General features: G+C 40.1%; 3 protein-coding genes, 1 long non-coding RNA gene and 2 other non-coding genes across 25 annotated transcripts; 3 read left to right on the top strand and 3 right to left on the bottom strand.

Moving 5' to 3' along the window:
* The first annotated feature begins 33,010 nt into the window (after positions 1-33,010).
* On the top strand, positions 33,011-38,105 carry LOC144376011 (uncharacterized). The gene is made up of 2 exons (XR_013436002.1): positions 33,011-33,262; positions 36,402-38,105. It is a non-coding gene; the product is annotated as an uncharacterized LOC144376011 (long non-coding RNA).
* Positions 38,106-76,182: 38,077 nt separating this feature from the next.
* On the bottom strand, positions 76,183-87,491 carry Kpna2 (karyopherin subunit alpha 2). 3 transcript variants are annotated; one of them, XM_005328220.4, is made up of 11 exons: positions 87,334-87,491; positions 85,926-86,022; positions 85,638-85,775; positions 82,001-82,089; positions 81,037-81,305; positions 80,685-80,779; positions 80,325-80,588; positions 79,752-79,985; positions 78,655-78,837; positions 77,298-77,447; positions 76,183-76,533 (listed from the first exon to the last, which is right to left on the bottom strand). In XM_005328220.4, the coding sequence occupies exons 2-11, from the start codon at positions 85,998-86,000 to the stop codon at positions 76,441-76,443; spliced, it is 1,590 nt and encodes a 529-aa protein (XP_005328277.1). In that variant the 5' UTR covers positions 86,001-86,022; positions 87,334-87,491; the 3' UTR covers positions 76,183-76,440. The 3 variants fall into 3 exon arrangements, with proteins under 3 accessions (XP_005328277.1, XP_077897994.1, XP_077897993.1); XM_078041868.1 differs by lacking the exon at positions 87,334-87,491 and adding an exon at positions 86,918-87,281; XM_078041867.1 differs by lacking the exon at positions 87,334-87,491 and adding an exon at positions 86,685-86,862.
* Positions 87,492-99,229: 11,738 nt separating this feature from the next.
* On the top strand, positions 99,230-99,302 carry Trnar-ccg (transfer RNA arginine (anticodon CCG)). The gene has a single exon. It is a non-coding gene; the product is annotated as a tRNA-Arg (tRNA).
* An 11,942-nt stretch (positions 99,303-111,244) lies between these two features.
* C3H17orf58 (chromosome 3 C17orf58 homolog) lies at positions 111,245-115,986 on the top strand. Of its 3 annotated transcripts, none has more exons than XR_013436001.1 (4): positions 111,245-111,567; positions 113,668-114,186; positions 114,357-114,905; positions 115,023-115,169. XR_013436001.1 is itself a non-coding variant. In XM_078041866.1 (4 exons), exons 1-4 carry the CDS (start codon positions 111,492-111,494, stop codon positions 115,159-115,161), a joined length of 834 nt encoding a protein of 277 aa, XP_077897992.1. In that variant the 5' UTR covers positions 111,245-111,491; the 3' UTR covers positions 115,162-115,986. The 3 variants fall into 3 exon arrangements, 2 of the variants coding, with proteins under 2 accessions (XP_077897992.1, XP_077897991.1); XM_078041866.1 differs by having other exon boundaries at positions 114,357-114,456; positions 115,023-115,986; XM_078041865.1 differs by having other exon boundaries at positions 111,252-111,567; positions 114,357-114,548; positions 115,023-115,986.
* Positions 115,987-120,664: 4,678 nt separating this feature from the next.
* Positions 120,665-255,068, bottom strand: Bptf (bromodomain PHD finger transcription factor). 16 transcript variants are annotated; one of them, XM_078041850.1, is made up of 32 exons: positions 254,203-255,068; positions 220,442-221,264; positions 208,781-209,004; positions 202,090-202,296; positions 201,367-201,555; positions 191,070-191,255; positions 186,394-186,581; positions 184,474-184,829; positions 183,874-184,005; positions 172,073-172,202; positions 171,544-171,682; positions 167,737-167,916; positions 164,336-166,646; positions 159,769-159,893; positions 159,138-159,266; positions 156,678-156,828; positions 156,266-156,308; positions 153,643-153,889; positions 153,134-153,295; positions 152,766-152,917; positions 151,774-151,882; positions 144,988-145,193; positions 142,185-142,407; positions 140,560-141,488; positions 139,176-139,258; positions 138,680-138,905; positions 133,726-134,057; positions 130,474-130,647; positions 129,547-129,739; positions 128,450-128,534; positions 125,233-125,419; positions 120,665-121,577 (listed from the first exon to the last, which is right to left on the bottom strand). In XM_078041850.1, the coding sequence occupies exons 1-32, from the start codon at positions 254,828-254,830 to the stop codon at positions 121,541-121,543; spliced, it is 9,486 nt and encodes a 3,161-aa protein (XP_077897976.1). In that variant the 5' UTR covers positions 254,831-255,068; the 3' UTR covers positions 120,665-121,540. The 16 variants fall into 16 exon arrangements, with proteins under 16 accessions (XP_077897976.1, XP_077897977.1, XP_021584093.2 ...); XM_078041851.1 differs by having other exon boundaries at positions 120,665-122,374; positions 191,070-191,258; positions 254,203-255,067; XM_021728418.3 differs by having other exon boundaries at positions 191,070-191,258; positions 254,203-255,067.
* LOC120884651 (small Cajal body-specific RNA 23) lies at positions 223,189-223,311 on the bottom strand. The gene has a single exon (XR_005727073.1).
* Positions 255,069-255,314: the final 246 nt, after the last annotated feature.

Genomic DNA, 255,314 nt, shown 5'->3' with positions numbered 1-255,314 from the left:
GGCAGGCGGTGCTCGGCGCGCCGGAGCAGGACCCGGGGCTCGGCCGCTTCCTCCTCCACCCGCCCTCTTGTCTGAGGGAACCGGGTCCTGGGGCCGCCGCCGCCACCACTCGTCGACTCGGGGGGCGGGGAGGAGACAGGAGGCGGAGCTGGCGAGGCGGGGCCTGGGCGGGGCGCGGGCGCGCGCCGGGTGCCCGGGGCGCGGGCCCGCGGGGAACGAGGGCGCTGCTGCCCTGGGTCCGGCTCGGGGCTTAGCGCAGGATCCCGCAAAGCCGCAAAGCTGCGGCGGCTTGGCGGCACCTAGAGGTACTGTGTACAGCCCGTTTAAGGGAGCGCTTGTGTCCGCGCAGAAAAGACCGCATTTATTATACGCCCACTTGCGTGCAGGGTGCTCTAAGAGGCCAAGGCGAGCAAAGTTAGAACCGACTCCGTTGCCCACCCCCACCCCCACCCCCCACTCCCAATTTATCCTCTCTCACGAGAGCGAAGGACTATATTCCATACTCAGTGTTACAGCAAATCCCCTGGAGTGCTTTACTCCTAGTATTGTAGTTGCCGCCTCCACCCTGGACTCACCTGGTGGACGAGATCAGGTTACTCGCCTGCCCAGGCTCTTTTTCCAGCTGCAGCACAAGGATAGGGAGATGATACTAATACCATAAACGATTGTTAATAAGATAAGCCTTAGAGAGACTTGTGAAAAGCTTTTTGTACAGTACTGTTTGTTTCGTTATCTTGGGAGGAAAAAGTCGAAAATGAAATAAAAATAAATATGACTTACCCTTTGACCCTGTAATTGCACTGCTAGGAATTTATTCTTGACAAATAATACAGAAAATGTTCTTTGCAAAGTTTGGCTAATAACAAAAAGGGGATGGGAAAAGAGCCTAATGGTGAGTTACATCAACTGTATGGATTTTTTATAGTCATTTAAATGGCAATTAGGACCATCATGTAACATGGAAGAGTTTATGTACAATGCAGTTTAAAATCAGAATAAAAGCTTTATGTGGTGCCAAAGTACTACAATGAAAACTACAGCGTGAGAAATTTGTGTATGTGTGCTTTGTTAGCTTTGCTTAAGGCAGTTATACTTACTGAAATGAAAAATGTTTAATAAAGTCTAATATATTTTAATTCTAATCAATGTAATTTGTTGCATTTAATTCATCAGGGAAGTCACTTCATTCTCCAGATGAAGTTACCTCCAAGAGCATTTCATTGGTCTGAAAACACCCCTACAACTAAAGGGATCCTCAAATTATATAATGTTTCAGAAGTCAGACTAAAAATACAAGGGGCAGTGCTAGAAATTCATTCAATAAGTGCTAAGTACCTATTATGTACAAAGCAGTGAACACAGTTCTTTAGAAATGCTTCCTTGTACTACAGAAGATATGATGATACAAGAATCAATTTAAACAATAGGTGCTCTCACTATGCAAGAAGCTAAACAGTGACAATGAACTTAGCAAACTGATGAATACATACACATTTGCCTTATGGCACACACTTTGTTCCAAACACCCACTGACATAATTTGTAGCTTTGTATTAGGTAATATAAGTTAGTATTTCAGGTGATAGGGAGCCTGGGAGAAGACTGCTTGTTGTGAAATTTAAAGCAGTACATTCAAATGTACAAATGACAGTGCAGGGAAATGGATCCAGGCATAATATGCAAAGGAGGAACTCTGTTTAGACTTGCTTATAAGTTTAAACCTATAGTTTAAAACAAAAATTCAGATAAGAATAATATTTTAAAATCATTCAATATATAAGGAATAATCTTTCTAAAAGATGTTCATTTTATTAATTGTTGTTATCCTTACCATGTTAAATGTTATTTGACGTTGACTTTAAATATTTAATGGAGGGCTGGGGTTGTAGCTCAGAGGTAGAGCACTCGCCTCACAGGTGCGGGACCCTGGGTTGGATCCTCAGCACCACATAAAAATGAATAAGTAAAATAAAGGTATTGTGTCCAACTACAACTAAAACATAAATATTTTTTAAAAATATTTAATGGAAAATAAGTAATCAGAGGTTTATAATAAAGTAAGACAAATGACAAAGTGGAATAGTAATAATAGGAAAGTCATTTTGAATGCATCTCTTAATTCAATGAATTTAATAGCCTCAACTAGTCAGGCCCAGACTACAGAGATGCTTGGGCCAGAAGCCTTTAAACTAACCAACTAACACACACACACACACACACACACACACACACACACACACATATTTTCATATATATTTATATTAATTTTTATATATTTATATGTCCTGGAGATTAATGCTCTGAGGTGCAGTTGGCAAAGATTTTTCTCCCATTCTGTAGGCGCTCTCTTCACGTTCTTGATTGTTCCCTTTGTTGTGAAGAAGCTTTTTAATTTGATACCATTCCATTTATTGAGTCTTGATTTTACTTCTTGCGCTTTAGAAGTCTTGTTGAGGAAGTCAGTTCCTAAGCCAACGTGATGGAGATTGGGGCCTACTTTTTCTTCTGGTAGGTGCAGAGTCTCTGGTCTAATGCCTAGGTCTTTGATCCACATTAAGTTGAGTTTTGTGCAGAGTGAGAGTAGAATCCATCAGACATAACTTTCCTAAAATGAATACATAACCAGTGTAATTCCACATCACATACAACCACAAGAACAGGAAGTTATACTCCATGTATATATAATATATCAAAAAACATTCTACTGTCATGTATAACCAAAAAGAACCAAAAAAAAGAATAAAGATGTCTAATAAAAAAAGAAAGAAAAACACATATTTATATGTCCCCCCTCCTTTAAGATATTTTGAAAGTGTACATTATAATGAAAATATGCAGAAAACTATCAATTGATACCTGGAACTTCAGAAGGACAAAGAAGAAAATTAACTGGGTGTTGAGAATCTTACATAATATTGATTATATTCATTCAAGTAGAAAAATCTTTCAGAAAAGGAAAATGGCATTGAACATGAAGATAGGGCCATTCTACAATAAATTCTATGAGATTCATTCATTCACTTTTTTTTTTTTTTTTTTTTTTGGTACCAAGGATTGAACCCTGGGGCACTTAACTACTGAGTCACATCCCCAGCCCTTTTTTTTTTTTTAATTTTTATTTTATTTAGAAACAGGAACTCAATGAGGGCCTCACTAAGTTGCTGAGGCTGGCTTTGAATTCCTGCTTCAGCCTCCAGAGCTGCTGGGATTACAGATGTATGTGTACCACCAAGCCAGCTCATCCAAGGCTTTTTTTTTTTTTTTTTTTAAGAATTTAACCTTTGTTTATTTGATTTTATATGGTACTGAGAATCAAACCCAGGGCCTCACTCATGGGCAAGCACTTTACCACTGGCTACAAACCCCAGCCCTCATCCAATACTTTCTGAGTTCTTTCTATGTACCACACCACTATACTAGGCCTTGAAAGATACTATGATGGAAAAAAATAATAATTAAAGCTCAAACTAGTAGAAAAGAATTTGAGGAAGGAAAAGAAGGAAAGGAGTAAAAATAGGGAACAAGGGAGAGATGGAGAACTTGTACTGATATAGACTTAATTTAACTAATAGTGCTTTTGGTTAAAAAGCTTAGTAGCTCCTTAGGTTATTTGGTGATGAAAATACAGGTTCCTAAGACCATCCCAGGTCTTCTGAATCAGAATTTCTTGAAGTTGGTTTCAGAAGTGCTTATAAAACCTCACAGGGGACTCTGACCCACAACCAAGTTTAGGGACTACTAACTCCAGTGGTTCTCAAACTTCAGCATGCATCAGAATCACCTGAGGAGCTTGCTAAACACAGATTGGTGCATCCCACTGCAGAAGGCATGACCGGGGTCCATCTAGAATTGAACACTGGTATTTACTTACTTTTCTAACAAGTTCTCAGGTGATGCTGCTCCTCAGGGTCAACTGCAGTATCCTGAGTTACACTATTAAGAAAAGCTCAATCTTCATCAGATTAAATTTCAGCATTCAATGTACTACCTCACTTCAACATAGCAACACGTTTAGATGTGTTTTTTAGAAAAGGAGGAATTAGAATTCTTATGAAATTCAGCCTTCGCTTTCTCCCTAAAAAAGAAATCCACTTCGAACATAAATTGTGGCTGTACATACCCTTAATGGGTGGGGGAAATGCAAAAAAAAAAAATCTTTTCAAAGGCATCTTCTTCCCTTATGGCTTTTTTTTTTCCAAATATTTATTCTTAAGTTTTAGGTGGACATAATATCTTTATTTTACATTTATATGGTGCTGAGGATTGAACCTAGTGCCTCCTGCATGCTAGGCAAGAACTCTACCACTGAGCCACAACCCCAGCTCTCCCTTATGGCCTTTAATTTGCTCTGGGGTAGAATTGTCTACTTTTTATCAAATCATTATTTCAGGCATCTGTCTCAAGTATACTAACATCACCTATTTCATACCAATAAAATCAATCTTTTTCCATAAATATCACTTAGTAGAAACTTCCAATGAAAATGCTATAATAGCAATGATTAAATATAATTTTTGAGCAAAAGCTTTGTACTTTTTCATTAATGTATTTTACTAATCACTTAAAATGGTACTCTTTATGATGGTCTCCTGGACCATAGGTGAAAATCTACACTGTTATGCAACTACTTGAAATCTTTTGTTTTAAACATGTTCCTGTTTTCCAGAGCTAATGTTAAATTTGATGTGACTTTGCAAGAAAATGCTTACCATCTGTAGTTGGTATTTCTTCTGCTCCAGCCATTAATATGTTTTTTTACATGGAAGAGTTGTCTCCAGCAATAAAAAGTCTGTCTGAGGTAAGGTTATGTTAATAGTGGTACTCCTGTGAAGCTATTTTTATAGTGTAAATTTCAAATATAATACAGTGTATGCACTATGGAAAAAGCAAGCCTTGGGCACTCAGCAGTTTATACCACTGTGTAAAAGTCAACATTTTTTTTTTCATTTTTAAAATATCATGGATTTAACTTAATTTAACCTTAGGTCTATTTTCTTGCAATTGAGCTTGAAACTGATAAAACAGCACCCCCGGTAGTTACTGCCATCAACCTAACCTTCCCATCCTGCTTTATACTCATTTTATCCTCTGCCTCTGCCTGTCCCAGTTTTTATGAACTCAAATTTGGGTTCATAAAAACCGTCATGGACAACAGTCCCGCTCTGACAGGGTTAGGATTAAGTCACATTCTGAGCTGTTCTCCAGGGCCACTTCTATGATCCCCACCTCCCAGCAGAACTGGGCTCCATCACTACATATCTCCTTGCCCTCTCTCTTGGCATTCTGAACTGGCAGTCCCTACACACATCCCCTTCTAAGGAAACCTGCCCTCACCTGTAACTCTGAAATAACAACCTGGGTTCCAACCCCAGAAGTTACCATTTACTTGGTTGGGAAGAGGCCCATGAATTTGCTTTCTAATACTGCTGGTGCAGATAATCCACTTTGAGAAACAACTGCCTTCCACCAGGGACAAGTCTGGGTAGCCATAGGCAAGCTTGACCTCAATGGAGCTAAGGGTGGATAGTTAACCAAGAAGTCAAAGAGATGATGCTGGTGGTGACCATGGTGATGATCCTTTTTCCTTTTTCTCTAATGTCAGTACTGGGAATTGAACTCAGGGATAGTCTCCCACTGAGCTATATCCCCATCCCTTTTTCATTTTCTATTTTGAGACATGGTCTTGCTTCAGCTGCCCAGGCCGACCTCAAATTTGCTACCCTTCTGCTTTAGCCTCCTGAGTAGCTGGGGTTACAGGCATGCACCATCATGCCTGACACCAGATTTTTCTCTCTTTGGAATGTATGATGGGTCCCCCTGGAAAACCGAGCGGTGGGACCTGAGTTGAGAGAACATAGAGTTAGCAACCGAGGAAGTCTTTTGAAGGTCTTTCAAATAGTTCAATAAAAGAGGAAATGGTTCTCTCCAAAGAGACTGATAAAGCAGACTGAGAGAAGCTGAAAACAAGCTTCCTCACCCTGAAGGAGATACAGAGGGATGAACAAATTCCCTGCTAGCACTTCTGGCCAGGTATACTTATTAAACTTCATCTCCAAGGGATTCCCACAGGACCCTCTTCCAGTCCTCCCACACTTACCTGGTTTTGGCTGAAGTTGACCATCATGTCCTGTGCCTAAGTATCAGAATTGGACAGATCTTGTATCACAAATTCATGCTTCCAGTAGATAGTGAGATAGACAACCTCTGTTATGTGTTGAATTGCCCTCCTCCCACCAAAGATGTGTTGATGGCCTAACCCCTGGGTACCTGTGAACATGACTTTATCTGGAAATAGGGTCTTTGCAGATGTAATCAAGTTACAATGAGGCCATGGAATGGGTTCTACTTCAACATGAGTGGTGTTTTTGTAAGAGGAAAGTGCCATGTAAAGACAGAGGTTCACAGAAACAGTACCGAGTGGTGGCAGAGACAGAGATTGGAGAGATACAACTGGGAGCCAAAGATCACCAGGGATACTGGCCCCTACCAGAAGCTAGGAAGGGGCAAGGAAAGAGTCTACCCAGAGTCTCAGAGGGAACACCTTGACTTTGAACTTCAAGCCTTCAGAAGGGTGGGAGGATAAATTTCTGTTGTTTTAAGCCACTCAACTTGTACTTTGTCATGGGGAACCTAGGAAACTGATCCAACCTCTAAGTTCCGTACATACCTTGTCATATACAATGCAGGTGGCAAAGTCCATTTCCCAGCTGATTTTCATTATTTGTCGCATTTACAATACTGTGCTATTTTATAAACAGAAAATCATGTAACATTAGGTCACTTGTGTGAGCCCATTTTCAAATGTCTTAAGTATACAAACTAGCCTGTTACACTATGAATTCTGAGTTGAAAGAGAATGTAATTTGAAGAGATTGCATATTTTCCAAAGCCAATTTGGTGATTTAAGCATGGAAGTATTACAACGAAATGTTTGAAAAGTTATCTGTGCATGTTTTGCTGTAAGCTGATATCATGAGGCAACACATCTTTTCAGGATGAGGTAGCAGCCTCAGCCCCCAGGGAAAGGGAGCGGGAGGCGGGGGATCACTCCACTACAACTACTTTGGACAACTGAGCAACATGAGCAGACTCAAAAAAAGTCATCTCCAATCATCTTCAAAATACAAAACTGTAGTAGCTACAATGCGATTCTCTAAGGGTGGGATGGGAGGAGATGTGGAAATATTTGTATGATGCAGTCTTGATGGGTAATGCAGAGAATACGGGCCAGGATGAGATCAACGTGACTCCTAAGCCCATGGGTCAATGTTGCTTACAATCCCTCAATGGTTGCTCGTTCACTTGCGGATGCGGTCCAAATGGCTTTGAATGGCATTCCTGGTGCTGCCAGGGCCCTGCTTGCCTCTTCAGCTTCATTTCCTCCTTCTCTGGTCAACCTGTGCCAAAGGACTCAAGGATGTCGTCTTTCATGTTCCCATCATGGTCAGTTTCTCTGCTCCCCTTCAGACTGAGTCTGGCTTTGAACTTGCAATCCTCCTGCCGCAGCCTCCTAAGCAGCTGAGATTACCGGCATGCACCACCAGCCCAGCTCAGGTAACTGAATTCTAAGAGAATCTCTGAACTTTACAGTGAGGGGAGTTGGTCTACTTTTCCAAGTCCTGAATGAATTTTAAAAAAGATGGAGAAGTCAGGAGCTTCATATTAATTTATCCTCTTCCATTAGGGAAGGTAACATCAAGGATCGAGTCAGAAACAAAGTCCCCTGCTGTTCATTCAGAGTAGACTCAATGAATTTTTCAAATCCCTCTAAAGCGATGTCATTTTCTACTTCCCAAATGATGATAGAGGAAATGTTTAAATGTATCCATTTCCTGGGAAAGCTGATATTGTAACTGTGGAGATATTTATGGAGCAAGAAGAGTCCCTTACCTACAGAGATGCATAAAGACAGACACTAGAACTTGCTGGGCAGGGTGGCACATATTTGTAATGCCACTTAACTTGGGAGGCTGAGGTGGGAGGATAGCTTGAACTCAAATGTTCAAGACCAGCCTGGGCAACCAGGCAAGACCAACTCAAATGTTCAAGACCAGCCTGGGCAACCAGGCAAGACCCCATTTCAGGAAAAGAAAAACTATGTATATTCTAGAACTAGAATTTCTCTATAATTGTTTTTGGCTAGACCTTCAGTGGTCATTCCTTTTTTATAACTTGTTATTGTGGGTTTAAAATCTTACCCACTGAATTTATTTTAACCATACTGAAAAGGAATTTACAAATAAATATCAAAACACATGTTACACCCTATAATTCCATTCCTAGGAATCTATTCTAAGGAAATAATCAGAGGTATGCCTAAAGACATATGCAAGGTTATTCGTCTCAATATTATTTACAAGAACAACAAATTGAAAGCAATTTAAATGTACAAAAGGAGATTGGTTTTAAAATAATTGGTATAGTCATATGATAAACCATTATGTAACCATGGAAAATCGTGTTCCCAAAGACTTTATTTTTTTTTCTTCAGATGTTTTTATATTTAAAAAACATGAAAATTCTCCTCCCTCCCTTTCTCCCTAGAGGAAACAACCATCATGAATTTGGCATGCATGCTTTCTGTACAGGTTTTCATACTTCATTTACTTAGTGACATAAAGGAATGTTTATAATATAAATATGTATGAATTTTAAAAGAAAAAAAATATGTATGAGGAATAACCCTAATCCCAATTGTTAAATAAAATATATTTCTGGGTTCATTCGAAATAATATATGCTAAGAATATACCAGGTGGCTGAGCACTGCTCCTAGGGTGTGTAATCTAGTGGAGGAGGACAGATAACCAACAAGGACGTGTTTTGTATGTGCCATACAAAGGATAAGAAAAACTATCCATTGCTTCATAGAGTGACTTTTCATTACTGAGATCGTCAATCCCAGTGATTCTCCAGTTTTACTGAATATGTTCAAAAAAAGATGTCACCTCTTTTCCACTGAACATGAACCAAGGACAGATACTTCTGGGCCCTATTGTGGCCCACAATGGTAGACACTCTTTGAGCTAAGATTCAACACAGAGGAAGAGAGACCAAGAGACACAGAGAGAATTCTGATCTTGATTATCCTATGTGAGGCCCTGTATCCAGCCATTCCTTAACCACCACCTTGGGTCAGGTTTTCAGTAACTTGCCCACAAGTATCTTAACTAATCATTCAATGAAGCAAAATCTATCTGGTGGAAGTTGCAGTTAACTAGGTCCCACATGAATCTTCACTGAGGAAGCAAAGCATTGGCTGCAGAACAGGCAAGATTGACACACTTTTGTAAAGGGTCAGATGAAAAATATTTTAGGCTTTGAGGGCCGTAGAATATCCATTGCTACTACTCAAGTTTTTTTTTTTAAGTTTTAAAAATTATTTATTTATTTTAATACCTTTGTTTTATTTATTTATTTTTATGTGGTGCTGAGGATTGAACCCAGGGCCTTGCACATGCTAGGTGAGCACTCTACTGCTGAGCCATAACCCCAGCCCCTGCTACTCAAGTTTTAATGCAGAAGCAGCCATACATGAATGGGTATGGCTGTGTTCTAATGCAATGTTATTCACAAAAGCATGCAGTGGGGCTAGTTTTTGGCTCATTGGCCATAGTGTCTACCCCTGCTCCAGACCTAAAGGCATAAGTAGAAAGGAAAGTGTTAAATCTGAGAGAATGAAGAGGAGTCACTAAGTCATTTTTCCCAAAAGCTGTGAAATCAGAAGCCACTTAGAAGTTGAAGGAAAGAATCCAAAGCAATCAGGCTAGAGATGTAGCTCAGTGGTAGAGCACTTGCCTAGCATGCACAAGGCCCTGGGTTCAATCTCCAGTACCACATCCACACACTAAAAAACCAATATAACCATAATAAGGGCTTCATCCATAGAGTTTCTATGTGCTAAATATTACATTAAGGAAGACCATCTAGGGTACTTAGGTTAATTAGGACTAAATAACCTGACTCAGGCTTAAACAATAAAGATTAATCACCTTTGCTAACAAGTAGTTTTGAGATAGGGTAGATTACATGGTTGAAGTTTCAGTAGTTTAATAATTTTTTTTAGGGTTCCAGGTTCTTTCTGTCTCATGCCTCTGCCTTCTTCACGGCTTGGCTTCGACCCCAAGTAACTCTCTCCATGAATACAAGATGGCGGTTCCCATTCCAAGACTTACACCCAGACCAAAAAAGAAACAGCATCTCTTCCTGGGTCTTCTTCACAGGAGTACAGAAATTTTTGCCAGAAACATCCACAGCAGCCTGTTTCCTTTCGTCAGAATTTTTAAAAGTGCTCACTCTTAAACTAAACATTAGAAAAGATAATGAACTTAAAGAAGAAGACAGAGAAACATCAAGAAAAAGAAATGGAATTTTCAAGATGAGTTGAGATGAACCAGGAACGACCCCCTCATCTTGACCATGGATTAATACCTGAGTAAAATCAGAGATCTTTCAAGAAGGAAGTATGGGGAACAGGAGTGGATATTGGATAAGTAACCACAAGTGATGTTGTGAGACAATATTAGTTTCCATGTTTTACAGATGAGAACATAAAAGTAGAAAGAGGAAAGGGACTTTTCCAAGGTCACAAAGCCAATGAGGGAAGAGACTGGATACAGGTCTAGGCCTGGGATTATATGTCCAAGACCTTGACCACGACAGTTAAGTGCTGTGGTAGGGAAGCTGAGGGGGTTAGAGAAGAACAAGACAGCTCCACAATTTGTCTTATCAAGTAAACTTTTGCAATACAACAAACAACCTCAAAATTCAATGAGTAAAACCACAGCGATTTATTTAGCTCACAATTATATGGGTCAGAAATTTGGGATGGGCTTCTGATTTCATCTGGACTCACTCATGGTTCTTTGATCAGCTGGCAAGTCATCTGAGGACTGCCTGGTCTAAGATGGCCTTGTCTGGGGTGGTGCCTTTGCTCCTCATGGGCCCTGACCCTCCATCCCTCCAGCCTGGGCTTGTTCACACAGAGTCCAGGCAGGGTTCTGAAAGGGAAGGAAGAAATCCATAAGGTCTCTTGAGACCTAGCTAGGATCTAGGAAGAGTGATTTTTTTGAACAAGAACTGAGCTTAAAAAAAAAAAAAAAAAAAAAAAAGGTTTTCTTTTTTCCTTCCATGAAAGATTGATATGCTAAGGCCCCATTCCCACAGTTGAATTCAGGGGATGTTCAGAAGGTTGGCTTATTTCATGTCCCACATCACCTAGGTTTCTCAAAGACAAAAACTCTTAGCCAGAGTTAACAAGTAAGGACAAGAAGCAGGACATGGAGGCAGAGTTTAAAATAAAACTAGCACTATGGTCAACAGATAAGGCTAGGATAAGACCAGACCCCATGAGGAGAACACCTGAAAACCAAATATTTAAACCCAAAGACAAAATTCCACCCAGACTATTTGTGTCCTGCCTCAAAACATACTCTATGTGGCAATCATCCAGACGCAGAGTTTCTACTAACCTGGCAAAATAAATATAAGCTACACATTCATTCAACAAATATTTATTGCACCAAACCTCATAAGCTTGAAATGAATAGAATTCTTTCTTAATTGTCAAGTAGCTGTCTTCAAAAATACCCTTCAAATGACTTATGATATCTTTATAGGGCCCAAGGGAGTTTCCCCTCCCTATTAGAATCTTTTATTCACAAAATTATTAAAACGTTGTGGACTAATTCATCTGAAAAGACCCATAGGTCTTTGTTCTGAATTCATCTGAACTCATTCACGGCTATCATTCAGAATTTAAATCTGTGACTGTATGTAGGCATGTACAACACTCTAGAGTTAATGTCTAAAGAAAAGCAGTGAGTTATGAGCCCATTCATAAATGTACAGTCTTGGGGTATGAACTGACCCAGCATGGAGCCTGGCCTGCAGCATTTCAGAACATGAAATTCAGCTCACGTGAATCCTCATACCAAGAGAGCATTTGCCAAAACAAGCAAGTTTCTCTAAATACAGGTGAAATAATATTCTTCCAGAGTAAATCCTCACAATGAGAAAACATACAGAGTCAGTTCACTCAACACTCTCAAAAATAGTTTTCCATAGAACTGAAGCCATGAAAAAGCAATTCAGCCAGTCAAGAAAGAAAACGGAATTCCTCTCCTGCCGAACCGTGCAGAGACCTGTCTCTCCCAGTACACCCAGGTGAGTGGGCCCACCACAAGAGCCAAGTGGCCCGAAATAAGGTGGTTCTGCTGGCTCCATTATCCAGTGTGTTCTTGGGAAGAAGCAAGAATATAGAAATCTGCATGAGTATAAATACAGAAAATACATAGAATACAGAAATACAGAGAATAAAAACAAGCCATCGGGCTGGGGGTGTAGCTCAGTGGAGGGCGTTTGCCTAGCATGTGTGAGGCACTGGGTTTCATCCTCAGTATCATGTATAAATAAACAAAAAAGGCATTGTGTCCATGTACAACTAAAAATATTAAACAAACAAACAACCAAAAAGCAAGCTATCTGCTGGGTTATTTAGTGAAATTTCCTTTTTGGAAATAGCAATTTCTAATCCACCATTTTTAATTACATTATAGCTAAGTAATATACAGTATAGTCCTTTTTCTTTTCTTTTCTTTTCTTTAGGTGCTAAGGATGGATTCCAGGGGTTGGCTCATGAGAAGTAAGCACTTTATCACTGAACTACATGCCAGCCCTACTATTTATTTATTTATTTATGGTACTAGGGATCAAACCCAGGGATGCTTTACCAATGAGCCACATCCCCACCACTTTTCTTTACAGGAGCTCACTAAGTCACTTAGGGCCTCTCTAAATTGCTGAGACTGGCCTCAAATTTGCTATCCTCCTACCTCCCCCAGTCGTTGGAGTACACCACCATGCCCAGCTCCAAGATGATCAATTTTATAGAATGTCATAGGGCCACTAAAAATACCAAGCAAGCAAACTATATCCATATATTGAAATGTATATTTGTAATGAAGTTAAGTTTAAGGATTAGACTTCATTGAGCAGCACATATTTACAATGAAGTTAAGAACGTGTGATTGTGGATGGAGATGTAGCTTGATGGTATAGTGCTTGTCCCACATTCACAAGGCCCTGGGTTTGACACTCAGTGCCTGCTCAAAAAATAATTCATGATTGAGTGGAATGATTCTGTTTGAAATAAATAGCAAAATATTTTAAGCTATCTTTATGTCTAATTATAGGAGATCAGTTAAATAGATTATGGTACACTCATACTACAGAATATATGTAACCATTAAAATAATATTATAGAAATATATGTATTAAATTTACAGAATATATTCACATATTTAAATATATAGAATATACAAATATTTATATTTCTTGACATGGGAAAAATCCTTCTAACATGTCAAATAAAAAACCCTTTATGATACCCTGCTACTGTATAAATACATTTCTATTATTTTATGCTTTTATTAATCATGTAAATCCATTTCCTAACAAAAAATATTATCTATATGCAGATTTAAATATCTTAAAGGAAACATCAAAATGTAACTAGAGATAGTTTCTAGATAATGGGACCATAGGGATTTCTATTTCTTCTTTTATATATTGCATTTTATACTTTTTCTGTAATAAACATTTTGGTTTTGTACTAGGAAATGAACCCAGAGACTCATGCATGCTAGGCTAGCGCTTTCTACTACTGAGCTATATCCCTGGACCTTTAAATTTCTGTTTTGAGACAGGATCTTGCTAAGTTGCCCAGGCTAGACTTGAACTATGGTCTTCTTGCCTTAGCCTCTTGAGTAGCTGGTATTATAGGTACGTACGTGCCACCACACCTAGTTATAATGTACACTTACTGTTCATGTAATAAAACAGTTAAAATACTGAGTTTTGCCAAGCATGGTGACACATGCCTTGAATCCCAGCTACTTGGGAGCCTGGGCAAATTAGTGAGACCCTGTCTCAAAATATAAAACAAAAAAGGACTAGGGATGTAGCCCAGAGGTAAAGGGCCCCTGGGTTCAATTTCAAGTACCAAAAACAAAATTTAAGTTTTAGCAAGAAAAATATGCAAATAAGAAAGAAAAAATAGATATCAAATGTCAACAGTGGCAGCCACCAGGTGATGGCATCCTACAGGATTTTTGTTTTCTTCAACTTTGATGTGTTCTCCATTTTCTACTAAGAGCATATATTAGAGTCATATTGCATATATTAGTAATGTTACATATTACTAATTCCTATTTCACCCCATATGGGATGAATGGACAGAGGAAGAGGAATGGTTACACAGGAGAAAGCCCACTTCAAGAAGCTAAAAATAAAACCTTCATTATCATCAACTCTAGATTCCATAGAATTCTTTCCTCAGAAATGTCTGTCAATAGGGCCAGGATTGTGGCTTAATGATAGAACACAAGCCTAGCACATACGAGGCCCTGGGTTCAATCTTCAGCACCACATAAAAATAAATAAATAAAATAAAGGTCTATAAAAATATATTATCATTAAAACAAAAAGAAAGAAATGTCCGTCAATAACAGGATTCCTACAGGATTCCTACATGAAACAGATAAAAGTGCAATTTGCAAGTATCAGGGACACCTCCAAATAGTGAAGGGATTCCCTAAGTCAACACCGCCCCATCCCTGTGGTCATCGTACCTCTCTCAAGTCTGTGAGAAAACTGGAGCTTAACAGGGTCCCTTGGGTGTCTTAGATCCAAAGAGTCAACTATTCAAGTAGAAGTTGAGGGAGATGTGGAAATGACTTCAGGCTTTTAGTTGACAATGGGTGCAGTCTGAGTCATTCTAGTAACATGGGCTTTTGGGTGAATTATAGCAGAATTCCACTGAGGATGAGAGGCAGCATGGTCCCCCTCTAATCACAGCCCATCAGTCCACACTGCGAGCAACAGTTAAAGTCCTAGCTACTAAACTGTCCAAGGAATAGTCAGAGAGGAATCAAAATGCTAAGGGGCTGGGCGCACGCCTGTAATCCCAGCAGCTTGGGAGGCTGAGACAAGAGGATCAAGAGTTCAAAGCCAGCCTCAGCAAAAGCGAAGTGCTAAGCAACTCAGTGAGACCCTGTCTCTAAATAAAATACAAAATAGTGCTGGGATGTGGCTCAGTGGTCAAGTGCCCCTGAGTTCAGTACCACCCCAGCCTGCCCCCAAATACTAAGGGACTTCAAATCATGTCCTGTGAGAATGTTTGAAGAAGCTAAGAAAGAGATTCAGGGGATCCTAACAGCTGCCTTAAAAGTCCTGATAAACTGTCAAGTTCAACAGAATTAAACTTGTTCCATGTGGTTCTGCAGGAAGGACCCAGAACCAATGCAGTAAGGTTGGGATTGGAATTATGTTGAGACAGACTTTCAGACATGAGAAAGGTTTTTTGAATTTTGAATCCGCAGAGGACAGGCTGGCTATGAACCTGCTCTTCAAAGTGTGGTGTAGAACTGCAGCATGAATTTCAGGGGAAGTCCATCAGAACAGTGCTAGACCACAGGTACCAGCTCAGACCTACCCAACCAGAACCTGCCGTTTAAAAAGATGTCTATGTGACGACATGCATATTCAAGTTGGAGGAGCACTGGCCAGACCGCCTGCCTGGGGAGAGGATAAATGCCCTATTGTTCTGGAGAGAAACCCAAGACTGCTTATACTTACTCAGGAATTGTAGAGAACTCAAAAATTGGAGGACTCTCTGAAAATGATTTGTGAGCAAGAATGTTCACTGGAGCAGAGTATGAATTTGAAAAATAAAAATAAAATCATCTGAATACGACAAAAACTATAAGAAATATTATACGGTCATTAAAATGATATTTGGGTGAATGTTTAACAACATAAAGTGTTCATAATGTTAAAGGAAAATAAATTACAAAATAATATGCATGATGTGATAGTTTATGTACTAAACATTCATTCTGAAATAATAGTAAAATGAATATAAAGTGTCATCTAGCCAATAGAGATCAATGTTGTTAAATGTTTATTGTAAGAGTAATAATTGCTTATTATAAAATTTGGAAAATGGTGAACACTCTAAAGGAGAAAATAAAAATATCTTATTATCTACCACCAAAGATAACCTTTCTTATTATTTTGGTATATTTCCTTTTTTCCTTACGCTATGTAAACTTAGATATTTTTAGTTAATTTTTTTCTGGTTATAAAAGTAATACAAGTTCAATATAGGAAATTTGGAAAATCAGAAAAATACCCAAGAAGAAAATTTAAAATACTTAGATGCAATCACTATTAATATATGATTTCTAACCAATTTTTTTTTTGCGGGGGGGGGGCGCGTTCTAGGGATTGAGCTCAGGGTCACTCAAGCACTGAGGCACATCCCCAGCCCTATTTTGTATTTTATTTAGAGACAGGGTCTCACTGAGTGGCTTTGCGCCTCACCTTTACTGAGGCTGGCTTTGAACTCCCGATCCTCCAGCCTCAGCTTCCCAAGCCATTGGGATTACAGGCATGTGCCGCTGCGCCCAGCTAAAATTAGTTTTATATTTAGATTTTTTACTGTTTCTATATCATTAAATATTATTTGAATACAAATTAGTATCTGTCACATTTTATTGTGTAGATATACATGATTTAGCATCCATTCTCAGATTGCTTAACATTTATATTGTGTCCAACTTTTTATTAGTAAATATGTATCTTGAATATTCTTATTCATAAATCCCTAGTTTCTTTATTAGAATGAATTCTAGAATTGGAATTACCTTGAGGTCAAAGGGCATGAACTCTTTCAAAGCATAATCCTTTTTTCAGAAAGATGAGATTTCTCCCTCACTTATAGGCTGTCAGTGAAGCCTAGAAGAGTCTCTGAATTCAGATTTTTCTCTGACCTAATTTTTTAAAATCACATGTTCAGTTTCTTCCATATCTGTTTGCATATCCTGATACTGATACATTATTTCTTCATGGGTCAATTTTGGAAATTTATATTTTCCCAGAAAACTTTTCTGCTTCTTCAGGAATTACAGACTTGCTATACTAGAACCGGAAATCATATCATGTTTTTTTTTTTTTTTTTTTAAGACCAAGTTTCACTGTTGCCCAGGCTGTTCTCCAGCTCCTGGGCTCCGGCTCCTGCCTTAGCCTCCCAAATTGCTGGGACTGCAGACACAGGCCTCCTCAACCTGGCTTAAGGGGTTTCTCTTCTTTTGATATGATATTTCCTCTCTCATTATTGTCAGGGCTCTTAAACTTTTTCTTCTTATTATTAATATTTTTTTTTTCTGATACTGGGGATTGAACTCAGGGCACTGAGCCACTGAGCCACATCCCCAGCCCTATTTTGTATTTTATTTAGAGACAGGGTCTCACTGAGTTGCTTAGCGCCCCGCCATTGCTGAGGCTGGCTCTGAACTTGAGATTCTCCTGTCTCAGCCGCCCCAGCCGCTGGGATTACAGGTGTGCAGCACCTCGCTCGGCCAGGGCTCTTAAAATTCTTAATTAGATCATGATATTATTTTAATATTTTAAAAAATCAACCCTCCTATTTATTTATTTATCAATTCAATCTTGTGAATCTGACGCCTTTATTTTTGTATTATTTCCTTCAGAAAACAATAAAAGAGATTACAAAGGGAAAATTTATTAATTTATCCATATAAAATTGTTTCTTATACCTTTTATTGTGGTGCTAGGGATTGAACCCAGGGAAGCTTTACCACTGAGCCATACCCCCAGGGCTTATTGTTCTTTATTTTGAGACAGGAGCCTAATTCTAAGTTGCTGAAGCTGTCTTCAAACTTGTGACCCTCCTGCCTCAGCCTCCTGAATCTGTGGGGTTATAGGAATGGTCCACTGAGCCCAGCTATTCTTTACAGCTTTGCATATCCAAGATAAATGCACATAAATAAAAAAGAGATACAGAGTGTATTCTGTTCTCAAATGTAAATGGAAAAACTTTTTTTTTTAGTACTAGGGATTGAACCCAGAGAAGCCTAACCACCAAGTCACATCATCAGCCCTTCTAACTTTTTATTTTGAGATAGGGTCTTCCTAAATTGCCTAGGGCCTCACAAAATTGCTGGCCTTGAACTTGCAATCCTCCTGCCTCAGCCTCCTGAGCTACTGGGATTATAGGCATGTCCCATCACACCCAGCTAGGAAAACTTTTTAAAAAAAATTTTTTTTAGTTGTTGATGGACCTTTATTTATTCACTAATTTATGTATGGTGCTGAGAATAGAACCCCATGTCTCATACATGCTAGGCAAGGGCTCTACCACTGAGCTACAACCCCATCCCCTAGGAAAACTTTAATAATTTTTACTATGTAGAGAATTCAAACAAACTCATCAGAAAAAGACCCACTAGTCCAAAATATTAGTGGGCAAAATATTTATACATCTAGTTTACGAACAAATATTCCAACAAATCAAAAAAAAATCTTCAAATATTAATTTAACCAGGAAAAAAAATCTATAAATAAAAACCTCATATGGGTCAGTTTCATAGAACCTTTTAAAAAGTTTTATTGAGGGGCTGGAGATGTGGCTCAAGTGGTAGCGCGCTCGCCTGGCATGCATGCGGCCCGGGTTCGATCCTCAGCACCACATACCAACAAAGATGTTGTGTCTGCCGAGAACTAAAAAAGAAATAAATATTAAAATCAATCTCTCTCTCTCTCTCTCAAAAAAAAAATTAAAAAAAAAAAAGTTTTACTGAGATATATTTCATACTCTGTAATTAATAAAGTGTATAAGTTAGTGGGCTTTAGTATACTTACAGTTGTATGCCCATACTATTAATTTTAGAATATTTTTATTACCCCAGAAAGAACCCTTATAACCTTTAGCGGTCTCTCCCCATCCCTCTCTCCTGAGCTGTAGATAATTACTTCTACTTTCTGCCTCTATGGATTTGCCTAGTCTGAGCATTTCATATAAATGTCATCATACAATACGTGGACTTTGGTATCTGACTTCTTTCACTTAGGATCATGTTTTCAGGGTTCTTTCCTATTGTAGAATGTATCATCAGTATTTTGTTTCTTTTTATGACTGAATAGTAATCACTCTGTTTATTCATTCATCAGTTATTGTATATTTAAAAGTTATTTAAACTTGGAGGTTATTTTTTAAAAAAATTCTCCCATGAACATTTGTGGCCCATGTTTTTTCATGGGAAAGAACTCACTGTCTTTCCCGTGGCCATAAATAAATAAATGTGATGTAACCCTTTGACAAATCCATATGTAAAATGTCCGTTCTTTTCGTTGTTTGCAGTGGTGGGGATGAAATTCAGGGCCTCAAGCATGCTAGGCAAAGGCTCTACCACTGACGGCTACACCGTAGCTCCCATACTTTTAGACTCCATAATCCCACTTCTCAGAATCTGACTCAATAAATAACATACAATGTAGGAAAACACTAAGCAGAAAGTTGCTAACTATGGCTGGGCACAGTGACGCACATCTGTAATCCCAGCCACCTGGGTGGCTGAGGCCGGAGGATCACAAGTTCCAGGCCAGCCTCAGCAATTTAGTGAGGTCCTAAGCAATTTAGCAAGACCCTGTCTCAAAATAAAATATAGAAAGGGCTGGGGATGTGGGTCAGTGGTTGAGCACTCCTGGGTTTAGTCCCTGGTACAAAGAAAAGAAAAAAAAGTTCAAGACCAGCCTCAGCGACTTATGAGACCCTGTCTCAAAATAAAATTTTAAAAGGGGCTGGGGATGTGACTAGGTGGTAGAGCACCCCTGGGTTCCATCCCCTGTCCTGGAGGTGAGGGCTGGGAAACATTGCTAATGATGATATTATTTAAGTATAACTGATTTTTCTTGTCCCTCCCTCAAAAGGTACACAAATAAGAAGAACCCACCTTCCTAATCACTGGATTTTGTTTGTTTATCCCAAGAGGTTTTTCCAAAGGGGAAATCCTTCAGTCTGTAAAAGGCCCTCCTGTGAGACCATGGCCAGGCAGCTTACCCATGGGTCCCTCTGGAAGGAAGCTGTCAGGCCCTTGGCCATAGGCTGGCCATTCTGGCTCATTTCCCCAGGAGGGTAGATCCAAGGAGTTCCAGCCTCAACCCTTCTCAAGCTCACCCCTTAAGTCCCCTCTCCAGGCTCCAGGTCCTTCAGGTGACAGGGAGGATCAGTTCAGTCAGCCAGGGACGCTATAAACCATGAAGCCTCCTAGAGCAGAATTTTCCACCCCTTCCCCAACAACTTTGGTGCTTTACCCTCCATGGCGAATGGGTGGGGTGGCCTCACTCTCTCCCCAGGGCAGTGGTGCTCCTTCCCTTCTACCTACCTAACAACCAGAAGCCACCGATGGGGGACTTCTGAAAGAACAGTCCTGTGGCTGACAGCTTCTACTTTTACATTTGTTTAATTTGTCTGTTGCCTTCAACACAACAACTTTTATTTACTTATTTATTTATTTGTATGTGGTGCTGAGGATCCAGCTCAGGGCCTCACGTGTGCTAGGCAAGCGCTCTACCACTGAGCGACAGCCCCAGCCCTCTACTTTTAATTTTTAAAATGTAAATAAATCATTGACTTCTCCAGCAGCGATTTCACTCAAAAATTGAAAAAACACAAAGATGAATACCTCCAAGAGGCATTCTCCAACCTGCCCCAGCCCTCTCCCAGAGAGTAGCTGGTTATCAGATAAGGAAATTGACAATACATATCTTTTCTGGAAGTCGCATTCTTTACTTATCATTCCATATCAGTGCGTAATCAGATATTGTTTGGATATATTTTAACTTACTTAACCACTCCTTTATTAGGTTATTTCTGATCTTTTGCTAACTAATTCACACTGCAACAAAAACCCTTAAGAAGTTACTGCATGGGTTGGGGCTATGGCTCAGAGGTACAGTGCTGCCCTACCATGCGTGACGCACTGGGTTCGTTCCCCAGCACCACATACAAATATGTGTACACCTATAACTAAAAAGTAAATATTGAAAAAAAAAAAAAAAAAGAAGTCACCACACAAGACAAATTGAATTCAATGTGGTGTACTTTTTTTTGGACCAGGGATTGAACTCAGGGACATTTAACCACTGAGCCACATCCCCACCCCTTTTTATTTTTTATTGAAGAGTCTCCCTAAGTTGCTTAGGGCCTCACTAAGTTGTTGAGGCTGATCTTGAATGTGCAATCCTCCTGCCTCAACCTCTCAAGTAACTGGGGATAGACATGTGCCACCACACCCGGCCACTGTAGTGTACTTTAAATTTAGGTAGATATCACCAGTTTGGTCTCCACAGAGATTAAGAGACAATTTATACGGAGTGAAGTTGGAATCCAAACCCAGGTCCTGAAAGTCCAATTTCAGGCCCTTAACCACTAAGCAAACTGCCTTTTTGATGTTACCAATGTAATCTATAAAGACTGGTCCTGACCAGTAGTTTCCACCTGAATTTCTCTTGAGAGAGGATGAACATGTTTCTTGTGTTTAAAGATAGTATATGTAGCCGGGCACAGTGGCACACGCCTGTGATCCCAGCAGCTAGGGAGGCTGAGGCAGGAAGACCAAGAGTTCAAAGCCAGCTTGAGCAAAAGTGAGGCACGTGGCAACTCAGTGAGACCCTGGCTCTGAATAAAATACAAAATAGGGCTGCGGATGCGGCTCAGTGGTTGAGTGTCCCTGAGTTCAATCCCTGGTACCCCCCCCCATCACCAAGTATAGTTATATATGGTGTGTTTCCTTCTCTGTGAATGGTCTATACATAGTCTGTGCCCATTTTCCCACTAAGCTGTTGGGTTGTTTTCTTACCAGTTTGTAGAACTCTTTGTATAATAGGGAAATTAATCCTTTCTGTATGCAGAATTGAAAATACACGTCCTCATTTGTCTTTTGACCACTTTTGGTGGTTTCTACCATGAAGAAAATATATTTTGGGGGCTGGGGTTGTGGCTCAGCAGTAGAGTGTTACCTAGCAAGTGCGAGGCCATGGGTTCGATCCTCAGCACCGCATAAAAAATTAAAAAAAAAAAAGGTATTGAGCCCAATTACGACTAAAAAATAATTATTAAAAAAAAGAAAGAAAAATAAAATATATTTTTATATAATCATATCTATGCTTTTTTATTGTATGAATTCTGGGCCTAGTTTCAGACTTAGATGAAATTTCCTTTTATTAAATAGCAAAATATTCTCCAATGAATTTTTCAAGTATTTTTATAGTTTCTCTCTCTCCCTGATTTTTCAGCATCTAAATATTTGGCACATTTGGAATTTATTCCAGTGAAAGATAAGTGTCCAAGTTTTTTCTCCTCAGCAGGCTACCTATTTGTCCCCACACTATTTTTTTTTAATTATCAATATTTCCTCATTAATTTATACTAGTCTTATCATATATTAAGTTCCACTGGCAACATTCAAATGATACTTTGTGAGTGTGTTTGGTACTTGGGATTAGATCTAGGGATGCTTTACCCCTGAACCACATCCCTAGCCCTTTTTATTTTTTATTTTGAGACAGGGTCTTGCTAAGTTGCTGAGGGTTTTACTAGATTGAGAGGCTGGTCTTGAACTTGTGATCCTCCTGCCTCTACCTTCTGGGTTGCTGGATTACAGGCCATGTCCTGCCAGTTTCAAATGATACTTCTTTACAAAGAAACAAAATAAAACAGAATACTTTGGGTGTAACCTTCTTCATTACCCTTACACACAACATTTATGAACCCATGCCAGGAACACCTTGAATATTTAACAAGAGACCAACAATAGAGTCTGGTTAAAATGTATCCTTGTAAATCTCCTTGATGGAATATTACACAACCTTTTAAGCAATGATGATAAAAAAAAAAATATGTCAAAACATGAGGGAGATACTTCCAATGAAGATGTCAAGTGAAAAAAGGATATAAGCTTTATGCAAACCAAGAAGATGACCACACTCTGAAAACATTCGCAGAAAAGAATCATATGAGCAATACCCCAGAAGGAGGAGAGTGATTTGGTTGGAATGTGGGATGAGTGATTCCTCCCACTCCTTCCCATCCCCAAACCTTTCGAAGTGATGATATCAGCATCATTTTCAAATTTTCACTTTTTAATATGGCATTTGTCCATATATGTTTTTCTCCTTTGCCTTAAGACTGCATGAAAATGATAGTTAATAAATAAAAAGATTAGAAACTCACAAGTACCAAAAAAAAAAAAAAGGGAAGAAAAAGATCTCATAGTTGGAAAATTCCAGTGTGTTTTCAGGAGACAGCAAACTGGTAGAGGAGTGGTAACAGACACCACAGAACTGTGAAAGAAGCGACCAGAAGGACTGGGCGGGGTGGTGATTAAAGTCAAGCATGTCACTTGTGGACAGGACTCCAGACTCCTCCTGGGCGACAAGGCTGACTCACTGTGTGTGCCCTCGGGCCAAGACGCATAGAGTGTTCTTGCCTCTTTTCTCCCAACTGAACAAGAGACTCTGTGTTCAACTTCTCTAGCTTCCACTTGGAGCCGCAGGAGAGTTAATTACTGTTTGAGAAGGTATGTGAGCTGGTGGAACAAAAGACCCAACAGGCTAGAGGAGGGTTTTTACCAGCTAAGTAACCCTTTAAGCCCTGTGGGGCTCTCCTGCACCCGCAGACCAGCTCTCAGGTCCTGGGCTGGGCAGCTACAGGTGCAGCCTGAGGCAGGCTTTGGCCAGATGCTGGGGTCCTGGTGAGAACCCAAATGGGGGTGAGAAGACCCGCCAAGATACCAGCCCAGGCACTTTCTTGGACAGCTACTTCCCCAGAGCTAGTGACCTAGCCTCCTTTGTCCCCTACCCAGGAACCCATTCCTCTGCAGATCTGGAGCTGTCTTTAGCTCTCATCTAGTGTCCCTTGCATACCGGGAGCAGTAGTGCCCTAGAGTTGCTGCTCAGAATACACTGATGGTGTGGGCAGATACATTGACTCAGAAGGGACACACAATCTCTCCCACATGCCACAACCTGGTTTTCAAGAACTTGGTGGTAAACTTGGATCCATTTTTTTTTTTTTCCTATGGATGGGAAACCAAATCGAGTAATAAACACTCATTCCTTCAATTGATTGTATTCATTCCTTCTTTGAGAGAATGAATTTCTAAGCCTAGAAATAAATGCAGCTTTCCAGATCACAAGAATCATGTCTTAAAAATCCACTGTAGGGGCTGGGGCTGGGGCTCAGTGGCAGAGCGCTTGCTTCACAGGTGTGAGGCACTGGGTTTGATCCTCAGCACTGCAAAAAATTAAAGTGAATAAAATTAAGATATCGTGTACACCTACAACTAAAAAAACTATTTAAAAGAAAAGAAAATCCACTCTCGCTCAGTTCCTGTCCAGGACCATAAGAAAATATGAAGAAATATAATCTCTAGGGCCAGGAGTCCAGGTCAGTGGTAGAACGTATGCTCAACATGCACAAAGATCTGGGGTCGATCTCTAATACCGAAGGAAAAAAAACCTCCACCTCAGAGCTAGTGGACTATTTATACTCATTTTGAAGACTCAAGCATTCTCTTCTCCATGAGAGCAGGGGTCACATCTATCTTATTTACTGCTATTTATTTCATTCTTTCATCCAGGAACTATTTAGTGAGCACTTATTCTGTGCCAGGCCTGATTCAGGTACTGGTCTACATTGGGGAACAAAAACAGAATAGCTATTCTCCTGGACCTTAGATTCTAATAAGAGACGGACAATAAGTAAATGAATGAATAAATTTATAATATATAAAGAGACAATAAATGCTTAGGAAAAATAAAGAAGGGTCCTTTCACCATGTGGCAAGAAGGTTCCATCTAGGAAGAAGAAAGCTGTCATCCCAAATCAGCTGGCACCCTATTCTTGGGTTTTCCAGCCTCCAGAACCGTGAGCTATAAATTTCTGTTGTGCTATGGTTTGAATATGGTTGGAGTGTGTCCCCCAAAATTTCATGTGTCAGGAACTTGTCTCCCAGTGTGGCAATAATAAGAAGTTGTAGGATCTTCAAGGGGTGGGGTTTAGGCTGGGGATATGGCTCTGCCTAGCATGCAGGAGGCTCTGGGTTCAATCCCCAGAACCACAAAAAAAAAAAAAAATTAAGAGGCAGGGCATAGTGGGAGGTGGTTGTTGTTGGTCTAGTTTCCTGCCTCATGCCATGTGATCCCTCCCTCTGGCACAGGATCCTACCATGATGCCATCCACTGTCTGGTCCTTGCCAGAGATTAAACCAGTAGGGCTTTTTTTTTTTTTTAAAGAGAGAATTTTTTTAATATTTATTTTTTAGTTCTCGGCAGACACAACATCTTTGTTGGTATGTGGTGCTGAGGATCGAACCTGGGCCGCACGCATGCCAGGCGAGCGCGCTACCGCTTGAGCCACATCCCCAGCCCCGGGCTTTATCATCTTGATCTTTCGGATAAAACTGTGAACCAGCACCTCTTTTCTTCATATCCAACTCCAGGTCTTTTATTATAGTAATGGAAAACTGACTAACTGTAAACAATTAGAAGAAAAGAAAAAGAAAGAATAAGGAGATAATAGTGAAGGAGGATGTCATTTCACATAGGTTAGTTGGGGAGACTTCCCTAATACAGGGAATGTCAAGGAGAGACTTGAATAAGGTGAGAGAATGAACATCTGGGATAAGATAGAACTGTAAGTCCAAAATCCTCAGGGGAGGAACAACCAAGGAGGGATAAGTTGGAGAAAATCAATGAGAAAAGTGTCACAAGAGCACAGTGAGAAAAGTTGGGGTGCAACCAGAAATGGGCGTTGGAAAGAGGGAGTGGCATTAATGCAGGGCCTTTCAGATAAGGCTGTGTGTAAGCTGGTTATACAACACATGTAGAGAAAAGTCCACAAAGTATAAGTGTGGAATTCACAAATTCTCACCAACTGGACCCACCCATTTAAACCACCTTCTACACCACATTATAGAACTTTCCCAGTGACCCTGAAGCCTCCCCCTTCCCTCCTCTCTCATCACCCACCCACCCACCCAAGGAGAGCCACCATTACAACTTCTATCACCACAGATGAGCTTTGCCTGCCCTGAACTTTGCACAGACAGAATCACACAGCTTTATCCTTTGTGTCTGGCTTTCTTTGCTCAATGATAAGTTCACGAAATTTGTCTCTGTTGCGAATAGTCATGGTTTACTTTTTCATTGTCATGTAGCATTATATTGTATAAATACAACCCAATTTATCCATTCTTCCATTGAACAGCAGTTAGATTCTTTCCAATTTGGGGACTATTTTGAATAATGCCGCTGTGAGCAATGTCAATTGGGTCTCCTGTGACACATGAGTGTGAATTGTGGCTGAGCAGACATTCAGGAGTGGGATTATGAGATTTATGTTTTGCTTCAGTAGACACTACCAAACTATCTTCAGACTTTTTTTTTTAAACTTGAATGAAAAGAGCAATAATTTAAAGGTTTAAATGGAGAAATCACATCATTTGACTTACCTCATTAAAAAAATCACATACTGGAAATTTTAAAAGATACATTTTCAAAATGCTTACCATAGGAAATAAGATCCACACTGAAGCTGGAATGGTGCCACATGTCTGTAATCCCAGAGTCTCAGAGGGCTGAGGCAGGAGGATCACAAGTTCAAAGCCGGACTCCACAACTTAGCAAAGCCCTAAGCAACTTAGTGATATCCTGTCTCAAAATAAAAAATAAGAAAAAGGCTGGAGGTGTGGCTGGTGGTTAAGCACCCTTGAGTTAAATTCCTGGTATAAATAAATACATAAATACATAAATATTTAATCTGAATAGAAAGGATAATTCCAAATTTATATCTCCAGCCAGGACCTCTCTTCTGAACTCAGACCTGTGTCTCCAATGTCTACTTGATAATCCACAAGGTTGAATAATGAACATCTCAAACTTTCAAAGGCCAAAGCTTCTAACATTCTGCCCTGGTTCAGTTCTTCCTATAGAATTTCTCATCTTGGGAGCTGGGAGGGGGTCCGGAAAGATGGTGGAATGAGACGGACATCATTACCCTAGGTACATGTATGACTGCACATAGGGTGCAACTCTACATCTTGTACAACCAGAGAAATGAAAAGTTATGCTCCGTGTGTGTACAATGAATCAAAATGCATTCTGCTGTCATGTATAACTAGTTAGAACAAATAAAATTATATATGTATATTTTTTAGTTGTTGATGGACTTTTATTTTACTTATTTGTATGCAGTGCTGAGAATCGAACCCAGTGCCTCACACATGCTAGGCAAGTGCTCTACCACTGAGCCACAGCCCCAGCCCTAGAACAAACAAACAAACAAACAAACAAATAAATAAGAGTTTCTCGTCTTGACTATTGGCAGCTCCCTTCCTTCATTTACTTGAGCTGCAAACCCAGGTGTTTTCTTTGTCTCCTTGTATTTTCTCACACCCCACACTTGGTCTGCCAGCAGATGCTGAGATCTCTGTCTTCAGAATACTCCAGAACCACTGCCCATGCCTCACCTGTCCACGCTTCCACCTCTCTCCCTTAGACTATTGTGAACTCCTCCTAAATGGTTTCCCTGCTTGCACAGCCTGCCCTCACGCTCTTGAGACTACCTTTGCTGTAGTTTCCCCAGAGATCCTGTTAATACATAAGTTGATCTTGTCTACTTCTCTGTGAAAACCTAGTAGCCTCCTGTATCATGGCGTGGCGGTCATGGCAGGAAGCGCCTTCTTTGAACCTCTCACTTGAACTCCTCTGACTCTCCTGCCTCACTGCACCCCAGCCACCTGGCCTCTCATCAACCTGTCCTGGCATCAACCTACCAAGACCTTGGTACCTGCTCTTCCCTTCGCCTAGAAGCCTCTAGCCCCTAGCTAACTGCCAGCTGGATCCCTCACCTCCTGCAAGCCTTTACTCAAAATCCCTTTCCCGGCCACCTTGTTTAATAATTCACCCTCCCCCAGGACCCAACACTTGTGTTTGCTTTCCCAGCTTTGTTCTCTCTGCTTAGCATTTATCACTCGCTTACATGCTCTAATTTTTCACATTTTTATCTTGTTTATCAACTGTCTACCCCAGTGGAACATAGTTGCCATGAGGACATTGATTTCTATGTCTTGTTTACCACGGTAGCTCGGCATCTAGAACAGGGCTTGGCACACAGTAGGCACTCAATAAATATTTATTGAATGAACGGATTCTTGCCCTAGATCTTTTTCTGATTACCTGTGCCTGAGAAGCCGGTGACGAATCAGCGGTGGTTTCTAAGCACCTCTAATAAGTTGGAGTTGCCAATGGAAACAAGCTCCTTCTGTACTCTGCTTCCTGGCATGCAGGGACCTGGGAAAAGCAGAGATGCTGATCAGTATCTCTGGCTGGGAAGGAAGATGGGATTAGGTACTAGAAATAAGAGGAAGGATGTCTCCGCCCGTCTGTTCGGAGACTGCGATCTGCCTGGCACCACGCCTGCTCCCAGAAACAGGATGTGTCCAGAGAGGAAGTGACTGCAGACGTGGAGCAGGATAAAATGCCCCGTGCCTGAGACAGAACACTTGAGGCTAGTCATTCTGGAGCCTTCCAGGGTCCATTCCTGGGGGATGAGTAAAATCCGCTCCATGGTGCTGCGGTGACTCATTCTCCGTGGCAGAGAATCTCAGCCCCAAGTCAGGGAACAGGTGCTTCCTTCTCTGGGACGCCCAGCTGAGCAGACGGGATGCTGAAGGGGAGAAGGTGCCCATGCCAACCCCATGACAGCGAGATGGGTGGTACCCACAGGCTGGCTCCCAGGCCAGCACCTTCCCAGGGACATAAGGGTGAGGAAGTGTAGCCTTGGCAAAGCCACAGTAGGGAGCAGTAACTGAGTCCCGAGTGAGAAAGGATCAACTGCATTGAAGGTCTCAAGGACACATGGAAGGAAGTAGCTACGAGGCAAGACATCTTCCCTATCTAGTCTTCCTCTATTTGACGTCAGAGGTAGACAGTCTAGAAAGCCATTGTCTGGGAGTCGCTTAGGAAGCTGCTTTCTGCACTCTCCCAGGAGTGGAAAAGGGAGCTAGCTTGTCCCTACCCAGCCCTGCAACTGGGAGCTCAGGCATCCCCGCAGAGGTCACCGCCCCAACCTGATTGGGATGGTCCAGGCTCAAGACCACAGAGGCTGTGGCCTGAAGTCTTACTCTGCAGCCCAAAGAGAGAAAAATCTATAGACATTTCATAGTAGTTCTGACTCGGCAGGCTCTAAAATTTGGGCTCTGCTTGTTGGCCAAAGGGCACTAATGTCACCAAACCCATACCAGAAAACTTGATGAAAAAAACAATTTGACCGTTTAAGCAAAGACCCACAAACACAGTGCTCAGGATGGAAACAGGCAGCGACATCAATTCAAGTTTCCAGAAGAGCAGAAAAACCACTCTGCATAAACCACAGAGATCTACAGACAAGGCTTGGCTGGGCCTTGAGTTTATGGTGAAATGGAGTGGGCAGCTCAAAGTTTGGAATGTTATTATGAGTGTTAAAATTATGCTAATAAAAGCCGCAGTATTTTTTTTCCTCCCTCTCTGAAAAATAAAACAAGCATCTTTAAGCTTATTCTCTGATAAAAGTTTAAAGACATTAGGAGGTGTCATTCTGGCATGTGGCTTCTAACTCATTTATTTACTGAACAGCTCATATGTTAGTAATTGCAAAGCATTCTACACTCTGCTTGTTTCACAGGAGCAATTGATCGTGAGCATCTTTTCATGTCAGGATACATCTGCACCTTTCTGTGTGCTTCCTGTAAATGAAGAAACTAGGGGTTTTCCTCTGTGGAAGAGCTGGAGCGATCCTAGGAGATGGCCCATAGAGATCTCTGGGCCCCAAAGCACACATCTATTCTTTCTCCAGCCTCCGATAAACAATCCCACGACAAGGAGCTCATCGCTTGAGTCCTTTCTCATCTTCAGCACAAACTGGCCCACCTTCTGTGGGACAGCCAGAAAGCAGGGAGGCTGCCACCCCTCGGCTCTCTTGAGTTCCTTCTCTCCCTACAATTTCATCACGTTGCCCCAACCTCAGGTCTTCCTTTCTAGATCCTGGAGCTGAAAGCAAAGCAGCTACCAGTTTGCCTGAGACGCAGGGTTTTCTCGGGGTGTGGTACTTTGAGTTGGAAAACCAGGATAGTTCCAGGAAATGCAGAGCAGCTGATGGCTCTAGCCCCCAAATTGGGGTGCATGGTCAATCCTGAAAGAATTGCTGGAGATCCCCTCTTCACAGCTCTACCAAGGTCAGGTTGGAAGTTTCTAGAATGTACACTTTCTGAGCTTCTCATTGACCGGGCCTTCTTCGGTTCAGTGCCCACTCCAGTGACCATGGCCAGGACAGGGAATGGATGGAGGGAGGCAGACAAGAACCATCAAACATGTTAGAGTCAGCTGAGGACATTGACCACTTCCCATTCCTCAAAGCCCTCACGTGCCCCAAACCAGCCTTCACCTCTCCCTTAAGTTTTTCCAATTTGTCCTCACATTAAGGGCTTCCCAGACCTTTCTCCTGTGGGGTCAGGGAGAGGATCACCCTGGGAAGAGACCTGAGGCTTTACTCCCACCTGAGCACCAATATCCTTGAAGAAGTAGATCTGGGAACAAGATAGTCACCCAGAGAGGAGCTGTGAATGACGGACAGTCCTGTGAGGGCAAAAGTCACAGTCCTCGCTCCACTACTGTGGGAGACACTCACTGCCCAGTGAACAGCAAAGACAGACAACCAGGGTCACCTCACGTTGAAATGATACATCAGTAAGAGTTTCCAAGAATCAGACCCATTTGTTTTAATTCGGCCTCCCAACACACAGTTTTCCTTATATTCCTGGATAATCTTTGGCACATTTGTTGTACTTGATTTTTCATTTGACACCCATTAATTTCAATGCAATGTACTTCCCCTGAAAATATAATGAGCATATTATTTGAAAGTATCAGTAGCATATGCTTAAAAAAATACATAATTGAGGGCCTAAGAATATAGTGCAGTGATAGAGGGGGTACTTAGTATGTATGAGGCGCTGGTTCAATCTCCAGTAACAACAACAAAAAAAAAGGTGAATAAATAAATGAAAGACAAACTCCCCGTGCAGAAGAATTCCAGATAATTTCCATAGATGGTCCACTCTCAAGAAGATTGATCTTAACTCTGCACTCCTGAAGTGTGGGTTGTACGTAGTGACTTTCATCCAAAGAGTACAGGTTGGAAAGGGGCAGGAGGAAGTGTCTTCACAGTGGAGAGACCTGACAAACCCTACCTCGGCCAGGTAACTAAAAATGATCTTGTCCTATAGCTCCTGACTTTGCTGATGCTCCCAATCTGGTGCAAGAGAAAGTTCTCTCTTAGCTCTGCTGTCAACCAGCTCTGAGTTCCAGTCCTACCTGGGTGTGCTCTTGGGTAGTCACAACCTCCCTGAGCCTCAGTGTCTCCATGTGTAAGCGAGAAGAGGATCAGAATACAGTGCCCTACGTGTGACTCTCAGCAATGGCAAAATTTCTGATTACGTTTGAAGGTGGCCCTGAGGTGCTGGAGCAGGGGGCAGGGGCAGATTAGCTGGAGAGTCCTGTTGTCACCAGCCCCTCACCTGGGCAGCTCCCCTTGTCCTCCCGCATCCGTCCATTCATTCATTCTTTGCTAAAGGCAGCAAGGTCAAGGGTCTTTTGGAGCCTGTAGGTCAGTTTGGTTAGGGGCTATTTTGCACAAAGCCTGGCCTGCTAACTTTGTAGACCCAAAGGGCACACTTTGTAGAACACAGTGTTCCTACCAGCGCCTCTAACCGCAAACCCCAAGAGTCTGAATGTTGAGACACTCAGGAAGTCTAAAGGATCCTCTCATCTTCAGAAGCCCAGCCCAGCTCACGGGAATGGCATGCATCAAAGGCAGGAAGTCTCTTGACAAGCCTGTCACAAAAGCCACCAGACGCTGGTTACCTTTATGTGGCTGCACAAGAGGTCGCGCTCTCAGGGAGGGGTGAGGTGGTCTGGGGCCTCCACAGTCAGGGTGGAACCCAAGCCTGAGAAGGGAGGCCTGAGAAGGCGGCCCGAGCTCCCCGCCACAGGAAGCCTGGCTCCCCACTACCCAAAGAGGGACTCCAAGTTGGGGCCTCCGCTCCCTTGTGGGATAAGTGGCATTTGAGACCAGTTTCCTTCCTTCTCTGTTTTTCTTTTCTCTCCCCCCACCACCCCACAGATTCCCTAAGGTAATATTCAGCATGCCCTGCAAATCCTAGGGACAAGACCACAGGGAAGCATGGAGCCGAGGGGCAGCCTTCTTCCAAGATCTGACTCATCCCAGGTCTGTGACAGTCCTGACCGGCTTGATGGCCCAGGGTGCCAGCTCCCTGACCTGGGCCTCCTGGGGGGAAGGAGGACTGTACAAGAAAGAAGGGATGGCTGCAAGGGCAGGCTGGCAGGTCTCAGGAGTTTGACTTGGTCTCGATTGTCTGTAGGGATGTCCCTGCAGCCAATGGGAGAAAAAAGGACACAGGATCTCTTGATTGACTGAAGCAGCATCTTTGGAGAAGGAGGGAGATTAAATAACAGGCTGATCCTGAAACCCTGCTGGCTGCCTAAAGGCCCTTTATGCTTCACCCACCTTGGTTTCAGGAACCCAGAAGCAAACCAGAAAATGCAAGTAAAGGGGAACAGAGAGCAAGAGATGGAAACTGAGGCAGAGAGACAAAAGGCAACCTGGGACAGAGGGCAGCTCCTATTTGCAAAGCCCCACTCTGGGTTGCTAAACCCTGCTAGGACATTTAACTAGCATCCTCACAGTGTCTTACAGAGAAGGAAATCCACCCTAGAACCACAGCTAAGGATAAGCTAAATCAGGATTTGGACACAGGGCTGCCTGATCCAGTTCCAGGTTTTCAGTACAACTCTATGCTTCATCAGCCAGACCTCAGAGCTGCTGGCTGCCTACCTTGGAGCTGCACTTGACCGTGGCTGCTTTTCTTTGCTTATAACTTTCAAAATAATCACCATGTAAAATAAAAATCTTAAATGATACAGTCAATCCCCCAGTACTGCAAAATTGATAACAGGACAATAATAAGAATATAACGATAGAGTTAAACCATTAAGTGCTGACATGGTAGAGGAAGTGGGTTTGGCTGCTAGAGAAGCAAGATCAAGAAGTCTTAGAGCTCCGCGTCTGTCTACGTGGTAGCAGTTCTTAGCTGCTGGGGATCCAGGCTCTTTTTATTTTATTACCTGTCCTCCCAAGAGTGTGGTTCAAGAGGGGTCACGACCCCAGCAATGGGCACATTCCAGCCAGCAGAAAGGGGAGCAGAGTCAACTGTCATTCTTCCTCATGTGTTACGGAGTAGAATGTGGTCACGGTGACTACGTTCAGGGGCCAATGGATTACAGGTAAGCCCAAGAGGGGCTCCCCTAACCTTAGTGGCCAGGCTGCTTCTTGACCCCAGCACGCCCTTCACAAAGATGGCCTGCTCCGTGTGCACCATGACGTGCCAAAGTTGGGTTCTACTGACTGGTAACACTATAACCAGGTGACCTACAGGTCTGGAAAAGAAAGGGGCAACATCCTCATGGTGTTGATGGGGGGGGGGGCGCGGCGGACATGGCTTTCAAGGACGAGAGTGTTAGGACAGACCCCATCAGCCTTCAGAGAAAGAAGAATCATTCATGCAAGGACATTTCTCCCTGAACTCGTTGTACCTGGGGAAAACCTTTCTTTCGGTGGCTAGAAAATAACAGAGATTCTTAAATCCTAAACAATATGTTATAAACCTAAACAATCCTAACGAGCATATGTAAAGTGAATTCATGAGGAAATAAAAAGGATCCCAGTGATATTTATCTCAGAAAGCCAAGGATTGTTAAACATTAAAAATCATCATAATAATAATAGCTTGTCTAGCTGGGCATGGTGGTGCACACCTGTAGCCCCAGCAACGTGGGAGGCTGAGGCAGGAGTGTTGCAAGCTCAAGGTTAACCTCAGCAGCTTAGTAGATATGGCTCAAAACAAAAACCGGTGGGAAAATGGCTGGGTGGGGGAGCACTTGCTTAGCATGTACAAGACCCTGGGCTCAATACCCAGTACGCAAAATAGTGACAATCATAATAATTGCTTCAGAGACAGCTTGGTCAGCAGTTTTCAGGTTGAGATGTTAAGAATACCCTGGAACACTGAGTACTAGAGGAAGGAGTCTAAAGCTCAAAGACATGGGATATTTAAATCATCAACTATATATCTGCCTCTTGGCCACCCCTCCCCATCTCTCCCTTTCTCTACTGTCAAGGCCTGAAGGACATTCCCTTTACCAAGACTTCGAGAAACACATTGTGACAAGGACACCAATAACTTTCATCTCTGTGGCAATTGTCACTGTGGACTGGAGATGAAGCTGGGGGGTGCTGCAAAGAAATTGGCATCCTTGGTCTCAATAAGAATATCCAAATTCCAGAAGGGTAGACACCAGGTGGGTGCTGGTCCAACACCGTGTAGCACAGTTAATAAACGACAGGGAGCATGTGCAGACTTTTTTGTGACACCGGGATCTGTGGTGATGAGCAGTTGATCACAGGGATCCTAGGAAGTGCCTACGACTTTAGGTACGACTTTAGGGGCTGGGGTGGTGGCTCAGTGGTAGAGCACTTGCTTAGCATATGTGAGGTTCTGGATTCGATTCTCAGCAGCACATATAAATAAATAAAGTTCCATTAATAACTAAAAAAAAAAAAAACAGTATAAAAAATGAGAGATCTTAACAATTAAGGAGGAAACACTCCAGGTCTGCCGGGGAAAAAATCAAACTTGATGCCACATGGGGATCACGGCCTCCTCGGCAGCTCTCAGACCTACCAGCTCAGAGGCCCAGGACCCACTGACTGAGGGAGAGGCCAAGACCCTCTGAGGAGGGGTCTGCAATGCTCATAGATATAACTGTAAATCTCACCCAAGCCTCAGTCCTGAATAGCTGTATGCTGGAGAAAAGAAATATCCAGACCTTCTGGGGGTTCTTAGATATTAGCTCTGGACTGACATTTCCTGTGACTCAAAACACCTCTGCAGTCTACTGATAGGAACTCGAGTTTATGCAGAACAGGAGTAAGGAGAATCTTGAGACAAGGCAAGACTCTGTGGTTGTTTCAAAAAGACAGGCACCTAGTATGCAGTACGGTGGGCGCAAGAATGCCACCCGCAAGACGTCCACCTCTAATCCCAGGACCTGCGAATATGCTGCATTGGTGACGAAGGGGAATTAAGGTTGCAGATGGAATTCGGTTGGCTAATCAGATTATCTTAAAATAGGGAGATTATCTTGAATCATGTGGTCCACTCTGATCACAAGTGTCCTAAAATGTGGAAGAGAGAGACAGGAGCAGTCTCGGGGTGGTACAATGGGAGGGACCCAAACAAACAAGGCTGGCTTTGAAGATAGAGGAAGGATCCAGGAGCCAAGAAACATGTGCAGCCCCCGGGAGCTGGAGAGGGCAGGAAAACGCTTCCTCCCCTAGAGCCTCCAAAATCGTGGGCTGTGAGTGCCATGATTTTGGCTTAATGAGGACAACTTCAGATCTCCAACCTCCTTAACTGTAAGATAATAAATGTGTTGTTTGAAGCCACTAAGTCTAGGGACTGAACCTGGGGCCTTGTGCATGTTAGGCAAGTGCTCTCTCACTGAGCTAGAATATGGACACACTTAGTAAAGGGCAGAATCCCCAGGACGGTGTTCCGAGTGAGGATAGGATGGCAGGAATGCTAAATAGAAGGCCTGGGTCTCCCCGCATCCCAAAGGTCCTGCCATGACAGCAAGCCAAAAACAGCTCCAGACTCGTAGGGAAATTGCAGTCATCCATGCCACCACCAGACACCTGGAAAAGGCAGGGACAGCTGTTCCCATCTCTGTTTTGGCCTGTGTCCATCAGTATAGGAAATCAGAAGCAGGAGCCCATACAGATGATCTCTGCTGTTTTGCCTGAGGGATCTGTCCACTTCCGTTTCCTCCATCCCATGCTAGTCCAGAAGGTTTTGATCATCCCAACAGCCCACAGAACACCATGTTGGTCCATTACGTGGATGAGCTGTAAGTAACAATCGCCTCACACACCTCAGTAAGCCACACGTACTAGACGGTGGGCGACAAAGCCTGCCACCTTGTGAGGTTTTATGGTCCAGCAGTCTGGGGCACATCAGAACATTCCTTCTAAGGTAAGAGACAAATTCTTGCCCCTTGTCCTGCTCACCCTGAAGTCCACCTTGCTGGGCCCCTGAATTTTGGAAATGACTATCACATATGGGCATGCTACTCTAGGGGACCTGCAAGTCTGCCAGTGCTCACAAAGGAAGAGAGTTTTGTCACAGTCCAGATCACTGTCCTGCCATTGGGCCTGATGATCCCCGCACACCCAATGCAACCAGAAGCATCTCTGGCCTACACAGAGGCTCTGTGAAATATTGCCAAGCCCTCCCAGAATGACAGACTGGGGAAAGGCCAGGCCCCCCCCCTTTTTTTTTTTTAACCAATAATTACTCTCCATCAGGTGAGATCAATATAAAGTGCCGTTGGTATAACATAAACCGTCTGAGCAGGTAACGAGGAGCTCCTGTTGCTTCATCACCTCTCCCTCAACCCACATGATGGACTCATGGAAATTTCCTTCTGAGCAGTTTGCAGAGGAGGAAGAAGAACTGGCAGGCTTGCCTTCTGGAAAAATCAGTGTTATAGGATGACATCAACTGGAAATAGATGACCACGGCACTACATCCCGCTCCAGCCTGGCCATAAACGACACTCGTGAAAGGGAATCTTCCCAGCAGGCAGAACTTGAGACCAAACAACTGACTGTCCACTTCCACCCTGACTCATTGGCAGCCAACAGGTTGGCGGACTGATTGGGGGCTGAGAAAGAACAAGACTGGAAACCTGGTAGCAGGGAGAGTCTGGAGGTGGGACATATGGATGGGTCCCTTGGACTGGGCCCAGGGTGTGAAGACATTTGTGTCCCCTAAAAAATGCCCAACCAAGGACATCCATGGCAGAGGAGGCTTTCTGTCATCCGGTGGCCAGACGCCCCATCTCTGGATATCAGGAACCCCAGTGCTTCCTCAATGGGCCACGGCACAAAGTGGCCAAGGCAGCTGGGAGGGAGTCTATGCATGGACCAGACCACAGAGACTTCTCCTTGCCTAGGGGCTACAGACACCACTGAAGGCCCTTTCTGCAAGCAGAGGTCAACACTGCCACCTCAGTCTGGCATTATTCCTGGTGCCTGGGGGTGGGATGGGACTCTCCAGCCACCTGGTATCAAGTCTTTTGGTCACAGTGATGAAAAAGCTTACTAAAGCAGGTCTGATTTTTTTTTCTACCTTTCCTTGCCTCTTCTAGTCTGAAGGTATAAGAAACTCCACACCTGGTCTCCTCGACAATAAAGCTACACCTTCATAAACCATCCCTTTATAAACAAAAACCACCCAACTTGAGTGTCATCTGTTTCCTGGTGGGACCTCACCCATAACGCAGCTAACACTTAAAAAGCACATCTTAGATGCTAGCCGTCGGTATCAGAATTTTACATATAGCACCTCATTCCATCATCCCACAAGGTATCTTCTGTTATTATCTATAATTTGCATATGGGGAACAGAAGTACAGAACAGTGAAGTGACTTCCTCAGGGTCACACAGCTACTGGGGCTGGGGTTGTGGCTCAGTGGTAGAGCACTTGCCTAGAATGCGTGAGACACTGGGTTCGATTCTCAGCACCACATATAAGTAAATAAATGAAACAAAGGCCTACAAGCAACTTTTTTAAAAGTATTAAAAAATTAGTATCTTAAAAAAAAAAAAGATCACACAGCCACAGATCCATGGAATAATGAATCCAGAATCTATGCTCGACACCACTGCACTAAACTGCCTTCCTTCCTGATCACACTACTTGCTGAGTACATAGGTGTTAGTGACCATTTTCTTTTTCTTTGGGTTGCTGAATTGTCTTTCTGTGTGTCCGGGGTATAAGCCTAGGACCTGGGTGTGGCCATTAAGAATCAGTCCTGGGGGCTGGGGATGTGGCTCAAGCGGTAGCGCGCTCGCCTGGTATGCGTGCGACCCGGGTTCGATCCTCAGCACCACATACCAACAAAGATGTTGTGTCCGCCGAGAACTAAAAAATAAATATTAAAAATTCTCTCTATCTCTCTCCCTTCCTCTCTCACTCTCTCTTTAAAAAAAAAAAAAAAAAAGAATCAGTCCTGTGCTGTGTGGGCCAAGAGTAACTCCACCTCTGGAAGCAGTCTCTTGGGGTAGTGGCCCCTGGGCTACTGGTAGAGTCTCCAGGGTTGAGTGATGGAGGAATTGGCTGTGGGAGCAGCATTTTGAGGTCAAAGGACCAGTGTTCCCTGCAATTCTGAGAGGTGCCACTCTCCTCCTCAGAAACCACCTGGAGTTGACTCCTGTGGCCTGTAACTTATTGATGTATCTATATTGTTCTCTCTCTCTCTCTCTCTCTCTCTCTCTCTCTCGATTGAAACCAGGGCTACACACTGAGCCCTTTTTATTTTATTTTGAGATAAGGTTTGCTAAGTTGCTGAGGCTGGCCTTAAATTTGCAATCCTCCTGACTCAGCCTCTGGAGTCACTGGGATTACAGGCACGTAGCACATGATTTCCATTTCTCTATTTTTAAGATATTTCATAATAAAGAAAATTAAGGATGAAAGATAAAAGATATATGATCTTCTTTTTAAATTTTTTTTTAGTTGTTGATAGACCTTTAATTTATTTATGTATTTATAGGTGGTGCCAAGAATCGAGCCCAGTGCCTCACACATGCCAGGCAAATGCGCTACCACTGAGGCCCAGCCCTAGCCCCAGTCCCGATGATCTTCTTGATAAAAACAAAAACAGTATGCAAGAACCATCCACATTTGTATATAATAGTAATAATAAACTCAGGAAACTAGACTGGGGTCAGCTTCCTTAACCTGGTGAAAAGTTTTATGAAAACATGCACGAATACAATGAAAATGTGGAAGCCCTCTCTTTAAGATCAGAAAAAAGAAATGAAAACCCCCTGTCGCTATTTCTATTTAATATTGTATTGGAAGGCCTAAGCCATGCAATAAAGACAAGAAAAATAAATTAAGTGGTATTAAAAATTAGGGAGGCAAACTCCAAGAAAATCCTTGGACAAAATATTAGATTTAAAAGAGTTCAGAAGAGTTCTGAATATAATATTGGCATATAAAAACCTGATGTCATTCCTAAAAAAAAAAAAAGTCCCATTTAAGCCAGGCACAGTGGCATGTGCCTGTAATCCCAGCAACTCAGAAGCCTGAGGCAGGAGAATCACAAGTTTGAGGCCAGCCTGGGCAATGTAGTGAGACCCTGTCTCAAAATTAAAAAAGCATTGGGCATGTAGCTAAGTAGTAGAGCATCCTGGGTTCAATCTCCTGTATCACACACATACACAAAAAATCCCATTACAACAGCAACAAGCATTTTATGATATTTAAGAATAAATCTTAACAAAATACATATAAAACCTCTATGGAAAAAGTTCCAGATTTAGTGAAAGACATAGAACTATATACAGCTAATGGAGAAATAAAACCTGCTCATAGATGGGAGGCTGAATATTGTAAAGATGTCATTTTCCATCCAAAATCTTTATTATAATTAATTATTAATTAATTATAATTATTAACTTTTTATAATTTTTAATCAATAATGTGTCTTCAATAAAAATAAAAATAAAAAAAATAAAAATCCAAACAGTTGGGGCTGAGGATGTGGCTCAAGTGGTAGCGCGCTTGCCTGGCATGTGTACGGCCAGGGTTCGATCCTCAGCACCACATACGAAGATGTTGTGTCTGCTGAGAACTAAAAAATAAATATTAAAAAAAAATAATAAGGGCTGGGGATGTGGCTCAGGCGGTAGCGTGCTCGCCTGGCATGCGTGCGGCCCAGGTTCGATCCTCAGCACCACATACCAACAAAGATGTTGTGTCCGCCGAGAACTAAAGAATAAAAAAAAATATTAAAAATTCTCTCTCTCTCTCTCTCTCTCTCTCTCTCTCTCTCTCTCTCTCCTCTCTCTCACTCTCTCTTTAAAAAAAAAAAAAAAAAAAAAAAAATAATAAAAAAAATAAAAAATAAAAATCCAAACAGGTTTTCTTGTGGAATTTGATAAAGAAGAACAAAAACTAAGAGAGTTTTGAAGAAGAACATACCCTTCTGAATGCTCTAATAATATATATTTTTAAATGTTTATTTAGTTTTAGGTGAATACACAGTATATTTATTTTTATGTGGTGCTGAGGATCGAATCCAGGGCCACACACATGTGAGGTGAGCACTCTACCGCTGAGCCACAACCCCAGCCCTCTAATAATATTATAATTGAGACAGTGTGATATTTTTGCAAGGAGAAATTAATGTAGAGACCAGTGGAAGAGAATATAGAGGCCAGAAAATTACACTCACCATATGAAGATAAATCTAACTAAGAGGACACCCCACTTTCTCTGAGAAGATGCTGGGATACTCCAAATAGTGGCCCTGGCACAATTAGTAACCCACATGAAAGGAGATAATTGGATCATCTGTACCTCAAACACACACAAACATAAATTCAAGGTGGATCGACACTTCAATGTGAAAACAAATATTTAACACATTTAGAAAGAGCTGGGGGCTTAGCTCAGTGGTAGAGCATTTGCCCAGCAGGCCCAAGGTCCAGAGTTCCATCCCCAGGTGGAATAAATAATTTAAAATAACATAAAAACATTTAGGAAGAAAATCATAGGGGATTTCTTCATAACATTGGGTAGAAAAACATTTCTCAAGTAAAACCTAAGACATAAAATTATTTTTTTTAAAAGAAAAACTCGTATTCCAAAAGAAAGAAAGACAGAAGGAAGAAAAGATACCATAACCAATAATGAAAATAAAGTGACAGACTTTAGGATTTATTTTTAGAAAAGATAAAGAACTTCTGTAAAATCCAGAAAATAACAAATAGCCCAAGTGGAAAATGGGCAAAAGATATTAAGAGAAAACTCACACAAAGCCAGACACGGTGGTTCCTGCCTGTGATCTCAGCTACTCAGGAGGCTGAGGCAGAAAGATCACAAGTTCAAGGCCAGCCTGGGCAATCTAGTCAAGACCTCGTCTCAAAATAAATTTTAAAAAAGGATGTTGCTAGGGCTGGGGTTGTGGCTCAGCGGTAGAGCACTCACCCAACCCATGCGAGGCACTAGGTTCCATCCTCAGCACCACATAAAAGTAAGTAAATAAAATAAAAGTACTGGGTCCAACTAGAACTAAAAGGATGTTGCTGACTACTTGGCTGCCCTGGTGAGACCTTGGGGATCCATCACTAGCACTGAAGGGAAAAAGAAACAGACAAAATGGTCAAGAGAGCAGGGTGCAGTGGTACACGGCTGTGATCCCAGCAGCTCGGAAGGCTGAGGCAGGAGAATCTCATGTTCAAAGTCAGTCTCAGCAAGAGCGAGGCACTAGGCAACTCAGCGAGACCCTGTCTCTAAATAAAATATAAAATGAGGCTGGGGAGGTGGCTCAGTGGTCAAGTGCCCCTGAGTTCAATCCCTCATACCCTCCCTACCCCAAAAATATGGTCAAAAGCATGTGAAAAGAGCCCCCTGATTCATTAATAGGGAAACAAAAACCAAAACAACCGAAAGACCACTTTGTATCCTTTAGGACTGACAATGTCAAGTGTTGCTAAGGATGTGCAGAAATGGAAACCCCCATTCGGTACTGGTGAGAGTGTGAAACCAGCACAACCACTTTGAAGAACAGTTTGGCCCAAACTGGCAAAAATCAGTGGTGAACAAATCCTTCAATTCATCAGTCCAGCTTCTGAGTAGGCACCATATGTAAGCTCTCACACACTTGCCAAAAGGAGATAAACATAAATGGTGCAATTCTTTCCATCATGCCAAAAAACTGCAAGCAACTCAGATACCCATTAATGGAAGCCTGAATAAATAAATTGCATGGAGTTGTACAAGGGAATACCACTCGGGAGCTAAGAAATACTCACAAATGAACCAGAGCTACATAGATGACCATGGACAAATTTCAAAAATGTAAATTTTAAAGCATGTTGAAATATAATGTATACATGATATAATTTATAATTAATCAGTTGCCGCAGTCCAGCTGCAACAAAATAACCAGGGGGGTGACAAGCAACTTGTGTACATTGATACAGCAGGAGTGGGAGCCGTTTATTGTAGGACAGGAGGGGTATATGTACATTCCACACAGCTTATCTAATTAACATAAACTCGATATGCAGTCAACCAATAAGGAATCTCCACACTTAATGGCTTGTTGGCGTTACTTCACAAACCACTCCCTCTGGCAAAATGCCAGGTGCCATCCAGACTTGTTTACAGACTCTAACAATCAGTAACCCCCCAAATAATCAATGTATAAATAAATATTCTAAAATTATGATGATTTGCATAGAAGTTCAGGAGAGTAGTAACCGCTGGAGAAGTTTGAGAAGGGTACAAGTTTGGTGAGGAGTAATGATAGGGAACTCTTCTTCAATGTTTGATTTTCTAAAAAGAAATGAAAAATTATGAAGTAATCATGGCAAAATATTAAAAGTCGTTAAAAAAGATGGTAGATGGAGCAGGGTTGTGGCTCAGTGGTACAGCGCTTGCCGAGCATGTGTGAGGCACTGAGTTCGATCCCTGGCACCACGTAAAAATAAAGTAAAGGTATTATATCCACCTACACCTAAAAAATATTTTTTAATTTATTTTTTAGTTGTAGTTGGACACAATACCTTTTCTCTGCTTATTTATTTTTATGTGGTGCTGAGGATTGAACCCAGGGCCTTACACGTGTTAGGAAAGTGCTATACCACTGAGCCACAACCCCAGCCCCTAAAAAATATTTTTTAAAACAGATGGTAGGTGTAGAGGGTACTATACTAAACTCTGAACTTTTGTTCAAAACATTTTAATTTTTTATTTTTTGTTTTTGTAACTGGGGATTGAACCCAGGGGCACTTTGCCACTGAAGTGTATTCTAAGTTTAAAAATTTTTTTGAACTCTTCTTCATAGAAATTGACAAGTTGATCCTAAGATTCACATAGAAATGCAAGGGGCCAGAATAGCCAAAATAATATTTGGAGAACAAAGTTGGAGAACTCACACTTCTCAGTTTCAAAACTTCCTACAAAGCTACAGTGATCAAGACAGTGTGCTACTGGCATAGGATGTTTATATAGATCAATGGAATCGATTTGGGAGTCCAGAAATAAACCCTTATTTATCCAAAGATGGGATCGAACCTAGGTTGGTTTAAACACTACAAATAAGTGTAAGTGGCTTTACATTCAATTGATTTTGATAGGTGGTATCAGAGCAAACAATAGGGGAAGATTAATAAATTCCCAAAGCATTGATAAATTATTAATTAAATAACAATCGTTGTCAATTTATTATTAATAATTAATGTTTCTGTAAACTTTGTTGAGGCAACTAGATATCTACATGCAAAAGAATGAAGTGGAACCCCCTGCCTTACATCACACACAAAAATTAACTGAAAAATGGATCACAAACCTAACTAACCAGAATGACTCAATTTGGATTAGACAATGATTTCTTAGGTGTGACACCAAAAGCAAAAGCAACAAAAGCCAAAATAGATAAGTTGGACTTATCGTCATTTTTGTGCTTTTGTGCTCCCATGGACACTATCAAGAAAGTGAACCCAGGAGCAGTGGTGCATGCCTGTAATCCAAGCAACCTGGGAGGCTGAGGCAGGAGAATTGCAAGTTTAAGGTCAGCTTCAGCAACTTAGCAAGACTGTAAACAAATCCTGCCTCAAAATAAAAAATAAAGGGCTAGGGTTATGGCTCAGTGGTAGAGTGTTTGCCGAGCATGTGTGAGGCACTGGGTTCAATCCTCAACACCACATACAAATACATGAAATAAAACTATTGTGCCCATCTACAACTAAAAATATTTTTTAAAAATAAATAAAATAAGTGAATAAATAAAAATAAAAAGGACTGGGGATATGACTCAGTGGTACAGCACCTCTGGGTTCAATCCCCAGTACCAAAAAAAAAAGAATAGGAAAAAAGCATTTACAAATCACATATCTGATAAGGGCCTACTATCCAGAATATAGAAAGACCTCTTATACACCTCAATAAATTATTGTCAACAAAATGACAACTAATCTAAAAATGGGCAAAGGACCTGTGCAGATATTTCTCCAAAAAAGATAGACAAGCTGCCATGAAAAGATGCTCAGTATCAGTAGTCATTAGGGAAATGCAAATCGGATCCATAGCAAGACTCCACAGCACATCCACTAGCATGGCTACAATGAAAAAATATGGATAACAGGAAGGGTTAGTGAGGATTTGGAAAAATTGGAACCTTCACATATTCCCAGTGGGAATATAAAATATCATAGTCACTTTGGAAAGTGGTGAACCCTTTCTCAAAATATTAAACATACTGTTGCTCTGTATTGCTCAAGAACCCAGCAATTCTACTCCTGGCTCTCCACCCAAAGAACCAGAAACATATCCACACAAAAATTCGCACATAAATATTTGCAACAGCATTATTTATATAATAGCCAAAATGTGGATATAACCAAAATGCCCATCGATATTGAATGGATAAACAAAATGTGTTATTTCCACTCCATGTATATTATTTGAAAATAAGAATGCATGAGCCGGGCACCGTGGTACATGCCTGTAACCCCAGCAGCTCGGGAGGCTGAGACAGAAGGATCACAAGTTCAAAGCCAGCCTCAGCAATGACAAGGTGCTAAGCAACTCAGTGAGACCTGTCTCTAAATAAAATATAAAATAGGGCTGGGGATGTGGCTCAGTGGTTGAATACCCCTGAGTTCAATCCCTTGTACCCCCCTAAAGAAAATGAATGAAGTAATGATTTGTTCTATAGCATTTATGATCCTTGAAAACATCAAAGAAGACCATATATTGTGTGATCCATATACATATATGCAATGTACAGAATAAGAAAATTCATAGAAACAGAAAGTAGATGCTTGCTATGGCTGGAAGACGGTAAGTGGGGAACGATAAGAGTTTCATCTGGAGGTTATGAAATGTTCTAAAATTAGATGGTGGTGAATAACTCAACTTACTAAAAGTATCTAATTGTACATTTTAAAGGAATCAGCTTTTTGGTCCATGAATGATAACTCAGTTTTAAAAAGTGGAAGACACTATATCACTACCTCGAAGTCTGTGGCCTCTTCTGTTCATCCCCACCCACCTCCACCCCTCACCTGCAAGAGGAGGTTCAGGGGAGCGTAACGGGAGAGTGACTTGCCCCCTCCTTCGAAGACCTGAGAAAGTGAACCTGAGCCCAGCAACAGAAAACCAGATTCATAGGCTGCAGTGTGTCACCAAGGGTGACGCTTTATCCAATAGCCAGGCAAAACACACCTTTCATGTTAGGAAAGGAGTGAGCTATGGGGTGAATGAGATGCTTTACAGTGTCACTTCATACCTTAGACCTGCATGATTGCCGAGATGGTACCTATAAGATTGTGACAGTCATGTCACAAAAGCACAGCAGTCCCTTGATGAGCCGTCACTTTCACTCATGCTGCAAGCAGATCTGAATACAGTCATATTTCAGATGTGTAAAACATCTGCAAAGAAAAATCCTGTGTGCTTTTACGAATGTGTTAATTCAGGCATCCACCCATCTAGCACACAGACGCAGCTAAGGAATGAGCACCTTTTGCCAGAAGCTGTTCTGGGCCTTGGTGAGGGAGACAAGATGAACAAGATAGGGAAAGCCTCACTCCAAAGGAGTCAGGGAGACGGAAAACAAACAGGCAGTGAACAGGACAGGGGACGATAAATGCCATATTGACAAAGCAAGCAGGGCGAGGGGATTAAGGGTCTGGACAGAAATAGGCCATTCCTGAGAGTCTTCTCTGAGAAGACCCCATGGGTCCAGGGATCTGAAAGAGAGAAGGGAGGGCAGGAGGTAGCAGTCACCAGCTCTGCACACACCTGAGAAGCAGGGCCATGCCAAGACTGGTCTGAACTACAGCAGGCAAGCCAGCAGGGCGGCAAAAGAGAAAACGAGGGTTTCCCTGTGATGCGAGAGGATCAGGCAGGAGGGTCGCAAGTTCCAGGCCAGTCTGGGCAATTTAGCAAGTCTCCAGAGAAAATGAAAATGACTGGGGATGTAGCTCAGGGATCAAGTGCCTCTGGGTTCAATTCCCAGAACCAACAACAATAACAACAACAAACAAACAAAAAAAACTAAAAAGGAGAGAGGAAAGTCCGGAGATGCTGCTAGGCAAGGAGCTGGGGGGCAGCCGTGTCTATGTCCAGACCTGGCTTTACCTCAAGGAGAGCTGGAGGTGCACGGAAGGTTCCAGGCAGGCCGTGATGTGTTCTCTTTGTTGATTGTGCAGAGAATGAGGTATGAGCAGCAGAAATGGAGGCAGAGAGACACAGCAGGCACCGATAAAGATCAGGCGGAGACGCAGCCAACTCAGTGGAGTTACCTCGACGTGACATCTACCTTGACGTCCACCTGAACAGTTCGGGTTTGTTCTAACAGGTAGGCATTCGCTTTGGACTTCGAACATCGATGTTCCGGGGAGATAACCACTCATCTGGAACACACGTGCACTGCCAGTGGGGATTTAAAGTGGCGTAGTCACCGCGGAAAATAATTGGTCGGCTCCTAGAATTGCCATGTGATCCAGCAATTCACCACTAGATACAGACCCAAAAGAACTGAAAGTGAGGAGTCAGAGAGACATCTGTGCACCCGCATTCCTAGCAGCATTATTCCCAATAGCCAAAAGGTGGATCAACCCCAATGTCCTTCCACATGAAGGACAAATGAGTGAATAAACAAAGTGCGGTGTACACATACAGTGGAATATTACTTAACCTTGAAAAGGAATGAAGGGCTGGGGTTGTGGCTCAGTGGTACAGTGTTTGCCCAGCATTTGTGTGAGGCCCTGGGTTCAATACCCACCACCACTAAATTAATTATTAATTAATTAATTTAAGGATTGAAATTCTGATACATGGTGCAATATGGAGGAATCCAAAAAGCATTATTCTAAGTGAAATAAATCAGATGCAAATTCCCCTTATATGGGAACCTAGAGTAGGAATATTCATAGGACAGAAAGTATCACAGAGGCTGGCCAGGGGCAGGGGTATGGGGAGGTACAGAGTTTCTGTTTGGAAATAACAACAATAAAAAAAAATTCTAGAAATGGATGATGGCAATGGTTGCACAAGACCATGAAGGTGCCCACTGCCACCAAGTTATACTCTTAAAATGGTTAAAAGACTAAATGTATATGTATTTTAGCACAATAAAAACAACCCAGGGTTGGGCTGGGGATGTGGCTCAAGTGGTAGCGCGCTCACCTGGCATGCGTGAGGCCCAGGTTCGATCCTCAGCACCACATACCAACAAAGATGTTGTGTCCGCCGAGAACTAAAAAATAAATATTAAAAAAAAAAAAAAAACCAAAAAAAAACCAACCCAGGGGCACAGGTGTAATCCCAGTAGCTCCAGAGGCTGAGGCAGGAGGATCGCAAGTTTCAAAGCCAGCCTCAGCAAAAAGGGAGGCACTAAGCAACCTTGTCCCACATTTCCTGTCTCTAAATAAAATACAAAAAAGGGCTGGGGATGTGGCTCAGAGGTCAAGTGCCCCTGAGTTCATTCCTCCGTACCAAAAAAACCAAAAAGAACCCAGGGGCACTTGACCACTGAGCTACATCCCCAGCCCTTTTTATTGTTTTTATTATGAGACAGGGTCTTGCTGAGTTGCCGATGGTCTTGCTCACTTGCTGAGGCTGGACTCGAACTTGGAATCCTCCTGCTTCAACCTCCCGAATCACTGGAATTACAGGTGTGGGCCACTACATCCAGCCTATTTTATATTTCTTTGGTCACATTTTAAAATGGACACAGATAATAGTTACTTTTGATCCTATCTCCATTTTTTTTTTTCATAGCAAGTCATCTTCATCCCACCTCAGTTCAGACGAGCCACACCTTATGTGCTCAGGGGCCACCTGTGTGGCTCCTGGCTTCCCCAAGGCAATAAGGGCAAGGCACGGGACCAGCCCCTGATGCCCTGGTCCAACCCCAGACCCACCACGTACAGCCACGGGGAGCTTTGCAAAGGGTCTGAACCATGGAGAGTCTCTAGCTCCTATCCTGGGAGTTTCCTAATGCAACGGAGTCAGCAGTTCACCTGTGATGATACAAACTCACACAGGACCCCACCGTGACATCTGATTGGGTCTATTTATCAACACCAGAATGCAATATGTTAAAAAAAAATCTGTCATCAGGTAATAATAACCCGAAGCAAGGTAAAAAAAATACTTCTGCACCCGTGGGTTGTGAGGAAGGATGCGGAGAAATGGGAAGAAGTTTGTGTCATCAGTAGATAAGCCACAGAAGCCTTCTTTAGGAAGAGATGTCCCCAAGCCACCTGCCACTGACAGGGGTGTGTGAAGCCCCAGGAACCCAGGGCCATAACTCCTCTGCCCATCAACTTTGTTCCTGGCTATACCGTGCCATTCTCTAAAGATGGAGTCTGGAGCTTCCTTTTTTGTGAATTTTGTTTTTTTCAGGGGTGGGGTCATTTTAAGAGGCTGGGCCATTTCCTGATGGTGCACACTGAGCCGGCCTAGAGGCCTCAGGCCCAGCTGGAGTGCCCACAGCCAGAGCTGGAGTAAGCTTCATCCCACGCTTCCTGTCGGGTCCAGGCAGCCTGAGTTTCCTGGTGACGCTTCCCTGCACCCGGCTGATTCCAAAGCCTGGCAAGACCTTTCGCCAGTCAGAAAATCGGAGGCAGCAGCTTTGTTGTTTCAGATTTGTCAACCTGCAGGCTCTACTTGGCTTACATATGTGAACGTTAAAACCAGGTCGGGTGTGGTAACCAGGTCCGGTGTCCACCTGTCTGTCATCCCAGCGACTCTGGAGGCTGAGGCAGGAGGACTGCCAATTCAAGGCCAACTTGTGCAACACAGTGAGACCCTGTTTCAACATTTTAAAAAGTGCTTGAGGGAATGTAGTTCAGTGGTAGAGGGCCCCTGGGTTCAATCCCCAGGACTGGGGCAAGGCAGATGGAGGACAAGATGTGTGGCAGTTGTGACAGCCCTGGTTATCATACAAGTGGGCAAACTTCTCTGAATGAGCAGGCTTCCAAATGTCAACCCATTTCAAAGCAATTTAATTAGCATCATAAAGATGACAAGCTGTGGGAATGTAAAAAAGGTTGCAGCCATTCTTGAAAATGGTTTGGCAATTTCTTATAAAGTTAAATATTAAATATACACCTGCCTTAAGACCTAGCAATGGCCCTCCTCAGTGTTTATCCCAAAGAAATGAAAACTCAAAGTTCATACAAAATCTTGGCCGGGTGCAGTGACCCGCACCCATCATCCTAGCTATAGGACTGTAGCTACATAGGACGAGCTGGGTTGAGGGGGTGGGATCGCTTGAACCCACAAGTCTGAGACCAGCCTCTGCAACGAGGGGAGACAGTGACTCAAAAATCATAACAAGGGGCTGAAGTTGTAGCTCGGCGGCAGAGCGCTTTCCTTGAACATTGAATGCGATTCTCAGCACTACATATAAATAAGCAAAATAAAATAAAGATCCATAAACAACTAAAAAAAAAAATTTAATTCTATAAAAACTTTTTAAAAATCATAACAAAACAAAATCTTATGCACAAATGTCTGTAACAGCTTTATTTGTAATAGCCGTGTATTATTAGTCAGGGGTCTCCAAAGAAATGGAACCAAATGGATATTTGTAAGGAATTGGCTTGGGCTGAAGGGGAACCAAGGGGTACAGTGTGTGCCTCACAGGCACAAGACCCTAGGTTTAATCCCCATCAAGAAACAATAGGGCTGGGGCTGGGGCTCAGTGGAAGAGCACTTGCCTAGCATGTGTGACGCACTGGGTTCGATTCTCAGCACTGCATATAAATAAATAAAATAAAGGTCCATCAACAACTAAAAAAAAAAAAAGTAATAAAAAGAATTGGAGCTTGACAACTGCAGGACCTGCCATCAGTAATTTGGAGAAGCAAAAGTATATTTCTAGCCTGAAACCTGGTATACTGGATACTCAGGAAAGGCAGATATTTGGGTTTAAGTTCAAAGGCAGGAAAAAAATATATACCCATCTCAAAGGCAATCAGGCAGAAGGAATTCTCTTTTACCCAGAGAAGGGAGATTTTTTTCAGTTCTTCAAATGATTCTCTGATACTCACCCATTAGGAAGGTTGATCTGCTTTATTTAGTCTATCAAAGTTAGGTTCATCCAAAAGCATTCTCATAGAAATAGCCAGAATAATGTTTAACTAACAATCAGGGCATCCCATGACCCAGCCAAGTTGACACACAAAATTGACCACTGCAAGTAAAAAAACAGAAACAAGCCAGAAGTTCTTCAACAGGTGAATAGATAAACACATGGTGGTACATCCATGAAATGGAATACTACTCAGCAAGAAAGAGGAAGGAGCCATTGATACGTGCAACAACTTGGACGGGTCTCAGGGCTTTCCACAGAGAGAAAAAAGCCCATCTCAAAAAAAGTCAATGTGATTCCACTTGAATACCATTCTAAAGTGACAAAATTATGGTAATGGAGAATAGAGCAGGACTTAGGGGTGGAGGAATGCTGTGGCTGGCTATGGGGTAAGATGAAGGCGTTGCCTAGTGGTGGTGGACCACTTCTGTGTCCTGACTGTGGTGACGGTGACTTGAATCGATGCAGGTGATGGAATTCTACAGAACACTTTTCCCTAAAATGACGATGAGTGTCTATCGGCTGAGCCTCTATTATGTTCCCAACACTGCCATGTGGTGTGTGTGTGTGTGTGCGCGTGCGTGCGTGCGTGCGTGCGTGTGTGCATGCATTGCTGGAGATGGAACTCAGGCGACCAATATGCTAGTCGAGTGCTTTACCACTGAGCACACTCTCAGTCCTGGGTTACTCTTGAAACTTTACATGCTTTCCACATAATGTTGACAGTCCCCTGTGAATGCACCTGTTAGTCCCATCTTGCAGACAAGGAAACATGCTCAGAGAGTGTGATGACTACCTGTGGTCCCACCGCCTATGAGGGGTAAAACCAGGACTGAAGCCGAAGCTGGCCCACTCCAAGACCCTTTCCACCCTTTCTCCTGTCATCTCCACCTCAGACACAAGCTCCAGGGAACCGGGCCTCCGCGATTCCTGTGAGAGGTCATCCCAGCCTGAAGTCATCTCACACCACAGCTGAGCCACCTACACGGGTCTTTGTGCCACTCCCTGACCACTCCCAGCGGTGACAGGCCCCAAGATGAACATGACAGTCCTACTCCGGAAAGAAAGAGGGGGTGAGAATTAGCAGAGAGTTGAGGCCGTGGAGAGCAAACTACAGGCGATGCCCCCACAGCCCGAGGTCAGGGGGCTCCTTAAAACCTCACTTGAGCCTGGTGCGGTGGTGCACGCCTGTCATCCCAGCGGCTAAAGAGGCTGAGGCAGGAGGATCACAAGTTCAAAGCCAGCCTCAGCAACAGCAAGGTGCTAAGCCACTCAGTGAGACCCTGTCTCTAAGTAAAATATAAAATGGGGCTGGGGATGTGGCTCAGTGGTCCAGTGTCCCCGAGTTCCATCCCTGGTACCAAAAAGCAAAACAAAAACCTCACTGGAATTCAGATGGCAACCCATGTTTCCCGGGCATGTGTCTCTGCAGGAAGCCTCCCTCTGTCCCTCCAGGCTGAGCTCGGGGCCCCTCCTCCATGCTCCCCCATTAGAAGGGTTTACCTCTGTAGTTCTGGAACCACCAACATAGACGTGGTTCATCTGGGAGCCGACTGCAGAACCTGGCCTGGGAGGAGGCTCAGTGTTTGTTGAGTGAATGAATGAGAGACCAGGAAGACAGTCCCAAGGGGTGAGGCTAGGACGGTGTCAGTGACAAGGACTGGAGCAGAATGAACAGGAGCGCCACAGCCAAGGGGGCAGCTGTTCTTCCGCCCTGGCCACGGGCTGCCATGAGGAACGTGGGCTACTTATTGCCACATCTGATTTTTCAAGAGAAGCCAAAATCCAGGCTTTGATGATGAGCTCCTGATTTTTTTTTTTTTATGTTGCAAACTAATTTTAACTTTTTTTTTTTTTTCCTAATTAAGTGAAGACCAAATGAAACACACATGCTGGTTGAATCCTTCCTTGGGGACTTGGTTTGGGACGGAGACTTTGAAACTTCAGGATGTTCCAGAGTCTCTAAAGCAGTGGTGGCAGAGAGGCTGGGAGCAGGCAAAGCAGGGACGGCGCGTCCAATACCACAGAAGCCATTAGGTGCCTATTCTGGGGCATTCCAGTGGGAGAGGCTCAAAAAGCAAAAGGCACTGGGAAGACTGTAGGGACAGAGCGTGGAGGACCTCAGGACTGCAGGCTCTTTGGCGATAGGATTCTCATATAACTTGGACCCTCAAGAAAAATGCACTTCTCTTGTCGTTGAAGATGAACAGTGTGTCTTTATTTTTATTTGCTTCACTTTTATGTGGTGCTAAGGATTGAACCCAGTGCCTCACACGTGCTAGGCAAGCACTCTGCCGCTGAGCTGCAGCCCCAGCCCCCCAAAATGCATTTTTTAAATGATCATATTAGATTATTTTTATCCCCACACTAGAGACACCAGGACCAGGCAATCCCACCTCATAGACAAAAGATGGTCCTAACAGATCTATTTAAAGAGAAGCCTGCTTTGCTACTTGCACCAGAGGAATCCTTTTTTTTGGAGGGGAGGGGAGACCAAGGATTAACCCAGGGGTGCTTAACCACTGAGCCATAGCCCCACCTCTTTTTAATTTTATTTTGAGACAGGGTTTCACTGATTTGCTTAGTGTCTCGTTAAATTGCTAAAGCTGGCTTTGAACTCATGAACCTCCTGCCTCAGCCTCGGAGGAGCCGGGGATTACAGGTTTGTGTTACTACACCCCGCCAGCCACACAGGGCCCTGGGAAAGAGGTCATGGGAGGGTGACTCAGCCTTGGCTGAAGCCTCAGCTGTGGGCAAAATCTCTCACCTTCCGCCCTTTGCTTTATTTCTTTGACCAGCTAGCTGACCTTCTCAAACTAAAAAAAGAAAAAAAAAAATGTACAGCCAGACACAGTGGCACATGCCTGTCATCCCAGCGACTCGGGAGGCTGAGGCAGGAGGATTGCAAGTCCAAGGCCAGCCTCAGCAACCTATTGAGACCCCGTCTCAAAATTTAAAATAATAATAATAAACAAGAAGGGCTGGGGACATGGTTCAATGGTAAAGCATCTCTGGGTTCAATCCCCAATAGCAAGATAAGAAAAAAGAATTTTTTTACAAAACTCAGATGACCCGGGCTCAGATCTTCCCTGGACCATCTCCGGCTATGTGACCTGAGGCAGATGGCAGCTTTGGAATCCCGCTCTCTCCGTCTTTAAAACGTGACTATCGTACGTTGCTACGACACGTCCCTTGCTATGACGTGATGGGAAGAGCATTTCATCTCTTCCACCTTCTTGCCCCGTATCTACATCCCCATCCTGATCATGAGAAGACCTCAGGAAAGAACGAGGAGATGCTGTCACCAGCCAGAGGAGACTAAGGAGACAGGACGATGTGACACAACACAGTGTCCTGGATGTGAAGCTGGAGCCGGACAAGCCCAGCCACTGGTGAGGTCCAAACGCAGCCGCAAGTCCTCAAAAACCACGGGAAGAGGAGTCCTTCCACCATCTCGCTGCCAAGCCGCCTCCTTTCTTGAACACTCAGCCTGAAGGTTCTGGGGACGGGACAAGGCGGGTGCCCAACCGTGCAAGGAGCGGGAGCCCACACCAGCGCAGTCTGACCGCGGGTCCCAGCCCAGGCAGGGCGAGCAGGATGAGCAGGACACGGCCAAGAACGGGGAGTTGCAGTCCAGTCAGGGAGGGGAGGCCATTGCTGTCAAGGAGAGTCACCAATAAGGAAGCGGAGAAGTCTAGGATGTGGCCTGTGGCATGGGGTGACACTTGGATGTATCAGGGTCAATTCTCATGTTTTTTTTCATAAAGATAAAAATAAATATAAAGGCTGAGGAGGTAGCTCAATGGTAGAGCCCTTGCCCAGCATGCACGAGGCCCTGGCTTCTGTCCCAGCACCACAAAAAATTAAGTAAATTAGAGTTGGGCACACAGTGGCACACACCTGTGATCCCAGCTACTCAGGAGGCTGAGGCAGGAAGGTGGCCAGTTCAAGGCCAGCCTCGGCCACTTAGCAAGACCTTGTCTCAAAATGAAATTTAAAAAGGAAGGAGCGGGGCTGAGGATGGGGCTCAGGGAGAACATTCCGGGTTGAATCCTCAGTACTTGAAAAAAAAGTAAATTAAACAAATAAATAGGTCAACCAGTCAACCATTGATGAATAGGTAGAGAGCTTTAGTTTTGCATATAAAGTTATGTGAACAGATAGTGATGATAGTTGAACATGTGCATGTATTTAACACCACTGAACTGTACACTTAATCCTGGTTAAGATGCTAAATGTTGCTATGTATAGAATAAATATATGCAATATAAATACCTATAACATGTACATATTTAATATACATAGCTACAATTTTGGGGGGATGCTAGGGATGGAACCTAGCACACACTCTGCCCCTGAGCTAACCACTTCCACACTCCCACAACTTTTGAAAATAATAAATCAATACAGATGTGAATAGTTGTGTGCTTACACCTACGTCCCCTCACTGTCACTGAGAGGGACAGGAAATAACCTCGCCCTACGACCAAGGAGCACACTTAGCATCCAGATCTTGACTTCTAAATACCATTTCACCAAAAAGAACCAGGGTCCTTGGAGAACCAGCTGACTCCAGGGCTGGGACAGGGAAGGACAGGGAAGCCTGGAACAGCCTGGTAGAAAGCTCAGAGAATGATGGGTGGTAACCAAAGGGGCACAGCAAGTAGCTTGAATGGGCCCCCACTGGCTACCCCGGGAACAGATTGATCATTAAAATCCACAGTGACCGGAACAGATTGCAGCCCGGTGAGCCCACTGTCCACGCAGACGTGAATTCCTCGCCCCAGATCACGAGGGGTGAGGGAGCACTGAAGGGTGCCCACCCTCAGCCTCCTTTTGCACTTTTTTCTTTTTTCCTAAACTCACACTGTGAGTGGGAAGAACATGACCCATGGAGCTAGAGGCCCAGAAAGTTCCTGGAGGACCATCCAGGACTTCTGGACTTCTGAGATCTGTCCAGTCGTAGCCTGCTTCACATGGTGCCGGGGGAGAGGGACGGTGCAGGGGTGCCAGTGAGGGCTGGGACGAGGGGCAGGGGGAGGAGGAGGCCCACCAGCCGCTGCTTCCCGAGCACCCCCTGGCCAGGTGCTGAGGGCAGGGCCCGGGGCCTCCTGCAGCCCCAGGTGCCCACATCTGGTTCACATTGAAGGGTAGAAACAAATGGGTTTCTGAGCTGGAAGAAGCCCAGCGGACTTGGCCGAGCCATGTGGCTCAGACACCAGGGCACAGCGTCACCTCTTCCACGGGTCACCAGGCCTGGACAGCGCCCAAGGGCTTACAGAGGGGACGCCGTGGGAATGTGGCCATCTTCTCTGCTTAGAACCACATCATCTGGGCCCAGCTCCACCTAATGGACAAAACAGCCTCCTCGTGTGTCCAGGGAGGCTGGTTCCTCGACTTGCAGATGACTCAGGCTGAGGCTGTGCGCACCGAGCGCAACCGCATCTGCCCAAGGAGCTTGTTTGTGCCGTGTGGGGTGCCTCCCTCGTCGGCTGGGCAGGGACAACTGCTTGCTGTGCCGTCTTCAGCAACCGTCACAGTTTCCCCAGGGGTAAAATGGGAACACTTCCCTCTTCACGGGGCCACAGTTGCCCTGATGAAGCCACCAGGCACAAGACACAGCCCGGCGCCAGAAGACTGTCCATGCTGCCCCCCACTCCAGTTGGTCCTGTGGACGCCTGGCTTATCTCTTCTATTATTGGAAGGGAGGGAGGGGGACTGTCGTATCCCCAGCAATCAGCACCAGCCCTGGCAGATGAGGCAGGGTGTACAGAGCGAGTAGAGCTCACTTTTCCAATCTTGCCATTTGGTGCGGGAGGGCGGGAAGCTTCCTTAACCTCCCTGACCTTCCGTTTCTTCTTCTGTAAAGTGGCATCTGTGTCCCTGGCTCCCAAGTGTTCATGGGATTGAGAGGTAAGTGTGTGCCAGGGGTGGCATGTTTGTGGTTAAATACGATTTTCCTTCTCAGACTCAGATCCAAGGCTCAAAGAATCGCTCTGGGGTCGAAAGGAAGCACTTCGGAGAAGAACCTCTTAAAACCGTCTGGCTTTGGCCCTTTCTCTGCCCAGTGTCAGCTCTTCCCTTTTCTATAAATCAGTAGCGGCCAGAAAAGAGCCGGTTCATTCCGGAGAGAACCCTAAGGCCTGGAGTCCTATCCAATGGCCCTTAGAGGCCTCAGCTTCTCACTCCCATCTTGTCCCCTGTTATCCCCAAACACAGAGCAAGAGTCCAGGACCCTGCTTCCCCGGGTCTCTCGGGGAAGATGGTGAAATCAGAAAAGGATGGGACCCGGTGACAGGCCCCTGGACCTCGGGATGCCTCCGAGTCCTCCTCTGCAGAAGGGCTGGGGACAGCAGTCCCTCGCAGCGCGGTGACAAGGCTCCCTGAGAGGCCTGGGAGGATGGAGCATGCGGGGTCAGCGCCTGCAACCTCAGTGCCAGTGAACGCCCGAGACCATCCCCGCTGGGCAGTTCAGAGGTCACCGGGCTTCAAGCTCACCCCTGACTTCCGGGGGGTGCTGCGGGCAGAGACCACCTGCCTCGTGGTTTCTCCCCCTGCTTTGGTAGAGATGAGCAGCCTGATCCTCCACCAACACCAACCCACCCAGTCAGCCAGCTGCCCCTCCTGAGGCACCACCGAATCCAGTGATCAGCTCTAAATTCCTCCCACCTGATCGTCAGGGCCCTGACGCCGACATTTAACCCCTTCTCTGAAATGTGTTGCTCCCTTATTCTCTTGTTGTTCAGAGAGCTTACCTGATGAACTCTGAAAACTCCTCTAGGAATGAGGTCCTAGTTTTACATCCATTTTGTCAAGTTGGACACTCAGGCTCAGAGCCGTTAAGCAACTCGCTGGGGATCACACAGCTATTCGGGCGCCAGAGCCTGGATTGAAACTCCAACCTGTCTGAATCCAGAGCCAGGCTATTAGCCACTGAGCTCTACTGCCTCCCTGTGGCCGTTTTCCCAGCTCACAAACACCTCCAGGCCCAGAACAAACTCAGCCTCCCCCTCATGGCTTTTGATAGTGAACCCCGACGCCCCTGTTCATGTTTTCAAAATGCATAAAAGATTAACCCACCATGAAAAAGAAAAAAAAAAGAAAAAACTTCATTGAATTTATTTCATCTTACCAACAGCTTCCATCTTCTGTCCCCAGACTGTAAGGAAAACATTGTTTCTCACCTTCTTGTGTAAAACCAAAAGCATCCGCTCACTCACTCGCCTTTTAGGATCTACCAGTAAGCGACCAAATCAGCCTCCACACCACAGAAGCAGCCACAGGAAAGGCAAGGAGGAGAGGCGGGAGTGGCCCACGGACAAGAATCTGGGCCCCCCGAGGTGTTAGGGTCAATGGATGCGAACTTGCAAATAATAACATTTTTAATAAAAAGGAGGCTGTGTTTCCTTTCGCTGGTGCAGACAGCTCAGCCTCCAAACTGAGGCTGAAAGTGTTTGCTAAGAACGTGTCCAAGTCCTGAGGCAGGGCCCCCTGGTGACCGCTGTCTGCCGCTTCCTGGCTGCGGGGCACTGTCTTGACCATTTGATCTGGGGAAGCCAGGTGACCCCCACTACAACCCGGGAATAGTCCCATGTTCAGAGACGAGGAACTGAGATACAGAAACGTGAGATAACTTACCTAAGATCTCAGCAAGTAGGTGGCTACGGTGGAGCCCACAGGGACGGACACTCCCAGCCCCTGCCCAGATGCCCATGAGGGGAATTTCTCCTTTGAGGAGGAAAATTAAAAGCCAAGGTCTAGCCAGCGCAGTGGTGCAGGTCTGTGATCTCAGCGGCTCAGGGAGGCTGAGGCAGGAAGATGGCGAGTTGGAGGCCAGCCTCAGCAACTTAGTGAGGCTCTGAGCAATTTAGTGAAATCCTGTCTTAAAAAACAAAAGGGGTTGGAGGTGTAGCTCCGAGGTTAGGTGCCTCTGGGTTCAATCCTCAATACCATTAAAAAAGGAAAAAGCCTCTTGGCTGGTTGTGTGGCCTGGAGAGAAACGAGAGGAAGAGCAGCAGTAAGACCAGAGCCTACTGCTAGATTGTCCTGTTTCCTCATCCACGAGACAGAAAGGGGGAAGCCCAGGAAGCACGTCCTTGCCATCGTCACCAGCTTTACATGTGCCCACCGTTCTTTCCCTCCCTCCCTCCCTCCTCCCTCCTCCCTTCCTCCCTCCTCCCATCCTCCCTCCTCCCGTCCTCCCTCCTCCCTTCCTCCCTCCCTTCCTCCCTCCCTCCTCCCTCCTCCCTTCCTCCCTCCTCCCTCCCTCCCTTCCTCCCTCCTACCTCCTCCCTTCCTCCTCCCTTCCTCCCTCCCTCCTCCCTCCTCCCTCCTCCCTTCCTCCCTTCCTCCCTTCCTCGGTGTGGGGCTGCACACGGGGACTCGCCCCTCCTAGGCAAGCGCTCTAGCACTGAGCCCCGTCCCCAGCCCCACTCATGCTTTTTAGAGGTAACCGGGTTTCGAGTTCTTCTTTCTCCCAGACCCATCTCAGGACGACTGCTTCTCCTTTCCACATCCTGGTCCATCTCTGGCCTCCCTCACCCTTGGCCTCAGTCGTGTGCCCTGGAGGCATCATTGATCCGGGGGACCAGGACCAGGAGAGATGACCAGGGTGGCCCTGCTGGGAGTCTGCAGGGAGGGCTGAGCCTGAGGTGCTGAGGAGGGTTGAGGGGGGGGGGCGGAGGGAGCTGCCCACATGTCCCTGTAGCTTCCAGAGACTTCCCCAGGGCCCTGGCTCACTCCGCAGCTATCTGGCAAATAAACATTCCTGAACCAACCCGTGTGTCCACCCACCAGGAGTGGCCCCTTCTGATGGCCCAGACCCTCTTGACTCGGATTGCAGCCAGGCGTGCCAGGCAGCGGACCCTGGCTGTGACAGACACCTGGGGTACGTCAACTGAAAGGGAGGAAAGGCTTATTTTGGCTCACGGTCTGGAGGTCTCGGTCACTGTGGGCTGGCTCTGCTGCTCCGGGGCCTGTGGCGGCCCAGTGTCATGGTGGGGAGCAGGAACAGAGCAAAGCTGCCCCCTGAGGGCAGAGAAGCAGAGGGCAGGGGCACACCCCTGACCTAACTTCCTCCAGGGAGGCACCTCTTAAGGCTTCCACCACCTCTGGATGGCGCCTCGGGCTGGCCACTAGGCCTTGAGCACATGGGCCTTTAGGGGACATTTAAGATCCACACCACAAGACCAGAACCTTCGTCCCTGGGAAGTTCACCCAAGGAACGACGGTCAGTCTCCACTGCCTATCGCCCTGACAGAGAAGCTTGCTCTGCAGGTCACTGTCACCTGCATGTAGATTGGGAGGGTCACACTGACCTAGCTGTGTCCTGACTGGTCAGGAGCCCAGGCTGTGGGTGGCACCTGTCTTCCCTGAGGAACGCCCTGGGCACATCCCTCACCTCCCAGCCAAAGCAGGTGGTGTGAGGGCCCCGCCTGAGCCCAGGCGGCCTGTGCTCTGTCCACACCTCACGATGGACTAGTAAAACCCAGGCCACAAGAGGTCCTCCCCTCCAGAAGCAAAGCTGTGGACTCTGATGGAGAATTGACGGTCTCTTCCTAAAATCCTCCCCGCAGAGAGCAGGGAGTGATCTGGAGAAAAGGTCTAACTTCCATAAAGTCTATCAACTGTGTGAGCTTTTAAAATTCAATCTTGAAGTCACTTTAAACTTCAAAGAATCATGCAAAGAAAATCTCGCCACACCAGCCCTTCAGCTCTTTCCCTCCTCTATATTTTTATTTTTAATTTTTGCGGTACTGGGCATTGACCCCCAGGGACTGAACTCTACCACCGAGGCACATCCCCAGCCCTTTTTATTCTTTATTTTGAGACAGGGCCTGGCTAAGTGGCTTAGAGACTCGCTGCTAACTTGCTAAGGCTGTCCTCGAACTTGTCATCCTCCTGCTCAGTCTCCTGAGTTGCTGGGATTACAGGCGTGCACCACTGTGCCTGGCACGCCCTTTACATTTTTAATCTTTGCTGAACTATGAGTGTGAGTTCTATGCCCCTTTATACCTGAATACTTTGTTATTTTAGTTAAAGGATAAGACTTTTCTGTGTAACCACAGTATAATTTTCACATTCAATACACATGGAATTCATATTTCATATTGCTATCATATTATTATTTACAGTGCATACGTGAATATTGCCAATAGCTCAAGTAATCTCTTAATGTAATTTTTTTGCCCAAAGATCCCATTCCAGGGCAGGCCCTGTGGCACATGCCTAGAGTCCCAGCCACTTTGAAAGCCAAGTTAGGAGGATTTCTTGAGCCCGGGAGTTTGAGACCAGCTTGGGCAACGTCGCAAGAGCCCACCTCAAACAAACAAACAAACAAACAAAACAAAGATGCAATCTTGGATTATGAATTGAATTTGGTTGTTACAGTTTGCATTGCTTTTCCCCAAAAAAAGATACGTGGTCGTTGTGACCCCTGCTACTTACCATGTGACCTTATCTCAAAACAGGATCTTAACAGAGACAATCAAGTTAAAATGAGGCCATTTAAAGTGGGCACTAGTCCACTATGACTGGCGGCGTCCTTATAGGAAGGGAAATGTGGACAGTGGGAAGTAATGGGAAGAGACGCGGGGCAGAGACGGCCATGGCAAGCCAAGGAGAGAGGCCTGGGAGGGACCTGTCCCTCATGGCCCTCAGACGTCTGGCACCTTGAGTCCAGACCCGTGAGACAGCATGTTCCTGCAGTTTCATGTGCCCCGCTTGTTGCTGTCGGCCCTTCTGATTTGATTAACAAATAACCCAGGGAAAGAGCTCAGCCTGCTGCCCTGAGAGTGGACTCGAGGCCTCTCTGGCTTTCCAAGTGGCCCAGCTCCAGTTAAATGAGATCTGGATAGACTTTCTCCTTTTTTTTTTTTTTCTTTTCTTTTCATTCTCTGGTGCCAGGGATGAACCCAGGGCCTCCCACACACTAGGTGAGTGCTCCCTGCTGAGCCACCCCAAACCCCTACTTTCTCTCTTTAAACGCCTGCCAGGGGGATGGGGTAGGCCCGTGCCCAGTGCTGGGCCCAGAGTGAACAAGATGTGGATCAAGGGAGGACAGATGGACACCTTCCCCTCAGGGAAGAAGTGGACACAGTGTGGGGACAGCAGCAGCAGGAGGGGGTCAGAGGGAGAGGAGGGAGGGGCTGCGTGGGGTGTCCAGGAGGCTTCCTCTGTGAGTTGAGGGAGTCCCAGGTCTTCTAGAGAATTCCATTTTTAAGTTTGCAAAAGGAAAGGTTGGAATTAAACCTTCAGCCTCTTTCCATGAGCAGCACGTCCCCAGGCTGCCTCTGGCTCAAGCCCGGGGTCTCCCTGGCAGTTGGGCCTCCTCGAGGCTGGAAATAAAGAGCCTCTCTCTGAATAAGCGCTGTCAGAGGAGTGGGACGGCCTCCCTCGGGTCACTTCAGGACAATCAGGACCTCGGAGCTCTGGGGCGCTCTGCAAGTGGTTCCCTCTCTGGAGGCGTAGGGGCACCCGATTGCCTGGAGCCCATGACGCAGGGAGAGGTGTGTCTTCACCAGGGGCCTCAGGAGAGTGTCACCAGCCCAGAGGCGTCCAACGGTTCTGAGCCTGGGACCCACGAGGCTCAGCCTAGCTGCCCTGAGAGTCGATACTAGAGCCGAATGGGCCAGACGGTCAGGAATAGAAGATCCAAGACTAATCGTGGACACTGCTCAACCCTGAATCTCTCGGAACCTTTAAACCAGGGTGTTCAACCTCCATGCTGTTGACCTTTTGGACCAGATAGGTCTCTACTGTGGGGCTGTTCTGTGCACTATGAGATGTTTAGCAGCTGTCCCTGACCCGCTAGAAGACAGTAATGTCCCCCTCCCTGGATGTGACAACCAAAAATGTCTCCACATTTTATCCAGTGTTCCAGTTGGGAGGGAGGGTGTGAGCAAACGTTGCCTTGCTTTAGATAAAAGACTTTTATTTATTAACGATTACCTGAAATCTAACCAAAGGCCTAAATGACCCAGATAAAAATGCCAGTAGCTGAGCCCCCCCCCCCCCAAGCAAACCGCGGAGGCAATTAATTACGTCTTGCTTAGCCTGCTCTTCCTCGCAGTTTTGATTGCATTAGGCAGTTCCTTTCCCTTCCTCTCCACTGCTTGAATTGTTGCTGTGCAGGGCAAAAACAGCGGCTGGTCCACCTCAGAGCTGGCTGCATTTCAATAACGGCCCAGAGGATTCTCATGGGGCTTTCCAGGCTTAATTAGCTCCGATTTGTAAAGTTCCTTAGGAAGCGCAGGCCAGGATGCGATGGGAAGCCCAAGTTACCAGGATTCTCGCCACACTCTTAAAAAGAACATTCCCGCATTTACAAAAAGGCTGGTGGGGCCAGAAAGGAGCTGAAGGAGTGGGTCTGTGAATGGCGGAGGTCCTTGTGAACTGCATTTTGAGACCGTAAAGAAAGAGAGTAATGCTTTCCAACTTTCTGGCCCTCCTCCTATTCTCTAGAGCAGGAAATTATGTAAAGTATTTCCTGAACAGCTGAAGTATGTCAGAAACCTGCTTGCATTTTCTACATTATCTCCAGGAAATGGACACTGAAGAATTTCTTTGCAACAAGAAACTATTTGAGCTCCGTCGCCCATTTTTACCTGAAAGGCACAGTCACCGGCGAACTGTGGGAATGGGAGAGCCATTCTCAGATCATTTTGATGGCAAACCCAGTGTTGTAAATGACACACCATGGAAGAGAAGAGAATTCTTCTTGAATATACATATATAAAAAATATATTTATACTCTTTTTAATCTGTAAATGCACACTAGCATATATTTAGAGAGAGGAAGAGACAGAGACAGAGAAACAGAAAATGAAGAACTTTCTTTGCTAGGTCATTTAGCAATGTCAGTAATAGCTTGCGAGTTATCTAGTTACTCTCACTTAATCTTTGGGTGGGGTAAAAATGAGGTCAACCTCTTCTGTGTTAGGCGGAATTCTAGAACATGCTACAAAAGTAAACTGCTTGGCCACCTCCCACCTCTAGAGATCTGTTTTCTCCACAGCCTGCCCATAAATCTCCCCGGTGTGGGAATTGGGAAGCATCGTGCCCCAGCGAGCCAAGTTCGAACCTCCCAAGCCAATCTGGGTTGGGGTGTTGGTGAGGTCACAGGACTGAGAACCACCTGGGAGCCAGCTGGGACTTGGGCTGGCAAATTCCTCAGGTCTTCTACGAGAAGAGCAAGTAAGATCACCACTGCCGAAATACCAAAAAAAAAAAAAAAAGACAATCGTTACCTCTGGAGGAAAAGAGCAAGGCCCACAGAGGGGCCAGTTCCGGAAGAGAATGACACATCTGACTGGGCTGGTGAAGGCCAGGCCCGCTCTGAGCTGCCTAACCACAGTTATGAACCATTTCTTGTGCAGCAGCAGAGCGTGGATCAGCACTTGGGAAGTGTGTGACTTCCCTCTGTGAGACCTGGCTGTCAGGAGTCAGGTGAGCACCGTTGTTACTGTCCACCCGCTAGGGCCCGAGGGAAACCAAAGAACTGGAGGCCGGTGGAGAAGTGCAAATCCCTGCTGTATGCTCTTCCTGGGGACAAAGGCACCCTGGGTTTTCCGTGTTTCCTCATGATTTTGGAATGAATGTCTGTGTGGGTCAGCTTTCCACCACCGTAAGAACAAACCTGAGATAATTATAAAGAGAAAAGCTTGGTGTGGGATGTGGCTCAGGGGTAGAGCAATTACTCAGCATGTGTGAGGTTCTGGGTTCCATCCCCAGCACTGGGGGGTGAAGCAGGCAGCTTTATTTTGGATCACAGTTTTAGAGTTTCCAGTGCATAATCAGGGACTTTTAGGCCTCTTTTAGGCAATGGCAGGGAACGTGTGACAGAGAAAACGGCTCAGCTCATGGGCAGAAAGCAAAAGTTGAAGGAGCCAAAGTTCAACAATTCCCTTTGAGGACATGCTCCCAATGACTTGTTAGGCCACTTCCTAAGGGTTCCACCATCTCCCAGTGGTACTACCCTGGGGACCAAGAGTAGTACTTTAACTTCAACATGTGGACCTCCAGGGGACATTCAAGATCCAAACTACAAGAATGTCGACAAAATGCCATCTTTCTTGGGTGCGTGCATGTGTGTGTGTGTGTGTGTGTGTGTGATTGTAGGGATTGAACTCAGGCTTCACTAGGAAATACTAGGAAAGCACATACTAGGAAAGCACTCTAGCACTAAGCTATACCTCATCCCCACAAATCCCATCACACACACACACACATACACACACACACACATACACACACACACACACACACACACACACACACGTAATCCCAGCAGCTTGGAAGGCAGAGGCAGGAGGATTGTGAATTCAAAGCCAGCCTCAATAAAATCAAGGTGCTAAGCAACTCAGTGAGACCTTGTCTTTTTTTTTTTTTTTAAAGAGAGAGAGACAGAGAAAGAGAATTTTTTTAATATTTATTTTTTAGTTCTCGGCAGACACAACATCTTTGTTTGTATGTGGTGCTGAGGATCGAACCTGGGCCGCACGCATGCCAGGCGAGCGCGCTACCGCTTGAGCCACATCCCCAGCCCAAGACCCTGTCTTTTAAATAAATTACCAAATAGGGCTGGGGATGTGGCTCAGTGGCTGAGTGCCCCTGAGTTCAATCCCTGGTACTCCCACTAAAACCCAAAAGCTACATTGGGCTGGGGATGTGACTTAGTGTGAGGCCCTGGGTACTAAAGGAAAAAAAAAAATTACATGGAAGGAAAAGGAGGGGGAGGGGAGGCACAGGGGAGAGGTGGAAAAGGGAGGAGGGAAGGGAGGGGAAAACTTCAAGTTTACTAAATTAATGTCTGCTCCAAGTGACCGAGACATAACTTGAGAGGATGGACAGGAAGGGGGGGTGAATGTCATTGATCCCCTTAAACTTTGGTGTAAGGCAAAGGGTTAAAAAAAGTTCTGTGTTTCTACATGTTTTTCTACATGTTTGGAGCTGCCTTCTGTATACACCTTGACTCTTTATTAATTTTAAATTAAGTCAAAGTTTTTGTACTCATCCACTCCTTCTTCACAATCCCCCTTTTTATGGACAAGCTTCCAACATTTCTGCCTAATCTGTTCAAGTTCTAAACATTAAAACTTTCTTCAGACTAGAAAATATGGCTTTGTTGTTGCCACCTCAAATGTGCAACTCATTTCAAAGCTTCGTAACGCTAGAAGAGGCTTCTGATTTATTCTGACAGATCTCAAGCATCATCAGTTGGACTTGGGCGGAGCAGGTGACTGTTCTGATGGCCAATGAGGAGTCAGGTGCTCCAATTACTCTGCCCAGTAGAATTGCAAGAAAGGGAAACAGTGGATTCAGAAAGAACAAGGAGCTGTCACTGGGATATCTAGATCTTTTTTTGGTGGGGTGGGTACCGGGGATTGAACTCAGGGGCACTCAACCACTGAGCCACATCCCAGCCCTATTTCGTATTTTATTTAGAGACAGGGTCTCACTGAGTTGCTTAGCACCTTACTGTTGCTGAGGCTGGCTTTGAACTCACGATCCTCCTGCACCACTGGGATTACAGGCATGTACCACCATTCGACTGTCACTGGGATATCTGTAAAAGATTAAAACTGATTCTTGGATTTGGTGGGCCTTCTTTGGGCTGGTTCTGTTGTTCAGAAAACCATGTCAAGCTCAATGCCTAAAGGCTGAAAAACATTCAACGTTTGGGTAGAATCCTAGCATTGAGTATACTCAACAGGCTATCATGATGATAGTGTGAGTTGTTTGTTTGTTTGTTTGTTTGTTTGTTTTTTGCATTGCTGGAAATCAAACACAGGGCCTCAAGCATGTTAGGGCAAGTGTTCTACATCTGAGCAGAACACTAGCCCCTTGTGTTGATTTTAACCTGTGATTGACAAACTAGTAATAAACTAGTAATAAACTCAGCCTAGTGGATAAATACATGAAAATAGGGGTCTATGGAAGAACTACATATTTTCTGATAAAGGACTGGGAATATTGGTAGCACTTATCTGGGATATTTATATCCTGTAGTCATTCGTATCTGCTCTGTTTACACCAGGAGTTGTGTCCTTTAACAGCCTAAATGTGACCCATGGACCTACGGAAGAAACAGAATTTGAACTCGGGCAGATATGGCTCCTTCATTTCTTGTTTTTGCTGTGTGAGCGATGGATGGCAGGCAAACACTCCACCACTAAGATAAATCCCCAGCCTCCTGGCTTCTAAATACGAGTCCATTCCACGGCACCACACCACCTCCCAGGACTCGGATGGGGAAAGACATTTATGACCGTGTGAAGCCTGGGAGGAATGCTTGAACAAATCGGTTTAAGAGGGTTTGGTGTGCACAACTCCTACACAGTGTTATGAAACTCTCCCAAATATTTAGGAGGAACTGGGTGTGGAGAGACACCAGAATTATGCTTTCAAACTATGCCAACAACATGCCATTTAACATACAAATGCTCAAAATTAAATTATACTTCTGCCCTCATCGGACCCTACTTGATAGCTTGGGTGTTTTTTGTCATCTTTATGAGCTGAGGTTATGAAACTAAAATCAGTGATGTTGCTAAACCCTTCACTCACACTGCCCTTTGGTGGGAGGGGGGCTGCTGCATGATTTGGCCAGGTTTTGTCCATCACAAATTAGGTCAACAGCCCAATTTCAAAAGAAAGCACCATTAATGACATGTTTCAAGGGCTTTCCAAATTCAGTCAGCAGGGCTTTGGCAAACTCCTCCCAGGGCGGAGGGAGGTAAGTAGCCAGCTACACTTCCCTTAATGGCCTTCTGAACGTGGTCCTCCATCTCACAGGGTTTCCAACTGCCCATACAAACAAAATTGGAGGTTTTGCTCCTACTGCTAATAGCAGGATGGAAAGGAACACATCCCTTTGGTGAACAGTATTTTGATTTGAGTTAACTTGGTTCTATTTAGAGAGAGAGAGAGAAAGAGAGAAAGAGAGAGAGAGAGCTGAAGCAAATAGCCTTTTGACAATGAAGATTTGCAATTACAAGGAAAGTATCCCAAGTTTTCAACTCGTTCAAGGAATGATGCAGTTACAGAAATGTTGAGGGTAAAGGGGGGAAAAAATCAACGTTAGGAAAGTTTATTTCACTTTGTCCAAAAACTAGTCATGGAGCTTGATACTAAAACAAAGATGCAAAAGTTCTTTAACAACTTAAAGAACCAATACTTTCTAAAACGTTTAACTCTGGTATTCCTTTTCTTTTCTTTTCTTTCTTTTTTTTTTTTTTTTTTTTTTTTTTTTTTTGACAGTGTGGGTGATCAAACCCAGGGCCTTGGGCATACTAAGAAAGCATTGAGGGGCTGGGGATGTGGCTCAAGCGGTAGCGCGCTCGCCTGGCATGCGTGCGGCCCGGGTTCGATCCTCAGCACCACATACCAACAAACAAAGATGTTGTGTCCGCCGAGAACTAAAAAATAAATATTAAAAATTCTCTCTCTCTCTCTCTCTCTCTCTCTCTCTCTCTCTCTCCCTCTCTCCTCTCTCACTCTCTCTTTAAAAAAAAAAAAAAAAAGCATTGAACCACTGAGCTACACTCCCAGCCCAATAGCTAATCTTTTTGTAATAGTTACCCTTCAAAGATTATTGCAACACCCAAAGTAAGTGTTAGCAATTTTAACTGTGATAGTCGCTTCATACAATTAGAAGTGTTACTTCTCAAACTTACCTACTATAGTGCAGAAATGAAAGTTATAGGCAAAGATCTATCATTTATTCAAGTACTCAGTGAGATTTGAAACTGCTAGGGAAAAAAAAAAGATTTGGTGCATCAATAAATTAGCCATGAAAAACGGAAAAGTTGGTGGCTATCTAGTACATTGTTACTCTATAAAATGAAGTTGTGCAGATGCCGCAGATGCCACTGCCATGCCCTGTGGTCTCTTAATCTGGGCACAGCCTCTGCTATCTCGGTTGCAAATTCCAACGCTACCTCCCTCCATGGTCGCCACCACGGAACTGGAAGTCTCCTGTAAACCATCCTCTGCCTACAGGGTTACCGCCATTGCTGCTGCCTCTGATTCCACCACTGCCAGCCTGAGGTTGCCAGGTCTTCTTTCTGGGCGCTGCTGCCACAGAAGAAACCCCTGCCCCAGATGCAACTGAAGCCTTACTGCTGCTGACCCACTGCCTGTGCCAACAACCACCGCTGCTACCGCTGCTATGAAGGCCTAGAGGACTGCTTCCGGGGAGACTCCAGGTTTGGTTGCACGTGGCTGCATCCATTTTTGGACATCAGCCAGGGCCTGGGGCCTGGGTGCCAGCAGGTTTACCACCATAAAAGCCTCTGTCTGGGGACTCCAGCTGGGACCTGCAGGTGCAGTGGGGGGGGTGCCTGCAGTTTTGGAGGAGCCTGGGGTCTTCCTGCTGAGAGTGCTGGTGGCCCTTGTCTTGCTGCTGCATCTCAAGGTTACTCCTTTGCATGAGTGGGTCCCTGGTGGTCTCTCTGCTCTCTGCAAGTAGGAGCAGCATTGAGACCTTGGGACTGCAGCGTGGCTGACCCTTTGGTAACTGAGGCCCAGATCAGTGGGATAGAGATTGGGTTGGTGAGGGCTGATCTGGGTTTGGTGATCCTGAGATCCTGACGTCTGTCAGAGTCAGGCTAAGAATCTGTTGAAACCTGATAGAGACAGTTCGACTTTGCAGTAAGATTTTTTTTTTTAAATTTACTTTTAGGTATAGGTGGACACAATATCTTGATTTTATTTTTATGTGGTGCTGAAGATCAAAACCAGAGCCTTACACATGCTAGGCGAGCACTCTACCTCTGAGCCACAACCCCAGCCTGGCAAGATTTATTCTATTTTTTGATTCACTAATCTCTCTACCATATTTGGAACAGGATATTTTTCATGCATCATTGTGTAGAGGGGAATGATATATGAATGGTATTTTGCATTTTTTGTTGTATTCTTATGTCTTTAATTTTTCTCTTTCTTCATATCCTTTCTCTCTCTTGTCTATTTTCTTTTTTTTTTTAATATTTATTTTTTAGTTCTCGGCAGACACAACATCTTTCGTCTGTATGTGGTGCTGAGGATCGAACCCGGGCCACACGCATGCCAGGCGAGCGCGCTACCGCTTGAGCCACATCCCCATCCCTCTCTTGTCTATTTTCTTTCCAACTTTTCTCCAACCAACAGCCAATTCTGTCGGCTCCTCTTCCACCCTTCCTGTGAATTTTTACTTCTAGCTTTTCTCTTCCTCCCTCACAAATATTGCGTACTATACTACCTCTGTTCTCTCATCCACCATTTGAAATTGTAAATCGTTTTAACAAATTATTTGTACTATAGATAGTTATTGAACTCGTCATTTTGGTTTAATGTGAGAAAGCAGTAGACACCATAGTGGGAGCTATTAGGTTGAAGGCTATATATTGTATACACTGGGTGCTGTTGATATTTGTATTACCAGTAAAGTAGAAGTGCTAGAAACCTTCAGGGACACTATAGGTCTACAGGGTAGAATTTATCCTGCCTTAGATCCATACTTTTAGATGGGAAAACACACTAACAACATGAAAAACCAAGGGAATAAAGTGCCCCAAACAAACTAAGACGCTTCACCAACAGAAACTACTGATAACACAGTAGAAAATGTCCAAGAGGGGCTTGGGATGTGGCTCAAGTGGTAACGTGCTTGCCTGGCATGTGTGAGCACTGAGTTCGATCCTCAGCACCACATAAAAATAAAATATATTGTGTTCATCTAAAAAACTAAAAAATAAACATTAAAAAAATGTCCAAAAAGGAGTTCAGGTTGTATATAGCTAAATTGATATGAAAAATAAAGGATAGTATAAGGAGTGAAATCAAAGAAAAAATACATGAAGTGAAAGACCATTTCAGTAGAGTTAGTGAAAAAAAAAATCCTTGAAATGAAGGAATCAGTAAACCAAATTATAAATTCAATAGAAAGCATCACCAACAGACTAGACCACTTGGAAGACAGAACCTCAGACAATGAAGACAAAATATATAATCTTGAAAGTAGAGTTGAACATGCAGAGAAGATGGTAAGAAACCATGAGCAAACATCCAAGAATTATGGAATACCATGAAAAGATCAAATTTAAGAGTTATCAGAAGAGATGAAGGAGCAGAGATACAAACCAAAGGAATGCACAATCTTTTCAATGATATCATAGCAGAAAAATTCCCAAACCTAAAGAATGGAATGGAAAATCAAATACAAGAGGCTTACAGGACCCCAAATGTACAAAATTATGGCAGACCCACACCGAGACACATTATAATTGAGAGAACGATCAAGGCTTGCTGTCGGAGAAAATGCCTGTTTATTGAGGAACAGCTCTGCATATTTATAGAGCCGGGGTGGTTTGACAGTTATGACAGTTTAATTGTTGAAGGGTTTGACAGTTGGCATGGGGTGCTTTCTGATTGGTGGGTAAGGATCATGTGAGCCAGCAGGGCTCACCATTGGACAGCAGGATCATGAGCCAGCAAGACGATTGGATGGCTCTTCTTGGGGGATGGGGAAGTTAGTCTTTGGAGCCGGGGCAACTCCCAACAATAATGAGAATGACTAACACACAGAATAAAGATAAAATCTTAAAGGCTGTGAGAGAAAAAAATCAAATTATGTATAAGGGGTAACCAGTTCGGATCTAAACTGATTTCTCAACAAAGCTAGGAGGTTCTGAAATAATGTATTTCAAGCTCTGAAAGAAAACAGATGCCAACCAAGAATTTTATATCCAGCAAAATTAAGTTTCATATTTGAAGATGAAATTAAAACATTCTATGAGAAACAAAAATTAAAAGAATTAACAACTAGAAAACCTACACTACAGAGCATTCTCAACAAAATATTCCATGACGATGAAATGAAAACCAGCAAAGAGAGGATCTACACTAAAGGGACATTCAACCAAATGATAAAACTAAGACAAATTAAAAAAACAGAAATAAATCAAAATGACAGGGAATACAAATCATATCTCAATAATAACCCTGAATGTTAATGGCCTAAACTCATCAATCAAAAGACATAGATTGGAAGATTGGATTAAAAAGTAAGCCCTAACAATATGCTGTCTTGAAGAGACTCACCTCATAGGCAAAGACATCCACAGACTTCAAACCAAAGTTAACCAGAAGAGACAAAGAAGGACATTTCAGAGTTCTAAAGTATATATAAGCAGGACATAACACTTATAAATATTTATGCCCCAAACAATCGAGCATCTATGTACATCAAACAAATCTTTCTCAATTTCAAGAGTCAGGGCTGGGGATGTGGCTCAAGCGCTGGCACGCTCGCCTGGCATGCGTGTGGCCCGGGTTCGATCCTCAGCACCACATACCAACAAAGATGTTGTCCACCGAAAACTAAATAAATAAATAAATAAATAAATAAATATTAAAATTCTCTCTCTTTCTCTCTCTCTCTCTAAAAAAAAAAAAAAAAAAAAAGATTTCAAGAGTCAAATAGGCCACAATATAATAATACTAGATGACTTTAACACACCTCTCTCGCTATGGACAGATCTTCCAAACAAAAACTAAATAAGGAAACTATAGAACTAAATAATACAATCAAATAATTTAGACTTAACAGACATATATAGAATATTTCATCCATCCACAAGCACATGCACTTTCTTCTCAGCAGCACATGGATCCTTCTCTAAAATAGACCATACCTTATGCCACAAAGCAACTCTATACAAAAAAAACAGAGATAATACCTTGCATTCTATCAGACCCCAATAAAATGAAATTAGGAATCAATGATAAAATAAAAATAAGCTACTGTAACAAATAGAGACTAAAAAATACACAACTGAATGATGAATGGATAGTAGAAAAATTAAGGATGAAATAAAAAAAATTGTTAGAGGTAAATGAGAACACTGATACAACATGTCAAAATCTCTGGGACACTATGAAGGCAGTACCAAGAGGAAAGATTACTGTGTTGAGTGCATTCATTAAAAAAATTAAAAGTCAACAAATAAATGACCTAATACTACATCTCAAAGCCCTAGTAAAAGAACAAACCGGGCTGGGGATGTGGCTCAAGTGGTAGCGCGCTCGCCTGGCATGTGTGCCACCCGGGTTCGATCCTCAGCACCACATACAAACAAAGATGTGTCCGCCAAAAAAAAAGAAGAACAAATCAACACCAAAAGCAGAAGACAGGAGATAATTAAAATCAGAGCTGAAATCAAAGAAATCGAGACAAAAGAAAAAATGACAAAACAGAAAGTTGGTTTTTGAAAAATATATAAAATAGATAAACCCCTGGCATGCTAACGAAGAGAAAAAACTCAAATTACTAAAATACAAGCTGAAGAAGGAAATATCACAATGGAAAACATCTAAAATAAAGAAGATAATTAGACACTATTTTGAAAACTTATTCTCTAATAAAATAGAAAATAACAAAGACATTGATCAATTTCTAGAGACATATGACCTACCCAAATTGAATGAGATCATACATGATTTAAACAGATCAATTTTAAGTAATGAAATAGAAGACACCATAAAAAGCCTACTAACCAAGAAAAGCCCAGGACCAGATGGATTCTCAGCCAAGTTCTACAAGACAGATAAAGAAGAACTCAAAATATCACTATTTGTTAAGGATATGATTCTGAATCTAGAAGATCCAAAAAATTCCACCAGAAGATATCTAGAATAATTGAATTCAGCAAAGTAGCAGGATATAAAATCAACACCTATAAATCAAATGCATTCCTATACATCAGCAATGAATCCACTGAAAGAGAAATTAGGAAAACTACTCCTTTCACAATAGCCTCAAAAGAAAAAAAAAAAAAAAAAACACCTTAGGAATCAATCTAACAAAACAGATAAAAGACCTCTACAATGAAAACCACAGGAAAAAAAAAAAAAAAAAACAAAAAAAACTCAGAAGATAGAAAGATCTCCCATGCTCCTGGATAGGCAGAATTAATATTGTCAATGGCCATACTACCAAAAGCATTATACAGATTTAATGCAATTTCTATTAAAATCCCAATAACATTTTTCATAGAAATAGAAAAAGCAGTCGTGAAATTTATTTGGAAAAATCAGACCCAGAATAGATAAATCAATCCTTTGCAAGAAAAATGAAGCAGGAGGCATAACAATACCAGACCTTAAAGTATACTACAGAGCTATAGTAACAAAAATAGCACGGTATTGTCACCAAAATAGACTTGTAGACTAATGGTACAGAATAGAGACACAGAGACAAACCCACATAAATACGGTTATCTCATACTAGATAAGGGTGCCAAAAACATTCACAAATGGTGCTGGCAAAACTGGAAATCCATATGTAGCAAAAAGGAAATTAAACCTCTATCTCTCACCCTGCACAAAAAAATCAACTCGGGGCTGGGGTTGTAGCTCAGGGGTATAGAGAACTTGCCTCACATATGTGAGGCCCTGGGTTCAATCCCCAGCACCACATAAAAATAAATGAGCAAATAAAATAAAGATTAAAAAAAAAAAATCAACTCAAAGTGGATCAAAGACTTAGGCACTAGAACAGAGACCCTGTACCTAATAGAAGAAAAAATAGGCCCAAATCTTCACCATGTTGGCCTAGGATCTGACTTCCTTAACAAGATTCCTAAAGCACAAGAAGTAAAATCAAGAATCAATAAATGGGATGGATTCAAATTAAAAAGCTTCTATCCAGCAAAGGAAACAATCAATAACATGAGGAGAGAGCCTATAGATTGGGAGAAAATCTTTACCACATGCACCTGTGATAAAGCATAAAGAACTCAAAAAACTTAACACCAAAAAACCAAATAACCCAATCAATAAATGGGCTAAGGAACTGAACAGACACTTCACAAAAGAAGAAATACAATTGTTCAACAATTAGAGAAATGCAAATCAAAACTACTCACTTTAGTCAGAATGACAATCAAGAATACAGGCAACAGGGCTGGGGATGTGGCTCAAGCAGTAGCACGCTCGCCTGGCAAACGTGCAGCCCGGGTTCGATCCTCAGCACCACATTCAAAGATGTTGTGTCCGCCGAAAACTAAAAAATATATATTAAAATTCTCTCTCTCCCTCTCTCTTAAAAAAAAAAAATACAGGTAACAATAAATGTTGGGAAGGATTTAGGGAAAATGGTACACTCATAGATTGCTGATGGGACTGCAAATTGGTGCAACTACTATGGGAAGCAGTATGGAGATTTATCAGAAAACTTGGAATGGAACCATTTGACCCAGCTATCCCACTCCTTGGTTTATACCCAAAGGACTTAAAATCAAGTTTATAGCAGTCAATTCACAATAGCTAGACTATGGAACCAACCTAGGGGTCCCTCAATAGATGAATTGATGAAGAAAATGTGGTATATATGCTCAATGGAATATTACTCATAGTGAAATTATGGCATTGGTTGGAGTTGGAGAATAGCAGACTAAGCAAAACAAGCCAATCCCACAAAACCAAAGGCCAAATGTCTTCTGAAATGTGGATGCTAATTCACAATAAGGCAGGGGGCACTAGGGAAGGATAGTTACCTTAGATTAGGTAGAGGGAAGTGATGGGAGGAGAGGGAAGAGGATGTGGGTATAGGAAAGAGAATAGAATGAAACGGACATTATTATTATATGTATCTATGTGACTACATGACCAATATCATTCTATAACATGTACACATGGAAAAATGAGAAATTCTATCCCATTTGTGTATATCAAAGTGCATAAATGCATTCTGCTGTCATCTATAACTAATTAAAACAAATTAAAATATTTTAAATTCCTAAAAAAATTTGTTATGTAGTCATTCTCAAAGATACAAAACTTGGCCCATAGATGAGTTAAATGAAAACATCCCTGCTTCTATGGATTTCAAACAACTCCAAGGAAACTAGTATGTTAAGAATTTTATCTAAAATATGGAATGTATTTTTGGAAATTAGCTATCTCTTGTCCAAGACCTTACCATTAAGTCATGCGTTTAACAAATCCAGACCTTACACTTATCAGCATATCTACTGGACTAGTCCCCCTGAAGTTATTAAGCAGAAACCTGGAGTGTCCTAGTTTACATTACCTTTTGTCAAGTTGAAGATCCAGCTTCTAGGAAAGGACTCAGGTTGGGGAAAGGAAGGAGGGAAGTGAGTAGTAGGTAGGAAGGTAGAGCCAAGGTTTCTCCTCCTTTTGGGAGTCTTTGTACAGAAAAAGCTGAAAATGACCCAGGGCTCCAAACATGTAACATGGAGGTTTAGTGTTCCATGTTGGGAACTTGGCTGTGGAAAGTGTTTTAAATATGCATTAGTCAGTGTCCTTTAGCTTTGTACCCTAACAAGATAAGTCTTAAACATTCTGTTCCATTGAAAGACTTTAAAAAACCCTGTTATCTGCAAAAGGCAAAATGATATTTATGTGTGTATCAGTGAACTGGGGTGGGGAAATATTCTCACGTGGTCAAGAGAAGGTATATAGAAATCTGTTGCAGTGTACTACTAGCGACAAAAATACTATATTCAGTTCTTTACTGAATACAGTAGCCCTACAGGTCATAAATCACTTTTTTGTCACACCCACATCCGCACCTCCACCACCATGGGTTCCATGGGAAAAGCAGTTGTCAGTGCTTCACATTTCAGCAGTGGAGACTTGGCTTATCTTTGCCACCAATCTAATGAGCAGAAAACTGATCACAGTACTTAAAAACTGGGAGGCCAAGGAAGGAAAATCACAAGTTCTAGACTAGCCTTAGGAACCATTAGGACCAAAAGGGGAAGAATCCTAGACCAAAGCCAGGAGGCTCAAAATCTGGCAGGAACAAACGAGGTATATCCTTAATGACATCACAAACCTGACATCAAGTGATGCCTGCAACCAGGAATCACCTCTGGTTAGTTGCATCGGTTAGCTTAGGTTATTCTTCATTTACAATTAAGAGTCTAAAGTTATAAAGCACACACAGGCATGGTGAAGTAAAGAAAAGGGTGGAATTTAATCTTTATTTACAGGACACTGTAAGATATGAAATTCCACATAGAAATAAGAAACCCATTTAGAGGACAAGTTTCATACAGTATGTACAGTTTGGAACTGTTCAAGTATAGTTTTGTTGTAAAAAGTGCTACAATAACAAACCACATTTAAAAAGAGCTCTTAGTAGAGAAACAGTAAGACAAACTTATACCGAACATAGTACACAACAAACTTTATGCCTCAGCTGTACAGCCTAGAAGTTAAAGGTCCCTGGAGTCCCATCCTGAACTTGAAAGGTATAGCCTTCAGAGGTAGTTTCTGGCACAACATTTTGATCTTCCTCTTCCTGAAAATGTTAAAAAAACAACAATACTATAAACAACAAACATGGCACACTTCTAAGCAATAGCCTGTCTAAAAGTCTAAACTTATTCTTTTGTTTGTTTTTGTGGTACTGGGGATTGAACCCAGGGGTGCTCTGCCACTGAGCTACATCCTCAGCCCTTTTCATTTGTATTTTGAGGCAGGGTTTCACTAAGTTGCCCAGGCTTGCCTTGAACTTGCAATCCTTCTGCCTCAGCTTCCTAAGGATCCGGGTTTAGAGGTGTGCACAACCACACCCAGCAAAGAAGTGTACATTTATTCCTAAGATTTTCATGTGCACATTTCACCTTTATTCATGCACCATATTCTAGTATCTGACACAGGCAGGAAGAGGGCTGTTTAACACTTGGCCAATTCATTAGTGCCCAAGAGAAGGTTCTGAATGGGCTAAGGAATGCTGCTACAGTGACCAAAAAGTTGAAATTTCTCTTCTCCTTCCATCACTTTTTAGTAGGCAAGGAAACAACAATTTAGAACGGCCCTGGGTTTGGCCCACTTCTCCATCAACTTCCACAAAGACATCCATAAACTTAGCCTTGGGATATTCTAAGATTTCCAAGCCTGTTCATTAGAAGCAAATAAATACAGTAAATCCTACAAACACTGAAGTTCACTCTACTTAACAAGAACACAGGGCTCATTTAAAAAAGTGTGAAGGCAAAAAATCTATGGGCTTGACTTTACATGTGTATTTTCTAAGTTACTAATATTACCACCATTACTTACCTCTACTGAAAAATACTTCTCAATCAAGTTTAAGGAGGCCTTGTACACAGACTCATTTTCATGGTTCTGTAGAGCTTCAATTTTGTCCAAGCCTCCACATTCTTCAATCATTATACTCAATTTCTCAGTTTCACCTAGTTTCTCAGCAGCCTAAAAAAAATTCAAAGTTTACTGGCCTATACTCTTGATTGTTGTTTCAATGCCAAAAACAATATCCATATTTTCATACTAATATGTAGCAGACAGAAATAAACCCTTAACAGTTGCTTTAACAACACTGTGATAGTTTTATGTCCATTTTACATTTTCTGGAAATTTTCAAGGTGATCAGATCTCTTAGCCTACTACTGATTGTAGCTGTCAGCCACAGAGACCTTAGAGATCTTAGATTGCAACTTTTCCCGTACATCAAAATCACATGGGCAATTACTAAAGCAATACTACATTCAAGTTCAATCAGTCTGTACTGGAAACAGAATTATTCCTCTGTAAAAACACCCTAGATAATCTCAAAGTGTAGTGAAGTAAAGAATCACTATCTATGGACAAACATGGCTTATCATGGATGTGCTAAAAACAGATTTCTCTGATAGGAATATTACTTGCGATCCTTCTGCCTCAGCCTCCCAAGTAACTGGGATTATGGGTAGGGCATATCACATCAGGCAAAGTTAAATTTCTTTCAAATTTTTAGGAGATAAATAAATATACACGATATAACTGATTTGCTTCAAAATAATTTTGGAATTTTAGATGAGTGATTAGGAACACTGGCCACATACTGATGAATTGTTTACATGCAGAGACTGTAACACTAGCATTCTTTGTTCCAGACTTCACTCTATATGTAAAAATCTCCAGTATAGAAGTTGATGAGTAGCATTTAACTACCACGAATTACTATGACAAAGTGCCAGATGCTGGAATGCTTGGTTGAATTAGAGATGGAATCAAAAGAAAAATATTAGATAAATAAATCATTCAAATTTGATTTCACCAAAATATGGTATGGATAATCTCCCCCAAAGAACCTAACTTTAAGACAAATACATCATCCTTTTCCCATCTCCTTTCTATCTCCTTGTTCTATGGTGGTGCACCATATATATTTTTTACATATATAAAAATATGTATAGTATAGTCCCAGCTACTCAAAGGATGAAGCAGGAGAATGGCTTAAGCCTAGGAATTCAAGAGTAGCATTGGCAAGACACCCCATCTCTTCAAAAAAGAAAATGTGGCTCCACGTCAACAGGCTTTCTGTATACTGAGTATACTTAGCTGGCCCCACCAAGTTTAAAAGTAAAATGATCATGACAAAACAAACTCAAACAAACACCACCTTGTTAGAACTTACCTGAAAGATATTTGAAATGGCATCCAGAATAACCAGAATAATTTTGCTATCTTTCGCAGTTAAGAGGTTCATCAATGGTTCTATTATGCCACAATGAACAAGATATACGATCTGTTCAACTGTCCCACCGCTTGTATAATTGGTCACAGCCCATACAGCTTCCTTCTGTGTCTTAAAATCTGCCTGATAAATATAAAAAAAAAAATGGTTTTGCTTCAGAAAAGTCAAAAGACAAAAACAATGCCTAAAACTACCCAACTGGTTCTATCCAACCTTGAGTGAAAAGGGTTAATGGCTATTACTCAGTTATACAACAATGTTCTTTAAGAATCTTGCTGTGGAGGCTGGGGATGTGGCTCAGGCGGTAGCGCGCTCGCCTGACGTGCGTGCGGCCCGGGTTCAATCCTCAGCACCACATACAAACAAAGATATTGTGTCCGCCGAAAACTAAAAAATAAATATTAAAAAAAAAAATTCTCTCTCTCTCACTCTCTCTTTAAAAAAAAAGAATCTTGCTGTGGGGCTGGGGTTGTAGCTCAGTGGTAGAGCACTTGCCTAGCATGTGTGAGGTGCTGGGTTCAATCCTTACCACTACATAAAAATATATAAGTAAAATTAAAGGTATTACATCCATCTACAACTAAAAAATAAATTTAAAATAAAAAAAAAGAGAATCTTGCTGGGCCTCGTGGTACAGGCCTGGGATTCCAGTAACTTGAGAGACTGAGGCAGGAGGATCACAAGTTAAAGGCCAGCCTCAGCAACTTAATAGAGCCTATCTCCCCAGGAAAAAAAAAGAAAGAAAAAGAAACAAAAATAAAGGATCTGGGGCAAAGCACCACTGGGTTCAAATCCTAGTACTGGAAAGAAAAAAAATCTTACCAAGCAAGCCTGCCTATAAATACCAACAGTTATCTGATTAAATCCTAAGATTTTGGAGCTTAGGTTGTGGCTCAGTGGTGGAGCACTTGCCTAGCATGTGTGAGGCACTGGATGGATTCTCAGCACCACATATAAATAAATGAACAAAATAAAGATCCATCAATATCCAAAAGTATATAAAATAAATAAATAAATAAATCCTAAGATTTTGCTACCTTAGAGAGAACACCAACGAGGAATGGGACTAATCCATGATTGACGACTTGCTGTATCTGGTCCTGCCGGCCAGCTGTGATGTTAGACATTGTCCATGTGGCTTCCTTCTGAATATTAGTTTTGGGGTTAGTCAGCAGGCTGGGAAAGACAGCAAGTGCACCTGCATCTATCACAACCTGAGTTTGTTCATCTGTTCCAGTCACAATATTCCCTATGGCTCGGAGAGCAGGAGTCTGAAAAGAAAGAAAAAAAAAAATTCCAATGGTTACCTTTTACTTTTTCCAATATTGTTCAAAAGTTCTCTATCCTAGGGCTGGGGTTTTGGCTCAATGGTAGAATGCTCACCTAACATACACGAGGCACTGGGTTCGATCCTCAGCACCACATAAATGTAAAATAAAGATACTGTGTCCATCTAAAACTTAAGAATAAATATTAAAAAAAAAAAAGTTCTCTATCCTAAAAGTTTTGACAAGCAAGAGTACCATCATTGCCTGAAAATAAATAATATTTCAATATTATCAATCAGTTATCCTCCTTACTTATATGCTCTAATCTAATGATTAACTTACCACAATTGGCAATTCAGAAGCTCCCAGAAGCTTTACAAGTTGGGGCACAACTCCTGTTTTCACAACCATTTCAATGCGTTCATTTGGACCATCAGTAAGGTAGGAAATTGCCCAGCAGGTATCTGCTAATACTTCTGGATCATCATGATGCAGAAGACGAACTAAAGTGGGAAGAATTTGCTCAACAGCATCTAATGGGGGTGCAGGATTCTTGTTGCGACAAAGATTTGAAAGTGTCCAGGTAAGATTACGTAAGTAACCACACTGAGGGAAAAGAAAAAAGTAATGAGGGCCTGTCTTGAAAGGCAGGAGAAATCAGAATAAAAATGCAAGTAGCTTTACTTAATGTTAGTAACTTACTGCTAAAGTTGACATATCAGGAACTGCAAGAAGAGCCAACAGTGGGTCCACTGCTCCATATTTAATAACCAAGTCTCGGAAAACTGAACCATCACCTGAAAACAAAAGCAAGATTAATCACATCTCCAGGTCAAGCACCATCAACACTCAGTGACTAAATGCATCCACAAAAACTCCCTAACTTACCTAGATGCCTCTCTGGTGCCTTTTTTAGATGCCTCTCTCATCCCTAATAAGGGCCAGAAGCAAGCTCAAAACTTGACACACAAGTCACTATAACTTGTAACACAGCCCTTCTCCCACCTCATTATGATTAGATATATTCAGTTAAAAGAATTTTAAGTGGAAGTACCTGCAATGTTTCCTAGAGCCCATACAGCTTGTTCACTGATGTGAGCATGGGGAGATGCCAAGAGAGAAATGAACGCTGGAATAGCACCTCCATCCACCACTGCCTTGGTCTGTTCTGATGTCCCAGAAGCAATGTTAGTGAGTGCCCAAGCAGACTCAAACTGAATAGGACTACAATCAGTTCTGCCTAAGAAGGACACAAATTTTGGAATCAAACCAGCCCGAATTATGTTATCTATGGGGGGCTGTTTTTCCCGAGAAAGCAATTTCCTAAGAGAAAAGAAAAAGAGAAACAAAAGTTAAAGGTGATTAACAGAAGACATTTGTGTGAAAAAACAATTTAAAATGGAATTTGAACATTTAGAACTTTAGACAATCTTTTAAACAAGCACTACCTGCTGAGCACTACATACTGAAGACAACCAGGAACATAACAAGCTGAAGAGATGACATATGGTGCTACATATGTAGTACAGCTAAGTACCTTTTTTTCTAAAAAATATAAATATTGACTGTAATGTAGATTACTTTCCTTGCAAAAAATTTGACTTGAAATGCTACTTGGACAGAATTTTTATATTTTTAAAGTACACCACAAAGTTAACAGTAATTAATCACTGAAGGTGGAATTTTAAGGAATTATAGAAAATTAAGTATCACCTACAGAAAAAAATAATTTTTCCAGTATTGGGGCTTGAACCTCTGAGCTATTAACTGCTCCCTCACAGTTCTTTTATTATTATTTTTTTACTCAAGACAGTCTCTCCAAGTTGCTGGGCTGGCCTTGAATTTGTGATTCTCCTGCCTCAGTCTCCTGAGGTGCTGAGATTACAGATGTGTGCCACTATACCTGGTTTTACCTTAGGAAAAATTTGAAATAAGCCTAAAGCTGTCCCTTTCCTGCCAAAAAATTCTAACAATTCTTAATATCTTAAGGTTGCCTGTACTAGAGAAATAAGACTTACCTAGCAGCTTGAGTAGCTTGGAGTTGGCTTTCCAAATTGTTGCTATTTATGCCTTTGACAATGTCATCAACAGACCAATTCACAGTGCCCTGAAAGAAAAAGGGAAATTTACAGATTATTTTAAGGCCAAATTTAAAAAACATAATCCATGCTTGCCATTGTTTAGACACTTAGATTTATAGTAAGTTACTAAAAGTTTGGCCCTGGGCTGGGGATGTGGCTCAAGCAGTAGCGCGCTCCTCTGGCATGTGTACGGCCTGGGTTCGATCCTCAGCACCACGTACAAAACAAGGATGTTGTAAATAAATAAATAAATAAATAAATAAAAGTTTGGCCCTACATTTAACTTTGCCTGCTAAATATTAATTTTATATGTAAAACAGTTCTGAAATTTGGTGTTTCACTGGAGTCTCAAGTTATTTAAGCATTCTGTCAACTTTTAGTGTTGGCTAGGTGCCACTGCTGTCACTGGTAATCCCAGCGGCTCAGGAGGCTGAGGTCCTAAACAATTTAGTAAATCTCAAAATAAAAATTAAAAATAAAAAGGGTTGGGGATGTGGCTCAGCATCCCTGGATTTAACCCCAGGTACTAAAATCAAAACTGCCCCTTTCTCTAGGAGCTCACAACCTAACAGTAAAAATGTGACAAGACAACAAATAAAATAAATGTTATAGGCCAGGCACAGTGGCACAGGCCTGTAATCCCAGCAGCTCAGGAGGCTGAGACACGATGATCACAAGTTCAAAGCCAGTCTCAGCAACTTAGCAAGGACCTATGTTTAACTAAAATACAAAAAAAAAAAAAAAAAAAGGCAGGGGTCGGGTAGGGAGGTGGCTCAGTGGTGAAATGCTCCTGAGTTCAAAGCCTGATACCAAAAACTTAAATATTCCTAGACAGCATTCACTCAGTACTTTCTGCAAAAACAGTGCCTTAGGGATTTGAGTAATAGAATCCTAGAAAAGGCAGGCAGGAGTCAGGCATGGTGTTGCATGCCTGTAACTGCAACTACTCAGCAGACTGAGGCAAGAGGATCACAAAGTGGAGACCAGCCTCAGCAACTTAGTGAGACCCTCAAAAATTCAAAAGGAGCAGGGCTAGGGCTGTAGCTCAGCCGCAGAGCACTTGCCAAGCATGCATGAGGCACTGGGTTCGATCCTCAGTACCACATACAAAGAAAACAAAGGCATTCTGGCCACCTAAAACTACAAAAAATATATATATTTTTAAATTTAAAAGTGGGGCTTCGGTTGTACCTTAGTGGTAGAGCGCTTGCCTCTCATGAGTGAGGCCCTGGGTTCGATCTCAGTACCACATAAAAATAAAGATATTGTGTCCATCTACCACTAGAAAAGAAGAATTAAAAATAATTTAAAAGGAGCAGGGCTTGGTAGCACAAGCCTGTAATCCCAGCAGCTCAGGAGGCTGACGTAAGAGGATCCAGAGTTCAAAGCCAGCCTTAGCAAAACTGAGGCACTAAGCAACTCAGTGAGACCCTGTCTCTAATGGGATGTGGGTCAGTGGTCCTGAGTTCAAGTGTAGAACAGTGCCCAATATTTTTTAAGATGAAAGGGATATATCTGAAGATCTAACTGGATCTAATTTATTGAGGGCCTTCACAGAATATTGATTTTTAGCAGAGAGAGAACATGCCTAAAACAGTAAACAGGCATCACTCAATGCTGGGGATAGTCTGAGAAATGTGTTGTTTGGTGATTTTTATCCATGTACAAACATCATAGGGTGTACTTACACAAACCTGGAAAATACAGCCTACTATACTCTAGGGTCCTGGGCTATAAACCCATATAGCATGTTACTGTACTGAATACAACATGCAATTCTAGTATAATGCCAAATATTTGTGCATACAGACATATTTAAATGTAAAAAAAGGTACAAGAGAAAAGATTTTAACAAGGTACAAAGCTCTTGACATGATGGAGCTTGCAGGACTAGAAGTTGTACGGCTGAGCCAATGAGTGAATTAAAAGGTCTGACATTAAACTATATACTTCTGGACACTTAGGCTACTCTAAATTTATAAAAAATGTTTCTTCAATAAATTAATAAATAATTAAACTTAGCTTCCTATAATTTTTATACTTTATGAACATTTTGATTTTGTAAAATTTATCTTAAAATACAAAACACATTAGATATGCAATGCTTTTTATTTATCCTTATTTTATTAGCTTTTTTCCATTTTGATCTTTACATACTTTTTTAAATTAAAAACTAAGATATGAATATACACATCAGCCTAGGCCTGTACAGGTCAGCACTACATTACCGTCCTCCACCTCCCCATCTCAGCCCACATAGGTCCACAGGAGCAGTATTGTACATGAAGCTGGCATTTACTATGGTAACAGTGCCTTCTGGAACATCTCATGAAGGACCTGCTTTTTTTTTTCGGTACCAGGGATTGAACTCAGGGACACTCGACCAGTGAGCCACATCCCCAGCCCTATTTTGTATTTTATTTAGAGACAGGATCCCACCAAGTTGCTTAGTGCCTCACTTTTGCTGAGGCTGGCTTTGAACTCACGATTCTCCTTCCTTAGCCTTGGGAGTCGCTGGGATCACAGGCGAGCACAACCATGCACAGCTCAAGCTCTTTTTAAGGAGGAGTAATTCTTTTCAGAAATGTGCCCATGTTGTTTTGCTTTTGTTGTTTTTCATAATAGGTTTACTTATAAGGAGAAAATGTACCATGAACATTCTCTAGTCATTTTCAGTAGTGGAGTCCATTTTTTTGATCCCCTCTCATACTGAGGACTGAACCCAGGGGCACTGAACTACATCCCCACAACCCCCTCCTTTTTTTTTTCCTTTTGAGATAAGTTCGATAGGTTCTGGATAAGTTGGTTGCTCAAACCATCCCTGAACTTAAAATCCTCCTGCTCAGACTCTCAAATAGCTGGGATTATAGGTAGGAACTCCAATGCTCAGCTCAAACATTTTAAGAAGCTTGTTGAGGTCTGCAAAAACTTCTGTTAAATCCTTTACTTCTTTTTCTTTCCTGCAGTTTTTCTTTTCTCTTATCTCTTCTTTAGCTATGCATTCCTGTTCCAGTTCCACATAATCCTATAGGAACACCATCATATTTGCAGTCTAGTTAAAGTAAACAGTGTGGCACACAATGTAGTGTTGGAAAAATTTTAAGAAAAGAGTATATGACACACAGAATAAAGGGAATAAGATAAATTTGGAAGTTACCATAAATATTTCAGGAAGAAAAAGATTTGAACACTGGTAATAAAGAAAACAAAAAAATAAAAATAAAAATAGAGAACATAAAAAAATTCTGAATTAAGTTGCAAAGTGGTTAGTTCTGAACACAGTTAACATTGATTGAAACAGTTAGGTCAAGGTACCCAGCTAGTAGCCAGCAATGCAGGGAAACTGCAGGAAGGTCAGAATTCAAAAGAGTTTGGAATCAGCTTCAGTAGATTATAGAGGATGAGTAGGAAAGAAGATACTCATAAGAATTGCTGACTGGGAGCAGAAAAAAATCTTCACTGATTTGATAGTAAAAACCATAATATTATGGAATATCACTACGTAAATTTCAAAGAAACATCCATACTGATGTTCTGGATTATGGTAATAATTCATGAACTACATTATGTTTACCTGATTGTTGCGGTTTTCCTGTAATGGTGAAGTCGCATCATCAGGAAAGGAGCTTACATTTCTCCTTTTCAGCATCTGGTCATCCTTCTTAGCTTTCCTCAGCTCCACATTAACTTCTATTCGGCGTCGCCTCATTTCCTTGAGAAAAGATAACAGATTGGTTCACCTATCACATCAATTTTTGTTGCCAAGTGAGGCATTAAAAAAAAAATCCTTCTAAGTCTTAACCCCTTCTCAAGTATATTCTCATTTGACAAATACTACAGAAAAACAACAGAAGATACTTACTGTACTGTCTTTTCCCTTGTTCTTGAATCTGTTAAGCCGGGCAGCTGGTGAATTAGCATTCTCATTGGTGGACATGGTATGAGACAAAGGGAGAAAGCTAAAAAAATGGGAGGAAAAAAAATTCTGTTATTATTTTGCTTCGTCAATACGAAAACCAAATAAGAATTATCAAGCAAAAATTTGAATCCACCTCTACTCTAAGAAGGCACTTCAAGTTTCCAGCACTATGGATGTGGTTTTAATCAAAAGAGAATTATCCCTGCCTCTCTAAAAGGAAACTATGCATCAGAAATATAATCCAAGCCATATAAATTTAAAATTTCCAGTAAGCACATAAAAACAAAAAGAAACAAGCAAAATTAATTTTAATATTTTAACAACATATCCAAACTATTACTTCAACATGGAATCAATATTAAAAATTGAGATATTTTATATTTTTTTTACATATTTTGGAAATCCTATGTGTATTTCACATAGCACACAGTGTGTCTTACACAACATACTGCATATTTCAATTCTATCATTTTTTAAGTGCTCAGAAGCCACAAGTTCTGCTCACCACCTCAATGGACAGTGTAGACATACTTTAAAGTCCATTATAGTTAATGGAACACAAAGTAGGGGAACACAGTTGAATTACAGTAAAACCCTATGTCCTTGGAAGGCCTCTGAAGGCGCTCCCTGCCCTACTGTCTTTTAAAATGAATAAGTAAGCCCACTGTCCACACTAATTAAATAAAAATCGGTTCATCTTGCCAACACTGGAAACTTGTGACATCGGGCTGCAGCATCTTCAGCATTTTGCACACATTTTCATTTCCAAAGACTTCCAGTGAATGCATCCAATCAGGATGACATCAATTGTGCGTCAGACTCAGACACCTAAAACCATACTCCAAAAGATGACAAGTCAAAGCCCTCCTTACGATCTGCTGTCTTTAATTCCATTATGCTCGTCCACGGTGCTGTGACACCGTGACACAGCCTACCTAGGGCCTATGTGTTGGAGAGATCTCTCCCCAACTGCCACCGTCAACCTCATCTTCAGCCTCTGTGCCCTGTGTCTTCAACCCCTTCAAGGGGGACCCACAGCGGGGAATGGGTGAGAGGCCAGGGCCACCTTGATCACCCCGGGACATTCGCCCTCGGTCCTGTCTCCTGGATTCCCTGGGCCGCGACGCGCTAGGGCTTCCGCTGCGGTTTGCAGCGCCTAGATCCCTAGAGCCCGAACCCCGCATTGCGAAACTAACCCGCCTGGTCAACGACCGACGCCCCAAGGCCGCGTCAATCTGGGAGGCCAAGGCCAGGCCCAGATAAAACCCCGGGCCTCCCTCCCGCCATCCTCAAGGCCAGGGTGGCCCGCTGGCAGCCGTTCGCTCGACCCGGCTGTGGCCTGAGTCTGTACCTGCACAGCGGGCTCAGGCTTCCACAGGAGGCGGTGCGGGGCTTACAGGTTGCGGATCGGCTGCCCTCCAAACGTCCACCGCGGCTCAGCCCAGAGACGGTGTGCCTCGTGCAGCCGGCCGGCGCGATTTAAATTTCCCGGTGACTCCGCACTCCGATTGGCTGGTTCGAGCCTAAGCTGGGCACCCATTGGTGGATTTGAAAAACACGTTAGGCGGGGAGGTGGTGGGGGACAGACGGCTAAAAAGAAGGGGAGGACAACCTCGCGAGATGAGGGAGTGGCCGGGCGATCCCAGAGCGCTTTGCAGGCTGGAGTGGGCAAACTCCAGGTCCCGGCGTGCAGCGCGAAGGGGCGGCTCCCCGCCGCTGCCGGCCCCAGTTTAGGGGTGCTCCGCGCTTCTGCAGCATGTGGTCCCGTGCTGCTGCTTTAAATGCTACAAAATTATTCTAAAACTCATCATGTTAAAAAAAAAGTCTTTATATAAAAATATTGATTTGCATTTTTTCCTCATAGCAAGGGTTTCTGGACGTGGTGGAAGGAAGGCATAGAGCAGATTTGTGTTGCATTTTTCAGTTTCGATGTATACATGTATTTTTAATTGTGTCATGAGACCATGTGGAAGCCACAGATATGTTCACAAGATTTTTAATATGCCTCTTCAACCTCTTTTCTAACTTATCAGTTTTAAATAATTTCAAATACAGAGTGGCAAAATCTGACCTAGATCTGCCAAATATTAATGTTGTCACATTTTCTATGTAGACATGTGTATACATGCATACATACAACTGATTTTTATATATCGTTGAGCCTTTTGTTTCATGTCCCTTTACCCCTTAAATATTTCAAAATGTATCTCAACGGGGCGGGGAGACATTCTCTTACATAAATCACAGCAAATTATCAAACTGTTGCCATGTATATCATTAAAAGATACTTAAAAGATGGTTATAAGCATCCAAATCGTGGACCACTTTTGGGTTTTTTTTCCTGCAGTTTTTCTGTGTCTTAAAAAGAGAATAATTGTAGGAACGTTATATTGGTTTTTATTTATTTATTTATTTATTTTACTACAAGTAAATTCAAACAGTGAACTTTTTCCTCTCTTGCAAGCATTCATGCCAGCCTCATTTGGTGTGTCCCTGCCAAGGAGTTCATGATGGGTTGCTCTTACTAGCAGTCAACATAATCCCATCCCTCTAAGTGCAAGAATGAGGAAGGAATTCATCTCTAAACCAATCACTGCAAGGCATTTTCTTGGCTACTGTGAATGGTTCAGGGGCAGGCACATGACCTAAATTCGTCCACTTGGGAAGCCTATTTCTTTTGTTTAATGCTTGAAGGTAGGAAAACAGGCACTCTTCTTCTAAATAGGAATGAGAGTCCTTAGAAATTTGAGTAAGAACATTTGTAGAAAATTCTTGCAAGCTCTGATCAACAAACTGCCCTATGTTTGAGGGTTGCAGTGATACTTCGGAAGGTTTGTACACTTACGTGACCCAATGTTTCCTGAACTGTTAAACTGGTTTCTCTTTTGCTTGAAAATAGTAGATGTTCCCAGAAGTATTCTGAGCTGGGTGTGGTGGCACATGCTTATAATCCCAGCGGCTCAGGAGGCTGAGGCCGGAGGATTGCAAGTTCAAAGCCAGCCTCAGAAATTTAGTGAGACCCTGTGTCAAAAAAAAAAAAAAAAAAAAAAAAAAAAATTAATTAAAAAAAGGAGGTGGGGGTGGGGTTGTGGCTCAGTGGTAGTAGAGTGCTCGCCTCCAATGTGCAAGGCCCTAAGTTTGATCCTCAGCACCACATAAACATAAATAAATAAAATAAAGATGTTGTGGGGGAAAACAAAAAGGAGCTGGGGTTGGAGCTTAGTAATAAAGCACCCCAGTACCAAAAAAAGTGTTCTGAGTGTAGTACGTTAATTAATATATTTGTCACACCTTTCTGAGGTAGAACTATTATCTCAACAGATGTGAAAACTGAATCTTGAGTGCTTAAGTAATTTGTCAAGGCTTACATGGCCAACAAATGACAGAGACAGGATTCAGGAAAAGTGAGATCCTTGCTCTCATTAACTATTCTGTACCAGTGCTTGAAAATGACCTGAAACACAAGTAAAACGTAAATGTGGCAATTGAAAGAAAGACAGTGTTGACCTGAGGAACCACACTCTACCAACTCTCAGCCATTGTAGGTTAGATGGGGATGCAGGAAGGACCTCATCTGGCCTAAACCAATGGGAACATTCCATTTCCCAAACACAAAAATTGGTGTGGTGATTGTGATGGTGTGGTTTGACTGTGGCTTGAGGGTATCCCCAACGGAAGCTTAATCCCAGTGTGGTGATATTTGAGAAGTGGTGGAATCTTCAAGATATGTGGCCTACTGAGAGGTAATTAGGTCATTGGAGGCTTGCCTCAGAAGGAGTTAATGTCATTCACAGGGGACTTTGGCCAGAGGCTGAGGTAGGAGGATTGCAAGTTTGAGGCCAGCCTACGCAATTTAGCAAGATCCTACCTGAAAAATAAAAAAGATATGGGCTGGGGCTGTGGCTCAGTGGCAGAGCACTTGCCTAGCATGTGTGAGGCACTGGGTTCTATCCTTAGCACCACATAAAAATAAATTTTAAAAAATAAAGATATTGTGTCCATATATAACTAAAAAAAAAAAAAAGGTAACTCAGTGGGAAAGGACCCCTGGGTTCAATCACCCAAACCACTAAAAAAATTAATTAAATTAAATAAGCCTGGCCCTGAATGTGTCTTTGCTTCCTGTCTCACCTTGTGATCTTTCTATTGTTCCTTCTCAAAAGTACTTCTGCCATGATGCCATGTGCCAAGTTGTGAGGTAGACAAGAAGGCCCTTGCAAAGCTGAACAGATGCTCTCAGCCATTGTAGTTTAGATGGGGATGCACTTTGAATCTCCAAATCTATTAGCTAAATAAACCTCTTTTCTTTGTACATTAGCTAATACCTTGTGTTTTGTTATAGCAACACAAGGCTAAGGCAGTGATAAAGATGTAACAAGGAGATCAAATGTCCACTGAAACCTTTGAGAGTGAGACGTTCCCTCTTTTCTACTGGACTGGGTGCTGTGATGATGGGAGTCTGAGAACAGAACTCCTCCAGAGAAGTAAATCCAAAATGTAGATCCTGGGGCTGGGGATGTGGCTCAAGCGGTAGCACGCTCGTCTGGCATGCGTGCGGCCCGGGTTCGATCCTCAGCACCACGTACCAACAAAGATGTTGTGTCCGCTGAGAACTAAAAACAAATAAATATTAAAAAATTCTCTCTCTCTCTCTCCTCTCTCTCCTCTCTCACTCTGTCTTTAAAAAAAAAAAAAAATGTAGATCCTTGAAACAAAGCTGAGTCAGCTCAAGCCTGAGGCTGGTTGTATTCATAGACTGATTATATTGGAAAGATAAAATAGGATTTTGACACCACCACCCCCAACTCCAACTCCACTAGAATGGAAGTTCAATGAGAGCAAGAGTTGGAGATATATACACATACACACAGATATGTTTTTCTTCTGAATCCAAGTTGAGGAAATGAGTGTGTGTTTTTTCTACCTCCTTTTTCTTGGTTTGAAGCAGAAAAGCAGAACCATGTTGGGGCCATACCTGGAAGATGTTGGAACTGGAAGGATTCTGGGTCCCTCTATCACCTGCCACTCAGAAACTCCCATCTTAAGTTTTACGTGAAAGAGGGGGGAAAAGAGTCTTTTATGAAAAGTCACAGATGTTATAGGGTTGATCTTTTACAGCAGCTAGAGTGAGTCTAATTAATGTAGTTGCTAGCAGCGCAAATTCCCCAATGGAATGAACAATTGGTACTGGGATTAAGGAGTTGGCAATAGACTCACAGAGAAACAAGAGGCATTTTGAGCTATTTAAATCAGAGCCTGAGATGGGATCATGGGGATTTCATCAATATTCCGATATGGGAGATGGCAGTCCACGGAATGCATACTGCAAATGACCTACTTGAGTTATCACCCACTGAAAGGGAAGCGTTGGGGACAGAACAGCTGTAGCAATAAACACATTTAAAGGAGCCGAGGAAAGCTGAGGTAGGCTCAGCGGGCAAGCTCATGTTGAATGGTTTCCAGTGACTTTTAGGGAACCTATGGCAATGTCTAGGGACATTTTTGGTTGTAACTTGAGAGGTAGATGCCGCTGGTATCCAGGGATGAGAAGCCAATGGTTTTTGCTTAACACACTGAACAAACCCTGACAAAAGAATTGTTTAGATTGTGGTTAAGAAAACCTTGGGTTAGCCAATATGAACTAAGAAAACGACAAGCTCAAATGCAGAATTCTGGCCTCAAGGAATGGATTCATGAAGCTTGCTGCCTGCAGTGGGTGGGCTGGCAGACTCTTTATGGTTTGCACGAGTTGGGAGAGATTTCTGAAACCACACCAGAGATTAACTTTTGTGACTGATGAAATGCATGGCCACTGGGTTTCCAACCTGCCAGGGTCTGTAGGTGACAGGGCACAGGGAGCTCCTGGCTATTCAATGCTTGGTTCACGGCCCTGAAACATCAGCATCAAGTTAAAACACTCGGGCCTCTCCCGAGTACCCTCAGTCAGAAGCTGCCCTCAACAGCATCCCTAGGTGTCCTGGTGAACATTAAAATAAACACTGCAGTAAAGGACCTGGAGAACTATGTGCCCCCAGTTACCAATCTCCATGTGTGAGCTATATCACAAACCCGCAGTCCTTAAAGGGTAGGCACCCTTTAGGAAGGAACTGTTATAACACATTTTCATACCGGGTACCTCCATCCTGTTTTTCCTAAAGGGATCCACGGCCCTTTCAATAATAACTGGGTTTAGGGGGAAGGGAAACATGACTGATTCTGAGGACTTGCAACAGCACTACAGTCAGGGTAGAACCTGTAGGGTCATACGATAAAAGTGGTTTTTAACCTCAAGTCACTGATTTGGGTCTGGGGCTGTTTGTTCCTGAGTCTGTGGTTGAAATGGACATTTTCAATTGCTGGTGGGACCCTTGCTAGTTTCCTCACCCTACTGTAAGAAGCATGGCCACTGCAAGTGGGAAAGCCATTGGTAGAGCTCCTATGGGTTCAATCTCCAGTTCCAATAAGCAAATAAATAAGAACTAAGTTAAGGGCTGGATCTGGGGCTCAGTGGAGAGCACTTGCCTGTCATGGGGTGATAAAGGTCTATCAACAACTGAAAAAAAAGAACTAAATTAATAAAAGGAACTCAAGAGCAAAACTGCATCTGGGGAAACTACAGAGATTAGTGCCCTGTTTGGGACTCTTCAGCCTTAACTCCCCTCTTTCTGGCAAACAGCTCTTAAGTAACTGCTGAACACTGAAAAGCCAGGTAGCACGAGCTGCCAAGGGTGAGCTGGGGGTCATTTGATCCCCAGCCATAAAGTTGGGTGGACACAGCAGTGCTCCAGGGTGAAGCTAAGCCAGGGAGGAGGGAGCAGGAGCAAGCAGACCCAGGAGGGAGGAGAAAACTGTGAGCAAGAGATTGACATTTTCAGCTGCTGATTTCTTGCCTCAGGAGACATTCGTATCATCCAATGACCACTTCAGTGAGCAAAACGAAGACACATCTGCATCACGTGGCTTTGGCCAAAGTAGACTGCTCCTAGTTGATGGCTCATGTGGAGGTGGCCTTGAAGGAGAGTAAGCACTAAAACTCCCACAGGCAGAACTCTGAGCAGCACTTTTTCTTTCTTTCTTTTTTCTTTTTCTTTTCTTTTTTTCTTTTTTTTTTTTTTTTTTTTTAGTACCAGGGATGGAACTCCAGGGCACTCAACCCCACATCCCAGCCCTATTTTGTATTTTATTTAGAGACCGGGTCTTCACTCAGTTGCTTAGCGCCTCGCTATTGCTGAGGCTGGCTTTGAACTCTCGATCCTCCTGCCTCATCCTCCCAAACAGCTGGGATTACAGGTGTTGGCCACTGGTGCCCAGCTGAGCAGCACTCTTTCTGATACACCATTTTCCTAAAAGGACAGATAGCTTGAGGTGAGGATCTATATACTAGAACACTAAAAACCAGTTTGGCTAGCTGGTTGGCATGATGGGTGTTAACTGTTTACACTGCCCAGCAGATAATCACTCTTCTGCTACAAGAGTAATTCCTGAGTGTCCTGAGGGAACTGGTGCTCACTCAATCCAGACCATGTGATTGGGCAAGGTGGACTCCACCCCCAGGATGGACTCCAGCTGGCATAAACCTGGGAAAGTAATCCTTCCCTAAATCACGGTTGTTGGTTCATGCAGTGCCCATGACTCCATCTGGATTAATAGAACTGGACGTGGGAAGCCGGGCGTGGTGGCTGGTGCATGCCTGTAATCCCAGTGGTTCACGAGTTCAGAGCCAGCCTCTGCAAAAGCGAGGTGCTAAGCAACTCAGTGAGACCCTGTCTCTGGATAAAATGCAGAATAGGACTGGAGATGTGGCTCAGTGGTCAAGTGCCCCTGAGTTCAATCCCCAGTACCCCGTTGCCAAAAAGAAAAAAAGAACTGGGAATTCTCAGACGAATAGGAGACAGGTGGGAGTTACAGTCATGTATGCAAAGTTGGAGCTCCTGTAAATCTCCCACGATGAGGAAAGAACCTGTTTGAGAATGGAACAGTACAACAGCGTAGAATAAGAAGAGAATGTCCAGATTCTAGGGACACTTTTAAACTCCCAATCCAGACACACCTAAAGGCAAACCTATCTCTAGATTTAGTTGTATAAACCAGTGAATTTCTGTTTTAGTCAGGTTCTTCGCTGTTGTGATCAAAAAACCCGACAAGAACAATTTTATTTGGCACCCAAGGTTCCAGAGGTCTTGGTCCCTACACAGCCGACTCCATTGCTCTGTGCCCTAGATGAGGCAGAACCTTATCAAAGCAGGGGGCGTGACAGAGGGCAGAAGGGCATGATGGAGGAAAGCAGCTCAGACGTGACCATCAGGAAGTGGAAAGAGTGAGTTCCACTCACCAGGGAGAAATATAAACACCAAAGTCCCGTCCCCAGTGACCTGCTTCCTCCCACCACACCCTACCTGCCTAGTTACCACCCAGGTATTCCGTTCAAGTGGACACATGCACTGATTAGGTTAAGTCTCTCCTAACCCAGTCATTCCACCTCTAAACTTTCTTGCACTGCCTCACACAGGAGCTGGGGGGGACACTTCATATTTAAGCCACAACAATGCCTTTTTGCTGAAGCCAATTTTGGATTGGCTTTTCTGCCTCTGGCAACTGAAAGATGGTCCCAGATGTACAACAGTTCACTTTATGATTTTGTAGTTTTTATGATGTTACCAAAAACAAAATGCATTCAGTAGAAACTTTTAAATTTGAATTTTGATCTTTTCCTGGTGTGAGGTCAACTTTCCATTAAGGAACAAATACCTGATAATCAATTTACCAGGGAAAAAGGTTGACTTGACTCAGTTTCAGGCCATGTGTTGGCCCCATTACCTTTAGGCCTGTGGCAGGGACAGTTTGTCATGGCAGGAGCACATGTTGGAGGAAATCACTCACTTCATGGTGGTTGGGAATCAAAATAAGAGAGGAAGGGGCAGAGTCCCATGCCCCCCTTTGGGGGATGCCCCCAGCAACCTAACCTCCTCCCATGAGGCCAAGCCTTTAACACATGGGCCTTTGGGAGACATTTGAGTTCTAAACTGTAGCTTCTGGGCTATCCACAGGATACTCCCCCACAATGCTGGGCAGTGCAGGAAGCCGTAGCTTCCAGTCAGCCTTGAGACCCTGAACAACAGAGGGCCTATAACATACTGTTGGCAACATGATGTTGGTTACCGTGTTTTGTGGCTCTGCATCCATCATGGCTTCAAATGCTCATCTGTGTGGGTACCTGAGATATTTAACACTCTCTCAGAAAATGGGCTTTGCATTGGATGATTTCACCCAACTTTGTAATGAGCAAGTTTAAGGTACGTTAGGCATATTAAATTCATTTTCCACTTGAAATATCTTCAATTTACAATGGGTTTAATCAGGCTATAACCTCATCATCAGGCTGAGGATCATCTACAGCGGTGGATTCAGAAAAGTAAGTGGGGAGGATTGATGACACAGGCGGTTTAGGGAAGAGGCACATGTATGGGTCTCTTGGAATGAATTTAGAAGGCATAGGCATTTGAGTCATATGAATAGTGACTCAAAAGTCTCCACTGTGGGACAGGCTCTTAATATCCAGGTGGCCATGATGATCTCTTCTGTGGATGTCTCTCATTGTCTTTCTCCAGCCAGAACAGAACTTGATTAATAAGATCACAAAATACCTGGCCAAGGCAGCAGAGACAAAGGCTCAGGAACATGCCCTTCCTGACACTGAGGGTACCTCTCTGCTGGGTGTCCAACCAGTCCTGTCATTAACTTCACACCCTGAAAGGATGACTCAATTACTTAGTGGTCAGGACACTAAAAACGGATGAGGCAGTAGAGACACTGAAATTGGACTGGATCTTGTTTACTTTCTGGTGTGTCATTCTGCTGACAGCACCAACATTCGTTCACTTTCTGCGAGTCCTGTGTGTGTGTGTGTGTGTGTGTGTGTGTGTGTGTGTGTGTGACTGAGGATTGAACTCAAGGGAATTTTACCACATCCTCAGCCCTTCCTTCACAATTTTTATTTTGAGATAGGGTCTCCCTAAGTTGCCCAGGCTGGCTTTGAACTTGCTGTCCTCCTGGGGATTTTTAAGTATGTGCCACCAAACCCAGCTTCTCCAAGTGTTGCTGTCATGGATCCTCATATAACATTGCTCCAACAAGACACTGCACAGTGAAATTAGGGAATTTCCAATGAAAATAATGGGATACCAGCCAGACACAGTGGTGCATGCCAGTAATCCCAGCTACTCAGGAGGCTGAGGCAAAAGGATTGTAAATTTGAGGCCAGCCTTGGCAAATTAGCAAGACTGTATCTCAAAATAAACAAAATAAAAGAGTTGGGGATATAGCTCAGTGGTAGAACACCTGCCTAGCATGTATGAGGCCCTGGGTGCAATCTCCAGTACCACAAAAAATCATCATCATCATCATCATCATCATCATCATCAAAATAATGAGATATGATTACATACCATGAGAAACTATTAAAATGGATAAAATCCAAAACACTGATAATGCACCAATGATGGTGAGTATGTTGACCAACAGGAACTCTCATTGCTAGTGAGAATGAATCATGATATTTGTTATTTACAAAAAATGAGCCGAAAACTTATGTCTACCCCAAAAGTTGCATACAAATGTTTAGAGCAGCTTAACTGCCAAAATTTGGAAGCAATCAAGATGTTCTTCAGTAGATGAATAGATACACTGTAGTATATCCATACAATGGAATATTATTCAATGATAAAAATAAATGAGCTATGAAGCCACAAAAAGACTTGAAGGAAACTTAAATTCATATAGCTGGGTTAAAGAAGCCAATCTGCAGAAGTCATATACTTATGATTACAACTACAGTATGTGACATTCTAGAAAAAGCAAAACTATGGAGACTGAACAGGAGGCTGAGGCAGGAGGATCACAAGTTCAAAGCCAATTTCATCATACCTAGGTCCTAAGCAACTTAGTGAGACCCTGTCTCAAAATAAAAAGGATTAGGGATGTGGCTCAGTGGTTGAATGCTCCCAGGGTTCAATCCCTGGTACCAAAGGTGGGGGGGAACGACAAAAATCAAACCCTGGACACTGTAAAAAGATTAGTGTGGTTGGAAGGGATTCTTAGGGGGAGGGAGAGATGGAGGGAGAAATGAATAGATAGAACACAGAGCATCCTTTTTTAAATTTTTTTAGTTATAGATGGACACAATATTTTTATTTTGTTTATTTGTCGTTATGTGGTGCTGAGGATAGAACCCAGTGCATCACATGCGCTAGGCAAGTGTTCTACCACTGAGCCACAACCCCAGCCACACATTTTTAAGGCAGTGAAACTATTCTATATGGCACTGTACCCCTGCATTATTTAACTCAAGCATTATTTTCTAATATACATTTGGAATATACTGGACTATGAGTTATGCAGATCTTCCAAGTGTTCACAAACCACACTGTACCTCAAAAAAAAAAATCACACTCATGAGCTGGGGCTGTAGCTGAGTGGTAGACTCTTGCCTAGCATGTATGAGGCACTGGGTTTTTGAGCCTCAGCACCACATAAAAATAAATAAATAAATAAATAAATAAGAAAGATATTGTGTCTAACTAAAAAAAAAAAATCATACTCATAACACTACCTATGTCATCAGGAAAATGTTTATTTGAAAACTACCAAGCTCATGGTAGTAGACACAAAATATCAATGTTTAAAATGTTTTCTTGTAAGCTTGTTTCATTAACAACAAATAGTGTCCATTATTTTCTTGGAGTGACATGTTTACTCTGTTCACTTTCTAAAAAATACCTGTAGAATGCCCAAGTCCCAACAATCATAGCTTGTCTGTCACCAAAATCTACTTTTTTACTTTCCATTAAAAAAATCAGCTAGTCCCGCCTACTCTCAAACATCTTTTTTCAAAAGACAACCATCATATTTTGGTATGGGGCAGAAATGCAGACATGACTTATGAATACTTTCCAGTTTGTCAAAGTTAAAGATACATGCTTGAGAATGGAGGCTTAATACAATTATTTATTCTTACAGCTTTACCTGCCACATTGCTAAGTAAAGCTGTTTTTTCCTCCTACCATGTGCAGAAGGTGAAGAGTTTGACTACCAGTACAGCCTCAATTTGCTAAGGTGCCAGTTTTAGCCATCATTGCTTCTGCAACACCATCAGTACAAATGTCAATCAATGAATACCTTCTTAGCTTTGATGAAAAGCAATTCCTGGATGTCTCATAGTTCAAAGGCCAGAGGTAACAAAAGTGATATACCATACGCAAAAAATTAAAAATATACACAAAAATGTTAATAGTGGTTCCAAACGATAGAACTAGGGCCACTTTCAATTTTCTTTTGTTTTTACGTTATTTTTGGAAATTGCAAAGGACAAATACTACACGGGCAAGAAGAAAACAAGTATTTTTAAGTCCTACAAATGTAGCATCTACATGCAGCGAGCGTAGAGATATTGTGCATAGAACCAGGAAGTCTCTGAATTCTTATCCAAGATTTTTAAATGAAGAGAAAACCCCTTTAATCCGGAGACAAAGAGGAGACGTGAGGACAATGGATCTAGGTGAGTGGTGCTTGGGAGAAAGGGCAGGTTGATTTGAAGTTCTGTTGGGGTGAAAAAGCCTGCTCACCCTGGAATGGGCCAACAGTCCCCAGCACACAGATTAACAAACTCATCTTTGTTGAGTAAAAGCAAGAGAGAAAGGGAGGGAGGGGGCGGCGAGGTTCAGGGAGTTTAGGCTGGGGTTCCAGGAAAGCGGAGGCCCTGATGTGCGAGTGCGTCCCCGCCCTTCAGTGCACAGTCCCGGGGACGCTGGGAAATGCAGACGCGCGGGCCTGCTCGGGACGGACGAATGCGAGCACAGGAGAGAAAGGCAGGCACTGGGATTTTGCTTAAAGTTCACTTGTGGCGCCAACTCTACAGCCAGTATTCACAACCTTTCACGAAGAACTCAACGGAAAGGAGACCGCTCAGCTGCGGTCCGCGTGCAGCACACTAAGTTCCCGAGAATCCGGGACTCAAATGCCGGCGCGCGGGACAGCGAGTGACAGACACTGGCCAGGAGCAGCCGCCAAAGACCTGCTGCGCAGGCGCAGTGAATGCCCAGCGGCAGGCCTGGCGCCCGAGAGCGCAGGCGCGCGTTGCTGCCGCTGGGGCAGCCTCCAAATCACACGCCACCCTTACGTTGGTGCGCGGGGGCGGTGCCGCGATGATGGCATCACGTAAGGAGAAGGTGTGAGAACCCGGATCCTGTGGTGACCCAGTGGCCTAATGGATAAGGCATCAGCCTCCGGAGCTGGGGATTGTGGGTTCGAGTCCCATCTGGGTCGCACGGAGATTAGTTTTGGTGGAGAGAAAGGTGATGATAAACAAGAACGTCGGCTGTGCAATAGTCATTTCGCTTCTCTGCAGCGATTGAGATCGATTGTAATACAAAGTTAGACAGCGTTTTAAACCACTGTAGCAAATCTTTCAGGTGGACAGTAAATCTGCCCCTACAAAGAGGAATTTACTCACTTTAAAATAATTTCCTCCAACGTTAAACTATTTTTTTTTCCATTTGTACAGGGGTTATACTGCAATAAGGTCTTATCTACGTGAGTTTGATTATAGACATTAATAAAATTTTCTCTAAATAATAAAAATTACTTCCCCCAGCTTTATTCAGGCATAATTGTGTATATTATATACACAATTATATACTTCTTTAATATATGCAATTATTACATACTTTTATAATATACACAATTATATTAAATTGTGTATATTTACCGAGAGGAATTTACTCTTTCTTAATTTATACAGATTTTTTGTTTCTTATCCACACAGATTTTTTCTTTCTTTTTTTTTTTTTTTTTTTTGCGTTGCTGGGGATCAAACCCAGGGTCTGTACTGACTTTGAAAGAAAAAATTCTTAGAAAACTGATAAGTGGACAAACGGTATCACCTCTTTTACTGTCTAGCTTTTCTGGCTGAGCTTCACACTGGGCAGCTACATCTGCAAAACTTTCTCCTCATCCTAATCCCAAGGGATGTGTGAGCTGATCCAACTGGGCTGCCTCCAGATTGCCAGTGCTAAACAGATTTTATAGAAAAGCAGTTCTGCTGTTACAACATTCAAGCATAATAAACATAATTTATGGGTTCTTTTCCTCAAGTATTATGAATAAAAAAATTGTAATTAGAACATAAGGGGTTTTGGTGTGTGTTTTCTACAAATTATTGATACAAAAGAAATACAGAGTTCAAACTGTTAAAGATCAGTTCACTAACATGAAAAGTTTAGACTCTTTTTGCAAACTTGTACAAAAAGAATGTCACCGAGTTAATTTCTACTCCTTGAAAACAGCTAAACACTAAAGCCACTGTGGTAAACTGGATTTGAGTCTCAAAAAAAGGAAGAAAAAAGAGGTTTTGGTGGAAAAAAAATCAGTAGGATCTATAGTAATATATGTTGATTTCTTTTATATATATATTTAGTTGTTGATGGACTTTGTATTTTTATGTAGTGCTGAGAATTGAACCCAGTGCCTCATGCTAGGCGAGCACACTACCACTGAGAATCCCAGCTCCACAATGTTGATTTCTTAAGGTTTTTTTTTTGTTTGTTTTTTTAGTATTTACTTTTTAGTTGCAGTTGGACACAATACCTTTATTTTATTTATTTATTGTTATATGGTGCTGAGGATCGAACCCAAGGCCTTGCACGTGCTAGGCAAGTGTTCTACCGCTGAGCCACAACCCCAGCCCAGTTTTTTGGTTTTTTTTTTTAACTTTTTTTTTTTTTTTTTAGTTGTCGGTGGACCTTTATTTTACTTATTTGTATGTGGTGCTGAGAATCGAACCTACTGCCTCAAGCTGCTAGGCAAGTGCATTACCACTGAGCCACAACCCCAGCCCTTTTAGTTTTGACAAATGATCACGATAAGATATCATGTTAAATCCAGGGAAACTGGATATATGAGAACTCTTTGTACCATCTTGCAACTTTTCCGTAAGTCTGAAATTATTCCAAAATAAAAACTGGATTAAAACAACAATAACAACCGAACCACCAAGGGAGAGGTTTAACTGACACCCTTGTCCCCCTTTTTAAGATTAGGAACTTAGTGCTGAGTTTTTAAACCAGAAAGCATCAACAAATAAAAAGACCAGAGGATACATTTCATCCCACTCCTGGTGTCTCAGAGGTGGGAGTTGGTGACCACATTAGGACTAGACATGCAGTAGGCGCTTGAAAAAGTCTGAACTGCATTAACTCCTGCCTGTCATCTGTAGACAGCATCTGGGGCGAAAATGGTGACAGTGTGACCCTGGTTCCCTAAATGCAAGATTGCTCATGCATATTGATATGTGCATATTCACCAGGCCCTGGGTGGCTCAGTCCTCCTCCGTGGTGCCCTCCTGGCCTACCTCAGCCCTCCGTGGCTCCCCTTAGCCCAGCAACTCTCTGGCAGAAGTTTCTCTGTCCCTCACCATGGCTTGTTCAGCTGAAGTCAACCAACACTGATGGAGTGTCTCCTGAATACACCAGATTCAGGTCACTCAGTGCAAATTCCACGTTTTTCTCTTCCCTCCATCTCTGGTGTGTACCTGAGTCCTTCCCTCTCCTGTCTCAGGAGGAGAAAATGTCCCTCCCACTGCCCTGGCTCTGAACCCTCTCTCTGGGAAACTTAGCTGGCACTTAGCGATCTCTGGAAAGCGCTCACTCCCCCAGCTGTCTGCCTTCAGCTGGCCTCTCTCGGCTCTTCCTTCTGAACCCCAAGGCATTCTGCAGCGCCTCCTTCCTGAAAAGCTCATCACTGGCCCTGCAGGCCCTCTCTCCACCCAGCCAGGAGGCCTCCAGGATGCTCTCCAGGTGATCAGCAGCCTCTCCACGCTCTGTCCTTACTCCCCTGCCACCTCGCCCGCCCCTTCCCAATTGTGACCTGTTAGTTGGAAAACTGAAGAAATACCGTTCAGTCCTCGTTCTTGCTTTTATCTTCAATCCTTGCCCCCAAAGTTTCAAATCCTTCCTTCTTGAAGCACTCTTCCCCAGGCTTCCAGGGATCTCTTTTTCTTGTTTCTGCAAACAACGGACCAGTGGCTCCAGTTTCCTCTTGTTGCCAACAGTGGCAGCACACCAGCCTGAGGCAGAGTACCCGACAACTCACTGGAAAGGCACCCACCAGGAGAAGGGGAAGTAGAGCCTGAGGGCCACCACTGATGGTTTTCTCCATCCCAGAGAGATGCCACTCTGTCCAGAATCAAGGTTCCAGGGGACAGTCACAATTGTTCTAGCCTGGGTCAGCTTGGGTCATAGATGTTTCATCTGTTGATTCATGAGGCCACCAAGGAATGACTCTCCTACCCGCCCTTTGTACAAATAGGAAAAGCTCATGTCTTAAACAGAAATTTGAGTCAAGAGTGGCATCAGTGCTTGCCATGCTGAATACCCTTGCTGTTCCTTGGCATGAACCTTGTACATTTTCATATTCCATAGTTATTCTATCACCACTGTGGATTTCAGGCGATGTCAACTGTAAAAGATTCACAGGCTCACATTTAATTTTGCAATATAAAGCTTATGCCCTTTGACTAGGAGACAAGACCGTGCAACATTGACGTTAACAACTTTTCCCCCCTAATATTTAGTTTTTAGTTGTAGTTGGATACAGTATCTTTATTTTATTTATATATTTTTTCTGTGTTCTGAGGATTGAACCCAGGGCCTTGCACGGTGCTAGGCGAGCGCTCTACAGCTGAGCCCCAGCCCCAGCCCAAGATAACAACTTTTAACTAACAGCAGCTGTGTCACATTTATTACATCAAGACTAAGAAAGGTAAAACTAAGATATATTACATAATATTTGTTAAAAGTGGTTTAAAATCAACTTGAAGATTTAAAAATGCTCTGCTATGATAAAGGCCAATCATCTCTTTTATCCAAATAGTTTGGTTTACTTTTTTTTTTTTTTTTTGGTTGTAGATAGACACAATACCTTTATTTTATTTACTTCTTCTTTTTATGCAGTGCTGAGGATTGAATCCAGTACCTTCCACGTGTTAGACAAGTACTTAACCACTGAGCTACAGCACCAGTCCAGTTTGGTTTACTTTATAGACAGCCAGTTTTACTCCCCAGGGGACATTTGGCCATGTCTAGACACATTTTTAATTATCACAAGTGGGAGGAGGGGGCTCACCTGGCACCTGCTGGGTAGAGGTCATGGATGTTCTTCGACATCTTATAACGCACAGGATGGTCTAGCCCAAAATGTCCACAGTGCCGAGGTTAAGAGGCTGCCTGAGAGGTGTGGCAAGCAGGAATTGTATGGCTGTATTACTGATGGGCCACGTTAAAATATGTTAGGACCTCATCAGTTGCCCCCGTTTTGGAGATTTCTTCTTGGTTCCCCCACACAGGTTCAGGAGTAAAGTGAGAGAGGAAGTCAAAGATGGCCTCTAGAGACCCTTGGGTGAGCAAGGTGTAGACCTGCCTCCTTTCTTGAGCCTCAGGCCTAATTCTGAAATCCTAATATTGCTGAGCAAGACAGACTGGCCTGTGAAGAGAAACACGGTGGAGTATACTGGAATTCATTTGATAACATAGAGAATGGGGTGACTATGCGTATTAGCATTATATGACTATGGATCTAATTGTTTGGAGAAATTAAATTATTTTAATTTTTCACAAAAAAATATCTTTTACTGGGTCAGATAAATATCAAGTATTTATTAGGGTCATGATTTATTTATTTATTTATTGAAATATTTATTTATCTCTCTGTTTTTCTATTTATTTACTTACTTATTTATTTGTATGTGGTGCTGAGGATTGAACCCAGTGCCTCACACTTGCAAGGCAAGCGCTCTGCCACTGAGTTACAGCCTCAGCCCTTATTTTTTAATTATAGGCTGTTCTACTTATGAATTTTTTAAAAAATAATTGTTGTCAACACGAAAGATACATTCAGGAAAAACTCACCCATGTGAGCACTTCAGGGTTCACGAACTAAACAACTGCACTCAGACCATGAAACCACTCCAGGCCGATAGCAGTTTTCCAAGCCTATAATCCTAGCAACTGGGGAGGCTGAGGCAGGAGGATCCCAAGTTGGAGGCCAGCCTGGGCAGTTTAGTGAGACCCTGTCTCAGAATAAAAATTTAAAAATGGAGGGTTGGCGTTGTAGCAGAGTGGTAGAGAGCGCATGAGTTCAATCCCCACATCACAGAACGAAAGACAGGAAGGAAGGACCTGGCTCACCCAGGAGGCCTCCATTGACTCCCCTTCAATTACTGCCGCTTCTAACAGCATTTATTAGTTTGGCCTATTTCTAAGACTTGGTTACGTTGGAATTTTAATGTTTCAACATGTGGATAAATACAAACCTTTATTAGTATCGCATCAGTGCAGCTTTTCAAAACTCATTTAGGAATGCTGGAAAAATAACAGCAGAATCCGTATTAAAATACAAGGCAATAACATTAATATTCAAAATTTTGTTTTTAAGTTTTACCAGGTTCCAGCAATTAAAAAAAAAAAAAAAAAACGAGTCATGATGCCAGTTTTTCCTACTCTCCTTGGGAATTCCACCAAAGGAGCTGAGAACCAGAGCCTCAGGCCCCACCTCCAGGGGACAGAGGTGGAGAACTCCAACCCTGGGAAGAAAAGGGCGAGCGGAGGCTCCTGGCCGCGCGTCGCAGGAGCGGCCAGCAGAGGGCGCCTCTCAAGGTGAGGGTCGCACCCTGCGAGGCCGAACAATACTCCCTTGTTCGCAGGGACAGGCTGGGGCGTGAGCACGGCGCCTCTCGATCGGCGTCTGGATTTGCCTCCGTGGCCTGCAAGGCTTGGGCTAACGCTGCGGTCCCTGGATCTAGACAGGGGCAGGATGCGCGGGTCGCGAGCAAAGACGGGAGGCGGCGGGCGTGGCCCGTCCCCAGCCCCTCGCTGAGGGCTGGCCCCCAGAAAGGGCGGAGTGACAAAGGTTGATTGTTTCCAGCTGCTGAGGGACCGGGTGACTTGTTATGCAGTAAGAGATGACCCGTACACCGTGGAAGGCCTCTGATCACTAAGTAACGAATCGCATGAAGAAACCTTTGCTTCTCCTGCCGGAGACCTGGAACACAGTGGGTGCTGAGGTCCCAGGGTCCAAGGGGACAATCACGGTGCGGGTTCCATCCGGGTGAAGCTGAGGCTGCTGAATCCACAGGCCAAGGAGGGGACCACTGGAGAGGGGCTGAACGTGGGACCCCCTCCAGCTCACCCTCACCAATTCAGCCTCACGGGGATGGTATCCGGAGGCCCGGCCTCTGAAGGGTGCTTAAGTTCAGGATGAGCGTAGAGTCCCTCAACTGTCAGTGTCTTTATGAGAAGAGATGTGTGCAAGAAATAGTCATTGACTGCAGAATAATTGGATATTACAGATAAGCAAAAAGAAGACCTCAACTATAATCCTGCTCAGAAATAACGACTGTAAATATTTTCACATATCAATTTCTAAGTTTTTTCTGTGCATTTATGTACATGTAAATATATTACATAATTTCTGGATATAAACGTGGGATGATGGTAGAGAGATAATTTTTTTGTTGTTGTTTACCGATAAATTGATGACATGGTTTTTAAAACTTTAATACCTATCAACATCTATATGATTCAATAATTATAGGATCCCATGATCATTTTAAATGACTGAATTCCTATGTATTCCTAATATACTGTATTGTTGAGTCAAAGGCTATGATTATTTGATCATTTCCATAATTTTTGCTACATAGTACTGACTGGACCCTTAGATGTATCATATTAGTTTACACAGAGCAGTTAGTATAGCAATGGTAGAACACCTATTTCCCCACACTGTTCTAAAATGTTTGCTTTTTTTTTTTTTAAGAGTTCCCTTTGTTTTCTGTGGCTTTTCTTTGATTGCTGATAATATTGCACATTTCCCCCACATGTGTATTGTCTATTTGTATATCTTCTTTTGTTAATTGCCTGTTCATATGATTTTCTCTATATGTTGTAAATATTTCAACAGGACATTTTGTTTAATTTTTAACTTTTTAGTTTTTTTGGGTTTTTTTGGCCATAGAACTTTTAAATTTTGTACACTAAAATCCATCCGTCTTTTGTTTAACAGTGTCCCTGGTGTCTTTTGGGAGATCCTTAAAAGACTTTCTCCAATTTAAAAAAAAAAAAATCACACACACACATATGTGTATATGTGTGTGTGTATATGTATGTACATGTGTATGTATGTATATGGAAAGAGAGAGAGAGATGGGGTGGGGGAGTTCCCCCATGTAGCAAGGACTGGAGTCTTTTGAAAGAACCAGCAGGAGCCTATAGCTGCCACCAATGAATGAACCTGAAGGCAGGCCCTCCCCCAACTGAGCCTGCAGATCACACTGCAGCCCCAGCCCAAGGCGGCTGAACTGAATCCTCCTGAGCAGAACACTAGCTAAGCCAGGGCCATTGCCAGCCTACAGAAAGTATGAAATAACATGTTTGTTGTTTTAATCTGCAAAATGTTGGGATACTTTGTTCCGTAGCAATAAATGACTAATACGGAGTGGGAGGCTCTCAAGTCCTTCCTTCTCCAATTTCCTTTCCTCCCAGAGGACCAGTTCCTTATCCTGAACCTGGAGCTGCGACCATTCTCATGGGCAGTTTTTCCTCTTGGAACTATCCCAACTACTATTTTAACAATATCTTAGAAATTATTTTTGAAGGTTTTTTTGTTTGTTTTTATTAGTGGTACTGGAGATGGAAACTGGGGGTGCTTTACCACTGAGTTATATCCCCAGTCTTTTTTATTTTTATTTTTTAATTTCAAGATAGGGGTCTCACTAAGTTGCTGAGGCTGGCCTCAGACTTGTGATCCTCCTGCTTCAGCCTCTCAAATAACTGGGATTACAGGCATGTGCCACTGTGCTTGGTTTGAAAGTTTTGTTTTGTTGAAAACTCTAATTCCAAATTTTGGAATATTCAATAAAAATAAGTGTCATTTTCCCTCAACATCATTAGGAGATTGGTTCCAGGATGCCCTCAGATACCAAAATCTGTAGACACTCAAGTGCCTCATATAAAGTGGAGTAGTATTTGCAAGCAACCTACACACATTATCTTGTGGACTTGACATCATCTCTATGCCAGGCATGGTGGTGTATGCCTGTCATCCCAGCAGCTTGGGAGGCTGAGGCAGGAGGATGGCAAGTTCAAAGCCAGCCTCAGCAACTTAGCGAGACCCTAAGCAACTCAGTGAGACCCTGTCTCAAAAATAAAAGATAAAAGGGGCTGGAGATGTGGTTCAGTGGTTAGGTGCCCCTGCGGTAAATTCCCAGTACCAAAAGAAAAAACAAAATCACCTCCAGCTTACTTGTAATATGCAACACAATGTAAATCTATGTAAACAGTTGTAGGGAATAATGAATGACAAGAAAAGGTCTGTGTATGTCCAGTACAGACAATTTAAAATATGTATTTTTCTATCAGCGGTTGCTTGAGTCCACAGATGCGGCACCGGTGGATATGGATGGCCAACCCACATAAATGGTGTCTCCCAGCAACCTTTAGTTGGCCTCCACCTCCTCTGAACCACTCCTTTCTCTCTAGCGTGTACTATAATGTTGCATTTCACGTAAATGTATTAATGGTATTTCCCATAATAGTCTGTGAGCCACTTGGGTGAGGATTTATGTCTTCATAATCCAGGACTTAGCCTAGTGCTTGTGGGAACAAGCTTAGGGGTTGTCTGTGAAAGTCTGGAGAATTTTGGGACACCCTGGCCCCAATCAAGAATGTTCCTGAAAGAGAACTAAAATGAGATTATAGTTTACTTAATGGAAATCAAAGCAATGGTATGATATTCTTTTTGAAGAACAGTGTGATTACTATTTCCGGCTTCTGAAACATGCCTAGAACATTGGATTCTGATACCAACTTGTATATCCCAGAGTTAGCACCAACTACTGATTAAGTGGAGTGTGGGCCATGACTTGATTGCCTTTATTTCAGACCAACTGGTTACAAATCTGGGGGATCCTCGCGATCCTGCTCAGGTTTCATAATTCTCTAGATTGACTCGAAGAACCAGGGAAGGCGCTATGCTTGAGATTGCAGTTTAATGTAAAGGATGCAAATTAGGAAGCACATAGGGCAAGATCTAGTTGGGTCCCAAATGTGTCCTCTCTCTGTACAACAAGCATATCGACTTGCAAATCAACCAAGAAGTTTCAAAGTCCAGAGTTTCCAGTCGGGGTTTCATTGGGAAGATGTGATTGATTAAATCATTGACCATGGAATTGAACTCAATCTCTAGAGTCTCTCTTTCCTAAAAATTGTTGGACTGGCTTTAAAGTCTCAACCCTCTGATCATATCATGGACTTACTGGTACCTATCCTCATCCTGAACCTATCAGGAGACCCTTCAAGAGCCACCTATTAGCATAAACTCAGTTATGATTCAGGAAGCTCATGAATAATAAAAACACTGCTATCACTTGGAAAAGTCCAACATATACATAGTAGATGCTCAATAAGTGTTTGCTAAGCAGAAAGATACACTCAAAATACCAGAAATGGTCAAAGAAGGGGATGCCAATTAGGCTCTTGGATTCTTCCACCTGATAGGGATACACACATATTGTGCACATGAACACATGAGGCTGTGCTAAACCAAGGCCTTAAACATCCTCATCACATGACAAATTCCCTGCACTTTGGCTTCTATTAGAAAGCACCCTCATGATAATTTGGTTTCCCATGTGGCTTGTTTGTAGGAGGGTGCTCAGCAGGTTGACATGAGCATGCACATCTGCCTGAGTCAATTTTCCATTGTACATTCATAAGTACACATTCCGGCTACACAGAAAAATCCCTTTGCACGCTTTGTGCTTTCCACCCTAGTTTGGTTTCTGAACCTGCAAGGCAGATGCTGCTGTTCAAGACCTAGTCCTGAATCCTGGAAAGTTCTTCCAACTGCTGCCCTGGGAGCTATGCTGCTCTCTCTTTGTTGCTGTATTTCAGGGAGTGGCTTCGGGGCATTCAGAACATGCCTGCCACAGCAGAGTTTCAGGAACACCCCAGATTGGATCTGGGTGACTTGAACATCATCTCATAAAAGTATGTGTGAGATGTGGTTGTCATCGAGAAAGTTGAGACCTAATTACTTGTATTCCACTTGGGAAAAAGAAAGAAAGAAAGAAAGAAAGAAGGAAGGAAGGAAGGAAGGAAGGAAGGAAGGAAGGAAGGAAGGAAGGAAGGAAAGAAAGAGAAAGAAAGAATTAATTTGGAAAACTACAATGTGAGAATATTGATAATCTGGGCCCCAAGAGCCCGAAGCTGCCTGTGTTTATCTTGCCCTCATGGAGTGTGAACACAGACTACTCTGGTGTACACATGTACAATGTCATTGCAGTAATGACATTCTTCTGGAAGAAATAGAAAAAATTTGCTCCTTTGCACTTGAGTGAGAGAAGATTAGTTGACTCCTCCTTCAGGTGTGATCTGATTTAGTGCTTTAGAGGCAAGTTTCTGATTCATAATTATACCTGTGACTCGCTTTGACAGTAAACTTTCCCATGCCAAATTAATAAATGATAGTCTAGTTTATGCATCTGTTTTTTTTAAGAGTTCGGGCCCTTGATCAGTCAGTCCATTAACCAAATTGAGTTGAGCTGCAGAAAGCAGCCAGCTCTTCCATTTTTTACTTTATCATTAATTTATTTGTGCTGGAGATTAAACCCAGGGCCTTGTGCATGCCAGGCAAGGGCTCTACCACTGAGCTCCACCCCCAGCTCCGGAGTCTCCTTCTAGATGACCATTCTGAACACACTATACCCTCAAACCTCAAACACACCCATTTGGAACCTGCTTGCTCTGCATTATCTCTGACATTCTCCTCTTTGGAGTTCCCAAGCAGTGGGTATTTCATTGCCACAAACCCTTTAAGCCATCTGCTTTGTTGGAGACCTTGATGGTAAGATTTTTTTTCTTTTCTTTTTTCTTTCTTTCTTTTTTAATATTTATTTATTTATTTATTTTTTCGCCAGACACAACATCTTTGTTTGTATGTGGTGCTGAGGATCGAACCCGGGCCGCACGCATGCCAGGCGAGTGCACTACCACTTGAGCCACATCCCCAGCCCTTCTTTTTTCTTTTGTTGTTGTTGTGGTGGTGGTGGTATGGAGGATTAAATCCAGGCCCTTACTCAGGCTAAGCAAGTGCCTACCACTGAGCTACATCTACAGTTCAAGAATATTCTTTCTTAAGCTAAAGTTAAGCCAGTGACTTCACAACTCCTTCATTCTGGTACATTCACAGGACAAAACCAGTGCTTTTGTGTACCCTGGCTGCCTATCCTGAGTCCCTCCACAAGAACTTGAACATGAATGAGATCCTGTCCTCACACCACCCTCTGGCTCTCCTCTAGCTTCCCAGTGTCTTTTTTGAGAACATGGTCCCCAGAATCTGTTCGGTCCACTAGCACTATTCTTCTGAGACAAAAGCTCTTGGTGCAGCAAGTTTGTTTTCTGTTTTAGCAGCTGCGCCTCTCTGTTGGCTCTTGCACTTCAGATAAAGTTCCTCCATCTCTTTCTATTGCAATTTGAAGCTGTGGACAACCCCAGTGAGGCTGGGGATTTACTCTGATGACCTTGTTTTCCCTTTGGGTTTCTGTCCAATCCAAGGGAAAGTCCCCTTAGCTCAGGACCAACTTACAGTAGTGCTGTCTCATTTAATCAGACCTAAGCAGTGAATAAGGGTTTTCCTTAGAAAGAATAAAAATCTCTACCTTTCTCCAGGGTGCAGGGAAGGTGTTTTTCTCGGCTTTGTCTCCTAGTACTTAGCAGGTAAAAGCCACTCAGGAAGCACTTGATAAATCTGAAATACCAATTTCAATCAAGGGAAGAAGGAAGAGAGGGCGGGAGGTGGAGAGAGAGGGAAACTGTTTTGTCGGAGGACTTTCCCCCTCCAGTTCTGAAATAGCGATATTGCATATCAGCAGACCTGGGAAGCAGTGACTTGGTTTCTCTGGGAATCGCCTCACACATTCTGGAATGTATTTTCTGTCCTCTGGCATCTCTTTCCTTCCACAAGCCAGAGCTGTCTCAAGCACTGATTTTCTATTAGTTGTTTGACTTAAATCTAGAAAAAACGTTCCCATCACTCATTCTCCCCTACCTTGTCCCTCAGCCCCCTCAGTACCTTTATTCTCTTCCCTTGTCACCCCATCCCAGCCTGCAACCCACCCGGGTTCAAAGTTCAGGATATGATGTTATCTTTGCGCACAGATCCCAGGACAGACCTTGCCAGGGACAACTTCGAAAGGCCATGTGCTCGTCCCCCTTAGGAAGAGGGAGAGATCCCTGCTGCTCGGTTTTGTTCCAATGGTCTGTTCAGCCGGCGATGCCCGTTTCCCCAAAGGCTGCCCCTCATTAGCATGAACGGGGGTGGGGGTGTGGAGCAGGGGTGGGGGGAGAGAAAGCAAGCCAAAGCCCTGGCTCATGTTAGAGCCTGGGAACCCTGTCTACAAAAATGACAGCTAGAGCCCTCTGGCTTCTCTGTTTGATCGTGGGATCATCCCCCGAAGCCCCGGTGGCGGAGAGAAAAGGTAGGATCGCTGAAATGCAGAGCGCTGCGAGAGGAGCGGGGATCCGGCGGGGACTGGCGAGAGGACTGGACGAAGGGCGGGACGAGGAAGGGGTCGGAGCCTGCGAGGGGGGAGACTCCGGATCTGTGTGCGTGTTAGAAAGCGGGTAAAATGGGTCCCCAAGATTGTGTCTCTTGGCGGCCTTTTTGGAGAGAAGCCGGTTCAACTACTGAAACGGTCCCGGGCGAGCCAGGCAGGCTGGGGAAAACTTTGCATGTTAAGTAGTTGCTCCGTCCCAGAGGAGGGAAAGTGTCAAAAGGGGTCGTGGCGCGCCTTTTGGGAGCCGTGCCCGGGCCGGGCTTGCAGGGCGCCCAGGAGCGCGGGGTCCGCCTTGCCGGCGCCCGGGTGCCGAGGGTGGGCACCGCGCCGGGTGCGCGCAGGAGGGCTGGGGCGAGGGTGAAGGCGAGTGGAGGTCCGACAGCCCCGGGCACTTGTCCCCTCTCCCCGTAGCCCCGGCGAATAGCCTTGGGACACCTGAGCCAGGGTTTGTTTTTAGGACACAATACGCACATTTCATGCATGACATGAAAATGTTACTGAGGGAAATGAAGAAACCAGGCGTTCTCTGCAGAATCGTGTTTTTGTTTTGTTTTTATCTGGATGCTCTATTCGCTGCGTTATCTCTGGGAAAAAATACCTTCCGTACCTCACAGGGCAATTTACTTTGGGTTATTTTTCCAATGGAGATGAATGACTTCAGTGGCATTTAACTCAAATATCAGATCATCTTTCCCATGACAACAGATGGTGATATCAACGGGGAAGTAGTTGTGAGGTCAACAGTTGACAGTCAGGAACTGGACATCCACCAGAACTTTATTCAGCTGTGCAGGATACACCCTTCCAATAGAGTGAGTCAGAATCAACCTCTTTGCAGAAACATGAACTGTAACCAGCCATTATTGTTGGGCAAAACCTGATTTTAAAGGAGATTATCAATTTGGCAAGATAAATCACTTTAAGTGAAGTATTGCCAGAGCTCCAAATAGGCAGATCAAGCTCTTTAATGCAAAGGGAGGGGAAAATTAAGACTGATTCCCAGTTCTTGTGTCTGATTGGAGGGTACTGGGACCCAGGCAAAGGGCGGGGGTGGGGGGTGTGGGGGGGTTGATGTTGTGTAACTGGGCATGGAACGTTGCCCAGCTTCCAAGCTGGCTGAGGTTTGCTCACTGACCTGTCTGTAGAGCTGGAGAAAAATCATTAATAATTTAAAAAGTGTATCTTCATATCATACCATTGAGGAGATTTTCTCCACCATCTAATGGGGAGAAAATTGGAAGCAATGTGTGCTTTTACACTTAACTAGGGTCCTCTGCCTCCCAGTCAAGCTTTTAAAACCCTTTCTAAGCTGTGGTTTACCAGTAAGTGGTGTCCAAGAAGCCAGATAAAAATCCACTCACAAATGCTTGATTCTGCAGAGACCCAGAGGATAGTGTAAATACGGATGGGAAAACCAAATAGTTCTGTTGTCAGGGGCGCTTAAACAATTAGGAGAACCTGTAACATGAGACTTTCCCCCTGGGGCTTGCTCTTGGTACTTTCTCAACAAACTGTAAATAGCAAAAAGCCGGATGTTTTCATACACACACACATATGGGCAAAAAAAAAAATTGCTATTTAACTAATGCTATAAAAAATGTTGAATTCTAGAATAGAAAGCTGTAACTTGAAAAACTATAGATTTGAAAAGGTTCCTTAACAGAAGAGAACATTGCAATCAGGCCTCCGATTCCCCAGACGGTGCTTGCAAAATTTTCTTAGTTGGCCCCATTAGACGGCAAGACCTCCCTTTCCTTCCTTTGAGGGTTAGGAAACGTGTCCCTCCCCTTACCACAGGGGCGTCCTCCTGGTTCTCTTTCCATCACTTCCAGTTCTCTGGGCCTCCCCACCTCTGCTCTTACAGGTGCTTGTGAACTCTCCCTCGTCCCCAGTCTCCTCCTTTCCCGGAGCCCTTCCTTCGGTTGCCCCCAGGGATCCTCCCTCCGCTCCAGGCCCGTCTTCTCTCTTCCCGGCCCACGGCCCCAGGCTTCCCCTCACGACTTCTTTCCCCGCACCCCGCAGCCTCGCCGCCACACAACAGAAAGCCCGACCCCAGCGGCGGCGCGAGCACGGAGGAGACACCCAGACCCCAGGTGCAGCAGGTCCCGGAGGCCCCGCGACGGCCGCGCGCGGCGGACGACACTCCGCGCGCCTGGCCGGATCCCCGCCGCCGGAAGCCCCCGCCGCCCGCCGAGAACCGGGCCGGCTTCCGGGAGGCGGCGCGCGCGCCGGCCGGGCCGCCGGGGCTGCGCCTCGGGCAGGCCGAGAACCGCGCGTCGCCGCGCCGCGCGCCCGCGCTGGAAGACTCCCCGCGCGCCCGCGCCCGGACCCTGCGCTTACCGGCCGCGCGGCCGCCCGCGCGCGCCGCCGAGGCCCCCGCTGGCTCCACCCACCCCAACCGGCCGCGCGCCGCCCCGCCCCCGGGGCCCGCGCCCGCGCCGCCGCCGCCGCCGAGGGAAGCAGAGCCCGGCGCCCAGCTCTGCGCGCGCGCCTGCAGGGCGGACCTGGACGAGCGCGAGTCGTACTGCGAGAGCGAATTCGGTGAGCCGGTCCCTGGCCGAGGCGAGCCTTTCCGAGCCCAGAGAAACCCACCCGCACGTTCTAGAGGCCCCGCCCGGCCCTTTGGGCTATTTCGTGATTTGTTAAAGTCGCGCGGGGCAATGAGAGGAAGTCGCTGTAATGCTTTTCTCCAAACTCTGTTTTGAAAGCAGCCGTGAACGGAATCGTGCACGATGTGGACGTACTCGGCACGGGGATCCGGCTGGTGACTCTGCTGGTGGACCAGGACGGGCTGTACAAGATGAACCGCCTGTACATCACTCCGGACGGGTTTTTCTTCAGGGTCCACGTATTAGCCCTAGATTCCTCCAGTTGCAATAAGCCATGTCCAGAATTTAAACCTGGTATTGAAACTGACCTAAATGACCGCTTCATAGACGTACTCTATTCTGCCATTGGTACCTTCTTTTGGGGATACTGTAACTAATAGAATTTGGATGACAGGTTATATTTTCGACCTCTTGTGATTTAAGACCCCCATGCCCCGCAAAAGGATTAAATTCAAGTAGGGATTGGCACGAAGCAAGCCCTTAAATACATCAACAAGTGGAGTGAATAACATTGTTCCCAGAAGGGATAAGACAGAACTGCTTCTTTTGGCCCCATGCATTGGGATTAGGACCTCTGTTCTGTAATGTCCGATGTTTACAGGTTACCTGGCTATTTCCTAAAGGTCACTAGACTGTCCCCACGTGTGGCCGGTAGGTTACATGATTTCAACGTGTACAGCAAGATAATAAAATTCAAACTCAGGCATTTCTTGTCTTTCTATGGCACCTAAAGCCACCATTAACTGATGTTCTGGTTGTTTTGTTCAGGCAGCAGGTATATTGTGATGGGCCACATCTACCACAAGAGACGGCAGCTCCCTACAGCTCTGCTCCAGGTTCTCAGAGGGCGGCTGCGGCCAGGAGATGGACTGCTCCGGAGCAGCAGCAGCTATGTGAAAAGGTTTAACCGGAAAAGGGATCGGCAAGTTCAAAGTGCAGTTCACACCCAGTGCATTTGAAACCACCCATCCCGGCATTGATGGAGGGCAATGGAGACTTGAAAAAGACATCAAAGGTCTATCTTTATGAAATGGGGCCTTTCTTTACAATTTGGGCCTACGGCTACTTTATGAACTATTTGTACAGTTCCAGCTCTAATCTTCACATTGTCACTTTGTTATTTACAAAATGCCTCTTATGGGATACTCGGGAGCTCAAGGGCAGTTATTCAAATGTAGTCCCAGACAGTGACTCACCTAGCTCAGATACCTGACCTGTCCAGTTAACAGATCACTGCTTCATGTTAGGTTTTTAAATTATTTTAATTTAATACATTCTTCAGTAGAAATAGTTCACAAAAAAACATTTCTTAAATTTAAATATACACTTTCAATAGTTTATATCATGTATCAAACCAAATTTTATACTCAAATCATCACATTTATAACTGTACATAACAGTAAGCACACGAGTCAAAAGACATTTATGTATGAAATGTCATTTAGATCAAACACTAGGTCAGCGCTCAGGACAAATATTAAAATTTTACATATGCAGAGTACTAAAGGGCTTAATTCAAGCAAAATAGTATTCAAAGCAAGTGTTCCTGATGTACCAAAATGTAAGATATAGTATATTTTCATGCCTCCCTGTTCCCAATAACTTATGTTGTGTGCCAAACTGGCAGCTATTCCACTGCTAAATGTATTCTGGATGTATCTGATGTCATTTTTCTATTAAGACCAAGTATCATGTTTGTGTTTGTAAAGCAGTAAATCTTGCCTTGAAATCAGATCTTGGATGCACCTGGGTTTTTTAGCCTGCATAAGCCAAAAGGTTTGAGAAAAAGATTTGTTTCAAACTTGGTCCCCAAACCCTGAAACCAATTTTCATCAATGACAGCTCACAAGCAAGTGAATTTTAAACATTTTCTGGATGGTTTGAAAAAGGCTGTTTAATAATGATATTTATATTTGAGTCCAATAGCAATTTCTTTCAGAGGATTGAGCTGTCCTTCAGTTAACTTGAAGCATTGTGAACACAGACAACAATATGCATGAAGTTTCCTGCCAAAAGAGAGAACTGCACTGCAGAGAAAGGCAGACTGTTTGGTCTCAAGGTGACTTGCTCAGGGAGCTCACAATGTTAATGGCCCGAGAAGCACTATATATCTGAAGGATGTCCAAGATGGGGCACTGGAGAATTGACAAGGAAGCAAGTAGCAATCACATAAAACGAAATATCTCATACTTCTGCCTCAAACATGGCCTTAGAGGTGAAAATAGAGGTTCTGATATTACTGAGGGACTTTTAGATAATTTCTCCAAAATGAGTCTTGCCCAAATGTATTAAAAAATTTACCAGAGTTTCTTGGGAACAGCTTCCTTATTACATAACTATTGGCATTAGAGTAAACAGCTAACGAATTAAGTTTTAAGATAAAATTCACTCAGTCATAAAATACTGTCAGTCAAGTCAAATTTTCAATTGTCAGAAGACTAAGCGGTGATTTAAGGAACATGATAGGAAGATTCCAATATAGCCAGATAGATAAACTATTAGTTATCTAATAGTGAGGCACTTCTAAATACTTAGAATAATATACCAAATGGTCAGACTTAAGACAAAACTTATAAGTGGTCCTAGTTTAAGAGAAAAAAAAGCCTAGTATGGCGGCTCACCCTGTAATCCCAGCTGCTCATGAGGCTGAGGTGGAAGGATCACAAATTGGAGGCCTGTCTAAGCAACTTAGACCCTGTCTCAAAACCAAACCAAACACAATAGTAAATAAAAGAGATAAAAATCACTTTTACATAAACCTTAGTTAGGTTTTGACTTAGCTTGATTTGATAACACTATTTATGAAATATTTTGGAAATATAAAAAAAAATGCAAGAGCCCTGATATTTGTGACATTTGGAGGTCACACAGCTAATAATGTACATCACAGAAAAACATGCAGGCCAGATTTTGAGACTGCCTGGATAAAAACTAAGGCCATCATTCATGGAGTAGCGAGGCACAGCTGAGGTAGAATGGCAGTGGGCTGGGGACATGAAGAGGAGACAGTGGAGAACAGACTGGGAATTCCAGGTTGGGCAAAATAAAAAGTAGAATCTCTTTTTCAATATTCAGTCAGGACTTGAATACAATCTTTTAATTTGATGGAAAATTTTAATGAATTCATTGTAGTTTCTAATCCTCTTATCCCATTGATAGATTTTTCTTAGAACATGGCTTTGTGCTCCAAAGACTGAAGAGCCCTTTGTGCCTATGTGCACACATAATAGTCCCTCATCAATAAAATACTCAGTTGCCTTCAAGAGTAATTCAATGGTGACCCTCCTCCAAATTAAACTGTTACTTTAGAATTCAAGGGGGAAAAAAGTACTTGTTTTTTCTTTTAGTAGGGAAAGATCTACAAGACATGAATTTTTTTCTTTTTGGGGTACTAGTTTTTAAAAACTGTCCTTTGAAGGTATTATTTGGCACTGTTCATCTTAAACTTTTGATTTTTTAGTTGTAATTGGACACAATATTTTTTTTTTAGTTGTTGATGAACGTTCATTTTATTTATTTTGTATGTGGTGCCGAGAATCGAACCCAGTGCCTCATGCATTTGCTCTACTACTGAGCCACAACCCCAGCCCCACAATATTTTATTTTTATGTGGTGCTAAGGATAGAACCCTGGGCCTCACATGTGCTAGGCAAGTGCTCTACTGCTGAGTCACAATCCCTGTCCCTCATCTTAAACTTTTTTTTTTCCAGGTTTACCAAGGACACATATATGCAAACATTTAAAAACTGATGTGCCACCTACAGTGCAAAACCTCGATTTCAAAACATATTTGAGCATACAAGAAGTATGTTAGATAAAGCAGGCCTTTATCATTTGAAAAATATGGCATATTTCTTTAGTAGAATTTGGTCCAAACTGGATCAAGTGGTGTGATCTTCTGAGAAATGTCTTTTTCGTATATTATTCTAAGTATTTAGAAGTGCCTCACTCTATTTCAAATTATTAAAAATACTTCAGCTGGCCTTTCCCCCCTAAATACTCAGAATTCATTACTTTGCCCATGATGTATGATGTATTACCATTCATCATACATTTAAGGACTAGAGATCTGAGACTTCTGGGGAATAGCTTTGAGCAGAGAAGAGTGACTTGTAACAACAGGTAGCTCTGTCAAACTCCATCGTGTGTAGACATTTTAAAAGATCACTGAGTTGGCTTCAATTTTTTTTTCTTGTGGGGGGGCAGTACGGGGAATTAAACCCAGGAGTGCTCTACCACTGAGCTATACCCACAGCCCTTTTTATTTTGAGATAGGGTCTTGCTGAGTTGCTGAGGCTGCCCTTGATCTTGTGATCTTCCTGCCTTGGTCTCCCAAGTCTCTGGGATCACAGGGGTGTGCCAATGCACCTGGCATCAATGCACTTGGCTCTTTAATATGGGAAACACAACAAAGAAGCCAGGATTTGGCCTGCCAGGAATGAACAGGAATTGGGAAAGAACTTTTATTTGCAGATTCTAGGAAGGTAGGTTACAAATAATGGCATGTCTCAGGGTCTCTAAATAACACTCCAGGCCACTTGAAATACAAAAAAACTGTTCTACTTTAGAAAGTAGCTCCAAAAGTTCACAGTTTTTTTAAACCTACTGTAGGACATTATATACAAATCCCACATAATTTGGATAGGAAAAAAAAGCATTATCAATATTATGAAAATACATTTTGTGAAATGGTTTCCAGGACTGTAAACTTGGCAGATAGAGCATAACATTGAAAATACTTTTAGCCAAAGAAATCTGTTGATGCAAATTAAGTATATTTACAGGCCTAAAGACTGGGATAGAAACATCCTAACAGTATCACAAATATGCATTATACTACTTTGATTACTGAAAGCAAAATAGTTTAATATTTTATTGAGTAGTAGAAGCTTGTCAAAGAATACTCATAGAAAAGCAGCTTTTGAAATAAGAATGTATGTTTTTCAAAAATTACTTTGGAAAGACTAAAGCTCTATAGTTGGTAAAACTATAAAATGTCTTCATGTATTTATATGGTGATAGAAATTGCAAAAGGCTTTATATCATTATACACATATGAAATTAACATCTTCCTGGTCTCAGGATTTTCATAAAATTTACCTTTTTTTGTACAATATGGCAATGCCAACAGCTTTAGAAAATATCTCAACCAACCAATCAACCAACCAACCAACCACTGTTTCATTAGAAACTGCACCAAATCCAATGTCAAAAACATTACTTTATTTTTCTAGGATGAAATGTCCTATTCCGTACAAAAAGAATTGCTGTTTAGAATTTGCCACAATTTGTTAAAAACATAGCAATCTATTGCCTACAGGTAGGAAAGTTCTTGCCGTAACAAGTTTTAAATGATTAAGCTCATATATATTTATATATATATGTATATGAATAAATATTACAGAAATACTGTGACATGATGAGATGCAGAATAACTTTATAGTTCATTAAAATGTAGAATTCTTGCATCAGCACAGTGCATACATATGTAACATTTTTTAAAAACTAAAAGGACAAAATAACTTGTATTTAATTACTTCCATCTTAATATTTTAAGCAGAAACTTTTGTTTTCATGTTTCCATATTGAGCAGTTAGTCTCTTTAGTTTGTAAGGATAGGTTTAAGTGATGTCTTTATGCACAAAAAGGAATGGGCTTCATCAGACAAAATTAACCCAGAACAACCTGTCCACCTGAGCCTGTAATAAGAAAGAACTGGGAACTCTATAGCAATGTCTTTCTTTTAAGAAATTGGTCTGGGAAAGATTTTGCATAGCAGGGCAACATTAAACAGAAGGAAACTTTTAACTAACAATAACTAGGTAAGTTCCAGAACTTGGTAGGACAAAGCTAATATGAATTAGTGCAAAATTAGAAAAATTTTGCAAAGCTGCATAACCCAACTCTGGCATACATTAGAGAAGCCATTGTTACAATGCAGTAATATCATGTGTAAGGTTAGAACACTGAAAGGAACAACATGCAAAATACACCTAAATTCCAGGGTTCCATCTTCTCCCTACTCCTCACGCTTCTTTTCCTTACAAGGAACAAACAAACTCAACCAACAAACAAAAAATACAGAGGATGGGGTCATCTAAAAATGCCCTTCATACAATATAAGTAGCTATGTGTAAAGGGTCATTTGCCTGGAATCATACCAAGTACAGAGGAAAGGCAACGTGTATTGTGTCATATCACCCTTATCATTGGTGCAATACAACAGGATTAGCACCCTGGAGATTTTCTGACAGGGCGACAACAAACTGGGAATTATAAAACAAAGGGCCACTGCTGTCCTAGAGAAACCCATCTGATTAGAGCCTTCTGTCTTTCTCAACTGGCAGCCCCCCCCACTTCCCACAGAGACTTACAGATAATCATTGCGCACATTCAAAGACACCTTCGTCTGTGGGAGAAAAATTATCTCCATTTATTTTGTTTCATATACATCCATAGTTGAATTTTAATACAAAAAGAAAAAATTAGAATCTGACAAATGTTTACAAACAAGATACCTTCAAATAGATTTTGCTCATTTTAGCCTGGTGCAGAGTAAATGACAAACTGTACTGGTATATCAAGGCAACAGAGTCTGTAGTCCAGGACCACTCAGTCCAACCTTTCTGCAAGCTTAATTTTTGTCTACCATGAATAATAAACTCATTGTTGATTCCCAGTTGTGTGTGTGTGCACATGTGTACATAGCAGCTCCTTTCATAGAAAGAAAAGACATCTAGAGGTCGTCTTGTACTTTTACCTTCAGGAATCATGATAAGATACAGGATGGATTACATGTAACCGGGGCTGGATTTTATAAGAAAAAATAATTAGCTGACAAATGAGGGCAGCAATAAAAAAGCGTCTTTTTTTTTTTTTTGCAACAATAAATAAATACAGTCAAAAGTTTTCTGTGAGACTCTAAACCAGCTTCTTCACTGAAGAGCAGACGTGGCATTTCCATGGAGTTACACTTGACCCCATAGTATCTTTTTTTCTTGCTTTCTTTTTCTTTTTTTTTTTTTCAATAAACAGTTTTCCCGCTTCTGCCACAATAGTAAAACCATTTGATCTTGACAAGATAATGGTGTCGTTGACTTTGCTTTTCCCTTGACCGTTGGACAAAATTGGCCAAGAATATAATTGGACTGTTATGACCAATAAAAATGAAGTTTAGGTCAAGTCTTGTCAGGATAACCTGACTAAAAACATCTGGCTCCTTAATTTAAAATAGTTCAGACAACCAGATTCTTGCTGTGTTTTATGTTAGGTTAACACGCTGAACTTTAAGAAGCTGTAGACTGCAGTTTGTTGTTATGAGACCTACAGAATACAGAGAAAAGGGAACAATTAAGCACCCTTCATTTTTGGAAACAATGATGTTCTATGTGAATGCCAAGGCAGTCAGTCTGGGGGAAGCAGCCATGTTCTTTCACTCATCCTTGGCAAGCAAATAGAAGAGAACAGTTAAATTTTTAACCTATAATATTAAAACTTTTCATTGTACACTAAACATGATAGCTCACTGGAAAAAGCCAATATTTTAAAAATATATATATATATATATATATATTTGTCTAATAAAGATTACAACATTTTTAGCCAACGGGACAAATATAGAGACATTTACAGAAGCATATCATTGTAGTAAAAGGAGTGTGTGTGTGTGTGTGTGTGTGTGTGTGTCTATTTACATTGATTTGGGAAATATAAAGGGAAAATTATATTAAAAGAAGAGAAATAGAAATATTAAAAATCACATTTTTTTCTATTAAAGTCCAGAAAGTCTTCTTTCTAGTTTCACAGTTTTATTCACAACTTTCATTAGTAAACCAAATTACTGTACAGTTACCAGGACTAATTCAAAGTACTTTATATTGCAATAGCAGATAAATACAGTATTCCAAGAGTTTACAATTTTAAATACATTGTTCAACATGGCTGCTAGAATAAATTTTTTAACCACTATACATCTTTTTTTAACATTAAAAAATTATATTAACTAATCTCAACTTTTGGGGGGACAATTTCGAATTATGTAATCACGTGGTACAATAAAACAGTGACCCCAACATCCAGTTCTGATTCCAGTTAAAAATTCAGACTAAAGATATCACAATCTGTAAGAAAAGAAAGAACATGGATGGTATAAATGATGAATTATATAACAAAGTGCAGTAATGAAAATGATGTGCAAACTATATTGGAGACCATAAATTAAAAATGGGGACATATGGCAAAGGAAATATTGGAAATACATGATTGGCAAGCTTACTTATGTTTCATTCAGCTCTAAACCTCGAAGTAACACAAACTCCCAATAAGGTAGTAGTGAGTTGCCTTTATACAGCTCTTGACATTGCAATTTATTTAAGAGGAATTGAGCAAACATCAATTTAGTTTCCATACCTTTTAATGAAAATTATATAAATTTGAGTATATAAAAAGCTACATTAAATAACTAGGTGAGAAGACTTCCTAAGTGGCCCCTTTGGGCTGGGGGTGTAGCCTAATGGTGCTGTAGGTGCTCAGGGCAAAGCCCTGGGTTTGAGCCCCAGCACAACAAAAGAAAGAAAGTACTAAGTGACCCACTTGTTGCACAGACTCAGCTACTAAGCCTCCTCTCCTTCCTCAGATTTCTGTTTTGCCACTCGCTCTAGGAACACTAGGCACTATCCTCTCCTTCATCAGCAGCTGCAACCCCTCATCCTCAGGGTTCTTCCTTCAAACTTGGCAGTAAGAGTGGGATTCAAACATCCCAGCTTCTGCCTTCCAGTTATTTCCAAAAGCCTTCTCAATTTCAAAACACAGTTTTTGAGAAATTTAATCAGAGGAATAACTCACTGCATGAGGTACAAATAAGAAAGCACAAGAGCAGAGGGCTTGTGATGAGAAGTCGCACTCCTCTGCCCTATCTTCATTCAACCTGAAGTCCAGGCTCCCTGAGGCCAAGTCCTTCCATCTTTTAGCTCTCTGTAGTTAGATTTCTTATACTGCTATTTCTTGCTTTCTCAACTTTATTTTGTTTAAACCCTACTATGACAAAAGAGAACTGAACTCTCTTACCCATTTTCTCACCCTACTTTTTGAGATCAAGTTTTATTTCCCTGTAATTATTGTATCTTTCTTTCTGTGTTTTGTCTATAGGCTGAATCTAAAAGCTGAAAATCAATGCAACGGTTTTATTGTCTGTGAATATCTTTCTCTGTAGCATCTAGTTTTTGCTAAGGAGGCATTCTTCTATAGCTTTTTGTTTTTCATGGAGTTTCTAATAGACTTTCTTTTTATTTCTTACATTTTTTATGTTTTAATTTTTAATTTGATCCAATTAGTACAAAATTTAACATATGAATCATTTCTTTTCCTTGACACCTCTGTCTTGGGAGAGGTCCATTCTCCTTCTCTAATTAGATGCTTGCTACATAGGCCTGCTGTACAACTGTCACCCGAGTTAGAATTCTTATACCTCTGCTTTCTTGATTTGCTCCCTTATTTTTGCTAATGCACATATATTAAAATAATGTGTTATGAAAGGGTGCCCTATAATAACATAATCAAAAAAATGTATTTATTCTGCCTTAAAAAAGATTTTTTCCTCAAATTTTTGGATGTATTCCTTCATAACTTTTAAAGTCCCATACTATAGTAGAAATGTCTGATGTCGTTCTAGTTGTTATTTTTATATACTGTCTTCTGTAGAAGACCTTCTTTCATCCTAGGCATTTGGAAATTTTACAGTGAGGATAGATCTTTTTCCATTTGTCCATCTGTTTTATGTTTACAAATTGTTCTCCACTAACTCCAAGAATGTAAGTTCCATAGAGGAACCGGGTTACTATCAGGTTCTCAATAATTATTTGCTGAATGGAACTGCTTGGATTTAAAGTACTGTATCTCTCATTAGCTCAGGAAACTTGTAATTAAACTTTTTTTAAAAATAAGAAATTTTATATTAATCTTTTTCCTTTTTTTTTTTTGGATACTGGAGATTGAACCCAGGGGTGTGCCATGATTGAACTAAATTCCCAGACCTTTTCATATTTTTGTTTGAGACAGGATCTTACTAAGTAGCGCAGGCTGTCTTTGAGCTAGAGATCCTCTTGCCTTGGCCTCCTAAGTAGCTGGGATTTTAGGCACCCAGCTTCAGAATGTTGATTTTTACGCTTGGTATGGAATCACTCAGGAGTGCCATTAGATAATATATAGATGTCTAGGCCCCAACCCAGCCAATCTGAAATGTCCAGGGATGATCAAGCTGGCAGCTTGGTGAATGTGGTACAAGTAAGTAATGAATCTCAAGGCTACAGAATGGTGGCAGTTATCATAAGAAAGGAAACCAGGCCTCCATGGGAAGGAAGAAGATCATGGGCTGAGAAAGGGGTTGAGGTTCAGAAACAGATGAGCATGAAGGTAAAGTTAAGTGACTTTCACACAAAGTTGCTCAATGATTTTATGTCATCAGAGGTTTGAGGAAAGGCCCATGGATTTAAAGTCTAGTTTTACCTACAGAACACACATCCAGAGAAACAGAACATTTTATGACTTCAAAGACAGAGCACACGTAAATCAAGGAGAAAGTGCTTAAATGCCCCCTCTGCCCTTCCCTTAGAAGAATCACTTTCTATGTCTTCAACCCCATACAGGATACAAACTTAGGGAAAGCAAGAGCTCTGCCTGCCTATGCACATCCCCATGGCACATAGGATGGCATCTTGCATTTGGGGAGCATGAAGTAAATACTTTTGAATTTAAAAAGACTCAATTTTTAAGCATATCAAAACAGACCCAGAAATTTCTCACAGCTGAGCCTGTCCACTTGTCCCTAAGAGTATATCATAATGTGAAGTCTTGCTTTTTTTTGTAAATTTTGACTTTAAGGTTCAAATTTTCCATAAACAGTATTAGCCATATTTATTAGATGGGACAGTGTAGAGTTTGAGGAGGTAAATTAATTCAGAAACTGAACATATGTGCTTACCTGCTAGCCTTGAATCCTTTCAATTTCTGTACAAAGAATGATTCAAGAACTTCTGCACACTGGTAAAAAGGGGAGTCACTTGGATTGTAGTAACGACAGTTATCAAAAATTTTGGTCATATCTGCCACAAATTCCGTCAGCTTTTCATAATATCGTCTTTGTACTCTTTCCTCCATGGTGGCAAGGTCTTCAAAACATAAAATGGAAACAAGTTTCAAAGCTTTAAGGTTTTTTCCAATATGAATACATCCTGCAGTTCTAACCAATTAGAATGTATATCTACTGTTCAAACAGTCCTGGAACAAAGCTGCTTTATCACTGGAGATTATTTTGTAATTCATGAAAAATGTACCAGCACCTTTTCAAAATTTTTCTCATTTATTTATTTAATGTGGTGCTGAGGATCAAATCCAGTGCCTCAGGCATGCGAGGCAAGCGCTCAGCCACTGAGGTACAACTCTAGCTCCTTAAAATTTTGTTTTTGATTGAAGTTCTAAAATAGAAATCCTGGTTGTTGTTAAGAAGGTTCTTGTGCTTTTAATTAACTACATAGAACAGCTCTTCATTCAATTGGTTTAAGGTAAAGGAAGCCACATCAACAAGTATAATAAATTCTCACATGCAAACAAATAAAGTGTCTACACAAAGAGAAGTGGGAATCTAGAATTATGAGCAAAATCTCTGTACTAGTGGTTTTATGATTCTGTATTAGACAAATAACATCATTCTTTATGCAATTTCATTGCTGCCTTATAACAAGTGATACTAATTTACCATTCATATCAGTATTAATATAAAAGTATCTACTAAAAATAAATGCAAGGGAAAATATTAGCTGATATGAATAATCCTATCAGCTTATAATTAATAGTTCAGGCAGAATGCAGCAATAAGTGTCATCGAAGTGGTAGACAGGTATGACATTTAGTTTCAGGATGGGAGCTGGTTACCAGACTTTCAGCTGCACCTGCGACCTCCAGGGAGGAGAAAGGAGTTGAAGGTTAAGCTGATCACTGATGGTCAGTGATGCCTATGCAGGGAAGCACTTATAAAAATCCCAAAGGACTAGGTTCCGGGAGAATCCAGATAGCTGAGGATGGGCAGGTTCCAGAGGCAACACGGAAATCTGTGTCCCTTCCCTATACTTTGTCCTGTCTAGTGTTCATCTCTATCCTTTAAAACAAACTAGTAGACATAAATGTTTCCTGAGTTCTAAGAATCACTGTAGCAAAGTAAGGGAACTGAGGAAGACGTGGTGGTAACCCCAATTTACAGTCTGAAATGTAACATCCTGAATGACCTCTGGTAATGAGCCAATATTACAATTTTTAATTTCTGCTATTAAGACAATGAAAGTGTTTCTGTAGCTCTTCATATCTTCACTACCAGTCTCAATTTTTTTTCTGTGTTTGTTTTGCCTACTTTTCGAGACATTCATATTATTGTCATTATTACTTAAAGAGTTATTTTTATAGCTGGGCATGGTGGCACACACCTGTAATCTCAGCAACTTTGGAGGCTGAGGCAGGAGCATTGCATGTTCAAGACCAGCCTCAACAACTTGGTAAGATCCTGCCTCAAAATAAATAAAAAATAAATAAAAAGCTGGCTCAGTGGTAAAGCACCCCTGGGTTTGATTCCCAGTGCCAACCAATAAACCAAAAGCTACTGTTGATTTTTCCTGTTGGTTCCTGCACAACTCCAGAGGAAACTACTACTTTCAATTTAGTTTGTATCAGTCCCGACATTTCTAAACACATTCATGTACTTTTAACACACAATTGTTTACTGCTTAAAACCTAGGTACTGTTTGATAATGTTCATTTCTCTTCCTCTAACAACATGTCTTAGAGAGCTATATTATCTTCATGCACCTACAGAAGAGATAATATTATGAAGCATATATATAACAAAACTGAGAGAGGAAAAGAACAGAAAAACAACCTAGTTCTTCAAGAAAAGAATTCTGATTAAAAAGTTAAGGTATATTTAATTAAATACTAAACTACTGCTCTGAAAATGACTGACTCAGGAATACATTTGCATTTACTCTTGTATTCCCTGTCTCTTTTTCTATTTCCTAAATTTTTTACAATTAGTATGTATTTATTTTGTTAGAATTTATTAATGTATTTTAGCAAACAACCCCGGATTTCTTCTCAAAGACTACATGAACCCAAAGTATATTCAGTGTTTAACCCCTTTAATCTGACATTCAAGAGCATGGAGCTAACCGGCAAAGAATTCCCAGTGGTGTTGGTCCTCTCAGTTTGTGTGATCTGATGTTCACACCATGGTGAAATTGCCTAATGCATCCTCCTCATCAAGCAACAGGCGACTGTGCTCGTCTATCAGAAACAGTTCTAACCAAGTCCCACTGCTTCTTCTTGACTTTCCCTCTTTTAAGTGGCCACCAAACACAAACCCTTCCCATTTAGAAAATGCTTCATGGCTTTGGAACACAATTCTTCCATCAGCTGAAACTAATCCTTTGGCAGCTTTTTATCTATTATAATTTTTGTAATCCCTTTTAGAAATTCATTACTTTTTTTTTTGAGAATTTTAACATTTATTTATTTTTTCTTAGTTCTCGGCGGACACAACATCTTCGTTTGTATGTGGTGCTGAGGATCGAACCCGGGCTGCATGCATGCTAGGTGAGCGCGCTACCACTTGAGCCACATCCCCAGCCCAATTCATTGCTTTTTAATAATCAATTGTAGCTGTTCATCTTAATACAGTCAGTTATAGCTACTATTTATTGTCATTTTTTATGGGAAATTAATCTATATTCTCTTGCATCTCTATTGCAGTTCTATCAACTTTGTTCTCCTTCAGGAAAATGTGAGGAAGAGGTGACAGAAAAGGAGGAGAAGGTTAGACATTTATTCTTTCATACAGCTGCATAATACTCCACTCACATCATTGAATTTTGTTACTCCTCTGCTGATGGTCATTCATTTCATTTCCAGTGCTTTCACAATTGTAAGCACTGTTGTAATGAATTTGTGCATACATAAATCCTAAGAAATGAAATTGCTGGGTTCAAGGGCAAACATGTTTAAGCTTGCCAATTTACCCTTTAGAGTGACCATACCAATTTATACTCCCACCAGCCTTGCTCAAGATATCCTCATGATGTATGAACTTTATATGGATATTAAAACTATTTACTGAGATTTCCAGAAAAAACTTCATATCCTACTCAGGTACTTACCCATAGGTTCCTTAATAACACCATAATAATCTGGTGCATCATTAGGGTCTACTGGTTCAAGGAAAGGCCAGGCCATCTTATGAGCCTATAATAAAAAATAGGTTATCATTACTGTCGGGTAGGAATACTAATTCTATTTCAGTTTCTCAGGTGAATTACTATACCAAAAAATCCTTAAATTGTAAAAGTCAGTTTTGAATTTGAGATGAAATTATTGAGATCAGATGATTTCCACTCTAGTCACAAGTTACCTAAGATGAGCACACTCTATAATAATGGCTCTCAAAGCTGGTGGGAGGACCTTGGGGGGTGTGTGGGGAGAGCACTAGCTTGGGAGTCATGACATCTGTGCTCTGGCTTCTGCATGATGACCTGCCAGTGGAGTGATGCTGGCACGCAATCACTTGTGTAAAGCTGGCGTGGATGGGTTCAAAGTGTTGAATGGTTACCATTGCTGGGTAATGAGGTGGCAAAGATGTGACGTTAAACAACATTCAACCACATATCGAGTCTCTGATTCTCCTTTCAGCTCTTCCAATTTCTGTGATTCTGATTACAACAGAAGAAAAGTTTCAATCTGGTGCTCTATATACGCATACTTTTCCAGTACTCCCTAATCTTGTAAACCATGGAGATCTCCCCCTACTTTTTTTTTTAAACAAGGGAACGGGGGGTAAGTAGAATTTAACCAAATTCTTCCCAACCTATGGCCATGACATAAAACTCTGTTTAAGAACTGAATTTAAGGGGCTGAGGTTGTGGCTCAGAGGTAGAGTGCTTGCCTGGCATGTGTGGGGCGCTGGGTTAGATCCTCAGCAAAATATAAAAAGAATAGAATTTAAGTTAAAAACAAGTTAGCTGTTTTAACTAAGAGTGTTAGCTAAACAACAGCTGAGATGGGATGCAGACACGGGAACCGTGGGGAAGCTCATGCCATTGACATGTGGAAGACTGACATCCGTCAGGCTCTTCACTCCAAGAGCTGGGAGTCGGCAAACAGCCAGGAACCAGAAGATCAAAAGTTCAAACCCTAGAAATGTTTCCAAAGTTATGCAGGTTGGTTCCATTTTCCAACGCTGGGCGCAGTGGCTTCTCACCTGTAAGGAACGCAGCACCCTCTTCAAGCCCTCATAATCTTTCTCGGTGAGTGGCGTGAGCACTGTCATGGCATCCTCTGTCGACTGGCACTGTGGACAGACATACTCATCAATGAGCTCTGCCTCACTTTGCAAAATGCCAACACAGCGCCCATGGTACCAATTCTGACACCGATCACAGCCAATATAAAATCTGTAAGATCCGAAATGGAAATGTGAGACCAAAACACACGGGATAACATTGGTTCTAATTTACTTTTTAAAAACAATAAAACATGCAAGCGAAAATGTGCTAAACCCTGGGGTATAAAATAATTTTAGTATTATGGTTGTTTTAAAACTCTTGAGATTGACATTCCAATGTGTTAATTTAGTATTTCTGATGTTAAGAACAAGCAGTAAAAGTTTATTAAGAGAACTATGTAATATTGAAGAACCAATTTGAAGAAAAATATAAAACATTTAATTGATTTTAAATCTCAAAACAAAATAAAACACAAAATCTTTCAACTAGTACTGTACCAAATGGGAGTTCAAAATCCTATAAGCTAATAACAGAGTCTCAGAGCTTGTACCCAAATTAGCATTTCTAACCTACAATAAAGCACCATATCAAACACTGATAAAGTCCAAACAAATCAGGCTATTTTAATCTCATTAATTTCTATGTTACATATTGAAGAATCAAATCTGCCATTAAACCACATTTTCCCCAATGCATCTCAAGCATTCACTATGAAGCAACATAAATTTCAAAGGGGAGGTAAAGAGGGAAAAATAGAAAAAAAAATTGGAAAGGAATTTGTATTGTAAGTGTATAATATATGCAGCAAAATATCTTGCTTTTTATTTTAAAATAAATAAATAACCAGTCAGAGCAATTTGGCTTCCTAAGTTATTAAATATGATGGTCTTATCAGAACTCACTGTGACTCATCATAAGGTGTTCTGCAGATACAGTACAATTCCTCACTGCTGCCCTCTTGTGCCCGTTTACAATCATTACAGATGTACACATCCATTTTCTTAGCCTCCTTTTCTGTGATGCCAACACATTCTCCATGATACCAGTTAGTACAAAGATCACAGCCAATATAGAACCTAAAAGTATTCACAATGAAAATGACAATGTAATTGTCATTTTGAGCTGCATGGTACTTAAATCTGTCTTCCTGGCCCTGATTCACTTTTCTTACAGGATAACTTTCTACAATGAGTCAGCTAAACACCCTAAATCCAACCATGCTAACCCTGGCAAGCTACAGCATCTGACACTGTATCAAGTGTGAAAACATAAGGTCACTCACATCAATTTCAACAAGCACACTGTTTAGTGAAATATGGGTCTTTAAAAACATACTGGAATTTGAAAAAATAAACAACACACTGATGGTAATGTCTTCCTCTTAATGAATGTGTGTAAAACTAAAACAGGCACAAAAACCAAAGCCAAAGAATCGAAGACTTACATCTGTCAAACCTATTCCACAGAAGCCATTTCAATATCAGGGCTATTTCTTAGATAGGTTTGAAAATGTATCTCACAATTTAAATTTGAAAACAAAGCAAAGCGCAAACACCGAGTAAAAGTTACACTACAAGGAACATGCAAGGTCAGCCAGGTGCAGAAGATAAATGGTCAAAACATGATATGAAGAAGAAAACTAAAAAGGTACATGTAGTAATTCACTTTCTACCAAGTTTCCTAAATAAATGTTGGCACTAATCTAATTAAAAGTCATCTTTCATAAAAGATGACTTGGGCCAGTTCTGCAGTTAATACAATGTATGTGACTATGTGGAGAGCGCCTGGTTAGTTAACTGGTAAGGAGTGCTGAAGGAACTGCTTGCTTCAACTCAAAACCAGGGACACACAGCAGGGAGAATGATGTAGAACAGTTATGTGGAAGCTGAGGAGGCCCTATGGTATCTGGCAAGGTGAGGCTGCATGGGTATGTAATGGTAGGCAACCTCAAGGTTTTGTAATTAGGCACCCTAATGACAAACATCAAAGTGTCTATAACAAAGTGTTGACAGGCGTACTGCTGCAACGCCATGCCAAAGTCAGTTAATGTGAGTCACAGAGAACCAGACTGGCCTTGCTGACACCACTGACAACCCTTCTTTCTACCAAGATATTTCTTGGTAAATTCACCTAGAAGAATGGAAATGGGTCTTCAAGTTTCAAACTGACCTGCTTCACAAATACGAGGGAATAACACACAGCTGTGTGGCTTATCCTATTACCAGAAATACCTTCTGAGGCATTTCTCTATGTTGTCTCTTCAATGTGGTAGGCTATCTGTTCTCCAAGTAAGATCAGGACTTGAATTTCAACTTTCTTTTCAGTAATAGGGAATGTACCTAGGGGTACTTTACCAATGAGCTATATCCCCAACCCTTTTAATATTTTGAGACAAGGTCTGGCTAAATTGCCCAGACTGGTCTCAAACTGCCACACTTGCCTCAGACTCCTGAGTAGCTGGGATTACAGGCTATGCATGTATCACCACGCCCGGCTTGAATTTCAATTTTTAGTTACTTTCACTAGATTCTCAAACCAGGGGGGTTTGAGAAATTAGGAAATACTCCTTAAAAAAAAAAAAAAACCTTATTCCAACTAGAACAGGGAATGAACAAACCAGGTATACTGAAATGTTAATGATGACAAACTAAAAAATATGAAATATCCACAAAATAATGAGGCAATCTCAGTAGAATGAGCACACGTACATGTGCACCTCATTTTATGCAACTCAGATATCCCAAAAAAGTTGTGTATGAAATGAATTTCTATGATTTGAATATTTTAAACAGGCCAAAGAACTCTTATTATTTAAAGAAATTCCATAAGCAGATCTTTTTATAAAGAAAGTAATTCATGTTCTGTTTTGTTGAGGGAATCATTTAGTAGGTTTTGCTTAAAGTGAGGCACACTTATACCAAACGGAGGGAAAAATCAGTTAACAGTGTTCCACTTTATAGACTATGTATAATTTCTAATGAGGTACGACAATGAAAAGTGAAGATGCCTAAACTGAACTGTATTTAACTCAACACAAAAGTGTTCATCTGGTGTTGGCGGACAGATGACAATGCAGCCCAGCAGCACTGCAGCAGCCACAGTGCTGCCACCCAGTCATCATTAAGAGACCACTGTCTATCCTACATATTGGTCAGGCACCCACTTAAGGTAGACATTAAACAATTCTAATTCTAAATGATCATTTTTTTTAAAGCATAATCAAACTCTTTGGCACTGTAAAAAAAATACTGTGATTAATTGTGGCTTTAAAAACTGACTTATGTTTTAATGTTCAAAATAAAAATTAAATATTTAATGATAGTAATGACAAAAAAAGAGAAACGAAATTTATCTATTGATGTCTCTAAAGTCTTGCTTATATTACCAAATACAAGTCACTCAACTGTCAAAAACAGCTTCCAGCTGCCATGGTTATCAAATTTTTGAGTCTTATGCTTTAAGAATGGGTAAAAGAAACTTTTTTTTTTTTTTTTTAGACGGGGGGGTCTCTACTGCCCAGGCTGGTCTTGAGCTCCTGGACTCAAGGGATCTTCCCAGCTCAGCCTCCTGAGTCCTGGGGTGCAGGCAAGTGCCACCATACTCAGCTTTAAAAGGAACTTTTCTTTTATAAAATTTTCTGACTTTTGTTCTCAATAAGGTGTTTGGAACTTTGATAAAAATTTCATGTTGTAGAATTCCAATATTTAAAAAAAAGGAGAATTGCTTAAAAGAAAAAAAATTTTAAAAAGGGAACCACTCAAATTTGAAGCCTCTTGAACCAGTCATATTCAGACTCCAGAAAGGACCTTCTTGGTTCTGGGCATCGATAGTAATACATTTCCTCCAAAAGATTACTGATGGATTTGGAGTTAATTCAGAGCGAATAGGAGGAAGCAAAGGAGCAACAAAAAGCTCGTTTTTGACAGAAAAGAATATAAAGAAGGACATAAGACTCATAAACATGAAATAGCAAATTTTACTTTACTAATGTCAGAGTTAAAAATATCATATGTAAGATCAGAGAGGAAACATTATTATCCTTACAATCGATTATTTTCAGTTAGACTGTTACCAATACACACATTTTCTTCAAAACTGTCAATTTAACAGCTAAACTTTAAAGAATAGAAACTAGAGTTAAAAAATCTACTCACTTAGATTCATCATAAGGCGTTTTACAGATACAGTAAAGCTTTGTGTCCTTCTTCGTTTCCTTTGAGGTAGTAGAAATCATTTTCTTCTTCTTGGACTTTGAGCTGGAGTCTTTCTCCTCTTCCCGCTTCCTTTTCTGGGAAGCTGCAGGAAGTGGGGGCGTGGGGAGCAAGGCTGAGTGCTGCGGAGGGGGCGCTGCGGGAGGTGAGGGTGGAGGGGCTGGGGGTGCTGTGGCCACTGATGCTGGCGGAGAGGGTGCTGCCACTGCACTGGCCTGCACAGCCTGCATCATGTCCTTCTCCTTCTTCATTTTAAGATCTCTCCTCAGCTCTTCCTGTTGTCAATTAAAGACAACGTAAGAGGATCATTAGAATTATGTATAGGCATGACCCGGCCAGGTGGTGCTACATGACCCCACTTCCTGCAATAGCTCAAGTTTAGTCTGATGTGAGAGTTTCAGTAATTCTAAGAGTCTTCTTGCTATATCTTAAGCCCAGAAATACAAAACAAAGAAAGCTACTAGGAGGGAAATCAGAAAGATGAGCAAATGCCTAGAAAGAACGCCTCCACCAGCCAGCCCTTGTCCTGTCCAGGTTACTCAGTGGTTGCTTAGGGGATTGTATTTTGTATCTGTTCGCATTGTTGTCCTTACAGGAAGACAGAATGTGGACAGAACATGAAACTCAAATGCACTCTGATCAGCACAAAGTGAATGAGACTGAATGAGCTCACTTAAGATCGGGGGAAGCTAAAAACGAAAGACGCTGTTTTTGCAGTATGAGTTTTGCCATGAATTAAAATCCTGACTTTTTCACATGAAACATTACTCCCTGCACACAACTCTGCTGTCCAGATTTTAATATTTATTTAAAGCAAATTATGTTACCCAGAGAAAAGACCACTGAAATCAGCAACTACAAAAACACAGTGCAAATAACCACAGCCATGAACAAGAAAATCCTTTACAATCTGAGACATTTATAAATTTCCACAATAATTTCAAAATATCAAAAACACTCTGAACACATTTTTTATTGTTTTCCTTTTAAAAACTTTTAGGCTTTCAGGTCAACAACTTAGATAGCTCACATTTCTTTATTCTTTTCTTTTTTAAAAATATTTTTTAGTTGTAGACGGACACGATACCTTTATTTTATTTATTTTTATGTGGTGCTGAGGATCGAACCCAGAGCCTCACATGTCCCAGACAAGTGCTCTGCCACTGAGTCACACCCCCAGCCCTAGATAACTCACATTTCCTTTGAAAATTTTTCTACAGAAGCCTTAATGACTTTTTCCCTCCTTAAACAAACAAACAAAAAAAAACAACTATCCCATTGATCTTAGAGCTATACTGAGATGAATTATTCTTTTAAAAATACTAATAAATGTTTGAGGTTATTCTAGGTATTAATGGTTTACAGAGTGGGAGATTCTTGAATCTCTTATTCATGATGGAATAGTTGAGAAGTGCAGAAAGCCCGACACTGACTCTCAGTGGCTGTATATTGTTCATTACTTCTTCTGTTCCCATTTTTTGCTATTATGGTAGTTTTGCTTAAATTCTAAAGACACAGACTAGCTTCCCCAGATCAAAATGAACAAAAGAATGTGCTCTAACTGGTAATTTAAATGAATTCCTGGATTTACAGAAGTTTCATAGATTTTTTTTTTTAAAGAGAGAGTGAGAGAGGAGAGAGAGAGAGAGAGAATATTTTTTTTTAATATTTATTTTTTAGTTCTCGGCGGACACAACATCTTTGTTGGTATGTGGTGCTGAGGATCGAACCCGGGCCGCACGCATGCCAGGCAAGCGCGCTACCGCTTGAGCCACATCCCCAGCCCAGTTTCATAGATTTTAAAACAAACACTTTGCCATGTACGGTGGTGCACACCTGCAATTCTAGCTACTCAGGAGGCTGAAGTGGGAGAATTCAAGTTTGAGGCCAGCCTCAGTAACTTAAGAGAGATCATGTCTCAAAAGTAAAAAATAAAAAGGGCTGTGGAGTAGATCAGTTGTGTAAGTGTCCCTGGGTTAAACCCCCAGTACTATTCAAATAAAAAACAAATAAATAAGAAAAAATAAAGCAGAGACATCATGAAAAGAGAGGTCTATAAGAAAGGAAGGAAGGGAAGGAGGGAGCAAGGGAGAGAGGGAGGAAACGGAAAGAGGGAGGGAGGGAGTTAGTTTCAAAGATTTCCCTGAAGAAAAGGTCCATGAGTCTGGGAAAAACAACACAGCAATCTACCCTGTACTTTTTACCTCTGCGCACCACCTGCCTCCACGCCCTAAGGTACATTAGTAACAATCATGATGTTAGTACCTTGGGAAGCTAAAATACACAGGAAAACTATCAAATAAAAACTTCATGGTTTATGTAATGAATCCATTTTCTCTGGAGAGTCTAGAGACAGTCTGGAAGTGAGAACATAAGTGGTGTGGCTAACTCAACAGACTTTCTGTATTTAAAAAGACAGAAAAAAATGAACTTGAGATTAATTGTCTAAACTTACATAAACTCGGCAACAAAATATTAAGAAGAGCAAAGAGAGAAGATATACTTATGCTTGAATAAAACAGAGACAACTCTCTGGACAGGAACACAAAACTAAGCAGGGATAAAACTGCAGGCCTGTAGGGCTCCAGGTTCAGAACCAGGAAGTGGCACCCAATCTACAGCAGGGGACAGGCCCTAAAAATGCCTCCTGGGACTGGATGCTGTGAGCAAACTTCCTGCTGGAAGCCAGAGTTGGCAGAGTGAGCCTGGGCTTCAAGGGAGGAAGCAAAAACCCAACTCCTCTGACTCAGGATGAGCCTGCAACACTCAAAAAAATGAAAACAGATTACCTATGAATAAAGGCAACCAACAAAATCAATAACAGAACCTAAACTTACTTTACTGCAAATAAAATTAATTTTATAAAGCAAATTGACAAAAATTTACATGTGGCCAGGCGCGGTGGCCACGTGCCTGCAATCCCAGGGACTTGGGAGGCTAAGGTAGGAGAATCACGAGTTCAAAGCCAGCCTCAGCAACGTTGAGGCACTAAGCAACTCAGTGAGACCCTGTCTCTAAATAAAGTACAAAATAGGGCTGGGATGTAGTTCAGTGGTTGAGTGCCTGAGTTGAATCCCTGGTATCAGGGGAAAAAAAAATTACATGTATCTATCACATTTGAAGTGCTAAATAAAGATTTGAGTTCTGTCAAAGATAAACAATGCTGGGGTTGTAGCTCAGTGATAGAGCACTTGCCTAGCATGTGGGAGGCATTGGGTTCGATCCTCAGCACCACATAAAAATAAATAAGTAAAATAAAGGTATTGTTATCCACCTATAGCTAAAGGGAAAAAAAATTAAAAAAAAGAAAGAAAGAAAGAAAGAAAGAAAAAAGAAAAACACAAGCAGGGGGAAAGGCAGAGGAATAAAAAAGACAAAGCACAGGATTTGTCGGATGGCAAGAACTATTCTCTTTGATACTTATAATGGGGGACACGAAACATGCAATTTTCCAAGCCTTTTTTAAAACTTTGAGACAGGGTCTCCCTAAGTTGTTTAGGACCTTGCTAAGTTGCTGAGGCTGGCTTTGAACTTGCAATCCTCCTGCCTCAGCTACCGAGTTGCTGGGATTATAGGTGTAGTCCACCACATCCAGCTGCACCTTAAATTTTAATACTTGTTGTATGAATCAACATCACACTAATTACACTATTTTGTAACCTACTTTTTTTTTTTTTTTAAACTGGGGATTGAACCCGGGGGCGTTCAACCACTGAGCCTTATCCCCAGCTCTATTTTGTATTTTATTTAGAGACAGGGTCTCACTGAGTGGCTTTGCGCCTCAAAGTTGCTGAGGCTGGCTTTGAACTCACAATCCTCCTGTGTCAGCCTCCAGAGCCACTGGAATTACAGGTGTGTGCCACCGCATCCAGCAGGATCTTAAGTTCAACACTAACCTAGGTAATTCAGTGAGATTCTTCCTCAAAAAAAAAAAAGGGGAGGGATGGGAGCTGTGAGCATAGCTCAGTGGTTGAGACCCCTGGGTTCAACTGCCAGTATGAAAAAGAAAAAAAAAAAAAAAAACAATTAAGAAACTTGGGGTTTCAATGTAATACTCAAGTCACAGACAATAACAAACATTGTCCTCTTTCTTCCAATCTTTGCCTCTTGTTTCTTTCTCTTGACCTAACACATTAGCCAGAACTTCCAGAGATGTTAACTAATAATGCTGGCTGCTGGCACCATTGCCTGGTTTCTGACTTTAGAGGGAAGATGTCTAACATTGCAGTTATGTAATGTTGCCCACTGGTCTGGTGGATATTTTCCTTGTATTTCTCACCCAAAACTAGACATTTTATGAGATGTTTTAGATCGCCTACTTGTCTTTTAAAAAGCTGTGCATGACTGTTCCCCTGTCATGAGAGTGCTACAAAAGGGAGGAAATAGCTGTGTCCGTATGAATAAATATTCAAATGCCCTCTTCCATTTTTCAATAAATTCCCCAAGAAAACAGTAGATCAGCAACACTTTCAGAATTAGTTAACAAGTTAGGGGAAAATTATCTTTTTAATTTAAATGGTCACACTTTGTTTTTCATACTTATCATTATTTTGCAGTACTGTCAGATCTTTCTTGTGGGACTTTGGTCCCAATAACTTTTGGCAGGATGATGTTATAGATTATAAAAGCTATTCTCAACAGAGTTCTAAAATATTTTAATCAGTGGATTAATCTCTCAGAGTGGCCAGTCAGAGAATATGATATAAAAATACATTTAGAAAAGCTCTATTGTTTCAAAAGATATATATGCCTTTTTTACTTGATGTACTCCAAATACATGAATGTAAATTCGAGAAAGTAAGTGGAAATCTTAGGCTTATCAGAAATTCAAGGCAAAAAAGAATAGCATGAGACACTAAATACTGAACAGAGGTAAAGGATACATACACCCTCTTACCTGCACTTCAATTTGCAGATCTTTGTCTAGGAGTGCTCTCTTTTTCAGGATTTCGGCTTTGAGTTGCTCTTTGTGTTTGAAGAGCAGAGCAGAGAGCTTGGTAGCATTCTGCTTGCTCCGTTTCTGTTCCACACTCTCCTCACGCTTCCGTTTTTTGGCTGCCTGTTTTTCTTCTTTATCTATCTTATCCAAAATATACTTCATCACCTGGTTACAGACAATCATTCTAGAGAAAAATATACAACCTATGTAATGCTGGGCGTTTTAACCTGCAAGGTTTAAGACATGAGTCTTCTATGTCCCTACAGGTGATACGAAAACTTTCTGTGACTGCAAAGCTCCAAAGAGTGACTCAAACCCATTACGCACAACTATTAGTGCCAAATGTTCTCAGTTAATGAACTTCAATCAAGACAAATACAAAATAAGAATGCTTGTGTGTATGCAGGCTAAAGAGAAGAGACCAACACAGAAGGAGGCCCTGTGTTCTCCCTACCTTTGATTCTCTTCTCTTTCAGCTGGAGTCATGGTCTTTTTCTGTTTTAAATGTTCTATTACAGCATTATGCTTCATCACCACCTTTAGAACAGAACAAATCCAAAAGTGCACATTTTATAATGACCACAGGTTAGTTAGCACACAGATGACAACAGTAGAAATCAGAGCACATGTGGTTTTCAAAGAAATGGTAAGAATTTCACATCATTAATACAAATAAAATTAGCAGCTACTAGAAGGTCTACACGTTGGGTATCATGTTAAGATAGGCACTTAACAATACTTTATTCTTTACAACAACACTAACCATAGATATAATTTTATAAGTAAATTTATAAATTCTGAAACATAAAAGAAATTAACCAAGTTGCTTGAGATCAAATAATAAGTAATAAAGCCAGAATTTTCACCCAACTGTCATGCCCCAAAGGCCACGTTTTTAACATTATGCTTCCTTCCCAGGCATATATTTTAAAGAATTGTGTTCCCATATCCCATTATATAAAGATTATAAAGAAAGATATTGGAAAAACTTTCAATTCATAGATTATACAGTACTGAAAGCTAGATAAGAATAGGCATATAAACAAATTACATAACTTAATTTTATAGGAATATTACCTTACATGTTAAAATCACAAACATGATCTCATTTAATCATTTTAATAATCCTGTGTGGCTGGAAAGAAAGGAGTTTTAATGAGATAGTTCAGGGTTAAGAGAGTTTCGTGACTTGGTAACACCTGGAATCCACACTCAAATTCCTGCCTCATTCGAAATGGAGTGCACTGTAGACGAAAAGCAAAGCTTTCTCCGGTAATGGGAGAGGATGTATGTGCCACTGCAGTGTAGTGGAATAATTCTCAATCATCTAAATTGCCTTGCTTTACTAAAATGCTATTGCAAGATGTCCTTACATGGTGCCACTTTTTATTGAAGCTATGGAACAGTATTTAAAACATTTTTACAAGGTGTGGCTAGAAATGCAAATGAGTTAATCTCTCTACAATTTGTGTAGTCTCTATGCATACTAAGGAATGACAACTGCAAATAACTTCAAATGAATTGCTATAATGCCTGAAGTAGCTTTAAGGCTAAAATCTTCAAATTTTGTATTAATGATATTTAAATTCAAAATTCTTTCCCCCCATCTTAGTTCTGAAATATAGGAAGTTACTCATAAGCACTGACTCTCTAGAGCCAACAAAAGAGTTCCAAACCATTGTAGTCATTTGCTGCCTTTGGTCCACCCAGTGCTGCTTCTATTTGAACATCAATGATTTTGTCTCATTTAGGAAACCTGACACAACCAAACACTAAGTCTACTGCACAGCACAATATTTCAAGCTACTGAACATGCTGCTTTGACTTAATAACTTTACCTGTTTCTGAATGATTTCACTTTGGTTAGAAGCTTGGAGGGTGTGTTCACGCTTAATTTCTATCTGTTGCTGCTTCTTCTTTTGCTGCTGATCCCTGAGTTGCTGAACCCTTTGCAACTGCTCTTGCACACTGGCTGCCTGCACTGTAACCACATTCTGAATCTGGTGAGTCTGCACAGCACTGCTTTGCTGAATTTGAATAGGTAACTGGAGTTTGATTTGCTGGGGCACACCACCTTGCTGAGCCTGTATCTGAGCCACAACCTGCGACTGGATCTGAGAGAGAACCTGGACTTGTTGTTGCAGCTGAGGCACAGCAATGACTTGGGGCTGTGGCTGCTGTATTTGTAGCTGAGGACGGGATGGGGATGAAACAGTAACTTGATTTAACGTTTGTCCTGACGAAAGAGTTTGAGTTGAAGACTGTACCTGGGGTTGTGATTGTGGCTGGCCTTGGGAAGGAATCTGAAGAGATGTATGTGGCTGAATTGGAATCGGTTGTGAGGTTGTAGTCTGAACCTGGGATTGCTGTCCAGGAGACACTTGGGATGGAGTTGATGGACGTATTCGAGTCTGTGGTGGACTTTGGACATGAACAGGAGACTGTCCTTGGGCATTACTTTGAGGCTGGCACTGTGATGCAACTTGGGGTTTGGATGACTGTGCTTGGGTGGGTTGTGCTTCAGAAGGGACATGGGATGCGACAGTTGTTTGGGTCTGAACTTCAGGCTGAGTCTGAACTTCAGGCTGAGTTGGGGACTGGGACTGGGGCTGGGGCTGGGGCTGGGGCTGGGGCTGCGCTGAAGGCTGAGCAGTCTGTGGCTGGGCTTCTGCAGGACTCACACTGGATGACTGAGCTGGTGGCAGGGTTTTGGCTTGTTGCACCTGTGTCTGGGGTGATGATTTATTCTGTTTTTGTTCACCTGAACCTGTGAAAAAGAAAGACAAAGCATTTCTATTATTCTAGAACATATGATTGTGGTTAAAGAAGAATGTGAAAGGGATTTCCTAAAGTTGGTAATTCTAGATTCTGGGATAAAAGATTACAATCTTTGAAGAGGTCCACTTAGATATGCCTGGGTTAGGACTCTCCTGAACTGGGGAGAGGGAGACCTGCTTCTTGGCTGGCCTCTGTATATTTTTCTAACTCTCCAGAGAACTGGCTTCCAAAGCAAGATGTAGCCTCTGGAAATGAACAAGGTCTTCTGAGCCAGGGTAATACCAAGCCTCTCTTTTCTCTTATGGGTGCTGGCAGTTAATAATAGGACCCTGTAATCACAGAATCTGAGCTGGAGTAGGTACCCTCCCTGAGATCACCTCTGTGACAACCCTCAGCACCTATGAGGCTTAGCAAGGAGGAAGTGCGGGCATAGTTCTCATGATAACCTGTTATTCTGCCCCTCTTTTTATTTGTGAGTATGTTTGTTTGTTTGTTTTTAATGGAAACAAGGAGTAGTAGAGACAGGAAAGCTCCAAGGCACTGAAATGTTCTGAGGCTATGTCAATTGCTTAGCTCACTGGCTTGAGGACTGTCCTGTTAAAGGTAAGTATTAACCCTCTCATCCCCATCAGCCCAGCAACAAGTGGTAATAACATGTGGCCCTCTCAGGAAGCCCAGAGTCTACCTGCTGCTGCACTGGACACCGTGGTAGTGGTAGTACTGGCTGCCGTGGCTGTTGTTGCCAATGGGGTAAAGAGGAACCTCTGAACGGTGCCATTTGGCATTGCAGCTTGCATGAGCTGCTGTCCTGGACCTGGGAGTATAGTCACCCCTTGAGGTATTAACTGCAACTGTCCAGTAGTTTGACCTTGTCCTTGAATTACTACTGTCAAACCTTGATTGCCACCCTGTGGAAAAAAAACACACAGCAGGTAAACAGTGTTCAAAACACCAGTCTGTAAAGCATTTTACTACATCATTTCTATGTTGTAAAGATCCCTCACCATAATGAAAAAAATATATTGGAATATCTAAGGAATGCTATCAGTAAGAATTTAGATAAGGATATGTGGAGTGTTTGGTGGAAAAGAACAACAACAATCCGGAGTTCCAGATCAAGCTCTTCAAATGGACAGTCATATATCTATCTATGAGCAACATCAATCCTCCAGATCCAAGTTTCCTGATCTATAAAATAAGACACTGGAGTGAATAAGTATGGGTTCAACAAAATACTGAATTTAAATAACCTGACATTTTCAAAGTACATTGATATATATTGCCTCATTTGATACTAATAATAGACTTGGGAAAAGTCCAGTTAGAAAGGTCAAGTCCCCTGCTCAAGATAAAGATGAGCTAAAATAAGGAACCCAGGTCTCCTGAGTTTTGATTTTCTCAATGTGCATCAAATTGTGTGTGTGTGTGTGTGTGTGTGTGTGTGTGTGTGACCTGAAGTAAAAAAAGCTTAGGGTTCCAGGTATCAAATGCAAACCCCAATACAGGAGGGTCACAAAGGTCTGAGCAATTGGCAAAATGAGGACAAGGGAGCTGGGCATTATAGCTCAGTTGGTAGAGTGCTTGCCTTGCATGCACAAGGCCCTGGATTCACTCACAAGCACTACAAAAAAAAAAAAAAAAAAATGAGGACAAGAACCTAGCAACCTTAACCTAGTAATCTTTGACTGCCAGGAACATGGCAAAGAATTGGAAAGCAAAAGTGAAACATAATCCCACAAATTCCCAATTGCCAAAACTGATGCCACAAAGTCATTGTACTGAGCTCACTATACTCATGAATCTCTCAAAGCTCATTTACTCTTACTTTTCAAGAAAAAGAAAGTATATGTTCCTTCCCCCTTGGAGCTAGGGATTGAACATAGAAGTGCTTAACCACTGAGCCACATCCATAGCACTTTTATTTATTATTTAGAGACAAGGTCTTGCTAAGTTGCTTAGGGCCTTGCTAAGTTGCTGAGGCTGGCCTCAAACTTTTAATCTGCCTGTCTCAGCTTCCCAATCCTAGCCTCTAGGATTAGAGGCATGTGCTACTGTGCCCAGCTTGAGATTTACACTTTTTGTGCAAGCTCAAAAATACACAAAACATCAAGAATAATTTAAAGAACAATTATAAAGTGATTATCTATAAAACCACCACTCTGGTCATTGTTGCCAATACCCAGGAAGCCCCCATGTAATGTGCCCTGATCTTGATTCTCTTCCTTTCCCCTAGAGGTAACCACTACCATTATTTTTTTTTAAAAAAATTTATATAAATATATATATATATATTTTTTGTAGTTGTACACAATAACTTTATTTTATTTAATTTTATGTGGTGCTGAGTATCAAACCCAGGGCCTTGCACGTGTGAGGCAAGCGCTCTACTGCTGAGCCATAACCCCAGTGCCACTATCCTTATTTTTAAATATATTTATTTTTAGTTATACATGGACACAATACCTCTACTTTATTTATTTTTATGTGGTGTCACCTGTCATATAACAAGTGTCCACATAAGTGGAGGTCACATTCTGCATTCTACTGCTCTGTTAGTCTATCTATCCCTGCCTTAGTAACTCACTTTATGAACTGGTGAAGGGTGATAGTTAATATGTATATAAGGTTATCACACAGGACAAACCCTCCCATTCTTCAACAGTACCTTAATTATTTTTGATCATTTGTACTTTCATTTAAATCTTAAAAATCTGCTAGTGCAGTTCTTTCAAAAAACAAACAAAAAACAACAAAAACAACAACAACAAAACACATCTTGGGATTTTGATGGGGACTGCATTCAATCTATTAATCAATAATGGATGACAATATTGGAAGACAATATTGCATTTTCCAAGGAACCAGTTTAATGTAGTCAAAATTTGGTTTTCCCATGGAAACTGGCTAACTAATAAACCTTTGGTAGTTGGGACTCCACAGTGGGATTTACTATATCTTGCATTATAAGAAGTACACTTGTTTTTTTTTTCTTGTTACAGAACTGGGGACTAAACCCAATAGTGCTCTAAAACTGAGTTACATGCCCATCCTTTAATTTTTTTTTTTTTTAATTTAATTTAGAGGTAGGTTCTTGCTAAATTGCTAAGGGCTGGCTTTGAACTTGTGATCTTCCTGCCTTACCCTCCCAAGGAGCTGGGATTACAGGTGTGCACCATGGCACCTGGTTAAGTAATCTTCTTGGACTCCAGGAAGCAGCCTTCTCAAAATAAGCACATTTTTAAACCTATCAAAAATCAGGACATGTTTTTAAACTTACAGCAAGAATGAATAAGATCACCTCTAAAGTTAATGTATATATATATACGTGGCTGAATAACCAGTGTGATCCTGCAATCTGTACATGTGGAAAAATGAGAATTCATACCCCATTTGAATCAAATGATATGTCAAGATCATTGTATCGTCTCGAGCAACTAATAAAAAATAAAAATAAAATAAAAAAATAAAGTTAAAGTTAAATTACTTACGTGGCCCTGAGTTAACTGAGTAAGCTGAGCCATGGTAAGCTTCACCTGTCCTTGTTGGGGGCGAGGGGACTGTGGAGTTGGAGCCTGTAGACTTGCAGTTGATGCTCCTTTCTGTCCAGGTGTTGAGGAAGCTGGGCTTGGGGCAGAGATGGCAGTGGAAACAGGCTGACCTCTGATGATCTGAGTCACGACTTGCTGGGGAGTGCCTGTACAAACAGCAAAATATCCTAAATGTTCATGTGCCCTTAGCCTTATTTTGAATTCAAATAACTCAAGCACTTCAGAGAAATGTATTCTTTTCAATTTTCAAAGACACTGAGATGCCAACAGCCCAGAGATGCATTCACAGACATAGTCCCACCCCCAAAGGACCCACTTGGGTGTCAGTGAGTCTATTTTGGTGGCAACCATTATCTAGTTCCTGCTATCTCTAGTAGAGTGCAAAAAAAATATTTTTTGATAAAAGCCAAAATGACAACAGGGAAGACAAAAGAAAACATGTAAAAATAAGGCACTTATAAGGTTGCCTTTTCTTATATTTCTTTTTTTTTTTTTAAAGAGAGAGTGAGAGAGGAGAGAGAGAGAGAGAGAGAGAATTTTTAATATTTATTTTTTAGTTCTCGGCGGACACAACATCTTTGTTGGTATGTGGTGCTGAGGATCGAACCCGGGGCCGCATGCATGACAGGCGAGCGCGCTACCACCTGAGCCACATCCCCAGCCCCCTTTTCTTATATTTCTAAATATAAGCTTCTTACTTTTTTTTTTCTTTTCTGCTGATAGTACTGTTGGGGCATTCTATCACTGAGCTACAACCCAGCCCTTTTTGTTTCTTTTTATTTGTAGACAGGGTCTTGTTCAGTTGCCTGGGCTAGTGTGACCTTTGAGATTCTCCTGCCTCTGCTTCCAGAGTAACTGGAATTACAGGTGTGCACTTGGCTCTAACATAGGTATTTTTGGAGAACCAAGAGGGCAAGTACTATTATATCCTCAAAACTAGGGCAAAGTACTTAAAGAATGCTTTCATTGTAATTATTCAATAAATGTCCATTGAATGCATTTTAAATGAAATGGCTCTATAGTTTTCTAAAATTTTGTTTAACTTGATGAGACTAGAAGAAAAGGGCAATTGGAATCCCCCCTGCTGTTAAAGGCAATTATGTGGTAGCTAATGACATTTAGATTCATTACTAACTAGTGAATGACATCAAATTTTAAAAATTTTTATATTTACTTCCTATCTTTTTTACATACACACACACACACACACACACACTTTTAATATAGCTAAATGACATTTTGTGTTACTGGGTAAACTGTACATGAATCTATTTGGAATTTCAGAATATTTCCCATTTTTCTTTGTTAAAACAGAGTAAAAAGCCAGGGGTCGTGGTGCATGTCTATAATCTTAGCAGCAGGGGAGACTGAGGCAGGAGGATCATGAATTCAAAGCCAGGCTCAGCAACTTAGCAAGGCCCCAAGTAACTCAGTGAGACTCTGTCTCAAAATAAAAAACAAAAAGGGCTGGGGATGTGGCTCAGTGACTTAAGTGCCCCTGGATTCAATTCCTAGTACAAAAAAAGGGGGGGAGGTTAAAACCCTTCATTACAAATTTTTGTGTGCTTCTGGTGATTTCCTCAAAATAAACTCCAATATATTACTGGTTCACAGTAGGAACATAATACTGAGTTTTAAGAAACCATTTGCAATTTGATAAATTGTGGTATAAAGTGTATTAAGAATTATAATGCAAAAAAATTATGAATGTAATGCACTCCACTATTGTCACATATGTAAGAAATAATAAAAAAGAAAGTATTTAAACTTTTAAAAGTTTAAAAAGCAAATTTAAACTCCCACTCCATCTCTGAGTGCTCATCTCTTCAAACCCTAAAATACTTCAGCAATCAAAAGTATCATAGTGCCCGAATTTCCTCAATTACCACAGACATTCAGCATTTTAAACTGTTTCAAGTCATTACGCTTCATTTGTGAACTCCTACTCTCATTACTCTGTCCATTTCTCTACTTTCCCCACTTATTTAATATACATTTTAAAATAATATATTTTTCCCACTTTGCCTTCAATTTTATTTATTTCTAAACCTATAAAAAATTTTAATGTAGTCAAGTAGACTAGGCTTTTTAATTTAGGTGTTTTGCTATTTATTTTTTTTCTGTAATTATCACTCTTGAAGTTTTCCTCCATCATGCAGTCTCTCTCACTAGACACATATTCAACGTGTGTTCTTGGTCATGGTGTTATGTTGTGAGACAGAAGTCTATTTCCCACCCCCCAAATACAAGTCAATTATTCTGGCATAATCCACTGACTCAAAAATGACACTTTTGTCATACAGCAAATGTTCATATACAACAACTTTTAAATTATACCTCACTGTGTAGTTTCCTTTTGTATCATGCCACCAACTCTGGTGAACTTATGTTTTAACAACTGGCAATTCAAGTTTTCTTTTATTACTCCTTCTAAACTTTTCTTTTAGTTGTTCTCATCTATTTACTCCAGAAGAATCAAAAGACACAGTGGTCAAGTGCTTTAAATCTGAAAGCTTTTGGACCTCAACACTATGTCCTTGTGCACTGCTGCTTAAGGAACAATTCATGAAAAGTTATCACTTAAGGTAATTACCTGGAACTAATAAATTGTCATCATAAACACAGATAAAAGGATTGGTACTGATGAAGTCTATGAAGCTCATTAATAATCCAATATGTATGTGTTAGTTTTAGATTATCATCAAAATCCAAATTCAAAATTGAATAATTGTAATTAGAACTTGGGAGACCGTGAATCCCATTTTAAGAAAGGCTGGTGTGGTAGTGGGAAAACAGATCCTTAAGTTCCAGTGTAATGGAACTTAATTCCTTCTCAGCCTCGCCCAGCCGCTGTCCTCTCTAGGCCTCATCACTTGCCTTCCCTGAATGAATCAGGCCCACTTCTACTCCAAGGCCTTCACATTTGCTGTTCCTTCTGCATGAAACTCTTTCCTGAGACATGTTCTCAGCTCTCTTACTTCTTCAGGTCTTTATTAGAATTTCACCTTCTCAATGAATTCTAATTTTTACCTTTCTCTGGCTGTCTTTTCTAAAATTCAACCCTCCCTAAAAATCACACCCAAACCCCTGCTCTTCAAAATTCCTATCATCCTCCTTTCCATTTTCCAAGGTACTGATCATTTTATTGTTTGTAAAACTTTGTTTATTATTATATACAATAATATTTTAAACATATATATATATATAACATTATATAATATAATTTATCTGGTTATTATCTATTTTGTATTTTCAATTTCATAAGGACAGTAATTTTGGCTAATTAGTTCGTCTTGGTCTGGAATGGTGTCTGACACATAAGTAGTACTAAATATTTGTTGAATGAATAAATTAATATATGGACTTAGAAATCAGACAAATCCAAACTAAGTCCCATCCAGCTTAATAATTTGAGAAATTACTCATTCTCCTGAGCTTGTTTCTTTGTGTACAAAATGGGGATAATATCAGTACCTATTTTATATAAAGATTAAATGAGAATTTATGAATGAAGAAGATATATTCTGGCACAGAAGTAATCAGTACATAAGAGTTGTTATTATTGTCACTACTACTAAGAACCAGTTATGGGGCTGGGGTTGTAGCTCAGTGGTAGAGCACTTGCTAGCACGTGTGAGACACTGGGTTTGATCCTCAGCACCACATAAAAATAAATAAATAAAATAAAGATACTGTGTCCATCTACAACTAAAAAAAGAAACAATTATGTGAAGGCAAACTTTGTTAAGGACATTAAATGAGCACTGCACAGCTGAAGAGCAAGGTTGGGCAGTTCATCAAACTCCACCCTCACAGGGCATTTAAGACTTAAGGGAGAAAAATGGTAAAACCCCAGGAATAGGCTGTTTGGAAGTTCTAGATTCACATGTGTGTGTCAGACAAACATGACTACATCTACAGACGACATCAAGGAGAAACAGTTCATCTGGAAATTTACCAAAATTTTCAGTTTTCTAAGAATTTTACCCTTTAATATCAAATTTTCTTCTTAATTTTTTCTTTTAGTTAACTGCCTGATAGCTATGTTTTAAATCAGAATAGTACTGAATTTCATCAACTATCCCTGAAGCATTAACTGAAATAACAAATTATCCTTTCTTTTCTAGGGTAAATGCTGCTTAGGTGTAGAAGATGGTGTTTTGGGGGGCAGAGTAGGGGGATGCTGGGGAAGTGAAGGTGGCCCATGCCAGGCACACCCTCTACTACTAAGTTATATTTTACTTCTTATTTTGAGACAGTGTCTTGCTAAAACTCCCAGGCTGGGCTTTGAAGTAGCTGGGATTACAGGGATACAACATTATGCTTGGCAGAAGATTGCTTTTTATTTAAAAAAAAAAAATAAAAAAACTCTGATCTGTTTAACATTAGAATTGTGCTAAATCTGCAGAACAAATATAAAATATTTTGTGAATCTTTTCTTCTATGCCCTGTTATGTTTTATAATAAGAAAATTATTTCCCAACCATTTAAAAGAATTTTTCTCATGAAACCGTGTTGTCTAGAATTCCTTTTTGTAGGTAAAATGTAGCAACTTTCCAAATCTCTTCCTTGGACAAGAGATTTTTATTTAATAAGCACAATATTTAATTACACCATATTATTCAAATAGATTTGGTTCCTAAGTTTGGAGACTGAGAATTCCAGAAGTCTTAACATAAAGATGCCTATTCAGAATTCCCTTTTGATTTAAAAAAAGTTTACTTTCATTACACCTTCTCAAACTTCCTAATTCTGTGAACTGGCATTTTCCTTCCATTTCTCAGACTTCCAACAGATCTGATTTAAATTTTTTTTTCGTTTTTGTTTCTTAATTGTTGGTACTTGTACTTTTATTTCCTCCCTTTTGTTCTCTTTTAATACTTGCTTAGTACATTTTCTTAACTTCTGGTTAAGACTTAAAGGGGTGGTGTGGGGGTGTGGGGGGTGTGATGGTGGTGTTGCTGGGGTTGAGGCTCAGTGGTAGAGCACTCACCTAGCACGAGTGAGGCACTGGGTTCAATCCTCAGCACCACATAAAAATGAATAAATAAAAAACATAGATGTGCTGTGTCCATCTACAACTAAAATTAAAAAAAAGACTTAAGATGAATTTCAACTGCCTAGAGTAGGTGCTCAAACACTTAATGAATAAATTAAATATGTCTCTGGGTTCAGCTTTGGCATCAAGGCTTAAAGTTGCTTTTGATAATTTATAATTACATAATTGGTATTTCTACAACTTGTTTAGAAAATTTGTTTAGAAACAAATTGTTTAGAAACAAAAGTTACTTACAGGTTTTGAAAATTTTCTAAACAAATAAAGGTTAGTAGATCTTATTATTAACTTCTAGCTTTATTACCAAGAACATGGTCTATACACATTTTACTTTGGGGGATTTATTTATAACTTAAAATGATTTTTTTTCTACCAAGTAGCCAATAAATATTTAGGAATGCTTTGTGCATTCCTGAAAGCACAAAAGTGGGTGCACATTTGTGGTCTCTTGCTGGTGCCTCCTTGATTTTGAGTAGTTTTGATATACCTCCTTCTTTATTCATAAGGACTCCGGTTACAGTTTGTTGCTTTAAGCCAACATAAATTCTTTTGTCTTAATTAGTGTTGTTGTTGTACTCTTTGTAAACACCGAATATTATGTAGAGCTCTCCTTGTTCATTCCTTCTTTCTTTCTATGGTCTTTTTATGTCTTTGCAAATCTTTTTATTTTGTAGCTTTTCTGGAAATTTGATTTTAGGTAGTATTTCTCATAAATGTGTAGGTGTGTGTTTTAGTTGTTTTTTACTCCATCTTTATAGACTTTTAACTTTTTTTTGTTAAAATATTTATTTAATTATAGATTTTCTTACTATTTTTTAGTTGTAGTTAGAGACAATACCTTTATTTATTTATTTTTATGTGGTGCTGAGGATTGAACCCAGGGCCTCGCATGTGCTAGGCGAGCGCTCCATCGCTAAGCCCCAGCCCCAGCCCCCTATTTAGTTATAGACTAACACACAGTATCTTTATTTATTTTTATGTGGTGCTGAGGATTGAACCCAGTGCCTCACACATTCGAGGCAAGCTCTTTACCAGTGAGCTACAGCCCCAGCCCCAGACTTCAACTTTTAATATGGTAGTTTTAAGCCACTGACATTAACTATGATAAATGAAGATCTAGCACTACCTTTAAAATTTGGATTTATGCTGTTTTATGTTTCTTAGCTACTTTCTAGATTGTCTTTTGCCATACAAACTTTAGTGCTTTTTTTTTTTTTTTTTTTTACTTCAATGATTTTTAACCTACACAATACCATTCATTAAAAGTTTCTTTAAGGGTTGGGGATGAGGCTCAAGCGGTAGCACGCTCGCCTGGCATGCGTGCGGCCCGGGTTCGATCCTCAGCACCACATACAAACAAAGATGTTGTGTACGCAGAAAACTAAAAAAAATAAATATTAAAAAATTCTCTCTTTCTCTCTCTCTCAAAAAAAGTTTCTTTAACATTTTTATTGCTTGACAAAGCCCATTTTTTTCCTTAACGGCAAGGCCAAGACTGTGAAATAATACCCATGATAAATGTATCCCATAATGGATTTGAAATTTAGTATGCTCTGAAGTATTAATTCAAATTGGTATTTTCTAATATGCAGAGTGCCCAATGCAGAGTATTACAGACTTCCTGGACTGGCTGCTTAGATGCAAAATGATAATACCAGATGGATGAATACCTGGCTGTACCATCACAGGTGTTCGAATAATTGCCTTTCCTAGTGTTGACTGTTGGAGTGGTGTTCTAATCACGGTCATACCAGGGCGGATCTGAGGCCCTGTGATTACCTATAAATGACACAAAGGGCAATTAATTAAAAATGTTTTTAAGTTACTAAAGCAGGATGGACTTAGAACACAAGATCTTTAAACACTCTATATTGATAAACATGCCTACAGAAATGAACAGAGGCTCTTAGGACACTGCATTTTCATTTCATTAAGCACTGGAACAAAGACAAAATTTTAAGGAGAGAAAATTCAATTTAATCCAAATAAGATAACATGAAATCCCTTGCCACTGATACCAAGAACAATCTGCAGACTGAAAGGAAGAAAAGAACCAGCAAGACTCTGCTCTGTAACTACCTCTCACAGGAAAACGCCGAGTCCTATTTATCTAAGCTCCAGTCTATAGCTATAACCCAGACAATGTAAGAGTAAGATGAGAAACTAAGGGAGATTAGTTTCCAGTTTTACTTAATAGACAGAACATTTTCATGTCTGCAAAACTTCAAACCTTTGCTTTACTACTAGAAATAACGTTTCCTATATGTTTTACATAATAGCTCATAACAGTACTTACAGTGCCACGGACTATCTGACTATCTTTCTTCTAGCTCTTAGCTAGGCTGCACAGCACATTTTTTTGACGAGAGGAAGGGAGGTCCAGTTGCTAACTGCTGATTTAAGCAGTTTTCTTTATAAAATCCTAGAAGTAATTCCTATTTTTATCAACTATACTAATGTGCTACTAACAAATATTAAATAGTAACACTTCAAGTATCAGCTTTACTTAAATTCCATAAATGGAATTTTTACAGAAAGTACTTTGTGAAGATGAAAAACAAAGAAAAATCAGCTAGACTCATGTGGGAAGAGGCCACTCTACACCCTTCAATCTGAAACACTTGATGCTTCCAAAGAGAACCATCCCAGGAAGAACTCTTACTTGTGATGTGCTGGTGGTTCCTCCAGAGCCTGAGGTATTAGGCCTAATTGTGACTGTTGCTGTCCTGGGCTGGAATGAAGTAAAGGTTTGCTGACTTGTACCTGTACTTGATGGAATGATACCCAGTACTTTCTGCTGTACTTGAACAACGCCTTAAAAAAAGATGAAGAAGTTATTAAGGACTTCCCCTTTACAGAAAAGCATTAAAGTGCTGGTTGTTTCTGAGGAGAAACTATGTGTGGCAGGGTTTATAGTGGGCTACATAAAATGTGAGATCTGAGGACTGAAATCAGTGAAAAGGAAATGAAAAATAATGGCAACAGTATGATCTGGCAAATGTGAATTAAAACTCTTCACATTTCCCTTACCTCCTTGTGTTGCTGGCACATTTACAGCGACAATCTTGCTGTTTGCAGGAAGTGGCAGTTTGGTAATTACTTTTCCTGCCATAGTGACTGGATTGCCTGTAATTTGGAACGTCTGACCTGTGCTGGCAATGGTTGTAGCAGATGTGGCAGCTGTGCTGGTGGCTAATGGGGTATAAGACATTTAATAAGCTTTAGATTTAAAATAACCAGCAACGTAGTGACTTCTAGGAAGGGTACCAATGCATGAAATGTGGTTCATCTTGTATTTTTAATAAAACATTCCTCTCCACTCAAGGTGAACAATGTAGATGTTGCAAGTGAAATAATGTGAGAGAGGAATTTTGCTAATGTAATAATATCTGTAACAAACCAACTGCTACAGCTTGTTTTTTTTAACCAGCCAAAGCAGAAAACAATTTTCTAAAGAAATGTTTCATTTTAGTAGGCAAAGGACTGAAAATGCTTTTTCCTGAATGAAAGCAAAGTTTCATTTCACTATAGCTGCGTACCTGAATTTGACTGGCCTTGCTTAACCCATGTAGCAAAGGTTTGATGGAAATTCTTGTTTTGCTGGAATGTAACTGTAGCTGGAGATCCAACTTTAGTAGTTAATACCATTTTGGTTCCAGTGGTAACTGAGCCACTTATGGGGGCCACCATCACTTTCTGAGCAGGAGAGATGGTGCTGGTAGTACTATTTGTTGGGGAAGTAGTAGAAGCTGCAATGACTGTAGGCTTCTGCTGCTCCAATCGTTTCTAAGAGTCAGGGAGAGAAAACATGAACCAAAATCGTTCTAAATAAAAATTCCTCTCTGCAAGAAGTTCAGCCACAATGTTTCTTACGCTAAGAAACTGTACTAAATTTCTAAGATATTTTACTTCTGAAAATATGCCCATGTAAATTTAGCCTTGAATTTAATTTCTGGAAGACAGTTTTTTCATGTCTCTACATTATATATATTTCAAGTACTAAGGAGTTAGTAACAGAAAATAATACATCTTCCAATTTTTCTGGCCTGCACAAATATCCAAATTTTTAGAATAAAAGTAAAGAAGATATGATTAATTTTATTGGAGAAAGGAACACCTTGATACTTAGCAGTGAAATTTGGAGCAAAGAACAAATGATGGGAACTGCAAACGGTTTCGGTTTTACTATGGTACATTAATTTATCCAATCCTACGGAGCATGTTAATATTTAAGATTATTATTCCATTGAAAAATCCTGTAATACAGCAAGCTGAAAACTATAAAACAATATTTTCTAAACTTCTTATACTATTCAGTTTAAACAACTTCACATAAAAATACTTTATACTATATACAATATTATAATCTGGTCTTTAAAGAAACAGGATTGAAGATGAACTGTATTACAGATTGCTGACATTTTCCAATAGCGTAAGTGTACACATGTAAAAACAAGGGATGGAATTTACTGTCAACTTGTGACAGATGTTTTACCTTCATTAACTTATTTAATGCTCCTATCAACCAATAAGATTGCTCATATTGTGACTTTAAAGATACGGAAACTGAGACGCAGAGAGGTTGTGTAATTAGTCCAAGGCCACAGAGCTAGTTCATGATGGAGCTGGGGTGTCAGGCAAGATCAAATTCCAATGATGCAGTATATTCTGCTATTGCAAATTGCTCACCTATGACATCACATCCACTCCTGAATCTATTTTGTACACACTCTATACACCTGAATATAACGTGAGATACTTTGCATAGTTTTTCATTCCTTAGAACAAAAGTTTAACTTTGGATACTGAGGAAGTTTGTCTGTCTGAACCAGTCGGTATAAGAAAAAAAAGAAGGCAAAGAAAGTGAATACATTTAATAGCTATATACTGGAGGTTATGGCCTTCAAAACTGGAAGTATTGGCTATTTGAAAATATGCACTTTACTAAAATTTAAAAATGTAACAAAGTATTACACTGCAGAGATAACAAAATAAATCCATAAAACAACTAGGCAGTTGCTATGTGAATAGACAACTGATTTTTGGATAAACTTCCTGTGAAGATAACATCTACAGAAACCAAATGTGATATTTTTTTCAAATTTTAGGTGAAGATAAGAATATACAGTAAATTAAAAGATATGTAAGAATTTGAAAAAAAAAGTTTTATAGAAAGTGAGAAAAACAGGGCTGGGTTATGGCTCAGTGACAGAGCACTTGCCTCGCATATGTGAGGCACTGGGTTTGATCCTCAGCACCACATAAAAATAAACAAACAAAATAAAAATATTTTAAAAAAAAGAAAGTGAGAAAACAGGGGCTGGGGTTGTGGCTCAGTGATAGAGCAATCACCTAGCATGTGCAAGGCCCTGGGTTTGATTCTCAGCACTACATAAAAATAAATAAATAAAATAAAGGTACTATGTCCATCTACAACTAAAAAAATAAATATTAAAAAAGTGAGAAAACAGAAATTTGAAACACTGATTTATATAATAACTAATTTGAAATAGTTATGTATAACTACGTTAGTAATACTATAGATATACATAGATGTACTTTATGTTCCAAAAGTTTATATATTCAATTTGGCTAAAATTTTAAAGGATCTTCTCAATAGAAATACATACCTTTTCTTAGGGTCTCAAATATTTAGGTGTCTACGTTACATTTACTACAGTATGGAAATGCTAAGAAACTATTAGTATAGTTTTATGATTGATAAACCCTTATATAGTCTTACTACAATTTGCTTTTTCATGGAATATAGAAATTTTCCATGAAAAATTATTTCTGAAAACATTCATGGAATTATAAAGATAATAAAAGAAATTTATTTCAATGCTCTCCAAATACATATACTATTTGCAAAATGATAGCTTGGTGTTATCACAAAGTTCTTTTCTTTTTTGCAGTGTTGGGGGCTCAAAGTCCTCTTGTGCATGTGAGGCAAGTACTCTACTGCTGAGCTATATTCCCAACCCCACAGAGTTATTACCACATAATGAGATAAAAATATACATGAGGTCCACACGTATATATGGTTACTGTGCTTTTGGGGTGCATGACTTTATTGCAAAATGTAAATTTCTGTCAGGAGGCAATTTTCCTGGTAGCCAATCGCTGCTGTCTTAGGGGAGCCTCCACCTTCTGCATACTAACCTTAGCCTGCTGCTCGACTGCTTGTGCCTTTTCTTTCTCCACTCTGCAGGGGGCGAAAAAAAGGGGAGAAATTTAACAGAATCTATGGTATTAGACATCTGGCATCTAATGTTTATGTAATCTGGTGGATCTTCGTTTTATACAAAAGCATGGAATTATTTCTATTTTAAAATAAGTGTTTTCCATCCCCACCAAAAATCAATCAATCAATCATTTAAAACAAACAGAAACTAACAATGAATAACACATTAAAAATTAGAAACAGGACCTTAATAAACTATTCACACCACTTGAAATAAAAAGGTAAAATAATTAATGGGAATATATTAAATAAGCTATTAAAATCGTGGTTCTTTAATTCTGAAGTAACAAAACCCTCAAATATCTATGGAAGTGGTAACCATTTCTTTACCTCTCAGCAAATGCCCTGATTTCCCATAGTTCCAACTCTTCTTCTGCAACCCAGGTTTCAATAATAACAGGACCAGTTTGTTTGGGTGTTTCTGGTCTCTTTGGTCGCAATGCACTTGATCGAAGGCCTTTCCGCTGAGGGGTAGGTGTTTCTGTGAAAAGGAATCAGAATATTTTTAGTAATATAGCTTCTAAAATTAGAGAACTTCTGGCATAACCTCTCATATCATGAAAAGCAGTGGTTGGCAAACATTTTTCTTCTTAAAGGGCCAGATGGTATAAATACTTAAGACTATGCAGGGCCAGATGGTTTCTGTTGCAATTACTCGACTTTGCCTTTGTATCATGATAGGAGCCAAAGCCAATGCATAACTAAGCATGGCTGGGCTCCAATCAAATTTCACTTCAAAAGTAGGTGTTACGACAAGCAGGTGGCACATACCTATAATTCCGGTAGCTGAGGAAGCTGAGACAGAAGGATCACAAGTTCAAGGCAAGCCTTAGCAAATTAGCAAGGCCCTAAGCAACTTAGAACTGTCTCAAAATAAAAAGTTAAAGGGGGAAGGGGTTGGGGCTGGGGGTGGAAGACGTAGCTCAGTGGTAAATTGCCCCTGGATTAAATTCCCTCCCACCACCCCAAAAGTAGGCAATCCAATCTTCTTCTACCAGACCTTTTCCCTATGCTTGGAATTCCATTCCGAGTCCTCTCCCACATCTCACTAAAACCAAATTATCTTTCAAACACCAATATGAATACAACTTCCTTCAAAAACCTAGTATGTTCCTCTCACACTTGGGGTCGGTTCCCTGGTCATAGACAACAATGGCAACATGTATGTCTGTGTGTCTGCATCACAGAACTGAGAAGGGGGATTCACTATATTTACCTAACATAAAGGAGAAATCTGAATCTATTAAGAATAGATAAGTCAGGGCTGGGTTGTGGCTCAGTGGTAGAGCGCTTGCCTAGCATGCGTGAGGCACTGGGTTCAATCTCAGCACCACTGGGGAAAAAAAAAAAAAAACAATGGTATTGTGTCTAGCTACAACTAAAAAAAAAAATGATACACCAGGACATGGTGGTGCAGGCCTATAATCTCAGCGAAGAAAAAGAATTCAAAGCCAGCCTCAGCAACTTAGGTGAGACACTGCCTCAAAATAAAAAAAATTAAGACTGGGAATGCAGTTCAGTTGTAAAGCACCCCAGGTTCAACCCCAGTACCAAAATCAAATCAGAGCTTCTAATGATAACATTTCAAACAATAAAACGGAGAAGGGGGCTGAGGTTATGGTTCAGTGGTAGAGTGCTTGACTCGCGTGTATGAGAAACTGGATTTGATCCTTAGAAGTACATAAAGACAAACAAATGAAATAAAGGTGTTGTGCAACAACAACATAAAACAGGAAGGATAAACACTGAAACTTTTCACATGTTCAGAGTCAGAGAAGCAGTATAATCAATCACAGGGGAGCAACAGAAAGAAACTGAAACAGCAGGAGGTCCTGGACTATACAAAGTGATATAGGACAAAGAAAAGGGAACTACACTGGAGGATGGGGTCTAGGTGATGGAGGACCTGTCAGGAACGTCTCCTATCTGCAGCTCTATCTGTTTCTGTGCTGGGATAATGCTGTTTTAATTATGGTAATATTTCATCATCTACCAGGACAGGTGCCACTTTGTTGGTGTTCTTTCAAAAACACCATTCTTGTCATTTTGGTGACCAAGATAAAGTCTTCAATTTAATCAATTTTCAAAAACGTGTGCACAAGAGTAGAATTAATTTTTATAAAATAAGTTTCAACCTAAAGACATTTTCTTTTCATAAACTTCTTAACAGATTTTTCCTAAATATATTTCTTGTTCATATAGAATTACTGACTTTTCTCTACTTATACATTTATAATCTGGACCATCCATTAATCTTTCTTATTTGCAGTACATTAGCACATAATGTTGACACATGATTTTTTTCTTTGCTTCCTTGAGAATAGGGGCCAGATCTCCTATTCATTTTCCACAAAGTATCTCTTATGGAAGTCTGAATGAATTTTGAGTAAATAGCCTTTTAAATTATTTCTATACTGCACACTGGAATATTTTGCAATAACTTTAACCTCTGAGCCCATAAACCTTTACATTAGACTCTGTTCAAGATGCCAGGACCCAGATGACCCAGACAGAATGGTAGCTCCCTTCCTGGAGCTAATGGTCTGACATAAAGCCACATCCCTTATCTTCATGACTAGAGGTATTATTATGGCACTTTGAACCTTACCTGTGCCTGCACAATACCTGTAGACATGAATGTGTGCCTAATGGAATTCTGATGTGTGTCTTGGGGTGGAGTGGGAGCTTTTTTGAAAGCTGAATAGTTAAGGAAATAATTACTATCAAATTTCATAAAAAATATGGTTAACTGGTCAGTAACAAATGGATGGAAATTCTTCTATTCCTTACCTTTTGGTGCTTCTGGAACTCCAATGGGGCAAATGATTTTCCTGATACAATATTCAGAACGAATACCATAAGGACCAACATCTCGCCTCTTAATTATTTCTGTTGTTGTGATTTCCATTTCAGATGTTTCTATGGTGATTTAATTCATACAGTATTAATAACCACCTAGAAAACTCAAGAGACCAAAGAGGTACATCTGGTACTTTTAAAAAGAGACATCTATGGAATAAACTTTCAGAAACATTTGATTAATTACTGACTACAGCATCACTCCTAGACTGCAGTAATACTAAGATTCATCTACACGGAGAATTTTTATATACTTTTGGGTATAGATTAATGATGGGTGGTAATGCTCAGTCAGCATAATAAAAACACTAGAACCAAACCAACAAGCACAGGGTCCAGAAGTTTCAGTTTAAATGACTTATACTCTACAATAATAAATATCATTTTGAAATTAAAATGGTTCACCTATGATGACTCACCTTATAATATGACCTTTCCTCCTGGCCCCTGGGATTTTATGACAGGTGCCATAAAATCTGTATTTTTATAAATAACAGAGATGCTTAAAATTCAGTGAATGGTCAAGTGATTTTATCTTTTGAACTTAAGTAAACCCCTTTACCTGTCCGTGTAGTCCCTCCTCCTGGAGGTGCCTTGGCTGCCATGTCATCCCATCTCAAACTGGCCCACAGTAACCGTAACATCAGGCTCACTCCTGCTAAGGACTTAACAGTCTGAAGTCTATACCTGCAAGAACAACCCAAGTAAAACTACATATATACACATACACACACCAACAACACAAATACTCCCCTCTCTCTACAAACTGAAGGATTGTGAGTTTTGTCCTTATTATGACTTTAGTATTTATAATGTGGTTTTATAAGACTGTGGCATTACATGTCCCTTAAAAGAAGAACTTTTGTTCCAAGGAATAACATGTATCCAACAATTTTAAATGCCATATAAGTATGAAAAGAGGACATGGCATGTTTCATTGGAAGGTCGCCATATCAATGATTTATGAAGATTTCATAAATTAATTCCAAAATGTTAGAAAAAGTATGAAGAGCAAATAGAGAAAAATCAGTTAACTCTTACTAAATATAACAGAGAAGTTTTGAAGGATAAAATTGTGACTAATTAGATTTTTGTTGAAACAAAAATATTGAATTTATTCACATTTTCTCAAAAAAGCAAAACAAAAGTAAAAACCCTTTAAAAAATCTAGTAAGACCTTTCCAAATAGAAAGAAAATTTTGTATCCAAATAGTGATTCTTCAGAACATAAAGTACAGTATGATGAATACTCCAAATGCTAATAACATTTTAACAAAGTTAGTATAGTTTGGGGACCCCCCACAAAAAATAAAACATCATTAGAAAAAGAACAAAACATATTAGTTACTAATCAGAAGAAAAAGGAATCTACATCCATACTTTCTCCTAAACATTATGTATGGTGTTGTTGAAAATTTTTAACACAAAAGACATATTTCAAAATGAAATTACAACTGCAATGAATATCATGCCCTAAAATGCAGTTTACCATAAAATGCTTTAATGCAATCCTGCATTAAATTCTTCATTCAATTCTCCATCAGGATCTCTAGATAACTAAATAGTCTTTGAACATTTTCACACTATGTAAATAAATATATTGGTTGACTGCAGTGTATAGGAAGCCTATAAAATGAAAATAATTTCCTCCCACTAACAGAGGTAGACAGTAAATCTTCAGACAACTTAGCATTTGAAAAGGCAATATTTTCTACTGTTATCATTAGTTGGAAAAACAAACAATGTAAGAAAGGGAAAGTTCTACAGCTTTCTAATTTCCCATCTCTGCGTGCAGATCCCATTATTTTTTCAACTTCTTACCATTCTGTGAATCTTTTTTTTGGGGGGGGGGTTACTATGGATTGAATTGGGGGTACTTGACCACTGAGCCACATCCCCAGCATTTTTTTGTATTTTTATTTAGAGACAGGGTCTTACTGAGTTACTTAGTGCCTCGCCATTGCTGAGGTTGGCTTTGAACCTACAATCCTCCTGTTTCAGCCTTACTCTGTGACTCTTCTAAGCTGGACAGATCTTCCCTTCCTTAAATCATGAGGGGAATGTTAGCAAGTGCAGGGATGTTCTGAGAGGGGGAAAGTGTCTGTCACTTTCAGACCATACCCTATAAAAATCTCTGAGGAACTGTGCTCTCATGGAAGAAAGCAAATGAACACTTCTATGGGAAGAAAAGTTCACACTTATTGTCTTTCTTTCCCCACTAGTTTTCTATGGCCAAATAATAACTTCAAAGCATCCCTATTTTAAAATGGCTTTAACATTAGGAGAGAAACACACCTCGTGGATCATAAGCCTGCTTGTTCAATCGCTCATTCAAAAAATAGCTGACAGAGCTCAGCTCTGTGGCAGAGCACTTGCTTAACCCATGCCAGGGCCTGGGTTTGATGCCCAGAATGAAAAAATAAATAAAAGTAAAAAGGTTGAGTGCCTTCTAGGTGTTGGACTATGTGAAAGGAACTGGTGACACAGAAGTGAACTCTAATCTGTCCCTGTGTTCTCAGGAGCTGTAGAGAGGAAGTACAAGGGAGGGACATCTGACTGGGTTCAGTCAAGTCAGCAATTTGCTGGCTTTTCCCAGGACAAGTTAAGGGTATGGGGCTGACTGAAGGCAACGGGCACACCTAAGGCTAAAGAGGAAAGTGCAAGAGCACACACTTCTTCCCAGACACCACATCCAATATATTATGGCTCAGGAGGGGGTGTGGAGATGCAGAAAGAGGTGACGCTGGCATGTAAGAGGAAGGCAGAAACCAGAATGTGCTGAGCCAGACTGAAGGTTTAAGGAAGAGCATTAAAAGACAATGTTCAGGGCTCCCCTACTAGACAGGTTGTAAAGGGAAGTACTCCCCACAGGTATGATCTACAGGTGACAGAGGCTTTCCCTCTTCTCCCTGCAATAGTCAGCAAGTCCCTCAGCTCATTCAGAATATTCATGGGACAGACTGGCATTTTAAGAAGATGCATCGGGCAGCATTGTGGAGGACAACTACCAGCTCAAAAGTTCTAACAAAATACAAAGTCAGGACCTGGGGAAAAGGAAATAAGGGAATGGACAGGGTGAGGGGAATAGGAGGCTCTATAGCATTTATGAGACAAGTTTTCCTTCTCTCATACTGTTCAGCCTTAAGATTAAATAAACACAAATCATACATGCACCATTGGCATTCTTAGCTCCTACTCTAAGCAACAAACATATTTGATTCAAGTGTTAGTATAAAAGTGCATTTCACATGCATGGTTTTAAGTGACTTTTTAAAAATTGCATTCTAAAATCAAGAATAACTTACATATGTACCCATGCCTCCATTAGATAGTAGGGATTATGTTTGTCCCAACTACAGCGAATTAAGATGTTAGCATATATTTGAAGGCAATTATTTATAAAAAATGTACAGGAAGGTATTTCCTTCTACTAAAGAAAAAGATGAGAAAATAACTACACAGATACAAATTGTGTCACAACGCATATTAAAACATAATATAAGGCTCCTGAAACCCAGCCGTGCAGAGAAGGGCCCTGAGTGCCACATGATTAGGATTGGTGTCTATTTCTTCTTGATAGTTCAGAGAAAAGTGCTTCCCAGTTGAGCCTACCTTCCACTTCAGAATAGAAAAGAGCAGAAAGGCCAGCCTCCGCAACTGCCAGGTCATTTTAATTAAACTATTTGTACACAGTAACTTTTCCAGTGGGAAAGAAGTTACCTGCAGGACAGTCAAGGATACATTTTGGGACCGCTCTCAATGAAGAAAGCAGAAAAGTGCAGAGTAATCCTACAAATCCATGAACTGTAATGAAGAGTTCCTTGATTCCCTGCAGGATTCTGCAAATCCTTCATTGCAGGCCCTGCAGAGAAATTGTACTTTTCAGCTGTCTCTATTGAATGTGTAATGGAGTGATGATATTTTATTTCAAATCAAAAGATGAGTTATAAAAAACTTGGTCATACAAACTAAGACTGCTTGTATTAGTAAGTTAATTCCTTTATAGAGAGCACTTATTTACATTCTTTTTTGGTCTTTTCTGATACTAGCTGACTGTAAAATAAAGGACACAAAAAAGTGTAATTTTAAAGAAATTGGAAACATAAAAAAGACACAGAAATTAAATCTTAAAAGAAATGAAATCTGCTTAGTAACTTGCTGAAATAATAATTTCAGGAATCTAGCAAAATCTAATAGCTACTAAGATCAATCCTGATTTCCTCAAGTATATTTCCCATACACTTCTGTTTCCAATGTTTACTTCCATCCTTCTCAATTATAAGATTGAAAAGATAAGGAAAAAAGACACGAAAAAGGACAAATATGTGAAATGTGAGATAACAGGAGATAAAATTCTAGAATGGGATTTAGGAAAATCAGGCACTAATTCATAATGCTGCCCTTCTAGAGTCAGAGACAAATCATCACATATCTATAAAAGAATTTCTAAGATCTCTTCCCAATATAAAAACTACATGACTTTATAATTGCCAATACTATATACTTATGATTTGTCCCCCATACCTGAAGTGCCCAGAAATTTTTAAATTAGAACTATTTCTGGGTTTCAAACTTTCCTAAGGAATAGCAGGATGTACTTTTTCTCATATAAATAGCAGAACTCCAAACATCATGCAAATAAACTACATTAGGAAGATTTCCATATTATGATGAACTTTATACAATTTATAGTCATGTTTCCTTATGTCTTAGGTTTCCATGAATCACCTATACAATACAAACATTCCAGAAAGATGGTGATTATCCAATTCTGTGGTTATCTTGTTCAAGAGTAAACAATATGGCAATAACTTGCAAAGTTAGACACAAAAATAACCAGGTTCAACATGTTCTTTTCGTCATGTGAAAGTTAAAACTAGAAGTCGTGTTAAAGAATTCCCTTACATTTTAATTTTTAAAACATTTTTTCCTTAGTAAAGTTATTACCTACGTAAGCTGGCTGAGTTGGAAGTTTCCTATGTTTTACTTCCAGTTACTAACTTTGGTCACTAAACAGATGCTTCCCTATCTTATCTCTATTATCTCATTTTGTTAGAAAATGAGATACTTTTAGGAGATAATTTTTGTAAACCTTTGTCCCTCCCCCAAATACATTCTAAAGCACATACCTCCATGTGATACCAAAGGTTGGTCTAGGAGAAGGATACGGCCATATGTCCAAGGCAGGTTTGGCATTATAATTAAAATAAGGGACTTCTCGGATTCCTCCTTTTCTTGCCAACTTTTTTAAGTCATCATTAGGCAAAACAAATATGCTCTTCTTGCTGCTCTTGGTAATAAACTTTCTATAGGATGGTAGAGCTGTACCTGAGCGAGTCTTCTTCGGTCTTGAAAATTTCATCAGTTTCACCTTGTCTCTTGTGGAGTACTCTTTGCTCACAGTCATGGATGTTACCAGTGTGCCTCCTGCAGTGGTCAGTGAGTCTGTCACTGTCGTGGTGACCACCGTTTTGCTTTGTTCCTTTACAGAGATGATGTCCACACTGCTGCCAGTGGAGGGGGTGGATAGCTTTGTTACTGTCGTGGTGGTTGTGACAGTGGACTTGGCACAATTTTCTGTGGAAGAGACTACAGTTTGCTTATCACCTTTTGCTACCTTGATTACGGTTTTTGACTCTGTGGCCACTGTGGATGTCATCGTGGTAACTTCTGTGATGACTGTTTTTCTTTTAGCTTCTCCATTAACATTTTCATCTTTGTTGGAGGACAGACCATTTTCATCAATAAAATCACTACTGAGGTTAGATTCCTCTTCAGACGTGATAGGTGATGGAGTAACCTTCTTAACTTCTGAGGCTTCGATTTCCATATCTTCTACCTGATTAAATGAACTGCTTCCAGGACAAGACGGTAGAGGCGAGGGGGGCTCTGTACTGTCAGACTCTTTGGTTGATGATGGTAGCGCCTCAAGGCTATCTTGGTAATTACCTGCACCAGCTGAAGAACTCAGTACACGTGACTTTGTATCTGAATTATTTTTTTCATTAAAATCTTCCATAATAACATCACCATTAATGAATGGCTTTACACCTGACTGTTTAACAGTTAATGACTTAATATCATTTTCAGGAATTATTTTATTTATATTATTAACCTTTGGTTCAACATTACCACTTATGATTTTACTTTCGGAGACTTCTTTCAAACATTCACCTTTCAAACATACCTTAGGTTTATTATCTTTTCCATTTATTTGAAATGTGCTTGTTTTCTGGCTTTTCTTTTCAGACTCTCGATTTTCACTATTCCTTTTGTCAGTGATATTTTTTAGATTTATTTGATCAATACATTTATTAACTGGCCTCTCCTCTAACTTGTGCTGTTGACTTGTTTTTTTACCATTTGTTTCAGTTACCTTACCCTGCAGCCTGTCATCACAGTTTCCAGTGGACTTATCAGAAACAAACTCACATTTCAATGGCTCCAAGCTTTCATTACCTTGTTCTGGAGTTATGAACTGTTCAGAAACACCTTCATTGCTATTTTGAACAATCATATCTTCTTCACTGCTATCTTGAATAGACATAGTATCAGAACTATTTTCCAAAGTGCTATTATATTCAGAGTCACATCCTAGTTTTCCATCAAAGTCCGATGCTTTTGACAGAGATGGGGCATCTCGGTCACTAGTACTCTTAGGTACGGATGGAAGTAGAGCACTCTTGGAAGATGAAACGATGGTGTCATTATCCCCCTGTATGAGTGGTTTTTTGTTCTTATAGATCAAAGTATCAATATCATCTGTACTGGCTGGTTTAGAGTCATCAATGAAAACATCACTTCCTTTTGTTTGAATCTTACCAAGTTCCTGGCCTTTACTGGCAGGTTCAGAGACATTCTCATCTATGTCATTTTCAATAGAATTTTGTTTGTGATAGTTCATCCTGGGACTCTGATTGGAGACATCATCTAACGCCTGATCTTTTGGATGACGTTTGTCTCTGTTAAGACTAGGATCACTGATTCCAAGAACCGAGGAATCACTTTGTGAGCACCCCTGAGTCCAGTCCTCTGCTGTATCATGACCTACACCGGGGCTCTGTTCTTGTCTAAGCAAGTCACTATGACACCCTTCTTTTGCTTTTGTTATTACTGGTGACTCAGAAAGACTTTTCAATGAACTTTGAGAAGGCTTTCCTGGGCCCTTCATTCCGCCCTCCAACTTCATTTTTTCATGGCGTTGTTTTTCTTCCAGTGTAAACTGTTTAATTCTCCTTTCAAGAAGTCCATCTAATTTGGATGATTTTATTTTCTTTTTGTAACTAGTCCTTAGATGGAAACCTTCACTGACATTGACCACATCTACTTGAGAACTTTCCTGACAATTTATTTGGGACTCTGTTTTCACATCATCATCTATTTCCATTGGTTCTTCCTTGAAGGATTTATCAATGTCAGAATATAAAAGTTCTTTAACATCTGTGAAATAAAGACATTTAATAAGTGTAATTTCTATTCTAAAACGAGGAATTTATGAGACTGTTATTTTTAAAAGGACCTGTTTTTCTTCTTTTCACATCAGGGCTTTAAAAAAGTAAATATTTCAAAGCTCTTGATACATGATTAAAATATGAACAGGGCTAAACTTTATAAAAGGTTAAAAAAACACATAAAATATATATTTCTGAATTCACAAATTTACAATTATCCAAATATTCTGATTCTTAATATCTAAAAGATGGAATGCTGTAATGGAAAATTACTTAGTGTGTGATATGCTATTGCACAAACTAGTGGAAGATTTTGTACTTTATAGTTATGTATCTTTAGATGCATGCACTGTCTAGCTCATATAGTTTTTAAAAAACTACTTTTAACAAAAGACTAGTTTTTCAAAAGGTAAACATGAGTTACCATAGGATTCAGCAATTCCACTCCGAGGTAAACATGAGTTACCATATGATTCAATAATTCCACTCCTAGGTATTTCTACAAAAATACTTGTACATGAAGTTCATTAGCAGCATTATTCATAAAAGCTAAAATGTGGAAAAAGCCCAAAGTCCATCAGGCAATGACTGGATAAACAAAATGTGGCCAATCAATCCAATGTAATATTTATTTGGAAATAAAGTACTAAAATATACTACAATATGGATGAACCTTGAAAATATTTTAAGTTAAAGCAGCCAGTCATAAAGGAAAGCATATTATCTGATTCCACTTAAGTGAAATGTCCCAAACAGTCAAATCCACAGAGATAGAAATAGATTGGTGAGCTGGGGACATCTGAGAAAGGACTGGGAAGTGACTGCTGGTGAGTATGAGACTTCTTTTCCAGACTTCCTTTCCAGGTGATAAAAATGTTCTAAAATTGATGTGGTAATGGTTGAACTACTCTGGAAACATACTAAAACCTCTGTATTTACACTTCAATGGGGGAACTGTAAAACGTATAAATTATGTTTCAATAAAGCTGTTACCCTATCAGACAGACACACTGTGGTGTGAATCTGATGCCCTGCACTCTCACCACACTGAGGCTGCCCTCCACTTGGCCTCTCTTTACCTTGGTCCTTCTTTTCAGTACTCTTTGAGATCTCCATTTCACTTTGATCTGTTCCTTTTGCAGCATCTCCATCTTTTACTTCAGCTTTCTCAGAATCCGGGTCTGCTTTAATTTTTTTTGGACTTCGTGGACTTTTCCTTTTATCTGATTCATCCATATTTTCATCCATGCTATTTTTGGCTAAAAAGAACCACATTTATGTCAATTACAATTATTTCCAATATTAGAAATTTACTTTAATGGATACAGTTTAATAGAAATAACCAAGTATTTTCCAGTAAGCCATATTTCACTAAAACAACAAAGCTGAAGGTACATTATAATTTTTTACATTAAGTTGCTCAAAAAAATATTTTAACAAGCCACTAGTAGCCCCTTCTACAAGTTGTAAGAACCTTGGTATTTAAAATAGACAACTATAAATGTTTGGATTTTTTCCTTGCATTGAAGATCTTCATGGGCTGGTGATGCAGTTTAGTGAGAGAGTCCCTGCCTGGCATGTGTAAGGCCCCGAGTTCCATATCCAGCATCATATTTAAAAAAAAAAAAAAAAAAAAAAAAGTCTACTTAACATAAATAGTATCTCAAATCTAATCTTTACTAAGATTAAAAAATGTTGTGCAATATAAATGCCCATTTTTTTTTTATTGTTGGTCGTTCAAAACATTACACAGTTCTTAATACATCATCTTTCACAGTTTGATTCAAGTGGGTTATGAACTCCCAACTTTACGCCGTATACAGATTGCTGTTTCACATCAGTTACCCTTCCATTGATTGACATATTGCCTTTCTAGTGTCTGATGTATTCTGCTGTCTGTCCTATTCTCTACTATCCCCCCTCCCCTCCCCTCCCCTCCCCTCCCCTTTTCTCATCCCTGTTTAATGTAAATCTTCTTCTCAAGCTCTTCGTCCTTACCCTGTCCTTGTTTACTCCCCTTATATCAAAGGGGTCATTTGGTATTTGTTTTTTAACGATTGACTAGCTTCACTTAGCATAATCTGCTCTAATGCCATCCATTTCCCTCCAAATTCTATGATTTTGTCGTTCCTTAATGCAGAGTAATACTCCATTGTGTATAAATGCCACATTTTTTTAATCCATTCATCTATTGAAGGGCATCTAGGCTGATTCCATAATCTTGCTATAGTGAATTGTGCTGCTATGAACATCGTTGTAGCAGTGTCTCTGTAACATGCTCTTATTAGGTCTTTAGGGAATAGACCGAGAAGGGGAATAGCTGGGTCAAATGGTGGTTCCATTCCCAGCTTTCCAAGAAATCTCCATACTGCTTTCCAAATTGGCTGTACCAATTTGCAGTCCCACCAGCAGTGAACAAGAGTGCCCTTTTCCCCGCATCCTCTCCAGCACTTATTGTTGTTTGACTTCCTAATGGCTGCCAATCTTACTGGAGTGAGGTGGTATCTTAGGGTAGTTTTGATTTGCATTTCTCTAACTGCTAGCGATGGTGAGCATTTTTTCATGTACTTATTGATTGATTGTATGTCCTCCTCTGAGAACTGTCTGTTCAGGTCCTTGGCCCATTTATTGATTGGGTTATTTGTTATCTTATTGTCTAATTTTTTGAGTTCTTTGTATATTCTGGTTATTAGGGCTCTATCTGAAGTGTGTGGATTAAAGATTTGTTCCCAGGATGTAGGCTCCCTGTTTATCTCTCTTATTGTTTCTTTTGCTGAGAAAAAACTTTTTAGTTTGAGTAAGTCCCATTAGTTGATTCTAGTTGTTAACTCTTGCGCTATGGGTGTCCTATTGAGGAATTTGGGGCCCGATCCCACAGTATGTAGATCATAACCAACTTTTTCTTCTATCAGATGCCGTGTCTCTGATTTAATATCAAGCTCCTTAATCCATTTTGAGTTAACTTTTGTGCATGGCGAGAGATAGGGGTTCAGATTCATTTTGATGCAAATGGATTTCCAGTTTTCCCAGCACCAATAAATGCCCATTTTTAAAGCGATGCCAGAGGTCAGAGAATAACAGCCAACCAAACCAAACACATCTAACACTCTGGTCTTGAGGGGCCAAGTCAAAAGTTTCCCAAAGTGCATTTCTGTTTTTCAACATAAATGTGCCTCCATCACCCAATCAGACATGGTTAGCTATTACTATAGCAACAGGTAGTTCTGCCAGAATTAATTGGTGGTTACTATTGCCTCCACTATGATTTCTATTTCGTAGTTAAGCCCAGAGCCAGGGGCAGTATGCACTGCTGCTTTATTCCCTGCTACCACCTGGGAAGAAAGGCTCAAAAAGACCCAACTTGCTGGGGCTAGGGGTGTAGCATGTTCAAGGCTCTGGGTTCAACCCCTATATGGCACAAAAAAAAAAAAAAAAATCAACTTGGTACCAGACTAAATAAAGTCTAGCATCTGAATATGAGAAATCTTATACTAAGTAGACATAAAGTAAATCTGCAAAAGCATAAATAATCTGTACATTGATCATCTGTATTTTACTATGTATGTATCAAACCAGTTCAGACACAATTAAAGAGCTCTCTAGATTTTGAGTCCTAAGAGGATAACTAGAACAACAAAAATGGTAATAAAAGAGCCTTACAATAATCTGATGGAACTTATTATAATGGATATAATTTGATAATAATATAACTGAGTATTGACTGTTGCTATTTATCAAATAGAATTTCAATGAACAATTTCCAAGATACTACTAGACCTGACAAAATAAATTCCAATTTTACTTATAAAGTATGTATTTTTCCTATTCAAAGATAAACCAATATTAACTTTTCTATATTAAATATAGATTTGTGCTATATTTCTATAGCACAAATCTACCAGTCCAGGTTTCATCACAGCCATTCACAAAGAAGCCAAATTGATTAATTAGGTAAGTACACACTATTGTGCACTACATATAGGTTTCACAGGGAAGAACACATCATAACGCAAATCAGCAGATTATAATAAGTAGTAAGCACAGTGGTTCTTGAAAATCACTTAGGTAACAAAGGGAAGAGACTGCGTGGCAGACAGTAAACAGGGCTATAGAAGCCAAGAGCCACAGGATCTGGTCAGGGATTTACTACTTTCTGCCTATGTGAACACTGGTGTGTCATTTAGTCTTTGAAAAGGAAAGTCTATCTCTAATCTGTGATTCTAAATGCTAAAGTTTGTTAGCCAATAGGCAAAAACAAAGCTCATTTATATGACTGTGATAGGAGACTTGATCACTTCCTTTCTAGGTTTGCTATGTACAACAATGCTGAGGTTACCAGATATGTGACTCCTCCAGAAGTCAGCCAGAATTGAGTTTAATATTTTAGAAAAGCAATACTATAATTAAGTGGCTGTGGTTTCAAAAAAATAAATAATTGTTTGTAGAGCATTTCATCTTTTTTTAATTTTTTTTAGTTGTAGTTAGCCACAATACTTTATTTTTATTTAATTTTATGTGGTGCTGAGGATTGAACTCAGTGCCTCACACATGTTAGGCAAATATTTTACCACTGAGCTATAATCCCAGCCCCTTTGTATAGTATTTCTTTAACTGCAATTCTAGATACCAAAATCCTGTGAATATAGATAATTTTTTAAATTTAAAGAGTTTATAATTAGTAAGTGACAACAGTAATTTTGCACATACTATCAGAAGTTTCAGAAATGCTTTTATCCAAAATATGGCCAATATACTATCAGTTTATAAGAAAATAATACAAATCAAATGTGGTTATTCAGAAAAAAATATAATTTTTATTAGTAAAAGAAACTAAGTATTTAAAATTTTCATATTAAACATAAATATTAAAAGACTCAGTTACTTACTTCCTTCTAATGACTTCCTATAATTCACATTAGTATTGCCAGGCAATTTAGGAACAAACCTATAAACATGAGTTTTACTAATCCAGCTCCAGCCACCATATCCTGTTACTCTATACTCCTCTCCTTTTTGTTTCCAAACCTGGTATAAATGAAAACAAGTTAATCAAACAACATAACATGTGTGGCATTACACTTTATCAAACAAGAGTAAGATTCAGGCAAACAGAATTTATCAATCAATTTAATTTCCACTGGGAATCAGAGATTTATAAAAGAACTTACAATTATTTCTAAAATGCAAACTTTGAACAAAGTTTTAGTTTTTTTTTTATATAGCAATTTCAACAAATTGGTCTCACACACTAATCTTTAGTAAGAGGAATCTAGGCTTATAAAATTATCAGAAAGATGTACTTCATCGCAACTGTATTAATTAAAAGGTTATGTGAGAAGTGAAAATTATAAGTTATTTGAAGTTGTAAAATAAAGGTCAAAAACAAAAATGGTGGCTAACACTTTTTAAAATTACCTGATGTTTAACTGGAAATGTGTATTTTACCCATGTAGCTTGCTGCATTGTTTCTTCCTCTTCTTGTTTTTTCTCTTTTTTTTTTACTTTCTCCTTTTCTTCTCTTTCAATTGATGTCATTCTATGTAACCTAAAAACACATAGATACAATAATACAGAAATACACTTAACTTTGAAAAAAATAAAAAAGGTAAAAAACACTATACTGAAAATTAGGCACAAAACCAAAGAGTGGTTAGTTGTAATCCCACAAACCCAATGCCAACTGACAAAAATAAATAGATGTAGAATTTTGTAACAGGAAAAGTCAGAATAGAAAATGGCAAAAATGGCTATCTTTTTCATATACCTTCCTGAAAGAAAGACTTCTGTTTTATTCTTGAAAGATTTCATGCATATATCACTTATGTATCCCTTTATATAGTCCATCATGCACACTCAGGTTTCTCTTAAGATCTTATAAATCTTTTACCTTTTACATAGGTTATTGTGCATTTACACACAGGATACTGCTAGAACACACACAACTAGTTTATAATCAGTGAATAATTATACTAGTAGATCTTTCAGAGTAAAAGATCTTTTTAAAAGAACTAAAATATTATGCTGCTGCAAGGAGAAACTATATCTGACTGAATTAGTTCACTATGAAAGTATATTTTCAGTGTTTTTTTCCTTCCCACAAAGTCCAACAAATCCAAAAGCTTTTGTTTTTAATCAACTAGCACTGGAGATTTTAAAGTCTTCACAGGATCCACTAACAGAGAGTTCTGGTTTACTATATCCACAGAAAAAGGGGCCCATGGGGCGCCCCCTTTTGGAAGACAGGAGGAATCAGGAAAGAAGGTCCACAATGAACTCAATCATAAGACAAACGGCACAGCCACCCCCTTTTATCAGGCAAGAAAACAGGCACCTATGCACCTACCAGTAACGTGCAGGCCTGTGTGGAATTCTACATTTAGGTGATTAGTCTAGATTTTCATGAGTGGGAATATTGCTCGTAAACAGACATGAACCAAAATCTACAAAGAGAGGAGCTTCTGCCTCTAAGAGCTCCAGTGGCAAAACTACTTTTTATCCCGATCAAACCAGAGGAAGCAAATTTCTCATGCACACCTACGTGGGAAAGAACAGAGGCCTTTGTCAACTTGGTGTAGTGGTGCAAGAAGGAAGGGAAAACTGAATTCATTTTATCTTCATTTTACATCAAACATTCCCTATTTCTCTTCCTTTTCTCCCTGCCCTCCTTCCTTCTCCTTTTTTAAGAAGTCTTTGTGTTCCTATGATCATAGGACCTCAGTTCTCCCATGTTGAGAGTTCATGACTATTGACTGCACACAACTACAATAGAGAACATTCTCCATAAGGCCCCTCCAGGTTCTCCTAACATAATGGCTGGAGGGGAAAGGTGGTAGTTTCTCAGTAGCAACTAACTCACCTACTCAAATATCATCTATTCACCAACACTCTCAGAACCAGGAGTGAAACAAGCTCCAGAGGCATAGTATGGTGGATGCCTAGAGTGCCAATGCCAGAACCCAATAGTAGTTTCCAGAGTTTTTGTTACCTTGGCTTCTTCCACCTCTGAAAGGCCAGGTCCACATAATAACTGAGCCATCTTCTGAGAGAGGCCTGGAATGCAGCACTGTGTGGAAAATGCTAGCACCATGACACTCTGGGGCTCTTGGTTTCTATCCTCAAATTCAAATGATTTACACTTTACTGAGGCAAGCTGTTAAGTGTGATAGCTAAAATAGCTAATAACAAACAGCTTTATTTTATTATAGTTATTACAGCTAATCTGTGATGTTGACTGTCCCTGAGAAAATTCTATTCTTTTTTTCAGTTAAAAAAAAAATCACTGCTATCAAGATGATCCTTGTGGGAAGAGGCAGAATCACAGGGGAGCTTGGCAGGACCTCAGTCCTGTTTGTTAGGAAGAAATCTTTGTCACTACTGGTAGCCTGGAGGCCACAGAAAGGACGTTCTATCAGACTGGTAACATGCAGGCTTCAGCAGCCACTCCATTCTGGTAGACGCACTGGATGGCAGACTGTCCATCCTCATCCACACAGTCATCCGAGAGCTGGAATGGACTGAGTCCAAGGAATGGACTGAGCATCAACTTCACTCCTGGTATCCATGCAGTGCCCAGGATTCTGTTCTGTTATTATACTAAAACTACTGCATACAACATTTTTTATAGCATATCTTTCATGGTAAACTTGGGGAATATCCCTCTAGGTTCATTAGTGATGGGATGGCTGAGACCAGAAGTTCTTGCACTTAACATGCTGAGACAGTGCCAAACTGCTCCTCAGAACTGTGCAATCCAGCCTCCCTTTCATTACAAGGACAACCTGTTGTCCCGCACATCCATTCGAGCTGAGTTAGTATCAACCTTCTAAATTGTTAGCCCAACTGAGTAGTAAAATATGCTATCCCATGGTTCTTTAATTATGAGAGAAGTAATCATTTTTATGTCTACTGGCCTTTCATATTTATTTTTCTGCACAATGCCTGTTCAATTCCTTTGTCTTGTCTGTACTGGACTATTAGTCCTTTTCATTTATAAAAGGTCTTTTGTCAATTAAGGACATTTTCCATTTGTGGTGCAAATATTTTTCCTCAGTTTTTCATCTGTCTTTTGAATATGATTATAATATTTTTCCACACAGAATTTTAAATACATGTATCCACTTTTCTCCTGTATGCCATCTGGGGTTTTTATCTGTTTAAAAAGAAAGTATCACAACAAAAATATAAATTAATCCATGCTTTTGTATTGCAATTTTCTTTGTTTTAGGGTTTTGGTTTTTTTTTTTCTTTTTTCTTTTTCTTTGTTTTTTTTTAAATCTTCATCAATCTGAACGTTTTTGCTAAGGCAGGATCTAAGTGACATTTTCCCCAAACATGCCCTCTTTGATTTCTAACACTTGCTAAATTCCCACGTGCATTTAAATCTGTTTCTGAATTTCCTAATCTATTCCACTCCCCTCCTTTAGCAGGATTATTTTGATTAGTTTCAAAATATGCTCTAACACCTATTCTTAATATCCATTTCCCTAAGGCTATTCTTACATATTAATTTTTCTAGATGAACTATTAATATCATTTTGGTCAAGCCTCCCACAATCTCAGGAGGGCAAATCCTCTTCCCAAGGCAAAGTATTCTTTAAGACTTTAGTCAAGTTTTAAGGATTGTTTTATGCAAGTCCTGAATATTTATTCCTAGGAGTTTGGCAGCTTTATTGGTTATTGCTGGCATCTTTTCACGCAAGATTTTTTAAATATATAAAATGCAACAAACAAAGTTAAAAAATTGAACTTTACCAATAAGCAATGTATCAAAAGCTTGTGTTTCCTAACCCTTGGCAATTACTACTTCAACTTTTGTGTTAAATATTCCCTTGTTTATCTCCTCTCGGTTTTACTACCTATGTGTATATCCCAAATAGTGAAAAAGTTTGGCTTTTGAAAACTCAGTAGCAAGCATAAAACTAGCTGCATGAGCAAGAGAAATACTATCACTACAAAGATTTCCCAATAAAATATGACCTTCTTTCTGTGTCACACAGTCTGTCTGTTGCTTCAACAAAAATAAGAGCTTTTTTGGTGAGTTAGAGGGCAGGGTTATGAGCATGTCCAGGAAGACACAGGGCCCACCACAATCACGGTACCTGGCCGGCTGCAGTGCAAAACAGGTCCATTATCACCCCTTTGCCCACTTTGATGGAAGTCAGAGAGGAACAGAATTAAATCTAATTTGCTATTTTAACTCAGAAGAAGTAAGGCCCCTGGTGTTTTTTACATGGTTATTGTTTGTTTACATGAAAGCTTTTTATTTAGTATGCCACAAATCTTATTTAATTTTCATATTGTTTCTGATAGAATTTCAGCCATGAGGGGATTTCCTAAGTACATAATTAGATTATAATAACTGAGCCTATATCTTGGCAATGTTTACATATATCTCTTGGCAACTTGCATTGGCTATTGTTTTTAGTTAAAGTCAAAATATAGAAAAGGGGCTGGGGATGTAGCTCAGTTGGTAGAATGCTTGTCCTGCATATACAAGGTTCTTGGTTCAATCCCCAGCACCACAAAAAATAAACAAACAAACAAATAAATAAATAAATGAGAATTGAAAGGGGTGTGTGGGAGGGCACTGGGGCTGTAGCTCAGTGGCACAGCGCTTGCCTAGCACATGTGAGGCACTGGGGTCAATCCTTAGCACCACATGAAAACAAAAAAATAAAAAGGCATGCTATCCATCTACATGAATCAAAAAATGAAAATTTAAAAAGACATATAGTAATAGGCATCTTTATTTTGTTCCACCATAAGGGGAAGGCTTCAAAGGTTGCAGAGAGAAGGAAAATGGTTTGTTTGAAATAAATCTTTACCATTAAAAAAAAAAAAAAAAGACTTCATATTATTATTTAAGCTTTAAAAAACAACAATAATTGATAATGAACTGAGAAAACCAAAACTTTTCTGGCATCTAATGAACTGATCATAAATTTTTCTTTCTTTGACTTCTTAAATATTAATCTAATATTAGACCACGTTAACCATGCCTAGAAAGAATCCAGGTTTCTATTCTTTTAATTTCTTCCTGAGTATATTTGCTAATATTTTATTTAAGATTTCCTATGTACACATCTATTTATTAGTTATTCATCACTGATAAATATTAATAAAGGAAACAGGGCCATAATTTTCTATTTGTCTTTTTTTAAAATTATTTATTTATTTATGTATGTATGTATGTGGTGCTGCAGATTCAACCCAGTGCCTCACACATGCTAAGCAAGTGTTCTACCACTGAGCTATAATCCCAGCCCCTGCCTACTTCTTTTTATCAAGTTTTTTTCTTATCTTTTTTTGGGAGGTGAGTATTGAGTTTTGAACCTAGGGATACTTTACAACCAAGTTACATCATGAGTCCCCAACTCTTTTTATTTTGAGACAGTGTCTTACTAAATTGCAATCTGCAATTCTTCTACCTCAGCCTCCCAAGTCACTAGAATTACAGGTATGCACCATAGTTTGTCATTTTATATGCTAATAGAAATTATGATCTACAAGATTCCCCTCATTTTCTATTTCGGTATAAAACTTTAAAATTTTCTGATTCCTGAATTTCAAACAATTAAACAATCACAGATGCAGTAATATAACCAGAAATCCTTTTTCTAAGTGTGGTCCATAACCTACTGTCAAAAGACAGATCACCATAGCATCTCCTTTCCTACTCCCCCTCCAACCTCAAGTAAACCAAGGTGACTGCTTTCTCTATGAATGTAGGAAGCCTGGCTATTTTGTCAGGGGACCTGTAAGAGCTTTAAAATCCCCAGTGCTAGTACTAGAGAATCAGAAATATTGGTTAATAAGTTCCTTTCTTTATTCTTGATATCAGTCATTTGAGTTTTCTGGCTTTCCTTTTTTATTTTCCTTAATAATCTCATCAGAAGTTTGTGAATTATAATTTTATACATCTAAGGTATGTATGTTTGTTATTTCATTAAATCTGTCCTTATTTTCAACATTTCTTTCCTTTACATTGCCTCTTTGAGATGTATTCCTCACTAACTAATTTGCAGTTTTTCTTTTTTAAATACAAACACTGAGGACAACCAATTTCCTCTAGGAACTTTTTAATTGCATCCTACAAATTTCAATATATGTAGCTTTCATTAACATCCAAATCAAAATTGTTTTAGTTTTCATAATGACTTCTTGATCATATTTTACTTAAGTATTATTTCTTAAGCTTCAAGCACACAGCCCTTGAATTTCTTAAAACATTAACCATAAATATCTACATTCCCTCAATAATATTGTAATATATTAGCATACACGCTTTAAACAAATAATATCGAACTACAAGTATTTTTATTAATTTTTCATTTGTTTTAGTTATACATGGCATGCATTTATGCACTTTGATATATCATCACAGATAATTTTTCATTTTTCTGAGTACATGTTTTAGAATCATATTGGTCAGGCAGTCGCATATATACATTAAGTAATAATGTCTGTTTTATTCTACTATCTTTCCTATCCCTACATCCCCTCTCCTAACCTCCATCTAATCTAAAGTAATGTTATTCTTCTCTAGTGCCCCACCCTGACCCTGCATGTCTTACTGTGAATTAGCATCTGCATATTAAGGAAAACATTGGCCTTTGGTCTTTAGGGACTGACTTATTTTCCTTAGTATGATATTCTGCAACTCCATCCATTTACTGGCAAATGCCATAATTTCACTTTTTTAAAAGCTGAATAATATTCCACTAAATATTATTCCACTGAATGGATAAAGAAAATATCATATATTCTTTATCCATTCATCTACTGAAGGACCCTAGGCTGGTTTCATAGTTTGGCTATGGTGAATTGAGTTGCTATAAACATTGACGTAGCTGCATTACTGTAGTATGCTGATTTTAAGTCCTTTGGGTATAAACCAAGGAGTGCAATAGCTGGGTCAAAAGGCGGTTCCATTCCCAGTTATCTGAGGAATCTCCATACTGCTTTCCAAAGTGGTTGCACCAATTTGCAGTCCCACCAGCAATGTACAAGTGCACCTTTTCCCCCACATCCTCGCCAACATTTATTGTCACCTATATTCTTGATGACTGCCATTCTAACAGGAGTGAGGTGAAATCTCATTAGATGAAATGCATTTCTCTAATTGCTAGAGATGTTGAACACTATATATTTGTTGATCGACTATATTTCTTATGTGAAGTGTCTGTTCAGTTCCTTGGTCCATTTATTGATTAGGTTATTTGATTTTTTGGTGTTAAGTATTCTGAGTTCTTTGTATATCCTAGAAATTAATGCTTTATAGGAGGTGCATGTGGTAAAGATTTTCTCCCAATCTGTTGGCTCTCACATTATTGATTATTTCCTTTGCTAAAAAGCTTTCTAATTTGAATCCATCCCATTTATTTATTCTTGATTTTACTTCATGTGCTTTAGGAGTCTTGTTAAGGAAGTCAGATCCTAGACCGAAGATTTGCACTTATTTTTTCTTCTATTAGGCGCAGGGTCTCTGTTCTAGTGCCTCAGTCTTTGATCAACTTTGAGTTAATTTGTTCAGGGGTAAGAGATAGAGGTTTAATTTCATTTTGCTACATATTTTTAGTGAAAGAACTCTTTTCACTTTCTTCCATATTTACAGATCCAATTTCATTACAATTGTTGCTCTAATTTGACTTTTGCTGGTATATAGTAATCCATTATAAGATAATGTCAAAATTTAAAATTGCCTGATGATGGCTATTTGGGGATTATTTTCAAATTTTACCATTAAGTATAAAATTCTAAGGAACACTCATCTAACATGTGTCCTTGTGTAAACATGTAATATAGTTCCTCCATGATATTAAATACAAGAATTGCATTAACTTTTTCACCAAACTTAACTTTTTACACCACTCATTATACTACTGATCTGTATTAGAGTGTATTAGAGTGTATTAGAGCTGTCTTCTCTTATGTCACCTCTTTCTTAATATACTCTTTCTTTAAAAGTTTGACAATTTGATGGATGTGGAACAGTAGCCTATGTTTTGATGTGCATTTCCCAACTTACCATGAAATTGTTAAGCACCTTTTCAGCCTTCTTGGCTATTTGTGTCTCTTCTTGAGTAAATTATATTTTTAGTCTTTTTCCCCCCTACTAAATGGCTTCATGTTTTTCATATTATTGAAGTGTAAGAGTTCTTTAATATATTGTAGATACTACCAATTACAATAAAACAACAAAAATATATTCAACCAGTCCATGACCCAGTCTTTTAGGATAATACATTATTACAAGGCAGCCCAAATCCAACAAAAAACAAGCTACTACTATAAAGGAAGCATATAATAAAACACAAACTTTAAGGTTGTGGTTATCTAGCTGGTGTGGTGGTCCATGCCTATAATCCTGCCTACTTAGGGGGCTCATGCAGGAGGATCACAAGTTTGAAACCAGCAAGAGCAAGTTTGAAACACCCTGTCTCAAAATAAAATACAAAGAACTAGGGATGTAGTTCAACAGTAGAGTGCTTGCCGAGCATATACAAGACCCTAGGTTCAATCACCCCCTCCCCTTGCCCCAAAACAGTGGTTTTCTCGGGAGAAATAAGATAATGTGAGTGAAAACCAGATGCAATCATGGTAATGTCCTTATTTTTAAATTCGGTGGTTAATTCACAGATGTTCTTTTTTTGGGGGGGGGAGGGGGGCTGGGAACGGGGGACATAATTGGGGATTGAACCCAAGAGCACTTAACCAGTGAGCCACATCTCCAGCCCTTTTTACTTTCTAAGACAGAGTCTTGCTAAGTTGCTTAGGGCCTTACTAAGTTGCTGATGCTGGCCTTGAACTTATGATCCTCCTGCCTCAGCCTCCCAAATTGCTGGGGTTACATGTATGTACCACTTCCTGTGGCTTCATTTTTATTATTATCCATTACACCTTATGTTACACAGAATCTTACAGTTGTATCATTTATTAAACATAGGAAGTGTATACAGACATACACACTCTTGCACACTCATTCTCATCTGGCAACATGCTTGTAAATTCAAGAAATATCTGCCTTATATATATCACAGGAGATAATGAATGAGTCAGGAGAGGAAAAAAAACATGAAAAGGAATAAGTATGGAAGGAAAGAAAGGGTATCAGGAAATAAAAACAAGGAAGGAAGGGAAAAAGGAAGAAGGGAAAAAGAAAGAGGTGGCGGGGAGAAACAAACAGGGAGTTTCTTCCAGGGTTATAATGAAAATGTTCTATAATTTCTCTTTGGAGTTTTGTTAAAGTTTTGCTTTTTCACATTTAAGATTTGCTCATCTGGAATTGACTTCTTTGTGGTATAAAACACAGAACCCAATTTTCCACCAACATGGATAACTCGTTGCCCCCTCACCTTTCCCTGAACATTCATCCTCTGTAAATGCTACTTCAATTGTGTGTTACATTTCCATGTATGGGTTGGTCTGATTCTGGACTCTTTTTATACTGTACCATTGGTCTGTTTATCTTTGCGTCTATACCACTGCATTATTATAGCTTTAAAAGAAGTCTTGTAGGGGGCTGGGATTGTGGCTCAGTGGTAGAGCTTGCCTACCATGTGTGAGGCACTGGGTTCAATTCTCAAAACCATATTCAAATAAATAAAATAAAGGTCTATGAACAACTAAAAATATATTTTTTAAATATATTTTAAAAAATAAAAAAGAAGTCTAGTTACCTTGCAGAACAAGTCCCTCCCACCTGGTCTTTAAAATTTGCCTTTTCACTTTTTTTTTTTGTATCATCAGTTCTACAGAAAACCCAACTAAAACGTTTAATGTTATTTTAAATTAATTTATATATTAATAGGAGAAAACCTAAAGTTGTCAAGACACTGTACATAAACAAGAGAAAGTTTTCTACTTTTTCTGTATTATTTAATGTTTCTCAACAAAAATTTTCATAATTTTCTTCACGAAGATAATTTATTTTTATTTTTTATTTTTTTGGTGGTGTGTGTGTGTCTTTGTGGTGTTGTGGATTAGAACCCAGGGCCTTGTTGGTAGAACTCTACCAACTGAGCTATATCCCCAACCCAATAATTTATGAATATTTTAAAAATATTATTACTGTTAGACTGCTTTCAAAGCTTTTTATTAATTATCACAATAAAAAATATTTTTGAGCTGGGCGTAATGGCACGTGCCTGTAATCCCAGCGACCTGGGAGGTTGAGGCAGGAGAGCTGCAAGTTCAAAGCCAGCCTTAGCAACTCAGTGAGGCACTTAGCAATTCAGTAAGACCCTGTCTCTAAATAATATAGAAAATATGCTGAGGATGTGGCCCAGGGGTTAAATGCCCCTGGGGTCAATCCTCAGTACCACACCTCAAAATCGTTTTATTAGTTCGAATTTTTATTAGTTCGAATTTCTTAAGGATCCAGTTTTAGAAATTTGTTACCTATTTAGTTAACCATACCATTGCCAAAAGTCCTGTTATTAGTTTCTAATTTTCTTAAATCATGGTCCCTAATTTTCAAAGAAATTGAGAGTATTCTATTTCATCTCCCCTTAATATTATATTAAATGATAATTATTAAATATATATTACCAGATTTTACACTAATACAATTCAGAGCATAATTTTATAAGTCTAAAGAACATTTTGAGACCAGTCACTTGTATTAACAAAGCAAGGAGGAAAAAAAAAAACACCTGGATTAAAAAGTCTGAATTCCATCTTCCACTATAATATCCAGCACTTGAAAAAAAAAAATAAGTAAAAGGTATGATTTAGTGATTTTAAACTACATCTAATAATGGAAGGTTTACTTAGTAACAATTATCATAGTTCTTGAAACTTTGATCTGTCACTAGAGATGTGGCTTCAGGGTCCACCAACACAAATTTCAGGATGGTCACCTTTTCTAGAGAACAGTTTGGGGAAAGGCTGAAGGTAAATGTAAGAAGGAGCAACAGAAACAGAGAGCACTGCCTCTGAGTTACTCTCTTTCCTGGCTCAACCTTGATAAAAGAGGGCTAGAAACAGTACAGCAGAAGCATGCCACCCACTCATCTCTCCTGTCCGATAGTGCACAATTCTGCAGCACCTTAGTTTAACCTTGTTTTTCAGTTGCTAGGCAAAATTGAATCCATTCATTTGTGGAGGACGCTACAAATAGCAGCAATTATATTCCAAATGGGAAGGAAAAAGGCAGGAGGAAGACAGGAACAGCAATAAGATTATGTGGGCAAATCACTAAAAAAAACTGGAAGCAGCTTTTGGCAGATGAAAATGTTCAGTAGGTATAAAATTACTTAAAAACAGATTCATTATAAAATACAAAAAATGTAGAAAGTAATGCAAAACATATTTATATTTTAAAAATCATAGGGTGCTGGACACAGTGGAGCATACTTGTAATCCCAGCAATTTGGGACGCTGAGGCAGAAGGATTAAAATTTCAAGGCCAGCCTCAACAATTTAGCAAGACTTTTTCTTAAAGTAAAATTTAAAAGGTAGGCGGGGGACTGGGGTATGGCTCAGTGTTCAATCCCCACTACCACAAAAAATAAAAATTACATGAACTCTATAGAGGAATGGGGAAGGTAGAATGATTCTTATTTTTTTATTATACTCTTGAATAATATTTGCATTTTTAATGCAAAAAATATATATTTTATATTTATAAAAAGTATATATTAAATTTGTAATCACCTTCTGAAGACTAAAGTTTTGTTCTGAGTAAGTCTATCTGTGCTAAACAGATTCAAGTTTCAGAATTTATCTATCCAAGTCACACAGTTTTGGGTCTACTTGGAAGCTATAAGATTTTCAGTCATTCAAGTCTAAAAAAGGGTATAAGGTAGATCCTTAGCACAGTAACTGGAACATTCTAGAACAGATACTCAAAAAACATGAATGTTCTTCCTATTAAAAAAAATACTTTTTACTTTAAAAAACTATTTATAATTTGGGCTGGCATTGTGGCTCAGTGGCAGAGTGCTTGCCTTCCATGTATGAGGCACTGGGTTCAATCTTCAGCACCACATAAAAATAAATAAATGAATGAAAGTATTTTTTAAAAATTTTTAATTCCATATGTGATCTCTTTTGATCTTTATTACAATCCTGTATCTCAAATAAGAACTAACGGAGGCCAAGAAGTGTGACATCTTTAGTAAGACTCTTAACCACATGACCTTCATTCTTAATCAATAAGTACTTCCAGAACAATATCCAATATTCATCATTCACGAGGGTCAGAGTTCACTCACCTGGTATGTCCTAAGGATTCCCGCCATATTGGTAGCATCACAACTGGTTTAACTGCACATTCCAAAATAGCTAAAGCCAATGCAAATTCTCTGGGTTTGCTACACATCTGAACTGCCTTGATCCAATTTGCCCTATATTTCAGAAGAAAAATTATTTCATTTGGTTGATCTTCAAGTTAAAAGCATAATTTATGGTGACTCCATCTTACAGTGCATGTGAGTAAGGTTTCAAGGTGGAGATAAAAACATACTACAAATGGAAGTTTCAAGCTCACAGAATCAGATTTTAAGCATTAGAAGGAATTTCAGATCATTTAGTCCTCACAATTCTTTGTCCTTCTACAATGTTCTGGACTTGATGGCCTCCACCAGAAATGACTGGACTCCACTTGATTTCTAGGGATAAAGACTGGTTCCTAAAAAATCATCCAAATGCTAGTGCTGATTCAGCAAGTTACAAGTACACTCATGCCTCTAGCTTCCTTACTGTCTGACCAAACCGACTTCATTTAATTCTCTGGCAATGACATTTTAAGGTACAGCAATCACTTTAAAAGTGTTTTGTAATTTATAGTAAAAAATTAACCTTAGTATCTTTACCTGTGTGAAGCCCAATTGGGATGAAGAAAAGATGAAGGTATGTTGTTTTCTAATTGGGTGATGGTCAGTCTCAGAGTAGATATGGTAAGAACTTTGGACCCATGGACAGAACCATTCCATTTGAACTCTCCTGCTGGAGTCAGACAGAACTTATGTGCAAGATGCCTTCTCTTATCATGGTCTTCCCTGTGCTGGTGCTTATTCAAAGCAAATGAATTGGTGGAGTACTGATTGTGGTAGACGCGATACTTCCCTTCTTGACCCAATTTGAAATAATTGTTGATATTTCCTTTCATGACCACTTCCTTTTTGGTGCTCAATCGTGAAATTTCTCCTTGAGAGTTAACTACTAGTACCTGACCAAGAAAATTTTAAAAACTTCGTTATTCACAGCAGAGATGCAAATTTTGTCTTGTCAACTGCCTTTTAATAAGTGTAATGAAATATTTTAATGAGTTAAGGTGCCTCTTATGATTGAACTGCTTAAGTTTAAAAGCTAAAAGTGAAAGCCAATAATTTACGATCAAATAACCAAGATATATACCCATGAAAAGAAAACTAACATTTATTAAGTGTGTGCTAGACACTAGTGAGTACTTTTGTGATCTCAAATATGCACATGAAACTGTAGGTTAAATCATTCATCTACCATAATATCAAATTTATAACATTACTTTAGAGAGGCATTACATTTATTAACATCTAAAATACATTCTCCAAAAAATATCTTTTCTAGTGTATTTTTTTTTTAATCATTCCAGTCTTAATAGAAAAGGTCTATGGATAATTTAAAATAGTGTTTCAAAAAGTTGATTTCACTGCAGTAGCATATGGGAGGCCTGGGGTGTGATCCCTTGCACTGAAAAAAGAAAAAAGAAAAAGCAGTTGATCCCCAGGTTGGGGTGTAGCTCAGTTGGTAGAGTGCTTGCCTAGCACGCACAAGACCCAAGTTTGACTCCCAGCACCACAAGGGAAGGGGGGAAAAAAAAAAGTTGATTCCAATCTTTCAGTGTATCATGAACCAAATGGTCGATCTCATTTAAATTTTAATAAAATATAATAAATGCACTAAACTACAAGAAAAAAATATCAGAGTGCTTTTGTCATTGTAAGAAAAATACTACCTCAGAAAGCTTTTAGATGTATTGAGTTGCTAGAAAAAAAATTTATGGGCTGGGGATTTAGCTCAGTTGGTAGAGTGCTTGCCTTGCATGCACAAATCCCTGGGTTCAATCCTCAGCATCACCAAAAAAAAAAAAGAAAGAAAGAAAAGAAAAGAAAAAAACATTTATTTTACTAAGGGTCAGGGTCAAAAAGAACTTTGAAACTTACTGCTTGAAAGCAACTGCTATGATGTTAAAAAAGAAAAAAAGAGGAAGAGCATTTGTCTATTCTAGCTTATCTACAAATAATTCTCAAATCTAGGAGACACAGTTTGTTCCCTGTTCTGTCACCACAAGTAGGTGGGGGCAGAGATACTGAGTCCCATCTTTGATCCCATTGTTCATAACCAAAGCTGGGATGTTGTCTATCCTATGTACTGTATTCTGCTTTTGGTTAGGTATGTCCTGTCCTGTAGCTACAGCTCACCTGAAGTGATTGTAAATAATCTAAAGCTCTTCAGTAAAGCCCTCACATATCATGTGCGTAAAAGACTTTAATTTCTTTAGAATTACATACAAAAAAGTGATCATCTGGTATCACCCTCTTATAGCATTTTTATGCATGAAATAAATTTGGGTGTGCAAATATACTTACCGTAATAAAATCCTAATGCTTTTATACTTGTTACCTACTACACTCTTGAAAATGGTGAAAATCTAATTCAAAAGCAGATCTATAAGCCTATATACTTTTAAGGTATAATAACTACAATTATTCATACTCCAGAGATTTTTGTTTTAAATAGAAAGAACATACCTCTTTGCCCTCCTTAAACAATTTATTTGCTTCATGTGCTGCGGCTGCCACCTGCTGGCTCTTCAGCTGACTCAGTTTGCTGTCTGGATTCCGTAATCTGGTGATAATGCGAGTGGAACCAGACGCTCCTCTTCCAGCTCCAAGAGACTCACTCATTTCCCCATTAGATTTCTCTGATCTAAAGTCACCTGTTATCAATGAAAAAGCCACAAAGTAATTGCTGACGTAAGTATAAGAACAACGCCTCATCCAAAACTCATATGTGGTGTACATCTAAGATCCAGAAAGTAGACAGATAAAGTCCTTGACTAGTCAAAGCAAATGTCACTAATTCTTTAGTGTACTTAAAAGAAAACATGTCAGACCTTTACTGAGAATCATTTATTATTTTAAAGAAAATATAAATGTGCAAGGTTACCTGTTTGGAAACTCATCTATTAGAACACAGAAGGGGCCGCTACAAAATTTACAAGTAACAAACATAATGACACAAAATGCACACTAACAAAATGTTGCTTTATATGTTCAATATGGATTCCTATATTAAAAGGATACAATTAATTTTAGAAAGATTTTCAAGGAAATTTTATTTGAATGCCTAATAGTTTTGAGTTTAGAAATACCAAGTGACTTTTTTTCTCACTGCTACATATGTAAGCTTATTATTATAAAAATCAACTAAATTAGTTTTCTTAATATACAAAAACCTCTCAACATTTTCATAGTAAAAATTTAAAGTGATAAACTAAACTGCCCAGGAGCAATTTCTGCTTTGTGTATCTATGTAATTTCACTTTGGCTGAATATTTCTCTGTGTATTAAAATTACTGCATCATGGTCTAATTTCCACGTAAGCCAGACAACTGAATAAGATACAAATTTTCTAATTTAAAGATTTTTTTAAAATTAGGAAAGTGTGGCACTGGCAATTAAAAGGACAAGAATTCACCACATAATATATTCTAAAGATGGCATTTTAAGTAAGAAGAGACAAAGACAGAATCGGAAAAATTGCTGTGCATTTGAGGGGAAAAAAAGGTTAAGACAGTTTGGCAAACACTTGTTCATTTATTTAGTCTGTTCCACACTGCTTCTTTCCTTTGGGGGAATGCTTTCTTCCCCACTTTAATCATGATTCAGCCAGGGCTATGAATCAAGTATCTTGCTTCTTTGGGTTGAACAACAGACCCGGCCTGGCCAGCCAGATCACACCACTACCTGGCCACAGTGACTGTCCCAGGAACTGGCCATGTGGTCCAGCCAATCAGCATTCTACTCCAGTTCTTTCAATCTGGAGATGGAGAAAGGTTCTCTGTTTTTTCTTTTTGTGAGCTGGAAGGGTTTAAATTAGGGGCTAATTTTACTCTTACAACATGGAAAAAAAATTGACACTGGTAGGAAACAATAAGCCCACCAGAGAAGAAATAGGAAAATATGAAAAGGGAAAACTGAGAGAAGACCATGATAATCTTAGCTATTTAGATCCTAACATACTTGAGTCTGCCAGCAGCCCTGGACCTGCTAACTACCAAACTGTGCCAATAAAATTCCCTTCTTGTTTTAAGCAAGTTTGATGGGTTTCTGTCAAAACCAGCAAGTCCTAAATAATACAGAGGAGTATTTTAAGATTTTGGCTCCAAAATTTGGCACTGACTAAATCAAGATGGAGTGAAGAAACTAAGTTATCTTCTGCTGTAAGACTGGAAAGTTGGTAACCCTGAATGTGTGGCAGCCACACGTAGCTGGTAAGACCATTAGTCTTCCCTCGGTTCTCAAATCACTACTCTAGCCCTATTGGAGTTCTACACCAAGATGCTGAGCTATGGTGGCTACTTCCGAGGTCTATCTATAAAACCCTATAATAAAGACCTTGTTTACATCATTTGGTCTGCACTGGACTTCCCAGAAAGAGAAAAGGAATGACTGGCACAGAGCTTTTGAAAGGAAGCTCCTCCTAGAGCCAACGATTCAATATTACTCAGCATCAATACTTTGCCGCTTGCTTTGAAGGAGATGACTGACCCCTAGGGGAAGACCTGAAGGAGCAAAGGGAACAAGGCTGACAGGAGAGGTCCTTACCCAACACACTGTGCCCAGGGCCATATTCTTCCTATTATAAAGGAGTGAGTCATTCCAATGAAGCTTGTGGCAAAGGACAGATCTCCTCTCCCCCAGTCTCCAAGGTTCATTGTTCATTGTTTAATGATGCCAGGAGGCAAAAGCCTAGCCAGACTCTATTCACCTGAGGGCTAGGGCTATTGGCCTATCAACCAGGCAAAATAAGGAAGTAAAGGGGTTCACCTTCAGGGACCATGACACCTTATCATTAATTATCAATAATAAGGTATCAGCAGAGTACCTATGGATCTGTAACAGAGTACTATTGCCAGAAAAAACTCCAAACCTGCCAAATTGAAGTATATGACTGTTGAATCCTAAAGAAATCCATTCCTAGTTAAAAAAACAAAACAAAACAAAAAACCAGCAGGATTAAGGCTGCTACAACAGAACGGCCTCCAGAAGGAGAATCTTCCCATAGACTTCTCACCTCTCATGCATATTCATCCTCCTAGATTTACTGAAGAGCACCCTCCACTATCAGGATAATGAATGCTAGACCAGATGAATTTATAATTTGACTTAAGACTGCAAAATCAAGATAATTTGACTCAAGACTGTCAAAATTAATGCACAGCAGAGAAATCCTAGATTTGGATCAAGATACAATTACAATTGCTGAATATAACTGTGGGACAGAGGTTTTTGGAAGTTTTCAGTTATGGGTGAGATTTTTGTATTGTGTTAGGCAGAGGTATTTTTGAACTGTATGTCTGGAATAAATGTGAGTAAACATGCATGTGCTAAGCTACCACAGGGTGGAGGTGCAGGTGTTTACTGTGTTCTATCTTTACAGCACCCCTCTTTCTTTGGAAAACCATTTCCTACCCCACTCCAATCACATACTTTTGCTGGAGCCATCAATCATAATACCTTGCCTGCCCTGGCCACAGGGGTGGGAACAATATGATCCAAGATAGGCCACTCAAATTCCTTCCTCAAGGACTTTTGATTTGGAGCAGGAGTAGGGGCCTTGTCTTTGGGTCACAGACCTTGCTTGGAAAGATAGGAATACAAATTGCTGGTGCCATCTTCCCTGCCACTTGGAAAAAGCCTGTTTGTATTAGGAGAGAATGAAATTAACAAACAAACATATGTAGATCCAAAAGGTGAGAAAGAAAGAGAGGAAGACAGAAAGAGTCATTATACCTGGGAGTCCAGTTATGCCTGATGATGGCTCAGGCATTCCAATTACATAAACTAATTAAATTTCTCTTCAAGTAAGCTAGTTTAAACTGGTTTGATCATTTGCAATTGAAAATGTCCTAAATAAAACACATTTTTCACCTTCTACAATATACAAAATTATATTCTATATAGATTAAAAACAAAGTTATAGAAGTGTCATGAGAAATTGGCTGTAAGGTACATGTATATTCTTCCTTGATAAGACATAAAATTCAGAGAAATACCAAAGACTGGTAAATTTAACAACATAAAAATGTAAAAATTCCTGGATGACCATATAGCAGAGTTTAAAATGAGAAACTACTCTATAAATATATATGTAAAAATCAAAGATTAATACCCATAATATGTAAAGCATTCCTAAAACTCACTAAGGAAAAATATCAAAATTCAATAGGAAAAAGTGATCAAAAAGACTAGTCACGTCACAGAAAGTTCAACACACATGTGAAATTCAACCATATTAATAAGGAAGGATAAGCAAATTTTAAAATAAAACACATTTTACTGTTGACAAAAATATAGAATTGATGATATCAAATTTAAGATTCAAGGATGAGGAAAAAAACAGATGTGTGAATTATAGGTATAAATTCCTTTCGATATACAATTAAGCAGTGGCTATCACTATTTTAAAAATATGCCTGCCATTTGACAAACAATTCCATTTCTATATTGCCAGATATACTTGCCCAAGTACACAAAGACAAATGCTGAGAATGTTTAAAAAAAAAAAAAAGCACCACAATTTATAATAATCAAACATCATGCAGCAGTTAAAAAGAATGCATTTTAAATGAAAAGATCCTATCATATGTGTTCCTGAGTGAAAAAAACAAGATGCAGAATTATATAAGCAGAATGATCCCATTTGTGTGAAAAACAAAAACAAAAAAAAAAAACTTTGTAAACATACAAATATGAATGTAACTGCAGAGAGAAAGACCTAAAATGATACATGTCAAGTTGTTGATGGTGGTTACACTTGGAAAAAGGGTACAAAAAGGGCTTCTATTTTATTCCTTTGTGTGTTTTTTGTTTTGAGACAGGGTCTCACAACAATGCCAGGCTGGCCTTGAACTCCTGATTCTCCTGCCTCAGCCTCTGAGTAGCTGGGATTACAGGTGTGCACCACCACACCCAGCTTGATTTTCTGGTTTTTTTTTTTTTTTTTTTTTTTAATAACAGGGCTATCTGTGTTTAAAATTTTTAAAAAAATTTAAAAAAAAAAGAAAGAAAAGAAAAAGGAAAACAAAAAGGGTAAAGAAAAATTTTAATCATCCCACCCCCAGTAAACTTTTATTCTAAAAAACTGAAAAATGTTTAAAAAAAAAAAAAAAGTCCCTTTAATGGATGGTGTATATTCTTACCTATCTCTTCCTGAATAGAGACAGGTGTATGGGATTCTCTTTCTCCATTTTCAGGATCATCAGCTGCCTTAGCAGATTCACTCTGGGAAGAATTTAGTTCACTGCTGCTGTTACTGTTTTCCAGATTAGGCTGGATGGAGGTAGTGGTAGCACTAGTGTTACTGCTGTCACATGTCTTGTTAGATTCTTCTAGAAAAATAGAATATCTGATTTTTAAATTGGAAATCACAAAAAATAACTAGTTGTCAGAAAAGGCATTTAACTTTTAGGATTTCATTACAAAGCTTTATTTTTTTTTAAGCTGATCATGTATGAATAATGCACTGTATGAAAAGAAATTGGTAAGCACCACCCTATGAGTTATTTTTTTTTTTAGTCTACCAGTCTATTAACTCATGGACTCTGACCATTTCAGTCTATAGTGCAAGGCAGACAATCTGTCAGATACCCCAGAGCTGAAGGAAAAAAAACAACTGATATAACTACTCTGCATAACTTATGTACACCAGATACAGCAAAAGTGGTTTTGCTGAGATATTATCTCAAAATCTGAAATTTATATTTTTACTTTTCAAAAGTATTACATCATACCAGAAAGAGATTTAAACCAGATCATTTGCCTCTAAGTTTTTCTGTCTGAGCTCTACATCCTCAGGTAACGCCTATAGGTGATTCACTTTCCATAACAACTTAACCGTTACCACTAAACTAAGAGTTTGATTCCTAAAAGTGCATCAAAATTAACACAACCACAAACTGAAAGCCCAAGTCTTTCCTGAGCAGTTCAGAAATTAATAGTCTCCCTCTGCATTCACATTTGCCAATAGCTGGTCTTTAGCTGGTTTTTAAACTAGCTAAAGTAAAAGGTGGTTGACAGGACGTCATAATGACTTTCTTGAATGTATAATGACCTCCTAAAATTTTTTTCAGGGAAAAAAACCAACAACCCGACAGAAAAGAGAAATATCTAAGAATAATCAAAAAAGAAATGAGAACAGCCTTTAAACTTGAAGAATGCTCACTTAATTCGGGCTAAGAGAAGCGCAAAATAAAAATATATGGAGAGAGGCAGTACCCAGAGGCAGGAACAAACAAACAAACTTAAGTAGTTATAAGCCTAGAAGAAATCAACCCCTCAGGTGGAAAGGAGCTGGGTCCCACTCACTGCCCACGATGCTGCAAGTGTAGAAAACAGGTAACAGCAGAAAAGGGAAACTACACAGACATTCTCTCTCTCTCTCTCTCTCTCTCTCTCTCTCTCTCTCTCTCTCAATCTCCACTCTTCACTCTCACTCTCTCCCCCTTTTTGGTACTGGGGGGTTGAACCCAGGGGCATTCAATCACTGAGCCACATCCCCAGCCCTTTTTTGTACTTTTTTTTTAGAGACAGGATCTCACCGAGTTGTTTAGGGGCTTGCTAAATTGCTGAGGCTGGTTTTGAACTCAAGATCCTCTGTCTTAGTCTCCCCAGCCACTGGGATTACGGCCGTGCACCACCGTGCCCAGCTACTGTTTTAGCTTTGTAAGGGCTGAACCCCAGGTGTGCTGTACTGGCAACTATATCCCAGCCCTTTCTATTAGAGGGTCTCACTAAGTTGTCAAGGCTAGCATGGAACTTGCTATTCTGTTTAAGCCTCAATTGCTGGGATTACAGTTGTGTGCATCCACTCCCAGCACACTTATTTACTCTTAACCTAACAATCCATGTGCAGAAAAGTACTGCAAAAAATCTTAATTACTTAGCTGTAGAACTATTCAGTGAATCATTATTTATAATAGCAAAATGCCAAAAGCAAAATGTCCATCAGTGGTTCAATAAAAGAGTACAAAGAACTACCAAGCACCTTAGCAAAGAGCAAGGAAGAACACTATATTCACAACTGAAATGATCTCCAAGGTTAAATGTGAAAAAGAAAGGTGCGGCATAGTATTTACAGTATGTTAACTTTTGTAAGATGGGGAAACTTTCAATGTTTGGCATAGTGGTATAAACCTGCAATCCCAGGTATTTAGGCCGGCCTAAGCAATTTAGCAAGATGCTGTCTCAAAATAAAAAACAACTAGGTGCAGTGAAGAACGCCTGAAATCCCAGCAACTCAGGAGGCTGAGGCAGGTCAAGGCCAGTCTCAGCAACTTAGCAAGAACTTTGAGATCTTGTCTCAAAAAAGAAAAAAAAAAATTTAAAAGGCCTTGGGACATAGCTCAGTGGTAAAGTGCCCCTGGGTTTCATCTCTAGTACCAAAAAATTAAAAGCCACTTGGGATATTTCCTATTAACAGCAATATTGGTTTTATGAAAACACAGCTATATATAAAATCATTTCCCCTTACTATTATTAATGCACATTAGCATATATTCTCTATAAAAATATGTAAATGAGTTAGTAAATTTAGGAATTAAGACTTTTCACGTAAGGGGAAAGAGCTACATGTGTAAAAACCAACTAAGTAGAAGGGAAATTTGAAATATCAATTTAGACTGATGGTCCTTTTCTTTTCAAAAATATTTTCCACTCTCAGTGCATTTCCTATTAACACTCACCATACAAGCACAGAGCAAATGACAGCCTAATAACAAAAAGTACCCCTCGGTCTGAACTGAGGTCATGAATATCCGTCCCCACCAAAGGAACCAAAACTTCTTGGGGCAGGGCGGGGCAGGCGGGGGAGTTCCCTGGTCAAGGACAGGAACCCTGTAAGACAAGTCTCAAACATCTTACTTTACCAAAAAGTCAAGAAACCATCTAAGATGTCATGAATGGTAAAAGTCAATATGAAGAGGCTTTCACGGTTGAACAGATACAAAATGAATGACAACTGCAAGTGAATGAAACAACCTAAATATATTTAAAAAAAAAAAACTTGTAAATTTAAACTGATACTTCAAAAATAGAGAAGACCCTAACTCATGAATGACCACTGAAGACAAAGGAAACATCAACTCCGAATTCTGAAAACAACAATTAAGAGAAACAACTAGGCAGGTGCAATGCGCTTGTAATCCTAGCAAGTCTGGAGGTTGAGGCAGGAGGATTATAAATTTGAGGCCAGTCTCAGCAAATTAGCGAGGATTAAACCAGATCATTTGCCTCTAAGGTTTTCTGCCTCAGCTAAAAAAACGGGGGGGGGGGGCTGGAGATGAAGCTCAGTGGTAGAGAGACCCTAAGAACAATCCCCAGTTCCCAAAAAAAAACACACAAAAAAACCCTAAGCATTTATTCCACTATTCCACTATTCCTGTTCTAGCAATGTTTCAGTGTAATCAAACAGCCTGCATATTCTTTACAGAAAAATTATTTATCTTTCTTTATGTGAGAATTTCAGTTTAAAAAATACAGAAATAAATTATAGAATTAAGATCCATATTATAGCCTCCAAATAGATAAATGATTCTGGAAAGATAACCACTGAATTAGAAATTAACAGAGAACTTCAGAATCTCATTACATCAACTCACTGATCAATTTTACCATTTCTTAAAGCACAACCAGGCATCATGAGCCATTTGATCCAATACAAAATTCCCAACACGTTGCTTGTGAAATATGCATGCCAAGAACAGTTGAAACTAAACTGAATCAAGACTTTAGAACAAATTAAAAACAAAATTAGAAAAGAAATAAACAAATTCTGAATGTGGAACAATCCATAGGATAGACTGGAATTCATTAACAAGTTCAATAGCATGTAGAAACAAAAAGTCAGGAAAGGAGAAAGTGCTGTACACCAAGAGACACAGAGGAAAACCAAATGTCATGTCATGTGATGTGTGAACCACCTTATTTGCAAACACATCAAATGTTTGGGGAAAAAAATTAAGTGAAAAAATCTGAACATGGATAGGATATTAGGTGATATAAAGGAACTGTTAGCTTTATTAAAATGATAATGACACAGTAACTATGTAAGAAAATGTCCATATTCTTTAATTCTTTAGTGACATATGTGGGATTGGTATGACATGGTGGCTTGAGTTTTAAAAGCATGCCTCAGTAGAACACAACACAAATTCACAGCAACAGAAAAGAGAATAAACAAGCTGATAGTTACACTGAGGAAAACTAAAATTATAAAGCATGAATACAAAAGAACTCCAACAACATACAAGTCAGTAATAACATTAAGTAAAAATTTTCAAGTTACATTTAACATAATATTCTTGAACCAAGAACAGAAATATATAGTTATTTGTTTTGTTTTGTTTTGGTACCAGGAATTGAACCCTACAGTGCTTTAACACTAGGTTTCATCACCAGTCCTCTACTTCAATTAAGTTTGTTTTTGTTGTTGTTGTTTTTTTGAGGCAGAGTCTCACTAAATTGCTAAGGGTCACACAAAGTTGCTGAGGCTGGCTTGAACCTGTGATCCTCCTGCCATTGCCTCCTAGCTTTCTGGAATTTACAGAAGTGTACCACTGCACCCAGCCAGAAATACAGACTTTTTAGCAAATCATATAGATTAACTCAATGAAGCAAAAGTATGTATGTGTTGGGCTGGGATTGTGGCTCAGAGGTAGAGTGTTTGCCTACCATGCGTGAGGCACTGGGTTCGATCCTCAGCACCACATAAAAATAAAATAAAGGTATTGTGTCCACCTAAATATATTAAAAAAAAAAAAGTATGTATGTGGTGGTACACACTATGATCCTGATTACTTGGGAGGCTGAGCCAGGAGGATGGCAAAGTGCGAGGCCAGCCTGGGCAATTTAGAGAGAGACCCTGTCTCAAAATAAAATAAAAAGGACTGGGCATGTAGCCCAGTGGTAAAGCATGCCTGGATCAATCCCTAGTATCAAAAAGAAGAAGGAAAAAAAAAAAAAAAGCCTCATAACCAATGAATTTCCTTTCTAATAAAATTTTTAAAAAGGTACTCTTTTGAAGGTGTCCTTCTCCCAAGAAATTAAGAAATAGGTTTAATCAATGTTTTTGTAGTTCAAGTTGATAGATTTGAGAGTTTCTGAATGTCACGAACATATTTTCAAAGCAATTAAAAATAGTTATAGAAATAAAGCCAGTTTTGTTTAATATCAATACTTTCCTATTTCAGTTTCATCTTTAATCTGAGCCACAGGAAATATTTCAGATCACTGATTATACCTAAAATAATGGATGGGTATCATGAAACCCATCTGTTTCTATATTTGAGTTCATTTATTACAGTTCTACACTACAAATTTGTCATTTTTCCTTTGTATAAAATCTTCAAACTGCATGAAAATGATAGTGCTCTTTGATGAGACTTTATCTTTAGGTCAATCTTGAAATAAAGTACACACGCTTTTATTAGAACTCTTAAAGTGAACATAACTTCTACGCAGATTTTAAATCTCATTCGATTAAAAGAAAAAACAAATTCAGCTGTGCATGGAATTCCCATGCCTGTAATTCTACTGACTCAAAAGGCTGAGGTAAGAGGATAGCAAGTTCCAAGCCAACCTGAGCTACTTAGCATGACCCTGTTGGGAAGAAAAACAAAAATACTATTACAGAAAATATATAAAATGTAAATACTAGCTGGAAGGAAGGTGGTCTAGAAATTTTATTAAACAATATGAACATTTCACAATAACAAAAAGTTAATTTAATAATATAAAAAAATAGGTGTACCTAATAACACAGCCTCAAACTATATAATACAAAAAACAAACAAACAAAAAATCTTAAAAAGAGAAGGAACTGGGGGTATAGTTCAGTGGTAAAACACTTTCCTAATATGTACAAGGCCCTGAGTTCAATCCCCAGCACCACAAACAATTAAAAAATAAAGAAGCAATTTCACAATAAATAGTTGAGCAGTACTTAAAATCAATCATTGGGGACTATGGTTGTAGCTCAGTGGTGGAGTTCTTGCCTCACATGAGTGAAGCAGTGGGTTTGATACTCAACATCACATAAAAAATAAAGAACGTAAAGGTATTGTGTCCATCTACACACACACACATACACACACACACGTATGTATGTATGTATTAAATCATTCAGTGGGGGAGAAAAACACAACAAGAGATATAGATTGGTACAACAAAATTAAAACTTTGACCTAGCTAGGTGTGGTGGTGCACACCTGTGATCTTAGCAATTCAGGAGGCTGAGGCAGGAGGATTCCAAGTTCATGTCCAGCTTCAACAATTTAACAAGACCCTGTCTCAAAAAATCAAAAGGGCTGGAGATGTAACTCAGTAGTAAAGTTTCCCTGGGTTCAATTCCTAGTACCAACTCCCCCCGCCCCCCCAAAAAAACAACTTTGACCTAATTGTCTTACATTGCATTCTTACTGAAAGTACATGTATGTTATTCAAATATACACAGGATGGAGCTGGGGTTGGGGCTCAGCAGTAAAGCACTTGCCTCACACAGGTAGGGCACTGGGTTCAATCCTCAATACCACATAAAAATAACTAAATAAAATAAAGATATTGTGTCATCTACAATTAAAAATTTAAAAGAATTTTTAAAAAATATATACAGGACATTCATCATCCATCATTAATCAAATGTTGGACCAGAAAACAAGGAAAGGAGGGAGGCAAAGAGAAAGAGCGGATGGAGTGAGTGGAGAAGAGAGTGGGGGAGGCAGAAGAGTCATCGGCAAAGTCCTGACCTCAGAGATAAGTCTGTCTACTATCCACTAGAATGCAGAGTTGCACATCACTTTAGTCACTAATTTATCCTCACTAGTATATTCTTAGGACAGAGACAACTTCGATGCTTATCCACTTTATAAAAATAACCAAATTCTTCTTTAAATACTGGCATGAGGATGAGGATGTGACTCAGTGGTAGAGTGTTTGCTGTGCCTCGTGTGCCTGTGTCCCTGAACTTGGTCCCCAGCACTGGGGGAAGAATGGTGTGATATATTCAATACAAGTCTTTAAAAATATTTTTCATGTTCTGGGAACAGGCATGAGAATAGAGATACCAGGGCTGATTTCTGTTTTGTTTTAAAAGAAGTATGAGTTGATAACTGGCCAGGTTTTGAATTTATTATAGATAACAATAATATATCTATTAGATAGCAAAAATATAGATAGCAATCTTTAGCCACACTCTCATCCTGATAATGACCCCAAGTCCATTCTAATACTAACTACTGACAACTACTGTTCATTCTCATTCCACCTTCCTTAAAAATTCTGGTTTGGGCTTGAACATAACTAATTTTCATGACATATACATGAAAATACTATTTGAACTGCCAAGTTTAACTACAAGCCACATCACAATGAATTATGTTGATTAATAAATACTGAATCAGTAAATGTATAGTACAATTCACTCATTTCATTATTTTCTTGCTAGGATTTCTCACTCATCAAAAGAGTTGATTTGTAATAATAGGAATAATAATAATAATACTTGACTTTTATTGAGCAGTCAGTGTGTGTCAGACACAATCCTAAGTGTTTTTTTATATGTTATTCATTTTGCATTCTTCAAAAATACAAGTCAGATACTAGGATAATAGTTTTTCCAAAAAACATTCTAGTAAAAGAACAAAGTATATTACAAAGAAATAAATAAACTAAAAATAAAAAACTTAAAAAACAAATGTAGGGGCTGGGGTTGTGGCTCAGTGGTAGAGCGCTTGCCTAGCATGTGTGAGGCACTGGGTTCGATTCTCAGCACCACATAAAAATAAAAAAATAAAATAAATGTCCATCAACAACTAAAAAAAAAATTTTTTTTTTAAAATGTAGGTGGATGTGATGGTGCATATCCATAATCCCAGGGACTTGGGAGCTACTGTCTTAAGGTAAAAAGGTCTGGGGATAGCTCAGTAGCAAAGTACTTGTCTATCATGTGTGAGGCCCTTGATTCAACACTACAAAAACAAAACAAAAAAACACAACCGCTAAATCATATATGAACCCACTAGTAAGTCTAAGATTTACATTAAGTATTCCTACTAAAAGAGCAAATAATATTTTTTAAAGTTTTTACTAAGAATTTAACTATGTTTCCATTAAAAATGCAATATTTTTCCACATCATTTGGGGGGGTAGTACTCCACTATCAAACTTCTAACCCTGAGTACATCAAAGTGAAAATATTGCAATTTTTTTTTGAAACTGGATAGTACCTAAAGATCTAACTTAAAAATTACAGAATCAAATTACAGATCTCAGTTTCTGCAATCCCTTCATTAAAAGATTCACTGAAATAATCTCTAATAGGAATTTAGTGAATGTCTATAGTGAAATGAACTTATTATTTCTACGCCATAAACAGCTTTTTTAAATTTATTTTTTATTTTTATTTTTTTAAAGAGAGAGAGAGAGAATTTTAATATTTATTTTTTAGTATTTGGCGGACACAACATCTTTGTTTGTATGTGGTGCTGAGGATCGAACCCGGGCCACACGCATGCCAGGCGAGCGCGCCACCGCTTGAGCCACATCCCCAGCTCCTAAATTGATTTTTTAGTTGTAGTTATTTTTTAGTAGACACAATACCTTTGTTTTATTTATTTATTTTTATGTGGTGCTGAGGATCGAACCCAGAGCCTTGTTCGTGTGAGGCAAGTGCTCTACAGCTGAGCCACAACCCCAGCCCTAAACAGCTTTAATTTTAAGAACACTGCAAATATTTAATCAAAATACTCTTCACTATAATTTCTACCCACACAACTTAACAGAACAAGTATAATCCCTTCCCCATCCCCAGTTTTTGACCCTCAAGTATTTTAGGACAATTACATTACTTTCAATTGTCAAGATTACTGTTTCCTAGGCTAAATGAATTTTGGTTTTTTATTAATTTTACCAGAGGGCAGAATTTCCAACTTTTTTTTTTTTTTTTTGTACTTGGGACTGATCCCAGAGGCACTTAATCACTGAGCCACATCCCCAGATCTCTTATTTTTATTTAGAGACAGGGTCTCAATGAGTTGTTTAGGGCCTCACTAAGTTGCCAAGGCTAGCTTTGAACTCAGGATTCTCCTGCTTCAGCCTCCCAAACCACTGAGATTACAGGCATGAGCTATCAAGGCCAATCAGACGTTTTTCATCTTATGACCACTCTCTAAATCAGTATAATGTCCAGTGGACTTTCTGTTTTTAGCTGTGACTTAGAGTCTGTGTGTACAGCCTGACGCACAGCCTAATCTTTTTTTTTTTTTCCCCAGGCGGGGGTGTGTACCAGGGATTGAACTCAGGGGCATTCAGCCACTAAGGCACATTCCCCAGCCCCCCCATTTTGTATTTTACATAAGGACAGAGTTTCACTGAGTTGCTTAGTGCCTTGCCATTGCTGAGGCTGGCTTTGAACTCGCAATCCTCCTGCCTCAGCCTCCTGAACCGCTGAGATTACAGGTGTGGGCCACGGGGCCCAGGGAATAGCCTAATCTATCACTTTCAGCAAAGGCTCATTGTTGACAAGTACCCAAGTGAAAGTAGCCCCCAAAACAACTGCTATTTGTTAATATCCTTCATGTAATAAAATGGGAACACAGAAGCCTTGAAAGATTAAATGACATTAACTTAATGGCAGTAGACCCAGAATGCAGGTCTTTCAAATATTAATCTTCCAATACATCAAATTCACAACTCAGCATAAGGTGCAGTAAAATGAAATTACTAAAGTTTGAAAATAGATGATATTCTTATATACATACAAAAAGATCTTTAAGGATTTTAACTATGATTCTTGGTATTTTTGTCAGGTTATCAGTATTAAATTTTACTCATCTGAACTTTTGAAAAACTTATATGCTACTACATTAAAAATACATTTTCATTTTTTAAAGAAGCAAAAAGAAACACATAATGACATTCTTAGAATAATATAACTTACTTTGAATATAATTTTAAACAGCTTAAAATATGAGTAACTGGTTAACATATATTACATAAAAATACACGTTACAAAAATGTTTTTTGATGATGGATTTTCTGTCATAACATTATGATTTGAAATGAGCACATGCAAACATAAAATTAATTTGTTAGTATGTACAGAGCTGAAGGGTCAAATCATTCAACACCAAGCCATTAATATGTAAGTAATTAAAACCAAAGTATCTGCCACTATGGCCTGGCGATAAAATATACAAATAAGTATTAAACAAAAACAACTAATGAAGTTTTAAAAGCATGAGGATTATGATGAGTTTCAAGCACTAACTGCAAGAACATTTATCAAACTTCCAATGTTAGGTGACAATTTAGCAATCAGGGATGGCACTGTAAGCAAGCAGCATGAATGAACACATATTTTAGAGTTCTAGGTGACATTCAGCTTTTACTACAAAGGGAAGGATTCCCCCCATTACAGAGGCATTGATACACTGCCCTCTGTACCTGGCACATCCTGGGGGAGCTCAGATGCCACCTTCTTCTCTGCCATGTTGCTGCTATCATGGGTTTCTGAGAGACACCCCACGGGGCTCCTCCCTTCAGAGGGACTAGTCTCTTCTGAAGAAGCATTTGTTGTGTTGTCGCCAAGATTTGCTGACACAGAGTTACCTTTATCCCCAACTTCTGTTGGCTCTACAGTAAAATGCACAACAAAACTTTAAAGATATTCTTTAAAACTGCTTTTGGACAAATGGCCACATTCAACCAACTACTAAAAATGATCAATCACCAAAAAACCTGCTTCTATTTGATGGCCATTTTAAAGCAATTAGATTCTGGGATATTTTTGCAATGGATAATTTAAAAATTACTTAGGGTTATTTACTATATTAAGAATGTTTAGGTAATTAATATAAAAAAATAAACATTTTGTCACAAAAGTGTGTATGCTGATACAAAAACAAAAACAGTAATTTTTTATCAAGAAATCTCAGGGAATGGCAACTTCCTAGGAAGTGTAGGTAGAGATGTGTGTAACATCACGGCAAGTCCATCAACACATAAAACAACTATTATGCATGTTACAAGCGAAGAGGGTACCCTAACCTCTTTAGAAATAAAAAGAAATTATTTTCAATAAAAGTTTTCATTATCATTTTGCAAGTGAACTAGGTTTTATAAATAATACTGGTAAAATATTTCTTTTTAACCAAGTAATTCTTTTACCCTCTGATTTTCCTTGCTCAGGATCATCATTTGGTGTTCTGTCGTCGTCGTCTTTTTCGAGGGACTGGTCTTCAAACTCCTCTCTGCTTTTCTCAGCATCTTTAGAGCTGTTATTCTCATTCTCATTCTTCTCTTTTTCTATCTCTTCTGGGCTTTTAACATTATCAATTTCTCCCTTTTTGGCCCTTATGCATTCCAAAATTTCTTCTGTAAACAAAATCAAATTTTAAAATTTTTATTTTCATATTTAATCATATATAATTTAGTAATGCCACTTAAAGAGTTTCAATGCTACAGAAAAATATTTTTAAAGCATGTGAACTATGAAATAAGAATCACATCTCAAACATAGTTTTGTACACGGCACACAACCAATTCACTCTAGAAAACATATGTTCTCCTCTCTTTTTAAAAAAAAGAGAGAGAGTAGCAGAAAATTAGTCTACTTTTGAAATTGAGACTTCATGTAGATTACTGTGACATCCTCTGCCACAGAACAGAAACCAGAAGCTGACACAAACTCATTTGAGCAGCACAATGCAAGGATCAAAACCTAGAGGCCTGGGACTCAGTACAGCCCTAACTTGAATCTGCCGTGACCTCACCTCTCTGGGCCTCTATTTTTTTTTTTTTTTTTTTTTTTAGAGAGAGTGAGAGAGGGGGGGGGGAGAGAGAGAGAGAGAGAGAGAGAGAGAGAGAGAGAGAGAATTTTTAATATTTATTTATTTTTCTTAGTTCTCAGCGGACACAACATCTTTGTTGGTATGTGGTGCTGAGGATCGAACCCGGGCCGCACGCATGCCAGGCGAGCGCGCTACCGCTTGAGCCACATCCCCAGCCCTGGGCCTCTATTTTCTCAAGTGCAAAATAAGCAGCGGTCAAGGGCTGGGGTATAACTCACTTGCCTAGGATATACAAGTGCTGGGTTCCATTGCCAGCACTGTGAAACACAAAGTAAGCAGAGGCCCATCTGCAAACAACTTTCTCTCTGAAATCCCATAACTACTCTGAGAGTCGCTAAGTCTCTAAGGGTGCTAACCATCTTTCAACTTTGTGATGATATGGCAGGGCAGACTGCAGAGTACAGAAAGTATGACAGGGTGCAGACCAAACGGTAAATCAGTATGGACAAATGGGTATTAACGATAATATTTAGGTTACAACCCAACACTATCATTTTTATTTTTTGCTGAACATAATCCAACTTTGATCACTGGGAGCTTTTTCAAAGCCTGTATCCTTTTCACACATCTCGTCCATTCACACACTCATCATGCATTTGCTTAAATTCCAGCACTACAAGCTGCTCCAGGCTACCAGGTACTTTTCCTTGCCCCAGTCCTAGAATCTGCTCTCTCTCCAAGCAGCCTTGGTTCTTTTTTTTTTGGATTGGAGAATGTTTAAAAATAATCATTTCGGTGTACCTGTGCTAATGGAGTGTTGTTGCTTCTAGGTTCTTTTGTTTTCTTCCAATAATAAGAACTAAATGCAGGGGCTCTACCACTGAGCTAAATCTCTAGCCCTTTTTATTTTGAGACAGAGTCTTGCTAAATTGCTGAGGTTGGCCTTGAACCTGTGATCCTCCTGCCTCAGGCTCCCCAGTGGCTGGGATTACAGGTGTGCACCACTGCACCCTGCTTGCTTCTAGTCCTCTTCACCAACACAGCTAGGAAATGTATGTCTGTGTCCTAAACCATGTACAAATATATTATTTCTTTTTTTCCCTCATGTGTATTATTTTGATATTTATCTGTGTGTATTTGTGTCCACGTATGAATGTATCTGATTCACTCTACACTGTCATCTTGCTTATTTGTAATTTGTCAACAGTGAGAAAACTGGCTCTCATTATCTATAATATCTAGCTATTTATTTAATCCTGGTACACATGACAAAGTAGGTTCAGAATTGCTAAACTGTACCCCCATGAGAAATAAGCTTACCAATTAGAGTATAATGTTTACCAAGAAGAAACATTTGTAATGCCATGTGTACCCATAATACTCCTTTTCAGATTTTTAGACTTCTTTTTTATCTTTCCTTAAATGTTTTCTATCTTCATTTTAGCCAATATTTCTTATACTGTAGGTGTCTAGCCTGTTTTGCCAGGATTAGAAAAACCCTGTAGAGGAAATGAGGGTTTAGGTCACTGGGGGAGTGCTTGCCTACAATGGTGTAACACCCCAAGTCTGATTACTAGCACCTCCCAAAAAAAACAAGCCAATCTTGTAAAGAATAGTGACTTTTCCCTGTAATTCTAGTGATGCAGGAAGCTGAGGGAAGAGGGTGCAAATTTGAGGCCATCCCGGGCAACCAAGGGAGATCCTGTCTCAAAAAATTAAAAAGGCTGCAGATGTAGCTCAGTGGTAAAGACTCTCGGGTTCAATTTCTAGTACCACCACCACCACCACCCCCCAAAAAAAAGTCTTTTCTAGTAAAGTGATTATATTTAAGCTGGCTGGAGTTAATTCCCCATATTCTCATCTTTTCTAATCCTAATTGCTATAAGAATTCAGAGCCAATGATTAAATGAAAATCTATAACAGCTACAGGACAATAATTTCAAACTGTAGGAAACACAACTGTGTTATCGTCTTTCTCCAAGCCATCACAGGATCCCTTTTACATTATCTTTTTGCCTACCTATATAGACTGCCTTTGAGTTCTAATTTACCCAAGTTTCATCTATTCTTGCTAAACTTACCAATCAGAATTCTCAGTGATTGTTTTTTTAAAAGAACTTTTTAAAAATATTTATTTTTTTAGTTGCAGGTGGACACGATGCCTTTATTTTTTATTTTTATGTGGTGCTGAGGATCGAACCCAGGGCCTCTCACGTGCTAAGCAAGCATTCTACCACTGAGCCACAACCCCAGCCCTTTAAAAGAACTTTTTATATGGAAAAAGAAACTTTAACCTCTTTTTCTTAAAGGCACATAGCTGTTTCTTGATCCTCCACTGTAATCGTTTCCAAATCAAACCACTATTTCTCCCTACTTGACAAGGCACCATTTGATAAGAACAAAAAAAGAAAAACATTTTAAATGCTTACTATACTTAGACCATTTAAAATATAAAAAGTATAGGCAGAGTGCTGGGATTGTGGCTCAGCAGTAGAGTGCTTGCCTTGCACGCGTGAGGTCCTGGGTTCAATCCTCAGCACCACATAAAAATGAGTAAAATAAAGATGATATTGTGTCCAACTAAAAAATAAATATTAAAAAAAGACACAATATATATTTTTTTAAAGTACAGGCAGACTAGTCATATTTTTCTCTGAAGTTCTATGAACATCAAAATTGATTATCTTTTAATGACAAAGCTGTTTATTCAGAGGAAGTGAATTTAAGTACCTCTTTACCCAGGCACTGTTTTTATTTAAGTCTCCAAATAGTGTTCTGTCACACGATAATCCTGTATTCAATTCACCTGCATGAGATTTTAGTTTTTTACATGCCCCCAAATCAGACCACTAACCATTTGTGATAATCCATTCTTGTTTTGGAATGGATAATTAACTAATAATGAATAATATTGCATATACCATTTTCTAAACAAATAAGTTCATTCTGAAACATTTATAATTCAACATACTTAATAAAAACACACTTTATACTGCCTGTTAGGATACTGGTTCTGTATTATTTGACTAAAGGCAAAAGACAAAGGAAAACACAAAGAGATTTGTTCATTTAAATGTCCTGATTCATAAAAATAAATTAAGAAGGGAAGTAACCTGGCCAAAAATCAATAAAACTTTCTATGCTCTAATCAATAGCATGGAGGAGAAGGAAAGAGAAAGGAATTAAATTACTGAAGATGAAAACTTTTCTGATAAAAAAACTAATAGAAAAAATGCTTCCAACTATCAGATATAAATATATGTAATTTGTGGTAGCTGTTTCTGAAGATAGTATATTTGTGAGCAAAAGGTATTGATATGTCACAGCCTAACTGTCATTCTCTACACAACCATGAACTGAAGAGAACACTGATGTGGAATGGGTAAGGAAAAAACTGAATACATTTATTAAATCTAAACATTCTATCTGTAAGCAAATGGAGAATGGGAAAAACAGGATTATACATACAGCAGAAGAATAGAATGAGGCAGGTGAATGTGTACTTACAGAATCTTACCTCATTTTTATCTAAGTTAAAATTAAAAGGCACTATTAGAAAAGACAGGTGACATCTAGTAAACATACACAGAATATAGTCATCAGGATGCAAAACAGGCAGCTAGCTAGGCAAGTGGTACACACACGTAATCCCAGCAACTCAGAAGGCTGAGGCATGAAGAGCCTAAGTTCAAGGCCAGCCTGGGCAAGTTAGCAAGATCCTGTGCCAGAATATAATAAAGAAAGGGCTGGGGATCAGTTCAATAGTAAGCCCCAGGTTCAATGCCCAGTACTGCAGGGAGGAAAAAAAAAAAAAAGGAAAAGAAAAAAGAAATACTGTCTGCCTCTGTAAAAAGAAAGTAAGACTGGTTACAAAGGGTATTCACTTTCTACTGTCCACTCTTTCTGTATTATTTAAACTTTCTTTTTTTTTTTTTTTTGGGTGGCAGGGTAGGGAGGGATACTAGGGATTGAACTCAGGGGCACTCCAATACTGAGCCACATCCTTAGACCAATTTTATAAATTATTTAGAGGCAGGGTGTCTCACTGAGTTGCTTAGCCCCTCACTAAATTGCTGAGGCTGGCTCTGAACTCACAATCCTCCTGCCTCCACCTTCCCAAGCTGCTGGGATCACAGGTGTGAGCCACCAGGCCCAACTTACTATTAAACTTTTAAGAAAAAAAACTCATGCATTTTTTACTTTAAAAAATAGAAAATTGGGGCTGGGGATGTGGCTCAGTGGTTAAGTGCCCCTGGGTTCAATCCCTGGTACAAAAAAAAAAAAAAAGAAAGAAAAGAAAATCTGTTCAAAGAGTTGAGTAACAAAATAAATAAGGTAGTTCTGAATTATAATCCAAAGTCTAAAATAAATACACAAATATGTCCTGATAATAGTAAATGATTAAATAAATACAAAACAGACAAGTCTACTATGCAGGAAAAATTCCATATAATTTGCATAGCTATTGCTCTCTCAAAGAGGTAGAACTAATTCCCCATCACCTAAGTATGGGCTCCACCTTGAATTTGCTTGGATAAAGATGGTACTAAGGGATGAAAGTATGGAGGTGGGGGCAACTTTACAATGGAGAAACCTGACAAACACTACTTTAACATCATCAGGGACTTGAGTTGTGGCTCAGTGGTAGATCACTTGCCTTGCACGTGTGAGAAACTGGGTTCTAAACTCTGCACCACTAAAGATATTGTGTCCATCTACACCACAACAAAATATTTAAAATTAAAAAAAATCATCAGTGATAGTAAGTCGTCAAGGAGAGAGCTTGGACCCCTGAATTGATGATGACAGTGGTTCTTGACTCTTTTATCTTCCTCTCCAAAATCCATAACCCCACTTACCCAGCAAAAAACATGAGAAAACCCCTCACTGAGGGCATTCTCCAAAATCCCTGATTTATACTCATAAAAAAATGTAGTCTTCAAAAATAAGTAAAAAGTCTGAGAAACTCCAGTCTAGAAAGACAAAGGTAACTAAATATGATGTGGTATATCCTGGATAAGGACATGAGACCAAACAAACAAAGGAGATTTGAATAAAAAGTTTTAGTTAATAACAATGTATCAATATTAGTTCACAGTTTGAGACAAATGTATTATACTAATGTTAGACAGTAAAGGGTACATGGGAACTGTCTGTACTGTCTTTGCAACTTTCTTTCATATTTTTTGGGGGGGGTGGGGGTGGAGGAAAATGGGGATTGAACCCAGGGCTTTGTATATGCTAGGAAACGCTCTACCACTGAGGTTTACACCCACGAGCTCCTCTTTACAACTTTCTATAAATCTAAAACTATTCTAAAATTAGTTTTATTTTGAAAAACGAAAGCAAAGAATTAATTCAAAGAGAATATTTCTTTTTTATTTATTTATATTTTTGTAATTGTAATTGGACACAATACCTTAATTTTATTTATTTATTTATTTATTTGTTCGTTTGTTGTGCTGAGGATCTAATCCAGGCCCCACACGGGCAAGGTGAGCGCTCTACCTCTGAGCCACAATCCTAGCCCCAAAAATATAATTTCTTATAATTGAAAGTAGAACTGGGGTCAGGTGTGGTAGCACATGCCTGTAACCCCAGCAACAAGAGGCTAAGACACAAGAATCACAATCTCTAGACCAGTCTCAGAAACTTGCAGGACCTTGTTCTCAAAATTAAAAATACAAAGGGCTGGGGATGTGGTTCATGGGTAAAGGGTCAATGGATTCAATCTTCAGTTAAAAAAAAAATTAGGACTGGGGTATAGCTCAATGGAGATGCACCAGTACATAGGTTTCATCCCCAGAAATGAAGGTGGTTTTTTTTTTTTTTTAAAGTGCCACAAAGTCTTACTAAGACATAAATGACTGTGGTGTATAGATATGACCAAAGCAAGAAACAAAATAGTACAATACATAGCATCTCTAATTTATGTTCGAGAAAATGAGGTTATCCTGGGGAAAGGAACTACAGATACTAAAAGTAAAATATACAGAATGTGGTTTCATAGTGATTTCAACCCAAGAACTTATCTCAAAGTTAACAAAAATGAGGAAAACCTTGCTTACCGTTAGCTGCCGCTAGAAAGGATTTGTTACTGCCCCGAGCCTTATTAGTCAGGTCTTCAGTTATGTCCATGTGCCGGTGGATTTCTTCACGCATTTCTTCTAGAATTTTGCAAAGTTCTGCTTCCCAATAATCTTTGTCTAGACAGTCTATTAATTCTGCAAGCTGGACCTTCGTGCTGTAGTACCAAATTTTCTTTTCATTTTCATTTTCTGTATCTTCTTCTCTGTTGTAAAAGGGGCAAAAATACATTAGACACTTGTCACTTATTTGACAACTTAATCTTTCCAATGAAAAGTTAAAATATATTAATACATAGATATGTGCTCAATCTGTGAGTATTATACATTCACATGTCATGAGTTCTCCAAACACAGTGTGCACACCTGTAATCCCAATTACTAGGGAACTGCAAATTCAAGGACAGCCATTGCAAGTTGGCAAGACTCTTTTCTCAAAACAAAATAAAGGTTTGGGGAGGTAGTTCAGTGGTAGAACGTTACCAGACTCAAATAAATATATATTTTTTAAATGTTATAAATTCATTATTTGAGCACATGAGAGATTTCCTTGTGTCTTATTCAAATGCAATTTACTTTTATTTCATTTAATCAACCTCTACTAATTTTGATTTCCTAGCCCACAGCATCTTAGGATAAAATAATTTGGGACTAGTGGTGGAAAGAGAGATATCAGCAAAAAAGGACATCTAAGAACATTACACACAGAAAGATGAAGAGCACTGATGGCAGACAGTTCAGTTTTACCTTAATCAACTAAAGAGATCAGTGTAACAAACAGATGAGGCTGAACCACTGAACCCATCAGAAAATTTTAACTATGCTCAGTACATGGGAGTCAGAGAACAGGTTCACATTTTAATACAGTTTAGATATATTTCCATTAGGCAGTACAAATGTTTTGCTAAATTCTGGTCCTTGAAGGAGCCATCTCAATTGAGCAACAATGTCTCATCTCTCTTCTTTTCTTAAGAATAAGCAAAGCTTCAGGCTGGGGTTGTGGCTCAGTAGTTCAGCACTTGCCTAGCAAGTGTGAGGCACTGGGTTCAATTCTCAGCACCACATATAAATAATTAAAAACCAATCAAAGCTCAAACTGGAGAGAAGCACAACTTCCTTTCCTGACTAATCTCTCCTGAGATTCCTTTCACTTGTAAGGGCGCTAGAGACTTCAAAAAGATGGTCAGCCAGGCATGGTGGTGCATGCCAGTAATCTCAGTAATAAGGCAGGAGGATCACAAGTTTGAGGCCAACTCCAGCAACTTAGCATGACCTTGTCTCAAAATAAAAAACAAAAAGGACTGAGGATGCAGGTCAGTAGCTCCGTGATAAAGGGCCCTTGGGTTCAATTCCTAATACCAGAACAAAAACAACAACAAACAAAAGCTATGTGACAACATAAAATCTGAAAGAAATTACTTAATGAGCTCTAAGCCAAAGAATTATAGGACAGTTTGATTCTTTATTTTCTAAAATTTCCAATCTTATGAGTTTTCCTTTTTATAAAGATCTTGAATTACTCTTTACATTTTTTCTTTTCTTTTTCCCCCAATACTGGTGATTGAACTCAGGGGCACTCAAACCACTGAACTACACCCCTAGTCCTTTTCATTTTGACAGTCTTGCTAAATTGCTTTGGGCCTAAGTTATTGAGAGTGGCTTTGATCTTGTGATCCTCCTGCCTCAGTCTCCTGAATTGCTGGGATTATGAGCATCATTTTTCCTTTATGCATAAATGCATCACTGGATGATGATGTTTTAGTCAACAATGGACCACATGGCTGATGGCAGTCCCATACAAGCATATTGCCTAGTGACATCATACTCATTGTTCATAACAATAAGCTCACCTGATGATGCATTTCAGAGAATACATCCCAAACATATGTGGTTCTATGTGTCTACTTCTCTCTTACTGTTTTATTGTTATTACTTTTTTTTTGTACTGGAGATTTAACCCAGAGGCACTTTACCACTGGGACCCATCCCCCAGCCATTTTTATTTTTATTTTGAGACAGATCTCACTAAATTGCTAAAGGCCTCAGTGAGTTGCCCAGGCTGACCTCACATTTGTGATCCTCCTGCCTCAGCCTCCCCAGTCACTGGAATTACAGGCGTGCACCACTGAGCCCCCAGCTTCTGTTTCGTATTTCAATGGAACAAGAAAAACATTCTATATTAAATCTTTTGGGATAGAAAATGTAACTTGTGTTATGATTTCATCATAAAAATGAGATGCTATAGGAACAACCTTCACTGAAGACATTCTGTCAATTTTTTCAAGCAACTCAAGGACTACAAAAAGGGTCCCTAAGAGCTGGTGGAGTTGGTTCCATGCTGGCATCTGTAGAATTTCCTACCCACAACAGAGAACTCACTACTTCATATGGCAGTCTGTTATACACTGGAATTGTTTTTAGTAAGTTTTTTCTTATAATGAGATGACTCAAATTCCTAGTATTTCCACCAGTTAGTCCTCTTCTGCCTGCTAGCAGTATATGAAATAAACCAACACCTCCTCCACACTTCATTCAGCTCTCACAGCATCTATAATTTTACTGCTTTTCCATTTCAGGCTAAACTTGCTCAAATACTTCAATAATTCTTTTTATAGTAAGTCTTTCAGACTTCACTAACCTGATATTTTCCCCCAAAAGTAGAGTTTGTCAATGTCCCTCTAAAAATGTGATGCTAGTAACTGTTTTGCCTTCTGCTCAAAGATGATATTCACACTGACAAAACTTTTTTTTCTTGAGGCTGAAGGATAAATTTATTACAAGCACAAAGTAACAAAACAAAGTAAATAATATTGCTAATGCTTTCAAAGATAAGTTGTTTCTTATCCTTAGGTTCTTGGGTGTTTGTTTGTTTGTTTATGTTTGTTTGGTGTAGTTGGGCATTATACCTTTATTTTATTTATTTATTTTTATGTGGTACTGAGGATCCAACCCAGGGCCTCGTACTTGCTAGGTGAGTGCTCTATTGCTGAGTCACAACCTCAAGTCCCAACTTGGGCTTATTTATACAGTTTATATAATCAAAATTATCTGTCCTAATTTTAAAGTGACAATATTAATTTTCCTTTGCGTGTGTGTGTGTCTGTCTGTCTGTCTGTCTGGTTCTGGAGTTACAATGTGGTTTCCATGGATGCTCTGCTCCTACAGGTCTACAAAGGCTTTGAACTCACAATTCTCCTATCTCAGCCTCCCAAGCCACTGGGATTATAGGCGTGCACCACAACATGCGTCTGGAAATAGGGTCTTTGCAGATATAATTACTTACAGGTCTTGAAATGAAATCATCCTTTAACCCAATGACTAGAGTCCTTACTCAAGAAAAACAGAGACACAGAAGCTAGGGTAGTGTGACAATGGAGACAGAGACTGAAGAGATGCACCTGTCTATAAGCCAAGAAAGAGCCAACGACTGCCAGAAGCTAGGAGAGAGGTGTGGAACAGTCTCTCCACAAGCCTCAGAAAGAACCATCCTGTTGACATGTGATTCCAAGATTTCTGCCTTCAGCACCGAGAGACAGTAAGTTTCCTGTTGTTTTAAACCACTAAGTTGGTGGTGCTTTGTTATAGCAGCCCTAGGAAACTCCCAAAGTTTTGTACCAAAACACAGAATGCTGCTGTAACACACACCTAAAAATGGGGAATAACTTTGGAAATAGATATTGAAAAGAGGCTGGAAAAACTGACAAACATTTGATAGAAAAGGCCCAGCCTGAGTGAAGAGGTGGAGGTAGGCACATTGGAATTATGCTGCCAACAAGCCAAGAAATACCTGGGGAACTAGAAGCTGGGAAAGGGGAGAGAGGATCCTTTTCTAGAGCCTACAGAGTGGGTGGGGTCTGGCTAGCACCTTGAATTTTAGACTTCTAGCCTCCATAAGTATTTAACCATAAATTTCTGTTTTAAGCCACCTTGTTTGTGGAACTTTGTTACAACAAACTAAGAAACTAATACAGCTAACTAGCAGTTCAGCAATCGAAGAAAAACCAAGTCAAGTGTCCAAGGTAGTACTAGGAATACGTATTCTGGAATCAGACTGGGTTCAAATTCTAATTCCACCACTTACAAGTTGTGTGATCTTGTAAATAAATTACTTAAAGCTTCTATTCCTTCTCCATCTGCTAAACAAGGTGACAGTTCTAGTATCAATATGCTGGTTGTTAGGATTAAATAAGTTCAGCTATGTAAAGTGCTCAGAATAGTGTCAATACCTCATGAATAAAATATCAGTTACCATTATTTCTCTATCATTAAAACAACTACAGGTGGACTTAGTGTTCAAAGTACTTCATGATGCAAGGAGAAGGGTTCAGGAAAAGCAAGCTCTAAGAAACAGATAATCCCAGAGGCTTTTAGGTGTTTTAGTTGACTTTTATTTATTGTTTTGGATATGGAAGAGATTTAAGTGTACAAAGTTAAGGACCTGTGCTGAGAGTTCAAATCTGCTAATGGCAAATGAAAGTAACTGAAAAGTTTTTCAACTTATGAGGAAAAGGAGTCTTTACCAAACTGCTGTTTTAAAAAGCATCCAGCTGGGCATAGTGGCCCACACCTGTAATCCCAGCAACTTGGAGGGCTGATGCAGGAGAACCTCAAGTTTGAGAGCATCATCAATTTAGTGAGATCCTGTCTCAAAAATTCAAAACTTAAGTTTTGAGTGTGGAGCACCCCTCAATTCAATCCTAAGTACCACCAAAAATAAATAAATAAGGATGGGGCTGGAGTTGTAGCTCAGTGGTAGAGTGCTTGCCTTGTACACATGAGGCACTGCATTTGATTCCCAGCACCACATATAAATACACAAATAAAATAAAGGATCATCAGGCTGGGGATGTGGCTCAAGTGGTATCGCGCTCTCCTGGCATGCGTGCGGCCTGGGTTTGATCCTCAGCACCACATACAGACAAAGATGTTGTGTCCGCCAATAACTAAGAAATAACTATTATTTATTTATAAATTCTCTCTCACTCTCTTAAAAAAAAAAGAATATTTCTTTTAAAAAAATAAATAAAGGATCATCAACTAAAACATTTTTTTAATAAATAAATAAGGACAATAATAATTAAAGGTATAACAAATATATCACAAAAGATTATTCCCAGGTTTCTAGCTTCTCTTGATGAGAAGACTGAATGAAGAGCAGGTAATGGAGAAACTGAGAAATTTTTATTTAGATGTGTCATCTTTGAGGTGCCTGTGATGTGGACATATCCAGAAGGTTGCTGGATATACAGAACTGGATACGGCCAGAAGGGATTCAGGCACAAGTCTGATGGCAACCAAAACTATTAAGAAAGTAGCTAGAATAGGAAGTTGTGGGTAGAAAGCTGTATGATATTTTTTTTTAAAGGGGGGAGAGAGAGAGAGAGAGAGAGAGAGGGAATTTTTTTATTCATTTCTTAGTTTTTGGCGGACACAACATCTTTGTTGGTATGTGGTGCTGAGGATCGAACCCGGGCCGCACGCATGCCCGGCGAGCGCGCTACCGCTTGAGCCACATCCCCAGCCCCGCTGTATGATATTTTTAAATGTAATTCAGTTCATTTGGAAAATTAAAAAACAGAGTTTTAAAAGCTGTGTTCAAGATAATAGCATTCAGAATGGAGAGCGAAAGAAGGTAGTAATCTAATCTGGTACCAATAGCAGAGCAAGGGGCTGTCAGGATGAAAGCAACATTTAAGAAAGATGGGCCATCTTACACAATAAATTAAAACCAGCCTTAAAGTCATTTGCTGAAAACCTCAGGAAATAAGAACTTTTCTTTTATTATATGCAAATAACATTTTAAGGTTTATTAAATAAAGGCAATAAAAAATGGAAATTTTTCTATGACCTGTTAATATTACAATTAAAACATTGTTCACTGACAGAGACTTGTTTTGGGCAGTCACCGCTTACTTTGATCAACAGGGTCACTGAGATTTATCATTTTAAGTTCCTGGGCTTCCAAGAAAAGCATATACTAAACCTCCACATACTGTAAACTGCCTAGCAATGTATATGGCTTTAAAACTTTCACAGGAGTTCACATATAATCTACTACAAGAGGACAAATAACTTGAAATAGTTTTAATCAGATTTTCATTAAAGATGTATAAACTGGGCTGGGGTAATGACTCGGTGGCAGAGCACTTGCCTAGCATGTGTGAGGCACTGGGTACCATCCTGAACACCAAAACTAATAAATAAAACAAAGGCATTGTGTGCATCTACAACTAAAAAAATTTTTTTACTTAAAAAAAAAGATGTATAATCTTCCAGGTTTACTGAAATTATTGACAGAGAACACTTAATTATCCTAACTATGTTAAAGTTTCCTATTTGACTTTACACAGAAAATATTCACTACATCACTGCATGAAAAGAGATATCCTTATTTGTCTGAAATCATCATTCAATTCTGTGCACTTCACTAGGCACCAAGAAAGGCCATTTGACTGGGGGCTCTGTGGCACACGTCTGTGACCCCAGAGACTCAGGGGGCTGAAGCAGGAGGGTCACAAGTTTGAGGCCAGCATTGTCAACTGAAACCTTATCTCAAGAGAGAATGGGACAGGGGCACAGCTCAGCATACCCCAGGGTTCAAGCTCTAGTACTGAAAAAAGAGAAAGAAAGGTGATTTTAAGGACTAATTTTGAGTTTTTAAAACAATTTTATAATGAATAGTTTTATTATGAAACAAATGAATAATTTTACTGTTCAATTTAGAAGAGTAGAATATTTAACTTCATTAATAATGTACCAAAAATTCATAGACAAGTGCCTAAAAATGTAACAATTTTTATTTTTAATACTAGGGATTGATAAAAAATGTGGAAAAAAAATACTGGGGATTGAACCAAAGGCATTTTACAACCAAGCTACATTCCTAGTCTTTTTATTTTTTGAGACAGGGTCTCACTAAGTTGCTTAAGGCCTTACTAAGTTGCCAAGGCTGGCCTCAAACTTGCAATCCTTCTGCCTTACCCTCCTGAGACTCTGGGATTACAGACATGGCCACCATACCCAGCAAAAGGTGACTTCTTAAGTCCTTTGTGTCACAGTATTTCAGAAGCTCACATTTACTCAACTACCTTCAAAGCAGTACATAGTTTTCTTTCCTACATACTGTTTAATACACTGACAGTGATATATCAAGAAGCACAATTTTTCTGGAATACTTCTTCACTTACTTTATATTTTCTAAAAGTGCCTTTATTTCTAAATTAAAAGCTCTCAGAAATACTCAGTGGACATATAACAAAAACCACTACAGTAGTCTCCCCCAGGTATAAGCTTTGATTTAAACAGTTAAAACAATGCAAGTTGCAGACTTTTCAAAGTGACCATTTGAAAACTAAATGCAGTATGAAATTAGGTATTAAAAATATTCTTGGGGCTGGAGCTGTGGCTCAGTGGTAGAACATTTGCCTGGCATGTGGGAGGCACTGGGTTCAATTCTCAGCACCACATATAAATAAATAAAATAAAGGTCCACTGACAATTAAACAATATTAAAATATATCCCCCCCACCCCCGCTTGCGAACAGGCTCTGAAAAAAAACATCCCGTCCCATCTCCTAATTGCTACAGGATCTTGGACAAGTCCAAGGGCAAGTTATTTAACTCCATCTTTAAAATGCAGAATAACAAACCATCTACATTATTGGTCTATGTGAAGATTAATGAAAAAAGTACATAAAATGTTCGGGTCACTGTAAGGCACACATTTAGTGCCCAATAAATATTGCTTTGGGCTATTATTATTACTAAATCACCACCAACTAATTCTACTTACAGGTCTTTAAAACTAAGGAAGGGGCTGGGGATGTGGCTCAAGCGGTAGCGCGCTGGCCTGGCATGCGTGCGGCCCAGGGTTCGATCCTCAGCACCACATACCAACAAAGATGTTGTGTCCACCGAGAACTAAAAAATAAATATTAAAAATTCTCTCTCTCTCTCTCTCTCTCTCTCTCTCTCTCTCTCTCTCTCTCTCTCTCTCTCTCCTCTCTCTCACTCTATCTTTAAAAAAAAAAATAAATAAAATAAAATAAAACTAAGGAAGGCCTCAACCACTACTAACTGTGTAAAAAGCCTTAAAGCCTACAAGGACAAAGCACCTTTGGTCACTATATGGCCGAAAAGGGCATCTGTGGAAAAGAAAGAGGCAGGGCTGGGGATGTGGCTCGCCTAGCATGCGTGAGGCACTGGGTTCGATTCTCAGCACCACATACAAACAAAATAAAGATATTATGTCCACCTTAAAAAAATAAAAATAAAAAATAAATATTAAAAAAAATAAATAAAGAAAGAGGCAATAAAAATGAACATCTGCAAGGTTGAGGAAGCAGGACAAGAAAGAAGAGCACGGGAGCAGAGAAACGCAGCGCAGACTCAGTGAGCACCGCTGGAGGGCTACAGAGAGGCTGACAAGCACCAGGCTCCCTGATACACAATGTGATTGAATTTTCACTTGTAATGACAATACTGCATTAAACTTCAACCCAAAATGTGGCTCCAGTTATCTCTCCATTGTAATCACTGTTAACAAAGATTTGTTTCTTTGCTACCATCTCTACAACAAGACACTCCCTCCTCAAAACTAGAAGAAAAACTCAAAAGAAAAGGCACAATAAACATAAAACCAAAAACTTGGGCAACAAGAAGAAAAAAAAATTTACACATATTAAAAAAAAAAAACACTAATCCAAACTGAAAAAGACAAAAATATTCATTTAAAAATTGATACATGTAATCCCAACACCTGGGGAGGCTGAGGCAGGAGGATCATCGCCAGTTCAAAGTAAGCCTCAGCAATTTAATGAGGCGCTAGGCAACTCAGTGTCACCTTGTCTCTAATAAAATACAAAATAAGGCTGGGGATGTGGCTCAGTGAGTGAGTGCCCCTGAGTTCAATCCCTCATACCAAAATAAGAAAAAAGAAAAAAGAAATGTTTTCAAACACATAAACTCTCTGGGTGCAATGGCACAGGACCACTATCCCAGCTCCTCAGGGGCCAAGGGAGAAGGATTCCAGGTTTAATGCCAGCCTGCACATCTTAACAAGAACTATCTCAAAATAAAAAAATTAAAAAGGAGCTGAGGGGGGCTGGGGATGTGGCTCAAGCAGTAGCGCGCTCGCCTGGCATGCGTGCGGCCCGGGTTCGATCCTCAGCACCACATACCAACAAAGATGTTGTGTCTGCCGAGAACTGAAAAATAAATATTAAAAAAAATATTCTCTCTCTCTCTCTCTCTCTCCCTCTCCCTCCCTCCCTCCCTCCCTCCCTCTCCCTCTCCTCTTTTTTTTTTTTTAAAAAAAAAGGAGCTGAGGATATAGCTGTGTGGTAGAGTGTCCCTGAGTTCAATCCCCCGGACTATGGGGGTCAGGGGAGACAAACTCCTAAGGACAGGGAAAAGAAGAGAGACAACAACAACAACAAAAAATTGAAACAGATGGATAAGTGATTACTGCCAAAGTGAAAAGCCAAGAACGCCCAATCTCAAACTAGCCCAATTCACATTCCCAGTCCCTCAAAAGGCACTGCACATGCAAAGAAAACTAGGTGAAAGTGGTTAAAGGAGCAGATCCCTAGACCATCTCTCCTTTTTAATCCACTAAAAGTCTTGTCTCCATGGGAGGTAAACATGAGGTTCTCTGGATTAGGAGACACCACACTCAGGTGAACAAAGGTACTGGTTACAAAATTAGGCTTTAAGGGCAACAGAAAATGCTACATGCACCAAAAATGCAGCCTGCTTTCTTTCATCACTTGGCTACCAGAATGCCATCAGTCACACCTGCTTGCACCAACTAGCACACTGGAAGAGGCTCTTTGGGCCACCAACCAGAGAAAGCTAAGAATATGGACACCAATTAAAGGAACTGGGAAAGTCACCACATGGATAAACCCAAAATTGTTAAGTCCCAACCACTTGTTCAGCGCTTCCCCAATTAGCTATGTAGTCCTACCATGTTAATCAGAAGGAGAAATCATCTATTTTTTATCCTTAGACTTCTGAGGATGGAAGAGATACACCAAATCAACAATAGAAAGAAGCGATTTAGAAGAAATGGATTAAACAAAGGTGGGGGACTATGATTAACATCCCAAGAAAAGTCAAGAGAGAATAACATGTCTCTGAAACAAAAACAGGACTGTTGCCAGGCAAAGTGGTGCATGCCTGTAATCTCAGCAGCTCAGGTGGCTGTGACAGGAGGACTACAAGTTCTAAGCCAGCCTCAGCAATGGTGAGGCACTTAGCAACTCAGTGAGACCCTGTCTACATAAAATATAAAATAGGGCTGGGGATGTGGCTCAGTGCCATTCATCCTCTAGCACCTCCTCAAGAGGTGGCTTCACACATTCCAAATGGTATACGGCTGAACATGTCTCACAGCAAAGCAAATCCCCAACTCAGGTTGAGTGCCTTGAGTTCAATCACCAGGACAAACAGAAAAGAAAAACAGGACTGTTATATTTCCAAATAGGAAGATTCTAAGAACAAAAGCGCTCTTAAAATAAAAACATGGAAAAACATGGTAGCAGAAAAGAGAAACCAAATAGTAGGACTGGGAGAACAATGTAAGAAAATCTTCTAGAAATATTGATCAACACACACACCCCAAGGAGGGGACAGGAAAAAAGAGAGAGAGAAAGAGAGAAACTGAAAAGAAAAAAAAAATCAGAAAAGCAGTCCAACGTTCAATGCAATGATAAATCAAGGCAAATACAACAGGGAAAAGGAGGGGAAGAAGTCATCAGGAGACCTCTCAGAACCAAGGACATCAGTGTGGGTGGAAAATGCCCACAAAGCAGCCACTGGATGAACACAGACCCACACAAGGGCAATCACTGCACGCCTACACAACTCGGGCAGAGAAGATTCCATAGCCTCCAGCTAAGTCCAAACCAGTCACCCACTAAAAGATCAAGAATCAAAATGGGTTCAGATTTTTCCACAGCAAAACTGATGGAGTTTAGGTTCTCCCCTCCATGTCCTGCTCTGACATTATTTCATTCCATCACAGATTTTCAGATCTCACCTATTTCTGAGAACTGGAAGGCTTTTGTAGACTTCACAAGCCCCAAACTCAACCACGCCCAACGCCCTGAGAAAACCCACCAGTGTTTTCCTGACCTTGCTTAAAAAAAAAAACCCAAAAGAGCTCTTGAACTCACAGAAACCTGAAGGCAGTTTATGACCCCGGTCTGTTGGGATATCTCCTCCTGGGAGACTGCAACAGCAATGGCAAAGTTGACCTTTCCCTAGACAGTGAGGCTTGCTCATGCTGTTCCATTTAACACAAATATGGTAAAAATAAGAGAGAGAGCCAGAAAAGAATCCTACCAACAAAATTAGGGTACAAATTACTTCCACAGGCCCCAAGGAAGGCCCACAGTGGCATTCCACCCAGGAACATTCTATTTCCAAGCCTGGGCTTCTAAAACAATGGTAAGCATTTGTAACTTTATACACTCCTCTTTATAATTTTCAACTGTGTTAATGCACTTAAACTTCAAATGAACTACAACTCAGTGTTTACAAAAGTTTAGACCACATCAGTAATATAACCCTGCTACATCAATGATGAAAGAAAATGGTTTAATTTTGATACATATAAAAGTTACAACCAGATTTACTTACATTATGAGTCTTCGGTTTAAGAACCAGTATTTCCTCCGGCTTCTATCATATCCAATAGGTTCGTGTCGAATATATGGTTTATTTTTTTGGATTTCAGCAACACAATCAGTCACACCAGGCACCTTGTGTGCTACACACACTTCACACTGCCATTCATCCTCTGGCACCTCCTCAAGAGGTGGCTTCACACATTCCAAATGGTATACGGCTGAACACGTCTCGCAGCAAAGCAAATCCCCAAGTTTGTGACAAACTCTACAATGGTCATCATACTGGATCACCCCTTCAGACATCAACTCCTCACGAGCAATATTTGTCGTAAGAAACTGATCGACTAGAAACTGCAGAACTTTGATTTTGTTCTCTACTGGTCCGTAAGGATAGTCCTCGGCTTCTTGGTAAGGAAGAACATGATGGTACTCCTTATCACTCTCACAGTACACACGCAGCACCTCGGGCCACGTCATCCCGTCTATGAAATACAGCGTGGAATTGACGCTATCTTTCAGATCAGCAGGTCCAAAGGTAGTATTGGAAGTATCTTCTTCACGCAGAACGGCTTTCAAAAGCACAACGTGCATCTCTGCCATGAGTGTGCACTGCTCTTGGCTCACCAGAGCAGCACAAAAGTCCTCAAAGCGAAAAGGAGATAATCTTAAAACAGTGCCAAAGTTCCGCAGTACCTCATAAATGGCAATAACATTCATTATATGCTCATTAGGCACCATTAAATCCTCAGAGGACTTGGGAAATTCAAGGGGTGGGATGTCTTTTTCTTCTAATATTGGAGAACGAGGCCGATGTACTCTTGGTTTTCGCCTACCTGTAAATAAAGAAACAGTATCATTATAAATTAGTACATCACTTCTACAAATTTTGGGTTCTCCAATTTTTCCTCTTTGAACACATACCTCAAAAAATAGATAAGTATGCTTCTATTACATCATCAATTCTCAAAATACCAAGAATAGGGTTTGGGGGTGGAGCTCGGTGTCATAGAACTTGCCTAGCATCCACGAGGCCCTGGGTTCAATCTTAGCATCAACAATAATAAGAATACCAGGAAGCTCTAATTTTAGCTTTCAATCTTAAGTCTATAGAAAAATCTAAATTATCTTTCTCACTAGATTCCAAATCATACATAAAAAAATATTTAATTATAGCTGGGCATCATGGCGCATGCCTGTAATCCCAGAGGCTCAGGAGGCCGAGGCAGGAGAATCAAAATTCAAAGCCAGCCTCAGAATCGGCAAGGTGCTAAGCAACTCAGAGAGACCCTGTCTCACAAATACAAAATAGGCTGGGGATGTGGCTCAGTGGTCGAAGTGTCCCTGAGTTCAATCCCCAGTACCAAAAAATAAATAAATAAATTCAATTATAATCAGTTCTCAATCCCTAGAGGGATTAACTGGTTTATAGTAAAAATAAATGTTACTTGTGAAAGATACTTTTTACTCTTTATATGAGAGCATAAAGAAAAAACATCTACAGATAAGATGACAAGCATATGGGGCCGGGGTTGTGGCTCAGCGGTGGAGTACTTGCCTAGCATGTGTGAGGCACATATAAATAAATGAATAAAATAAAGGTCCATCACATCTAAAAAAAAGATGACAAGAGTAGGGGACAATAGAGCTTACATAGCATCAGCTGCAAAACAGAAACCCCCCTCAACCTGAAGCAAGTTTACCATGTAGACTGCCAGAGTCCTTCCTGACAGGAGTCCCAAAGTGAAGCACAGCCTCAGGGCAGAGGCAGGAAGGAAAGTAGAAAGGAAGAAGCCAGAAGAGGACTTCCAACACTGGGAGGAAAAAATATCTTGTCTAGGGACAGGCAGTTAAGCAATCAGTTAACTTTTAGTCACCCAGTCCCCAGTTTATGAGATGTGAGGCCCAGCCATATATAGGCATATCAATGTATCACTATATACAATAGAGAGATTAGCCTGTGACACATATACATGTATTTTACGTAATCCTCTGAACACGTCTGTGAAATATTACAAACAGCCCTGCTTTATAAATGTGAAAACTCATTAAAAGTAACAAGTTATTCCTAAATTACTGCCTATATTATTACAATTGTTTTATTGTTTACTTATTTATCTTAGAGTACTGGTTACTGAACCCAGCACTAGTTATTGAACCCAGTGCTCCAACACTGAACTATATCCCCAGTCTTTTTTTTCTTTATAAGACAAGGGTCTCACTAAGTTGCTAAAGTTGGCCTCAAACTTGGGATCCTCCTGCCTTAGACTCCCAAGTCACTGGGATTACACGTGTGAGCACCACACCTAGCTACTACTTCTTGTTACTATACTTTCTGAGGAATGGTAAACATATTCCTAATTTTCAGGAGTAATTTTAAAGACATCAATTAACATTAAATTCATTCTTGTACAATTATTTTATGGTTTATAAAAGCTAAACTTTTGTGGAGTTTTTCTTTTTAACCTAAGTATGCATCAGTAGTTAAATGAATGATGACCTACTACACAAGGAAATCAAATCTAGCATCTGAAAAACATAAGGTAAATTTCCCACAAGCCAAAACAAAACGATCTTCTATTTTTTTATTTTTTGGAACTGAGGATTGAAGGCAGGGCAGCTCTACCAATGAGCAACATCCTCTACCCTTTTTTATTTTGAGACAGGGTCTCCTTAAATTGCCAAGACTGGCCTCAAACTCTCAAAGCCAAGTAGCTGGGATTATAGATGTGTTCCACTGCACCCAGCACTAGTTTAACTTGTTGTACTGGAAACCGTGGTGTCCTGTGCACACTTGGACAGGATACCCCCAAACCAGTCCCAATTCTCTTGCTCAGAGGGTGGGTCAAGACCACATGGAGAGGACCCAGCCCTGGTGAGCAGCTGTGAATGAGTGTGAATATCTGTGAATAAATAGAAGAAACAGACAGTTACAAAAAAGTTAGTAGAATGATGTTATCTGAGTAAACAGGGACAGGGAAAAAAAGAAGATGGGAACAATGATAGAATATTTGTCTATGGAGGTCATGTAAGAATCTTTTTTTGTGTGTGGGGGGGGGAGGGCAACGCTGGGGATTAAACCCAGAGGCACTTTATCACTGAGCCACATCCCCAGTCCTTTTTATTTTTTATTTGGAGACAGGGTCTCACTAAGTTGCTGATGTGGGCCTCAAACTTGTGATCTTCCTGCCTCAGCCTCCCAAGTCACTGGGATTACGGGTATGTGCCATCATGCCCAGCAGACTCATTTAAAAGTATTTGTTTATAGGAAGAAATGTGGGACAGGAAAAGAACAAAAATTAATTTTTTAACCTTTTTATATGTTTTTAAATATCTCATGGATGTATTTTATAATAGTTTAAAAGAAAATACTGGGCAATATTTATGTAAATGGCCAAGAATATTAATTTAATATTCAGGTGCTGGAGATGTAGAGCTCATTGGTACAGTGCATGCCAACTATCCACAAGCCCTGGGTTTGATCTCCAGAACCATAAAAAAGGGGGGGGGGGGAAGGAGCATTAATGTTTAAATCAATAAAATGTTCCTAATAATGAATACTGATAATCCTGTATGAATATAAATATAAGGTGGATTACATCAAATCAAAGATTCAGGCTTATAGAACTAAGCATGGATCACAGGAAATAAAAGAACATAAAATTAAACCACTTAAGGCTCTCCACTCCTGATAATTAGCAAGTGAAGTCATTCTGACTACTCACAGAAGTATATTTTTCCCGTAGCAACACACAGAAATATATTTTTAAATATCAGGGTTGGGGTTGTGGCTCAGAGGTAGAGCACCCGCCTAGCATGTGCAAGGCTCTGGGTTCGATCTTCAGCACCACATAAAAATAAATAAAGGTACTGTGTCCCACTACAACTAAAATAAATAATTTTTTTTTTTTAAATGGGGCTGGGATTGTGGCTCAGTGGCAGAGTACTTGCCTCGCATGTGTGAGGCACTGGGTTCAATCCTCAGCACCACATAAAAAATAAAGAAATAAATAAATAATACTGTGTCCATCTACAACTAAGAAAATATTTTTTAATTAATTAATTAACTAAGTGTTATAGTTGTCACTGTTTTCATCACTAATCTAATTATATTTTTCTCTTAATTTAAAAGAAAATTAAATTCAGAGCCAGCTTCAGCAACTTAGTGAGGCTCTAAGCAACTTAATGAGACCCGACTCAAAAAATAAGTAAGGCTGGGGGCGTGGTTCAGTGGTTAAACGCACCTGGGTTCAATCCTGGTATTTAAAAAAAAAAAAAAAAGGATTACCTCCACCTCACTAGTTAACAGGAAAAGGCAAGTAAAACACAATAAACACAATGAGATATGGCTTCATACTCGCCAAAGAACAAAAATTTTAAGGTAACAACCAAATAAACTATTGGGAAGGACACAGAACACCAGAAACATCAGTAAACTACCAGTTTATATTATCAAGAGGTATCACAATTCTAGCTAATCAGGTGTAAACCTTATATATAACCCGGAGAAAACAGCCTGCAAACTTGTTTGCTCATGATCACAGTAGGAAACACATTTCACATCTTAATCCAGTATAAATACCACTGAAAACCAAAGTTCTACAAAACACTACTTATTTATTTTTGCATTACTTGAAACCGAACCCAGGACTTCACACTTGCTAAACAAGCATTCTACAACTGAGCTACACCCTGAGGTACTTTTTTTTTTTTTGGCGGGGAGACAGTCTTGCAAAATTGCCCAGGCTGACTCCAACATGCAATCTTCCTGCCTCAGCTTCCCAAATAGTTGGTATTAGAGAGTGTGCCAGCCAGAATTACAGGCATGACAACACCCCCGGCTTCCTATATGCCTTACAATAATCTCTTCTCTCCTAACCTACTGCTCCATTACTTTTTTTTAAATGTATTTTTAGTTGTAGTTGGACACAATACCTTTATTTTATTTATTTTTTTATGTGGTGCTGAGGATCAAACCCAGGGTCTCGCATGTGCTAGGTGAGAGCTCTACAACTGAGCCACAGCTACAGCCCCTCCATTACTTTTTATTTATTTATTTTATTTTTCAGTTTTCGGAGGACACAACATCTTTATTTTTTATTTTATGTGGTGCTGAGGCTCGAACCCAGCGCCCCGCGCATACCAGACGAGCGCGTTACCGCTTGAGCCACATCCCCAGCCCCCCTCCATTACTTTTTATTTTATTTTATTTTTTATTTATTTATTTATTTATTTTGTAGTTGTAGATGGACAGCATGCATTTATTTTACTCATTTATCTCTGTGTGATGCTAAGGATTGAACCCAGGGCCTCACACCTGCTAAGCAAGCCCCCTGCCACTGGGCTACAGCCCCAGCCCTACTTTTTTAAAAAGTTGGTTGCAGCCCACTATTTGAAAAATACCTTTGGGGAAAGTATCCTTCCGCACGCACATGCAGAACATTTGATATTTATAAACCAAAGAAACAACCAAGCTGAAAACAATCAAAATGTCCACCAGCAAGAAAATGATTAAAATGTGGCACATTCATTTGCTAGAATACTATTGAGCAGTCCTGAGGGCTTTAGTGCTACATATATCAACATGGATCAGTCTTAAAGACATTGAAACAAAAGGTTCAACAATTTAAAACCATGTAAATAGTTTTTCTACTGCTTGTGGATGGATACATAGATGACCCGGTAGCTAACAACATCACTAGAATATAATCTCCTCAAAGGTTGAGAGTTTTATCTTGTTTATATTAAAAAGTGTCGTGCCTGGCGTGACTCCACACGCCTGTAATCCCAGCTGCTCGGAGGCTGAGTCGGGAGGATCAAAGCCAGTCTCAGCAATGGCGAGGCGCTAGGCAACTCTGGGAGACCCTGTCTCTAACTAAAATACAGCAAGAACAAAAAAGTGTTGGGGTATGGCTCAGTGGCTGAGTGCCCCTGGGTTCAATCCCAAGTACATAAAAAAAAAAAGTGTCACATAATTTATATTACTTAATAAACATTGAAAGAATCAGTAGTTTTGAAGTGCTAGTCCACAATTATATAAAAATGGTGCCTTTACATTGTTTGCAAATGTTAGAAATGTGTTTTGACTTCTCTGTAAGGAAATAAAGGACTATGTAAGAAACCCTAGAACAGTGTTCCTCATGGGGACCACTGGAGTGCTGACTGATTAAAATAGATAAAGGATGGAGTCTGAGAATCTGAATCTGACAATTTTCAGGATATTAAGTGTGCTGTTCTGGGGACTACGTTTTTTTTAAGCACTGAGGATGGAATCCCAGGGCCTTGGCCATGCCAGGCAAGCTATGTGCTCTACCACTGAGCCACACCCCCAGCCCAGGGGACCCCACTTTGAAAATCAACTATGACATAGAAAGTTTATTCTCCCTTGAGATCCAGATGTGTAAAAATCAATAAACATTAGCTGAAATTCCAGGAGTTTCCTTCAAGCCTTGCTACTCAAAATGATGTTGAGACAGATTCAGAATTTCAGGCCCCACACAAGTCTACTAATTGGATCTGGTTTCTCAAAATCTTCAGGTGATTCATGCACTCATTAAAGTTTGAGAAGTTGCCTTAAAACAATCCTTCCTAAGACTGCAGTAGAGATGCTGCTAAGTCATCCTTTAAGCATTCTCCGAATACAACCCAAATTTATACAACCCAGGAGCAGCTTAGCAAACTGTATTTCCATCTTTCTCCCCAGATAATTCTGATGTACAGCCAAATTTGAAAACTGCTGCTTTAAAGAAATTGGATATTCCTCATACCAAGAAAATGTAGGGCTTTCGTGGAAACTCAAGCAAGGGAAGGAAAAAGTTGCCCCAGGAGGCAAGATTAGGAAAAGACTGATGTAAAAGGAAGTTGAAGTTTAATCAAAGACCTTAATAAGCCTACCCAAAAAAAAAGAAGGAATGTGGTCTGCCTGAAAGAGAACCAAAGAGTAACAACTTATGAATGAATTTCCAGCACAGTCTTGGTTGAGGGAGTGAACCTCAGCCTGAATGGCAAGGACTCTGAACCACCTACCAAGTTATTATCTTTTTGTTGTTGTTGTTGTTGATGGACCTTTACTTCATTAATTTATATGTGGTACTGAGAATCGAACCCAGCGCCACACACATGCTAGGCAAGTGCTTTACCACTGAGCCACAGCCCCAACCTCAGGTTATTGTTTTAATAGATGAATTCTGTTGCTATGCACAGATGCTTTAATTTAAAGGACCTAGCCGTTCTTGGGGACTGTATTCTGTAACCGAAAAGTCTCTCACTGGGATGCCCTCTTAGAACTCTAAATGAACTGGCTGTAAGTGCTCATCATGTGTTAACTGCCGCAGGGAATGTTCTACATGCCTGAATTTTTAAAATATGCACTGTTGTCACAATCTGTATTTGTTTAATTAATTTCTTAATTTTTAAAATCAAAAAACCCTATGAGGGGTGGGTGTGTGTGTGTGTGTGTGTGTGTGTGTGTGTGTGTGTGTGTGTGTTGTTTTATTTCTGGTACCAGGAATTGAATCCAGGGGTGTTTAACCACTGAGCCACATTACCCCAGCCCTTTTATTTATTTATTTTGAGACAGGGTCTCACTAAGTTGCTTAGAACCTTGCTAAACTGCTAAGGGTAGCCTCCAACTTGTGATCCGCCCACCTCAGCCTCCCAAACTGCTGAGATTACAGTGTGACCCACCACACCCAATCTGTCTATACAGTTTAAATAGATACTGCCTTACTTTGCTAAAGTTTTGAGAAACCTAAGGCATTTTCCAAAGTCCCACTCAAATGTTACCTCCACTGAGGAAAGAGCATCACCAGTTGGAGGCCAGCCTAGCAATGGTGAGACCTATCTAAAAAGAAAAAAGAGCTGGGTATGTAGTTCAGTGGTAGAGCTCTTCTGAGTTCAATTCCCAGTACCAAAAACAAAAGTGCGTCACCTCCGTGGTCTGTGCTACCCTAGGCCTGCTGGCACTGTGCTTCTTTGACCAGAGGGGACAGCCCTCCATCGTGGCATCAACACATTTTATTACAATTGTTCATGTGCCCTGAGTTCATTTGTTAACTTCTTTAGAACAAAGATTGTGACTTCAGTATTGCAGAAGTAAACAATATGTGTTGAACTAGTGACACCCGTGAACAAAATGCTTGCAGAGGGTGGAGATCTAGGAATGAAGTCATGCCAGAGTTAACTGCCAGAAGTTACTGATGATTCTTCAGAGTCAACACCTAAATTTTTATTTTTAATTCTGAAAGGAATAATTTTACTTCAAGACTTTGTAAGAATTCTAAATGTAATGTGTATTTCTAAAGGGGAAATAATATAATATGCTCCCCTATTTCTAACTGGTATTTACAGGTAGAGGGACAACTCAGCATTGCTAAATAGGAACAAGGAAATTGCATATTCAGCATAAATTAATACATTACATGTAATAAAATCTAATTCTCTTATCTACAGTTATACATAATAAGCCATGATTAGCACAGCAAAATTAAATAATCTGCAAGAATTTAATAGTCATTTTTAAAATATTATGAAACCAGCCAAGCATCATGATGCATGTTTGTTGTAATCTGGGAGACTCAGGAAGCTAAGATACAAGGATCTAAAATTCAAGGCCAGGGGCTGGGATGTGGCTCAAGCGGTAGCGCGCTCGCCTAGCATGCGTGCGGCCCGGGTTCGATCCTCAGCAGCACCACATACCAACAAAGATGTTGTGTCCGCCGAGAACTAAGAAAAAAATAAATAAATGTTAAGATTCTCTCTCTCTCTCTCTCTCTCTCTCTCTGTCCCCCTCTCTCACTTTCTCTTTAAAAAAAATAAAATAAAAAAATAAAATAAAATTCAAGGCCAAACCCAGAAATTTAGCAAGATCCAGTCTCAAAATAAAAAAATAAAAAGGACTGGGGATGTAGCTCAGGGGTAAAGTGCCCCTTAATTCAATCCCTAGTACCAAAAAGTTAAAATAAAATTAAATACACACACACACACACACACACACACACACACACACACAGCCAGTCCCTTGTTTCATACGCACACATGCACATGTGTACAAGGGACTGGCAGTATAGCTCAGTGGTAGAGAGCCTTAGCATGCATGAAGCCCTGGGTTCTATCTCCAGAAGAAAGGAAAGAAGACAATGAACTGCCAAACACACCAAGACTTTACCCTTTTATCTGCAATACTTCCCAATCCAGCATAAGGCTACTTACTCACAAGGTACATTCCATCTACCCCCATGCCCTATCCTTTCATGCCAGTAATAACACAAAAGCTGCTAGCTTTCAGAGTGCCTTCTATATGCTAGGAATTATGCTGGGCACTTTTAAATACATTATCTCATTTTATCCTCAGATAAACTCCGTGAAGTAGGTAATATTATTACTTCCTTTCAAAGATGCTTATAGAGGCTAAATGCCTTGTCTAAGGTAAGAGCCCATACCAGAGTTATAGCTAAAACACAAACCCACCTGTCTCCTATGTTTATGCTCTTTACTACATTGTCCTTTCTCCCCTAGTGTTTAGGAAAAACACTTGGCCAAGTGTGGTAGCACACATCTGCAATCCCAAATCCCAGCAACTTGGGAGGTTGAGGCAGGAGGATCACAAATTCGAGGATAGCCTTAACAACTGAGTGATACCCTATCTCAAAATTTTAAAAAGGGCTGGGGATGTAGATCAGTGGTAAAGCACCCCTGGGTTCCATCCCTAGTACCAAAAAAGGTGGGGGGTGTGCTTCAAAGGAAGAAATTTGGCTGATACTATCTTTATCAAGTGACCAAACCGATCACCATCAATAACAGGACAAATTCATGGTGTGCCTCCTGATGAGGTGTGCCGGGGACACAGCACCCTTTACAGAGTTTTCCTGCCAAAGGTATATAAACTGAATCCATGCATGTAGAAAACAACCAGACAAATCCCAATGGTCAGACATTTAATAAGACATTGGATGGACAACTAGAAAATGTCACTATCACAAAGAAACTTGCCTGCAGAGGGTGAAAGAACTGCTTTAAATTAAAAGGCACTAAAGAGATGTCAACTATATGCAAAACATGATCCTTGAGTGAATGCTGAATGGAGGAGGAGGTAAAATGACAGTAAGGGCACCTAGGGAAATTTGAAACAAAATATATCATTATATAGAGTTTGAGAACATGAATTATTTGGAGGTGAAGTGTCATGATATCTGCAATTTACTATCAAATTGTTGAGCAAAAAGAATATTTAAAAATTCAAGACAGCACACACACAAAGGTGACAAAAATGCTTAAAAATTGGTGAACCCAAGTGAAGGATGCACGGGGCATTTGTCGTGCTACACTCAGTTTTGTTTTTTTGTTTTTAATGTTTGAAACTGTATATGTTATAAATAAAAATTTCAGGCCAAACATTTTGGTGCACACCTATAATCCCAGCAGCTCAGGAGGCTGAGGCGGGAGGGTCGTGAGATCAAAGCCACACTCAGCAAAAGTGAGGTGCTAAGCACCTCAGTGAGACCCTGTATCTAAATAAAATACAAAATAAGACTGAGGAGGTGGCTCAGTGGTCTAATGCCCCTGAATTCAATTCCCAGTACGAAAGAAAGAAAGAAAAAGAAAGAAAGAAAGAAAGAAAGAAAGAAAGAAAGAAAGAAAGAAAGAAAGAAAGAAAGAAAGAAAGAAAGAAAGAAAGAAAGGAAGGAAGGGAGGGTGAGTAGCTGAGCTGGGGTAAATTAAAAAGCAAAACAGTAGCTGGATGCAGTAGTGCACATCTGTAATCCCAGTGACTTGGGAGGCTGAGGCAAGAGGATCACAAGTTCAAGGCCAGCCTCAGCCATTTAGCAAACCCCTATGCAACTTAGCACGATCCCTTCTCAAAATGGCTGAGGATAAGGCTCAATGCCCCTAGGTTCAACCTCTAGAACCAAAAAAAAAACAAAAAACAAAAAACAAAAGACTATTTTTCCTCTTAAGCTTTTTAAAGTATGTACCATGGTTGAAAGCAAAAACTATAACATTGATTACAGGGTTTTCAATGTACATAGATAGACAGATATACAACTATTATACCATGGGGGTAGATAAAGGGGCCCTATATGGCTGTGATATTTTTACATTTTATTTAAAGTGTTAAAATGCTAACTCTAAGTAATTAGGTATGTTCTGAAATTCCTAGAGTAATTACTAAAAAAGCAGATATTAAGTCCAATAAATTAAAATCAAACATGAAAAAAATATTCAGTTAATCCAAAAATAGACATAAAAGGGAAAAAGGGGTAAGGGAAGATATATATATATATATATATATATATATATATATATATATATAATAACAAAATAGCAAACCTCTATCCAACCATATCATATCCATTATATTAAATGTAAATGGTCCAAACACACCAACTCAAAGAGAAATGAGAGAATAAATGAATAGTTTTTTGTTTTTTTTTTGGGAGGGAGGGAGGGGGTAAGTACTGAAGATTGAATCCAGGGGCACTTTGCCACTGAGCTATATTCACAGCCTTTTCATAGTTTGAGACATGGCCTAAAATTTGGAATCCTTCTGCCTCTGCCTCCCCAGTCATTGAGATTACGGGAAGAGTGGCTTTTAAAGCAAGAAATATTGCCAGGCCTAGAGGCCATTTCATAATAATAAAGGGATTAAATAACCATGAGGACAAAACAACTATAAATGTTCATACACCTAGAACAGAGCATCAAAATACATGTACAATAAACATATGAAACTACAAGGAGAAAGAGAGCAAAACCTAACAGTAGTTGCAGACTTCAACACCTCTCTAAGCAATCAACAGAACAAGTAGACTATAAATCAGCCCAGATTCAGAAACCTTAACACCATTATCAACCAACTTGGTATCAATGACATTTATGGAACACCCTTTCCAACAGCAACAGAATACACCTTTTTTTCCAATTGCAAATAGAACATTCACCCAAAAAGATTTCAGGACATAAAGCAAATTTCAGTTTCTTTTTTTAATTAATCATACTAAGTTCTCTGACCATAATGGAATTAAATTATTCTGTTAAACTATTAACAAAAGGACATCTGGGAAATCCAAATGTTTGAAAGTTATTACACTTCAAAAATCCATGGCTCAGCAGTGGGGCTGGGGCAAAGTGGCAGAGCACTTGCCTAATACATGTAAGGTTCTGGGTTTGATCCACAGCACCACATAAAAATAAACAACAATGTGATTCTGCAACCTGTACACTCAGAAAAATGAGAAATTATACCCCATTTGATTCAAATGTATGATATGTCAAGATCATTGTATTGTCATGTGTAACTAATAAAAAAATAAATAAATAAATAAAAATAAAAGCATGCTGTCCATCTACAACTACCAAAAAAGAAAAAAATTTTTTCCCCAAAAAAATCCATGGTTCAAGCCTGATATAGTGGAGGATGCCTGTAATCCTAGCAGTTCAGAAGGCTGAGGCAGGAAGATCACATATTTGAGGACAGCCTCAGCATTTAGCGAGACGTATCAGAAGGAACATATCAGAAACTGCAAAATACAACTAAAAAATTGTTTGAAGGATGTTTACAGCAATTAATGCTTATAATAGAAAAGAAAGGTCTTAAATCAATAATCTTAAACTTCTGCTTTCAGAAACTAGAAATAAGAAATGTTAATTAAACCCAAAGCAAGTAGGAGGAAAACAATAAAAAGCAGAAATCAACAAAATAGAAAAGAGAAAAACTAGACAGTCAGGTGTGGTAGTGAATGCCTATAATCCCAGTGACTCAAGAGGCTGAGGCAGAGGACTGCAAGTTCAAGGCTAGCCTCAGCAATTTAGGGAGGCCCTAAACAACTTAGCAAGATCCTGCCTCAAAAATTTAAGAGCTGGGGATGTGGCTCGGCAGTTAAGCTCCCCTCAGTTCAATCCCTGGTACCAAAAAAAAATATTAAAAATTTAAAAAATAAATCAATGAACTCCAAAATTGCATCTTTTGAGATCAACTAAATTGATAATTTCTGACAATTAGGCCAAAAAAGAGAGAACACAAATTTCAATGAGTACATTACTATAAATTATAGAGATATTAAAAGAATAATAAGGGATTATTATAAACTTTATGTTCACAAATAGGACCTCTCAAATAAAAGGAACCAATTGCATGAGAGAAAAACAAAGCCCATTTAAAAGGAATTTATAACTGCAATAAACTATCAGAGGAACTGAATTCATAGTGAGAAAATTTTCTTTCCAGCAAAGAAAACTCCAAGCCCAGATGGCTTCACTAGCATATCCTACCAAACCATTAACAAATGAATCACTCCAATTCTACACAATCACCTGTAGTTACAGAAAAAGCAGCAAACTTTCCAATTCATCATGTGCCAGCAGATACCAAAATCAGAGGAAGACATTACAAGGAAACTACAGACCAATATCTTTCATAAACACAAACATAAAAAACTTTAAAAATACCACTTGTGGGGCTGGGTTTGTGGCTCAGCGGTAGAACACTTGCTTCGCATGTGTGAGGCACTGGGTTCGATTCTTAGCACCGCATATAAATAAGTGAATAAAATAAAGGCCTATCAACAACTTAAAAAGAAAATGTGTGGCCAGATGCGGTGGTGCACACCTGTAATCCCAGCAACGTGGGAGGATCATGAGTTCAAAATCAGCCTCAGCAATGGCGAGGAACTAAGCAACTTAGAGAGACCCTGTCTCTAAATAAAAAAGAAAAGGGCTGCGGAAGAGTACTTGCCTCTCACGTGTGAGGCACTAGGTTCAATCCTCAGCACCACATAAAAATAAATGAATATTGTATCCATCTCCAATAATAGAAAAAATTTTAAAAATAGTACCATGTATGAGAATTCAGCAATATAAAAAAGGATAACAGATCACAACCAAATGGGATTTAACTTGTGGAATACAAACCTGGTTAAATATTTTAAAACAATCTATGTAATTTGCTACGTCAACAGATTAACAACCCAAAAAAAAAAAAAAAAATGAACATTTGAACAGCTGCCCCCAAAAAGAATTTAACAAAATTCAGCACCTATTACTAATAAAACTCTCAGTAAAATAGAAAACGACTAAACAGGAACTATCTTCAATCTAAAAAACAGCAGCTAAATAATATGTAATATGAAAGACTGAATGCTTTAAGCCAAATACCAGAAACAAAACAAAGTCATTCACTCTCACCACTCAACATCATATTAAATGTCCTAGCCAATGCAATACAGGGAGGTGATCCATATTAGAAGGAGGAAATAAAACAACCTCTGTCATACAAGATGATTTACCTATGCAGAAAAATCCCAAGAAATCTACAAAAACACAAAGCTACAAACTTGAGTTTAGCAAGTTGACAAATTCAACATATGAAAAACCAATTGCATTTTTTATTATTAATAACAAATAACTTGAAATTCAAATTTTAAAAAGTAGTACAGTGGTAGGGGGTGTACACTTTGTGGTGGGAGTGCTTGCCTGCCATGTGCAGAACCTGGACTTGATCCCCATGTGCAAAAAAAAGAGTACCAATGACAATAGCACCCAAAAAAATCAAGAAATACTTAAGTATCAATGTAACAACACATGAAGGACCAGTATGCTGGAAAACTAAAAAACCTGAATTAAGAGATGGCAAGATTCGGGGCTGGGGATGTGGCTCAAGCGGTAGCGCGCTCGCCTAGCATGCGTGCGGCCCGGGTTCGATCCTCAGCAGCACCACATACCAACAAAGATGTTGTGTCCGCCAAGAACTAAGAAAAAATAAATAAATGTTAAAATTCAACAAAAAAAAAAAAAAAAGAGATGGCAAGATTCGGTATTATTAATATATCATTTTTCCCAAAACTGATCTAGAAAGTCAACATAATCCCAATGAAAAACATCCCAATAGGAAACTGGGAATAGTGGCTAACATAGTAATTTGGGAGGCCGAGACAAGAGACAAGAGGATTCCAAGTTCAAGGCCAGTCTCTGTTACTAACTGAGACTCTGTCCCAAAACAAAAACTAAAAACTAAAAAAAAAAAAAACAAAAAAACCCAATAGAATGATTTGTAGATATGAATAAATTAATTAATTAAAACACAGAGGCTAGGGCTATAGCTCAGTGGCACAGCACTTGCCTAGCACAAGTGAGGCACTGGGTTTGAGCCTTAGTACCACATAAAAATCAATAAAATAAAGGCATTCTGTCCATCTACAACTACCAAATAATAAAAAATAAAAAACATAAATGAAGGGGTTGGGGCTGTAGCTCAGTGGTAGAGCGCTTGCCTCACATGCGTGAACTGGGTTCAATCCTCAGCACCAAATAAAAATATATTGTGTCCATCTACAACTAAAAAAAAAAAAAAATTTTAATGGAAAGTCACAAGAAGTGAAATAGCCAAAATAATTCTTTGTGAGTATGTGTGGTTGGGGGCGGGGGGGGGGGTACCAAGGAATTGAACTCAGGGGCACTCAGCCACTGAGTCACATCCCAGCCCTATTTTGTATTTTATTTAGAGATGACAAAAGATCTTAATGAGTTGCTTAGCACCTCACTAAATTACTAAGGCTGGCTTTGAACTCACAATCTTCTTGTCTCAGCCTCCCCAGCTGCTAGGATTACAGGTGTACACCACTGCACCCAGCCCAAAACGATTTTGAATAATAATAAAGTTGGATATACCTACCTTATTTCAAAATTTAACTATTAAACAAGATTACTGCTGAGCTGGAGTTGTAGCTCAGTGACAGAGCACTTGCCTAGCATGCATGACGCACTGGGTTCAATACTCAGCACCACATAAAAATAAATAAAATAAAATAAAGACATTCTGTCTGTCTACAATTACAAAAACTAAAAAAAGATTATTGCAACAAAAGAACAGATAGGAGCCAGGCATGGTGGTACACACCTCCAACAGCTCAAGAGGCTAAGACAGGAGGATCTCGAGTTCAAAGCCAGCCTCAAGCAAAAGTGAGGCACTAAGCAATTCAGTGAGACCTTTTGTAGTCTCTAAATAAAATACAAAATAGAGCTGGGGATGTGGCTCAGGGGCTGAGTGTCCCTGGTGGGGGGGGGGGGAATGGATAGGGACTGGGCATGGTGGTGCACGATTCTGATCCCAGCTACCCAGGAGACTGAGGCAGAAGGACTGCAAGGGGCAAGGGCAGCCTCAGCAACATAGGGAGACCACATCTCAAAAAAAACAAAAAAAAAACAAAACCAGATCACTGGAACAGAGTCAGACTAGCATAACAATCTAGTTATATTTTGACACAGATGCAGTAGAAAAGGAAATGCAATGGAGGAACCATTTCAATAAATGGGCTGGGGATATAGTTTAGTGGTAGAGCACTTATGTAGCATGCACAAGGCCCTGGGTTCAATCCTCAGTATCACAAAAAAATAAATAAATAAACAAATATAGAATATCAGAACAACCAGGCATCTATATGTAAAAGAAAGAATCTCAAGTCTTATCTCATATCTTATAGAAAAAGTAACTCCCCTAGCTCACATCTTATTAAAAACTACAAATGAATCATACATCTAAATATAAAACCTAAAACTATAAAACATTTGAAAGAAATCAAAGAAGAAAATCTTTGAAACTTAGGTGAGGAAGCTGGAGATAAGCAATTAGGGTTAGCCCATCACCTGTTATTCTTGGGCCCAGGAGAGCTAAATGAGTGGGAAAAATAATCAACCAAATTACAGTATTTGGTAATTTGAAAATTAGATAAAATTCAAATTGTAGTGTCCATAAAATATAATTAGAACACTCATTCATTTACATATTGTCTATGGCTGCTTCTGTACTACAACTGCAGAGTTGTAACAGGGACTACAAGCCTAAAAGATTTCCTATCTGGCCCTTTACCGAAAAAAGGTTACAACAGACAAGTGAAGGGAATATAACCTGGTTTAGACTTTCAAAGGGCACACACTCCTCACAGTCTAGGAAAATGCCCTTCAGAAAGAAACACCAACAGGGCTGGGGCTGTGGCTCAAGCGGTAGCGCGCTCGCCTGGCATGCGTGCGGCCCGGGTTCAATCCTCCAGCACCACATACAAACAAAGATGTTGTGTCCACCAATAACTAATAAATAAATGTTTAAAAAAAAAAAAAAAAAGAAAGAAAGAAACACCAACATAAGTGACTAAAGATACATGTCTAGGGCTGGGGTTGTGGCTCAGTGGTAAAGCACTTGCCTCACTTATTCGAGCACTGGGTTTGATTCTCAGCACAACACATAAATAAATGAATAAAATAAAGGTCCATCAACAACTAAAAAATATATATATATATTTTTTTAAAGCTACATGTCTAACACATTTAGGATAGCAATGTCTGTAAAAGCAAAAAGGGACTGAAATTTTTCTGTTTGTTTGTTTTGGGGGAGGCAGGTGCTGGGGATGGAACCCAGGGCCTCATTTATGTTGAAAGAAGCACACTAGAAATGAGTTCTATCCCCAGCCCCTCAAATTTTTAGGCAAATTAATACAAATAACATATGTAGTTATGTGTTAATAAAGTAAAAAAAAGGACAGTTCACATCTTGACATGCTAGGACTCTATGAGTGTGCGAGTTTATGACCTCTACCATCAACAATCTCCACTTCTGAGACAGAGGAACTCAACAACTCAAACTACCCAGAAGTCAGGCTTCCAAGTTTACTGAGGATCAGCAATCGAAGGCCTCTCACCTGGAAAATTCAAACTCAAAAATTTGAGTACGTATCTAAAATTACAGAAAAATCATATTAAAATGTGCACTATTTATACAATCTTTGAAAAATGAGTATGGTCATGGTTAAGGAAAAAACAAAGGTACTGGGCTGGTTGTGGCTCAGCAGTAGAGCATTTGCCTAAGATATATGAGGCACAGAGTTCAATTCTCAGCACCATATATAAATAAATAAAGATCCACTAACAGTTAAAAATTTTTTTAAATGCTCAAATTGTATGATATTACAGTGGATCAAATTAAACATAAAAAATAACAAAAGTAGGGCTGGGGTTGTGGCTCAGTGGTAGAGAGCTTGACTTGCATGTGTAAGGCACTAGGTTCAATTCTCAGCACCACATGTAAAAACAAATGAAATAAAGGTCCATCAACAACTTAAAAAAAGGACTAAGACTTTAAGAAGTGTGTGAAATAATTTGATTTCTAGAACAGGGAAAACTGAACTGATGGGAGGGGCTAAAACTGTATTAGCTATTTTTAATGTTGAATTATTTCCTCAGACAAGTCTCAATATAGTTGTGCACACATTAGAAAGGAAAAAGGACAAGAAAAATTCCACACTGATTAATATGTGCATTTCTGAAATACTTTTTAAGTTTCATAAATAGAATATGCTATAAACAGACCTCAAAGGAGGTAATGTGAACATATTGAAATTAAGCAGGAAGCCATGTTTCTAGTAAAATATAGAAACTGCACCTACTGAACAGTGCCATTCAGTATGAGTCACTTGGCCAGGCTGTCTCCAGTGTGTGAATTACAGAACATATCCATGAGAAGAGAGGAGGCTAAACACTTAGCTTTCTTAGAAAACTTCAGGAGGCTCCATGGCTGCAACTTAACCTTTAAGTCAAAAAAGCATTCCAGTCACAAAAACAAAGGGGGATATCTCTTCCTTGAAAACCGTTAGCTAAATAATTCGGTTGTCACCATTTATTTATTTTTGTGTGGTAACAGGAATTGAACCCAAGGGCCCTTTATCACTGAGCTACACCCCAGACCTTTTATTTTTTATTTTGAGACAGAATTTCACTAAATTGCCAAAGCTGGCCTCAAACTCATGATCCTCCTACCTCAGACTCCCAAGTGGCTTAGATTACAGGATTACATGTACCACCACACCCAATTTGGCAGTTAACTCTTGAGAAAGAGGTTTTACATATTAAATAGTCCAGACATACAGACGTACTGGGAAACACTAGTATTTTACAATTCAGTACACATACTATAACTTTTAATTTTACAACATAGGAATGATTGAATTCTCTTCCCCCCCCCCTTTTTTTTTCTTTTTTCGGTGCTGGGGATTGAATATAGTGGCACTGTATCACTGAGCTATATCCCCTGTCCTTTTTATTTTGAGACAGGGTCTCATTAAGTTGCTAAGGGTCTTGCTAACTTGCCAAGGCTGGTGTGAAACTTATAATCCTCTTGCTTCAGCCTCCTGGAGTCACTGAGATTAAAGACATCTACCACCATGCTGGTTTGAGTTATCACATTAAATTCCTCAACCAAGTCTGAATCCTAATCCTTCCTGTTTTATCTATATATAAGATCTTAAGAAAATCTTAACACTGCCAAATTTGCCTTGATTTTGTCAGAACTGTGGCAGGCTCTGAAACATTATTAACTGCCTCTTTACCCCCCCCTCACCCCCGCCACCAAAAACATCAAATAATGTACAGGCATCTCAAAGAAGACCCCACCACTTACCACAGAAATGCAATACTATCATATACACAAAACTGGGCCAACAATCTTGACAGAGGACCACAGCCAGACTACTGAGGCTACCCAGGCAGCACAGGATTTGGGGCAAAGAAAGGTCCAGGGGAAAAGAGATGTCAGGTAAATTCTTATTGGACCAACAGAGGCCCAGTGACTACCACACCACAATTATCCAAGCAAACTTTCTTCAATGATATGAAATGACTCAAATGCGCTCTGTGTGTGATGCAATACAGAAGCCACTAGCCACATGTGGCTGCTGAGCACTTGCAATGTCCATAATGCCTCTGAGGAACTAGAGGCTTAATTTCATTTTAATTAACTTAAATAGTGTGGCTACCGCACTGCACAGCCCAGAACTAGAGGGTGAAAAGAACCCAGAGGCTTTCTTTGACCCAGTCAACAGTTACCTTGTGCTGCCTTCTGCACACTAGAGACTGAGCCAGGAACTAAAGGGGGAGCTTGGGTGAGACCCTCCAGCCCTAAAGAAGGTGCCAAGGAAGGAGGTGCCAGATAATAAACAGCTACTTCACAGTCTAATGTCTTAACAAAGAAAACAATAAAGGGGTCAAATAATCAAGAGGATGAAACAATCCTTTTTAAAGGTTTATGACCTTGATAACAGTTTCAAAATACCTGCACACTGATAGAACTCCTAGGAGAAAGAAATTCTTGACACTAGCTGTAGACCTTAACACTACTCTCTCCAGTAATCGATAAAACAAGTAGTCAGAAAATCTGCACAGAAAATCTTAACACTACCAAAGAACCTGCCTAACTAACAATAATGGACTATCCCACCCCACAACAGAATACACTTTATTTTCAAGTGCAAATGGAGCATTCCCCTGGACAGACAATATTTCAGGGTGCAAAACAAAGCTCTAAAAATGTTGAACAAAATAAGGGCAATGAAGTATGCTATTTGAACATAATGAAATCAAACTGGAAAGCAGTCCCAGAAAGATACCTAGAAAACCCCCATATAACTGGAAACTAAACAACAGAGAGACGCACGCATGGTGCTGGGAAATGGCACAGGGGGCTGGAGAGCAACTTAGCCCACGATGAGACAAGGGGAATCATAGAGAAGGCCTGCAGAAGGTGAGGGCGTGACGGGTGACAAGAAGGCAGTCAGCACAGCAGAGAGTAACTACAGTTTGTGACAACTACAAAGAACTCAGTCTTACTTGAAGAACAAATTCAAAGTGATAAGAAATAAAAATAAGGAAACCAACAATAAGGGAGATTTAGAAGTCCAGTCATCCTTGATCCCTTTTTCTTCTCACCACCACAACCCAGCCCAGCCAGATACATCACTAGGAAGCCATTCTAACTCCTGAATGATTTTCTGAAATATTATCCTCCATTCCCACCAATGCCAACCCAGGATGTGTCTACTTCAACAGCCTAGCTCCCTTACTCTCTTCTTATCTGAACCACTCCAATTCAATCTCTTTCCATAGACAGACAGACTTGGGTGCCACTATCCTCCTACCCCAGTACTGAGGATTGAACCCAGGGGCACTTTTACCACTGAGCTATATCCTCACAGTCCTTTTTTCTTTTTATTTTGAGATAGGGTCTCACTAAATTGCTCAGTCTGGCCTCAACTTGCGATCCTCCTGTCTCAGCCTCCCAATTTGCTGGGAGATATGCACTACCACACCTGGCTCAGAGACACTTTAAAGAACACAAATCTGATCACATGATGCCTTACTTAAAAGTACTCACGTTTTTCCCTCCCATCTACTGTATGTGGTATAGAACCCTTTTTCTCCTCCTTTTACCTGGTTACTCTTTGAGCTTAACTATCACTTCTTCAGGAAAGCCTTCTCTCTGTGCCCTGCTGACGCAATTATATTTACTTGTCCCCTTTTGAAACGTTTTTCTTGCTGATACACAGAATGCTGTCCTGCTTCTGGAGAAACCTCATTAGAGCTGGGGCCATATGTGATATAATTAATCACTATTGTATCCAAGATAGCAACTGGAACACAGCAGGCACTCAATAGGTATTTTTTGAATAAATGAATAAAACAAAAAAAGAAAAAGAAATGAATAAATCAATGAAGAAGTCAAAGAAATTCAGATTCTAATAGAACTTTTAACCTATGAAATGCAGGGATGGTTTTTGTTGTTCTTGGTTTTTGGTTTTGGGAGGGGGGGGTTAAATATTTTTTTAGTTGTAGATGGACCCGATATCTTTATTTTTATGTGGTGCTAAGGATTGAACCAATGCCCCACACGTGCAAGGCAGGCGCTCCGCCACTCAGCTGCGGCCCCAGCCCTGTTTTTTGTTTCTAGCATACTGGGGATTGAACCCTGGAGGATTCTGAGCTACATCCCCAGCTTCACCCCCTTTTATTCTTTTTTAATTTTCAGACAGGATTTCACTAAATAACCCAGATGGCCCTGAACTTGCAATTCTGCTGCCTCACCACCTCCTCCCTGGAGCAAGATTTATAGGCATGTGCCAACATACTTGGCCAGAGACAGTTTTTAAACAGTCAATGCTGGGTGACATGGGCTTTGTATATTACTGGCATAAACAAAATTATTACAATGTAAAATATATAAAAATGATATTGGAAAACCAAAATGAAACATAACAAATACTACATAGCTATTAGAATGACTGGAACTCTCATATATTGCTGTTGGGAAAATAATATGGCAACACCATTTTGGAAAACAGTTTGGCAACTGCTTTTGAGGGGATGGGATTGTATCCCAGGGTGCTTTACTACAGAGTTACTTCCCCAACCCTTTTAATTTTGAGACAGGGTGCTTCAAGTTACCTAGAGTCTCAGAAAATTGTTGAGGTTGGCCTCCAACTTATGATCCTCCTGCCTCATCCTCCAGGGTTGCTTGGGTTACAGTCATGCTCACCAGACCCAGGAACAATTGCTTATAAAACAACTGAAATACACTCAACATATAACCCCAGTGATTCCACTCCTAGTTATTTAATGATGAGTAAGAAAAACTTATGTTCACACAAAACTATAGTTGAGCAGCTTTATTCATAATCTTCAAAACCATGGAAACACCCAAATGTCTTAGTGGATGGATAAACCAACTGTGGTATACCCACATAATGGGCTATACTACACTGTGACAAAAACTGATGACCTACTGATATAAGCAATATCTTGACCAAATTTCTAAAGCATTACTAGGTAACAAAAAAAAAAACTGGACTCAAAAGCCTACAAGGTATATAATTTCATTTATAACATTCAATAAAAGGCAAAATTAAAGAACAGAAAATAAATCAGTGGTGGCCAGAGGGCAGAAGTAGGAGTTGATCAGAAAAGCACAAGGGCAGGAATGGTGGGACATGCATGGAATTTGAGTTATCTGGAAAGTTGAGGAAGAAGGATCACAAATTTGAGGACAGCCTCAGCAACTTAGTGAGACTCTAGTGTCAAAATTTTTAAAAAGCTGGATATGATGGCACACACCTATGATCCCAGAGGCTGGGGAGGCTGAGGCAGGAGGATCACAAGTTCAAAGCCAGCCTCGGCAAAAACAAGTTGTTAAGCAACTCAGTGAGACCCTGTCTCTAAATAAAATACAGAATAGGCTGGAATGTGGCTCAGTAGATGAGTGCCCCTGAATTCAATCTCAGGTACAAAAAAAAGGGGGTGTGGGGGTGGTGATGTGGCTCAGTGGCTGAGTGCCCTGAGTTCAAGCCCTGGTATCAAAAAAATAATGATAATAAAAATAATTTTAAAAGGATGGGGGATAGAGCTCAGTACTTACCTAGCTTGTGTGAGGCTCTACTACAATTAAAAAAAAAAAAAGCACGAGGGCATTTGGGAGGAGTAGTGATGGGACCTTCTATAAAGTAGTGATTACATGGCTGTTCGCCAAAACTTAAAAATTATACACTAACAAGGATGAATTTTAATGTATATGTAAACTGAAAATCAATACTTTTTAAAAATTATTAGTATTCCCAGAGAAATATAAAATGAACAGGATGCTATAAAAAAGGAACAAAGAGGGCTGGGAATGTGGCTCAAGCGGTAGCGTGCTCACTTGGCATGTGTGTGGCCCGGGTTCGATCCTCAGCACCACATACAACAAAGATGTTGTGTCCGCTGAAAACTAAAAAATAAATATTAAAAAAATTCTCTCTCTCTCTCTCTTTTAAAAAAAATAATAAAAAAGAAAAAAAAATTTAAAAATTCTCTCTCTCTCTCTCTCTTTTAAAAAAAATAATAAAAAAGAAAAAAAAATTTAAAAATTCTCTCTCTCTCTCTCTCTCTCTCTCTCTCTCTCAAAGAAAAGAGGGAACAAAGAAAATAGCTTTTGAAAATTAATATCTAGAAGCTGAAATAAAAGTTGATTCCAAGCCAGGCATGGTGGCACATACCTGTAATGCCAGCGGATCCGGAGGTAGGGGCAGAAGAACTGCAGGTTCAAACCCAGCCTCAGCAAGTAAGCAAGGCACTAAACAACTCAGTGAGACCCTGTCTCTAATAAAATACAAAAATAGGGCTGCAATGTGGCTCAGTGGTCAAGTGCCTCTGAGTTCAATCCCTAGCACATACATACATACGTAAATAAAATTCATTTACAACAAAAAAGAATACAGACAACAATAAGTGTTGGCGAGGATGTGGGGAGAAAGGCACACTCATACATTGCTGGTAGGACTGCAAATTGGTGCAGGCAATACAGAAAGCAGTATGAAGATTCCTTGGAAAACTGGGAAGGGAACCACCATTCGACCCATTCCCACTCCTCAGTTTATACCCAAAGAACTTAAAAACAGCGTATTAAGGGACATAGCCACATCAATGTTTGTAGCAGCACAATTCACAATAGCTAAACTGTGGAACCAACCTAGATGCCCTTCAGTAGATGAATGGATAGGGAAACTTTGGTTTCCCTACAGAAAATTACTCAGCATTAAAAGAGAATAAAATCACGGCATTTGCAGGTAAATGGATGAAGTTGGAGAATATAGTGCTAAGTGAAGCAAGCCAAAAATCAAAGGCCAAATGTTTTCTTTGATATGAGGATGCAGATGCATAATGGCGATGTGGGGGGACTCGGAGCATGGGAGAAATGGAGGAACTTTAGATAGGGCAAAGGGAATGGAGGGGAAGGGAGGGGACTAGGGGGTGGTAATTATGGTGGAGTGAGTTAGACATCTTTACCCTAGGTACCTGTATAAGACATGAATCACGTGAAATCATTCTGTGTACAACCAGTGTCTTGAAAAATTGTGCTCTATATGTATAATATGAAATGAATTTCATTCTGCCATCATGTATAACAAATCAGAATAAATAAATATTTTTTTTAAATAAAATACTGTAGTAAATACCACAGTAAAACAGAACAGGACAGAACAGCAGCAAGAGAGAAAGCCCTAACTCTGGAGAGGCCTCAGGGAAAAGACGTGCAGCAGGGAACTACTTTTGTTTGCCATAAACTTTTAACATTGTTTTAATTTCTTTTCTCTATATTCATGTACTACTTTGATGAATAAAAATGATAAGAAATATTTTGCCATATATCAAGTACAAAACAATGTTTACTATGATCCAGATTATCTTAACTATATTGATTAAAATGTTATTAAAAATGGAACAAATATAAACACGTTTCTAGTGGTCACCTCATTGTTAGAGTTGAGCAATAAATCTGATGTCAGATGAATTAAAATTTTTAAATGAGCAACATTTAACATTTCTACTACATGGGGGAAGAATAAAGCTCTACTTTAACCTGCTTTTTTTTTTTTTTTTTTTTTAAATACCAGGGATTGAACTCAGGGGCACTCAACTACTCAGACACACCCCCAGCCCTATTTTGTATTTTATTTAGAGAAAGGGTCTCAGTGAGTTGCTTAGTGCCTTTTTTCTTTCTTTCTTTTTAAATATTTTTTTTAGTTGTTGATGAACCTTTATTCTACTTATGTGTATGTGGTGCTGAGAATCAAACCCTGTGCCTCACACATGCTAATGCTAGCCAAGTGCTCTACCACTGAGCCACAACCCTAGGATCCCCCCACCCCTTGCTTTTTGCTGAGGCTGGCTTTGAACTTGCGATCCTCTTGTCTCAGCCTCCCTAGTCGCTGGGATGGGATTACAGGCCTACACCACCATGCGCAGCTTAACCTGCATTTTTACTTAAATGTGTTCCTCAAACTATTTTTATCTTATGAGTCAACTGACAGTATTTGATACAATAAAATACAACTTCATTACTATACAATAAGCAATCTTCACAGAATCACCATCTACAGTTGAAGGGAGAAAAAAAAAATCAAGACAATAAGAGCTAACACTGATTGACTCTGCCATGTGCCAGGTACAGTTGCAGGCATTTCAACTCCTATTAATCCATTTAATACTAACACACTGAATTCAGTACTATATCTCTATTTCAAATATGAGAAAGGTGAGGCACAGAAAATTAAGGAACTGCTGGGCACAGTGGCCCACACCTAGAATCCCAGCAACTCAGGAGACTGAGGCAGAAGGACTGACTGCAAGCTCAAAACCAGCTTCAGCAATTTGACAAGGTCTTTTAAGTAACTTACCAAGACCCTATCTTAAAATAAAAACTCAAAAGGGTTGGGGATGTGACCCAGTGGTTAAGGATCCCTGGGTTCAATCCCCAATACCAAATTAAAAAAAAAAAAACAGATTCCCCAGATTTAAACCCATGAAGTGTGGTTCCAGATTCTACCCTAAATCATTATGCTACAACAAATAACATGGGAGGGGGTGTGGCTCAGTGGTAGAACACTTGTCTTGCATATGTGTGGCACTGGGTTTGATTCTCAGCACCACATATAAATAAATGAATAAAATAAAGGTCTGTCAACAACTAAAAAAAAATTTTTTTGAAAGAGAGAGAGAGAGAGACTTTTTAATATTTATTTTTTAGTTTTCGGTGGACACATCTTTATTTTTTGCTGAGGATCGAACCCAGCGCCCCGCGCATGCCAGGCGAGCGCACTACCGCTTGAACCACATCCCCAGCCCTAAAAATTTTTTAAATATTATTTTTCATTGTAGATGGACACGTATCTTTATTTTTATTTATTTATTTTTATGTGGTGCTGAGGATCCAACCCAGGGCCTCACGCGTACAAGGCAAGCGCTCTACCACTGAGCTACAACCCCAGCCCTAAATTTTTTTTTTTTAAATCACATCTCTAGATCCGACAATCAAAAAAGACTCATCTAGAATCACCAAATTCTCACAAATCATGACAGACTAAAATTCTGTGGTACGCTTATATATTACAGGTGCCCCTGACACCTGCCACAAGTCTTCACACTGCCAGTGTGGAAATCAGCAGTATGACCCCCATTTACACTTGTCCTTATCAGGCAAATGCTTCTGGAATAAATTCCCCAAGCTGACTGAAGGCAATACAATAAACATAGACATTTAGGAAGACTCAAAATCCAGCTGACTTTTGTCCTAAGAGAATTCTGTTTAAAAATTATTATAGGGCTGCGATTGTGGCTCATTGGTAGAGCACTCGCCTAGCACAGGCGGGACCCGGGTTCGATCCTCAGCAACACATAAAAATAAAGGCATTGTGTTGTGTCCATCTACACCTAAAAAATAAATTTTAAAAAAATTCTTATAACAGAGTTGGGATTGTAGCACAGTGGTAGTACACTTGCCTAGCATGAATGAGGCCCTGGGTTCCATTCCCAGCACGGGAAGAAAGGAAGACAGAAAGAAACAAACAAACTACTGTTAACCAATGAAACAAGTCTGGGTGAAGTAGATCTATCAATATTGAATTTGCAGCCAGGCATGTGGCACAAATCTGTAATTCCAGCAACTAGGAAGGCTGAGGCAGGAGGACTTCAATTCAAAGCCAGCTTCAACAATTTACCAAGATCCTGTTCTCAATAAAATGAGATGGTAAATGTAGTTCAGTGTCAGAGCACCCCTGAGTTCAATCCCCAGTACAGGGAAAAAAAAAATTTTTTTTTAATTTTTTGTAGTTATAGATGAACAGAATGCCTTTATTTTATTTATTCATCTTTATATGGTACTAGGATTGAACACAGTAAGTGCCTTACACATGCTAGGCAAGCACTCTGCCACTGAGCTACAGCCCCAACCCCAATTTTTTTTTAATCGAAATGATCTAACAGTTCCACACCTGGGCATGTTTATATAAACATATATGTATACACACGCTTATGTATATGTGTATAGAGAAATAAAAACCTATGTCTAGGAAAAAACCTGTACATACATGAAAGTTCACAGTGGCATTTTTCGTAATAGTCAAAATCTGAAAACAAATGACCATGAATTGATGAAATGGATAAGAAAAACATCATGTAGTCATATAAAATGAAAATACTATTTAAATATAGTACTGATATATGCTACAACATTTATCAGTTTCAACTCCCAGCATCAAAAAAATAAAAAAATCAGTCAGCAATTTAGAAGATGTCCAATAAATGTTAGCTATTACTGTTACTGTGTTTATAATTTTTCAGCAAATTATGGGCAATCAAAAATGTTATTTAAATAATATAACAATAATAATGTAACAAAAAGACAGCCGGGTGTGGTGGTGCACACCTTTCCCAGCAGCTAGGGAGGCTGAGGCAGAAGGATAGAGAGTTCAAAGTCAGCCTCAGCAACAGCGAGGTGCTTAGCAACTCAGTGAGACCCTGTCACTAATAAAATACAAAACAGGGTTGACGATGTAGCTCAGTGGTTCCAGTGCCCCTGGGTTCAATCCCCAATACATAAAAAAAAAAAGACTATATAAAAATAATCTTAGATATGTACCAGCAAACCACTGAACCATAACTCTATATAATAATGTGTATTTTAATTCTTTCTCTATTGTTTACTTTCAGTCTTTGAAGTGCATTTTCATGTATAAGTATTTTTTTTTAACGAGAGTGAGAGAGAGTGAGAGAGAGAGAAAGAGAGAAAGAGAGAGAGAGAGAGAGAGAGAGAGAGAGAGAGAGGGAGAGAGAATTTTTTAATATTTATTTTTTAGTTTTCGGCGGACACAACATCTTTGTTTGTATGTGGTGCTGAGGATCGAACCCGGGCCGCACGCATGCCAGGCGAGCCACATCCCCAACCCAACATGTATAAGTATTTGGCTTTTTTTTTTTTAATTGAAAAATATTCTGCCTTCCACTGGACACAGTAGCACAGGCCTATAATTCCAGCAATTCGGGAGGCCATGGCAGGAGGATCACAAGTGCAAGTTTGAGACCGGTCTGGGCAATTCAGTGAGACTTATCTCAAAATTAAAAAATTTAAAAAAGGAAAAAGAATTGGGGATGGAGTTCAGTGGCAAAGCACCCCCGGGTTCAATCTCCAGTATTTGGAAAAAAAAAAAAAAAAAAAGCTTCCAAAAACATGCCAAAGTTAGAATGAGAGTCTCTGCTAAGATACAACTAAAGTATAAAGCTGAGATTATAATCACTTCAATAAACGGACATTCAAAGAGAAGAGACCAAGGTGAGCAAGAAGAATCCTGGAAGACTTCTCATGGCAAGGGGGGTTTGAGCCTAAGCAACAGAGGGAAAAAGGACATCAGCTAAGATTTGCTCCTGCTGTCACCTAGCTGTCACTGGCCATCACTACCCACCAACCTCTCACTCCCATACACTCACCTGGAAGGACATATTGTGACTCACAGGACAACAGGGTCTTGAGAGGTGAGGAAAGAAAGACCTAACAGGGGCTGGGGATGTGGCTCAAGCGGTAGCGTGCTCGCCTGGCATGCATGCGGCCCAGGTTCAATCCTCAGCACCACATACCAACAAAGATGTTGTGTACGCCAAAAACTGAAAAATAAATATTGAAATTCTCTCTCTCTCTCCTCTCTCTTTTAAAAAAATAAAATATATGAGATAAAATAAAAACATTGTTTTTAAAAAAAAAAAAAAGACCTAACAGAAGAGACCAGATCTCCTGGCCTTACCTCCCCCAATCCTGCTGCACACACTTTTCAATACACAGACCCATTTCCAAATATGCCTGTGGGCAAGTACCAGAAGAGCAGGCAAGCAAGCCTATTTATTATCACAAACCTAGGACACGCCTCTGTACTACTCATAGATCATGTTGCCTAACTTTTTTAAAACTCTTCTGGCTCTCATTTACTTTCTTTTAATTCTCATGTTTAACCTCTTCAGGTGCTCATACCTGAAAAGACATCGCACTCGTTTCCCTTATAATCTTTACCTACCTGTTAGTACTGAACACACTGCCTTCTTCCAGATGCTTCCACTCTCACTCTATACTTCTGATAGATCAAGGTCCAAAGAATTCTGAAGTGCTTCTGGATAGATCTTCCACCCAAGGCTAAAAACCCATCCAGATCCCACCATCACATCCTCTTCCAATCCATCCTGTTGTGCAAGAAGCCATGCTACACTTTCTAGCAGACCACTGACATCCTATCCCACTGCTGCCAGATCTTCTGACTGATTCTCAGTACCCAAATTGAACATCTGAAATGGATGTGGGGGGGCGGTTTCAGACCACCTCACAAGTCACTCTCTCATTCTGGGGGAAAGGGCTACAGCAGGGGCTTAACCATATCTTTGTGAGGTGATGTAGGTGTGATGCACACATGTGCATGGCGCTGATGGGAATACAGCCTATCCCTTGGGTGTCCCAGGAGTGAAAAAAGTCTGAGGTCACCAGTCTGGCCCAAGCCTTATTCGACAAATGAGGGAGGAAATAAATGACTCTGGCTTGTTTCTCTAGGAACTGCCCAACACAACATACAATGGAACTTTACAATTTATTTCCTATTCACATTCTCAGGCTCTTCCAACTGCCCACTTGTTACTATCAGTGCCTGAGCGCATGCCGCTCACTCCCTCCCTCAGTCTGTCCTTACCATCCACAAGCCCATCCAGGAAGCATCTGCCCACACCAACCTCCCTGAACCAGGTATGATCTTGTCTTCCTTTAAATCTCCACTGTACTTTGTACCTCACTTGTAGCAATCAGGAATTACATGTATACTGAAAAGATATTTGGCTGACACTGCTGGGAATAAATACTGCCAAACCAGTAGCAAATTCTGTTTCAGATGAATCTATAGTTTATTCATGGCATGTCTGCCACTGATCTCCACTGTGGACATAAATCTTTTAAGTCTCCCAGGATAATGCCAGGGTTTTTGCTTCCTGAAGTGATCAGAGGTTCCAAATTTCAAAATTACAGGTAAGTATTCTTAGAAATTTCACACAAGTTAAATGCAAGAACCACTGTTTCAAGTATAATTTTTTTTTCAAAATATAATTTTTTTAAGTTAGCAAATGCTTCATTTCAGAGTGCTTAGAAAACTTTACCAAGTGCCTATTCAAAACAGATTTTCTATATAATCTTTCTCAATGCATTAGCAAAGTAGCCTATTGACCAAAATAATTCTAAATTTTATAAGTAAAAATAATAAAGGTTTTATTCATTTAATCTAGTATAAGCCGAACAAGATGATTTCAAAGTTGACATTCCTACGTAACATTTGTCATGGGTATCCATTTAAATTTTTCCTTCTTTAAGGAAAACATTTCATCTCCAATGAATAAACTTCTTTAAATCTATGGTTTTAGCAATGTAAGCCAATGTCTTTGTATCAACAATTATACAAAGTACTCAATACATAGTACTACAAAGTACCCAACAGATAAATAGATGAATGAGCTATTTTTAATACTAGGAATTTAATTAGTGCTTATGCCAACATTCTAAAATACAAAAACTAATCCACTTATTGTAAATTATCAATAAAATAAACTCCTCTTTTAGCCTTGACACTACATAGAATTCATATCCACCAACTCTATTTTTTTATTGCTCTTGGGATATCTTACACACATATACACAAATACCTGACAGCCTTCCTTTCAGGAAGTACAGATAATGAAACTAATCTTTAGCCTGAACAACTCACTGCCATGCTTTGTTACTCATTTTAGGCCAGTGGACATATTCTAATAGTTCAGAACACAAAATGTAACATTCAAAAGGCAAAACATTCAAATTAACACCACATCCAATAAAAGGAGAATGCCTGGCAAGCCTATGAAACAGCAGCTCAAAACAGTTAACTCTCTATTAGAAACATTCACTAGTCAAACTGTCTATCAAAATCTAATGAGACCAACTGTTAAGCTTCCTAAATCCAAAGTATTTAAGTTATGGTATCCACTATAGAATTATCAAAACTTCACTTATTACAAATTCTCAGCTAAAAACAATGATTTGCCCAACCAGTCTTTGATGAGTACCTGCTATGTGTAAAACACACTGTTAGGAGATGCTGAGTATATACAAACACCTACCCCTAAGGAGTTAATAATTTCATATAAACATAGGGCAAGTATATACAAGATAGGTTACAAGTGTCACTAAGAACAAAAAATCACAGAAGTATCAGAAATATACAAGTTTTGTTTTGTTTTGTTTTTTTAAGGACAACTACCCACAATAATGGAATTCAGCATATACACAGCCATCAATCCTAAATAGTACTGGCTGGGCCTTCAGGTAGGAATTACAGTTAGCTGAACTGCTCTGCCAAAATGCCTCAATCCTAACTTTAAAAAAACTTCTTCCCTAGTGTCTGTAATTCAGTCTCCATGTTTGAATTCCAGGTTCTTGGTACAATGAGGATCAACATGTGATTTCTTAAAGTAAAACCTATTACTATAAAAGATACACTAAAACTAACTTGGCAAGAAAAGAAAGTTGCAAACAGTCCCTTCTACATACAAGACGTAAACCTTTGACACTCATTCATTCCCTTCCTTCTCCCTGCCAGCATCTCCCCGCCAGAAGACAGGTAACTATTCTTTTCAGAAAAAAATTACCTTGTCTCATTTGATGTTATGACTACCTAAATGTGTTTAATCTGGCCTAATATCCATACTTAACCCAGTAAGAATTTAAACATTCATAAAAATGTTTCAAAGTAACCATTCCTACTACTCTATAGTCTCTCAGAAAGTGAAAGGACACACATTAATTGCCTCCCATTTACTCAAAAACTTTACTTTTGTAAAGTAAATGAATTACTACTGGATTCTAATTTAGTTAATCCAGGTAAACAAAAATATAAAGGAAAAGCCTGTTAAGTTGTTGCTATAGGTTGTTTTTTTCACAATGTAGTAAACCACAACTATGTATTCACTACAAATCAGTAATTGTGCGTGCCCTTTTTTTTTTTTTTTAAACAAAATGCATCTCAGCACAGCCTGGAGAAACTTTTCTGTGAGAAAACAGGTGAGACTTCACCATGGAGAAATTCATTACAGTTCCAGGGTGGACTTTTTCCTCAAAAATAGAATGAAAAGAAAAAGTCATTTTGTAATCAATCTGACACTGCTGCTGTGACTTCAAAAGTTCATCTCCAGCAATTATGTCTGGATGATCAACCGTACATCTTCTGCAACAGGTGCCACAGAACTTGCATTTCCCAAACAAAGCAAAGGGATCACATCAGGATCCAGGTTCCTGAGGCTTTGCATTTTACTTCAGATTTAACCCAACGATTCTGAATCGGATGGATTACTAAATTAGGCTTGGTTTGGTTTGGTTTCTGACTTTGTTTTTTAACTAGCCATTGACTAACAACTGTTGCACGCGCCCATTAGCACTTGAATACACACACACACACACACACACACACACACACACACACACATACAGGACCAGATAAGGATCCCCTACCATCTCAACTGATCATTTCCTTAACATAATTTTTAAACCGCATAGCTAGGGGTGAGAAGGGAAGCATGTTTTGTGTGTATTTGGGTGCCACAAACCGTCTCAATCCTTAATACCCTTTTAAGGAACAGACAGACAATAAAAATCTACAAGAAACCACATTAGAAATGCAAAGAGGTTTGCAAAACAAGAGGCTTCCTTCATTCTAAAAAGCCCACACCAAAACAAGGGGAGAAAAATGAACGCAATGGGTGTGTGTGTGTGCCAAAGTTTCAATCCTGCCGGTGGAGACACTGCACTGGTACAAATTTTGAAGAGGAAAAGGGGGGGCTGGGGGGTGAGAAAGAAAGCGAGCGAGTGTGTGGCCTGCAAACTGCAACAATGCAATCTCCATTTTGAACAATGCGCCTCTTTCCTCTTGTAAATCTAGTTTTTTGCCACTTGATGTGTCGTCGCATTTCCCCTCCGTTCGGGGGGCGGGCGGGGATGGGGGGAGACCGGAGCAGGATGCACTCACTGCACACGAGAGGGAGTAAGCGAGGGGGGAGGGGGAGGAGGTGGGGAAGGAGGCTGCAGCGACCGGCCTGGGTGGGTACCTGGAGTGCTGCTGTAGGTGCTGTGGCTCCTGAAGCTGCTTTCCGTGCAGTAACTGGCGTCGTCGTCATCATCTTCCATCTCCTCCGGATAATCCGAGTCATCCTCGTCTTCCTCCATCTCATCTTCCTCTTCCTCCTCGGAATCCTGGGTCTCCTCGGCGTCGCCGTCCTCCTCCTCCTCTTCCTCCTCCTCCTCCGAGACCATGTCCTCCTCCTCCTCCTCCTCCTCGCTCTCGTGGTCATCGTACACCACTTTGTTGACGGCCCTGCGGGCCGGGGTGGTCCGGGCCAGGTGGCCGCCGCCGCCCCCGCCCCCCGTCCTGCCGCCCCCGCCTCCTCGCCCCCCCCGGCCCGGGGCGCTGGTGCTGGGGGGGGCCGGCGGCGGCGGCGGCGGCGGCTTCCTCCGGCTACTGCTGCCCCCCCTGGGCGAGCTCAGCCGCGTCTTGGGCGCCACCTCAGCCTGGGCGGCGGCCCACCTGCCCCGGCTGCTGCCGCGGTGCCGCGAGCGGAGCCCCCCGATGGGTCCGGACGTGGGCGGCGGCGGCGGCGGCGGTGGCGGGGCTGGGGCGCAGCGCTCCGCAGCGGGAGCAGCGGGCTGCTTGGGCGGCCTGCCCCGCCGGCCCCTCATGTCGGAGCCGCGGCGGGGGGAGAAGGGAAAGCGGAGGGGGGAGGGGCGGGCGCAGGGGGCGGTGGGGGGCGCCGGGGCCGGGTGGGGAGGCCTGCGGGGCCGGGCGGGAGGGGCCCGGCCGGCGGAAGCGGGTGGAGGGAGAAGGCTCAGTCCGAATTGCTGGGGCCCCACTCCGGATCGCCTTCAGCCGCCATCTTGTTTCTTCCCTCTCGCTCGGTGACTGGGGGAACCGACAGCGGCCGCAGGCCCGGAGAGCGGTCACGTGAGCTGCGCCGCCGACGAGCCTGGGACGGAGCGAGGGCGCGCGGCGGCCGCTAGGGGGAGCGCGGGAGCGACGCGTCGGGGGCGGGGAGCCCTGGAGCCCGGGCTCGGCTCGGAACCGAGAGAGGGTCGCGCCGCTCGAGAAATGCCCCAGCCGGAAGCCTCGCGGGGGACCAAAGTCCCCGCCCGGTCCCGGCTGGAGCTCGAACGCGGCACCGCCACC

This window comes from Ictidomys tridecemlineatus, chromosome 3 (genome assembly GCF_052094955.1).
Source record: "Ictidomys tridecemlineatus isolate mIctTri1 chromosome 3, mIctTri1.hap1, whole genome shotgun sequence".
NCBI lineage: Eukaryota > Metazoa > Chordata > Mammalia > Rodentia > Sciuridae > Ictidomys > Ictidomys tridecemlineatus.
The sequence above is the reverse complement of the archived record's forward strand: the minus strand, read 5'-3'. Positions and strand labels throughout refer to the sequence as shown.

Excerpts from the sequence above, each read along its gene's own strand:
- Kpna2 (XM_078041867.1), bottom strand. The coding sequence starts at position 86,770 with ATGCATTCACTGGAAGTCTTTGGAAATGAAAATGTGTGCAAAATGCTG. Across the intron at positions 81,306-82,000 it reads CAAGCTACTCAAGCTGCTAG|GAAATTGCTTTCTCGGGAAA; the intron begins GTAAGTCTTATT and ends CTTTTCTCTTAG. Across the intron at positions 80,780-81,036 it reads GGCTCTAGGAAACATTGCAG|GTGATGGTTCAGTTTTCCGA; the intron begins GTACTTCCACTT and ends TTTTGTTTTCAG.
- C3H17orf58 (XM_078041865.1), top strand. The coding sequence starts at position 111,492 with ATGACAGCTAGAGCCCTCTGGCTTCTCTGTTTGATCGTGGGATCATCC. Across the intron at positions 111,568-113,667 it reads CCCGGTGGCGGAGAGAAAAG|CCTCGCCGCCACACAACAGA; the intron begins GTAGGATCGCTG and ends CGCACCCCGCAG. Across the intron at positions 114,187-114,356 it reads GTACTGCGAGAGCGAATTCG|CCGTGAACGGAATCGTGCAC; the intron begins GTGAGCCGGTCC and ends TTTTGAAAGCAG.
- Bptf (XM_021728418.3), bottom strand. The coding sequence starts at position 254,830 with ATGAGGGGCCGGCGGGGCAGGCCGCCCAAGCAGCCCGCTGCTCCCGCT. Across the intron at positions 209,005-220,441 it reads TTAAACCGAAGACTCATAAT|AGAAGAAGATACAGAAAATG; the intron begins GTAAGTAAATCT and ends CTTTTACAACAG. Across the intron at positions 153,296-153,642 it reads GCAAGGCCAGTCAAATTCAG|CCACCAGCACAGCTGCCACA; the intron begins GTACGCAGCTAT and ends ATACCCCATTAG.